This window comes from Ranitomeya imitator, chromosome 4 (assembly GCF_032444005.1).
Source record: "Ranitomeya imitator isolate aRanImi1 chromosome 4, aRanImi1.pri, whole genome shotgun sequence".
In the NCBI taxonomy this organism is placed as follows: domain Eukaryota; kingdom Metazoa; phylum Chordata; class Amphibia; order Anura; family Dendrobatidae; genus Ranitomeya; species Ranitomeya imitator.
Window position 1 is genome coordinate 409,781,974 of NC_091285.1, and position 288,358 is coordinate 410,070,331.

At 45.9% G+C, this 288,358-nt stretch overlaps 2 protein-coding genes across 11 annotated transcripts; both read left to right on the plus strand.

The window, feature by feature from the left end:
* The first annotated feature begins 73,161 nt into the window (after positions 1 to 73,161).
* Positions 73,162 to 140,623, plus strand: LOC138676264 (uncharacterized). Of its 7 annotated transcripts, XM_069765387.1 has the most exons (5): positions 135,296 to 136,519; positions 137,621 to 137,679; positions 137,757 to 137,811; positions 138,097 to 138,601; positions 139,541 to 140,623. In XM_069765387.1, exons 4-5 carry the CDS (start codon positions 138,468 to 138,470, stop codon positions 140,496 to 140,498), a joined length of 1,092 nt encoding a protein of 363 aa, XP_069621488.1. In that variant the 5' UTR covers positions 135,296 to 136,519; positions 137,621 to 137,679; positions 137,757 to 137,811; positions 138,097 to 138,467; the 3' UTR covers positions 140,499 to 140,623. The 7 variants fall into 7 exon arrangements, with proteins under 7 accessions (XP_069621489.1, XP_069621485.1, XP_069621488.1 ...); XM_069765388.1 differs by lacking the exon at positions 135,296 to 136,519 and adding an exon at positions 73,162 to 73,341 and having other exon boundaries at positions 137,757 to 138,601; XM_069765386.1 differs by having other exon boundaries at positions 137,757 to 138,601.
* On the plus strand, positions 87,183 to 223,896 carry TMEM209 (transmembrane protein 209). 4 transcript variants are annotated; one of them, XM_069765377.1, is made up of 15 exons: positions 87,183 to 87,524; positions 90,453 to 90,594; positions 92,896 to 92,954; positions 102,112 to 102,243; positions 122,035 to 122,273; positions 129,229 to 129,433; positions 132,229 to 132,404; positions 135,028 to 135,099; positions 135,185 to 135,281; positions 173,947 to 174,072; positions 182,964 to 183,061; positions 201,357 to 201,471; positions 210,829 to 210,926; positions 214,180 to 214,253; positions 223,501 to 223,896. In XM_069765377.1, exons 1-15 carry the CDS (start codon positions 87,479 to 87,481, stop codon positions 223,556 to 223,558), a joined length of 1,737 nt encoding a protein of 578 aa, XP_069621478.1. In that variant the 5' UTR covers positions 87,183 to 87,478; the 3' UTR covers positions 223,559 to 223,896. The 4 variants fall into 4 exon arrangements, with proteins under 4 accessions (XP_069621478.1, XP_069621479.1, XP_069621481.1 ...); XM_069765378.1 differs by lacking the exon at positions 201,357 to 201,471; XM_069765379.1 differs by lacking the exon at positions 92,896 to 92,954 and having other exon boundaries at positions 87,234 to 87,524.
* Positions 223,897 to 288,358: the final 64,462 nt, after the last annotated feature.

Sequence of the window (288,358 nt, forward strand, 5' to 3'; positions counted from 1 at the left end):
AGTAGTCTCTGAGATAGTCAAATTATCAATTTTGTCAAGGAAGTCACCCGTATCCCGAATATAAGACCGTGCTGATGTTGCATACGGTCTCAACACCCGATCCAAGAAAATAGCCGTATTGTTAAAGAGGGAGCCCCTCCCCGAGACGATCGGTCGCCCCGGGGGATTATACAGGTCCTTGTGTATTTTTGGCAATACATATATTACCGGAACTACCGGAGCTTCAATAATCAAAAATTCAGAGAGCTTGTGGTTAATGAGTTCCGAAGCCAGGGAGTCACTGACCACAAGCTGTAGTTCCCTCTGAAACCGAAGAGATGGATTACATGACAATTTTTCATACACAGCCCCATCATCCAATTGTCTCAAAATCTCTGCCCTGTATTTGGCACTGTCCATTATTACCACCGCCCCACCTTTATCGGCTGGTTTAATTGTTATTGAAGTATTATCAGCCAAGGCCTTAAGTGTCTTTCTTTCTGCAGAAGATAGATTTTGAGCTGAAGTCGATTTAAAGTCCCTCTTCAATTTTTCAATGTCCCTATGTACAAGTTCAATGTATGACTCCACAAAGTGATTTCTATTAGGTGGTTGAAAATTGCTCTTGCAATACAGACCTACCCCTTTCAAAGTGAAACCCTTTTCAATACTATCTGTGGTAGTACCAGGGATCTCAATTCGTTCAGATTTTTCAGAAAAATAGGTGGATAATCTTAAACTTCTGAAGAAGGCCTGCAAATCCACCTCCAACGCAAACCAGTCGGGGCTATTTGAGGGGCAGAAAGACAACCCCTTAGACAGAACCTTAGTTTCAACATCAGATAAAACAATTGACGAAATATTAACCACCAACTCCTTACTGTCACTTAATTGTCCTTCATGTTCCTCGTTCTCATTGCGGTGTTCCGTCCAGTCCGTTGTTCCCGCACTGTCCCTCCACTTCTTGTGCTTGCGGCCACCTCTCCGACCGCATCTCCGGGAGTGGTTTTGTCTATCTTCTCTTTGCCTAAAAAATGGTGCTGAGTCTTCTTAGACCCCCCAGCATTAGAGTCATCTGTCGATTCCGAGTCAGCAGTGGTAAAACCAAAATTGGCTTGTCTTCTTTCTTGTGGTCTTCTACGCCTCTTGGTCCCATTAAATCTCCTACTTCCGCCATTTGGATGTTGGCTAGGACCCATCTGCCAAGAGAAAACACGACCCACCTTGTAGTCCTCTGCATCCCGGAACCATTTGGTCCTTTTCGTGGTTTAAATATCACTCCTGAACTTAATGAGATTCTCCTCCATCTTAGTTCTGAGAGGACCCCAGTCTTGTACTGTTACTTGGGTCTTCACCTGATCCTCCAGTTCAGTGATGTTCCTCTTGATAGAAATCATTTCTGCTTTCAAAAATTCAATGTTTAATAGCATAATATCAAATGCATATTTGTTAGAAATTGATTCAAATTTCATACAGAACTGGACATTATCGGGTAACAGAGTAGGTCTGAGGTGCGGCCGTAACCCCCGTGGGATCCTCCGCGCTTTAAAGTATTCATTTAAAGTCATCACATGTAGCTCAAAAGAGATCAGTCTCCTCCTTTCGTTCTCCAATCTCCTCTTAAGCATCTCTGTTGTTGGTTTACTAAGGAAAGCAGTATCCATACTTGTGCCGGCCAAAATCCGAGCCGCATCATCATCGGTATAAGAAAAAGTAATGGCATTCTCCAGCTCACCCACCTCTGGAGTCATAAATCCTTCCGTCATTGCGGTTAGGTGCACGTCAGACCAGGTTCCAGCAGTCCAAGAAGAAGAAAAGATGGCTGACAGCACTCACAGCTTGGAGCGCCCGTCTCAGTCCAGGGAACCCACTAGGACCATAGAAAACTCAGGCAATGAAATGACAGCGCTCCATCCAGGTGTATAGTCCAAACGAATAAGTTTATTGAGCCATAGAACAGCAACGTTTCGACCCCATGGGTCTTTGTCAAGCATACAATAAAGTGCACAGGTGCGGCTTTAAATAGTGTGTGTGTCACACAGGGCACCAATCACCATCAAGCCACCCACCAACATATTTTACATACAATAAAGAATAAAAACAGACATCAAACATATACATGTTAAAAGTCCCCAGCCGTCAGTATTAATAATATATATGGCAAGTCGATATCCCCCTGCAGCATAGATGTACAAAAAGTAAACAAGGAATCTCCGGCAATCGAATTCCGGTATCAGGATCGTCATGGCAGCATTGTCCAATCCCCACAGGTCCACATGGCTATCTGTAAACATGGCAGAGCCAATGAGCTCCAGGCTTCCATAAGCTCCATGCCTACTGCTACCGCCAATCACTAATCACAGGAAGTACCCTCCCGACCAATCCAGGGGCTCCTACTAAGCCCAAAGGTCTCCCACGTCATCACCGGGGTGTCCCTGACTGCTATCGGAAACCCCGCGACGCAGCACTAAGGGAATGCATGCGCACCACTGTCCGGACCAGCCCCCCTCACGTGACCGTGCCAGGAACCACCTCCAAACACAGCGCGTCATACGTCCACCTCATGCGACGCCCAGAGAAGCCAGAAGCGGTTGCCAAGGTAACTAAGACCGAGGAATCCATAGCAGCTATCTAAGTCTCCGTAACGCAGCATTAAGGGAGCGCATGCGCCCTACTGTCCGGACCAGCCCCCCTCACGTGACCGCGCCAGGGGCCACCCCCAGACAGAGCGCGCCATACGCCTACCTCACGCGGCGCGTGGAGCAAACCAGAAGCGGTAACCATGGAGACCAGGCAGCTTATAGCATTAGACTAAATAGCACGAAATGGCACAAAGTGAAACAGGTACATAGACCAAGGGAAAAGACGTAGAAATAAATCTACACCCCGATATAAAAATATAGCAGACAATACATATATATCGATTCAAGTGCTTACATAAGTCATGCCACAAATATATTAAGGAAAAAAACAAAAAAAATCACATAAAGTGGCTATATATATAGGAAAATAATAAATAGCACAAACTCCCCACTAAGCCACAGTCGAGAGACACAAGGAGGTCCCTGGCTCGAGTTCATATGAGGACAACCAGCAGAGGGCGCCCTCTTATGATCTCGAGCAAGGGAGCTTTCTAGGAAAGTTCCCACGATCTAGGAACAGCCAGCAGAGGGCGCCTCACCGCAAATGCAGGTAAATATAGGTCAATGACCTACTTTACCTACATTCTCCGGGGTTTTGCAGACATGAGCACCGTTGCATTAGCAAAGCTCGTGGGTGCAAAATATTTTAACCCCTTCAGATGGATTTACATCGTTGGACCTTACAGATCCTCGGAAGGTATGTATATTCTTGGTTTATTTTTATTTTTTTATTTACAGATCGAGGGTCTTCAGCGAGTGGATTGAGAGTAGAATAAATTAATACAACAACCTTTGTGTTTTTTTCATTAAATTAATTTTTAATAATGTGTGTGCGTGGTTTTTTTTTTAACCCTTTACTAGTATTGGATTAATAATGGATAGGTGTCATAATTGACGCCTCTCCATTATTAATTAGGCTTAATGTCACCTTACAATAGCAAGGTGGCATTAACCCTTCATTACCCCATATCCCACCGCTACACGGGAATGGGAAGAGAGTGGGCAAGTGCCAGAATAGGCACATTTTCCAGATGTGCCTTTTCTGGGGTGGCTGGGGACAGATGTTTTTAGCCAGGGGGGGGCCACTAACCGTGGACCCTCTCCAGGCTATTAATATCTGCCCTCAGTCACTAGCTTTACTACTCTGGCGGAGAAAATTGTGCGGGAGCCCACGCTAATTTTTTCCGCCATTTAACCCCTTAATTTACGAGCTAGAACGGCCAAATTTTGCATATGCACACTACTAACATTAGTATTATTATTATTATTATTTATTATTATAGCGCCATTTATTCCATGGCGCTTTACATGTGAGGAGGGGTATACATAATAAAACAAGTACAATAATCTTGAAAAATACAAGTCACAACTGGTACAGGAGGAGAGAGGACCCTGCCCGCGAGGGCTCACAATCTACAAGGGATGGGTGAGGATACAGTAGGTGAGGGTAGAGCTGGCCGTGCAGCGGTTTGGTCAATCGGTGGTAGTAGTGTGGAATATGCAAAAAAAATGGTGATATGAGATGGTTTACTGTATGTAAACCATGTCTCAAATCATGTCGGGTTTTAGGAAGGAGAAAGCAAAAGCCGGTAATTGAATTACCGGCTTTCTGCTATATCGCGCTGGATGAAATATTAATATATATATATATATATATATATATATATATATATATATACAGTGGGGCAAAAAAGTATTTAGTCAGTCAGCAATAGTGCAAGTTCCACCACTTAAAAAGATGAGAGGCGTCTGTAATTTACATCATAGGTAGACCTCAACTATGGGAGACAAACTGAGAAAAAAAAATCCAGAAAATCACATTGTCTGTTTTTTTAACATTTTATTTGCATATTATGGTGGAAAATAAGTATTTGGTCAGAAACAAAATTTCATCTCAATACTTTGTAATATATCCTTTGTTGGCAATGACAGAGGTCAAACGTTTTCTGTAAGTCTTCACAAGGTTGCCACACACTGTTGTTGGTATGTTGGCCCATTCCTCCATGCAGATCTCCTCTAGAGCAGTGATGTTTTTGGCTTTTCGCTTGGCAACACGGACTTTCAACTCCCTCCAAAGGTTTTCTATAGGGTTGAGATCTGGAGACTGGCTAGGCCACTCCAGGACCTTGAAAGGCTTCTTACGAAGCCACTCCTTCGTTGCCCTGGCGGTGTGCTTTGGATCATTGTCATGTTGAAAGACCCAGCCACGTTTCATCTTCAATGCCCTTGCTGATGGAAGGAGGATGGACTCAAAATCTCGCGATACATGGCCCCATTCATTCTTTCATGTACCCGGATCAGTCGTCCTGGCCCCTTTGCAGAGAAACAGCCCCAAAGCATGATGTTTCCACCACCATGCTTTACAGTAGCTATGGTGTTTGATGGATGCAACTCAGTATTCTTTTTCCTCCAAACACGGCAAGTTGTGTTTCTACCAAACAGTTCCAGTTTGGTTTCATCAGACCATAGGACATTCTCCCAAAACTCCTCTGGATCATCCAAATGCTCTCTAGCAAACTTCAGACGGGCCCGGACATGTACTGGCTTAAGCAGTGGGACACGTCTGGCACTGCAGGATCTGAGTCCATGGTGGCGTAGTGTGTTACTTATGGTAGGCCTTGTTACATTGGTCCCAGCTCTCTGCAGTTCATTCACTAGGTCCCCCCGCGTGGTTCTGGGATTTTTGCTCACCGTTCTTGTGATCATTTTGACCCCACGGGGTGGGATTTTGCCTGGAGCCCCAGATCGAGGGAGATTATCAGTGGTCTTGTATGTCTTCCATTTTCTAATTATTGCTCCCACTGTTGATTTCTTCACTCCAAGCTGGTTGGCTATTGCAGATTCAGTCTTCCCAGCCTGGTGCAGGGCTACAATTTTGTTTCTGGTGTCCTTTGACAGCTCTTTGGTCTTCACCATAGTGGAGTTTGGAGTCAGACTGTTTGAGGGTGTGCACAGGTGTCTTTTTATACTGATAACAAGTTTAAACAGGTGCCATTACTACAGGTAATGAGTGGAGGAAAGAGGAGACTCTTAAAGAAGAAGTTACAGGTCTGTGAGAGCCAGAAATCTTGATTGTTTGTTTCTGACCAAATACTTATTTTCCACCATAATATGCAAATAAAATGTTAATAAAACAGACAATGTGATTTTCTGGATTTTTTTTTTGTCTCCCATAGTTGAAGTCTACCTATGATGTAAATTACAGACGCCTCTCATCTTTTTAAGTGGTGGAACTTGCACTATTGCTGACTGACTAAATACTTTTTTGCCCCACTGTATATGTGTCTCAATGACATATATATATATATATACAGTATATATATATATATTCTATGTGTACACATTTATTCTACCTATTCTACTGTAAGCTGTCAGTGTGATTTTACTGTACACCGCACTGAATTGCAGGCATTTCTCTCTAACACCGCTGCGTATTCCTCGCAAGTCACACTGCTGGTCCGTGTGTAATCCGTATTTTTGGGGCTTCCATAGACTTTCATTGACGTTTTATTTGCGCAATACGGTGACAAACACAGCATGCTGCGATTTTCTACGTCCGTAGAAAGCCGTATAATACTGATCAGTTTAATACGGCAGATAGGAGCAGGGGCATAGAGAATAATTGTACCGTATGAGTTTTACGGACGTAGTTTCTGCGCTCTTACGTCCGTAAAACTCGCAAGTGTGACGCCGGCCATATACTGACCGGAAATAGTGTTGTATCTCATACACACAAAGCAGATCATTCTAACAAGTTACTTAAAAGAACAGTTCCCCTTTAAGAAAGCACACATTCATGTGGTCTTTGCCTTTGGGACCCCTGTGTACTTTGAACTGGGAAGTATTATAAGTATTTTCCACAATACCTGCTTATAAATAGGTTTTCCGCATAACTGGTGCCCATTGTGGCTGAAATCTAGGCCAGCTCATAACTGGGGGAATTCGTACATTTTGGTGCATAGACAGCCTACAGATCGGCCAAATTAATTTTGCCCACCTCACCGCAGGAGAGTTTTGGTTTAAGACGAGCGTATAACACGTCGGTCTTTATAAATCCCCCTCTATGTTTTTCTCTTCTGAGTCACTAACCTTTTACTATGGTTGATGTCCTGTCCTGGAAGGTACGATTCCTAATCATTGTTCTCCACTTTTCAGCAAATGTCCTCAGTCCGGCTAGAAGAAATGTGCCAAACAACATGGAGGCTGATAAGGACATGACTTGTGGTCTGCTTGTGATGATCGGGACCGCCTGTGACATCTCATGATGGCTTCTCCTCCTGGTCTGAGTCGTGTTCCTCTCTGTGTAGAGCTGCGGCAGGAATGAGAGGCCTGACCTCTGCGCGGAGGCTTCTAAAGAAGAGAATCCCATTGTGATGTCATACATAGAATTCCATCCCATTGTGATGTCATTGATCAACAAACAATCAAGGCTCAGTTTTCTATATGTAGCTGCAACACTTATATACTATAAGAAAAAATAGATATTTTATATAATAAAAGTGATTATTATCTATACAGTAATAATCTGCAGCAGATGAGGGGTGTAACCTAATATTATGGATCTTCCAGTATCAAATTATTAAAATTTATTTTTTTATTATTATTATTATTATACATTTTTATAGCGCCATTTATTCCATGGCGCTTTACATGTGAATACGGGGCAAATATAGACAAATACATTAAACATGAGCAGATAACAAGGCACACGAGTACATAAGGAGGGAGGACCCTGCCCGCGAGGGCTCACAGTCTGCAGGGGGTGGGTGAGGATACACTAGGAGAGGGAAGAGCTGGCTGTGCGGCTGTTCAGTAGGTTGAGGATCACTGCAGGCTATTTCTTACGCCTTCTGGATTGGTCTTTCACTCTGAATTTACAGGTAAACTCTTTATTCATTGACTACAGATTGCCATGTTAATAACCAATGAGATAATAGTTGCTGCTCATGAGAATCTATGGAGCGGGGAGGAGGGAGGAGCTAGAGGCAGCACAGACATCCTGCTGCCTGCTCACCTCAAATGACAGTTACACGTTAAAGGGAACCTGTCACGTTGTACGGGCAGTGTGATCTATGGAAATGATAATATAGAGAAGCTGAGCAGACTCATACATGTCCAGGGGGCGGACCTACAAGTGATTGAAGAAACATGTCTGGGCTCCTCTCCTTGCCCAGCGTGCCGATTATGATGAGGACAATATGGCCATGGGACTCCCAGAGCCTTGAGCTCTGAGCAACAGGCCAGATTACCCTCACTATCACCGCCCTGCAAGCAGGGGCGTACATAAAGTTCACAGGGCACCATAGCAAAAGTTCTATTTGGACCTCACCACACTTCTAAAAATATAAATATTGTTTTTTACTAAGATGGAGATATATATCTCTGTTAGGATTCAGTTCTGCTGAGCCCAACCAAATCCCAATGTATATATTATGTATTAAATTACCGTATTTGTCTGAATAGATTGGAGGGGCACAGTAAAATATCGATATTTGCAGATGATACAAAACTATGTAAAGCAGTTAATACAAGAGAAGATAGTATTCTGCTACAGATGGATCTGGATAAGTTGGAAACTTGGGCTGAAAGGTGGCAGATGAGGTTTAACAATGATAAATGTAAGGTTATACACATGGGAAGAAGGAATCAATATCACCATTACACATTGAACGGGAAACCACTGGGTAAATCTGACAGGGAGAAGGACTTGGGGATCCTAGTTAATGATAAACTTACCTGGAGCAGCCAGTGCCAGGCAGCAGCTGCCAAGGCAAACAGGATCATGGGGTGCATTAAAAGAGGTCTGGATACACATGATGAGAGCATTATACTGCCTCTGTACAAATCCCTAGTTAGACCGCACATGGAGTACTGTGTCCAGTTTTGGGCACCGGTGCTCAGGAAGGATATAATGGAACTAGAGACAGTACAAAGGAGGGCAATAAAATTAATAAAGGGGATGGGAGAACTACAATACCCAGATAGATTAGTGAAATTAGGATTATTTAGTCTAGAAAAAAGACGACTGAGGGGCGATCTAATAACCATGTATAAGTATATAAGGGGACAATACAAATATCTCGCTGAGGATCTGTTTATACCAAGGAAGGTGACGGGCACAAGGGGGCATTCTTTGCGTCTGGAGGAGAGAAGGTTTTTCCACCAACATTGAAGAGGATTCTTTACTGTTAGGGCAGTGAGAATCTGGAATTGCTTGCCTGAGGAGGTGGTGATGGCGAACTCAGTCGAGGGGTTCAAGAGAGGCCTGGATGTCTTCCTGGAGCAGAACAATATTGTATCATACAATTATTAGGTTCTGTAGAATGACGTAGATCTGGGGATTTATTATGATGGAATATAGGCTGAACTGGATGGACAAATGTCTTTTTTCGGCCTTACTAACTATGTTACTATGTTACTATGCTTCACTTCTGCTCTAGTCATTGTCTATGGAACTGATGGAAATAGCGAGCACGGCGCTCTGCAGCTCTACAGTTAATGAAAAGAGCAGAGGATGGACGTGCACAACTCTGCTCCATCCAGGACAAGACTCCAGACCCCTGTTCTCAGAATCTCTGGGGAAGGGGCAGTGGTTGGATCCTATGGATTGGAGACTTGATTATTTGGTCAATAACCCTTTTAAAATCCTGGTTGATTTTCTTATTCTTTACAATTACAGTATCATACATGAACCAAAAACAAATACAGTGGGGGAAATAAGTATTTGATCCCTTGCTGATTTTGTAAGTTTGCCTACTGACAAAGACATAAAAAAGGGTAGGTTAATTTTAACATTGAGAGATAGACTATCAAAAATAAAATCCAGAAAATCACATTGTATAAATTATATAAATTTATTTGCATTTTGTAGTGAGAAATAAGCATTTAATCCCCTGCCAACTATTAAGAGTTTTGGCTCCTACAGACCAGTTAGGCGCTCCTAATCAACTTGTTACCTGCATTAAAGACAGCTGTCTTACATAGTCACCTTTATAAAAGACTCCTGTCCACAGACTTAATTAGTCAGACTCTAACCTCTACAACATGAACAAGACCAAACAGCTTGATAAGGATATCAGGGACAAGATCATAGCCCTGCACAAAGCTGGAATGGGCTACTGTAACAACTCTGCTGGCATCATGGCATGGCCTCTCATTTCTCACACTTTCTTACCCACTGCTCCAGGTCATGATGTGATTTCTGTTTCATGCCAGCTCCATGTTCTGTGTCTCTGCTCTCTGCATGCTTCATGGCTGTGTGTATAGGGGGCGGCGCCTGAACTCTCTGGTTCTTATAGGAATCAGGTGCATCTGTCTAGTCTGTTCCTGACCAATTACCAAGAGGCCTCCAGTATATAGTGCAGCTCCACCCTGTGGACTGCACCTGTGCAATGTGTTAGCTCAGTTAGTGTCTAGCTTCTGAGTTTGCCAGGTCTTGCTCTGTGTTTCTCCCTCTCTGGAGGCTTTTCTCCTTGCCTTGCCTTGATCTTGTTGTCTGCCATCCAGGAGGCAGAATATCCTGGTCCCTGTGTCTTTGTCCTTGTGTCTTGTCTTGTTCCTTTTCCTTGTCTGAACTTAGTCTTATCTTGGTCTCCTTGTCTGTGGCTTCCTTCCCTACTGTGTCTTTCCTTGTGTTCTCAGTCTGCTTACACTCTGCACTCTTGCGGCTCTGCCTGCTCTGTGCCTTTGTGGTTTTACCTCTGCTCTGCGGTTCTGCTCCGATCTACTCTACTCTGCTCCCGTTGCTGCAGAAACCTCTTGCTGCAGATCCTCTCCATATTCCTTGTGGCTCCGCTCTGTCTAGCTTCTGCAGAGATCTCTTGCTGCAGCTCCTCTTCGCTTTCCTTGCGGTTTTGCTCTGCTTAGCTTTTCTTGCTACGCTATCTCTTGCTGCTCTTCCGCTCATATCTGCAGCCTTGCACTTCTCTTCCTGTGTGAACAGGTCCCAACCTGTTCCTTCATTCTCCTTCCCTTCTGGCTTGTTTTCTTACCTGCATCTCCAGTGTGAACAGGTCCCTACCTGTGTCTTCATACTTCATATCCATACCTGCACCTCCTGTGTGAACAGGTCCCTACCTGTTCCTTCTTACACCACACCAACCAGTCCTGTGTTCCTGCCTTTCCTGCCAGTCCTGTGTTCCTGCCAGTCCAGTGTTCCTGTCGTCCCTGCCAGTCCAGAGTTCCTGCCATTCCTACCAGTCCAGTGTTCTCTGCCGTGTCTCTGCCAGCCCTGTGCCTCTGCCAGCCCTGTGTTCTGTGCCGTGTCTCTGCCAACCCTGTGTCTCAGCCGTGCCAGCCTACTCGTCTGAGTTTCAGCCGTGCTCTTCTGCCAGTCCTGCCTGATGCCCGCACCTGTCCTAGTGTTCCGGTTCTCCAAGTGGGATCAGCAGCCACAGCCAGACACCACCCTGGAGTAGCACCTGGCAGCTGCCTGCTGCACAAGGCTGACCTCACCATCAGAGGCTCCAGTGAAAACCCGGGCAGCTGTCATAGTTACGCCCCTTCCAGGGTAGTCTGGTTTGTGGCACAGTGGGGTCACAAACCCCTCGGGCTCACGCCTACCAGTCAGGTCGTGAGCGTGACAGCTACAAAACCATAAGTAAGACGCTGGGTGAGCAGGAGACAACTGTTAGTGCAATAGTAAGAAAATGGAAGAAATACAAAATGACTGTCAATCGACATCGATCTGGGCCATGCAAACTCTCACCTCGTGGGGTATCCTTGATGATGAGGAAGGTGAGAGCTCAGCCTAAAACTACACGGGGGAACTTGCTAATGATCTCAAGGCAGCTGGGAACACAGTCACCAAGAAAACCATTGGTAACACATTACACCGTAAAGGTTTAAAATCCTGCAGTGGCCTGCAAGGTCCCCCTGCTCAAGAAGGCACGTGTGCAGGCCTGTCTGAAGTTTGCCAATGAACACTTGGATGATTCTGTGAGTGATTGGGAGACGGTGCTGTGGTCAGATGAGACAAAAATTTAGCTCTTTGGCATTAATTCAACTCGCCCTGTTTGGAGGAAGAGAAATGCTGCCTATGACCCAAAGAACACCATCCCCACTGTCAAGCATGGAGGTGGAAACATTATGTTTTGGGGGTGGTTCTCTGCTAAGGGTACAGGACTACTTCACCGCATCAATTGGAGAATGGATGGAGCCATGTACTGTAAAATCCTGAGTGACAACCTCCTTCCCTCTGCCAGGACATTAAAAATGGTGGCTGGGTCTTGCAGCAAGACAATGACCCAAAAGATTGCACCAAGGCAACAAAGGAGTGGCTCAAAAAGAAGCACAATAAGGTCATGGAGTGGCCAAGCAAATCTCCAGACCTTAATCCCATAGAAAACTTATGGAGTTGCCAAGCGAAAGCCTCAAAATCTTAATGATTTAGAGATGATCTGCAAAGAGGAGTGGGCCAAAATTCCTCCAGACATTTGGGCAAACCATATCATAAGCTACATAACACGTCTGACTGCTGTGCTTGCCAACAAGGGTTTTGCCACCAAGTAAGTCTTGTTCGCCATAGGGATCAAATACTTATTTCTCACTGCAAAATGCAAATACATTTATATAATTCATACAATGTGATTTTCTGGATTTTATTTTTGACTAGCTGAAGAGCCCGGCGTTGCCTGGGCATATTAAGTATCTGTGGTTAGTTATAGCTCTCATTTTCCCCATCACATCTTTCATTTTCCCTCTCACATCTCTCATTTTCTCCCTCACACCTCTAATTTTCCCCTCACTCCTCTCATTCCCCCCTAACACTTGTCATTTCGACCTCACATCTGTCATTTTCCGATCACTCCACTACTTTCCCTCACTCCTCTCATTTTGCACTCACACCTTTTCATTTTCACCTCACACCTCTCATTTTCACCTCAGTATATACATGTATGTCATCTCCCTTATATATAGTATACACCTGTATGTCATCTCCTGTATATAGTATATACCTGCTGTGTGTCATCTCCCCTGTATATAGTATATACTTGTATGTCATCTCCTCCTATATATAGTATATACCTGTATGTCATCTCCTCCTGTATATGGTATATACCTGTGTGTCATCTCCCCTGTATATAGTAAATATCTGTGTGTCATCTCCTCCTGTATATAGTATATACCTGTAGGTCATCTGCTCCTGTATATAGTATATACCTGTGGGTCATCTGCTCCTGTATATAGTATATACCTGTATGTCATCTCCTCCTGTATATAGTATGTACCTGTATGTCATCTCCTCCTCTATATAGTATAAACCTGTGTGTCATCTCTCCTGTATATAGTATATACCTGTGTGTTATCTCCCCTGTACATACTATATATCTGTATGTCATCTCCTCCTGTATTAGACCTCGTTCACATGTTATTTGATCAGTATTTTTACCTCAGTATTTGTAAGCTAAATTGGCAGCCTGATAAATCCCCAGCCAACAGGAAGCTCTCCCCCTGGCAGTATATATTAGCTCACACATACACATAATAGACAGGTCATGTGACTGACAGCTGGCGTATTTCCTATATTGTACATTTGTTGCTCTTGTAGTTTGTCTGCTTATTAATCAGATTTTTATTTTTGAAGGATAATACCAGACTTGTGTGTGTTTTAGGGCGAGTTTCGTGTGTCAAGTTGGTTGTGTTGAGTTGCGTGTGGCGACATGCATGTAGCGACTTTTGTGAGATGAGTTTTGTGTGGCGACATGCGTGTAGCAACTTTTTGTGTCGAGTTGCATGTGACAGGTTAGTGTAGCAAGTTGTGTGCAGCAAGTTTTGCGCATGGCGAGTTTTGCGCGTGGCGAGTTTTATGTGTGGTGCCTTTTGAGTATGTGCAAGTTTTGTGTGAGGCAACTTTTGCATGTGCTGCAACTTTTGTGAATGTGGCAATTTTTCCGCGGGTGCAAGTTTTGCGTGTGGCGAGTTTTCCCATAAGGTGAGTTTTGCACGTGTGGCGAGTTTTGCGTGAGCCTAGTTTTGCATTTGGCGAGTTTTGCGCATGGCGAGTTTTGAGCGGCGACTTTTGTGTTTCGACTTTTATGTGGCGAGGTTGGTGTATGTGTGGTGAAATGTGTGCTGAGGGTGGTATATGTGTTCAAGCACGTGGTAGTGTGTGGCGCATTTTGTGTGCATGTTCATATCCCCGTGTGTGGTGAGTATCCCATGTCGGGGACCCACCTTAGCAACTGTACGGTATATACTCTTTGGCACCATCGCTCTCATTCTTTAAGTCCCCCTTGTTCACATCTGGCAGCTGTCAATTTGCCTCCAACACTTTTCCTTTCACTTTTCCCCATTATGTAGATAGGGGCAAAATTGTTTGGTGAATTGGAAAGCACGGGGTTAAAATTTCACCTCACGACATAGCCTATGACGCTCTCAGGGTCCAGACGTGTGACTGTGCAAAATTTTGTGGCTGTAGCTGTGACGCCTCCAACACTTTTCCTTTCACTTTTTTCCCCATTATGTAGATAGGGGCAAAATTGTTTGGTGAATTGGAACGCGCGGGGTTAAAATTTCGCCTCACAACATAGCCTATGATGCTCTCGGGGTCCAGACATGTGACTGTGCAAAATTTTGTGGCTGTAGCTGCGACGGTGCAGATGCCAATCCCGGACATACACACACACACACACATTCAGCTTTATATATTAGATATTCTATCTCTCAATGTGAAAATTAACCTACCCTTAATATTATAGACTGTTCATGTGTTTGTCGGTGGACAAACTTACAAATCAGCAAGGGATCAAATACTTATTTCCTACACTGTATGTTCACAAATAGATACACACACACACACACACACACAAGCACAAAAATACATACACTCATATACACATAGATACACACACATAGGCTGGTTTCACATTTGCGATTGAGTCCGCAGCGTATCATCCGTAACTGCAAACGCATACAAAAACGCCTGCAAACGCATGATAACGCAGCATTTTTTATATGCATCAGGTTATGCATGACGGACAAAAAAAAAGGGGTTGCATGAATTTTTACATGCGTTTGCGCTTTTTATGCGCATGCGTTTGATATTTCCAGGAGACACACTGCAGCGCTAGAACATACAAACTTGAAAAACGAAATTTGAACTGCATTACCGCACTAGAAATATGAAAAATGAGAGCTTTTAGCGCATAAAAATGGCCAATTTTATGTGTACCTGGTAGCCCCTTTACGGCATCTCTCTTATACCAGGTCCTACGCTTGCCTTACCTCGCTGAGAATAAACGTCTCCATCTGAATGGGTACATGTGAAACCTCTTCTTAGACTAGAATTCTCTCTCTCTGTGGAGGGGTATTGGACCTGCTGTAATTAAAACACCTGTAGGCTAGGAGGCGGAGTGCACGATCAGAAGGCTAGAGAATACATTTCAAAAACCTGACCTGCACATCCAAACATGGACTCAGTGTGAACAGGTGCTGAACCTAGAGTCGCCAACTCGTATATAGTTAAGTAAATAAGGCAGCACACTGCAGCGCTAGAACATACAAACTTGAAAAACGAAATTTGAACTGCATTACTGCACTAGAAATATGAAAGATGAGAGCTTTTAGCGCATAAAAATGGCCAATTTTATGTGTACCTGGTAGCCCCTTAACGGCATCTCTCTTATACCAGGTCCTACGCTTGCCTTACCTCGCTGAGAATAAACGTCTCCATCTGAATGGGTACATGTGAAACCTCTTCTTAGACTAGAATTCTCTCTCTCTGTGGAGGGGTATTGGACCTGCTGTAATTAAAACACCTATAGGCTAGGAGGCGGAGTGCACGATCAGAAGGCTAGAGAATACATTTCAAAAACCTGACCTGCACATCCAAACATGGACTCAGTGTGAACAGGTGCTGAACCTAGAGTCGCCAACTCGTATATAGTTAAGTAAATAAGGCAGCACACTGCAGCGCTAGAACATACAAACTTGAAAAACGAAATTTGAACTGCATTACTGCACTAGAAATATGAAAGATGAGAGCTTTTAGCGCATAAAAATGGCCAATTTTATGTGTACCTGGTAGCCCCTTAACGGCATCTCTCTTATACCAGGTCCTACGCTTGCCTTACCTCGCTGAGAATAAACGTCTCCATCTGAATGGGTACATGTGAAACCTCTTCTTAGACTAGAATTCTCTCTCTCTGTGGAGGGGTATTGGACCTGCTGTAATTAAAACACCTATAGGCTAGGAGGCGGAGTGCACGATCAGAAGGCTAGAGAATACATTTCAAAAACCTGACCTGCACATCCAAACATGGACTCAGTGTGAACAGGTGCTGAACCTAGAGTCGCCAACTCGTATATAGTTAAGTAAATAAGGCAGCACACTGCAGCGCTAGAACATACAAACTTGAAAAACGAAATTTGAACTGCATTACTGCACTAGAAATATGAAAGATGAGAGCTTTTAGCGCATAAAAATGGCCAATTTTATGTGTACCTGGTAGCCCCTTTACGGCATCTCTCATATACCAGGTCCTACGCTGCCTTATTTACTAAACTATATACGAGTTGGCGACTCTAGGTTCAGCACCTGTTCACACTGAGTCCATGTTTGGATGTGCAGGTCAGGTTTTTGAAATGATATTTCCAGGAGAGCGTGTCTCAATGGGCGTATGTAAATCAGTTCCTGGACATGCGCAGTACAAAGTACGCAAGCGTATCGAACGCATGCGTTCCCCTAGACAGTAATGCGTTTTTTTAAAGCACTCATCCGCATGCCTGCACATATTTGACGGAAATTTGCAGCCTCCAAAATTGCAACATGGTGCGTTAGCCGTGCCCCGCCGCACACCACGAAAAAAACGGATGTGTAAGCAAACGTGGGCGAACGCATGCAAACGCAAGCACCTGCGTCTACAATGTTAAAGATAGGAAATCAAGACGCATGCAGATGTATGCGTTAGAAATGCTGCGGACACAACTGCAAATGTGAAACCAGCCATACAGGTATATACATACTGTGACTGAGTCACTGGCATAGTATGTGAAGGGAGATACATGTCACACTGTGGGTCAGTGATGTAAAACCAGAGCTTTTTTGCCTCCAGCATGCTAAGTGCTGAGAGGGTTAATAGCAACCTATGGTATGGGCTGGTTTTAGTGGATCCCCATAGAGTGGGCAGGAGGGGGCCCACTGTATCTCCACCTGCACAGTCCTGACAGGACCTATAATGGGGGGCTCACAGTACACGCTGGGTGGTGAAGCCTGCAAGGGCTCCCTCCACTTCCGGGCCCCGATGCAGCTGCACTGGCGGTATGGCCGCCCCTGTCATGCAGATAGCATCACTTGGTGTCTGACAGCTGCAGCTCTGATGTTTCCATCCATCATTTCCTGTCCTCAGGCTATGATCTAATACTACAAGTTCTATCATGCATTGCAGTGGCTTGTGAGCCTGCACTTCTCCACCGAAACTCCTCCCTCCTTCATTTACTCTGATTACATGCGGGATATCTGCGTTTGTTATGCACATTTTGGCCAATATTCTAAAGCAATATCCTTACACAGATTAGATTACATAACCCCTTTGCTTCTGAAATGCAGATCACAGCACTTCACTAACAAAGGTGTCGGCCCCTGCTCTACTTCTCCATCAGGTTGCCTGGCAGCTTGTCTGAGGAAGACATATTGTGTCTTCATTATGGCATGTGTACAAAATGAATACAAAGAGGATGGCAACAATTCCAATCAAAGAAGATGTCACCTATAAGAGACCTGGATCCAATGTTTAATTGTGATACTGCCTACGTCTCATCAGTACTGTGGTTCCTGTATGGTCCGCAATCTGATGATGGCTGTTAACAGCTCCCAGTATCTCCTTACCATTCTTAAGGACATTGTGGGAATTGTAAGTTTATGTAATACAATTATATATGGGGCTAACCTAACATTACAATTGATCACTGTACTAAGCATGGTGCTATATACACGTACTGATGGTGGTTCTGACCATGCATTCATGTACTGATGGTGGTTCTGGTGCTGCACTTATGTTCTGACAGGGGTTCTGGGGGAGTATTCATGTGCTAATAGTGGTTCTAGTGCTGCATTCATGTACGAAAGGGGGTCTGGTGATGCATCCATGTGCTGATGGTGGTTCTGCTGCTGTATTCATGTGCTGATGGTGGTTCTAATCTTGTACACAAGGTGCAATCCATAACATGCTTTCTGTTAAAACTTCAAAATCATCAAACCTTAGAGATTAGGAGATGGATTTGGTGAGTTTCTAGTCCAAAATCTCAGTTTAAGTTAGCATGTGTTCACAATCTATTTTTCTGGAGCAGAAACTCTCCAAATCTTCCTCAAATATTCAAAACTTGGTTTTGGTGATGTATTACGGTAATATACCGATGGTGGTTCTGATGATGCATTCATGTAAGAACCCCTTTAAATTTTGTCGCAGTCTTTGGGATTGGTTCAGTATGACAGTGTAGCTCTTGAACCAAAACATGCATGCCCCCCTTAATGAGACCTAAAATGAGGATCTCCTTTACCCAAGGCAAAGATAATGTTTGCCCCTCCATATCCAAAGCATAAGACAGATTCTGACGTTATGACTGAATTGCTATTTTTGCTGCGACTGCTGTAAAACTACTCTTCCGTTACGTGTTAAAGCAGCCCAAGGGTAAGGTTAGGAGGAGCTCTATTATTATGACTGGATGTGACAAAAGTGCGCAATTATAAAAATGCAGCAGCTGCCTGCTGACGTGATTTTTGGCCAGGTTGTGACATTAATACTACTTGCTCATCTGGCCCCCCATTCACCCCTACCGATGCAGGCCTCTCCTTACACAAAAAGCAGAAACTGTAGTAGACATCAGTTAAGCTTAAGCAGCTTGTGTTCTCTTGCTGGAAGCTTCTTAACTCAGAGCGTGATGCTGGCTGACCTAGTCCAGTCAGTAGTCGGCTAGTTCTGCGTATCTAAATGAAAAGTAAATCTGCATACCTACCCACGCCCATATTCACTCCCACCTCTCTGCTCCCATGTCAGTGATAGTCAGGGCCGGCTCCAGGTTTTTGAGGGCCCCGGGCGAAAGAGTCTCAGTGGGCCCCCCCTTTAACATATACCACGATTCATGATGCACAGATACAGCAGAGAAATATAGCACAGCCACGTAGTATATAACACAGCCACGTAGTATATAGCACAGCCCACGCAGTATATAACACAGCCCACGCAGTCCTTTTTCAAAAAGAACACACTGTTCGAAACGCGTAGCCTGCTGCTACTCACTCTCTTGTTCACCATGTTTTTGGACTTTGCATTTTACTCTCAATAAATTGAACTATTTTTGGAAGCTGGATTTTTTTTTCCTGTTCTGTTCTACTATTTACGTGATGACTGCACGGTATCCGAGCTTCCCCACAGCACATGCCTAGCAGGTGAGCTGGTTTCACCCTTTTTTTTTTTTTTCTCTCTTTTGCCTAATAGAACTAGCTTGCTTACAAGGACAAAGAAACAAACGTACATTTGCACGCAGACAGGGGCCTGGCATCGCTGATAGTAAGTTATACTTAGGAAACATGTAACTACACATCAATGGACAGTAGTGTAGTCCAGCCACTATGTGGCGTATAAGTACAGACAGCGTTCTCACTGCTTTGACCAGGTATAAGGTCAGAGACACAGGCTGTGTGAGTGAATTAGGAAGCTTAATGCACAGACCTGCAGTACGCTAATGTGCAATGTGGGAATAAGAACCGAGTGTCCGGCCGGCACCCCAAATGGGGCTCGTACTGTGTACCAGCCTACGTATGGGGCATCGTGTTCTATGCCACGCTGGGTAGAGGGTATCGTGTTGTGTGCCCAGTGTCTCCATTGTTAGCTACCCATGTGCTATAGGAAATAATGACATCGCCTGTTGGTGATATCATGTGACTAGTGTGCACCGTTCTAGCTGGTTACCTGACGCCCTGCGGCCTCCCCCCGCACGTGCACAAAGGCCGCAGGGCATCAGGTGACCAGCCAGAAGGGTGCAGACTAGTCACATGATATGACCGACAGGTGATGTCATTATTTCCTTTGGGATTTGGTGGCTACATTTTGACATGACTGGTAATCAGTGCCTTCTTTTGCAGTCATGTCAATTATTTCCTATATGACATGATTATGTCTGTCAGGAGAGATAATAGGCCTTTGAACAACCACACGGCTGTGGACCGTGAGATTCGTGATCAGGAGAACTGCTCTGAAAGCTTCAGATGCGGTGATCTGGTTATTTTACAAGATTGATAATGGCAGCTCATCAGAATCTGAGAGGGAGGGTGGGGTGGTTTGCAGCTAACTTAGAAATCAATGTGCTGTAGAGAGGTGGTTGGGATATTAGGTGTTAACCCCTTTATTGAACTGTAACTATTGTGCACTCTTGGCCAGGGTCTGGGTAAGCACTAGTGACCAAAGAAACAAGCTGGACAGTATGTAAGATAAAAGCTCTCATCAGGAGATTGACAGCAGATAGAAAAAGAAAGTCAAACTTGCTTTTTTGCATGCCATCTTACAAACTAAAACAATTTAAAGGGGTTGTCCACTACTAGGACAACCCCTTGATCGAAATGTTTGGCCCCGATAACATAATAAAACCTATACTCTCTTCTCATGCCGTCGTCATTCCCGCGGTGTAGACAGTTGCTTTTCCCAGGGCTCTCGTGCGGTGTTGTGACGCCCAATCAGCGCTGGTGTCGCTGTCTCCTCCTTCTGACGTTTTGAACATGAAGAGGAGGTCCGGGCAGCAGCTGATCTCCTGGCTTCCTCTTCCTGCTCAAAATGTCTGAAGTCGGGGACAGTAATTGGGTGCCGGGACCGCTGTGGAGAGCTGAGTGACAGCACCGCGGAAAACGGCACCAGCACGGGAGATTAGTATAGGCTTTATTACGTTATCAGGGCCAAGCGAGGGATATGAGAAGTTGTCCAAGCTGTGGAAAACATCTTTATAAACCTTTTTAATAACCATAAATGATGTACCCATTGATTTGTCAGTCGTGTTGGGTGATGTTTTGTGCATTTTTATTTATCATTACGGTTTTACTTCTGTCCTAGAACGATGGGCGTCTACGTTTATCCAAGACTGACCTGATGTACATCAGCAATAAGACCGGGAAAGTGGAAAATATTGCAGCCGCTGATCTGTCAGATGGCATGTGGCATCGGGTAGCACTTGGGCACGGCATCAAATGTTTAACATGTGCTGGCCGTGTGTATAAGTATGATGCTTCAGGGACACCGTGAGTGTTCTTATAGCCTTCCACCAGAGCCCCCCAACTATTTTCTCCTCCACGTGTTGACATTTGCTACCATTGCTCAGCCTTAATCACTTAGGCCATGTTCACATGTTGCGGATTTTACCGCGGATCCGCAGCAGTTTCCCATGCGGTTTACAGTACCATGTAAACCTATGGAAAACCCAATCTGCAGTGCACATGCTGCGGAAAAAAACGCGTGGAAACTCCGCGTTGGTTTTTCCGCAGCATGTCAATTCTTTGTGCGGATCTGCAGCGTTTCTGCACCCGTTGACTTGCATTGAGTCAGGCACATCCGCAGCAAAACCGCAGATGTAAAAAAGATCTGTGAAAGAAACAAAAGAAAAACAAATAGCAGCACCATCAGCTGGTTAAATCACCCACACCTGCTCGCTTAATGTCCTCTTCAGCGCCGTACAGCCCTTTGTCGATGTCTGGTACTCTAGCTTGAGAAAACTCCAAACATGCATGCAAATAGGCCATAAGAACAGCGAGCACTCACCATCCTCTAATGTCCAATCTTTATTATGGCATAATTTCAATAGCAGGTATGATCAGGGAGAAATGTCATTTCAAGACGACGGCCGTTTCGCGCTCCTGCGCTTCCACGGGTCTTGATGTAACCTGGAGGAAGGTGGAATCCTTATAGCGTCTAACGCCACAAGGTTACCTCCCCTCCAACGTCATCATCACACTACCTACTTTCCATTTAAAACAATATCAAATATACAAAAAATTAAAATCAGAAAGAAATTGGCAATGTCAAAATCTGTACAATACACAATAAATAAAAAAACACTGGTACATTTTGAAGACAGAGCCTGCCCTGGGGACCAGTTTGGGAGATTTTCCCGCCATGACCGCCAGGAGAGCACCTAATTTAGGTAACCTCTTGGTTAGGAGTCATTATGTTCCACCAATTCAAAATATTTTTGGCACTCGGGGTCCCCTTCTGGGGTGTTTTCAGTGTGGCCACTGCCTGGCCTGCGCGAATCTCGAACGCATCTCTACTTTTGATACATAAGATGGCCTAAAACAATTTCAGATCAGACAGTACATCACGTGTGGCACAAGTAATGTTGTATATTACGCCACATGTGCCTGTCCCCGTATATATATAGGCCTAACATCTAGGGAGCTCAGAATTAGGGTGCGTGAGCACGTTCGAGACATTCGCGCGGCTGGGACAGTGGTCGATCCCTCTGAGCTGAAGACTATCCCGCGTCACTTTAGGACCTTTCACAATTGTGACGCGGGGTCTCTTCGGGTCAGGGGGATCGAAAGTCTTCACCTTGGGGTGAGGGGTGGAAACTATAAAAAACTCTTAGCCCAACGTGAGGGGAACTGGATAGTCCACCTCAATACTATGGTACCCAATGGGCTCAATGAAGGACTAAGTTTTTCGTCCTTTTTATAATATAAGTGACCGTATTCTGGGGCTCATCTGTTCGCCCGCTCTTTTGACATCATTATGCACCTCCTGGATCATACAATCGGATCCTAGTATTGCTCTTTATGGTTTTAACTTTTATTTTTTCACTATTTCTTTAGTTTTTATGAATTTATGCATGGATCAACATATCCCAGATACTTCCTCACGTGCCTTCACTCGGACCCTAAAGTCTCCAATGGATGCACCTGATACAAAGGCATCTCTACTTCCATTAAGATGCACACAACATCTGATGTACAGAGGATCTTCCCTTGACCGCAAACAGAATAAGAACGATGGACTTTTTTTTTTTAATTTATTTATTTATTTTATATGCGTTTATGTGCACATACTCTGTATCGGCGGTTACATGCTGTGGGGAGCTGTATGGGTTAATCTTACCCAGCTGTGCGCATGCACACTGTTGACGTGGCGGCTCCTTCCCCTGCCTCGGCGTCTTTAGGCTTTCTGCAGGTGCGCAGTGAATTATTATTTCTGCACGTGCGCAGTTACGCCTGACGCCGATGGCCGGTGCAGGACCTGCGGCTCACAGTGCGCAGGCGCCGCCTACGCTGGAGTGATTGGCCGGTTCACAACATGTGACCGGCCCCACAATCACCACCAATAAAAGGTCCTTGCAGGGACATAGAGCTATCCCCTTGATAAAGCTGACATACTAAAAAGCGAAACGTACGTTGTGGCGCTCTTGGATGCGATCTAGTGCCACTTCCCCCATCTATCCTCTGGTGAGTGTTGTTCCTGCTGCATATTTGCACATTTTTGACCACTTGGTCAGAACATAGATTTTTTTTTTTTTTTGGAATATACTTTCCCCTTTACCTCTCACTATGTATTATGTACTATTGGGGCATAGGTGGCGCTATTGATCTGGCACATCATCCGGTTGTAGTATCACTTTTTGGAATATATTTATATGACTTGATATGTTTTTGTAATAAAGCTTACTATTTTTTAACCCTAAATACTCCTGTTTCCTCCGATCTTCTACAATAAATAATGTGACACAGGAAATTACATTACAAAAATATCGACATCTCTAGTCTCTCATTTAACCCTAGGGTCCGGTGGCATTTACTCGCAATAACCACCTTCCCTCCCTTCTCAACAGTATCTTATTATGGTCTCCTCCCTGCTCTGGCAGGGAGACCTTTTCCAAACCAATGAAACGCAACAGAGTCACATCACCTCCATGCTGTGTCTGCATGTGGGTTATTAACCGGGGAACACCCTTTTCCGTGCTGATTGATCTAAAGTGCTCCCTGAATCTCACAATCTCATTCCCTAAAGTCCTATGTGGACCGTGGCTGAGTTCCACGGGGACTGAAGGTGTACAAGGATATGTCCCAGTTTAAAGATAACACAGAGTTTGTGCAAGCTTGGGAATCGATATTGTTAAAATGTTCCCAAGACCTCTTACAGCTGGTTTTGCAACAGAACATTACAAACTACGACATGGTCAAATCTGAGTTAATTAAAATGAAGGAAGAAACAAAAACCCGCTTAACAGACAATCAATGGTCCACATTGGATAAGAAGGTAGACAACAGAATGATAGCAGTCCAAGCAGAGATAAAACAACGCAAACGTGACAAGTTTATTCGAGATAAGACTGACTTTGATTCGGGCAATGTGTTTTCCTGGAATAAAAACAAATAATTGCAGAGTTTTCGTAAATATCTGAAAACTAAATTCAATAAAAACAGGAGCCCGAAAAGACATTATAAAAAAGATTATCTTACTACAGATTCAGATTCAAGTAACAATGATGAGCCAATAGGATTGAGAAGTATGTCATCCCTAAAACTTCCAATGTCATCTGCGGCCCCTTTAGGCGTAGGACACGCCGAGGAGGCAGGAGGTTCAGATCCTGGCAATCCAAGGAAAAGGAAACAAGTCTCGTGGAAACGGCATGTTCGGCAGACACATCGTTAACTGTTGTGAATTCCACTCTTGGGCTCCCTCCGGTGGTTGTAAGTGGCACTTTTGTGAGTTCTGCTCTTGGGCTCCCTCCGGTGGTTTTAAGTGGTATGGCTGCTCCTTGGATTTAGCAGTCTGCAGCTGCTTCCACTGATTGTCTTTCTGCTCGGCTTTTTATGCCTGGCTCTTCCTTCAGCCAGTGCCACTTGTCAATGGTTCCTGGTTGGATTCACATCTCTATTGGATTTCCCTGTTATCCTGACCAGTTCAGCAAAGCTAAGTCCTTGCTTGCTCTTTTCTGTCCACAGGTTGTGGACTTATTCGTTCTGTGCTTTCTATGTTTTGTCCAGCTTGTCAGTATGGATTAATTCAGTTAAGCTGGGAGCTCTGGGAAGCAGATTTACCCTCCACACCTTTAGTCAGGTGTGGAGATTTTTGTAAACTCTGTGTGGATTTTTGTAGTTTTTAATACTGACCGCACAGTAATCTATCCTGTCTTACCTATCTAGCTAGACTGGCCTCCTGTGCTACATCCTGGTTTCATTCTGTGTATGTCTTTTCCCTCTCCACTCACAGTCATTACTTGTGGGGGGCTATCTATCCTTTGGGGATTTTCTCTGAGGCAAGATAGTTTTCCTGTTTCTATCTTTAGGGGTAGTTAGTTCTCAGGCTGTGACGAGGTGCCTAGGGAGTGACAGGAGCATCCCACGGCTACTTCTAGTGTTGTGTTGAGCTTAGGGACTGCGGTCAGTATAGGTACCACCTCCTTCAGAGCTCGTCCCATGTTGCTCCTAAACCACCAGTTCATAACAGTTAACCACGTTAATAAATCTGTCCTCTCATGAACTCAGCACAGTTCATGCACAATATTGTGAGAAAGAGTTCCTACTTACACTTGTGGCACTGCCGTGTGGGAGAATTCCCACGCAGCTTTACCATATAGTGAGACCCTGAACTCAGGTAACCTCTTCAGTGATGTCCTGCAGGAGCCATTGTCTCCTGTCAGTGTGTCACTGGAGGCCCCGTAGAGCAGTGACATCACCCGATGTCACTGTTCTATAGGGGAGATCATGGTGGGACACTCATTATTAATTGGACTGCGTCGGACAGGGAGTATACGGTTGGTTTATTATTTTTTGCAGGCGATCAAGAATGGTAAGTATTGTGAAATTAAGAATATTAAAATACTTTTTTTCTGGCTGTGTCTTTTTTTTTCTATTTAACTCTTTCACTACTATAGGATTAGTAATGGATAAGTGTCTTATTGACGCCTCTCCATTACTAACCGGGCTTAATGTCACCTTACATTAGCAAGGTGACATGATCGCTGCTATGTAGCAGGGCCGATCGCATTGTGCCAGCTTCTAGCCTCCTATGGAGGCTATTGAAGCATGCAAAAGTTAAAAAAAAAGTTAAAAAAATGTGAAAAAAATATAAAAGTTTAAATCACCTCCCTTTCGCCCCATGCAAAATAAATCAATAAAAAAAAAATCAAACATACACATATTTTGTATCGCCGCGTTCAGAATCGCCCAATCTATCAAAAAAAAAAAAAAGGATTAACCTGATCACTAAACGGCGTAGCGAGAAAAAAAATTGAAACGCCAGAATTACGTTTTTTTGGTCGCCGCAACATTGCATTAAAATGCAATAACGGGCGATCAAAAGAACGTATCTGCACCAAAATGCTATAATTAAAAACGCCAGATCAGCACGCAAAAAATAAGCTTTCACCCGACCCCATATCATGAAAAATGGAGACGCTACGGGTATCGGAAAATGGCGCAATTTTTTTTTTTTTTTTAGCAAAGTTTAGAAGTTTTTTTCACCACTTAGATAAAAGAGAACCTAGCCATATTTGGTGTCTATGAACTCATACTGACCTGTAGAATCATAATGGCAGGTCAGTTTTAGCATTTAGTGAACCTAGTAAAAAAGCCAATCAAAAAACAAGTGTAGGATTGCACTTTTTTTTGCAATTTCACCGCACTTGGAATTTTTTTTCCCGTTTTCTAGTACACGACATGCTAAAACCAATTATGTCTTTCAAAAGTACAACATGTTTCGCAAAAAATAAGCCCTCACATGGCCATATTGACGGAAAAATAAAAAAGTTACGGCTCTGGGAAGAAGGGGAGCAAAAAACGAACACGGAAAAACGGAAAATCCCATGGCCATGAAGGGGTTAATAGCCAGTAAAGGCTACGCAAACAGCTGCGGGCTGATATTCATAGCCTGGGAAGGGGCCATGGATATTACCCCCCTCCTCAGGCTACAAATATGGGCCGTCGGCTTTCCCCCTCTGGCACAGAAAATGCCGTGGGAGCCCACGCCATTTATTTTTCCGTTTTTTTTTTAAATTAAAGGTTCATTAATCCGCATCAGCCTTGCTATAATGTATCTATGGATAAATCTATATATCTATAGATGGATATCTATGGATATAACTATGGATATATCTATATATAGATATATTTATAGATAGATAGTTATATCTATAGATACATAGATCTATCCATATATCTATCTGGCTACTTTCACACATCAGCTTTTTGCCGTCAGGCACAATCCGGCAAGTTTTGAAAAAAAGGATCCGTTTTTTTTTCTGCCAGATCCGTTTTTTCTCATAGAGTTGTATTAGCGTCGGATTGCGCCTAATGGCCACACGTTTTATCCGTTTTTTGCAGATGTAACAGGCCAGATTAACCCCCCGCCCAGAATATACCCGGGGTTAAAGTGGCCTAGGCCAGATTATACCCCGGGTATATTCTGGCGTAGCCCAAACTACCCCGGGGTATAAATTGGACAAGTTTTGAAAAAAAGGAACCGTTTTTTTTTCTGCCAGATCCGTTTTTTCTCATAGAGTTGTATTAGCGTCGGATTGCGCCTAATGGCCACACGTTTCATCCGTTTTTTGCCGATGTAACAGGCCAGATTAACCCCCCACCCGGAATATACCCGGGATTAAAGTGGCCTAGGCCACATTATACCCCGGGTATATTCTGGCGTAGCCCAAACTACCCCGGGGTATAAATTGGACTAGTCCAGATTATACCCCTCCAGGTCAGAAAATACCCCAGTTGATGTAGATCAGATTTTTCAGCCTTTTGAGAACCATTGAGTGATATAATCAATAATGGGGCCCCAGGCAGAGCACAGGGCCCAAGGCATCACACAGGCGCGCCAGGCAGAGTACAGGGCCCCAGGCAGAGTACAGGGGCCCCAGGGAGCGCATAGGGCCCCAGGCAGTGCACGAGGCCCCAGGCAGCACACAGGGCCCCAGGCAGCGCACAGAGGAGCCCCAGGCAGTGCACGGAGCCCCAAACAGAGCACGGTGCCCCAGGCAGTGCACAGGACCCCAGGCAGCGCACAGGGGCCTCAGGCAGCGCACAGGGGCCTCAGGCAGCGCACGGAGCCCCAAACAGCGCACGGTGCCCAAGGCAGCCCACAGGACCCCAGGCAGCCCACAGGGCCCCTGGCAGAACACAGGGCCCTAGGCAGCGCGCAGGGACCCATGGCAGCACAGAGGGGCTCCAGGAAGAGCACAGGGGCCCCAGGCAGCACAGAGGGGCCACAGGAAGGGCACGGGGCCCCAAATAGCCCACAGGGGCACCAGGCAGTGCACAGGGCCTCAGACAGCACACGAGGTCCCAGGCAGCGCACGAGGCCCCAGGCAGCACACGGAGCTCCAGGCAGCACATGGGGCCCCATGCAGCGCACGGGGCCCCAGGCAGCCCGCAAGGCCCCAGGCAGCGCACAGGAGACCCCGGTAGCACACAGGGCCCAAGGCAGAACACAGGGCCCCAGGCAGTGCACAGGGTCCTCAGGCAGCGCACAGGGCCCCAGGCAGCACAGAGAGGCCCCAGACAGTGCATGGGGCCCCAGGCAGAGCACAGGGGCCACAGGAAGCACACGGGGCCCCAGGCAGCGCACAGGCACCTCAGGCAGCCCACAGAGACCCCAGGCAGCCCATAGGGCCCCAGGCAGCACACAGGGCTCCAAGGAGCCCCTGGCAGCCCACAGGGGGCCCCAGATAGCGCACAGGGGGGAGAGACAGTGAGCAAGGGGGTAAGAGAGAGCGCGCAAGGGGAGGAAATAGACAGCGCATGTCCCCTGTGCGCTGTCTGGGACCCCCTGTGCGATGTCTGGGGCCCTGCTCTTGAGTGTATCACTCAAACCTGTAAGGCTAGTTTCACATTTGCTGCAACCCGCCACGAAGGCAACAAGTTGGATTTTCTTGCGCTCACCGAATCGTCAAAACAATGCATGCGAACGCAAACATCCGCAGGGCCTGCGTACCCAATGATAAAGATAGGGTACGCAGGCCGCATGCGTACCTGGGCGGAGCTTAACTGGCGGGTGCGGCAGTGGGCGGGGTTTCACTGAGAGCGTACACAGCCGTGCGCAAATGTGAAACTAGCCTAAGATGTCTAGAGCCCCGTTCTTGAGTACATCACTCAATGGTTCTCCTAAGCGTGAAAAATCTGATCTACAGCAGCAGGGGTATATTCTGGCCCGGAGGAGTATAATCTGGCCTAGGTATAATATACCCATGGTCTATACTCCTCTAGGGCAGAATATTAGTGTGTTTTTGCTGCTGTAGTGCTACAGTATATATAGATGCACATACACAAACCATATACCATTTCATGCGGCTTTAGTCAGATTTTCATGTAGTCTGCAGCAGATTTCCCTCTTCCATGTGACACGGAGAAATCTGCTGTGCTTCTGCACAAAAAAATCCACATCGTTGGGATGCGGATTTTGATGCAGATTGACTGCTGATTTTTTCCCTGTTGAAAATCAGCAGCAAATCTAGTGCAAGGGAACGGGTAGACTAGACATAGCATGTGTTGGAGGCATTACATTGAACTGACAGTAGATGGTGCAGTTCCATCAGTGCATAGTTAATGTTATGTGTTGTAACTTGTTATGTATGTTTCTCCCTGCTCTCTATGATATGTACCTTAAGTTCTCCAGTGTGAGTTCCTATTCTATCCTGATAAGGTATATAAAGTGAACTTGGAACACCTCCAACAAAAAAAAAAAAAAGTTTTCCAATTATGACAACAATGGAAGACCAACTATATGATCAGCTTTTGAGATTCTACACTGCAACAGAACAAAAGTACCCCCAGTGGATCTACGATCTATTTCCAGAGAAACGTTCAAATGTCAAGTTCCAGTTTAGACAAACATCTAAGCCATATCGAGCAGAGAAAGGGATAATTTACTATGGAAAAAAGGAGGTTCTCACTAAAAGCCGACTGCCAAATATCCTGAAGGCCTGTCACGACAACCCAACTTCTGGTGGCCATTTTGGCAGAGATAAAACATTTTCCTAAATTTCTGACCGTTATTACTGGAAGGGAATGAAGAATGATGTTTACCAACATGTCAAAGCCTGTCAAAAATGTTTTGTCACATGTCCCAAAATCAGCAAAGAAGCTCCACCACTCAACAGTATACCAGTGCCTGGAAAAGTATGGAGCTTAGTTGGGATTGATATGATCGGTCCTCTTCAGGAAACATCAAACGGCAACAAATATATAGTTGCTGTCACTGATCATTTCTCGAAGTGGACTGAAGCAACAGCTGTTCCAGACAAGAGTGCCATGTCAGTAGCAAAATTTTTGTATACCATTATTTGCCGCTTAGGCTGTATGGACACTCTCATTAGCGACCAGGGAAGAGAGTTTGTGAACTCACTCATCGACAACCTGATGGATCATTTTCAAACAGATCACCGTATTTCATCTGCCTACCACCCACAAACAAATGGCCAGCAGGAACGTGATAATCGAACACTCAAAGAATCTCTTTGCAAGCTTGTCAATGACCAAGGAACCAACTGGGACCAGTTCATCCCTGGTGTTTTGTTTGCCTATCACACATCTGTGCTTGCCTCAACCAAGTGCACTCCATTTGAGGTCATGTATGGACGAAAGGCTAAGCTTCCTATTGACCTCAATCCATCAGCAAATGACACTGTGGATGTCATGTCTCTTTCAGATGATGCCAACCCTGATGTGCTAAATACACTCATAACCATTCATAACAGGATCCTCTCAACTGTAAGTACCAACATCCATTCTGCTCAGGAACACCAAAAGTGTGCCTTTGATCGCCGACACAAGAGCAAAAAATAAATCACTGCTGGCACCATTGTTTATATCAAGAATCAATGTCGTATTCATCGCATGGGTTCAAAGATGGCACCACACTGGGTTGGACCCTACTTAGTTGTGGAATCCTTAACCAAGGGACGAGTATAACTTAAGAACAATAAGACTGGCAAGATACTAAGCAACACCTACCATGCCAGCAACCTTAAGGATGAAGAGACTTCTCTACCATCCCAGTCCCCTGATGACTGTCCCAGTGACTCTGCCACACAGAAACACCAGCAAACCAAGACTTTCAACCCACTACCAAGTTCAGGAAGGAAGTATCTTACCTTACCACCACTCTTGACCTTGCGTTTAATAGGGTTGTGTACTTTGGAGGCATAAGAGATCTTGGACAACCATGGCGTACATATAAAACCAAAGGTGATCAGGATTTATGCTTCACATCTGGTGGCTATGCCCAACTGTACGCAGGTTTTGGACCAGGATATTGTTATGATCTGGTGGTTTAGGAGCAACATGGGACGAGCTCTGAAGGAAGTGGTACCTGTACTGATCGCAGTCCCTAAGCTCAACACAACACTAGAAGTAGCCGTGGGATGCTCCTAACACTCCCTAGGCACCTCGTCACAGCCTGAGAACTAACTACCCCTAAAGATAGAAACAGGAAAACTATCTTGCCTCAGAGAAAATCCCCAAAGGATAGATAGCCCCCCACAAATAATGACTGTGAGTGGAGAGGGAAAAGACATACACAGAATGAAACCAGGATGAGCACAGGAGGCCAGTCTAGCTTGATAGATAGGACAGGATGGAATACTGTGCGGTCAGTATAAAACACTACAAAAAATCCATGCAGAGTTTACAAAAATCTCCACACCTGACTAAAGGTGTGGAGGGTAAATCTGCTTCCCAGAGCTTCCAGCATCACTGAATTAATTCATACTGACAAGCTGGACAAACATAGAAAGCACAGAACGGATAAGTCCACAACCTGTGGACAGAAAAGAGCAAGCAAGGACTTAGCTTTGCTGAACTGGTCAGGATAACAGGGAAATCCAATAGAGATGTGAATCCAACCAGGAACCATTGACAAGTGGCACTGGCTGAAGGAAGAGCCAGGCATAAAAAGCCGAGCAGAAAGACAATCAGTGGAAGCAGCTGCAGACTGCTAAATCCAAGGAGCAGCCATACCACTTAAAACCACCGGAGGGAGCCCAAGAGCAGAACTCACAAAAGTGCCACTTACAACCACCGGAGGGAGCCTAAGAGCGGAATTCACAACAGTACCCCCCCTTGAGGAGAGGTCACCGAACCCTCACCAGAGCCCCCAGACCGATCAGGACGAGCCAAGTGAAAAGCATGAACCAAATCGGTGGCATGGACATCGGAGGCAACAACCCAAGAATTATCCTCCTGGCCATAACCCTTCCACTTGACAAGATACTGAAGCCTCCGCCTCGAAAAACGAGAATCCAAAATTTTCTCAACCTCATATTCCAACTCTCCCTCAACCAACACCGGGGCAGGAGGATCAACTGAGGGAACAACGGGCACCACATATCTCCGCAACAAAGATCTATGGAAAACATTATGAATGGCAAAAGAGGCTGGAAGAGCAAAACGAAAAGACACCGGATTAATAATTTCAGAAATTTTATAAGGACCAATAAACCGAGGCTTAAACTTAGGGGAAGAAACCTTCATAGGAACATGACGAGAAGACAACCAAACCAAATCTCCCACACGAAGCTGGGGACCAACACACCGACGGCGGTTAGCAAAACGTTGAGCCCTTTCCTGAGACAACGTCAAATTGTCCACCACATGAGTCCAAATCTGCTGCAGCCTGTCCACCACAGAATCCACACCAGGACAATCAGAAGGCTCAACCTGCCCAGAAGAAAAACGAGGATGAAAACCAAAATTACAAAAGAAAGGTGAAACCAAAGTAGCCGAACTAGCCCGATTATTAAGGGCAAACTCGGCCAACGGCAAGAAAGCCACCCAATCATCCTGATCAGCAGACACAAAGCATCTCAAATAGGTCTCTAAAGTCTGATTAGTTCGCTCAGTTTGGCCATTAGTCTGAGGATGAAACGCCGAAGAAAAAGACAAATCAATGCCCATCCTAGCACAAAAGGCCCGCCAAAACCTAGAGACAAACTGAGAACCTCTGTCAGACACAATATTCTCCGGAATGCCATGCAAACGAACCACATGCTGAAAAAACAATGGAACCAAATCTGAGGAGGAAGGCAACTTAGGCAAAGGTACCAGATGGACCATTTTAGAGAACCGGTCACAAACAACCCAGATAACAGACATCTTCTGGGAAACAGGAAGATCCGAAATATAATCCATGGAAATATGCGTCCAGGGCCTCTCAGGGACCGGCAAAGGAAAAAAAGCAACCCACAAGCGCAGGAACAGCAAGGCTTGGCTCGGGCGCAAGTCCCACAGGACTGCACAAAAGCACGCACATCGCGCGACAAGGAAGGCCACCAAAAGGACCTAGCAACCAAATCTCTGGTACCAAAAATCCCAGGATGACCAGCCAACACTGAACAATGAACCTCAGAAATCACCTCATTTGTCCATCCATCAGGAACAAACAGCTTCCCCACTGGACAGCGGTCAGGCCTATCAGCCAGAAATTCCCGAAGCACCCGCCGCAAATCAGGGGAGATGGCAGAAAGAATCACCCCTTCCTTAAGAATGCCAACCGGCTCAAGGACTCCAGGAGAATCAGGCGAAAAACTCCTAGAGAGGGCATCAGCCTTAACATTCTTAGATCCAGGAAGATACGAGACCACAAAATCAAAACGGGAGAAAAACAGGGACCATCGAGCCTGTCTAGGATTCAGCCGCTTGGCTGACTCGAGGTAAATCAGATTCTTATGATCAGTCAAGACCACAACGCGGTGCTTAGCTCCCTCAAGCCAATGTCGCCACTCCTCAAACAACTCCCGATTGCCGACATCATAATTGCGTTCCGCAGGTGAAAACTTTCTGGAAAAAAAAGCACACGGTTTCATCAAAGAACCATCAGAATCCCTCTGAGACAAAACGGCCCCTGCCCCAATTTCAGAAGCGTCAACCTCAACCTGAAAAGGAAGAGAAACATCCGGCTGACGGAACACAGGGGCAGAAGTAAATCGGCGTTTAAGCTCCCGAAAGGCCTCAACAGCCGCATAGGACCAATTCGTCACATCAGCGCCTTTCTTTGTCAAATCAGTAAGGGGCTTAACCACACTGGAAAAGTTGGCAATGAAACGGCGATAGAAATTAGCAAAGCCCAAAAATTTTTGAAGGCTCTTCACAGATGTGGGTTGAATCCAGTCATGAATAGCTTGGACCTTAACAGGATCCATTTCCATAAACGAGGGAGAAAAAATAAAACCCAAAAAAGAGACCTTCTGAACTCCGAATAGGCACTGTGGAGATCAGACTGAACTAAAACAATCCATCTTGTCTTCTTCCTGAGAAATCTCGCTTACAACAAGATACATTTCTGCTGACTTGACATTTCCTTTTATGGAAGTAATCATGTGTGCATTCCTTCTTTCAATAGCAGCCTTTATTCACCTTCTAGATGATGTAACTTTCTACTGATAAAGACTGGTATAGATTGTTTATGTAAGAGATAGTGAAATATGAGCGCTTGTGCGCATGTCTGTAAAAGAATAATTTTTTTCTATATAAAGGGAGGGCAAAGCCCAGAGAGAGAGATGTGCTCCTGGGCTTCCCCTGTACATGATCACACAATACCTTGTTTGCGTGTCATTTACTCTGGATCCCTACCTCTAGTAAGCCAGGGACTGAGAAGGACTTAACATTTCTTTGGCGCACCGAACGGGGACCCGAGATGAGAGTATTTGCTCGAGATTCACCTGCGGATACGGACAATGGAGATCTGGGATAATGGACGGCAAATGAACTGAAAAACCTGGCCAGGTAAGAGACATTATTAGTTCTCTTTTATCTGCCTTGTATTATCCGAAAGATCTCTATGAGCCGTGTCACGCTGGGTTAGTCTAGTAGTGAGTAGATACCTATAAAACTCGGGTTACTATATTGTATAGATTTATGAGTCCTGTCCCTGGCAGTGTGTGAACAGAGTGAAGGTTGTGGTATGTTGTGAAAGAAGAGCAAAAGTGCGTAGAAAAATAAGCCGAAATAGTTGGGGTATAAGCCTTATACACGGAAGTCAGCCTAACTGGGTCATGTGGTTGCGTCCTTTCGGGGAGACCTCCGCCCATGCTTGACTCTCATTTAAGTGCTTAACCTCCTTCATTTCTGGATAAGGTTTGATAGAATGAGCCCAGGACGCGGGTCCATGAGCCTGGGACAAGTATGCTAACTGACACAGAAAGTTTTGTGATCTGTATGGTGTTGCTGGGTCTGTTTGCGTGCATAATAGCACTTAAGTACATTCTGCACATTAGAAAGAATGGAGCAGATCAGCCCTTCAATATTTTAGCTCCCTGGGAGAGAAGGCAACGAGACATCACCTAGGATAAGTGATTGTCCAAACGTCACCTGGGGTAGAAATAGCTAATATTGAAAAAAAAAAAAGAAAAATGGGAAATAAACAGACAAAAACCGTCTTAGGACAAGTGGAAGCAGCAGATATCATACAGGAAAGATGTGGGAAGACAGTCAGAAGTCAGATTAGAAGGGTAAGAGAAAAATTGGGAATTTCAGAAGCACTTATGTTTAGCACTGAATGGGAAAGACTGAGTAAAGAACGAGGTGGAATTATCAAAGACAATGGGTGGGAAGAAATCATACACTGTATGATAGAGGTCTCAAAAACAGCTAAAGAGGAGAATTGGAAGTATGATCCAGACACTTCCAAATGGATTATGGGGAAGGGAAAAAGTTGTGACATAATCCCACCACCTTACCTAGATCCAAAAGCCCAATAATTTGTACCATCTGGAGGAGCAGAAGGAGGAAAACAATTTCCAGCCTTGTATCCCAATCTTGGTGGGGTAGGAGGATGGGTATGTTCACACTGTGGACAACAAAATCCAGATTGGAGAAATGATTGCCTAGTCTGTGGTACACCTAGACATGGCGCTGTACTTGCCCCTGTTAGGGTAGTACCAAGACCCTTTAGGGAACCTGGTGCTGACGGGGTAATGGGAACTAGATATCACCAGACCCGACAGTATTTTCCTTGGTCCCCTGCTTAAGGTATGTCCCTCCTGCATAATGCGCCTGATCCCACTCAATATCCCATCCGATTTGCACAATACATACAACAAATCATGCAGACTCATGCTGGGGTCTGGGCGGACGGGGAAGAATTATGTAGAATGAAAATGTCCCCCGGACTTTTTCAGGAATTATTGACACACCTACAGCCCAATAGACCAGTGGCAGAAGGGGGTGCCTTACAGACAGAAGCATCAGGTACCCAGTTCACAGAGGCATTAATAATTTTCATGAGAGAAAAACAGAGGGAAAGGGGATCTACGGGTGTGATTATGCAGAAATTTGGGCAAAGTATTGAAGAATATAGTCAAGAATTAGAAAATAGCTTTAGGGATGAAGGATTGGATTTGACTGATGCTTCAGTAAGGAGACTTTTTACAAAACAATTAATAGAGGGGCTAGATCCGAAAATCAGAGAAAAATTTAAATCCTCTACTCCAGATTGGAGAACAATTGAACAACCAAATATTGTGAAACAACGATGTTTAGGAATAGTCATGGATATGAGAGAGAATCGTAAGCCTGTTAGAATAGCACAAGCTAATACAGGAGGAAGAGTGAAACACAACTTTCCTTGCCACTACTGTAAAAAGCCAGGTCATTTCCAAAGAGAGTGCAGGAAGAAGTTGGCAGATATAAAGTCAGGCAAATTTGTTCCCAGAAATAACCCTCCCCAAACGGACAACCAGCAGAAATCTACCATCATAGATGGTCCCATACCAGATTCAGATTGACTCGATGTGTTACAAACTTCCCTACCAGCTAGAAGACCTATGATACAGGTGAATGTGGGGGGGAGAGAGATTCCATTTTTGATAGATACAGGTGCAACTTCCTCAATTTTGAATCAAGATTTTCTTCCGAATCCGGAAGATATTTCAGAACAAACAACTTTTGCTGAGGGTTATGATGGGGTAATTCGAACACTGCCATATACTGTGCCCCTAGAGGTCTCATTAGGACCTAAATGTTTTGCATCCAGATTTTTGTATGCCAGTGGTGCCCCAACATGTTTGTTAGGAACTGATGTCCTAAAGAAATTAGAAGCTAACATCAATTTTAGGGAAGATGGCACAGTTATACTGACTATCCCTGATGATGCAGAAACATTAGAACAATATGTTAGAATTCAGGCTTTTGAGGATTATGCTGAAGAAAAAGAGTACACCACAGATCTAGACCTCTCAATGGTCCCAGAAACACTGTGGGCACAGGGTGACACCGATGTGGGACTATTGCATATCTCTCCTGTAAAACTATCTGTGCAACCAGGAACTGTTCTCCCACAGCTCAGACAATACCCTGTGAGTGCCCAGCAGGAACTAGCGATTACAAAACAGATAGAGGGATATAAAGAGAAAGGAGTTTTGGTAGAGATACAATCACCTGCTAACACTCCTCTGTATCCAGTCAAAAAGAGAACTCTTGATAAGAGTTCTATGCCCAAATATCGTATGGTACATGATTTAAGAGAAATAAACAAAGTTCTAGATCCAATCTCCCCAGTTGTACCCAAGCCTCATACGTTACTATCACAGATACCAGCCAGTTCTCAAGTATTTACTGTAATAGATCTTTCAAATGCATTTTTCTCGGTTCCTTTACACCAAGACAGTTGGCATTTGTTTGCATTTACATTTAAGGGCAAACAGTTGGCGTGGACACGCCTTCCACAGGGAATGATACACTCCCCTACTCTTTATTCAAATGCCCTACAAACAGTCCTTCAGAGGTTTGAACCCGAACCACAGGTAGTAATTTTGCAGTATGTGGATGACCTACTACTTTGCTGCCCAGATCTAGAAACTGCAGAAAGGTCCACTGTGAGTTTACTATGTTTTTTAGAAAAAGAAGGGTGTAAAGTGAATAGACAAAAGCTACAAGTTTGTCAGACCAAAGTGGTCTTTCTAGGTCATTGCATTTCTCAAGGTAAAAAGCATCTTACACCACAAAGAACTGAAGCAATAAGACAGATGAATGAGCCTAGAAATCATAAACAGCTACGAGCATTTTTAGGAATAGTGTCTCATTGTAGACAATGGATTATACATGCCAGTCAACTAATGCAACCACTGTATGACTGTGTAAAAAGTGAACCTTATTTGTTGACAAAAGAAGGTCAGATTTCGTTCCAACAATTAAAAGATGCCCTTGTTTCAGCTCCAGCGTTAGGGCTACCAGACTACACCAAACCGTTTCAGCTTATGGCTGCAGAAGTTGATTCCCATGCTACAGGAGTTCTTACCCAGAAGCATGCAGGGAAACAAAGACCAATTGCATATCTTTCAGCAAGGTTAGATCCCGTAGCTAGAGCAGCGCCAACCTGTGTACGTGTAGTTGTTGCTGTCTCACTATTGTTGGACAAAGCATCAGAAATTGTCCTAGAGTATCCACTCACAGTTCAAACTACACATGATGTTTATGGGATATTAAACCAGGTCCAACCAAAACACATTTCCATGGCCAGACATTTGCGGCTTCAGTGTTCTTTGCTGCTCCCCTCTACTATCACATTTGCAAGGCTTCAGACTCTCAATTTAGCTACACTGCTACCTCTCGAGTCTGAAGGGGGGAATAAGGACACTGATACACACGCAAATTTTTTCCCTACAGACACACATGATTGTACAGAGCTCATTTTACAAGAAACGGTAGGCTTACCCAATGTATCCGAAACACCACTTCAAAATCCAGATTTAGAGCTGTTTATAGATGGTAGTAGGTTTGCAGATGACACAGGTAACTTCCATACAGGGTATGCAGTTGTGTCAGAATCTGAAACTCTCAAAGCAGAACCGCTTCCACCGAAACAATCTGCACAAGAAGCAGAACTAACAGCATTGATTGAAGCTCTTAAAATAGCTGAGAACCAGACAGCTAATATATACACTGATTCTAGGTATGCACATGGTATTGTGTTTGATTTTGGAGTAATCTGGAGAGCTAGAGGTTACATGACAGCGTCAGGACAACCTGTAAAACATGCTTCTCTGATCAAACAGATCTTAGAGGCTGCACAAGAAACAAAAGAAGTAGCAGTAATCAAGGTAGCTGCACATGTGAGACTCGACACTAGGGAATCTAGGGGAAATGATAGGGCTGATAAAGCAGCCAAAGCAGCAGCAGTCAAACCCTTACAACAGGTCCATACTGTAAACCTCACAGAAAATACTGAAGATAGACTGAGACAAGCACAGGAAGATGCAGGAGAAGAGGAGAGGGACAGGTGGAAAAAGGAAGGGGCAGAAGAACAAGCGGGAATTTGGAAGAAAGATGGACTAATATGTCTACCTAGAGCCTGGTACCCGATAGTAGTTGGTGGATTACATCACCCTACGCATGTGTCTGCAAATGCAATGACACTACTGGCAAAGCAAGTCTGGTTGGCTCCAGGTTTTGGCAACTATGCAAGAGACTATTGTGCTGCATGCGCTATATGCCTGACACATAATCCCGGACAGACAGCAAAGACCCCTATGAAGCACCACGTCCGACCTCTCTACCCGTTTCAGCGATTACAAATAGACTTTATCCAGCTGCCAAAAAGTAATGGGTATGAGTATGTGTTGGTATGTGTGGACATGTTCTCGGGGTGGCCAGAGGCCTATCCAGTTCGGAAGGCTTCAGCTAAAAACACTGCTGTAAAGCTAGTTGCCGAACTGATACCCCGTTACGGTCTCCCTGAAGTGATCGAGTCAGATAGGGGTACTCATTTTACTGGAGAAATATTTCAAAATGTACTGAAAATGTTGGGTGTTGAAAGTCAGTTACACACTCCGTACCATCCTCAAAGTTCTGGTAAGGTGGAACGCATGAATGGAACTTTAAAATTAAAAATACAGAAAGCCATGGCTGAAACAGGAAAGCCTTGGACAGAATGCCTTTCACTGGCCCTTTACTCAATACGCAATACCCCAAGGGGTAAGACTAAACTGTCTCCATATGAAATTTTGTTTGGCAGGACTGCCAATTTAGGATGTTATTTTCCACAGCAACTTGTGTTAAATATTGAGTCATTGACTTCTTATGTGCAAAATCTTCAGAAACAATTAACTAAGGTGCATGCACAAGTTTTTGCTTCCCTTCCAGATCCTGACAACACAGAAGGAAGTCACAAGTTGGAACCAGGTGATCAAGTCTATGTAAAAAGACACACCAGAAAGGCTCTAGAACCAAGGTTTGACGGACCCTTCCAAGTCCTGTTGACAACACCTACATCAGTCAAGCTTGAAGGAAAGGCATCATGGATACATGCAAGCCATTGCAAGAAAAGCAGTATAAACTCATGATATTGATGTTAATAATGATAACCTCAACGGAGGCGTGGGATAGACTGAATTCTCTAGCCCCTTTGAACAATAGATTCGTACAACATCATAGAAAATTAGTGCATGACTTGTTAAACAATACACAAACCCTGACAGATTGTTGGATCTGTACCCATTACTTATTGCAAAACAAAGAAAAGGTTGCGAGAGTTAAACGGAAGAATTAATACTAGATTTGATTCTCTTATTGAATACAAGCATGTACATGTGTAATACCAAATAAAGGCTTTGTCTTTGGCCCTGTGGTAATAAAATAAATAAAAGAAAATGTCAAAGGGGGGAATTGTGGAGATCAGACTGAACTAAAACAATCCATCTTGTCTTCTTCCTGAGAAATCTCGCTTACAACAAGATACATTTCTGCTGACTTGACATTTCCTTTTATGGAAGTAATCATGTGTGCATTCCTTCTTTCAATAGCAGCCTTTATTCACCTTCTAGATGATGTAACTTTCTACTGATAAAGACTGGTATAGATTGTTTATGTAAGAGATAGTGAAATATGAGCGCTTGTGCGCATGTCTGTAAAAGAATAATTTTTTTCTATATAAAGGGAGGGCAAAGCCCAGAGAGAGAGATGTGCTCCTGGGCTTCCCCTGTACATGATCACACAATACCTTGTTTGCGTGTCATTTACTCTGGATCCCTACCTCTAGTAAGCCAGGGACTGAGAAGGACTTAACAGCACTTAGACATAGTAACATAGTAACATAGTTAGTAAGGCCGAAAAAAGACATTTGTCCATCCAGTTCAGCCTATATTCCATCATAATAAATCCCCAGATCTACGTCCTTCTACAGAACCTAATAATTGTATGATACAATATTGTTCTGCTCCAAGAAGACATCAAGGCCTCTCTTGAACCCCTCGACTGAGTTCGCCATCACCACCTCCTCAGGCAAGCAATTCCAGATTCTCACTGCCCTAACAGTAAAGAATCCTCTTCTATGTTGGTGGAAAAACCTTCTCTCCTCCAGACGCAAAGAATGCCCCCTTGTGCCCGTCACCTTCCTTGGTATAAACAGATCCTCAGCGAGATATTTGTATTGTCCCCTTATATACTTATACATGGTTATTAGATCGCCCCTCAGTCGTCTTTTTTCTAGACTAAATAATCCTAATTTCGCTAATCTATCTGGGTATTGTAGTTCTCCCATCCCCTTTATTAATTTTGTTGCCCTCCTTTGTACTCTCTCTAGTTCCATTATATCCTTCCTGAGCACCGGTGCCCAAAACTGGACACAGTACTCCATGTGCGGTCTAACTAGGGATTTGTACAGAGGCAGTATAATGCTCTCATCATGTGTATCCAGACCTCTTTTAATGCACCCCATGATCCTGTTTGCCTTGGCAGCTGCTGCCTGGCACTGGCTGCTCCAGGTAAGTTTATCATTAACTAGGATCCCCAAGTCCTTCTCCCTGTCAGATTTACCCAGTGGTTTCCCATTCAGTGTGTAATGGTGATATTGATTCCTTCTTCCCATGTGTATAACCTTACATTTATCATTGTTAAACCTCATCTGCCACCTTTCAGCCCAAGTTTCCAACTTATCCAGATCCATCTGTAGCAGAATACTATCTTCTCTTGTATTAACTGCTTTACATAGTTTTGTATCATCTGCAAATATCGATATTTTACTGTGTAAACCTTCTACCAGATCATTAATGAATATGTTGAAGAGAACAGGTCCCAATACCGACCCCTGCGGAACCCCACTGGTCACAGCGACCCAGTTAGAGACTATACCATTTATAACCACCCTCTGCTTTCTATCACTAAGCCAGTTACTAACCCATTTACACACATTTTCCCCCAGACCAAGCATTCTCATTTTGTGTACCAACCTCTTGTGCGGCACGGTATCAAACGCTTTGGAAAAATCGAGATATAACACGTCCAATGACTCACCGTGGTCCAGCCTATAGCTTACCTCTTCATAAAAACTGATTAGATTGGTTTGACAGGAGCGATTTCTCATAAACCCATGCTGATATGGAGTTAAACAGTTATTCTCATTGAGATAATCCAGAATAACATCCCTCAGAAACCCTTCAAATATTTTACCAACAATAGAGGTTAGACTTACTGGCCTATAATTTCCAGGGTCACTTTTAGAGCCCTTTTTGAATATTGGCACCACATTTGCTATGCGCCAGTCCTGCGGAACAGACCCTGTCGCTATAGAGTCACTAAAAATAAGAAATAATGGTTTATCTATTACATTACTTAGTTCTCTTAGTACTCGTGGGTGTATGCCATCCGGACCCGGAGATTTATCTATTTTAATCTTATTTAGCCGGTTTCGCACCTCTTCTTGGGTTAGATTGGTGACCCTTAATATAGGGTTTTCATTGTTTCTTGGGATTTCACCTAGCATTTCATTTTCCACCGTGAATACCGTGGAGAAGAAGGTGTTTAATATGTTAGCTTTTTCCTCGTCATCTACAACCATTCTTTCCTCACTATTTTTTAAGGGGCCTACATTTTCAGTTTTTATTCTTTTACTATTGATATAGTTGAAGAACAGTTTGGGATTAGTTTTACTCTCCTTAGCAATGTGCTTCTCTGTTTCCTTTTTGGCAGCTTTAATTAGTTTTTTAGATAAAGTATTTTTCTCCCTATAGTTTTTTAGAGCTTCAATGGTGCCATCCTGCTTTAGTAGTGCAAATGCTTTCTTTTTACTGTTAATTGCCTGTCTTACTTCTTTGTTTAGCCACATTGGGTTTTTCCTATTTCTAGTCCTTTTATTCCCACAAGGTATAAACCGCTTACACTGCCTATTTAGGATGTTCTTAAACATTTCCCATTTATTATCTGTATTATTAGTTCTGAGGATATTGTCCCAGTCTACCAGATTAAGGGCATCTCTAAGCTGGTCAAACTTTGCCTTCCTAAAGTTCAGTGTTTTTGTGACTCCCTGACAAGTCCCCCTAGTGAAAGACAGGTGAAACTGCACAATATTGTGGTCGCTATTTCCTAGATGCCCAACCACCTGCAGATTTGTTATTCTGTCAGGTCTATTAGATAGTATTAGGTCTAAAAGTGCTGCTCCTCTGGTTGGATTCTGCACCAATTGTGAAAGATAATTTTTCTTGGTTATTAGCAGAAACCTGTTGCCTTTATGGGTTTCACAGGTTTCTGTTTCCCAGTTAATATCCGGGTAGTTAAAGTCCCCCATAACCAGGACCTCATTATGGGTTGCAGCTTCATCTATCTGCTTTAGAAGTAGACTTTCCATGGTTTCTGTTATATTTGGGGGTTTGTAACAGACCCCAATGAGAATTTTGTTACCATTTTTCCCTCCATGAATTTCGACCCATATGGACTCGACATCCTCATTTCCTTCGCTAATATCCTCCCTTAAAGTGGACTTTAGACAAGACTTTACATAGAGACAAACCCCTCCTCCTCTCCGATTTTTACGATCCTTTCTAAACAGACTGTAACCCTGTAAGTTAACTGCCCAGTCATAGCTTTCATCTAACCATGTCTCGGTTATTCCCACTATGTCAAAGTTACCTGTAGATATTTCTGCTTCTAGTTCTTCCATCTTGTTTGTCAGGCTTCTGGCGTTTGCGAGCATGCAGTTTAGAGGATTTTGTTTTGTTCCAATCTCCTCACTGTGGATTGTTTTAGAAATGTTCTTACCTCCCTTCTGAGTATGTTTTCCTGGGTCGTCTTTGTTCGAGTCTAATGTTTTTCTTCCCGTCCCCTCTTCTTCTAGTTTAACGCCCTCCTGATGAGTGTAGCGAGTCTTCTGGCGAATGTGTGTTTCCCAGGTTTGTTGAGGTGTAGTCCGTCTCTGGCGAGGAGTCCATCATACCAGTAATTCACACCGTGGTCCAGGAATCCAAATCCTTGTTGTCTGCACCATCGTCTTAGCCAGTTGTTTGCATCAAGGATCCTGTTCCATCTCCTGGTGCCATGCCCGTCTACTGGAAGGATAGAAGAAAAAACTACCTGTGCATCCAGTTCCTTTACTTTCTTCCCCAACTCTTCAAAGTCCTTGCAGATTGTCGGTAGGTCCTTCCTTGCCGTGTCATTGGTGCCAACATGTATCAGAAGAAATGGGTGGACGTCCTTGGAGCTGAAGAGCTTTGGTATCCTATCGGTCACATCCTTGATCATCGCACTTGGAAGGCAGCATACTTCTCTTGCAGTTATGTCCGGTCTGCAGATGGCTGCTTCGGTGCCTCTCAGTAGTGAGTCTCCCACCACCACCACTCTTCGTTGCTTCTTGGCTGTACTTTTTGCTGTCACTTGTTGCTGTGTGCCCTTTTCTTTTTTGCTTGCTGGTATTGCTTCATTCTTAGGTGTGCCATCTTCATCCTCTACAAAGATTTGATATCGGTTCTTCAGTTGTGTGGTTGGTGATTTCTCCATGGTCTTCTTGCTTCTTTTGGTCACATGCTTCCACTCATCTGCTTTTGGAGGTTCTCTGACACTTTTTGCACCTTCTGTGACCAGTAGAGATGCTTCTGTTCTGTCTAGAAAGTCTTCATTCTCTTTGATGAGTTTCAAAGTTGCTATTCTTTCTTCCAGACCCCGCACTTTTTCTTCTAAAAGGGCCACTAGTCTACACTTCTGACAGGTGAAATTTAATTCTTCTTCTGGTCGATCTGTGAACATGTAGCACATGCTGCAGCTCACCATGTAGGTTGTCACATCTGCCATGTTGCTCCTAGATCCTGCTGACTTGCTGTGTGTTTTCCTTCTTGTGTAATCTACTCAGCCAAGCTCTCTTGCAATAATGTCCTTACGGCGCGCGGTTTGGTGATGCTTTCGAAGCAGCTGGTCCCGGCTGTACCCAACGATCTTCTAGCTTAGGGAGACTTCGCTTCTCCCAGAAGGCACCTGGAATATGCAAATTAGCCTCCTGATGCTTGAATCCCTGGTTTGGTGATGCTTTCGAAGCAGCTGGTCCCGGCTGTACCCAACGATCTTCTAGCTTAGGGAGACTTCGCTTCTCCCAGAAGGCACCTGGAATATGCAAATTAGCCTCCTGAAGCTTGAATCCCTGGTTTGGTGATGCTTTCGAAGCAGCTGGTCCCGGCTGTACCCAACGATCTTCTAGCTTAGGGAGACTTCGCTTCTCCCAGAAGGCACCTGGAATATGCAAATTAGCCTCCTGATGCTTGAATCCCTGGTTTGGTGATGCTTTCGAAGCAGCTGGTCCCGGCTGTACCCAACGATCTTCTAGCTTAGGGAGACTTCGCTTCTCCCAGAAGGCACCTGGAATATGCAAATTAGCCTCCTGAAGCTTGAATCCCTGGTTTGGTGATGCTTTCGAAGCAGCTGGTCCCGGCTGTACCCAACGATCTTCTAGCTTAGGGAGACTTCGCTTCTCCCAGAAGGCACCTGGAATATGCAAATTAGCCTCCTGAAGCTTGAATCCCTGGTTTGGTGATGCTTTCGAAGCAGCTGGTCCCGGCTGTACCCAACGATCTTCTAGCTTAGGGAGACTTCGCTTCTCCCAGAAGGCACCTGGAATATGCAAATTAGCCTCCTGATGCTTGAATCCCTGGTTTGGTGATGCTTTCGAAGCAGCTGGTCCCGGCTGTACCCAACGATCTTCTAGCTTAGGGAGACTTCGCTTCTCCCAGAAGGCACCTGGAATATGCAAATTAGCCTCCTGAAGCTTGAATCCCTGGTTTGGTGATGCTTTCGAAGCAGCTGGTCCCGGCTGTACCCAACGATCTTCTAGCTTAGGGAGACTTCGCTTCTCCCAGAAGGCACCTGGAATATGCAAATTAGCCTCCTGAAGCTTGAATCCCTGGTTTGGTGATGCTTTCGAAGCAGCTGGTCCCGGCTGTACCCAACGATCTTCTAGCTTAGGGAGACTTCGCTTCTCCCAGAAGGCACCTGGAATATGCAAATTAGCCTCCTGAAGCTTGAATCCCTGGTTTGGTGATGCTTTCGAAGCAGCTGGTCCCGGCTGTACCCAACGATCTTCTAGCTTAGGGAGACTTCGCTTCTCCCAGAAGGCACCTGGAATATGCAAATTAGCCTCCTGAAGCTTGAATCCCTGGTTTGGTGATGCTTTCGAAGCAGCTGGTCCCGGCTGTACCCAACGATCTTCTAGCTTAGGGAGACTTCGCTTCTCCCAGAAGGCACCTGGAATATGCAAATTAGCCTCCTGAAGCTTGAATCCCTGGTTTGGTGATGCTTTCGAAGCAGCTGGTCCCGGCTGTACCCAACGATCTTCTAGCTTAGGGAGACTTCGCTTCTCCCAGAAGGCACCTGGAATATGCAAATTAGCCTCCTGAAGCTTGAATCCCTGGTTTGGTGATGCTTTCGAAGCAGCTGGTCCCGGCTGTACCCAACGATCTTCTAGCTTAGGGAGACTTCGCTTCTCCCAGAAGGCACCTGGAATATGCAAATTAGCCTCCTGAAGCTTGAATCCCTGGTTTGGTGATGCTTTCGAAGCAGCTGGTCCCGGCTGTACCCAACGATCTTCTAGCTTAGGGAGACTTCGCTTCTCCCAGAAGGCACCTGGAATATGCAAATTAGCCTCCTGAAGCTTGAATCCCTGGTGTGGTGATGCTTTCGAAGCAGCTGGTCCCGGCTGTACCCAACGATCTTCTAGCTTAGGGAGACTTCGCTTCTCCCAGAAGGCACCTGGAATATGCAAATTAGCCTCCTGAAGCTTGAATCCCTGGTTTGGTGATGCTTTCGAAGCAGCTGGTCCCGGCTGTACCCAACGATCTTCTAGCTTAGGGAGACTTCGCTTCTCCCAGAAGGCACCTGGAATATGCAAATTAGCCTCCTGAAGCTTGAATCCCTGGTTTGGTGATGCTTTCGAAGCAGCTGGTCCCGGCTGTACCCAACGATCTTCTAGCTTAGGGAGACTTCGCTTCTCCCAGAAGGCACCTGGAATATGCAAATTAGCCTCCTGAAGCTTGAATCCCTGGTTTGGTGATGCTTTCGAAGCAGCTGGTCCCGGCTGTACCCAACGATCTTCTAGCTTAGGGAGACTTCGCTTCTCCCAGAAGGCACCTGGAATATGCAAATTAGCCTCCTGAAGCTTGAATCCCTGGTTTGGTGATGCTTTCGAAGCAGCTGGTCCCGGCTGTACCCAACGATCTTCTAGCTTAGGGAGACTTCGCTTCTCCCAGAAGGCACCTGGAATATGCAAATTAGCCTCCTGAAGCTTGAATCCCTGGTTTGGTGATGCTTTCGAAGCAGCTGGTCCCGGCTGTACCCAACGATCTTCTAGCTTAGGGAGACTTCGCTTCTCCCAGAAGGCACCTGGAATATGCAAATTAGCCTCCTGAAGCTTGAATCCCTGGTTTATAATTTTTCCAACAGAGCTGGGATTTGAACCCCAGTCTCCTACATTGGAGGTTGTGTACTTTAACCTCTATGCCATCTAAGGTAGGTATTATAGTGTTCATAGGAGCCTTGGTATATAATTTATTTTTTCCACAGAGAAGAGCCCAGATTTGAACCCCAGTCTCCCATGTTATTGGCTGTTCACTTAACCATTACACTATATCAGCCAGACCCCTTCACAAATAAAGCATTATCACGAAGGATCTGGATCACCATCCTGACCTGCTTCACATGAGACTCCCAATCATCGGGAAAAATCAAAATATCATCCAAATATACAACCATGAATTTATCAAGATAATTGCGGAAAATATCATGCATGAAGGATTGGAACACAGATGGAGCATTAGAGAGCCCGAATGGCATCACAAGGTATTCAAAATGGCCTTCGGGCGTATTAAATGCAGTTTTCCATTCGTCACCCTGTTTAATACGAACAAGATTATATGCCCCTCGGAGGTCAATCTTAGTAAACCAACTAGCCCCCTTAATCTGAGCAAACAAATCAGAAAGCAAAGGCAAGGGGTATTGGAATTTGACCGTGATCTTATTAAGAAGACGATAATCTATACAGGGTCTCAAGGAGCCATCCTTCTTAGCAACAAAAAAGAAACCCGCTCCCAATGGTGACGAAGATGACCGAATATGCCCTTTCTCCAAAGATTCCTTAACATAGCGCCGCATGGCGGCATGCTCTGGCACAGACAGATTGAAAAGTCGGCCCTTAGGGAACTTACAACCAGGAATCAAGTTAATAGCACAATCACAGTCCCTATGTGAAGGAAGGGAACTGGACTTGGGCTCATCAAATACATCCTGGAAATCTGACAAAAACTCAGGGACCTCAGAAGAGGGGGAAGAGGAAATTGACATCAAAGGAACGTCACTATGTACCCCTTGACAACCCCAACTTGTCACAGACATAGTTTTCCAATCCAGCACCGGATTATGTTCCTGTAACCATGGAAAACCCAGTACAACAACATCATGCAGGTTATGCAACACCAGAAAACGGCAATTTTCCTGATGTGCAGGAGCCATGTACATGGTCACCTGCGTCCAGTACTGAGGTTTATCCTTGGCCAATGGAGTAGCATTAATGCCCCTCAAAGGAATAGGGCTCTGTAAAGGCTGCAAGGAAAAACCACAGCGCCTGGCGAATTCTAAGTCCATTAAGTTCCTGGCAGCGCCTGAATCCACAAATGCCATGACAGAAAAGGACGACAATGAGCAAATCAGGGTCACAGATAAAAGAAATTTAGGCTGTACAGTACTAATGGTAACAGACCTAGCGACCCTCCTAGTACGTTTAGGGCAATCAGAAATAACATGAGCAGAATCACAACAGTAAAAACACAGCCTATTCTGACGTCTGAATTCCTGCCGTTCTGTTCTAGTCAAAATCCTATCACATTGCATAGGTTCAGGACTCTGCTCAGAGGACACTGCCATATGGTGCATAGCTTTGCGCTCGCGCAAACGCCGATCAATCTGAATGGCTAGAGACATAGATTCGCTCAAACCAGTAGGCGTAGGGAAGCCCACCATAACATCTTTAAGGGCTTCAGAAAGACCTTTTCTGAAAATAGCAGCCAGAGCATCCTCATTCCATTTAGTGAGCACAGACCATTTCCGAAATTTCTGGCAGAATAATTCTGCCGCTTCCTGACCTTGACACAAGGCCAACAGGGTTTTTTCTGCATGCTCCACAGAATTAGGTTCGTCATACAATAATCCGAGCGCTTGAAAATATGTGTCTACATTCAGCAATGCTGGATCCCCTGATTCAAGAGAGAATGCCCAGTCCTGAGGGTCACCACGCAGCAAGGATATGATGATTTTAACTTGCTGAATGGGATCACCAGAAGAACTAAGTTTCAAAGCAAAAAACAATTTGCAGTTACTTTTAAAGTTCAAAAACTTGGATCTGTCTCCAAAAAACAAATCAGGAGTAGGAATTCTAGGCTCCAAAGCCGGAGTCTGAACAGCATAATCTTGGATACTCTGTACTCTTGCAGCAAGTTGATCCACACGAGAAAACAAACCCTGAACATCCATGCCAGAGCATAAATCCTGAACCACCCAGAGATCAAGAGGAAAAAAAAGACAAAAGAGAGCACAGAAAAAAAAATGGCTCAGAATTTTTTCCTTCTTTTGAGATGCATTTAATTCATTTTTGGCCACTTGTACTGTTATGATCTGGTGCTTTAGGAGCAACATGGGACGAGCTCTGAAGGAAGTGGTACCTGTACTGACAGCAGTCCCTAAGCTCAACACAACACTAGAAGTAGCCGTGGGATGCTCCTAACACTCCCTAGGCACCTCGTCACAGCCTGAGAACTAACTACCCCTAAAGATAGAAACAGGAAAACTATCTTGCCTCAGAGAAAATCCCCAAAGGATAGATAGCCCCCCACAAATAATGACTGTGAGTGGAGATGGAAAAGACATACACAGAATGAAACCAGGATGTAGCACAGGAGGCCAGTCTAGCTTGATAGATAGGACAGGATGGAATACTGTGCGGTCAGTATAAAACACTACAAAAAATCCACGCAGAGTTTACAAAAATCTCCACACCTGACTAAAGGTGTGGAGGGTAAATCTGCTTCCCAGAGCTTCCAGCATCACTGAATTAATTCATACTGACAAGCTGGACAAACATAGAAAGCACAGAACGGATAAGTCCACAACCTGTGGACAGAAAAGAGCAAGCAAGGACTTAGCTTTGCTGAACTGGTCAGGATAACAGGGAAATCCAAAGAGATGTGAATCCAACCAGGAACCATTGACAAGTGGCACAAGTTGAAGGAAAGAGCCAGAATAGACAATCAGTGGAAGCAGCTGCTGACTAGGGTTGAGCGAAACGGGTCGTTCATTTTCAAAAGTCGCCGACTTTTGGCAAAGTCGGGTTTCATGAAACCCGATCCGACCCCTGTGCGGGGTCGGCCATGCGGTACGCGACTTTCGCGCCAAAGTCGCGTTTCAATGACGCGAAAAGCGCCATTTCTCAGCCAATGAAGGTAAACGCAGAGTGTGGGCAGCGTGATGACATAGGTCCTGGTCCCCACCATCTTAGAGAAGGGCATTGCAGTGATTGGCTTGCTGTCTGCGGCGTCACAGGGGCTATAAAGGGGCGTTCCCGCCGACCGCCATGTTACTGCTGCTGATCTGAGCTTAGGGAGAGGTTGCTGCCGCTTCGTCAGAAGCAGGGATAGCGTTAGGCAGGGTCCATTAACCACCAAACCGCTTGTGCTGTAGCGATTTCCACTGCCCAACACCACCTTCGGTGTGCAGGGACAGTGGAAGCTACATTTTTTTTTTTCCCTCAGCGCTGTAGCTCATTGGGCTGCCCTAGAAGGCTCCCTGATAGCTGCATTGCTGTGTGTACGCCGCTGTGCAAACCAACTGCTTTTTTCAAAGCACAAATCCTCTTGTTCCTTCCTTTATGCACAGCTATCTTTTTTGTTTGTCCACACTTTTTATTTAATTTGTGCATCAGTCCACTCCTTATTGCTGCCTGCCATACCTGGCTGAGATTACTGCAGGGAGATAGTAATTGAAGGACACTCCCTGTTTTTTTTTTTGTGGGAGATTAAGATTGACATTTCTGCTAGAGTGCCATCCCTGTGTGTGCCATCTCTCACTCAGTGGGCCATAGAAAGCCTATTTATTTTTTTGCTTGATTTGGGTTATAAAATCTACCTGAAAAAATCACTACATCAATCAGTGGGAGAAAAATATTGGCCTCAGGGCTTGTGTGCCACTCTTGACTCCTGTGTGTGCCATCTCTCAGTCAGTGGGCCATAGAAAGCCTATTTATTTTTTTGCTTGATTTGGGTTCTAAAATCTACCTGAAAAAATCATTACATCAATCAGTGGGAGAAAAATATTGGCCTCAGGGCTTGTGTGCCACTCCTGACTCCTGTGTGTATCATCACTCACTCAGTGGGCCATAGAAAGCCCTTTTTTTTTTTTTTTTGCTTTGTGTTCTAAATTCTACCTGAAAAAATCAATAAATCAATCAGTGGGAGATTAATATTGGCCTTTGGGCCATCTCTCTCACAAATAGAGGGCCATAGAAAGCCTATAATATTGGCCTCTGGGCTTGTGTGCCAGTCCTGAGCGTGCCATCTCTCTCACAAATAGTGGGCCATAGAAAGCCTATTTATTATTTTTTTTTTGGTTTTATAAATTCTCCCTGAAAAAAAAAAAGGGAGATTAATATTGGCCTTTGGGCTTGTGTGCCAGTCCTAAGCGTGCCATCTCTCTCTCTCAGATAGTGGGCCATAGAAAGCCTATTTATTTATTTTTTTATTGGGTTTATAAATTTTCCCTGAAAAAAAAAAAAAGTGGGAGATTAATATTGGCCTCTGGGCTTGTGTGCCAGTCCTGAGCGTGCCATCTCTCTCACAAATAGTGGGCCATAGAAAGCCTATTTATGTTTTTGATTGATTTGGGTTCTAAATTCTACCTGAAAAAATCAATAAATCAATCAGTGGGAGATAAATATTGGCCTCTGGGCTTGTGTGCCACTCCTGACTCCTGTGTGCGTCATCTCTCACTCAGTGGGCCATAGAAAGCCTTTTTTTGTTTTATTTGTTTTCTAAATTCTCCCTGAAAAAATCATTTTATTTTATTTGGTTTCTAAATTCTTCCTGAAAAAATCATTTTATTCTATTATTTTTTTTTCCTAAAGTCTCCCTGAAAAAAAAAAAAAAAAAAAAATCAGTGGGAGATTAATATTGCCCTTTCTGCTTGTGTGCCAGTCTTGACTCCTGGGTGTGCCATCTCTCTCTCTCTCTCTCTCTCTCCAATTGTGGGCCATAGAAAGCCTATTATTTTTTTAGCTTGATTTGGGTTCCAAAATCTACCTGAAAAAATCACTACATCAATGAGTGGGAGATAAATATTGGCCTCTGGGCTTGTGTGCCACTCCTGACTCCTGTGTGCGTCATCTCTCACTCAGTGGGCCATAGAAAGCCTTTTTTTGTTTTATTTGTTTTCTAAATTCTCCCTGAAAAAATCATTTTATTTTATTTGGTTTCTAAATTCTTCCTGAAAAAATCATTTTATTCTATTATTTTTTTTCCCTAAAGTCTCCCTTAAAAAAAAAAAAAAAACAAATCAGTGGGAGATTAATATTGCCCTTTCTGCTTGTGTGCCAGTCTTGACTCCTGGGTGTGCCATCTCTCTCTCTCCAATTGTGGGCCATAGAAAGCCTATTATTTTTTTAGCTTGATTTGGGTTCCAAAATCTACCTGAAAAAATCACTACATCAATCAGTGGAAGATAAATATTGGCCTCTGGGCTTGTGTGCCACTCCTGACTCCTGTGTGCGTCATCTCTCACTCAGTGGGCCATAGAAAGCCTTTTTTTGTTTTATTTGTTTTCTAAATTCTCCCTGAAAAAATCATTTTATTTTATTTGGTTTCTAAATTCTTCCTGAAAAAATCATTGTATTCTATTATTTTTTTTTCCTAAAGTCTCCCTGAAAAAAAAAAAAAAAAAAATCAGTGGGAGATTAATATTTACATTTGTGCTTCAGTGACAGTCCAGCGTGTGTGGCATCTCTCTCATTTGTTGCCACCAACAACAGAGTGTGTAACATTGTGCCTGATTTTCGTTGTGGTCTCACTCACCTGTAAAGGGGTAGCTAAATCATACTGAAGTTATAGCTCACCGTGTAAGTTGTGTGACAGCAACAAATACCGTTAGTTTGTTTACGTTTTTAAAACAATGAGGAAGTCTGGTGGAAGAGGTCGTGGCCGGGGGCGTTCATTGTCAGCTGGTAATGAGGGTAGTGGTAGTGGTGGAGCATCAGCTGGTCGTGGGAAAAAAAATATTGCACCTAAGTCTGGAGCTGTGGAGCCAGGTTCATCGTCTGGCTACACAAGGCCTCGAACGCTCCCTTTTCTGGGAGTAGGAAAACCGCTTTTAAAGCCGGAGCAGCAAGAGCAAGTTTTGGCTTATCTTGCTGACTCAGCCTCTAGCTCTTTTGCCTCCTCTCGTGAAACTGGTAAATGTCAAAGCAGCGCGTCATTAGTGGATGTTCACGGTCAGGGACAAGTCGCTTCCTTGTCCTCATCAGCAAAAACAACAACAGAGAAGAATGCAGCAGGCGACACAACGGGTTACTCCATGGAGCTCTTTACACATACCGTCTCTGGCTTAGAAAGTGAAGCAGTTAACAGTCCATGCCCATTACAAGTTGAATCTGACATGGAGTGCACTGATGCACAGCCACAGCCAGACTACTATGCTGGTCCTTTGACTCAGACCACAACATTGCCCTCGCAGGGTAATGATCAAGAATCAGACCCTGATGAGACTATGTTGCCCCATCACGAACGCTATACCACCGACCGACACGGTGACACAGACGAAGTTGCACACGAGCTACAAGAAGAGGTAATAGATGACCCAGTTCTTGACCCCGATTGGCAGCCATTGGGGGAACAGGGTGCAGGCGGCAGCAGTTCTGAAGCGGAGGAGGAGGGGCCGCAGCAGGCATCAACATCGCAACAGGTTCCATCTGCCGGGCCCGTATCTTGCCCAAAACGCGTGGCAAAGCCAAAACCTGTTGGAGGACAGCGTGGCCATCCGGTTAAAGCTCAGTCTGCAATGCCTGAAAAGGTATCCGATGCTAGAAAGAGTGCAGTCTGGCATTTTTTTAAACAACATCCAATTGATCAGCGCAAACTCATCTGTCAAAAATGTTCAACTACCTTAAGCAGAGGACAGAATCTGAAAAGTCTCAATACAAGTTGCATGCATAGACATTTAACCACCATGCATTTGCAAGCCTGGACTAACTACCAAACGTCCCTTAAGGCTGTAGCACCCTCGGCCAATGAAGCTAGTCAGCAACGCAACATCCCTTCCGGAAGTGTAGGGCCACCATTTTCTGCACGACCTGCAGTATCTGTGCAGGTTTCTTTGCCAGGCCAAAGCAGTCAGGGTCAGGGAATCACCAGTTTCGTAGTAGGAAACACTGCATCTAGGGCACCGGCGGCAACAATACCATCTCCCACCATCTCTCAGTCTGCCATGTCCACCGGCACCCCCGCTAGTTCCACGATCTCCAGCTCTCCAGTCCAGCTCACCCTACATGAGACTATGGTTAGAAAAAGGAAGTACTTAGCCTCGCATCCGCGTACACAGGGTTTGAACGCCCACATAGCTAGACTAATCTCGTTAGAGATGATGCCCTACCGGTTAGTTGAAAGCGAAGCTTTCAAAGCCCTGATGGACTACGCTGTACCACGCTACGAGCTACCCAGTCGACACTTTTTTTCCAGAAAAGCCATCCCAGCCCTCCACCAGCATGTTAAAGAGCGCATCGTCCATGCACTCAGGCAATCTGTGAGCACAAAGGTGCACCTGACAACAGATGCATGGACCAGTAGGCATGGCCAGGGACGTTACGTGTCCATCACGGCACACTGGGTGAATGTTGTGGATGCAGGGTCCACAGGGGACAGCAAGTTTGGGACAGTTCTGCCTAGCCCACGGTCTAGGAAACAGTTGGCTGTAGCCGTTCGCACCCCCTTCTCCTCCTCTTCGTCCTCCTGCAGAAGCGAGAGCTCGTCCACAGACCGCAGTCGCACAACCACTCCATCCGCAGCTGCCACTGTTGCACACCAGGTCTCCCATTATGGGGCAGCTACTGGCAAACGTCAGCAGGCTGTATTGGCTATGAAGTGTTTGGGCGACAAAAGACACACCGCGGAAGTTCTGTCCGAGTTCTTGCAGAAAGAAACGCAGTCGTGGCTGGGCACTGTAGATCTTGAGGCAGGCAAGGTAGTGAGTGATAACGGAAGGAATTTCATGGCTGCCATCTCCCTTTCCCAACTGAAACACATTCCTTGCCTGGCTCACACCTTAAACCTGGTGGTGCAGTGCTTCCTGAAAAGTTATCCGGGGTTATCCGACCTGCTCCTCAAAGTGCGTGGACTTTGCTCACATATCCGCCGTTCGCCCGTACACTCCAGCCATATGCAGACCTATCAGCGTTCTTTGAACCTTCCCCAGCATCGCCTAATCATAGACATTGCAACAAGGTGGAACTCAACACTGCACATGCTTCAGAGACTGTGCGAACAGAGGCGGGCTGTTATGTTTTTGTGGGAGGATACACATACACGGGCAGGCAGTAGGATGGCAGACATGGAGTTGTCAGGTGTGCAGTGGTCGAAGATTCAAGACATGTGTCAAGTCCTTCAGTGTTTTGAGGAATGCACACGGCTGGTTAGTGCAGACAACGCCATAATAAGCATGAGCATCCCCCTAATGCGTCTGCTGATGCAAAGTTTGACGCACATAAAGGATCAGGCGTCTGCAGCTGAGGAAGAGGAAAGCCTTGATGACAGTCAGCCATTGTCTGGCCAGGGCAGTGTACAGGACGAGTTAGCAGGCGAAGAGGAGGAGGAGGACGAGGAGGATGATGGGGATGATTATATTTTTAATGAGGAAGCTTTTCCGGGGCCACTGGAAATTGGTGGCGCGGCAAGGCCGGGTTCTGGTTTTTGGAGGGACACAAGTGACGTGGATTTGCCTGAAACTGCCCCTCAACCAAGCACAACCGCAGATTTGAGAACTGGAACTTTGGCCCACATGGCGGATTATGCCTTACGTATCCTCAAAAGGGACACACGCATAACTAAAATGATGAACGATGACGATTACTGGTTGGCCTGCCTCCTTGATCCTCGCTATAAAGGCAAATTGCAAAATATAATGCCACATGAGAACTTGGAACTAATATTAGCAACCAAACAATCAACTCTTGTTGACCGTTTGCTTCTGGCATTCCCTGCACACAGCGCCCGTGATCGTTCTCACACGAGCTGCAGGGGCCAGCAGACCAGAGGAGTTAGAGGGGCAGAAATCAGAAGTGGCGTTGGCCAGAGGGGTTTTCTGACCAGGTTGTGGAGTGATTTTGCTATGACCGCAGACAGGACAGGTACTGCAGCATCAATTCAAAGTGACAGGAGACAACATTTGTCCAGTATGGTTACAAACTATTTTTCATCCCTTATCGATGTTCTCCCTCAACCGTCATTCCCATTTGATTACTGGGCATCCAAATTAGACACCTGGCCAGAATTGGCAGAATATGCATTGCAGGAGCTTGCTTGCCCGGCAGCTAGTGTCCTATCAGAAAGAGTATTCAGTGCTGCAGGTTCAATACTAACAGAAAAAAGGACTCGTCTGGCTACCCAAAATGTAGATGATCTAACCTTCATTAAAATGAACCACAACTGGATTTCGAAATCTTTTGCCCCACCTTGCCCGGCTGACACCTAGCTTTCCTATGAAAAGGTCTTGCCTGTGGACTATTCTGAATGCCTTTTCCATTCTCGTAATTTTCTGCACCTGATTGTCCAGCATACGACATGTTTACACCTCACTAAATGGCCAAACTCCCCACACGGGGCCGTGGTATCGACACTTGGCGACAGCACCCGTGAGAGTGCTGTTTGTCTGAAGAGGTGGGTGTGCCTGCTTTTGGTCGACGGCACTGCCACTGGGTCCCTCCTAGTACAATAAAGTGTCTCTGGCGGTGGTGGTGCGCACCCAACGTCAGACACACCGTTGTAATATGAGGGGCCCTGGGCCTGTACCGCCGGCCACAAGACAGTTCCCCCCCCCCAGCTCAAACAGTGCTCTACCACTTGCAAAATTATCTCACAGCTCTACCAATGTTTAGTCTATGCGCTGACATCCTTCAATGCCTGCCACTGACAATACCATTGTATTGACATTTTTGTTATGTTAGGCCTTCGAAGCCTGTCTGCGGTCACTCCTTCCACTATGCCTCCACTGACCACACCACTGCTGCCCGTGTACCCCTGGAACCAATTTAAAATTGCCTACAGCCAGCCCAATTTTTTTATTTTAGGCCTTCGATGCCTGTCTGCGGTCCGTTCTTTCTACTACTACTACACTGACCAGGCCACTGCTGCCCGTGTACCCCTGGAACCAATTTAAAATTGCCTACAGCCATGTGTTATTATTTTAGGCTTTCGATGCCTGTCTGCGGTCACTCCTTACAATATTCCTCCACTGACCACACCACTGCTGCCCGTGTACCCCTGGAACCAATTTAAAATTGCCTACAGCCAGCCCAATTTTTTTATTTTAGGCCTTTGATGCCTGTCTGCGGTCCGTTCTTTCTACTACTACTACACTGACCATGCCACTGCTGCCCGTGTACCCCTGGAACCAATTTAAAATTGCCTACAGCCAGCCCAATTTTTTTATTTTAGGCCTTCGAGGCCTGTCTGCGGTCACTCCTTCCACTAGGCCTCCACTGACCACACCACTGCTGCCCGTGTATCCCTGGAACCAATTTAAAATTGCCTACAGCCATGTGTTATTATTTTAGGCCTTCGATGCCTGTCTGCGGTCACTCCTTCCACTAGGCCTCCACTGACCACACCACTGCTGCCCGTGTACCCCTGGAACCAATTTAAAATTGCCTACAGCCAGCCCAATTTTTTTATTTTAGGCCTTCGATGCCTGTCTGCGGTCACTCCTTCCACTAGGCCTCCAGTGACCACACCACTGCTGCCCGTGTACCCCTGGAACCAATTTAAAATTGCCTACAGCCAGCCCAATTTTTTTATTTTAGGCCTTCGATGCCTGTCTGCGGTCCATTCTTTCTACTACTACTACACTGACCAGGCCACTGCTGCCCGTGTACCCCTGGAACCAATTTAAAATTGCCTACAGCCATGTGTTATTATTTTAGGCCTTCGATGCCTGTCTGCGGTCACTCCTTCCACTAGGCCTCCACTGACCACACCACTGCTGCCCGTATACCCCTGGAACCAATTTAAAATTGCCTACAGCCAGCCCAATTTTTTTATTTTAGGCCTTTGATGCCTGTCTGCGGTCCGTTCTTTCTACTACTACTACACTGACCAGGCCACTGCTGCCCGTGTACCCCTGGAACCAATTTAAAATTGCCTACAGCCAGCCCAATTTTTTTATTTTAGGCCTTCGATGCCTGTCTGCGGTCACTCCTTCCACTAGGCCTCCACTGACCACACCACTGCTGCCCGTGTACCCCTGGAACCAATTTAAAATTGCCTAGAGCCAGCCCAATTTTTTTATTTTAGGCCTTTGATGCCTGTCTGCGGTCCGTTCTTTCTACTACTACTACACTGACCAGGCCACTGCTGCCCGTGTACCCCTGGAACCAATTTAAAATTGCCTACAGCCAGCCCAATTTTTTTATTTTAGGCCTTCGATGCCTGTCTGCGGTCACTCCTTCCACTAGGCCTCCACTGACCACACCACTGCTGCCCGTGTACCCCTGGAACCAATTTAAAATTGCCTACAGCCATGTGTTATTATTTTAGGCCTTCGATGCCTGTCTGCGGTCACTCCTTCCACTAGGCCTCCACTGACCACACCACTGCTGCCCGTGTACCCCTGGAACCAATTTAAAATTGCCTACAGCGAGCCCAATTTTTTTATTTTAGGCCTTCGATGCCTGTCTGCGGTCACTCCTTCCACTAGGCCTCCACTGACCACACCACTGCTGCCCGTGTACCCCTGGAACCAATTTAAAATTGCCTACAGCCAGCCCAATTTTTTTATTTTAGGCCTTCGATGCCTGTCTGCGGTCCATTCTTTCTACTACTACTACACTGACCAGGCCACTGCTGCCCGTGTACCCCTGGAACCAATTTAAAATTGCCTACAGCCATGTGTTATTATTTTAGGCCTTCGATGCCTGTCTGCGGTCACTCCTTCCACTAGGCCTCCACTGACCACACCACTGCTGCCCGTATACCCCTGGAACCAATTTAAAATTGCCTACAGCCAGCCCAATTTTTTTATTTTAGGCCTTTGATGCCTGTCTGCGGTCCGTTCTTTCTACTACTACTACACTGACCAGGCCACTGCTGCCCGTGTACCCCTGGAACCAATTTAAAATTGCCTACAGCCATGTGTTATTATTTTAGGCCTTCGATGCCTGTCTGCGGTCACTCCTTCCACTAGGCCTCCACTGACCACACCACTGCTGCCCGTGTACCCCTGGAACCAATTTAAAATTGCCTACAGCCATGTGTTATTATTTTAGGCCTTCGATGCCTGTCTGCGGTCACTCCTTCCACTAGGCCTCCACTGACCACACCACTGCTGCCCGTGTACCCCTGGAACCAATTTAAAATTGCCTACAGCCATGTGTTATTATTTTAGGCCTTCGATGCCTGTCTGCGGTCACTCCTTCCACTAGGCCTCCACTGACCACACCACTGCTGCCCGTGTACCCCTGGAACCAATTTAAAATTGCCTACAGCCATGTGTTATTATTTTAGGCCTTCGATGCCTGTCTGCGGTCACTCCTTCCACTAGGCCTCCACTGACCACACCACTGCTGCCCGTGTACCCCTGGAACCAATTTAAAATTGCCTACAGCCAGCCCAATTTTTTTATTTTAGGCCTTCGATGCCTGTCTGCGGTCCATTCTTTCTACTACTACTACACTGACCAGGCCACTACTGCCCGTGTACCCCTGGAACCAATTTAAAATTGCCTACAGCCATGTGTTATTATTTTAGGCCTTCGATGCCTGTCTGTGGTCACTCCTTCCACTAGGCCTCCACTGACCACACCACTGCTGCCCGTATACCCCTGGAACCAATTTAAAATTGCCTACAGCCAGCCCAATTTTTTTATTTTAGGCCTTTGATGCCTGTCTGCGGTCCGTTCTTTCTACTACTACTACACTGACCAGGCCACTGCTGCCCGTGTACCCCTGGAACCAATTTAAAATTGCCTACAGCCAGCCCAATTTTTTTATTTTAGGCCTTCGATGCCTGTCTGCGGTCACTCCTTCCACTAGGCCTCCACTGACCACACCACTGCTGCCCGTGTACCCCTGGAACCAATTTAAAATTGCCTACAGCCAGCCCAATTTTTTTATTTTAGGCCTTCGATGCATGTCTGCGGTCCATTCTTTCTACTACTACTACACTGACCAGGCCACTGCTGCCCGTGTACCCCTGGAACCAATTTAAAATTGCCTACAGCCATGTGTTATTATTTTAGGCCTTCGATGCCTGTCTGCGGTCACTCCTTCCACTAGGCCTCCACTGACCACACCACTGCTGCCCGTATACCCCTGGAACCAATTTAAAATTGCCTACAGCCAGCCCAATTTTTTTATTTTAGGCCTTCGATGCCTGTCTGCGGTCCGTTCTTTCCACTACTACTACACTGACCAGGCCACTGCTGCCCGTGTTCCCCTGGAACCAATTTAAAATTGCCAACAGCAATGTGTTATTATTGTTAGGCCTTCGATGCCTGTCTGCGGTCACTCCTTCCACTAGGCCTCCACTGACCACACCACTGCTGCCCGTATACCCCTGGAACCAATTTAAAATTGCCTACAGCCAGCCCAATTTTTTTATTTTAGGCCTTCGATGCCTGTCTGAGGTCCGTTCTTTCTACTACTACTACACTGACCAGGCCACTGCTGCCCGTGTTCCCCTGGAACCAATTTAAAATTGCCAACAGCAATGTGTTATTATGTTAGGCCTTCGATGCCTGTTTGCGGTCACTCCTTCCAATAGTTCTCCACTGACCAGACCAATGCTGGCCGTGTACCCCTGGAACCCAGCTGAAAGTGCATGTAGCCTCCTTTTTTTCTTTGTTTTATATTTAGAAAGCCCAGATTAACTACGCTGTGCAACGGTTCAAGCTACCCAGTCGACATTTCTTTTGCGAGAAAAGCCATCCCAGCCCTCCACCGGCATGAAAAAGTCTGCATTGTCATAGCACTCAGGCAATAAAACAGTAGAAAGGTGCACCTGACAAGAGACGCATGGACCAGTAGGCATGTCCACAAAAAGTTACGTGTCCATTACGGCGCACTGGGTTAATGTGTTGGATGCATGGTCCACAGGGGACAGCCTACAAAGTCTGTCTGCAGTCCCTAATTCCAATTTTCCTCCGCTGATCACACCACTGCTGCCCGTGTACCCCTGGAACCAATTTTACAGTGTCTACAGCCTAATTTTGTTATGTTAGGCCTACTACGCCTGTCTGCGGTCCCTCCTTCCAATACTCGTCCACTGACCACACCACTGCTGCCCGTGGACCCCTGGAACCTTTTTTTAATTGCATAGAGCATCCTTTTTTTAATAGTAGGTGTACAAAGTCTGTCTGTGGTCCACTATTGAAATTGTCCTCCACTGCCCAGAGCACTGCTGCTTGTGTACCCCTGTAACTTTTTTAAGCTGCAGTGAGCCACATTTTTGGTTAAGTCCTACTACCTGTGTCTGTCTGCGCCACTCAATTCAGCTGTGTTCCTTTGAAAAAAGCTGAGCGTCAATAGTCTTGTTTTCAGCCTCTAGGAATTTTAAAACTGCATTGGGGGTACAACTTTGGTAGGGCCTACTAACGGTGTCTGCCTCCCCAAGGTGTGCCCCAGGTTTCCTCGCCATTGCTTCGATCTTAATGCTCTCGTTTAGTAGTTGTTGGAAACTACACTGCATTAGGCCTCCAAATTGGGTATGGGGTGTAGAGAGATGGTGTGTTCCACTCCAAGGTGTTCTCCAGGTTGCCTTTCCTGAGCTTCGATCTTCCGGCTCTCGTTTAGTAGTTGTTGGAAACTACACTGCATTAGGCCTACAAATTGGGTATGGGGTGTAGAGAGATGGTGTGTTCCACTCCAAGGTGTTCTCCAGGTTGCCTTTCCTGAGCTTCGATCTTCCGGCTCTCGTTTAGTAGTTCTTGGAAACTGCACTGCATTAGGCCTACAAATTGGGTATGGGGTGTAGAGAGATGGTGTGTTCCACTCCAAGGTGTTCTCCAGGTTGCCTTTCCTGAGCTTCGATCTTCCGGCTCTCGTTTAGTAGTTGTTGGAAACTACGCTGCATTAGGCCTACAAATTGGGTATGGGGTGTAGAGAGATGGTGTGTTCCACTCCAAGGTGTTCCCCAGGTTTCCTCGCCAATGCTTCGATCTTCATGCTCTCGTTTAGTAGTTGTTGGAAACTACACTGCATTAGGCCTCCAAATTGGGTATGGGGTGTAGAGAGATGGTGTGTTCCACTCCAAGGTGTTCTCCAGGTTGCCTTTCCTGAGCTTCGATCTTCCGGCTCTCGTTTAGTAGTTGTTGGAAACTACACTGCATTAGGCCTACAAAATGGGTATGGGGTGTAGAGAGATGGTGCGTTCCACTCCAAGGTGTTCTCCAGGTTGCCTTTCCTGAGCTTCGATCTTCCGGCTCTCGTTTAGTAGTTCTTGGAAACTACACTGCATTAGGCCTACAAATTGGGTATGGGGTGTAGAGAGATGGTGTGTTCCACTCCAAGGTGTTCTCCAGGTTGCCTTTCCTGAGCTTCGATCTTCCGGCTCTCGTTTAGTAGTTGTTGGAAACTACACTGCATTAGGCCTTCAAATTGGGTATGGGGTGTAGAGAGATGGTGTGTTCCACTCCAAGGTGTTCTCCAGGTTGCCTTTCCTGAGCTTCGATCTTCCGGCTCTCGTTTAGTAGTTCTTGGAAACTACACTGCATTAGGCCTACAAATTGGGTATGGGGTGTAGAGAGATGGTGTGTTCCACTCCAAGGTGTTCTCCAGGTTGCCTTTCCTGAGCTTCGATCTTCCGGCTCTCGTTTAGTAGTTGTTGGAAACTACACTGCATTAGTCCTTCAAATTGGGTATGGGGTGTAGAGAGATGGTGTGTTCCACTCCAAGGTGTTCTCCAGGTTGCCTTTCCTGAGCTTCGATCTTCCGGCTCTCGTTCAGTAGTTGTTGGAAACTACGCTGCATTAGGCCTACAAATTGGGTATGGGGTGTAGAGAGATGGTGTGTTCCACTCCAAGGTGTTCCCCAGGTTTCCTCGCCAATGCTTCGATCTTCATGCTCTCGTTTAGTAGTTGTTGGAAACTACACTGCATTAGGCCTACAAATTGGGTATGGGGTGTAGAGAGATGGTGTGTTCCACTCCAAGGTGTTCTCCAGGTTGCCTTTCCTGAGCTTCGATCTTCCGGCTCTCGTTTAGTAGTTCTTGGAAACTACACTGCATTAGGCCTCCAAATTGGGTATGGGGTGTAGAGAGATGGTGTGTTCCACTCCAAGGTGTTCTCCAGGTTGCCTTTCCTGAGCTTCGATCTTCCGGCTCTCGTTTAGTAGTTGTTGGAAACTACGCTGCATTAGGCCTACAAATTGGGTATGGGGTGTAGAGAGATGGTGTGTTCCACTCCAAGGTGTTCTCCAGGTTGCCTTTCCTGAGCTTCGATCTTCCGGCTCTCGTTTAGTAGTTCTTGGAAACTACACTGCATTAGGCCTACAAATTGGGTATGGGGTGTAGAGAGATGGTGTGTTCCACTCCAAGGTGTTCTCCAGGTTGCCTTTCCTGAGCTTCGATATTCCGGCTCTCGTTTAGTAGTTCTTGGAAACTACACTGCATTAGGCCTACAAATTGGGTATGGGGTTTAGAGAGATGGTGTGTTCCACTCCAAGGTGTTCTCCAGGTTGCCTTTCCTGAGCTTCGATCTTCCGGCTCTCGTTTAGTAGTTGTTGGAAACTACACTGCATTAGTCCTTCAAATTGGGTATGGGGTGTAGAGAGATGGTGTGTTCCACTCCAAGGTGTTCTCCAGGTTGCCTTTCCTGAGCTTCGATCTTCCAGCTCTCGTTCAGTAGTTGTTGGAAACTACGCTGCATTAGGCCTACAAATTGGGTATGGGGTGTAGAGAGATGGTGTGTTCCACTCCAAGGTGTTCCCCAGGTTTCCTCGCCAATGCTTCGATCTTCATGCTCTCGTTTAGTAGTTGTTGGAAACTACACTGCATTAGGCCTACAAATTGGGTATGGGGTGTAGAGAGATGGTGTGTTCCACTCCAAGGTGTTCTCCAGGTTGCCTTTCCTGAGCTTCGATCTTCCGGCTCTCGTTTAGTAGTTCTTGGAAACTACACTGCATTAGGCCTACAAATTGGGTATGGGGTGTAGAGAGATGGTGTGTTCCACTCCAAGGTGTTCTCCAGGTTGCCTTTCCTGAGCTTCGATCTTCCGGCTCTCGTTCAGTAGTTGTTGGAAACTACGCTGCATTAGGCCTACAAATTGGGTATGGGGTGTAGAGAGATGGTGTGTTCCACTCCAAGGTGTTCCCCAGGTTTCCTCGCCAATGCTTCGATCTTCATGCTCTCGTTTAGTAGATGTTGGAAACTACACTGCATTAGGCCTACAAATTGGGTATGGGGTGTAGAGAGATGGTGTGTTCCACTCCAAGGTGTTCTCCAGGTTGCCTTTCCTGAGCTTCGATCTTCCGGCTCTCGTTTAGTAGTTCTTGGAAACTACACTGCATTAGGCCTCCAAATTGGGTATGGGGTGTAGAGAGATGGTGTGTTCCACTCCAAGGTGTTCTCCAGGTTGCCTTTCCTGAGCTTCGATCTTCCGGCTCTCGTTTAGTAGTTGTTGGAAACTACGCTGCATTAGGCCTACAAATTGGGTATGGGGTGTAGAGAGATGGTGTGTTCCACTCCAAGGTGTTCTCCAGGTTGCCTTTCCTGAGCTTCGATCTTCCGGCTCTCGTTTAGTAGTTCTTGGAAACTACACTGCATTAGGCCTACAAATTGGGTATGGGGTGTAGAGAGATGGTGTGTTCCACTCCAAGGTGTTCTCCAGGTTGCCTTTCCTGAGCTTCGATATTCCGGCTCTCGTTTAGTAGTTCTTGGAAACTACACTGCATTAGGCCTACAAATTGGGTATGGGGTGTAGAGAGATGGTGTGTTCCACTCCAAGGTGTTCTCCAGGTTGCCTTTCCTGAGCTTCGATCTTCCGGCTCTCGTTTAGTAGTTGTTGGAAACTACACTGCATTAGTCCTTCAAATTGGGTATGGGGTGTAGAGAGATGGTGTGTTCCACTCCAAGGTGTTCTCCAGGTTGCCTTTCCTGAGCTTCGATCTTCCAGCTCTCGTTCAGTAGTTGTTGGAAACTACGCTGCATTAGGCCTACAAATTGGGTATGGGGTGTAGAGAGATGGTGTGTTCCACTCCAAGGTGTTCCCCAGGTTTCCTCGCCAATGCTTCGATCTTCATGCTCTCGTTTAGTAGTTGTTGGAAACTACACTGCATTAGGCCTACAAATTGGGTATGGGGTGTAGAGAGATGGTGTGTTCCACTCCAAGGTGTTCTCCAGGTTGCCTTTCCTGAGCTTCGATCTTCCGGCTCTCGTTTAGTAGTTCTTGGAAACTACACTGCATTAGGCCTACAAATTGGGTATGGGGTGTAGAGAGATGGTGTGTTCCACTCCAAGGTGTTCTCCAGGTTGCCTTTCCTGAGCTTCGATCTTCCGGCTCTCGTTTAGTAGTTGTTGGAAACTACGCTGCATTAGGCCTACAAATTGGGTATGGGGTGTAGAGAGATGGTGTGTTCCACTCCAAGGTGTTCTCCAGGTTGCCTTTCCAGAACTTCTATCTTCAGGCTCTCATTAAATTGTGGTTAAACGGAACAACTGCATTTGGCGTACTAGTTGGTTTGGGGCCTACTATCGGTGTCTGCCACTCCTTGCTGTTCTCCTCCACTGAACAAAGCTGTGCCGCCTGTTTACTACGGTTGCCAATTTTGAACTGCATTTCGACTACTTACTGATTTGGGCCTACTCTCTGTGTCAGCCTCTCATTCCAGTTGTCCTCCACTGCAATGCCCCCTGGTTAGTCCTGTGTTACCAATTTTGAACTGCATTTAGCCAACTTTATTCTTTGGGCCTATATCTGTGTTTCCTCCTCATCCTGCCCATTGCCCAGCCAGTGATAGATGAGTCTGCTGGTACATTGACCCATAACGCAAAATTCCCCGTGCACGCTACACAGCAAGATTGTGACCCTGCTGAAAGTCAGGTTCCTCTTCCCGCATACCATACCACCTTACACGGGGACAAAGAGGAAGGTGCAGATGAAAGTGCAGGTTCCTTCATCAGGTGGGGGGAGGAATACTAGTTGGCGACGTCACTGGCACAGGGCCTCTCATAGTACGCAAAAGTGTTGCTGCCGGTGGGAGGCGCCCCCGCCATGCAAACACACCGCTGTACTTTGAGGGGCCCTGTGCCAGTGCCAATGCCAACGAGTGGGCCCCCCCTGCTTGCTCAGGATCACAGCACTTGCAAAGTTGAAATACTTACCTCTTCCTGCTCCACTGCCGTGACGTGGTCCAGATTTACTGAGCCCACTAATTACTTGAACCAGCCCTACCCCCCACAACTTTAGCCAAATGACCCCCAATTTCAAATGCCTTCCAATTATTATAAGGTAAATTACGATTGACAAGCTTCTTTAACAAGAATGGATGTTTTTGCCATTAAAATGGGCAGTGTAGGTGTTTTCCTGGCCTCCACTCACTGCCGACTATGCTCCCCCATTGACTTGCATTGGGTTTCGTGTTTCGGGCGATACCCGACTTTTCGCGATAATCGGCCGATTCCACTCGACTCGACTTCTAAGATAGTCGGGTTTCGCGAAACACGGCTCGACTCTAAAAAGGTCAAGGTCGCTCAACCCTACTGCTGACAGCTAAATCCAAGGAGCAGCCATACCACTTAAAACCACCGGAGGGAGCCCAAGAGCGGAATTCACAACAGGATATACCATCTGATCCTCTCTATAACAAATGTTAACCTCAAGAAAAACCCTTGGGAAGCCCTATTAAACAAGCGTATCCCCAGTATTCCTAAATATTCCCGAGCCCTCATCACATTTATAATCTTAGCAGCAAAGAGAAAAACAAACAAATTTAGAACTATCTGGGGTTAAATTACGTCTCTCTTGGTACATGATTAATGAAAAACTATTGGCCATACTCACGGACAAAGTGGGCAAATTTGAACTTATTTGGCTTCCATGGGCAGAATATGCAAACCATACCCCTTTCGCCATACCGGTATCTCGGATGACGAACTCTGATTCTCAGAACTCCAATTGAACTATCCAACTGGGAATGGACGTAATACAATTTCTTCTCGGGTCTTTCCTCCCCCCCTTTCCCCGACCCCACTATGTCTTTTGTCTTTTAATATGTTAACTGGGTAAATTTTCCTTTTCTTTGTTGTATATTGTAACATGCAAATATACAAGTTTTTTTCCCTCTGTACCTTATTTGCAAATTTCAATAAAAATGTATTAAAAAAAAAAAAACAAAGGTGATGGGAACTGCTATTTCCTGACAGGGACAGAGGACAGCTACTCCCTTCTCAGAGCTAAAGTCATCCACCACATGAAAACTGACGTCCAAAAAAACTACAGGGCTACTGTAATCAAGATGTGAATGAATATGTGCGCTGTCTGGGGCCCCTGTGTGTTGCCTGGGACCTCGTGTGTTGCCTGGGGCCCCGTGTGCTGCCTGGGGACCCTGTGCGCTGCCTGGAGCCCTGTGGGCTGCATGGGGCCCTTTGGGCTGCCTGAGGCCCCTGTGTGCTGCCTGGGGCCCCTGTGCACTCCTTGGGGCCCCGTGTGCTGCCTGGGGCCCCTGTGCTCTGCCTGGGGCCCCTGTGTGCTGCCTGGGGCCCCTTTGTGCTGCCTGGGGCCCCGTTATTAAGAATGTCACTCAATGGTTCTCAAAAGCCTGAAAAATCTGATCTACAGTACCTGGGGTATATTCTGACCTGGAGGGGTATTAACCCCTTCCCGACCTTTGACGCCACGTAGGTGTCATGAAAGTCGGTTCCAATCCGACCTGTGACGCCTATGTGGCGTCATGGAGGGATCACGTCCCTGCAGATCGGGTGAAAGGGTTAACTCCAATTTCACCCGATCTGCAGGGACAGGGGGAGTGGTACTTCAGCCCAGGAGAAGTGGATTCCCCCCCCCCCCCCCGTGGCTACGATCGCTCTGATTGGCTCTTGAATGTGAAACTGCCAATCAGAGCGATTTGTAATATTTCACCTATAAAAACTGGTGAAATATTACAATCCAGCCATGGCCGATGCTGCAATATCATCTGCCATGGCTGGAAACCCTGATCTGCCACCGCCACCGATCTCCTCCCCAGTCCTCCGTCCTGTGCTCCGCTCCCCTCCGTCGTCCTTTTCGCTCCCCTATCCTCCTGCCCGCTCCCCCGTGCTCCGATGCCACCCCCGTGCTCGGATCCCCCCCCATGCTCTGATCTCCCTCCTCATACTTACCGAGCACTCGGTGTCCGCCGGCAGATTCGTTCCAGGTATATTTTGATCACTGTAATATAACCTATCACAGTGATCAAAATAAAAAAAATAGTAAATGACCCCCCCCTTTATCACCCCCATAGGTAGGGACGATAATAAAATAAAGAAAATATTTTTTATTTTATTTTCCACTAGGGTTAGGGTTAGAACTAGGGTTAGGGTATGTGCACACGGTGCGGATTTGGCTGCGGATCCGCAACGGATTGGCCTCGGATCCGCAGCGGATTGGCCGCGGATCCGCAGCAGATTGGCCGCTGCGAATTCGTAGCAGTTTTCCATCAGGTTGACAGTACCATGTAAACCTATAGAAAACCAAATCCGCTGTGCTTATGGTGCGGAAAATACCGTGCGGAAACGCTGTGTTGTATTTTCCGCAGCATGTCAATTTTGTGCGGATTCTGCAGCGTTTTACACCTGTTCCTCAATAGGAATCCGTAGGTGAAATCCGTACAAAAAAACACTGGAAATCCACAGGTAAAACGCAGTGCCTTTTACCTGGGGATTTTTCAAAAATCGTGCGGAAAAATCTCACATGAATCCGCAACGTGGGCACATAGCCTTAGGGTTAGGGTTGGAATTAGGGCTAGGGTTGGAAATAGGGTTAAGATTAGGCTTGTGGTTAGGGTTATGGATAGGGTTAGGGGTGTGTTGGGGTTAAAGTTGTGGTTAGGGTTGGGATTAGGGTTAGGATTAGGGTTACGGGTGTGTTGGGGTTAGGGTTGTGGTTAGGGTTATGGCTACAGTTGGGATAAGGGTTAGGGGTGTGTTGGGGTTAGTGTTGAAGTTAGAATTGAGAGGTTTCCACTGTTTAGGCACATCAGGGGTCTCAAAACGCAACATGGTGCCACCATTGATTCCAGCCAATCTTGCGTTCAAAAAGTCAAATGGTGCTCCCTCCCTTCCGAGCCCCGACGTGCACCCAAACAGTGGTTTACCCCCACATATGGGGTACCAGCGTACTCAGGACAAACTGGGCAACAACTATTGGGGTCCAATTTCTCCTGTTACCCTTGCGAAAATAAAAAATTGCTTACTAAAACATAATTTTTGAGGAAAGAAAAATTATTTTTTATTTTCACGGCTCTGCGTTATAAACTTCTGTGAAGCACTTGGGGGTTGAAAGTGCTCACCACACATCTAGATAAGTTCCTTGAGGGGTCTAGTGTTGTCGCAGGTCTCGACCTACTCTCTGATGAGTTCACCGTAGAGATGACGTCACGGCACCGGAGAGATAAGACACAATACACCAGGGCTGTATCTGAAATATCTCTAGTTTTAATAAGCTTACACACACTTTTTATGCATTCTTGTGTCGGAGGCGGATCCTCCATATATGGGCTTATCGTCGGAGTGTATTACTCCCTTGCCTCCCTATGGTTTCGCAAACATATTTTTACACAGTACATTTTTCGTTATTTTACCAAGGACATTCCCTGCTACAATTAGTTCTTAGCAATCAGCAAATAACAGCACAATGAAGAATAGTGAATAACTTGTTTTTCCGACCTTTTGTAACACCCAAAATGGAGGCAAGCAAGATAAAATGGATCCTGCTATAACAAATTCCCTATTCACTATTCTTAATAAACTGTACTGGCCGTAGGATTTGTTAGTATATATCATTTTCAGCTGTGTGAGTGCAGAATTTCCCAGTACATACAGAGATACACTTAAAAACTATTTTGAACACCATATATGCAATAAGGACAATCGCAGCAGTATGCAATAAGCTTTGTAAAATCCCAGCTACCCAGCCCCTGATCCCCTTAAACCAATTGGCTGGGTTTAGGAAAGAGAAAGTATCTGACCACCAGCTGTCTTTAGTGCGATCATTATCTTTGTCATATTGGTCTCTGAGTCTTTGAATGTCTTCTAACTTTAGGCAAACAGTTCCTCAGGTGACACAGGGATAGCTAGGAAGGGAATACTTATGGCTGACGTCGGTGAATGCGTACAGATCCAACAGTCTGATAAGGGCTGGGAATTTCTCTACAAGTCATCTATCAGTTTTCTGTGATGTTGCACAAACTTATTGTTCAAGGATGTTGAAGAATTCAGACTGTCCCATGCGATTACGCATAACATCATGGAAATCGAAACCAGCCAAAACACTGTTTCTTTTATCGGCTATCGGGTTCTTTAACTCGCTTGCAGTGTGATGCGTGGATCCAACTAGGTTTGCCTTCGAGCTTGACAGCTGTGGCTGTGGTCAGGAGCACTTGGTATGGTCCGTCCCATCTTGGTTCCAGGCTCTTCCGGACGTGCCGCTTTATCACTACCCAGTCTCCTGGCTCCAAGAGGTGGTGTCCAGGCAGTGGCGTAGGAAGGGGGGTGCGGGGGGGGCGGTCCGCCCCGGGCGGCACAATGCGGGGGGCGGCCGGCGCTGCAGGAGAAGAAAAAAAAAAAAAAAAAAGACGCCCCTTTAAATCTTCGGGCGGCGCCGTCCGCCGCCACGACCAGGGCCAGCTCCCCCCACCACCGGACCCCGCCCCCCGCTCTATACTCACCTCTCCTGGTTCCTGCGGCGCCGGCAGCTGCAGCGTCCTCTGACTCTGCGACGTCTCAGAGCAGAGGGCGCGATGACGTCACTACTGTGCGCGCCGCTCTGCCTCTCTGTCCTGAGCGTCGCAGAGCCGGAGAGACGCTGACTGCACCGGACCTGCGCTAGGAACGGGAGAGGTGAGGATTTTACTTTTTTTTTTTTTTCTTTATGTCTGACTGTCTGGGGCTGGGGCAATGCTGGACACACTGGGGCAATACTGGAGACCATGGGGCAGATTGCTGGACACACTGGGGCAATACAGGAGACCATGGGGCAGATTGTTGGACACACTGGGGCAATACATGAGACCATGGGGCAGATTGCTGGACACACTGGGGCAATACGGGAGACTATGGGGCAGATTGCTGGACACACTGGGGCAATACTGGAGACCATGGGGCAGATTGCTGGACACACTGGGGCAATACAGGAGACCATGTGGCAGAATGCTGGACACACTGGGGCAATACTGGAGACCATGGGGCAGATTGCTGGACACACTGGGGCAATACAGGAGACCATGGGGCAGATTGCTGGACACACTGGGGCAATACTGGAGACCATGGGGCAGAATGCTGGACACACTGGGGCAATACAGGAGACCATGTGGCAGAATGCTGGACACACTGGGGCAATACAGGAGACCATGGGGCAGATTGCTGGACACACTGGGGCAATACAGGAGACCATATGGCAGAATGCTGGACACACTGGGGCAATACAGGAGACCATGGGGCAGATTGCTGGACACACTGGGGCAATACAGGAGACCATGGGGCAGATTGCTGGACACACTGGGGCAATACTGGAGACCATGGGGCAGAATGCTGGACACACTGGGGCAATACAGGAGACCATGTGGCAGAATGCTGGACACACTGGGGCAATACAGGAGACCATGGGGCAGATTGCTGGACACACTGGGGCAATACTGGAGACCATGGGGCAGAATGCTGGACACACTGGGGCAATACAGGAGACCATGTGTCAGAATGCTGGACACACTGGGGCAATACAGGAGACCATGGGGCAGATTGCTGGAAACACTGGGGCAATACTGGAGACCATGGGGCAGAATGCTGGACACACTGGGGAAACACTGGAGACCATGGGGCAGAATGCTGGACACACTGGGGCAATACAGGAGACTATGGGGCAGATTGCTGGACACACTGAATACTGGAGACCATGGGGCAGATTTCAGGACACATTGAGGCAATGCTGGAGACCCTGGGCAGACTTCTGGACATACTGGGGCAATACTGGAGACCATGGGGCAGATTGCTGGACACACCGGGGCAATACTGGAGACCATGGGGCAGAATGCTGGACACACTGGGGCAATACAGGAGACCATGGGGCAGATTGCTGGATACACCGGGGCAATACTGGAGACCATGGGGCAGAATGTTGGACACACTGGGGCAATACAGGAGACCATGGGGCAGATTGCTGGACACACTGGGGCAATACTGGAGACCCTGGGGCAGATTTCTGGACACATTGAGGCAATGCTGGAGACCCTGGGGCAGACTTCTGGACACACTGGGGCAATGCTGGACACTGGGGCAGATTGCTGGACACACTGGGGGTAATATGCTGGACACACTGGGGCAATGCTGGACACTGGGGGTAATATGCTGGACACACTGGGGCAGACTGCTGGACACACTGGGGAAAGGCTGGACACTGGGGCAGATTGCTGGACACACTGGGGGCAGTGCTGGACATACTGGGGCAGATTGCTGGACACACTGGGGGTAATATGCTGGACACACTGGGGCAGATTGCTGGACAACATGGGGGTAATATGCTGGACACACTGGGGCAGATTGCTGGACAACATGGGGGTAATATGCTGGACACACTGGGGGCAGGACTTGAGGCATGGGCAGAATGTAGATACGGGGCATGATTGGAGACACGGGGCAGGATTGGATCATGGGGCAGGACGGATACGATGGAGGCTGGTGGGGCAGGATGTGGAGATCATATGGGGTAGAATGGATACTCATGATGGCAGGATGCGAGAACATATGGCTGGAGCCAGGAATGAGAAACGGGGCCAGGGTGGGGAATATTATTACCATAGGGGATAATTAAGGGATATTATTACTGCAGTGATGTATTTATTTTATTTTTTGAGTATACTGTTTTAAATGGGGGGGCGGTCCTGTTACTGTGCAGAGTGACACTATATCACCTTTTTTTCTTCATGTGATGTAATGTAGAAGTTGTGAAAAATTAAGTAATGTGTTCTGCAAGCGGAGCTCGAGATAACTGTGTTATTTCCTGCAGAAACGAGTCCTGGCTGGAAGGAATGATGGCGGTCTGTGCTGGATGAAAGATGAAGGACTTCACCTAGAGACGTCACTGGTGAGTCAGTGTTACCTATACACTGACACTATACACTGTATACTATATAGAGGTCCTGTGTATAATGTCACCAGTGATCTCTGTATTACCTCTACACAGACACTGCATACTAAGTACAGATCTCCTGTGAATACTGGCACTTATGGTGATAGTATTGTGTTTTTTTTTTTATTACTGATCAGTATTGTAGTATTCAGTCACTATGTGGTGGTAATATGTGGTCTGGAAATGGTGTTGTGGTATTTGTCCCTTGTATGTAGTATTATTCGGTCACTATGTGGCCTGGTCATGGTGTGGTGGTATTAAGTCACAGGTGTGGCATGTGGGGGTGACACCATTAGGCCCAGTTTAAGTTCTACAAAACAGGAAAACCGTTTTTGGTAACCTTTGTGTGTATTGAGCCGGGGGGGGGGGGGGGGGGGCGCCAAACTCGGGAACAGCCCCGGGCGGCAAAAGCTCTAGCTACGCCTCTGTGTCCAGGAATCTTGTCTGGGTCTGGAAGAGAACTAAAGACAGTTAAATGCACTTTAGCAAGGTGTCCATGTAAGGCCTGCACAAAGCTAGTCAAGTCCTGGTGCTTGAGCTGCAACTGTTGTGGAAAGAAACATCCAAGATTGGGGCCCCTGCCAAACAGAATCTCATACGGTGACAGTTCTGTCTTCCGGTTTGGGGTATATCTTACTGAAAACAAAGCCAAAGGAAGGCATTCTGTCCATGGTTTACCAGTCTCTGCAATTGCTTTCTGGATTTTAAGCTTAAGAGTTCCATTTAGTCTCTCCACTTTTCCACTGCTCTGTGGATGGTATGGAGTATGCAATGCTTGACTTACCCCCAGTGCTGCCATTACCTCTGACATGATCTCTCCACTAAATTGGGAACCCCGATCGCTTTCAATGACCTCAGGAACACCATACCTGCATATGATCTCAGTCATCAGTTTCTTCACCGTTGTCTTAGCCGTAGTTTTGGCAACTGGGTAGGCTTCTGGCCAACCTGAAAATAAATCAATGCAGACCAACACATAAGGTACCGTCACACATAACGATATCGTTAACGATATCGTTGCTTTTTGTGACGTAGCAACGATATCGTTAACTAAATCGTTATGCGTGACAGCGACCAACGATCAGGCCTCTGCTGGGAGATCGTTGGTCGCTGGGGAATGATCAGGACTTTATTTCGTCGCTGGATCACCCGCTGACATTGCTGAATTGGCGTGTGTGACGTCGATTCAGCGATGTCTTTACTGGTAACCAGGGTAAACATCGGGTTACTAAGCGCAGGGCCGCGCTTAGTAACCCGATGTTTACCCTGGTTACCATTGTAAAAGTAAAAAAAAAACACTATATACTTACATTCCTGTCGCGTCCTTCAGCGTCAGCTTCCCTGCGTCCCCCAGTGTCAGCGCCGGCCGGCCGTAAAGCAGAGCACAGCGGTGACGTCACCGCTCTGCTTTCCGGCCAGCGCTTACACAGTGCAGGGAAGCTGACGCTGGGGGACGCGACAGGAATGTAAGTATGTAGTGTTTTTTTTTTTTACTTTTACAATGGTAACAAGGGTAGACATCGGGTTACTAAGCGCGGCCCTGTGCTTAGTAACCAGATGTTTACCCTGGTTACCCGGGGACTTCGGCATCGTTGGTCGCTGGAGAGCTGTCTGTGTGACAGCTCTCCAGCGACCACACAACGACTTACCAACGATCACAGCCAGGTCGTATCGCTGGTCGTGATCGTTGGTAAATCGTTAAGTGTAACGGTACCTATACTCATACGTCCCTACCCTAGGCAACTGAATATAATCAATCTGCAGTCTCTGGAATGGGTAAAGGGGCCGGGGAGTGTGTTTGGATGGAGTTTTCACTGTCCTACCCTGATTATGTGTGGCACATATCATGCAGCTCTGTACCTGCCTTTCTGCGCAGGTAGAAAACCTGTGCCATCATTGGGTACAGTACCTGTGGTAGGCAGACCTTTTCAAAGTCACATTAGTAGGCATGAGAATAGCACACTGAAGTTGCAGCTGTCTAGCCATGGACAGGTGGCTAGGTTGTACTTGGTTAAGGATACTATGTACATCATGTGGGGTATGGACCGTCAGTGGGTGATCCAAAACAATCTCTGAAGACTTGTGTAGCAACAGCTGGACAGACAACACAGCCCGAACACTTCCTCTTGCCACTGTATCCAGGCGGCCGCTGTAATAAGCAACAGGTCTCTGTTTGTCTCCATGAAGCTGAGTCAGCTCACCCGTAGCATGTCTTGCATTTTCATGAAGAAAGAGGTTAAAGGGAAGGGCATAATTGGGGATGCCCAAAGCTGGAGAGGAAACAATGCATAATTTCAGAGAGTAAAAACAGTCAAGTGCCTCTGGTGTAAGGCAGAAGGAGACAGGTTGTATACAGTCATATAGAGGTTGCATTAAGATGGAGGCAGAACGAATCCATGGACAATAGTAGGAAGTTAGTCCTAGAAACACACGGAGGGCCTGCAAATTCCGTGGGGACTGCATGTCCATGATAGCCTGTTTTCGCTCAGGGGTGAGGTGCTTTTTCCCTGGAGAGAGACAATGTCCTAGAAACACAACAGTACTTAAGCAAAACTGTAATTTTTGTTTGGATACCTAGCACCCCTGTTCATAAAGAAAAAAGAGTAAAGAGATCGTAGCCATTTTACAAAGAGAATGATAAGGAGCACACAGCAATAGGTCATCAACATACTGAATGAGAACTACTTCTTTAACATGCCAGCCTTGTAGGACTTGTGCCATGCACTGTGAGAAGATAGTAAGAGAATTCTGGGCTCCTTGTGGTAGGATAGTCCAAGTATACTGCTTGTTGCGGAAGGTAAAAGCAAAAAGATACTGACAATCTGGGTGCAATGGAACACTGAAAAAGGCATTTGCTAAGTCAATCACTGAAAAACAAATACTGTTAACAGGTATGTGTGCCAACAAGGTGTGTGGGTTAGGAACCAAGGGAGCAAGCAGTTCTGTTGCAGCATTGATTACTCTAAGGTCATGGACCATTCTATAATTCACCGGCTCCCCAGGCCTAACCTTCTTCTTTACAGGATACAGGGGAGTGTTGCAAACGGACTGTGTAGGCACAACAGCCCCTGATTTCAGCAATTTTTGTAACTGTGCGTCTATTGCAGCCTCCTGAGCAGCACTCAAAGGGTACCGATGGAATAGAGGTGGTGCTGCCCCTGGTTTCAATTTGACTATTATGGGAGGAACTTTGAATTTTCCCACATCAGTTTTGCCTTTTGCCCGCAGATCAGTGGGGAGTTGATCCAGGGCAGATGCAGTGGGCGGATCACTTTCTGCAGTACTTGCAGCTGCATCCAGGGCCATGATCCTGCAGAGGGTACTGGGTTTAAGTTGAGGGGTCATTGTCACTGTTCCGTCATCATGGTAAGTAATAACCGCCTGTAGTTTCCGTAAAACGTCAGCACCTAGTAAATTACATTGTCCCCTGGGAACTACCATTAACTGAGTCAGAATGGTCTTCCCACAAATGGAGAGGGGAATGGGTTCTGCCAGTCCCGAGGTCTGGGTCGGCGCATTAAAAGGTGTGGCCATGACAAAGTCGGTGGTGTAACGGAAGGGTAATGGACAGTCTGAAAGCGTGATAACTGAGTTGTCAGCTTCCGTGTCAACCTGAAAGTCAGCTGTAGTTCCTCCTGGCAGGCTCACCTGTACTGTACAGTCGGGGGTGGGAGGTAGATAGACTAGAGGACACAGTTGCAGGCTGCCAGTTACCTATTCGTCAGTCTGGGGGGGTAACAGGGGTGGGAACCTTATCTGGGTATGGATTTGTGCGACAATCTTTCCTAAAATGTCCCGGTTTCTTACATCCGTAACACAATCGAGGACCCGTAGTGGGTCATCCACGTCCTCCACTTCTCTGTGAGGGTCCACTCCTCTGAAAGTGAACCTTAGTCTTTTGCTTCTGCGAGTCCAAACTGACTACATGTGCAATCTTACCAAGATCGCCTGGGGGGCAGGATCTCCAATCTGGTTTACTTGCCTTCACCTTCTCTCTCACATACTTATCAATCCCTTGCATATATGCATGACTTAACAAACGTGTCGCAGTTCTATCATCTTCACCATAACCCATATCAGACCATCGTTGTTGCAACCTGTAGAAATAATCAATGGGTAGCTCCTTCGGGTCCTGTACACAGTCTTCTAAATGCACCGATACTTCCTCCTGTCTAATCTTACAGGCTTTTTCTAGTGACTCAACAAAGTCAGACCCTGACCTGGCATTGTTAGGTTCTCCGCCTTGGGGACCATTTCCCCCTGGGTACATTTTAAATGTCTCAGCTGTCAGTCGGGTAGAAGGTGCTTCCCCCAGGGCTGAACGCACTAACTGTTGCATGTCCTGTCTGGTTGCCTGGTAAGTGTGCTATATCACCCCACACTGTTTGGCAAAAGTCATAGGTCGTTGGTTAATGTCTGGCAGCTGTGCAGTCCAAGACATCTGTTCTGTGGGAAGCCATGGCTGATACCTACTAGCAACATGGTAAGTCGGAGGTCCACTATCAGCTGCGCCGTCCTCTACTTTTGATCGTGTACCACTTGAGACTACTGTCTGTTTCATGGGAAACAGTTTGGGAATACTTGGACACAACGGGTGGGAACTGCTTGGCCGGGGACTGCCGCAACTTACACAATAATCAGCGGTTGGTGGGTTCTGTTGACCACAATGTGGGCAAATCCATTGTTCTGGTCCTGTCTGGTTTTCTGTGGAGACATAACTGGGGGGCACTGGTGGGGGTGTAGCACATGGAGGTAAGCTGGGAACGATAGCAGCTTTACAGTTCCCATCTAGACAGCGGTATACAAGATTATTACCTTGGGTGAATTTTTCCACTCCCTGCTCTTCATAGTGGCGGGAAGCGTCTGCCCACATTCTAGCTTGCCTCAAGAGTTTCTTATCTTTAAGCCACCCTGTGTGGGTTTTCATGAAGTCATACCATTTACCTGAATCTAATTCCTCTGAGGGGTGGAAGCCTTCTGCCTTCAAGAGCACACTAACCTGCTTCTGGGATTCTTTCCCTTCTTTTTTCTGGACTAATTCTCTAGCACTATGGAACCCTGTACTCTCTTGGTTCCCCATTCTATTGCTAGTATACGTGCAGGCTGAAAACTTATCAGACGGACCTTTCCTTCTCACCTAGAGTAGGCTATGTCCTCCTGCGGTAGTCCTAAACTACAGGTTTACTGTGCTCACAGCTTATAAATCATATTAGAATGCCCTAACGTTAAAAAATACTTTATTGTTTAAAACCAAGACAAACTGCCGTGCCCCAAAGAAAACAAACACAAAAAAACAGAAAAGTGCTCAAACACACAACAACAAAAATCTAATGGGGAAAAAACTAGACAGCCCTAGCTTCGGCACCTATATACGCCCCTGCCTGACTGCGGAGGTTGGCACCCTAGGGGGGACCGTTGTGGCGCCCCCGCTCCACGATGGCTGACCCTAGTGTCCCTGATACATCCTACCGCCGCTAGTGAGAGCCTCTACCCACAAGCTAAAGGATCCTCTAACACTAAACAGAGGACTGCCTGTGCTAGGGAAAAGCTAGGTCCCCAATATAATAAACACAGTGTATGAACACATGGCGTGTATAGATTGGGAAAATAAATAATACCGCCCTATAGGGGATCACTCATATATCAGCCTGAGTGATCTAAATATCACTTTTAGGCTATGTGCACACGTTCAGGATTTCTCGCAGAAAATTCCTGAGAATTCCGGACATTTTCTGCAAGAAATCCGCAAGAAAACCGCATGCGTTTTTGCCGCGATTTTGCCGCGTTTTTGCCGCGGTTTTGACGCGTTTTTGCCGCGGTTTTTTCCGGACACTTCCCAATGCATTTTGGAGTGGGAAATCCGCAAAAAAAAACGGAAAATTAATGAACATGCTGCGGTTTTTACCGCGATGCGTTTTTTTCGTGGAAAAAAACGCATCATGTGCACAAAACATGCAGAATTCATTCTAAATGATGGGATGCTTATTGTATGCATTTTTTTGGCGGGTTTATAGCGTTTTTATCGGGAAAAACCGCAAAAAAAAACGCGAAAAAACAGCAAGGTGTGCACACAGCCTAATAGGTATCCCCTAAAATGGAGCAAGGGTCACAAAATCATCTATATATTACACACAGATACATGAAGTATAGGAAAATATTTAGATTTGACTAGATAGATGTGTCATTATATGCAACGCAGGACAAATCAAGATTTAGCTCATAAAGCATGTCATTACTTTAGATCCCCTGCAAGAACCGACCTGGTCCTGATACTAAAAGACACCTTGCATAGATACCAAAATACATGGGATATATAAATACTCATCTCCCGATGTGTCAGCGGTAGTTCCCCATACGCCCTTATTATTTAGCGCCTCTACGCGTTTCGCCCATCCGGGCTCCTCAGGAGGCCTGATGCAGAGATGATATGTGTGTCATATCTGATGGTAAGCAATCTGCCCAAGGACACATAACTACTTTTATAATCCCCGCCAACTTCATCACAAAAAAGGCCCCTCCTTTTCATTTCCTGTAGCGTCCAGCGCCATAATCTGCGCATGTCCGCTCTGGAGCGCAAACACAGCCAGAGGCTCCTCCATCTGGCCCCCAGCAGTGTCCCAAACTTGTCACTGCGCATGCTCGCCCTGGACCGCATGCTACTCACAGCAATCCACCCACTGGTGACGCCGATCCATGACTGCTTCCAGTCCCCTGGCTCTGCTGAAAACAGGGTGCGCCTGATGGATCAGACTGCGCATGTCGCCTCTACTCAAGGTTACCCTGGCAACAGTGTCCAACGAGGAGCGGCCGAGTGAGCCGAACAGAGCAAACTGCGCATGCCGCCTTCATGATGAGTTGCCTTGGCAACAATACACAGTGAGGAACGGCGGGCAATCACCCACCGTCCCCAGTCCTAGACAACCATATAAGACATATGAGACACAGGGGTGCTGCAAATGCGGGCACACAAACGCTAAGTATGCACATTGCCATGCCACCCCCTTCATATTGCTAGGTACCTAAAAACACTGCCTGATTATTGCAATAGCTGCAGCTCCCAATATAAACACTGGATCCGATGAAATAAGCTATACTATAATTTCAGCAGCGCCGTATGAAAGATTTCACACCCCACGCCTTGCTCATACTATTTAGAGGGATACACAGGCATTGTAGGTGCATCATATCTGCGCATTCACTGGAGGCTGCTCAGTCACCAGCTCTGGCATAAAGCCAGCACGCCGAGCCATACTCGTTAACATATCACCGGCTTGTCAGTATACCCGTGTTTATTCATTATTAAATCCAAGAGGCAGTGGCTATGAGGCACACATATAAACCTGTGTCGGATATCCCGACAGATACAGGGCATAGCATACCCAATTGCCCATTGCAACCAAGACGGAAAATTACAAAAGCAGGTATATATAAGCATATGTATAGGGACAATGCCCTCATTAATATATCATGGAAGTCCATGTGATTCCTTAAACTATAGGGAATCCATCAAGATTATGGTATGGCTCAGTTAACATAAAGAGGACCAAAACTCAAAAACTACTCGCATTTAGGTTGCCCCCCACCTATCAGACAGTTACAGAAAGCACGTACTGTATATGATATCTGCTCATTGAGTCCCTTTAGTTCCAGAGACTCCAACCTAAAGATCCACTCACATTCTCGTTGGAGGATCATTCTATCGTGGTTACCCCCCCTTGGATTCACCTTGACCACCTCTATGATCATGAATCTCACATCCGTTGGATCCTCACTGTGATAGGTGTGCATATGTTTGGCCAGTGGGGTGTCCCTTTTATTGCGGATATCTCCCATATGCTCCCCCACTCTTCTCCTAAACTCCCTCTTTGTCTTTCCCACATAATCTCTCGGACAGGAGCAGGATGCCACATACACTACACCTTCTGTTTTACAGTTAGAGAATTCACGCTGATAGAAGGTTTTCCCCGTGGTGGAGCTCTGGAACTTTTTACAGGGTCTCATCCATTTACATAGGCTGCAGTCCCCACACTTGAAGAAACCACATGGTCTCCTATTTAGCCATATATCCCTTGGCTTCGGTCTCTGGTACTGGCTATGGACCAGCATGAACCTAATGGATTTGCCCTTTCTAAACGTGATGTTGGGACGCTCTCCCACAAGGTCCCTAAGGTCCGGATCAAATCTAAGTACGTCCCAGTGTCTAGAAAAGATCCTCCTGATCTCCTGATGTTGTGTATCAAATGTACCGATGATCCTCAGGATGTCACCCGAACCCTCTCTTGTGTGTTTCTGCAGAAGTGCTTGTCTGTCCGCTTTTTTTGCAACATCATTTGATACACAACATCAGGAGATCAGGAGGATTTGGTGTGCACATGCTGCGGAAAAAAATGTGCGGAATCGCATTTTATTTTCCGTATTTTCCACAGCATGTCAATTCTTTTCGCAGATCTGCAGCCTTTCTGCACCCATTGACTTCTATTGTGTCAGGCCAATCCGCAGCAAAACCGCAGGTTTAAAAAAGATCTGCGGTTTTGCTGCGGATGTGCCGGCGAGAAACGCTGCAGATCGGGAGTGGGAAGAGTGTGTGGGCGGAGTGTGGGCAGATACTGTGTGTGTGGACGGAGAATGTCTGTGAGTGGAGATGTGCGTATCTGTGTGCGGTGTTATGAAAGGCAATTCAGTATCACAATGGACATGGAGGTCAAAGCACATACAGTGATCTGACAATAACCCAAAATAATAGAACGAGCTCTGAGACGTGGGAACTCTGCAGACCGCAATCCCTGATCCTCTCCAAACACAACTAGAGGCAGCCGTGGATTGCGCCTAACGCTACCTATGCAACTCGGCACAGCCTGAGAAACTAACTAGCCTGAAGATAGAAAAATAAGCCTACCTTGCCTCAGAGAAATACCCCAAAGGAAAAGGCAGCCCCCCACATATAATGACTGTGAGTAAGATGAAAAGACAAACGTAGGGATGAAATAGATTCAGCAAAGTGAGGCCCGATATTCTAGACAGAACGAGGATAGGAAAGATAACTTTGCGGTCTACACAAAACCCTAAAGAAAACCACGCATAGGGGCAAAAAGACCCTCCGTACCGAACTAACGGCACGGAGGTACACCCTTTGCGTCCCAGAGCTTCCAGCAAAACAAATAGACAAGCTGGACAGAAAAAAAAACAACAAATAGCAAAGAAGCACTTAGCTATGCAGAGCAGTAGGCCACAGGAATGATCCAGAGAAACACAAGTCCAACACTGGAACATTGACAGGAAGCATGAATCAAAGCATTAGGTGGGGTTAAGTAGAGAAGCACCTAACGACCTCACCAGATCACCTGAGGGAGGAAACTCAGAAGCAGCAGTACCAGTTTCCTCCACAAACGGAAGCTCCCAGAGAGAATCAGCCGAAGTACCACTTGTGACCACAGGAGGGAGCTCTGCCACAGAATTCACAACAGTGCGGGTGTTTATGTGTGTCTGCGGGCCTGTGTGTTTCTGTGTGGGTGGCTGTGTGTGGGGAAAAGATGTGCGTGGGTGTGCAGGGCTGTATGTGTTTGTAGGCAGGCATCGTCCGATGGGACTACTAGTCCCATCCAGCTATGCCTGCTACAGTGACAGGTAGCCGGATGATGGGACAACAGTAGTCCATCATCCGCTACTGTGTTCGTGTAAAAAAAAACCAAGTACACACATATACACATACAGTACATACAACATCTATATATATATGAGGCATCGTGATTACTCGCTAATCCCGCCCCCTGCACAGTAGCTCCGCCTCCCACCACATCACCACACACAATCTCGCCCCCCAACCCATCACCACACACAATCTCGCCCCCCAACCCATCACCACACACAATCACGCCTCCCAACCCATCACCACACACAATCACGCCCCCCAACCCATCACCACACACAATCACACCCCCCAACCCATCACCACACACAATCACGCCCCCCAGCCCATCACCACACACAATCACACACCCCAACCCATCACCACACACAATCACGCCCCCCAACCCATCACCACACACAATCACGCCCCCCAACCCATCACCACACAATCCCACCCCCCAACACATCACCACACACATCTCGCCCCCCCAACCCATCACCACACACAATCTCGCCCCAACCCATCACCACACACAATCACGCCCCCCAACCCATCACCACACACAATCCCGCCCCCCACCACATCACCACACACAATCCCGCCCCCCACCCCATCACCACACACAATCCCGCCCCCCAACACATCACTACACATAATCTCGCCCCCCAACCCATCACCACACACAATCTCACCCCCCAACCCATCACCACACACAATCTCGCCCCCCACCCCATCAACACACAGAATCCCGCCCCCCAACACATCACCACACAGAATCCCGCCCCCCAACACATCACCACACAGAATCCCGCCCCCCACCACATCACCACACACAATCCCGCCCCCCAACACATCACCACACACAATCCCACCCCCAACACATCACCACACACAATCTCGCCCCACAACCCATCACCACACACAATCCCGCCCCCCAACCCATCACCACACACAATCCCGCCCCCCAACACATCGCCACACACAATCCCGCCCCCCAACCCATCACCACACACAATCCCGCCCCCCAACCCATCACCACACGCAATCTCGCCGGCCGACATTAAGGTAAATTATTTGATATATCCTACACTCACTTGGCCGCATATATAAATGTCCATACCGGAACCCACAACATTACACTATACTTTCTGCAGGCTGTACATATTCTCTCTTCATATGAACCAGCGTTGCATTCTAGGCATTACCGGTAGGCTTATATCTAAATATCCTTGTCTGACACTACCACATCCTCAAATCTCACCGGCCTTTCCGCAATCTTTATCCTGTAGGCAGCGTGTATAGTCACTAGTTCCCATCTTCTATCCCAATATATGGTACGTACCCTTCCACTCTCTTTCACTCACTGTGCCACTATATATGTGTGCCTCTCCATTACCAGCACCCACTATAGACAAGTTTCTATCGCCATGAACATGTACAGGAGTTGATGTATGTGTTTTGTATATACTTTGCTTGACTTGTTTACTTTTATCTTTATTTATGGTTGTGTTACCCCAATTGTATAAACTGTTTTGGTATATGTACTTTACAGTTACTGACGAAGGTCCTTTTGTGTGACCGAAATGTTTTTTCTTGGGATACAATAAATTATCCATTTCTTCTCTCCACAAAGTTGAGTGCCGGGTTTTGTATTTACTAAAATGGGTATCTGACACACATTGAACTGCATTAGCTGAAAGCGTCCATAGACGTAATGAAACATTAGCGCATGCGCAGTAAAGATCACTGCACGCCGAAAACTGCAAAGTAGTGTCCTCCATGTGTTCTGTGGTAGTCCCATTAGGGTGAGTTTCTTTTCAATATATTTAAGCACAGCTGCACTTTATTAATAATATCTGGGAGATGATTGTCCTGTTTACATTATGTATCGCGCACAGTGCACAATGGGCACTCTTTAGGAGTCGTCACTTTTTTAGAAATGGTCACATTATGTTGCACATTGAATTTATGAACACCATGTAACGTAGTAAATTTGTTAAAAAGCATGTTTAGATTATAAAGGGTATGAGCAATTAATGCATGTATTTAAACTCACTATTGTAAATGATTCACTGCTTGAGAAAGGCTCCATAGGAGCCGAAATGTCGCCTGCCATGTGGGTCTGAAGTAAATCACAGATTTTCTCCTAAAGAAAGGAGTGCTGCCTTCTTTTTTCTAATGTTATTGGAATATTTGCATAGTGGATAGATTGCAGTAAAGGCCTGTGCACCCGACAGTACATATTGTGCTGCTCCGCTTTATTGGTTCTTCTATAGATCGCTCTAAATATTATCTATAGATCTATCTATATATTATCTATTTATCTATTATCTATCTTTGTGTGTGTAAACATTATTCTTCAATGGAGTATGTTAATTAAGAGGTTGGACAAGAAATGACATCACAATTCTTTTTTTTTTCTGTTCAATAATATATTTAGCTTTCAAATACGCGTACAAATCCGCATGAAAAAAAATGCATTAAAATCCGCATAAAAATACATCAAAAACGCACGGATTTTTACCTGTTTTCTGCCAAAGGGTATGTGCACACATTGCGTATTGGCCTGCGGAATTTTCCGCACAGAATTATTATTATTTATTATTATAGCGCCATTTATTCCATGGCGCTTTACATGTGAGGAGGGGTATACATAATAAACAAGTACAATAATCTTGAACAATACAAGTCACAACTGGTACAGGAGGAGAGAGGACCCTGCCCGCGAAGGCTCACAATCTACAAGGGATGGGTGAGGATACAGTAGGTAGGGTAGAGCTGGCCGTGCAGCGGTTTGGTCGATCGGTGGTTACTGCAGGTTATAGGCTTGTCGGAAGAGGTGGGTCTTCAGGTTCTTTTTGAATGTTTCGATGGTAGGCGAGAGTCTCATATGTTGTGGTAGAGAATTCCAGAGTAGGGGGGATGCACGAGAGAAATCTTGTATGCGATTGTGGGAAGAGGAGATAAGAGGGGAGTAGAGAAGGAGATCTTGTGAGGATCGGAGGTTGCGTGTAGGAAAGTACCGGGAGATGAGGTCACAGATGTATGGAGGAGACAGGTTGTGGATGGCTTTGTATGTCATGGTTAGGCTTTTGTACTGGAGTCTCTGGGTAATGGGGAGCCAGTGAAGGGATTGACAGAGGGGAGAGGCCGGGGAATAGCAGAGTTTAGAATAGATTGGAGGGCCAGAATCTGCATCTCTTGGCAGAAAATGCAGGTCAAAATGCTTGAGGATTTTATGCGGAATTGATGCGGATTTCTTGCTGTTGTGCGGTTTTTTTGATGTGCGGATTTCAAAGTATAGTCAATGGTTGCAGAAACGCTTTCACACAAAGAATTGACATGCTGCGGAAAAAAAAAAAAGCAGCGATTCCGCACGGATTTTTCCACGTGCACAGCAATTCTCAAATTTCCATTGACTATCATTGATACTGTACTACACTGCAGATTTGATGCAATTCCGCGCGTCCGAAAACGCTGCGGAAACGCATCAAAATCTGCAACGTGTGCACATAGCCAAAAGATGCAGAATCTGCGCAGAAAATTCCACAGGCAAATCTGAAACGTGTGCACATAGCCCCAATATGTGCTGGGGAGGAGGTGCTGCTGTAGTTTTTTTCCAGGAGAAGGCGGTGGGACTGTGGACGGTTCGAGGGGCGGACTCTCAAGGGGGCCCCAAAAATGTTGCCAGTATGGGGCTCTGAAATTCTTAGTGGCAGCCCTGATCTCATGAGCCACACCGTGTGCCAGCATGGGTCACCCTGGACAGCAGTGTTATCCCAGGGCATGATCCTCACCCACATTGGTGTCGGCTTTCCTGGCTAGTTGGGGCAGCATTGAGTGCACAGACGCTGATGAAGGCTTCCTCCTTATCTGGTGATACCTGAGCTCAGTGGCCCATCAGTATGCCCATGACACCACCCTAGGGTGCGCACTGTGACGCCCATTAGGTGCCAGATGACACCACCTAACTACAATCCACAATAGTCATGAGAAGAAACTGCTGAAGCCCCTTGTGCACGGTTTGTTGTATTGGATCACACAGGCAGCGAGACCCCTACAGATAATAAACTGCGACTCATTCCAAGAACAGCCCCCTGACAACTAGTGGGGGACACAAGGCGCGTCACACCATGTACGTGAGAACAAGTCCTCTTATCACCACCACAGCAGCAACACACACAGCGCCGTACCCGATAAGCCCCGCCTCTTCCCGTTCACGTGTCCTGACGTCACACCCACAGCTGCGCTCCATGCCGGCAGTCACCGGTCGGCGGGAAGTTCTCTAACGTCCACGGGTTCTGTCTGTACAACCGAGCAGTGTTGCAGGAGCATGACGGCCACCTTACCGGAGCTTCCCTCTATCGGTTATACCACTTAACTGTGTGAAGGAAACTTTTTTTTTTAACGTCCTCTCTTCCTCAGTCGTGACTGACGCGTGTAGCCGCTTATTAAGCTCTAGTCATGGCTGACAGTAGCAAGAACAGTCCCTTCCTGGATCCCATGCTGGGTAATCATACATGTGTGCTGTGCATCCTGTATCTGGAGTGTTCAGGGGGCAAATAAGGAGGCAGTAAAACAGGCCATATACTTACATGTATGAGGGGAGAGGTGGCGACAGGGCGCCTGTATGAGGGGAGAGGGGGCGACACGGCGCCTGTATGAGGGGAGAGGGGGCGACACGGCGCCTGTATGAGGGGAGAGGGGGCGACACGGCGCCTGTATGAGGGGAGAGGGGGCGGCACGGCGCCTGTATGAGGGGAGAGGGGGCGACACGGCGTCTGTATGAGGGGAGAGGGGGCGACACGGCGTCTGTATGAGGGGAGAGGGGGCGACACGGCGCCTGTATGAGGGGAGAGGGGGCGACACGGCGCCTGTATGAGGGGAGAGGGGGCGACACGGCGCCTGTATGAGGGGAGAGGGGGCGACACGGCGCCTGTATGAGGGGAGAGGGAGCGGCAGGGCGCCTGTATGAGGGGAGAGGGGGCGACACGGCGTCTGTATGAGGGGAGAGGGGGCGACACGGCGTCTGTATGAGGGGAGAGGGGGCGACACGGCACCTGTATGAGGGGAGAGGGAGCGGCAGGGCGCCTGTATGAGGGGAAAGGGGGCGGCACGGCGCCTGTATGAGGGGAGAGGGGGCGACACGGCGTCTGTATGAGGGGAGAGGGGGCGACACGGCGTCTGTATGAGGGGAGAGGGGGCGACACGGCACCTGTATGAGGGGAGAGGGAGCGGCAGGGCGCCTGTATGAGGGGAGAGGGGGCGACTCGGCGTCTGTATGAGGGGAGAGGGGGCGACACGGCGTCTGTATGAGGGGAGAGGGGGCGACACGGCGTCTGTATGAGGGGAAAGGGGGCGGCACGGCGCCTGTATGAGGGGAGAGGGGGCGACACGGCACCTGTATGAGGGGAGAGGGAGCGGCAGGGCGCCTGTATGAGGGGAGAGGGGGCGACAGGGCGCCTGTATGAGGGGAGAGGGGGCGACTCGGCGTCTGTATGAGGGGAGAGGGAGCGGCAGGGCGCCTGTATGAGGGGAGAGGGGGCGACAGGGCGCCTGTATGAGGGGAGAGGGGGCGACACGGCACCTGTATGAGGGGAGAGGGAGCGGCAGGGCGCCTGTATGAGGGGAGAGGGGGCGACAGGGCGCCTGTATGAGGGGAGAGGGGGCGACTCGGCGTCTGTATGAGGGGAAAGGGGGCGGCACGGCGTCTGTATGAGGGGAGAGGGGGCGACTCGGCGTCTGTATGAGGGGAAAGGGGGCGACACGGCGTCTGTATGAGGGGAGAGGGGGCGACACGGCGCCTGTATGATGGGAGAGGGGGCGACACGGCACCTGTATGAGGGGAGAGGGAGCGGCAGGGCGCCTGTATGAGGGGAGAGGGGGCGACACGGCGCCTGTATGAGGGGAAAGGGGGCGGCACGGCGACTGTATGAGGGGAGAGGGGGCGACACGGCGTCTGTATGAGGGGAGAGGGGGCGACACGGCACCTGTATGAGGGGAGAGGGGGCGACACGGCACCTGTATGAGGGGAGAGGGAGCGGCAGGGCGCCTGTATGAGGGGAGAGGGGGCGGCACGGCGTCTGTATGAAGGGAGAGGGGGCGGCACGGCGTCTTTATGAGGGGAGAGGGGGTGGCACGGCGCCTGTATAAGGGGAGAGGGGGCGGCACGGCGCCTGTATGAGGGAAGAGGGGGCGGCAGGGCGCCTGTATTAAGGGGAGAGGGGGCGGCAGGGCGCCTGTATAAGGGGAGAGGGGGCGGCACGGCGCCTGTATGAGGGGAGAGGGAGCGGCAGGGCGCCTGTATGAGGGGAGAGGGGGCGGCACGGCGTCTGTATGAGGGGAGAGGGGGCGGCACGGCGTCTGTATGAAGGGAGAGGGGGCGGCACGGCGTCTTTATGAGGGGAGAGGGGGTGGCACGGCGCCTGTATAAGGGGAGAGGGGGCGGCACGGCGCCTGTATGAGGGGAGAGGGGGCGGCAGGGCGTCTGTATTAAGGGGAGAGGGGGCGGCACGGCGCCTGTATGAGGGGAGAGGGAGCGGCAGGGCGCCTGTATGAGGGGAGAGGGGGCGACACGGCGCCTGTATGAGGGGAGAGGTGGTGGCACGGCGCCTGTATTGGGGGGAGTGGGGGTGGCACGGCGCCTGTATGAGGGGAGAGGGGGCGGCACGGCGCCTGTATGAGGGGAGAGGGGGCGGCACGGCGCCTGTATGAGGGGAGAGGGAGCGGCAGGGCGCCTGTATGAGGGGAGAGGGGGCGACACGGCGCCTGTATGAGGGGAGAGGGGGCGGCACGGCGCCTGTATGAGGGGAGAGGGGGCGGCAGGGCGCCTGTATGAGGGGAGAGGGGGCGGCAGGGCGCCTGTATGAGGGGAGAGGTGGTGGCACGGCGCCTGTATTGGGGGAGTGGGGGTGGCACGGCGCCTGTATAAGGGGAGAGGGGGCGGCATGGCGCCTGTATAAGGGGAGAGGGGCTGCATGGCGCCTGCATTATTATTTATTATAGCGCCATTTATTCCATGGCACTTTACATGTGAGGAGGGGTATACATAATAAAAAACAAGTACAATAATCTTAATCAATACAAGTCATGACTAGTACATGAGGAGAGAGGACGCTGCCTGCGAGGGTTCACAATCTACAAGTATAAGGGGAGTGGGGCGGCACGGCGCCTGCGTAAGGGAGGGGAGAGGGATGGCGTCTGTGTAAGGGAGGGGCAGCACGGTGGCTGCTTAAGTGGGGGGAGAGGGGCGTCACGGTGACTGTATAAGGAGGCCACTTGAATTTCATAGGACCATACACATGTCAGGATCTGCCAAACCAGTGTTCACCCACTAAACCGGCACAGTTAAAGTGCTATACTTTACACCTTATACCTGGGGCACTTGATGTACCGCATTGTTGGATTGTAATAACATTGTTTACAAACTATTTCTTAGGAGTGAAGACTGCGCAGCAAAGTCCATCTACATCATTTATTGATTCAGCCATCAAGATGAGAAGAGAGGTGCATGCCCGCAACGTTGTCTTAGCCTGGGGACTTTTGAATTTGTCTCTGGCAGGAATGATTTATACAGAAATGTGAGTAAAACTAAAAATGTACAACCGTTTTTACCTTCCTAATAAACCCTGTGACCCCCTCACCCCACGTTTTTTTTTTCTGCTGCTTTTGTCTTTTTTGTGTTGGGTCATGTTTAAAACTGCTTTGTTTTTGGATACTTCTTATTACCTAGCTTTGATAAACTCTGATTCTCTTATGTGGGTTACATGCATTTTTAGTGTGTGTTCACTCTGGTAACACACTAAAAAAGGCATTTGCATTTTTTTACCTGCAGATGTTCCTCATCTTATTCAAATCTATCAGAGAGTTTGTAAATAAAATGCATATTTACTGCAAGAGAAATCGACCTATTGCAGATTTAAAGAATGCAACGCTGGTTAGTTACACAGCATAAAAAAATCACAGTGGCATGAGATTTCTATAAATCCCATTTACTTTGCTGGAGCTCTAAGACATTGTGTTTTTAAAGGGCCACTGTCACCCCCTCCAGCCGTTATAAACTAAAAGAGCCACCTTGTGCAGCAGTAATGCTGCATTCTAACAAGGTGGCTCTTTTAGTTTTTGGTGCATTCCCAAAATAAAGCGTTTTATAACTTCTCCAAAATACCTGTCTTTAGACAGGGAGGCAGGTCCTCACCCCAATGCTTGAAACGCCACACTGCCGTCACTCAAATCGTCAGGGGCGCCGGGCGCCTTCCCGCCACGCTGTTTTCCCATGAAAACCGGCGCCTGCGCTGTGTAGTACTGTCTGGTGCAGGCGCAGTGAGCTCTGGCCGTCTGACGACACAGCCAGGCTTGCAGACTGCGCCTGTGCAGCCAGTGCGGCCACCCACCTTGGGAATCCTAGCCCCGCAGTGTGTTATGCATTATGCACACTGCGGGGCAGGGATTCCCAAGGTGGGTGGCCGCACAGGCGCAGTCTGCAAGCCTGGTTGTGACGTCAGACGGCCAGAGCTCACTGAGCCTGCACCAGACAGTACTAAACAGCGCAGGCGCCGGATTTCATGGGAAAACAGCGTGGAGGGTGCGGCGCCCCTGAAGATTTAAGTGACGGCAGTGTGGCGTTTCAAGCAGGGGGGTGAGGACCTGCCTCCCTGTCTAAAGACAGGTATTTTGGAGAAGTTATAAAATGCTTTATTTTGGGAATAAATGTACCAAAAACTAAAAGAGCCACCTTGTTAGAATGCAGCATTACTGCTGCACAAGGTGGCTCTTTTAGTTTATAACGGCTGGAGGGGGTGACAGTGGCCCTTTAAAGCACCAAATGATCATCAAGCGAAAACCACTTTTAGATCCAAGTTCCCAAGTGTTTAAAAGTAAAAAAAAAAATCATACAAACAAATTTAAAGATATATTTATTTCTGTCTTAGTAATGAGTCCCCGAACCACCCTGGCACCTTCATACACTGTGTGTTTACTTGTATGTATTTATAGTATTTGAGAAACATGTATAGCAGCTGCTGGAGGTCCGATACAAGCCCAGTGTATACCCCTCAAATGGAAAATAGAAAGTGAATTTGAAATGACTATCACTGCACTTTCTAATAAAGCGATTGATACACCAAAAATGGAAATAAGAATGTTATACAAAGTAGTATCAGCTAGTCCTGCATGGTGGGCAAATTACAGATAGAAAGTCCTACCGTGTGTGGCAGGTTCATATATGGCTGGTAAAGAGTGGTTATATAATGTGTAATCCACATTACCTTTCAAGATCCTGAGGGAGCCTCTGCTGGATAGTCCCATGTGTGAGTTGGGGGCTCCTGCTATTAGCACCCCTGGTAACCAATTGTGGAAATTCTGGAGGATGGCGTGTGACGTCACTCACTAGAAAGTATGATGGCCTGAAGGAACCACAAGAAAATATCCAGTTTTCGAAAAGATGCTGTTTTACCTTTGTCAGGGTGGTTAATCTACATATTGCAGAACTACTTTTTACCAGCGATCTATGAACCCGCCTCATATGTTAGGACTTTCTATCTGTAATTTGCCCACCCTGCAGGATTAGCTGTCACTACATTACAAGTGCGACTATTTCAGATTCTTATTACATTCAGCATTCTTGGTTTCATCACCACTTGTGACCGCTTGGAATCAGCAGAAATTTGACCACAAATACATTGATATTTCTAATATGCTTTAATAATCTGTGTGCCCAGAAAACCACTAACAGGATATGTAAAATGTTTAGATATATACACATGCAGAGGTTTCATTAAATGGTTTTTAGCATGATATGATTTTTATTTTAGCATTGTTTATCTCATGCACACTATAATTGAAAATTCTAGTATTTTTACTTGACTATGTATTTCTTCCAGGACTGGGAAAATATTTAGTACATATTATAACATTTCTTGCTGGCCCTTATGGTACATTGGTAAGTTGTGATTCACTCATTTTCATGAACATTCAATATGGCTTGTTTCCACCCATTCTCAGCCTTGTTTATCATTGATGTTGATACACAGAATTTTGAAAATGTGTATCTGTTCCATAGCAGGAAAGCTTCTTCTATATATACATATATTCTCTGCGGATTTACTCGCTTTCTCACTCTTTGCCTTCACAGGGTGATGTCCTTTACCAAATGCTGATAATCAAAGAGAATGTGTCACCAGATTTTTGCTACCTAATATGAGAGCAGCATGATGTAGGGGCAGAAACCCTGGTTTCAGTGATGCTTCACTTACTGGGCCACATTGTGTCATCTGTATACAATCTCTTGCTGATTTTTATTTTAGTGTTAAAACTCTCAAGTATGAGGGCCCTTGAAGTGCGAGCTTACGTATTTTGACCAAAATATCAACCAGTACCTCAGTATTTTATCCTATATGTTATTTTCCATCTTTATGCAGGATGAAGCCAGGCCCTTTAGTGTTGGTCGGGTGTACGGGGGCTGTCCTTGTGGGGTGCACTTATATAGTGTTAGACAGCCTGCCTGATCCAATAGTATGGGCGTCATCAATAGGCTGTAAGCCAGACACTGTGCATGACACCTATCTGTGTGACTGGCGTTGTGTGCAATTTAAATACTAGGCAGCCACCCCCTTCATAAATTGTTAGGTTTGTGAATGTTTTATCAGTATTTTACACCTGTGCTGCCCCTGTCTTCTGCATCCTGATAGTGCATTAGTAATCTGACTTGGTGTTAGTAAGGGTATGTGCACACTTTGCGGATTTGCCTGCGGATTCGCATCAGTTTTCCATGCGGTTTACAGTACCATATAAACTTATGGAAAACCAAATCCGCAGTGGACATGGTGCGGAAAATACCGTGCGGAAACGCTGCGTTATATTTTCCGCAGCATGTCAATTGTTTGTGCGGATTCCGCAGTGCTTTACACCTGTTCCTGTATAGGAATCCGCAGGTGTAAAACCGCAGGTGAAATCCGCACAAAAAACACTGGAAATCTGCGGATTTTTCAAGAACGGTGCGGAAAAATCCGCACACGAATCCGCAACGTGTGTACATAGCCTCAGTCTGTTTTTTTTTCCGTGATGTTTACCTACCTACTCTGAGAGCAGTATGATGTAGGGGCAGAAACCCTGGTTCTGGTGATGTTTTACTTAACAGGGGTGGGAAACCGCAGGCCCCAGGGCCATTTATGGCCGTCGATGACCTTTTATCAGGCCCCCGAGCAGATTCTCAGGGACCACATTCTTGAGCAGGGAGTTGTATTTTGATTGCCACAAGCTCATTAATTTTTTCTTGCTCTGTTAGCACACACACGCAGAGTTCACTACTGAACACTGAAGGGCATGCGATGAAAGATTACCTCCTGAAACCAGTGCCAGAGTCTACTTTGTGGGTGGAGTTTGTACGGCCCCCGAAGGATGGTATAAATATCCAAATGGCCGTTGGCAGAAAAAAAGATTCCCCACCCCTGACTTAGAGGACTAGTAAACCTGCTGCTGTGTAGTGTTCTAGTCAAACCATGCCACTACCACTGTCAGTTTTATGCCTATACACAGTGTACACAGAAATCTGCTAAACAGTAGTGTGGGCGAGGTGAGCTAGGCATTCAGTGAACTGCTAGGTCTTTTGTATAGAAAAAGGTTTTTAATCATTTTTTCTCTAATCCCCTGCACAACAGCACCATATGAAGTTGCCTCCCTATCCTACTTAAATTAGTGACAGGAAATGCCAAGAGATTTAAAGACCCCAAGTATGGAGGGAAGGGCTATGTTCACACGTATGTGTTTATTTATTTTTTTTCAATGTTTTTAAATGCTAACTTTAGCTGCATTTTGCAGTACCAGCTATGGCGAGGATATTTCAGAAATCTCACGCTCACAGCTTGTTTTTTTTGTCAGTATTTTGTGCGAAACCTTAGGTTTTGCAGAATGGAGCATGTCACTTTCAGTGTTTTTTTTTTTCCAGCATTTTTCACCCATTGAATGAAATGGGTGGTGGAAAAAACCCCTGAAAAAACTCAGGTATAACGTTTTGCTGCATTTTTGGTGCCAAAAACTGATTAAGTAGAATCAGTGTTTTTTGTTTTATTTTGCACTAAACTTTATCAGCATGCACAAGAGACAAATGTAGCATGACAAAAAGCAGCAAAAACCAAGCAACAAAGCAAAACGTGCTTTTTCGCAGCAAATTTCTTACTGCCAAGCTAACAGGTTTTGCTGCAGAAAAAACGCAATGTGTGAACATAGCCTTTAGTGTTTTCCCTGTCCCTAGGTATGAAGGTTTCCGGGGGTGCAGTGGCCAGGCAACAGTCACTCCTTTTTCATACCTTTCAGTAACCGGGCAGCCTGGGATCGGTCACTGGTGATTTCCTTCCCTGCATGCTGCTCCCATTCCTGTTGGAGTGGGACAACACAATCCTCGTAGGCCCCAGGACAATACTGGATGGTGATGGACTGGAGGTCCCCCGTAGCTCCATGATCCTACTTCCGTCTTCTCTTCCTTCCCCGCTGTCTCTGGCGTGCTGCTGCACGTTAAGAAAGTAATGCGAACCGCTGGACTCGGAGCGCGCTATGTCACTTCCTGTAGCGTTCCACGGTGAAGTGCATATCGTTTTGGCGAGAAACTTGAAATGAGAATCACATAAACTTCATCCAGGCACCTAATCACTGCAGGTCCTTGCTAATTGAGAAGTATCATTCCACTGGATGGGGCCGCGCTGAGTCCCGTTCTCTGTGATATATTTGACCCTGACTGAAGACACCATAAAGTAGGACTACGGTTCTAATAATGGAGAGTGTATCTTCCCTGCAAACCCAGGCCCCAGGGAGTATTGCTGGTATGGGTAGGTCCCTCTTTGGTGCAGGATCCGACTCTATGGCATCACCCCTTTTTCTTTTAGGGGGACAAGGATCCTGCTCCAAAGGTTAAAGATGATACTACAAATCGCAAATGTGCCATTTGTAATAAAAAAAACCTCCCATTTGTCCATAAAACACTGTTATGCCATTGATGCACAAAAAAGATTGTTGAAGAGGATCAACCCTCCCTGATGGAAGAAGTAAGAGGAATGGTGCGTCAGGAGAATCAATCTTCCCTAGCTCTCAATCCACTACTGCATCTCCATTGGGAACAAAAAAAAAGAGGAAATGCGACCCAGAGGATAGTTCAGATTCTAATTCAGGGGTATCTGTCCCTGAGGAAGGGTTAAAAGTTACTCTGTATTGCAGTTGAGACCAGGATGATTAAAAAGTTTATTTTTCATTAGAAGACACGGAGAAGCTTTTATTTTACAGTAAGGCATACAAGGGGAGTAGAGGAAAAATGACCCATTCATTCCAGGATGAAATGTTCGGAGGATTAAGATAAAAAAGGAAGATAGTGTTTCCCATTAACCCCTTTCCGACATCAGACTTAATAATCTGTCCATGTGACCTGGGCCTATTTGACCACGGACGGAGTATTATATCTGTGCAATTACCCGCGCACACTGGTGGGGCGCAGGTGATTGCCGCTGGGTGTCAGCTGATTCTGACAGCTCATACAGCACTAAGTGCCAGGAGCTGTCAAAGACCGCTCCCGGCACTTTAACCTCCAAAATGCTGCGATCTAACACGATCGCAGCATTCTGGGTGGCGGCAGAGGGTTGACAGCCTCTCTGCCATTGGATCTGAGACCCTGTGGAGTGACGCGGGGTCCCGATCTTTTCCATGGTGACCGGATGTCGTCATGACGACATCCAGGTCACCAGAGCTAGGAAACATGCTGATCATGCGCAGTGCGTGATCAGCAAGTCTCTGTCAGTGCAGAGCTGACCGTTTCAACAACATGGGGATGCTGCTGCTCAACGTTATAAACTTGTGTGAAGCACCTTGGGGGTTCAAGGTTCTCGCACCACATCTAAATACATTCCTTGAGGAGTCTAGTATCAAAAATGGTGTCACTTGTGGGATATTTTCATTGTTTAGGCACATCAGGGACTCTCCAAATGCGACATGGCGTCCTAAAATTGTTCCAGCAAATTTTGCATTCAAAAGATCAAATGGCCCTCCTTCCCGTCCGAGCTCTGCCATGTGCCCAAACGGTGGTTTTCTCCCTCATATGGGGTATCGGCATACTCGGGAGAAATTACAAAACAAATTTTGGCGGCTGTTTTTTCCTGTTAACCTTGTAAAAATAAAAAAAATTGGATCTGAAGTCACTTTTTTGTGAAAAAAGCTATTTTCCTAACAATTCATGTGAAGCACATGAAGGGTTAGTAAACTTATTGAATGTGGTTTTGAGCACCTTGAGGGGTGCAGTATTTAGAATGGTGTCACCTTTGGGTATTTTCTATCATACAGACCCCTCAAAGTGACTTCAAATGTGATGTGGTCCCTAAAAAACAAAAAAAAAAAATGGTTTTATAAATTTTGTTGGAAAAATGAAAAATCACTGGTCAACTTTTTAACCCTCAGGCCATGTTCACACAGTGCGTTTTTTACTGCGGAACCGCAGCGGTATTGCCGCTGCGGTTCCGCAGCTGTTTTCCATGCAGGGTACATAACAATGTAACCCTATGGAAAACAGTCACTGCTGTGCACATGATCCGGAATTTCGTGTAAAAAGCCGCGCAGAATAGCTGCGGGAAAAAAGAAGGAGCATGTCAATTCTTTTTCCTGAACCGCAGCGGTTCTGCACCCATAGACCTCCATTGTGAGGTCAAAATCGCAGTAAAACCCGCAGATCAAAAATATATCTGCGGGTTTTACTGCGATTTGATGTGCAGAACCGCTGCAGCAGGAAGTGCGGGGGAGCGGGCGGAAGTGCGTGGGCGGAGTGTGGCTGCCCCCCCGTGCTCCGATCCCGCCCCCCCGTGCTCCGATGCCCCCCCCCGTGCTCCGATGCCCCCCCCCCCCCCCGTGCTCCGATGCCCCCCCCCAGTGCTCCGATGCCCCCCCCGTGCCCTAATCTCCCCCCCTTATACTTACCCGGCGTCCCGGTGTCCGTCCGGCCGTCTTCTCCCTGGGCGCCGCCATCTTGCAAAATGGCGGGCGCATGCGCAGTGCGCCCGCCGAATCTGCCGGCCGGCAGATTCGCTCCAAAGTGCATTTTGATCACTGAGATAGGTTATATCTCAGTGATCAAAATAAAAAAAAATAGTAAATGACACCCCCCCCACTTTGTCACCCCCATTGGTAGGGACAATAAAAAAATTAAGAATTTTTTTTTTTTTTTTCACTAAGGTTAGAATAGGGTTAGGGGTAGGGGTAGGGTTAGGGGTAGGGTTAGGGGTAGGGTTAGGGTATTTTCAGCCATTTTAGCCCTAAAAAGCTTCCCAGGAAACACACAGTCTCTGCATAGAAAACGGGATCAAAAAACGCCTCAAAAAACGCATCAAAAACGGACCAAAAAAAGGACCTGCGTTTTCTGCCAAGAGCTGCAGTTTTTAAAAAAACTGTCCTGAAAAAAAAAGGATGGAAATCCTGAACGTGTGAACATACCCTTATAAGTTCCTAACAAAAAAAATGTTGGTTCCAAAATTGTGCTGATGTAAAAGTAGACATGTGGGAAATGTTATGTATTAACTATTTGGTGTGACATATCTGATTTAAGGGCATGAAAATTCAAAGTTTGAAATTTGAGAATTTTCACCAAATTTCCATTTTCATATCATTTGTGGCACCCCTAGAGAAGACCTGCTGGCCTCATTGCCTCTTTAGAAGACAACAGAATTCCTAGCAGATGCTTCTGCAGAATCTGTTCAAATAGCGGCAAGAGCTATCAAATACTGCAAGAAGAGTCCTTTGGTGGGAAAATGTGGATCGGGGATATATAGTGGGTATGTAAAGTATTCAGACCCCTTTAAATTTTTCACTCTTTTTCATTACAGCCATTTGGTAAATTCATAAGTTCTTTTTTTCACATTAATGTACACTCTGCACCCCATCTTGACTGGGAAAAAAAACAGAAATGTAGAAATTTTAGCAAATTTAATAAAAATGAAAAACTGAAATATCACATGGTCTTAAGTATTCAGACCATTTGCTCAGACACTCATATTTGTTACATGCTGTCCATTTCCTTGTGATCCTCCTTGAAGTGGTTCTACTCCTTCATTGGAGTCCAGCTGAGTTTAATTAAACTGATAGGATTTGATTTGGAAAGGCACACACCTGTCTATATAAGACCTCACAGAGCATGTCAGACCAAATGAGAATCGTGAGGTCAAAGGAACGGGCCAAAGAGCTCAGAGACGGAATTGTGGCAAGGCACAGGTCTGGCCAAGGTTACAACAGAATTTCTGCAGTACTCAAGGTTTTTAAGAGCACAGTGGCCTCCATAATCCTTAAATGGAAGAAGTTTGGGACCACCAGAAGTCTTCCTAGACCTGGCCGTCCAGCCAAACTGAGCAATCATGGAAGAAGAGCCTTGGAGAGAGAGGTAAAGAAGAACCCCAAGATCACTGTGCCTGAGCTCCAGAGATGCAGTAGGGAGATGGGAGAAAGTTCCACAAAGTCAACTACTGTATCACTGCAGCCCTCCACCAGTCGGGCCTTTATGGCAGAGTGGCCAGACGGAAGTCTCTTCTCAGTGCAAGACATATGAAAACCCGCATAGAGTTTGCACATGAAGGACTACCAGCATTCTGCCCCATGGTCTCCTGTATTGCCCCAGTGTGTCCAGCATTCTGCCCCATGGTCTCCAGTATTGCCCCAGTGTGTCCAGCATTCTGCCCCATCGTCTCCTGTATTGCCCCAGTGTGTCCAGCATTCTGCCCCATGGTCTCCTGTATTGCCCCAGTGTGTCCAGCAATCTGCCCCATGGTCTCCAGTATTGCCCCAGTGTGTCCAGCATTCTGCCCCATGGTCTCCTGTATTGCCCCAGTGTGTCCAGCATTCTGCCCCATGGTCTCCAGTATTGCCCCAGTGTGTCCAGCATTCTGCCCCATGGTCTCCTGTATTGCCCCAGTGTGTCCAGCATTCTGCCCCATGGTCTCCTGTATTGCCCCAGTGTGTCCAGCAATCTGCCCCATAGTAGTCTCCTGTATTGCCCCAGTGTGTCCAGCAATCTGCCCCATGGTCTCCTGTATTGCCCCAGTGTGTCCAGCATTCTGCCCCATGGTCTCCAGTATTGCCCCAGTGTGTCCAGCAATCTGCCCCATAGTCTCCTGTATTGCCCCAGTGTGTCCAGCAATCTGCCCCATGGTCTCCTGTATTGCCCCAGTGTGTCCAGCATTTTGCCACATGGTCTCCTGTATTGCCCCAGTGTGTCCAGCAATCTGCCCCATGGTCTCCAGTGTTGCCCCAGTGTGTCCAGCATTGCCCCCAGACAGTCAGACATAAAGAAAAAAAAAAAAAAGTAAAATCCTCACCTCTCCCGTTCCTAGCGCAGGTCCGGTGCAGCCAGTCAGCGTCTCTCCGGCTCTGCGACGCTCAGGACAGAGAGGCAGAGCGGCGCGCACAGTAGTGACGTCATCGCGCCCTCTTCTCTGAGACGTCGCAGAGTCAGAGGACGCTGCAGCTGCCGGCGCCGCAGGAACCAATAGAGGTGAGTATTAGAGCGGGGGCGGGGCCCGGGGGTGGGGGGAGCTGGCCCTGGTCGTGGCGGCGGACGGCGCCGCCCGAAGATTTAAAGGGGCGTCTTTTTTTTTTTTTTTTTTTCTTCTCCCCCCTTCCTACGCCACTGGTGGCGACCCCTGTGTTTTGGTCGTTCGACCCCCCTCGGGGTCGCGACCCCCAGGTTGAGAACCGCTGAACTAGACGATACCCTAGGCACACAGCTAAAATAACAAGGGAGTGGCTTCAGAACAACTCTGTGCCCATTCTTGACTGGCCCAGCCAGAGCCATGATCTAAACCCAATTGGGTATCTCTGTTGAGACCTGAAAATGGCTGTCCACCAACGTTCTCCATCCAACCTGACGGAACGGGAGAGGATCTGCAAGGGAGAATGGCAGATGATCCCCAAATCAAGGTGTGAAAAACTTGTTGCATTATTCCCAAAAAGACTCATGGCTGTACTAGCTCAAAAGGGTGCTTCTACTAAATACTGAGCAAAGCGTCTGAATACTGACGAACATGTGATATTTCAGTTTTTCTTTTTCAATAAATTTGCAAAAATTACTACATTTGTTTATTTTTTTTTGTGTTTTTTTTTTTAAGATGGGGTGCAGTGTACATTAAAGAGAAAAAAAAATGAACTTTTTTGAATTTACCAAATGGCTGCAATGAAACAGTGAAAAATTTAAAGGGATATGAATACTTTCCATACCCACTGTAGGCCCTACAAAGTATCTTCAAATGTGATGTAGTCCCTAAAAAAAAATGGTCTTGTGAATTTTGTTGGAAAAATGAGAATTCACTGGTCAACTTTTAACCCTTCTAATTTCCTAACAAAAAAGTTGTTTCAAAAATTAAGCTGATGTAAAGTAGACATGTGGGAAATGTTATTTATTAATAGAGTTGAGCGAATTTGATCGGGTCCCTGCTTATTCGGCAAGCTGTAGTACAGCGGGAACCCGGATACATGGAGCACATCGGCTGATAACTTGTCCTGCGCTGCAGCTGCATGTTTTGAGGCTGTCACTGTCACAGCACATGAATGGAGAGCCTGTGTTGCAGTTTATGAATTATATGATGGCTATTCATTAATAAGGTGACAAGCCATCTGTCTATACAGTCTTTAAATAGTAAGACTGTATCTCGTGTGACCAGATTGTGCGTTTACCTCATGGTTTTTAATGAAGTAATAAGTTATATGTTAGCACATTACTAATTTCCCCTTTGCTCACATCTTTTTCCTTTATCTTTAGTGATGTACTCTTGATGATACTAATTTGTATGTAACTGATTAGCTGAATAATTGTCCTAATATTAGTGATTATGGCATGCTCAATGCATAGTGATTGGTGACTGTAACAGCTACCAGCACTGCCCGATGACTGGAAGCGAGTGGCTGAAGGGAGAATAGAACTCCATTTATTCCCTCTAGCCACTGCTCCAGTTACACTTCCAGATAGGGTTAAAATGTTATTTGCATACAAACTAAAAAATAGCTGCTGCTTTTTAATGTGATGGCTTGCAGAAGTGTGTATAAACGGAATATGGAATTTTTTTACATATAAATTTGTTTCTCAACAGAACTGGCATTTGCTTTATTGTTTAGTCTGAATGCGTTGGTTGATTTTTGGAGATATTTCAAATATACTATGACATCACCAAATCTTAGTCTAAGCCCTTCCCAACAAAAACTTCTCGGAGTACAACATTCATGTAAGTATTTACAGTGCATAAATTGACTCCACAGTGTGTGAGGTTTTTAGTTTCCTTATGCTTTTTTTGATTTGTATTTTTTAAAGTTTTTTTTGTTTGTTTTTTGTTGTAAAAAGAAAAAAGTGTGAAAATCTGAGGTTGCGGGTTGTAATAATTACCTAGGCAAGTTAAAAATGCAACTATTTTTATTCCTTACATTCATGGTGTTACATCAACTCCGGGTAGATGGTCAGAATTCAATGCCCCCAGTCCAGGAGATCCCAACCCAGAGCCAGTAGTTCCACTGCCCCCGTACCAGCAGATAACCACTGTCTTCCCACTTAAATCAAACTTTTATTTGGCCCATAGCTTTTGTATCTCATGTCTGTATAGTTTGTAGTCACAGCCTAGGCTCTTCCAGACTGCGGATACTACCATCGTAGGACATGTATCCAGCTCCCGCCGGCAACAACATATAGTACAGTTTCAACCAGGGTTCTTCAAAACATCTTTGTGAGGGCAGTGTAGCAGATCTTGATTTTATCAGCTGGAGCCATGGTCCGTTGCGCTGATCTTGTAGAGTTTCTCTGTAGATAGAGGAACAGCTCTTTTTATATTCCACAGGTCTCATTCAGGGCATTCTCCAACAAGATTGGGGGAGGTAATCCCTAATTTTTCAATTGTTCAATTAACCTGCTTTTTTGTTCTTCAAAGTGTGTGGAACACGGAGCTGATACAGTACCTAATCAGCAGGCATTCCACAAACTAACATACCACAAGCGTCAACGTACAGGCTCGTATGAGCAATAGCTCATGTCTCTTGACCTACTACAGTACGCTGTGGTGTCACAACCGGGATAAAATAACTTTTATTGCGACCATTATTAAACAATGTGATCTAGAGATGCAGGGAGTCTGCAACATAGCACCAAGGAGGCTTATAACATAAGTTATATACATAAATTTATACAAAAAAGGGTCTCAATAGGTCCCAGTACAGTAAGTTACTGGTATAAATAAATCTAAAAAAAAAAGAGAATGTCCAGCTTCACTGAATCCGTAAAAAAGAGTTTTCTTTATTCACAAACTTTAAGCATAGAGGATACAGACTTCAGCACGAACCATATGGGTAAGAATCTCAACACGTTTATGGAGACTAAGCTCCCTTAATCATGACAGATTAAGGGAGCTTAGTCTCCAGAAACACGTTGAGATTCTTACCCATATGGTTCGTGCTGAAGTCTGTATCCTCTATGCCTAAAGTTTGTGAATAAAGAAAACTCTTTTTCTCCTTCGCCTCATTGGGGGACACAGACCGAGGGTGTATGCTGCTGCCACTAGGAGGCTGACACTAAGAGATACAAGAAAAGTTAGCTCCTCCCCTGCAGTATACACCCTCTTGCTGGCTCTCAGCCAACCAGTTCTTGCTTAGTGTCCGTAGGAGGCACACGGACAGGTCTGCTATTCAGACCCAGAACTCTTTATCTTTTTACCTTTTACAACGGACGAATGGGGCGACGGATTCTTTCATGTTCCGATCTCCCCGAACCAACAACAGGCGAGCACGGGAGTTTTACCTCTCCGTATCCTCTCCTGCGACGTGGGAAGCCACTGCCTGAGCTGATTCTAGGGGCGACGGGCCCCTTCAAGGGCACCGATCTCCCCCCCCCCCCCTTATCAGACGAGCACTGGAGTGTCACCTCCAGTATCCTCTTCTGCAGCCAGGCCTATTGCCGGACATTCAGCCCTGCACACAAGGTTTTCCCTTGGCTGTTCTGAGGCACTTTTCAGCGTGGCGTCCGAGCAGCCCCCACTGCACCACCACTATTAAAAGCGGATGGTACAAGGAGGCGGACGGTTACTCTCCTCCTCCATGCTAATGGGAGGATGGATTGAGGTTTTGTCTCGATCACTGCACCGTCCAAGCAGCAGCGACAGCAGAGGTTCCCTTCTTTATGTCCTGCTAAACAGAGCTGCATACTCTGCCTTGCGGCAGATTTCTAGGTAAGTGCTGGGTTTTGAGCGGCTGGAGGGCTCTGTGCAAGCAGCGGTAACCCCCTTTTTCCTTTTCCCCTTCTTCCTCTCTTGGCGCCGGCCGGCACCAAAAATTTAGCCCCCGGCTTTGCCTTTGTGTAGGCCGCAATCCGGAGTCTCCGCCCATGCTAGGCCGCGCGTTTAGGCTCCGCCCACCCATTCATGCGCTTCTCGCTCCAGACGAGAACACTCCATATTCTCGGCGGCCATGTTCATCCCCCTGTGGCTTCCGGACACAAGCTGTGTGTACCCGGAAGCGGCTGCTGCATCGGTCCCTGCGGTTTTCAGCGCCGGAGAATCTCTTCCAACGCTGACCGGGGTTTTCTGGAACCGGGTAGGGAGACACCGCTCCATGCCCATAAAGCTGATCCTCTAGGTACGCAATACAGGTCCTTCTCAAAAAATTAGCATATAGTGTTAAATTTCATTATTTACCATAATGTAATGATTACAATTAAACTTTCATATATTATAGATTCATTATCCACCAACTGAAATTTGTCAGGTCTTTTATTGTTTTAATACTGATGATTTTGGCATACAACTCCTGATAACCCAAAAAACCTGTCTCAATAAATTAGCATATCAAGAAAAGGTTCTCTAAACGACCGATTACCCTAATCTTCTGAATCAACTAATTAACTCTAAACACATGCAAAAGATACCTGAGGCTTTTATAAACTCCCTGCCTGGTTCATTACTCAAAACCCCCATCATGGGTAAGACTAGCGACCTGACAGATGTCAAGAAGGCCATCATTGACACCCTCAAGCAAGAGGGTAAGACCCAGAAAGAAATTTCTCAACAAATAGGCTGTTCCCAGAGTGCTGTATCAAGGCACCTCAATGGTAAGTCTGTTGGAAGGAAACAATGTGGCAGAAAACGCTGTACAACGAGAAGAGGAGACCGGACCCTGAGGAAGATTGTGGAGAAGGACCGATTCCAGACCTTGGGGAACCTGAGGAAGCAGTGGACTGAGTCTGGTGTGGAAACATCCAGAGCCACCGTGCACAGGCGTGTGCAGGAAATGGGCTACAGGTGCCGCATTCCCCAGGTAAAGCCACTTTTGAACCATAAACAGCGGCAGAGGCGCCTGACCTGGGCTACAGAGAAGCAGCACTGGACTGTTGCTAAGTGGTCCCAAGTACTTTTTTCTGATGAAAGCAAATTTTGCATGTCATTCGGAAATCAAGGTGCCAGAGTCTGGAGGAAGACTGGGGAGAAGGAAATGCCAAAATGCCTGAAGTCCAGTGTCAAGTACCCACAGTCAGTGATGGTGTGGGGTGCCATGTCAGCTGCTGGTGTTGGTCCACTGTGTTTCATCAAGGGCAGGGTCAATGCAGCTAGCTATCAGGAGATTTTGGAGCACTTCATGCTTCCATCGGCTGAAATGCTTTATGGAGATGAAGATTTCATTTTTCAGCACGACCTGGCACCTGCTCACAGTGCCAAAACCACTGGTAAATGGTTTACTGACCATGGTATTACTGTGCTCAATTGGCCTGCCAACTCTCCTGACCTGAACCCCATAGAGAATCTGTGGGATATTGTGAAGAGAAAGTTGAGAGACGCAAGACCCAACACTCTGGATGAGCTTAAGGCCGCTATTGAAGCATCCTGGGCCTCCATAACATCTCAGCAGTGTCACAGGCTGATTGCCTCCATGCCACGCCGCATTGAAGCAGTCATTTCTGCCAAAGGATTCCCGACCAAGTATTGAGTGCATAACTGAACATTATTATTTGATGGTTTTTTGTTTGTTATTAAAAAACACTTTTATTTGATTGGATGGGTGAAATATGCTAATTTATTGAGACAGGTTTTTTGGGTTATCAGGAGTTGTATGCCAAAATCATCAGTATTAAAACAATAAAAGACCTGACAAATTTCAGTTGGTGGATAATGAATCTATAATATATGAAAGTTTAATTGTAATCATTACATTATGGTAAATAATGAAATTTAACACTATATGCTAATTTTTTGAGAAGGACCTGTACATCCAGTATTCCCTCCCTAAACCTAGTCTTAAAGGCACACGACCGGCATCATCGCACGACCAGCATGAGCGCTATGCCCCGTATTCCCTGGTCCTAGAGCTATTCTTAAGGCTCCCGACCAGCAACCCCTGGTCTTTATACGTACATGACCAGCATTCCCTGGTCTTAAACTTACACGACCACCATCCCCTGGTCTTAAGGGTAAATGACCAGCATTCTCTGGTCTTAAAGGCACAGGACAAGCATTCCCTGGTCTTAAACCCACATCCCCAGCACGGTCTGAAAGGCTCATAACCAGCCCGAAGCCGGTCTGAATATTTACTTCAAATGAGCGCAGGAGCCTTCCGCCGTCGATCCCTTTTTTCCCCAGAATACCTAGTTCCTCTGAGTTCGTCACTGCCGCAATCCAGGCTTCTCGGACCAATAGATTGTATCCTATTTGAACCCGCTGTGGTTCGGAGTGCTCGCAGGCCCAATACAGATGGATCCTCCCCTACTCGGGGACCATCGGTTAGCAGAGGCCACAAGAATTCTACACATTCAGGCGTCTCTAAATCGGAAGCTTCACTTCTTGCTTTCCCTCACGCCTATTTTGGCCATCAACTAATCTGTCGATTTTCACAAGGACCATGGTTCTGCCCTAGATCAGGCTGCTTTTTCTCCAAACGGAGATAAACTCCCTAGTAGTGCATTTGCCCTTTTTTTTTCCGGGACAGATCGTCCGGATAAGAGATTGCCTGGTGAGCACCATAGTAACGTAGTGGAAGACACTGGTGTTTATACAGCATGGGAGTCCAGGATTCCGGCCTTACCATGAGCAATCGCAAATGGTCTTGCTCTAGAAACAGATACTTCTTCAAGCGACTCCAGATGCCATGGCTGGTTTAACTGTTTTTTTAAGGGCGACGGGTCCTTCAAAGGACACCGTTCTCCTCACACCATCATGAAATGAGCTCATGGAGCGAACGAGCACATGGAGCGTCGCCTCCTCGTATACTCTGGGCGACGGGTCCTTCAGGACACCGATCTCCTCACACCATCATCATATGAGCACATGGTGCGGACGAGCACATGAAGCGTCGCCTTCTCGTATACTCTATTATAATAATAATAATAATTTTATTTATATAGCGGCATCATATTCCGCAGCACTTTACCTCTGGGCGACGGGTCCTTCAAAGGACTCAGATTTCCTCACATCATCAATAAATAAGCACATGCAGTGTCACTTCCACGCGTACTCTGGGCGACGGGTCCTTCAAAGGACACCGATCTCCTCACACCATCATCAAATGAGCACATGGAGTGTCGCCTCCATGTATACTCTTCTACAGTTGGGAATAATGCCAACCCGGTCATCCCGGGGACTTAAACTCCGTGGAGGTACAGATGCCCTCCATTTGCCGTCAGAGCAGCTCTCCTCTGCATCGCCACTATTTAGCGGACGATGCGTGGTGGCGGACGTTTCCTCTCCACCTCCTTGTTCAGGGTTGGTGGATTGAGAGTTCATCCTTTTATCTCGGCACATTCAATGATGGCAGCTACTCAGGAGATGGCTTGTTTTCCTCACCTGGCGGATGCAGCCGCGCACTTTGCTACCTGGCAGCTTAACTTCTATGGTATATCTACCAGTATCCCTGCCCGATAGATCATCTTTTTAAAAATACCATGGACTGTTAGACAATGTCTCGCTCTGTCTTGCGGCATAGAGTTCAGCATCTTTTACCTTTCCTTAGCCCGCACGGGTTTGCCAGACCAATGGTCTACTGGCTGGAGACGTTAGCTACTTTGCTTCACAGTAACAGAAATGATTTGGGGCAGTGTCCGCAACATATAGGAGCGTCCTATGTAAATGTGCTATACACCCCACCACAGGGTGTTTAGTCTGTGTTGCTCTTGTTACTGATAGTTCCAGTGTTGGTCTATATTTATTTGTTTCAGATTAGTTCTCTCTCTTTCCGGAGACAGTACAGCTGGCCAATCAAATTTCGTGAGCAGGAGGATTTCTATGCGGCTACTTGCACGGCGCTGTCCGCAGCGAATACCATTTATTTCGGAAGGGCTTTATGGATCTGAGAACAGAGGCATACTCTGCGTTCAAAAAAAAAAAAAAGAATCCTCTGACATCACACCCTTACAGAGGGTCGCTTATTCGGTGTGAATAGTTGGGGGTGTTCCCTACCTAGAAACAAAGGATCACAAGTGTCCTATAGATCCAACCAACAGCGGAAGGATTGTCCAGGACAGTTTAGATCTAGGGGATCTTGGTTCCAGCAAAGAGGACCGAAAAGTAAGACCGATCGTGGACCTCTAACTTCTTACAGGCTTCAATGAGGTCCTCCTTCTTTGGATGGAGTTCCTCCATTCGGCCATCACTTCAATGAAAAAAGGTGGTGTTTTCTGGCATCCATCGTCATTGGGGATGTGTTCCTTCTCAAGTCACGTCCTTGCCTTTAGGCTGTGCTACCGCTCCCAGATTGTTCGCCATTATTTTGGCGGCGGTCATGTCCCTCTGGCACTCTGGGTGCGTGGCCGTCCTCCCCTATCTGGTCGTCCTCCAGCCGTTCTTCCAGGATTACGCCGAACCCGTCTATATATAGCTTACGTTACCCTTCCTCTCCTGGGCTGGCGGATAGACTTAGACAGGTCTTCCTCATTCCCAGCCCGGCGCCTATCCTTATTAAGGATGATCCTAGACACCTCCAGAGGGTTGGAATCCTCCCTTGAGACAAGGCCGTGGTCCTAAAATGGAGAGCCCCCCGCACTTGGTCATTCATCCCCTCATTCCGGGCCGGAATAGTCTTCCGGCAATTCAATGGCAAATGCCAGAACGGCCTGTCTGGTTGTGGGTTTTCTTTTCTGCTACATCATTGAAAGAAGCGGGTTCTCAAGTCAGGACTGATTCCAGCCCCAGTCCATACCTGCCCTCATTCCGTCTGATTTGCTATGAGCATCCTTGGGTGGGTTAATAGCAATGGAGGCAGTTCTCTTTGCTCTGCTTGTTTTTTTCTGCAGGTCAAACAGGTTTCCAGAGGGTAAGCTCTGAGCATCTTTCTCATCTGGGGGAGATCCTTTCTCCCGGTTCAATGGTTGCTAGTGACTACGGAGAGGCACCACACTGCTCAAGCCCTCTGGTTATTTCGGGAATCCAGTTTTCCGACCTGTTTTCTTCTTGGGATTTGGACGGTACCTCTGCTCCTTCAGCAGGCACAATGTCCTCTGGCAGGTGTCCCCATCCAAATTCAGTTGGATATTATCACGGCTGTGCAATACCTCTATTATCTAGCAGGTCCCGCGGGCAGGCACCTTGTCCTATGTACCTCACACTCTCTGAAGGGCTGAGATCTAGCTCTTGGTGATCTTGGCAGTGTTCATCCCAGGAAGTAGTCCTCGGGGTGGCAGTTTTTTCCTCAGCCGCCAGGGTCTCGCCCCAGTGAGTGGGAACTTCATCTGGAAGGCTTCCAGCATATCTGCCTTCACTGCAGCACTCCAGACGTAGATCAGAGGACGTCCACACTGAACGCCAATGCACTCGAGTTCATAGCTCGGCCTCGAGATCCAAAAGCCATCGCAGTGCATGCTCTGGTTCTTCTGGGATACCAGCTGAATCTCGCCTCTTCCACTAGCACTGAGGGTCTTTAGGAAACAGGAAGGCCCCATTGATCCTGGGAGACCTGCACCGTCCAAGTAAATTCAGACGAGTCTTCGTAGCCGGCAGCTCTGTTCCTCCAGACCTTCTTTCCCTATTACCATCAAGGCAAGGTTGTCCTCAGACCGTTCCCTTCCCTTGTTACCAAGGTGGTATCGTACTTCCACTGTTCCGAGAACATCGCTCTTCCCTCTTCTTTTTCGGCTCCGGTCCACTAAACTGAATGGGTTCCCCATACCCTGGACAAGTTGAGTGCCCTGAGTAGATACCCTTTCAGGACGGCGTCCTTTGAGAGGATGGACAACTCATTGGGCTCCCTGGTGTTTTTTTCAGGGAGGGCTTAGCCGTTCTTCGGCCATTTTTGCCTGGTGGATTCTTTACACATTCAGAAGTCCTTCCATGTGGGTCGTCTGCTTATTTTCCCTCCAATCGATCAATCGAGCTTTCTGGGGGTCTAGATGCCAGGCGTCAGCAAAGCACGTTGTCAGTTTTGCGGGATCATCCAGTCCGCATTCATCCTTGAAGCACTATAATTCCCAGACTTCCACAGACGTCTGGGCAGGCGGACTCTGCAGGCCGTGGTGGCGCACTTGTAAGTGGCATTACACAGGGCCTGATCTGATGTTATTCCCACCCAGGGACTGCTTTGGGACGTCCCACGGTCTGTGTCCCCCAATGAGGCGAAGGAGAAATAGGGATTTTTGTGTACTCACCGTAAAATCCTTTTCTCTGAGCCATTCATTGGGGGACACAGCTCCCACCCTGTTATTAGCTTGTGGTTGTTTTTATAACATATATATAATTCGACGTGCTATACTCTCATATATGTTTTGACATGCTATATTCTCATATGTTATTGTTCTCCTACTGCTTTTGCACCGAACTGGTTAGCTGAGAGCCAGCAGGAGGGTGTATACTGCAGGGGAGGAGCTAACTTTTCTTGTATCTCTTAGTGTCAGCCTCCTAGTGGCAGCAGCATACACCCTCGGTCTGTGTCCCCCAATGAATGGCTCGGAGAAAAGGATTGTACGGTGAGTACACAAAAATCCCTATTTTACGGATTCAGAGAAGCTGGACAGTCTCTTCTTTTTTTTGGACTTTATACGCCTGGACACAGCGGGTCCGTGCTCCTGAAGTTTGGTTTATGCATCACGGGTGAGCTGGCTTATATTTCTTCTTTCCATAAATCTAGGTTCATGATCTAGATCTAATCTTAAACCGTATAAATACCCCTGACAACGGTAATCCCAAACGCACGTCAGGGTGGGTACATATCAAGGATATTGCAGTCTACACCCATCCAAGTATTTTCTCTTAACCTTACCTGGGCATATTGCATGATCTATAGCAGAGGTCCCCAACCGCCGGTCCGCGGACCAGGACCGGGCCGTTGAGGTTTTTCAGCCGGTCCGCGGCGCCGCTGACAGCTAGCTTCGCGGCCCTGCGCCTGGTCAGAGCACGCTCTGTGACAGCTCGCAGCTCCCGGCAGAGAACATTATGCAGGACGGGGCGGGGCGTCAGGCGGGTCTTAGTGACGCAGCCCTCCTGCGCAGCATGGTGTGTTCCTGATGGGGTGGGGCGGCAGGCTCTCCTCACTGACACGCCCAGTGGCGTATCTAGGGGGAGGCAGCCGGGGCATTTGCCCCGGGCGCAGCCGGCAGGGAGGGGCGAAGTCGGGCCGCCTCATTCGGCGGTCCGCAGTGTCTCCCCCGGCGGCTGCATTCTGCCGCCCCCGGTCAGGGAGTCAGCTGTTCTCTGTGCCGACTGTCAAGCTGACAGCCGGCACAGAGAAGCTGCAGAGCGCCGGCTCCCAACGTGTGCAGAGGTGGAGGGGAGCCCCTGCAGGGTGGCTGCGATGGGCAGGGAGAAATCCCCGCAGCTCCGCTGCCCAGCGATCTGTCTTCCTGCTTCCTCTCACACAGACGCGCCGCTGGATGACGTCATCATTCAGCGGCCGGCTGTGTCAGAGGAAGGCAATGAGATGCTGTGGTAGAGTGCGAGGAGAGGTGAGAGGGGTGTGTGAATGTGTGTGTGAGAATGTGTGTGCGAGAATGTGTGTGTGTGAGAATGTGTGTGTGTGAATGTGTGTGTGTGTGTGAGAATGTGTGTGTGTGAGAATGTGTGTGTGAATGTGTGTGTGAGAATCTGTGTGTGTGAATGTGTGAATCACATTCTCATTATAAATGTCATAATTACATGATAAGTATGCACTAAGCTCCACCCCTCCATAACCCCACCCCCATATGACCAGAGCCCCACCCCTGCCCCACCCCCACCCCACCGGGCCATGGAAAACTGGTCTTGCTTAAAGCCGGTCCCTGGTGCAAAAAAGGTTGGGGACCTCTGATCTATAGCATCACATTATTGTAGCGCTATTTATTCCATGGCACTTTACATTTGAAGGGATATACATAAAAAAAATCTACTATATAATTGTCTAAGGGTCACTTCCGTCTGTCTGTCTGTCCTTCTGTCACGGTTATTCATTCGCTGATTGGTCTCGCCAGCTGCCTGTCATGGCTGCCGCGACCAATCAGTGACGGGCACAGTCCGGAAGAAAATGGCTGCTCCTTACTCCCCGCAGTCAGTGCCTGTCGCCCGCATACTCCCCTCCGGTCACCGCTAACACAGGGTTAATGCTGGCGGTAACGAACCGCTTTATGCCACAGGTAACGCACTCCGTTACCGCCGCTATTAACCCTGTGTGTCCCCAACTTTTTACTATTGACGCTGCCTATGCGGCATCAATAGTAAAAAATGTAATGTTAAAAATAATTTAAAAAAAAAAAAAAACCCTGCTATACTCACCCTCTGTTGCAGCTCGCACCGGTTCTGGTGGCAGAAGGACCTGCCATGACGTCACGGTCATGTGACCGCGACGTCATCACAGGCCATGCGCGCCTGCGCTACAAAGACCTGCCATGACGTCACGGTCATGTGACCGCGAAGTCATCACAGGTCCTGCGCTAATACCAACCCTGGGACCGGAACCTGCTGTGGACTACAAGGGCTCCCTCGGAAAGGTGAGTATATTTTTATTTTTTCACCTGTGACAAACCTGGCTGAGCAATATACTACGTAGCTGGACAATATACTACGTGACTGGCCAATATACTACCTGGCTCTGTGCTGTATACTACTTCGCTGTGCAATATACTACGTGGCTGGGCAATATACTACGTCACTGGGCAATATACTACGTCACTGGGCAATATACTACGTGGCTGCGCAATATACTATGTAACTGGGCAATATACTACGTGGCTGGGCAATATACTACGTAACTGGGCAATATACTACATGGCTGGGCAATATACTAAGTCACTAGGCAATATGCTACGTGGCTGGCCAATATATTACGTCACTGGGCAATATACTACGTCACTGGGCAATATACTACGTGGGCTGGGCAATTTACTACGTTGGCTGGGCAATTTACTACGTGGGCTGTGCAATATACTACGTGGGCTGTGCAATATACTACGTGGGCTGTGCAATATACTACGTGGCTGGGCCATATACTACGTGACTGGGCAATATACTACGTAGCTGGGCAATATACTACGTGGGCTGCGCAATATACTACGTGGACATGCATATTCTAGAATACCCGATGCGTTAGAATCGGGCCACCATCTAGTAAGTACAATTATCATGACACAATACAAGTGACCGACAGGTACAGGAGGAGAGGGGACCCTGCTAGTGAGGGCTCAGTCCACAAGGGATGGGTAATGATACAGTAGTTGAGGGTACAATTGGTCATGCAATGGTATAGTGGAACGATGGTTGCGGCAGGTTGTAGGCTTGCCAGAAGAGGTAGGTTTTCAGGTTCCTTTTGAAGGTTTACACAGTAGGTGAGAGTCTAATATATGTTGGGGTACAGAAATCTAGAGTAGGAGGGATGCACGGGAGAAATCTTGTATGCGATTGTGGGAAGAGGAGATAATAGGGGAGTAGAGAAGGAGATCTTGTGAGGATAGGAGGTTGCGTGTAAGCAAGTACCGAGAGACCTTACAGATGTATGGAGGAGACAGGTTGTGGATGGCTTTGTATGTCGTGGTCAGGGTTTTAAACTGGAGTCTCTGGGCATTGGGGAGCCAATAAATGGAATGCAGAGAAGAGAGACTGGGGAATAGCGGTATGACAAATGGATTAGTCAGACAGCAGTTTAGGTTAGACTGGAGGGGTGCGAGTGATCTAAGGGAGACCACAGAGGAGGTGGCATTAATCAAGGCAGGAGATAATGAGGGTATGTCCAGATTCTTAATTTAAGGATTTTCGGAACTGGGGAATATTTTTGAGTTTGATTCAGCAGGAGGTGGAAACAGCTTGGATATGTGGTTTGAATGAAAAAATAGAGTCAATGGTTACCCCTGGGGATATGAGCTTGAAAGACTGGGGAGAGTGAGCAGCCATTTACGGTACTTTGACGGATAGGCCGGTTGGCTTGGTTGAGTGAGATGGGGTAAAGTTGATGAGTTCTGTTTTGTCCATGTTGAGTTTTAGAAATCGAACTGAGAAGAATGAAATAGCAGACAGACATTGTGCGATTCAGGTTAGTAAGGATGTGATATCGGGTCCAAGAGTTAAATGCTGTCGGCATGGAGATATTGAAAGCTGTGGGACTCTGAGCCGTCAGTAGCTGAAGTTGTATATGGAGAAGAGCAGGGGTCTTAAAACTGAACATTAGGAGACACCGACAGATAGGGGAAGAGATGTGGAGGTGGTGTGTGAGTGGATGACACTGAATGTCCTGTCTGTTAATTATGAAGAGATCCAAGATGGGGTCAAGTCTGTGATGCTAAGAGATGAGAATCTGTAGTAAGAGGGTAGGGTCCACTGTGTCGAAGGCAGAGGATGGGTTAAGGAGGAGGAGGACAGAGAAGTGATGCTTTGCAATTAGTAGGTCATTCACCACTTAAGCTAGGGCAGTTTCGGTCGAATTATGCTGTCAGAAGCCGGATTGTAACTAATCAGAGAGGGAGCAGGAGAGGTGGGAGGCTAGTTCAACATGGACATGCTGTTCCAGTAGTTATGAGGCATAGGGGAGAAGTGATATGGAACAGTAGCTAAACACAGGATGGGTAAAGGGAAGGCTTTTTGAGGATGGGTGTAACAAAGACATGTTTGAAGCATGAGGGGAAGACACCAGTTGATAGTGATAGGTTAAAGAGATGGGTTGGAAGGAAGACTGGTGAGGTTTTGGATGAGGTGGCATGGGATCCGGTCAAATGCACAGGTGGTGAGATGTGATCTGGAGAGTAGAGAGAAGTTTATCTGATGCAATGGAAGAGAATCTGGTTTTGGAGGAAGAGGCCTGAGTAGTTATGAGGAGGGACTGTTGCAACTGTAGGCTAAAGCTTTCTCTTGTTTTAAGGGGGTTGTCCACTACTAGGAAAACCCTTTCTTGATCAAAATGTTTGGCCCCTATGAAATAAGGCATATCGTTACCTCCCGTGCCATTCTCCCAGGAAGTGTGTGCGGTTGTTGTGACGCACAATCGGCCCTGCCTCATTGGGGGACACAGACCGTGGGTGTATGCTGCTGCCACTAGGAGGCTGACACTAAGTGATACAAAGAAAGTTAGCTCCTCCCCTGCAGTATACACCCTCCTGCTGGCTCTCAGCTAACTAGTTCTTGCTTAGTGTCTGTAGGAGGCACACGGGTCTGTTTCAGACCCCAACGTTTTTATTTTACTTTTCTGTAAATTTTTATTTTTTAATTAACGGAGTGAAGGGGGCGACGGATCCTTTCAAGGTTCCGATCTCCCCCGAACCATCAACAGGCGAGCACGGCGAGTATACCTCCCCGTACCTTTTCCTGCGACATCGGAAGCCATGCCTGAACTGACTTCAAGGGCGACGGTTCCTTTCATGGTCCCGATCTACCTACACCAGCAGCAGGCGACTACATCGAGTGTCGCCTCCATGTATCCTCTCCTGGAGCCAGGCCTAATGCCGCACAACTCGCCCTGTCCACCCGGACTGAACTCCTTGGATGTACAGAGGCCCCTCTCTATGGCGTCCAAGCAGCCCCCACTGTCCCACCACTATGAAAGCGGATGGCACAAGGAGGAGGACGGTTCCTCTCCACCTCCCTAATTAAGGGATGATGGATTGAGGTAACAGCTCCGGCCGGCTGCAAAAATTTAGCCCCCGGCTTCGGCCGATGTGTAGGCCGCATCCCGGAAGCCTCGCCCGCACTATGGCGCCCTAAGGCGGCTCCACCCGCTTTTTCTGGCGCTTCTCGCCTGGAACGCCCCTCACTTCTACGGCTGGTGTCGCCTGCCGGCTACAGAAATTTAGGCCCCGGCTTGGGCCTATTCAACATCGTGTCTGTGGCTCCGCCCCCCGAATTGGCGCTTCTCGCTCTCTGCGAGATTTTTATCAACTCTGCAACTCCTGATGGCCATCTTGGTCCACCTGGCCAGCCCACGCTGGGACGACGGTTTCTGCATTAAAGGGGCACATCGACTCTACATCAGTACCCGACCAGTCCCTCGACAAGTATAAAGGGACAATGACCAGTATTCCCTATTCTTAAAAACACACGACCAGTATTCCCTGGTCTGAAAGGCGTATGACCAGTATTCCTTGGTCTTAAAGGCGCATGACCAGTATTCCCTGGTCTTAAAGGCACATGACCAGTATTCTCTGGTATTAAAGGCACATGACCAGTATTCCCTGGTCTTAAAAGCGCGTGACCAGTATTCCCTGGTCTTAAGGGCGCATGATCAATCTGAGGAGCCCTTCGCCGCCGACCCCAGCTTATCCCAGAGTACCTAGTTCCCCTCAGTGCACTTCGTCTGACCGCAATCCATGGTTCTCTGGCCAAGAGATTGAATCCCTCCGTGTACACTCTGTGGCTCGGGGTGCTCGCAGGACCGATATACATGGTCCCTATCCTACATGGAAGCCGTCGGCTAGCAGGGGCCGCAAGTATTCTAGAAACGTACGGGCGTCTAGAAACATATAGGCATCTAGAAACATACAGGCATCTAGAAAACGGAAGTTTTCGTTTCCTGCTCCCTCACCAATGATTTGTTGACAACAAGGCTCTGAATATGGATCAGATATTGATTGAACTTGCCAGAGCTTCAGAGAAGAGTAATCAATCTCGGTACATTGACGAAGACTCTGGCTCTGCTCTAGACTACACAGTGTCCCTCATAAGGTGACTAAACTCCCTCGGAGAGTATTTGCCATTCAGTCCGGATAAGCGATTCACTGAACAGAAGCCTCTACGTGGGATGCCAGTTTCCTCTCTGCACCCAGGCCTAACGCCAGACAACCTGTCCTGTCCACCCGGAGACCTGAACTCTGTGGATGTACAAAGGCACCCTTTTTGGTGTATGAGCACCCCCCTCTGCATCACCACTATTTAGCGGATGATGCAAGAAGTCGGACAATTCCTCTCAACTTCCCTGGTAAGAGGTTGATGGATCGAGGGTTCCTAATTTTTTATCTCTGCACAGTCAAAAGAGAGCGGCGATGGCAAGAGACTATCTGACCTGCTGGATGCAGCCACGCATTCTGCCACTGGGCAGATTAACCGGGTAGAATCTCCTGTGGTATACCTACCAGTATACCCGCCCGATGTATCAGCAGTTAAAAATACCACGGACTGTCAGATAGCAAATCTGGTTCGTTCCGTCTTGCGGCTTTGGGTTCAGCGCTCTATCCTCTCTAGCCGCCGCATGGATTGCTAGAGCAATGGTCTCCTGGCTGGAGACCTTAACTACCTTGATTCACACCAGTAACAACTAGCCAATCAAATATTTTGAGCGAGAGACTGACAAGATCTAAGCGATCTTGGTTCCTAAAAGGGGAACGAAAAGTAACACCGACACTGGACCTCAAACTTCTAACAACCTTTGACATGGTCCTCCTTCTTCGGATGGAGTTCCTCCGCTCAGCCATTACTTCAACAGAAAAAGGTGCAGTTTTCAGCATCCATCGACATTCGGGATGCTTACCCTCTTCAAAAATTCCTTCGCTTTTCCATTCGTGAACAGCATTCAAGTCATCCACACCCAGAGTGTTCGCAAGGGTCATGGTGGATGTCATGTTTCTCTTGCATCCTTGAGGCGTGCTCGTCCTGCCCTGTTTGGTCGACTATCTAGCCACCCCTCCAGGACTACGCTGAGTCGTCTATATCACTTGCGATACCCTCCCACCTAGGCTGGCAGCTAAACTTAGACAAGTTCTCCTCATTTCCAGCCCAGCAGATACCCTTTATGAGGATGATCCTGCACACTTCCAGAAGGATGGTGATTCCCCCTCGTGACAAGGTCACGACCCTTCAACAGGGAGCTCGCGCACTTGTTTACTCATCCCCTCTTTTCATTCGATTTGCTAGGAGGGTTCTGAGGAAAAATGGTGACGACAATGGAAGCAGTTTCCTTCGCTCCGCTCGTTTTCAGCAAGTCTGACAGACTTTCAGACGATAGTCTCTGAGCTCCTTCTTTATCCAGAGCCTTTCTCCCGGTTTAATAGTTATTAGTAACTACCAATGCCAGTCTTCTTCTCCCTATCATTGCTCCGGACATCTGAACGGTAGTCCTACAGCAGGTCCACTGCCTTCTGGCGGGTCACCCCATCCGAATTCAATTGGATAATGATGCCACGGCGGTCAATCATCTAGCAGGTACTCACGGTCAGGCTCCATGACCGAGGTACCTCACATTCTCTGATGGGCCGAGACCTATCATTCGGTGATCTCTGCAGTATATATCCCAGGAGTAGAACTCTGGACGGCAAACAAATTCAGCCGTCAGGGTTCTGCCTCAAGTCAATGGGAACTTCATCCCAAGGTCTTCCATCAGATCTGCCTTCACCGGAGCTCTCCAGTTGTAGATCGGACGGCGTCCAGACTGAATGCCAACGTACTCAAGTTCGTGGTTCGGCCTCGAGATCCAAGAGCCATTGCACTGCATGCTTTGGTTCTGACTTGGTACCAGTTTCCATAACTCCCCTTCCACTACTTCCGAGAGCCTTTCGGATGCAGAAAGGGCACCAGTGATCCTCCGAGATCCTAGGAGTTTTACAGTAGACTCCTTTTCATCCGGGCAGACTTTACTATCAGGGAAGTTTGCCCCTTTTTTCTCTGCGATATCCTCACTCTGACGAGTCTTTGGAGCTAGCTCCCTGCTCTTTCAGACTTTTTTCCCTTATTACCTTCAAGGCAAGGTTGTCCTCAGGCCATCCCCATCCCTTGTTACCAAGGTGGCATTGTATTATCACTGTTATGAGGGCATAGTTCTTCCATCATCTCTTTCGGCACCAGTCCACAAAATGGAATGAGTTCCCCATATTCTGGACAAAGTGAGTGCTCTGAGTAGGTACGTCTCGAGGACGGCATCCTTCCAAAGGTTGGACACTTTATTTGGGCTTCCTGACGGTAAGAGGAAGGCTTCCTGATGTTTTCAGGAAGGGTTTAGCCGTTTCATTGGCCATGATAGCATGGTGGATTCTTTTCACCATCCAGGAGTCCTTCCGTGCTAGATGTCCGCCTATCTCCAAGGGTTCTAGGCACCAGGCCTCGGCAAGGCACGCCTGCAAGCTTGCGGATTCGTCCAGTCCGCATGCATTCTTGAAGCACTAGAATTCCCACACTTCCACAGATGTGAGTCTGGGCAGGCGGACTCTGCAGGCCGCGGTGGCGCACTTGTAAGTAGCGGTTACACAGGGCCTCATCTGATGTTGTCCCCACCCAGGGACTGCTTTGGGACGTCCCACGGTCTGTGTCCCCCAATGGGGCGAAGGAGAAATAGGGATTTTTGTGTACTCAACGTAAAATACTTTTCTCCGAGCCATTCATTGGGGGACACAGCTCCCACCCTGGTATTAGCTTATGCTTGTTTTTATAATCTGATATGCTATACTCTCATATATAATATGACATGCTTATGTTGTTATTGATCTCCTACTGCTTTTGCACCGAACTGGTTATCTGAGAGCCAGCAGGAGGGTGTATACTGCAGGGGAGGAGCTAACTTTCTTGGTATTACTTAAAGGGAAGGTACCGCGTTTGTAGGTCATTAATAAATCACTGTAATGTAGCATAACATGCTGCTATAAGCAAGTTTGAAATGCATGTGAAACAGATTCCGTGTGTTATATGAGTTTAAATAATGCACTGGGGGCTGACATCTTGGTTTTGCAGCAGTAGCAGGGCACTCTCAGTGTCAGATTACGGCACCCCATGGACATAGGAGATAATAGACCAGCACAGACCCTATCTGTAACATTGCAGCAGCATTAGCAGTGAGCTGGGCACGCCTCTGTGGGCTGCACAACTCACTGCTGTAGGTGTGACTAGCTGCCATTTTATTAGAGCCCTGTGCTCTCTACCACAGGACAGAAGAAGCCCTCACTGCTCCTCTGTACTCCAAGCAGGCACATCCTCTGCTCCTCTCACACTGCCCTGTGTGTTTCTCCTGCTGTCTCTCCCCCTCCCCCTCACACACAGTCCCTGTGGTAAGCTGAATTCACAGCCTGCAGAGAGAGAGGTGACACCTGGAGAGAGCAGGAAGGGCAGCTGACAGGACAGGGATTAAGGTGGGGGAAGGGGGATGGCAAGAATGTTATTCACAAAAAATGCTGCTGAGCCCACTGTGTTCTGCTCCCTCTGTAAACTAGCTGTGCCTCTGATGCAGTAACTGCTGGTGATAGCAGGTCACAGGGTAGTCACACACAAAATGGCTCTGCCCTGTGATGCTGCTCTTCATTCTTACTGTTGGGGCAGTAACTGCTCACATCACCATTTCCCTCCCCTTTTGGGTGGTCTAATATCCCTGGGGCAGAGCTGCTAAATCTTACTATAGCTGCTTGAGGTCTAAAACGGAAAATGCTCCCCCTAGTGGTAAATATGTATATTTGTAGAAAAATATATAATATTTTTCATATAGAAATGTTTGCAAACAGTGCAAACATTGCATGAATACATTTTAATTACTATTTTAAGCTTAATTTCACAAAAAAACAAAATACAAGAAAACTGGTGGCACCTTCCCTTTAATGTCAGCCTCCTAGTGGCAGCAGCATACACCCACGGTCTGTGTCCCCCAATGAATGGCTCGGAGAAAAGGATTTTAAGGTGAGTACACAAAAATCCCTATGTTCTGCCCACTTCATGCAGTCTGCCAGTTTGGAAACCATGATTTGTAGATAGAACTGCACATGAACCACCAACAGCGCCCTTTCAATGGAGATCTAATGTTTTTTTCAGAGACCACAATAATGACTGCATTGGAAGGACTCTAACTCCGTAGAAATCAATGGGGACCCGAATTTTAGAGCTGGAAAATCTTTCTCCTCGCTCGGTTTTTCATGACTAAAACGGACTTCCAGGAGGTGTCCATTTTCGGAGTTGAGCAATATAAACTGGGTATCCGGTATGAACAAAGAACTTTTATAGTTCGGGTTCGCTCATCTCTAGTCTCATAGACTTTCTTTCGCACACTGCAGTGCGGCTTTTTGATCGAACGGTGTTGTTCTCAGGACCTAGATCCCCACATATCTTTTACACATTAGATAGTACCTATCATCATTTAAAACAAAAATGATAGGCTTACAAATGATGGACTCTCACCCTTTTCCCCCTTAATTGTACTATTCTTGTTTGCATAAGGTGATGACTGGGTGAACTCGCATATGTGTGCTGAGCAGCTAGGTGTGCATCAGGTCCCCCAGCTGCATTATGTCTGTCAGTCACAAATGCTGAATGGAGTTCTTGATGACTGCCTGGTGGGACAGCAGTGGCAATTTCGCACAGCTTGCATAAAAGATTGGGAGCAGTGGCTTGTGAGGTACCTTATTGCTGTTGGGAGTCTAGTTTGTTATTTTTAATTTGTTTCTTTTGTTTCGTAATTGGTAACGTTCCTTCTGAGTTGAGAATATCCAAGCCCTTCCCGTCAGTGTTTGAGAAGTGGAAGAGAGCGGACGCAGCACACTGAGTGTAAAGTAGTTATCTGAGCATGCACTTCCACCTTTCAGCTCTAAGGTGGAACAAAACATTTGTGACATTTTTTTCTTTTTTCACTACGGACTTTACATGTGGCTTAAAATTAGTGTTTGTGTGTGTAGATTCTTCTGTTACACTACTGATATAATATTTTATTTGCAGATGTGCATACTCCACCAAAGGATATTACTAAAAGTGCAATACCAGCATCCACACCTTCACCAAGTATACAAGGCCAAAGTGTACTGCGCTACAGTCCATCACGTTCTCCTAGCACCAGTCCCAAATTTTCTTCTAGCTTCATCAGCGGATACAGCCCCCCAATGCAAGGTCTGCTACCAAGCAGTGGCAGTACTTTTGCTACAGCAGTACCCTACTCCACAAACAGTAGTTACACCAAGGTAATGTTTAATCTTAAATCCAGTTTATGATATTTTATTAGTGAAAAGCTTAGTATGAGTTGTGAACAGTGGCATACCACATCATGACCATGACTCCTCACTTTGAGAGTGACATCAAGTTAAGGGGGAAACATTGGGACAAGGTATTGTAAAGCTTGTTTTAGAAAAGTGCTCTTGGCCCTAAGAATGGCTTTTTATACATTATATATTATAAATCACTATACAGTATACCTTAAAGTAGCACATTGGGTTTTTATAGTGCTGCTTACAAATGCTGCTTTAAAGGAACCTGTCACTATGAAAATGTCAAATCTGTGGTCACCATGTTATAGAGAGGGGGAGCCGAGCAGATTTATCTATAGTTTTGTGGGAAACAGATTCAGTATAACTTGGGTTTTAATCCTCTGCTTTTTCTTGAATTATCGATCCAGAGGCCCATTCCAATCCGTGATTGACAGCTACCTCTGTATGCACACTTAGAGAAAGGAAGCTGTCAGTCACTGATGGGGCCGCCCACTGGACTGAAAATCTTAGCAACAGCAGAGGATTAGATAACAGGTTATACTGAATATTTTCCCACAAAACTATATATCAATCTAGTCTGCTCCCCCTGCTCTATAACAAGATGCCTGAAGATTAGACTTCGTGGTGACCAGTTCTCTTTAACTTTCTGTATAAATCTTGCCTAATGGCATTTTACCATTTTGTGTTCTTGCCGTCAATGATTAGAAATAGTGGTGTTGTTTTGTTTGTAGGGGGGAAAAAGGCTGAGGCTAAAAACTTGGCATGCCTCACTATGAGAGAAAGCCTTTATATACAGGTCCTTCTCAAAAAATTAGCATATAGTGTTAAATTTCATTATTTACCATAATGTAATGATTACAATTAAACTTTCATATATTATAGATTCATTATCCACCAACTGAAATTTGTCAGGTCTTTTATTGTTTTAATACTGATGATTTTGGCATACAACTCCTGATAACCCAAAAAACCTGTCTCAATAAATTAGCATATCAAGAAAAGGTTCTCTAAACGACCTATTACCCTAATCTTCTGAATCAACTAATTAACTCTAAACACATGCAAAAGATACCTGAGGCTTTTATAAACTCCCTGCCTGGTTCATTACTCAAAACCCCCATCATGGGTAAGACTAGCGACCTGACAGATGTCAAGAAGGCCATCATTGACACCCTCAAGCAAGAGGGTAAGACCCAGAAAGAAATTTCTCAACAAATAGGCTGTTCCCAGAGTGCTGTATCAAGGCACCTCAATGGTAAGTCTGTTGGAAGGAAACAATGTGGCAGAAAACGCTGTACAACGAGAAGAGGAGACCGGACCCTGAGGAAGATTGTGGAGAAGGACCGATTCCAGACCTTGGGGAACCTGAGGAAGCAGTGGACTGAGTCTGGTGTGGAAACATCCAGAGCCACCGTGCACAGGCGTGTGCAGGAAATGGGCTACAGGTGCCGCATTCCCCAGGTAAAGCCACTTTTGAACCATAAACAGCGGCAGAGGCGCCTGACCTGGGCTACAGAGAAGCAGCACTGGACTGTTGCTAAGTGGTCCCAAGTACTTTTTTCTGATGAAAGCAAATTTTGCATGTCATTCGGAAATCAAGGTGCCAGAGTCTGGAGGAAGACTGGGGAGAAGGAAATGCCAAAATGCCTGAAGTCCAGTGTCAAGTACCCACAGTCAGTGATGGTGTGGGGTGCCATGTCAGCTGCTGGTGTTGGTCCACTGTGTTTCATCAAGGGCAGGGTCAATGCAGCTAGCTATCAGGAGATTTTGGAGCACTTCATGCTTCCATCGGCTGAAATGCTTTATGGAGATGAAGATTTCATTTTTCAGCACGACCTGGCACCTGCTCACAGTGCCAAAACCACTGGTAAATGGTTTACTGACCATGGTATTACTGTGCTCAATTGGCCTGCCAACTCTCCTGACCTGAACCCCATAGAGAATCTGTGGGATATTGTGAAGAGAAAGTTGAGAGACGCAAGACCCAACACTCTGGATGAGCTTAAGGCCGCTATTGAAGCATCCTGGGCCTCCATAACATCTCAGCAGTGTCACAGGCTGATTGCCTCCATGCCACGCCGCATTGAAGCAGTCATTTCTGCCAAAGGATTCCCGACCAAGTATTGAGTGCATAACTGAACATTATTATTTGATGGTTTTTTTGTTTGTTATTAAAAAACACTTTTATTTGATTGGATGGGTGAAATATGCTAATTTATTGAGACAGGTTTTTTGGGTTATCAGGAGTTGTATGCCAAAATCATCAGTATTAAAACAATAAAAGACCTGACAAATTTCAGTTGGTGGATAATGAATCTATAATATATGAAAGTTTAATTGTAATCATTACATTATGGTAAATAATGAAATTTAACACTATATGCTAATTTTTTGAGAAGGACCTGTACATAGACTATGAACTTTTGTGAATTGGATATAACCCTGAATAGTTTCAAGCCTTAAAAGAAATCTGTCAGCAGGATCAACCCTCATAGGAAGCTGAGTAATTCCTTGAAATCTGCGATTCATTATCTTATTCCAGAGCGATCCGCGCTTTTCTTAATATATAAATGATCTGTTAAGATCTATGGGTGGGACACCTTTTCCTGAGTCTGCCCCTAGAGCTTATTATAAATAGAAAGGGGGCTTTACCGCTCTAAGATTTGTAATAACTGTCTGCTCTCCTGATTTATGTATCACACTGGTTATTCTACCCCTCCAACCACCTTTCATTTAAAAATGAGCTCTAGCAGTAGATCCTCAAGAGATCTGTGTCCCGCCCATAGATCTTAACAGCTCATTTACATTTTAAAGGCAATGTCCACTACTCGGTCAACCCCTTCTCAATTGCCTTGTTAATTTTCAGCAAAGTAATACCTATACTCGCCTCCTGCACCGTTCAGTGGTGTCTGCACAGGCTCTACCTTGAAACTGGTGACATTGGTCTCCGGGATCGCCTGATCCCTAATCAGTGGTCACTTCATTGACACCCCTTGTTACGTAATTGACATCTGGAAGAGGTGAGATAGCAACCACAGCTCTGACCCTGCAGATGTCAATTACATCCGAAACGGGTCAGTGAAGCAGCCCTAATTTGCTGCAGGGATAGCCAGTGCAAACTTCACTGGAATAGCTTTGGTGGAGAGTGTAAGGCCATGTTCACACGATCCTTTTTTTCATGCGGAATTGCCGCGATTTTCCCGCTGCGGGTCCGCAGCTGTTTTCCATGCAGGGTACATTACATTGTACCCTATGGAAAACAGGAACTGCTGTGCCCACAATGCGGAAAATAAAAAAAAAAGCCGCGCTGAATAGCTGCGGGAAAAAAGAAGTACCATGTCACTTCTTTTTTCGGAGCCGCAGCGGTTCTGCACCCATTGACCTCCATTGTGAGGTCAAACCCGCAGATGAAAAAAATATCTGCGGGTTTTACTGCGGTTTGTGGTGCAGAACCGCTGCAGCAGGAAGTGCGGGGAAGCGGGCGGAAGTGCGTGGGCGGAGTGTGGCTGCCCCCCCGTGCTCCGATCCCGCCCCCCCGTGCTCCAATCCCACCGCCCCGTGCTCCGATGCCCCCCCAGTGCTCCGATGCTCCCCCCCAAAAGTGCCCTAATCTCCCCCTCCCCCCCGTGCCCTAATCTCCCCCCCCCCCCCCTTATACTTACCCGGTGTCCGGCCGGCCGTCTTCTCCCTGGGCGCCGCCATCTTGCAAAATGGCGGGCGCATGCGCAGTGCGCCCGCCGAATCTGCTGGCTGGCAGATTCGTTCCAAAGTGCATTTTGATCACTGAGATATAATCTATCTCAGTGATCAAAATAAAAAAAAATAGTAAATGACACCCCCCCTTTTGTCACCCCCATAGGTAGGGACAATACAAAAAAATTAAGAATTTTTTTTTTTTTTCCTACTAAGGTTAGAATAGGGTTAGGGGTAGGGTTAGGGTATTTTCAGCCATTTTAACCCTAAAAAACTTCCTAGAAAATACACAGACTCTGCATAGAAAACTGCATAAAAAAAGGATAAAAAAAAGGATCAAAAAACGCATCAAAAAAGGACAAAAAAAGGACCTGCGTTTTCTGCCAAGAGCTGCAGTTTTTTTAAAAAACAGTCCTGAAAAAAAAAGGATGGAAATCAGGAACGTGTGAACATACCCTAAGTGTTATTTTACTGTAGGGAAACATAGGGATTAAGAAGGGGCTGTCCAGAAAACCATGGATTTTTCTGGAATAAGGTATTGGATTGCAGATATCAAGGTAACATTTTATTCAGCTTCCATTGACCTGCATGTCCACATAGACTGCTTAGTACGGTTCATGCATGCTACTGTCAGATTCCCTTTAAAATGTGTACATGAATGCTTCACTTTCCACGGCTTCATGTAAAATTAAGTTTGACAACTTTCTAAGTACAAAAACCCGTATGAAAGAAGGATGTGCAACCTATTACAATTCAGATCTGAAATATGCACTGATATGTACAAGCTTTGTTCCCAGATAAAACAGGTCCTCTTTTATATTTTTTTTTTGCCTGTGACCATATGCTACGGAAGTGGTGTGTGCGTCGAGGCTGGCTGATGGCTCATTTTTGTAGCTAACTAATTTCTCCACATCAGTTGTGACACACAAGGGGCCCGACTTTGCTACGAAATAAATAGTAAAGTAGCGACAAAGTTCAGCTAACCTTAAGGGTATGTGCACACGTTCAGGATTTTTCGCGGTTTTTTTTCGCAATAAAAAGCATAAAAAACGCATACATATGCATCCTATCATTTAGAATGCATTCTGCAATTTTTGTGTACATGATGCGTTTTTTTCCGCGAAAAAAAACGCACCGCGGTAAAAAAAAAAAAGCAGCATGTTCATTAATTTTGCGGATTTTTCGCGTTTTTCCCTCTATTTAATGCATTGGGAAAAAACGCAAAAAAAACGCATGCGGATTTATGGCAGAAATGTCCGGGTTTTGTCAGGAAATTTCTGGAAGAAATCCTGAACGTGTGCACATACCCTAAGGGTATGTTCACACGTTCCTGATTTCCATCCTTTTTTTTTTCAGGACTGTTTTTTAAAAAACTGCAGCTCTTGGCAGAAAACGCAGGTCCTTTTTTTGGTCCTTTTTTGATGCGTTTTTTGATGCAGTTTTCTAGCCAGAGTCTGTGTTTTCTAGGAATTTTTTTAGGGTTAAAATGGCTGAAAATACCCTAACCCTACCCCTAACCCTACCCCTAACCCTACCCCTAACCCTACCCCTACCCCTAACCCTAACCCTATTCTAACCTTAGTGAAAAAAAAAAAAAAATTCTTTATTTTTTTTATTGTTCCTACCTATGGGGGTGACAAAGGGGGGGGGGGGGGTCATTTACTATTTTTTTTTATTTTGATCACTGAGATAGGTTATATCTCAGTGATCAAAATGCACTTTGTAACGAATCTGCCGGCCGGCAGATTCGGCGGGCGCACTGCGCATGCGCCCGCCATTTTGCAAGATGGCGGCGCCCAGGGAGAAGACGGCCGGACGGACACCGGGAGGCCGGGTAAGTATAAGGGGGGGAGATTAGGGCACGGGGGGGGGCATCGGAGCACGGGGGGGGGGCATCGGAGCACGGGGGGTGACATCGGAGCACGGGGGAGGGGCATCGGAGCATGGGGGGGGTGGGATCGGGGCAGCCACACTCCGCCCACGCACGTCCGCCCGCTTCCCCGCACTTCCTGCTGCAGCGGTTCTGCACCACGAACCGCAATAAAACCCGCAGATCTATTTTTGATCTGCGGGTTTTACTGCGGGTTTGACCTCACAATGGAGGTCTATGGGTGCAGAACCGCTGCTGTTTTACAAAAAGAAGTGACATGGTACTTCTTTTTTACCGCAGCTAATCAGTGCGGTTTTTTTTTTTCAATTCAGGACCATGTGCACAGTGGGTCCTGTTTTCCATAGGGTACAGTGTACTGTACCCTGCATGGAAAACAGCCGCGGAACCGCAGCGGCAAAACCGCTGCGTTTCCACGGTAAAAAACGCACTGTGTGAACATGGCCTAAATGTAGCTGTACAGTCCCTCAGCATACCTAAGCAGCAGGTCAAAGAGTTTGAAAAGAGAAATAAAACAGTCTTCCCACCTCCTGTCCATGCTGCTCACTGCTTGTATACACAAGAACCCGCTGGCCACGCCGATGCTTGCAATAATTCTAAAAGATTCCACGGTCAGATTCCAGCACTTTTCATAAATTGTCTTTATTCTTTACATTTTACAACAACGCAGATGTAAATTTAGGGAGCTCGTTGTTCTTTCAATGCATTTCAAATACAGTTCTGATTCCTGGCTGAAGAATCCTCAGTTCTTAGCCATGAGAAAGAAAGAAAACTATTCTTTGCACAATGTTTTTTTTTTTAAATTGATGAAAATAGAATACATTTATTTTATTTTTTTATGGAGTGCTGGAATGCAACACTGAACTTTTTGGAATTCTGTAAAAAATAACCTACAGCGTGGGCTTGCAAAATGATCAGCTGTAATCACATAATGATGCCATAATTGTGTTGATCCAACCCACAGTGTACAAGAAAAATCTGATTTGGCAATTGACCTCTCTGGTGGTTTGTCAGCTGACATAGTAAAGCTTGGTTCAAGTATAAAGTATAATGGTAATAACTTCCTCTTGCCTTTTGCCATAAGCTTTTGATGCCAGTTCCCAGACTGTACATTTGGAGTATGGCTGTGATTCACATTCACACCCTGACAGCTTTGATCAAAGAAAGCTATTAGCCATGCAATGTTAAAAGTTCTCACCACATAGTCAACTGCAATGGACTTTGTTCTATACTGATAACCTTGCAAAGTTGATGCTACATGAAATGTCAAAAAATAAAGAGCTCTTTCCATTATTTTTTTTTCTCTCCTCTTCATAGATAATATATTTCAATTTTTATGTCTCCTTCCAGATGCAAAACTTTAGCCCTTCACCAGGGTCACCAGCATACCCTAGTAGTCTTGGTCCACTGGAAAACAGTGGCTTGAGATCCCGGTATCGTTCATCACCATTTGCTTATAGTTCATCAGCTGGAAAGGATGACTGCATGACTGATCTAAAATTACTGGATACATTCATCCGCAGTGAAGAAGAAAAGCAACAGCGTTCTCAGCTGGGTATGAGCTTATTGAAGCACTTAAAGGGAACCTGTCTGTAGGATTGTGCACAGTAACCTACAGATGATTATGCTGCAGAGCAGGTGCCACGGCTGGCGCCTGCCTGCAGAAGGTTTTATTTATTTTTATTACAGTATGTACAGATATTCATTATGCAAACTAGGGTTCAGGTCAGTGAGGGATCAGTGACCCGTCGGCAGTCTGCATTATGAATACCTAATCAGAGCACCACATGAAGACCCCCCACAGGCCACCCCGGAGCACGGGCATATCATTAACTCAAAACTGAACATAAAGATTAAAGAACAACCACAAGATGGATTTCATCACCCAAGATATCTTTTTAATCAGTATAACGGCGCCGACCTGACACTGTTTGTAGGTTACTGTGCACAATCCTGCTGACAGGTTCCCTTGAAATTGCGAAGTGTGTGTAATAAATATATATAATTGTTGCTGTAGAAATAGAAAGTTTTCAGCATAACTTCCGTTTTTCCATAGTACAGGTAGTGTATAAACCTTAGAAATTAAGATCTCATGGAATGATCAGTGTGTGTATATTCTGTGCCCTATGTCAAAACGGTGTCCTTGTTGTCTACATAGTATGACCTAATAAAGAGTTAATTTAAAATTAAGCATAGTCTTGTACTATGGAGCACTTTTTATACATATACTCCATCTTTAGTTTGTAGTAGTACAGTGGCATGTAAGTCTGGCCACCCCTGGTCAAAATTACTGTTATAGTGAACAGTTAAGCATGTTGATGATGAAATGATCTCTAAAAGGGTTAAAGATGACATATTTCCTTTATATTTTATGGAGAAAAAAAACATTTTTCATTTTTTACATTTTAAAAATTACAAATGGGAAAATGGGCCAATGCAGAAGTTTGGGCACCCTTATTGATGTGTGTGCTCAGATAACTTTGACCAAGGTTTAACCCTTTCACGACATGCGCCGTACTATTACTGCGCATGCCGTGTCACCCCCTTTGATATGGGCTCCGGCGGTGAACCCACATCAAAGTCGCGACATGTCAGCTGTTTTGTACAGCTGACATGTGCGCGCAATACCGGCGGGTGAAATCGCTATTCACCCGCCGCTATTAACCTGTTAAATGCCGCTGTCAAACGCAGACAGCGGCATTTAACCGGCGCTTCCGACCGGGCGGCCGGAAATGATGTCATCGCCGACCCCCGTCACATGATCGGGGGTCGGCGATGCATCAGGAAGGTAACCATAGAGGTCCTTAAGACCTCTATGGTTACTGATGCCGGTCTGCTGTGAGCGCCCCCCTGTGGTCGGCGCTCACAACACACCTGCATTTCAGCTACATAGCAGCGATCTGATGATCGCTGCTATGTAGCAGAGCCGATCAGGCTATGCCAGCTTCTAGCCTCCCATGGAGGCTATTGAAGCATGGCACAAGGAAAAAAAAATGTTTTTAAAAATATAAAAAATATAAAAGTTTAAATCACCCCCCTTTCGCCCCATCCTAAATATAACAATTAAAAAAAAAATTAAAAAAAGCATTAACCTGATCGCTAAACAGCGTAGCGAGAAAAAAATCCGAAACGCCAGAATTACGTTTTTTTTTTTGGTCGCCGTGACATTGCATTAAAATGCAGTAACGGGCGATCAAAAGAACGTATCTGCACCGAAATAATATCATTAAAAACGTCGGCTCGGCACGCAAAAAATAAGCCCTCACCCGACCCCAGATCACGAAAAATGGAGACGCTTCGGGTATCGGAAAATGGCACTTTTTTTTTTTTTTTTTTAAGCAAAGTTTGGAATTTTTTTTCACCACTTGGATAAAAAATAACCTAGACATGTTAGATGTCTATGAACTCGTAATGACCTAGAGAATCATAATGGCAGGTCAGTTTTAGCATTTAATGGACCTAGCAAAAAAGCCAAACAAAAAACAAGTGTGGGATTGCACTTTTTTTTGCAATTTCACCACACTTGGAATTTTTTTCCCATTTTCTAGTAAAAGACATGGTAAAACCAATGGTGTCGTTCAAAAGTACAACTCGTCCAGCAAAAAATAAGCCCTCACATGACCATATTGACGGAAAAATAAAAAAGTTATGGCTCTGGGAAGGGGGGAAGTGAAAAATGAAAATGCAAAAACGAAAAAGGGCCGCGACTTGAAGGGGTTAAGACCTTAGTCTGTTATTGATTGTTCACTATCATCATTAGGAAAGGCCAGGGGATATAAGTTTCCCAGCTTTATAAAAACCAACATTCTCTAACCATGTGCCAAAAAACAGCCGCTATGGGCTCCTCTAAGCAGCTGCCTAACAATCTGAAAATGGTGGAGGCACTCTTCCTGTCTTTGCACCGCAGACCCTCACACAGCGCACTTAAACACAGATCTCCCCTATCCAGATGACTGATGAAGGTCAGGTATTGACCTAAACATCTCTTATTTTTCTGGAATTTCTACATTCAATAAATAAGTTCTTGGATATACCTATATGAGTGCCAAGTATTTCTACATCGCATCTGACGAATTTGGCTATCCTACTTGTGCACCACCGGAATTACAGAATTGCTGGGTTTTCCTAATTATTATCTTTAACTTTAGGCCTTGTAGAGATCATTTTAATTTTAAACTTGCTAAACTGTTCACAATAAGAGTAATTTTGACCAGGGGTGCCCAAATCTTAACATGCCACTGTATATGTTTACTGGCTGATACATATGGGACCCTGCATCTGAATAGCGCAGAACTGTTGTTTGTCCTATGGGAATTTTCTCTTTAATACCCTTTCTTAATGGAAATTTAGGGAGTCCAGAATCCAGCTCAACATCAAACAGCCCAACCTTCTGGAATTATAGCCGCTCCATGGGAGATTATACTCACACTCTCAGGAAATACCAATACCAGCTGGCATGCAGGTCTCCAGCTCCTTCTGCACACAAGGATGAGGCAGATCTTGGCTCCAAGCAAGCAGCAGAAGAGGTACAGTAACAAATGAGACATTTCCATAAATACTCCTGTTTTTTTTTTCTTTTTTACTACATTCATTTAATATTCTTCTTGATGGTTTATTATGCTAGAGGTGGTGTTCTGAACAATCACTTCGTTATACCAAGAAACAGAAAGATGATCGGCACAGAGCTTCACTATAGCGCAATTGGAGATTCGCTTAAACGATCTGTTTCAGAAGGACAGATGAGGTCTCCCTTGCTGTGAGCTGCGGGTGGTGCTATGCAATTGTCAGAGTTTTGTACAAGACCATATAATGAGAAGAAAAATGATGCAGCACTCACCCTTGCGCTTCTTCCAAGTGTGCTCTTTATTCAGCAAAACATACTATGCATAGTATGAACCGGCATACGCAGTGATCTGTGAGGGAGCGGGAGTGAGGAGAGACCGGTCTCTCCTCACTCCCGCTCCCTCACAGATCACTGCGTATGCCGGTTCATACTATGCATAGTATGTTTTGCTGAATAAAGAGCACACTTGGAAGAAGCGCAAGGGTGAGTGCTGCATCATTTTTCTTCTCATTATATGGTTCTGAACAATCACACTGTAATAAATGTTTGTTTCCTCAAATGATTTTGTAGGTAAGAACTATCCTTTCTTTATAAACTTTCATACTCATGATTTCTATTGTTACACTTAAGAATAACCGTATGCTCGAGTATAAGCCGACCCGAGTATAAGCCGAGACCCCTAATTTTGCCACAAAATACTGGGAAAATGTAATGACTCGAGTATAAGCCTAGGGTGGAATTACCAAAAATAAAAAGATACCAATAAAAGTAAAATTAATTGAGACCTCAGTAGGTTGTGTTTTTGAATATCCATATGGAGTCAGGAGCCTCATGTAATGCTCCATACAGTTCATGATGGGCCCCATAAGATGCTCCATACAAAATACGCCCCATACAAAATACGCCCCATTCAATGCTGCACAAATGTTGATTATGGCCCCATAAGATGCTTCATACAGAAATTTGCCCCATATAATACTCCACAAATGCTGATTATGGCCCCATAAGATGCTCCATAGACACATTTGCCCCGTATAATGCTCCGCAAATGCTGATTATGACCCCATAATATGCTACATAGAGATATTTGCCACATATGCTACACATGGCCCCATAAGATGCCCCATAGAGATATTTGCCCCATATAATGCTGCACATGGCCCCATACAGATATTTGCCCCATATAATGCTGCACATGGCCCCATAAGATGCTCCATACAGATATTTGCCCCATATAATGCTGCACATGGCCCCATAAGATGCTCAATACAGACATTTGCCCCATATAATGCTGCACATGGCCACAGAAGATGCTCTATACAGACATTTGCCCCATATGCTGTTGCTGCGATTAAAAAAAAAAAATAAATCACATACTCACCTCTCAGGCCCCCGTCACTTGCTGTATTCACCTGCTCCCCGTTCCACCGATGGGAGCCGCTGCGTCTTCCCTGTCCTCCGCACTGACTGTTCAGGCAGAGGGCGACGTGCACTAATCTGACCTGAGCGTCACTGCAGAGGACGGGGAAGACGCAGCGGCGGTGGAACGGGGAACAGGTGAATATCGCACACTGCGTTATACTCACCTGCTCCTGGCACGGCCCCTGCCCGTCTGTTCAGCGGTGCCGGCAGCTTCTTCCTGTAGTGAGCGGTCACATGGTACCGCTCATTACAGTAATGAATATGCGGCTCCACCCCTATGGGAGTGGAGTCTGGTCCATATTCATTACTGTAATGAGCGGTACCATGTGACCGCTCACTACAGGAAGAAGCTGTCAGCGCCCGGAGAACCAGGGACTGCGCCAGGAGCAAGTGAGTATTATTACACAGCTGCTGCTCCACCTCCCCTGCCGACCCCTGGGAATGACTCGAGTATAAGCCGAGGGGGGCAATTTCAGCCTAAAAAAATGGGCTGAAATTCTCTGCTTATACTCGAGTATATACGGTAGCTTGCAATTTACATCCACTCATGCAATTTGCAACCTTTAAAAGGGTATTCCCAAGTATCTTCAAGATACTATCCCAATATGTAGAAGATATAATATTTGCAAATACCTCCAATAAGAAATGTAGTATAGGATTTTTTTGATTCGCTATGTCCTTCCTCTTGTGCCAGCAATGTAGAACCTTAGTTTACTATGGTTACGACCACTAACCATGGATACCTAAAGTCCAGCAATACCTGCTCATGTGGACAGAGACCTAGAAAACCAGAAAAAAACATACTACATCTCTAATTGGAGGCATTTGCCAATATTATTATTTTTACACCTCCTGCATATCGGGAAAGGATTTGGAGGTGGAAATTCCACTTTTAAAGGGGTTGGCCACTACTTATTTTATTGATTGGTTAGCAAAATTTGATTGGTGGGCGTTTGACACCCATCACCTCCTCCAATCAGCTTTTATTGGTGTTGGGAATTGGGTATTGGAATAGGGGTGTATCTGCAATACCCAGCCATGACGACTATAGTTTTGACAGCTGCTTTTTCTGCAACATACAAAAACTGCCTAAGTATAGGAGGCAATCAATAATAGTAATAAACCTATTTAGTAGAAGAAAAAACTTTCATTTTTCTTTGTAGATCTGGGCAAGAGTAACAATGAACCGTCAAATTTTGGATCACATGGATTCATGGACTGAAAAGCTCCGCAATGTATGTCATACTTTATTTGAAATCTGCCATTTCTGCAAGAAAAAAAATACCTGTTCATTTTCCTATTTTTTTTTTTTTCTTTTAGTGGATAAATGAAACTATTTTGGTTCCCTTGGTTGAAGAGATGGAAACGGTTAACATGCAGATGAGAAGGCTTGGGTGTCCTGAGCTGCAAATAGGAGGTAAATAATTTGAATTATTGAGTGCTGTTAATATATGTATATTATAGAAGAATGGTATAAGTGTTCTCTAATGCTTTTGAAATAGAGATTATTTAAAAGTGACCTGGACCGCTGGTTAATGGTGCCCAAGCCACTGCAAGCATGAATCGGCTACTGGCCCTGTCATTTCAAACAGGTGTGTATGCTGCAGTGTTTCAGAGAAAACATAGAAGCTGCTGTGGCCCAGCCTCTGAAGCTAGTCACACTATTGGCCTCCCGCGACTTTTAGATGTATGTTTTCTGAAATGTGGCAGTAGCTCAGAGTAAAACATACATGACTGCTTCCTACTGAATCTGTACCCCACTCTGTGTGGGTGCCCAGCTAGGGAAGCTGTGCACTCCTATCTCCTCTAGGGTGAGATTGGTTATGTAATCGGTAGGAGGCTTCCGCACACAAAACCACACCAATCTACCTGTTATTATGGCAATATAATATGAAACTACACTTCAAAGGTTTAGTTATTCTTTAACATGCAAATTGAGGGCTTAGTCTGAGCTGTAGCTCCTGTTTTTTTTTTTTTTTTTTTTTTTTCAGTTTCTGAGCTTTGCACCGTTTGACCTTAGTGTGAATTTGCAGGGACTTCCACTCCTGGAAAATTGTCAGCTGTCTCAAATGTTTTTCACTTGCAAATAATCTCTCTCATTGACAGATTCCAAATTGTTTAGAAATAAAGTTATCTCCGTAATGGGCAGCAACAACTGCTTCTCTAAGGCTACGTTCACATTTGCGGTTTGCGCCGCAGCGGCGTCGCCGCAACACAACGCATGCGTCGTGCGGCCCTATCTTTAACATTGGGGCCGCATGGACATGCGTTGTCATGCGTTGTGTTGCGTTTTGCAACGCATGCGTCGTTTGGCCGCACCTGGCAGGGTGCGGCAACCGCAACATGTTGCATTTTTTTCGGCGGCGCCTACTTTTTAAAAAACGCATGCGTCGTGTTTGCGTTGTCAATGCGCCTAATTCCCCATTGAAGTGTATTGACAACGCATAGGACGCAAGTACTTGCGTTGTCGTGCGCTGTACGACGCATGCGTTTTAATTTAAAAAACAAGGAAAATTGTCTAGACGGTGTCTAGACACTGACAAAAGGTCACTATATATATAAAGAAAAGGGGTTGGCATTGTCTTTCACTAGGCTATTCAACAGAGAAGACACTATTCACCAGACACAGAGAGGAGCAATCTGCTTTCAAAACCTGTAAGTATATATATTTCTCATTGCATTTTATTCTGTGTTTTATTTCTTGATTTTGAATGTATTTTTGTGCAATTTTTGGTCTGTGCTATTGTACGGTTATGCCACTGTGTGTTATTATTGAAAATGTATCTGGTTTAATGTATTTCTGATGTTATACGATGGCTCTTCTTGTCTCCGGCCTTGCTGGTTTTTAGATTTGTTGTAATTGGATTTTGTGTTTTTCTGGTGTCATGCGGTTGTTCAAAATTATTTTTTATTGTTTAATTTCTGGTGAATGTCTTGTTATTCTGGTTTCTATTTTTTGTGGTAACCGTATGGCATTTTCTTGGCTCATTTATTGTCTTCGGTGTCTTTTCTTGGTGGTGGGGGGGTTATGATTGGGTTGTTTCGTGCGGAAATATGCCTTTTTTTCCCCATTGTATTGTTATGTTTTATTTTATTTTATTTTTTTTGTTTTCTGTGTCTGATATTTCCGGCGTTTGTAACCATATGGCATATATCTCCTTCCTTGACTGTTTGCATTGTAAAGTTTTTATTATGGATGCTAATTTTTTTTTTTTGGGCTGGTGAGCCTGTTTTTTTTTTTTTTCATGTTTTTTTTTTCGCTTTGACTATGGTTTATGTTGTATTGGGTTGCTGTAGATTTTAACAGCGGCTGTACCATAATGTTTATTGCTTTATATCAAATGGTTTTTATATCTGTTTCTGATGTATGATGTGGTACAAGATGGTGTTGTTTTGGATAATGTCTTGTTGTAATTGTAAAGTATGGCGTTCTAGTTCTTGTGCCATTTTTAAAAAAAAAAAAAAAAAAAAAAGATATGTGTCATTTTATTCACAAAATTGTACCTAGTGGTGTCTTGTAGCTGAATGTTTTTTGGTCTATTCTGGATGACACTTTTTGCTTCTGCATTGTGTTGTATCTGCTATTGTATTCAATTGCGATGTATGGCGTTGTGGTATGGCTTGTTGAGTTTGCATTGTCCTATGAGTGAACATTCCATTGTGGTAGTAATGGTTTTTTTGTTAAATTTTTTGCTATGTTATTGTATGTGGTAGTGTTTGCTTTTGAATAAATTTTTTTTTTTTTACTCCTTACAGAATAACTTGAAACAATGGCGTCAGATTCACCAGCTAGCCAATCGGCACAGGGGAGTGCGGTGAGTAATTATGTCCAGTTGCTTACTATTCGGTGTCATTTGTAGCCTTGGCACTAATTTTAAAACAATTTGTACAGGCTTCTTCAAGTGAGGAGGAAGGGACCCAGCAGGAGCAGGGAGATCGGGGCCAAGGTATGGCGTCAAGCGGGCAAGTATTATTTTTTTGTTTTTTTTGGTTATTATTTCTTTACTAATCCAGCTGTGAGGAAGGATGGCTATTCTTTCACTTGTGATGTTGACATTAGGGCAGCAAGTAATGGGGGAAGGAGACATTTTAGGTGAACTCCCAGCACAAGAACAAACAAGTGGCATATACTTCAAATACAGGACAGGGCAAAAGTACATATCATGACAGGTGCAGGTGGTTGTTGTGAATATTTTCAAATATTTAACCTTACTGTTTTCCTATTATTCTAGGTTTCACAACGGGGACACGAGAGTATTGATGTTGACCTGCTAATTACAAGCATCCAGGAGCGTGGCCCGTTGTGGGACAGCCGTGACCCCCGGCACGCGGACCAGGTGGTGTTGAGGCGGATGTGAGTTGAGGTGGCAAAAGCGCTGTGGGATGGCTTTGACAGCGCTTCAGCCAAGGACAAAGGCAACTTTGGTGAGTATTGCTGATACGCCGCTATCATCAGGCCAGGATAAAACAACCGTGTGTGATGTGAGCAACGCCTTTAACTTTGCATCACAAACGGTTGTGTTATCATTTTTAAATGCTAAATATTTAACCATTTTTGTTGTTTTCATTCACAGTCAAAAAGTTAAAGACCAGATGGCGATCCATGAAGGACCGTTTAAATAAGGTCCTCCGTGCTGAGGAGAAGCAATCTCGCAGTGGTGCTGCTGCGGCCAGGTCTGTGCCCTATAAATACAGCAGGGCGTTACAGTTCCTGAGACCGATCCTTGGCCGCCGACAGTAAGTATATACTGCACAATATGCATTTCCACATAGCATATTGCACAGACACATTGTACATTGCCCAGCCACGTACATTGCGCATCCACATAGTATATTGCTAGGCCACTATATCACAGCCACATAGTACATGTTCTAGCCACGTATCCACATAGTAGATTTTACAGGCACACAGTGTATTGGCCATCCACGCAGTCAGCGTAGCATATTGGGCATCCACGTAACTTTTGGGATGGTATATTGCTAGTGTTGAGCGATAACTTCCGATACTTGAAAGTATCGGATAGTATCGCCCGATACCCGAAAAGTATCGGATATCGGCGATACCGATACCCAATAGCAATACAAGTAAATTGGACACCAAGTATCTGAAGCTATCCTGTATGGTTCCCAGGGTCTGAAGGAGAGGAAACTCTCCTTCTGGCCCTGGGCTCCATATAAATGTTTAAAGTAAAGAATAAAAATTAAAAATATTGATATATATATACTCACCCTCTGACGCGTCCTGGTTGTAACCAGCAGCTTCCGTTCCTTTGAATGAGCGCTTGAAAGACCAGATGACGTTGCGGCTTGTGATTTGTTGCGTGAGCGGTCACGTGACCGACACGCAACCCATCACAAGCCGCAACGTCATCTGGTCTTTCAAGCGCTCATTCAAAGGAACGGAAGCTGCTGGTTACATCGGTAAGGTCCAGGTTGCGTCGGAGAGGAGAGTATATAAATATTTTTTAGTTGTATTTTTTATTTTAATATCGATCCCGATACCGATTCGCAATATCGCAAAATTTTTGGAACTCGGTATCGGAATTCCGCAAACACTGATAGACAGAGGATTGTAATCTATTGTTGTGTGACCTAATTTAAACATTATTATTACAGGATTTGGCGTATGTGAGAGGTTATTATTTGTAGACTAATGTTGCCCTTTTCTTTTCACAGAACACACAGCAGCACCCTCGAGCCTGGCCCATCTGGAGCGGTCCGTCATGAATCGCCATCTGGAACGTCACAGCCATCCCACAGCGCGAGTAGTCTTGTACCACTTTCTGGGGAACCGGCAGCCGGTCCATCAGGTGTTCCCCTGCCCGATGCCTCTGGTGCTCCTTCTTTCGGGTATTCCCGTCAGCGGGCCTCGGACAGGTCGCTGCCCGAATTTTTGCATTTGAGCACGGTGTTCCAGAATTGTTTCAAGGCGCTGGGCAATAGAATGGACACTGCTCTGTCCAATATCGACCGGCGCCTTGAAACAATCGAAACCGAGCTCTCGAGGCCGGCAAAACATTTTTTTAGTACCATTGCTAAGGGCATGCTGGAACACCTTACGCCGGAACTCCAGATTTCGGTGATGCAGGACTGCAACACTTCCTACGTGAGGGCTCTGCAGCAGGCTCGGAGAATGCAGTCAGCGACTACAATACCCGTAGTACCATCGCTGGCTAGCATGACTCCGACTCCTGCTGCAGAGCCGCTCCAGCCATCCCACCGAGGTCCGCGTGCGGAGGGACGCCACCACAGACATTACATTGCGCCGCCGACTCCTGCTCCTGCCAGGCCCTCAGCCTCCAGTACCCGTCATGCTGAAGGAAGAAAAAAAAAAAGTAGGAAGACTACAAGGTCATCATCTGAGTCTCTGGCTGCTCCAACACAAACACCCAGATCTCGGCTGGGGTCGAGCCGGAGCAGAAGCAGCCAGAGCCAGTCGAGATCAAGTGGGAGACTTGTTATGCCTCCTCCCTCCCCTGCAGAGGTTGCTGTCTCATCGCCAGCTTACATTGAGGGCTTTGAATTGCCCTCTAGTTTATTGGAATATGGCTCCACATCCTCATCCTCTTCCTCTCCCCACTCCCAAACAGAGACTTACCACTCACCCATGGTGGCTGAGGTTGATACACCATAGTTTTATTTCCCATCCTTTTTTCCTGTTTCCCCAAATAAAAGTTTTATATTTCAAACAATATGTGTTTTTATTGGGCAGTAGACTTCTCGGCAATACACACCGTGCGCCGTCTACACATATCTTGTGTTTCAAAACACCTCATATATATGCAATGTCAGACACAATTTTCTCAATTTTCCCTTTTCCTTTTTTTGGGTGTCTCACAGTGCTGTATGAGGTGTTTAGAAACACTTTAGGCCAGTTTCACACGTCAGTGTCTCCAGTACGTGAGGTGACATTTTCCTCACATACCGTAGACACTGACACGCGTAGACCAAATCAATGCATCTGTTCAGATGTCATTGTTTTTTTGGGGTCCTTGTCTACGTTTTCCAAACACGGAGACATGTCAGTGTTCGTGGGAGCGCACGTAAACATGTACCGCACCCGGACGTTGTCCGTCTGCAGTCTGTGTGCGTGCATGAGACACCGCTACAGTAAGCTCTGTCCCCCCCACATGGTGCTGAAGCCGCGATTCATATCTTCCCTGCAACAGCGTTTGCTGCAGAGAAGATATGAATTATATAGTGTTTAAAATAAAGATCTATGTGCCCAACCTGTGCGCCCCCCCCCGCTGTTCTGAAAATACTCACCCGGGTCCCTCGTTGGCTGTCGCTGCTTCCTGTCCTGGGCGCACCTTGTACTGTATGCGAACACGTGGGGCCGCCGATTAGAGTTATCAATAGGCGGCTCCACCTCCCATACTGGTTGACCCTTCTATTCATGACTGTAAATGAGCGTCCCCACGTGACCGCATACAGTAGAAGGTGCGCCCAGGACAGGAAGCTGCGACAGCCAACGAGGGACCCGGGTGAGTATTTTCAGAACAGCGGGGGGGGGGCGCACAGGTTGGGCACATAGATCTTTATTTTAAACACTATATAATTCATATCTTTTCTGCAGCAAACGCTGCTGCAGGGAAGTTATGAATCGCGGCTTCAGCACCAGATGCTGGTACGTGTGGTACCCAGTGGGCACACAGGCGACACACGTGTGCCACACTGATGTGCCACAGAAACGTAGGGGCACACGGACAAGTAATTCCGGTACCGATTGTTTTTGGTCCCGGAATTATGTTGATGGGTGACTGCCCTAGATTGTATACATAAGGGTTTTGCAGACCATTTGGGAGCTGGTGATCACCAGAGTACATTTTGTGCAGCACACCGTTTAGCCCAGTTGGTAGATAAATGTACTTTGGAGAAGTGTTGAAAAATTCAAAAATTTTTTTATTAAACAACAAGTTTTTAGAAAAAGGGTAGCAAGTTTAGTCAAAACACAAACATTTATGAAGTATAGGTAGATGCCAAATTGGAAATTACATTACCCACCTACACTGACATTTATTGCACATAATACTGTATAAATATTGTATTATCATTATATTATATATTTAGCACAGTTACAGTAAAGGTATTTAGTGTTGTAGTTAAAGGGAACCTGTCACCCCGTTTTTTGAGATTGAGCTATAAATACTGTTAAATAGGGCCTGCGCTGTGTGTTCCTATAGTGTATGTAGTGTACCCCGAATTCCCCACCTATGCTGAGAAATAACTTACCAAAGTCGCCGTTTTCGCCTGTCAATCAGGCTGGTCAGGTCGGGAGGGCGTGGTGACATCGCTGGTTCTTCCTCAGCTTTACGTTGGTGGCGTAGTGGTGAACAAGCAGCGCGCGATCTGCGCTGTAATCCCTTGCATCGGTGGGGGCGGCCATCTTCCTGGGGCCGCGCGTGCGCAGATCGAGTGCTCTGCTGCACGGGGCTTCAGGAAAATGGCCGCGGGATGCCGCGCGTGCGCATTAGAGATCGCGGCGGCCATTTTCCCAAAGCCGAGATGCAAACTCGGCTTTGGGAAAATGGCCGCCGCGATCTCTAATGCGCACGCGCGGCATCCCGCGGCCATTTTCCTGAAGCCCCGTGCAGCAGAGCACTCGATCTGCGCACGCGCGGCCCCAGGAAGATGGCCGCCCCCACCGATGCAAGGGATTACAGCGCAGATCGCGCGCTGCTTGTTCACCACTACGCCACTACGCCACCACGTAAAGCTGAGGAAGAACCAGCGATGTCACCACGCCCTCCCGACCTGACCAGCCTGATTGACAGGCGAAAACGGCGACTTTGGTAAGTTATTTCTCAGCATAGGTGGGGAATCGGGGTACACTACATACACTATAGGAACACACAGCGCAGGCCCTATTTAACAGTATTTATAGCTCAATCTCAAAAAACGGGGTGACAGGTTCCCTTTAAAACCAGTAAAAAGTACAATAGTCAAACAAACACTACACCATAGTATCTTGCCATGCTACACGGCCAACATCTGAAACAAAATAGGAAGCAAATCGATCCCTCATCTGCGCAATTTCAACACTTGTCCTCAGAGGATGATCTTGGTAATCGGGCAATGGGTTTGGAATGGGTTCATCGAGTTCCACGTTCAGTCTCTCTTTGGCCATAATATAATTGTGGAGAACCACACAAGCCTTCACAACCTCATCCACTGTCTCAGTTTTCAGATTAATGGCGGATCCTAATATATGCCATTTGGAGACAAGGATGCCAAAGGCGCACTCCACAGTTCTTCTGGCTCTAGACAGTCTGTAATTGAAAATACTTTTTGTGTGGTCCAAGCCCCGACTGGAGTAGGGTTTCAGTAGGTTGGCACACATCTGAAATGCCTCATCCCCAACCACAACAAATGGCATTGCCGGGCCTTCGGTGTTGGGAAGAGGTCGTGGCTGGGGGAAATTAAAATTGTTCCCATATAACCTTTGGCCCATATCAGACTCCTTAAATGTTCGTGAGTCATTTTCACGGCCAAACGCTCCAATGTCCACGGCGAGAAACCTGCAGTCCGCACCTGCAATTGCCATGAGCACGGTGGAGAAGTTTTTTTTATAATTAAAAAAGAGAGATCCACTTCTTGCAGGCTTTGTAATCCGAATGTGCTTCCCATCAACAGCTCCTATACAGTTAGGGAAAGAACACACTTGCTCAAATTTCTTGGCGTTGGCCTCCCATATTTCACTTGTAGGGACGGGTAAAAATTCTCCACGTAGATTGTCCCACAAAGCACGGCATGTGTCGGAAATAATTCCAGAAAGAGTCGAGACTCCAATCCTGAATTGAAAATGCAGGGATCTCAAGGTCTCTCCAGTAGCCAGGAAACTGCAAAGAAGAAAAACAAAGAAATTACATTAAAAGGACATTGTATTTTAAAAATTACATTGACCATGCCCAACCCAAAACAAATTTAAAAAAAGGTAAAAAAAAAAAAGAAGGGAAGAACATATCACAGTCATTCAAAGAGCTACGTACCGTAGAGTAACCAGCAGCCGTTCCTCTGCGGAAATTGATCTCCGGAGCTGTGTGTCCTGCCTGGTAATGGCTCCTTCCACAAGACGCAGAAGATAGCAGAAGCTGTCTCGTGACATCCTGGTATAGTCATAATGTTTTTCCAGGTTGTCATTAAGCTCGCCAAACAAGCAATGGTAGGCTCCACGGCTCTCCCGGACTTCCACAATAGGGTGTAGCCAAAAGCGACGATGACTCCTTCTCCGTTTATCCCTTTTCCTTTGATGATAACAGGCGGTAGCATAGGCATTAGCCAAGGCAAAATCCACCTCCATATCCAGGTAGATACTCTCCATGGGACGCTCCATCATGATGCTGAGACACAAGCAAAATGGGACGAATTCATCTCTGCCAGGGTATATATACACACACTTTACATACACCCACCCTCTTCTATCCATTGGTAGTCTTTATCTAGTGTCTGGACACATTTTTTTTTTTTTTTTTAAAGAATAAACATCAATTAAGGAAAACGCATTCGTCGTAAAACGCTGCTTTTTTTGTAAAAACGCAATTGCGTTTTAAAAAAACGCTGCGTTTTACGACGCATGCGTTGGACGCATGCGGTACAAAACCATGCGTTTTGTATGCGTTTTCATTGCGTTGTGCGTTGCGGCGACGCCGCTGCGGCGCAAACCGCAAATGTGAACTTAGCCTAAGTTCATTGCTGTCTTTCCTCCTTGGCATTGTGTTAGTACACCTGAATGCTGTGTTGACATGTTGTGGCTGAAGTACAGTGGGGAAAAAAGTATTTAGTCAGCCACCAATTGTGCAAGTTCTCCCACTTAAAAAGATGAGAGGCCTGTAATTGACGTCATAGGTAGACCACAACTATGAGAGTCAAAATGAGAAAACAAATCCTAAAAATCATCTTTTCTGATTTGGCAAGATTTATTTAGCAAATTATGGTGGAAAATAAGTATTTGGTCACCTAAAACATACACAATTTCTGGCTCTCACAGACCTGTGACTTCCTCAATAGGCTCCTCTGTCCTCCACTCATTACCTGTAGTAATGGCACCTGTTTGACTTATCAGTATAAAAGACACCTGTCCACAACCTCAAACAGTCACACTCCAAACTCCACTATGGTGAAGACCAAAGAGCTGTCGAAGGACGCCAGAAACAAAATTGTAGCCCTGCAATAGGCTGGGAAGACTGAATCTGCTATAGGCAAGCAGCTTGGTGTGATGAAATCAACCGTGGGAGCAATAATAAGAAAATGGAAGACAAACAAGACCACTGATAATCTCCCTCGATCTGGGGCTCCATTCAAGATCTCACCCCGTGGGGTCAAAATGATCACAAGAACGGTGAGCAAAAATCCCAGAACCACACGGGGTGACCTAGTGAATGACCTGCATAGAGCTGGGACAACCATAGAAAAAGCTACCATCAGTAACACTACGCCGCCAGGGACTCATCCTGCAGTGCCAGACGTGTCTCCCTGCTTAAGCCAGTACATGTCCGGACCCATCTGAAGTTTGCTAGAGAGCATTTAGATTATCCAGAACAGTATTGGGAGAATGTCCTATGGTCTGATGAAACCAAAGTAGAACTGTTGGGTAGAAACAAAACTCGTCGTGTTTGGACGAGACATAATGTTAAATTCCATCCAAAGAACACCATACCTATTGTGAAGCATGGGGATGGCAACATGATTTGGAGCTGTTTCTCTGCAAAGGGACCAGGATGACTGATCCGTGTACATGAAAGAATGAATGGGGCCATGTATCGTGAGATTTTGGGTGCAAACCTCCTTCCATCAGCAAGGGCATTGAAGATGAAACGTGGATGGGTCTTCCAGCATGATAATCATCCCAAGCACACCAACAGGGCAACAAAGGAGTGGCTTCGTAAGAAGCATGTGAAGGTCCTGGAGTGGCCTAGCCAGTCTCCACATCTCAGCCCCATAGAAAACCTTTGGAGGGAGTTGAAAGTCCGTGTTACCCAGCGACAGGCCCAAACATCACTGCTCTAGAGATCTGCATGGAAGAATGGGCCAACATACCACCAGCAGTGTGTGCCAACCTTATGAAGACTTGAAAACATTTGACCTTTGTCATTGCCAACAAAGGATATATAACAAAATATTGAGATGAACTTTTGTTAATGACCAAATGCTTGTTTTCCACCATAATTTGAAAAAATCTTGCCAAATCAGACAAGGTGATTTTTTTCTGGATTTTTCTCATTTTGGCTCTCATAGCTGTGGTCTACATATGATGTGAATTACAGGCCTCTCTCATGTTTTTAAGTGGGAGAACTTGCACAATTGGTGGCTGACTAAATACTTTTTTCCCCACTATACATTGTTTTTGCTGCTATTGTGGCACAATGTTTGAAGGCATCTTTATAGATGTGCTCACTTGCTAATGAACTATTAACCAAGCACTTATCATTGGCAGCACCTAGCAGCTACTTAATTTTGTAACAGACTTCTTTTGCTTTTTGTATATATACCCCGACAAGCCAAGAGTGGATATTTTGAGATATAATAATATTCATACAATATATTTTTATCAATTGCTTTTTATTTGTAAAATATTGATGTTGCATTCTGTAGATTTTTTTCCCTGAATTATAGTTTATTAACAAAAAGATAAACTTAAAAAGGTTTTCCCGAGTTCATTTTAATCAATAGATTTTGGAATAATAACTTCCTCAATTGAAGGTGTTTAAATAAAATGTTCCTGTGCTGAGATAATTTTATAAATGTGCCCCTGTGTAATGGCGGTGTCTGACCGTGCAGGAACATAGTCTGATCATGCAACATCTCCAGGGCAGGAGAGGAAGCAAAAGAGAATATACAGATATTACACCAGGGGATCACAGCTGATTCTTTCTGTGAGATAAAGCATTACCCTGCCTTTTTTTAAACAATGTCTTACTTCATAGAGCGAATAATTTGCGATCTTGTGCTGTAATGTCTCCGCAGGAAGCCGTGGTATGATCAGACCATGTTCCTGCACGGTCAGACACAGGCATCACACAGGACACAACAGGGGCACAGTCTATCCGAATCACTCTTAGTAGCCCTACCCCCTAAAGTGTCCAGTTCATAAAAATATTTGTTAGAGAATTGGGAGTACCTTTTTAAATGTATATTACTAATAATGTGTGGTGGAGGTATGCTTTTTTTATGATATTGGGTCATACTGGTGTAGAAATAATGGAAACAAGCATAAGACAGTGACATAAAAACAAAGCTCCATGTATCATGATTAAGAAAAAAAGATTTAACCCCTTTCCGATGTTGAACGTAATAATACGCCCACATCGGAATCCCTCTCTTTGATGTGGACTCCGACGCTGAGCCCACACCTTTCCTGGCACATGTCAGCTGTTTTGTACCTCTAACAGCCGCAGGTGGAATCGCTGTCCACCCACGGCTGTTAATCCATTAAATGCCACAGTCTGTCTCTGACAGCGGCACTTAACTCTGCGCTTCAGCGAAGCGTGCTGAGATCCCACCCACATCGGATTATGGCAGCTTATAGTCTCCTATGGAGACTATTGAAGCATGCAAAAAGTAAAAAAGAAAATGTTTGTAAAAATATTAATAACAAAAATATATAAGTTCAAATTAACCCCCCATTCAAAATAAAACAAAAAAAAAATCAAACATACACATAATTGGTATTGCTGCATTCAGAATCGCCCGATTTATTAATATAAAAAAATAATTCACCTGATCGCTAAGCAGCATAACGAGAAAAAAAGTTAAAATGCCAGAATTAAGTTTTTGGTCTCTGCTGCATTGCAATAAAATGCAATAACTGGTGATTAAAATATAATTTCTCCTTCGCCTCATTGGGGGACACAGGACTGTGGGTGTATGCTTCTGCCGCCAGGAGGCTGACACTAAGTAAACGTGAAAAAAAGTTAACTCCTCCTCCGTCGTATACACCCTGACACTGGCTACCGGAGAATCCAGTTCATGCTTAGTGTCTCAAGGAGGCACACCTCTGGGTCCCGGATCCTTTGGACCCTTTTTTTTATCGCTACATCTAAGGATTGAGGGGTCAACGGACCCTTTTGAGGGTCCGATCTCCCCAAACCAACAACGGGCAAGCACGTGCGAGTTCTTCCACGTATCCTTTCCCGCGACGTGGGATCCCTCTCCGGGCTTGGCCCTGACCACCTTGAGGTATTTAGACCCTAGGCTTTACAGGTGCCCTGTGATGTCCGTGTGACCCCCCCCTATTCCTACACCTCTGCTCCGCTGCGGTGATAGATGGGGTGGTGGACGGTCCCTCTCCTTATCCTGGGCAGATAATGGAGCTAGGGTTCCTGCACCGTCATTTGCCTCCCTACGCTGGTAATACGCTGGGGGTACTCAGCCTGCAAAATGGAGGGAGTGGCAAAAAGGGGGGCTCCTGACAGGGCGCACAATGCATCTTTAGATGCTGATTTACCTGGTGCTGCGGGGTCCTCCAGGCATCTTTGTGCTTTAATAGCGGCGCCGCAGTCCCCGGTGCTCTTCGGCGATACGGTGGCGCGTCTCGGGTGGCGCTGTGCGGCAGCTGCTGCAGTAATTTCCCCGGTGCGGTGCCTCCTTCAGTTGCGGCCAGCGCTGCGGTGGTACGGTAGGCGCCGCGGCCTTCCAGAGGCTTCAGGCTCCGGCCTGGCCTCCAGTAAGCACTTCCGGGTCGTTCACTTCCGCCCAGCAGACCGCGCTGTGAGGCCCCGCCCCCTCTGGCGCATCTACTTCCGGTTCCGCCTTCCCTTTCCTCTCCAAGGGAAAATCGAGGCACCTGCTCCATGGCTACTACAGGCCGCACCGCATCATGGCGGTCCCACCCCCTGAGGTCAGCTGGGGATAAAGGTGAGCTCTTTTGGCTCCGCATCATGCGTTCGGTTCCGTCGCTGTAATCGTGGGGACACAGGACTGGGGTAAGTGCTTCTCCCTCCAGCTGGCAGAAGCATTATTTTTTTTCCCAGTCTCAGTCCCTGGGTATATCTTTTTACGGATCACTCATTTCTCCTGTTCCAAGGGAGGAAAGGTTTTAAGGGTTTTATTCCAATCTTTTTATAGTACCCAAAAAGGACGGAACAGTAAGGCCTATCCTAGATCTGAAACGCTTAAACAGGTTTGTCCGCGTTCGTCACTTTCGGATGGAATCTCTTCGGTCAGTGGTTGCTTCAATGGAAAAGGGAGAGTTCTTGGCCTCAATAGACTTTCAGGATGCCTACCTACATATTCCCCTTTTTCCTCCTCATCAAAGGTTTCTCAGCGATTTCAGCAGTCCACATTCCAGGCGTAGAAAACTGGGCGGCAGTTTTACTAAGCCGTCAGGGTCTGGCGTCCGGGGAATGGTCTCTCCATCCCGAGGTATTTCAGCAGATATGCCATCTATGGGGGACCCCGGACATGGATCTAATGGCATCCAGGGGGAATGCCAAGGTACCCAGGTTTGTGTCCCGGTACCGAGACCCACAGGCAATCGCCGTGGATGCGCTAGTACTGACTTGGAACCAGTTCTCTCTCTCTTATCAGTTCCCTCCTCTGCCACTACTCCCGAGGGTTATCAAGAAGATCAAGTCAGAAAGAGTACCTGCTATTCTGATCGCCCCGGATTGGCCGCGACGGACCTGGTATGCGAACCTAGTACAGCTTCTCGCCAGGGTTCCATGGCGGCTCCCCGATCGGCCGGATCTTCTATCTCAAGGGCCGATCTACCACCAGAACTCAGGGATCCTACGTTTGAAGGCCTGGCTGTTGAATCTTGGGATTTAACTCAGGCAGAGTTCTCCCAAGAGTGCACATAAAACCGTTTCAGCCAGAATTTATTATCACACTTGGAAAGTTTTCCTTTCTTGGTGTAGAGAGCGCGGGCTGCCTCCTTTGCGTTTTTCCGCCCCAAATATTCTAGCCTTCCTCCAAGCAGGCCTGGATTCAGGGCTTGCTCCAAGTACTCTTAAGAGGCAGATTTTGGCCCTATTGGTCCTTTTTCAGCACAGGTCAGGACTTTTTTCCAGGGAGTAAGGTCCCTCCTTACAAGACTCCTCAAAATCTACCCTGGCCAGGTGGATACGTGCAGCCATTCAAGAAGGCTATTGCGCCAAGGCCATGATGATTCCGGCTGGAATAAAAGCTCACTCCATTAGAGCAGTGGGGGCTTCCTGGGCGATTCGGCACCAGGCCTCAGCAGAACAGGTTTGCAAAGCTGCGACCTGGTCTAGTCTGCATACTTTTGTCAAACATTATAATGTCCACTCCCAGATCTCTGCAGATGCAAGTCTGGGTAGAAGGATTCTTCAAGCGGCGGTGACGCACTTATAAGACAACCATTATCTGGATAATTTTTCCTGGTGAGTTAATTTCCCTCCCAGGGACTGCTTTGGGACATCCCACAGTCCTGTGTTCCCCAATGAGGCGAAGGAGAAATAGGGATTTTTGTGTTACTCACCGTAAAATCCTTTTCTCCGAGACGCTCATTGGGGGACACAGCTCCCTCCCTGGTAGCCTGATGGCTGCTTTAGCTATATCTGATTTTATCAGTCAGTAGGACTTTTTCTAGACACAAGTTTTCTGTATTTATGCTGTTACATTATTTCTCGTGCTTTGTTCTCCTACTGCTTTTGCACCAAACTGGATTCTCCGGTAGCCAGTGTCAGGGTGTATACGACGGAGTAGGAGCTAACTTTTTTCACGTTTACTTAGTGTCAGCCTCCTGGCGGCAGAAGCATACACCCACAGTCCTGTGTCCCACAATGAGCGTCTCGTAAAAAAGGTTTTACGGTGAGTAACACAAAAATCCTCATATCTGCACCAAAATGGTATCAATAAAAATGTCAGCTCAGCGCACAAAGATAAGCCCTCACCCAACCCCAGATCATGACTATGAAAATTGTAAATTTACACTGAAAGCATTAAAACTATGAATTAACACATGTGGAATTATATACTTAACAAAAAAGTGTGAAACAACTGAAAACATGTCTTTTATTCTAGGTTCTTCAAAGTAGCCACCTTTTGCTTTGATGACTGCTTTGCACACTCCTGGCATTCTCTTGATGAGCTTCAAGGGGTAGACACCGGAAATAGTTTTCACTTCACAGGTGTGCCCTGTCAGGTTTAATAAGTGGAATTTCTTGCCTTATAAATGGGGTTGAGACCATCAGTTGTGTTGAGCAGAAGTCTGGTGGATACTGAATAGACTGTTAGAATTTGTATCAGGGCAAGAAAAAAGCAGCTAAGTAAAGAAAAACGAGTGGCCATCATTACTTTAAGAAATGAAGTTCAGTCAGTACGAAAAATTGGGGAAACTTTGAAAGTGTCCCCAAGTGCAGTGGCAAAAACCATCAAGCGCTACAAAGAAACGGGCTCACATGAGGACTGCCCCAGGAAAGGAAGACTAAAGGTACCGTCACACTTAGCGACGCTGCAGCGATACCGACAACGATCGCTGCAGTGTCGCTGGAGAGCTGTCACACAGACAGCTCTCCAGCGACCAACGATGTCGGTAACCAGAGTAAACATCGGGTTACTAAGCGCAGGGCCACGCTTAGTAACCCGATGTTTACCCTGGTTACCAGCGTAAAAGTAAAAAACAAACACTACATACTTACCTTCCGCTGTCTGTCCCCGGCGCTGTGCTTTCCAGCACTGGCTGTGAACACAGCGGCCGGAAAGCAGAGCGGTGACGTCACCGCTGTGCTTTCCGGCTGGCCAACGCTCACAGCCAGTGCAGGAAAGCACAGCGCCGGGGACAGACAGCGGAAGGTAAGTATGTAGTGTTTGTTTGTTTTTTACTTTTACGCTGGTAACCAGGGTAAACATCGGGTTACTAAGCGCTGCCCTGCACTTAGTAACCCGATGTTTACCCTGGTTACCAGTGAAGACATCGCTGAATCGGCATCACACACGCCGATTCAGCGATGTCTGCAGGAGGTCCAGCGACGAAATAAAGTGCTGGACTTTCTGCAGCGACCAACGACATCACAGCAGGATCCTGATCGCTGCTGCGTGTCAAACTGAACGATATCGCTAGCCAGGACGCTGCAACGTCACGGATCGCTAGCGATATCATTCAGTGAGACGGCACCTTAAGGCTATATTCACACTTTGCGGGTTTTACCGCGGAACCGCCGCGATTTTGATGCTGCGGGTCCGCAGCAGTTTCCATAGCGTTTACAGTAACATGTAAACCCTATGGAAACCACAAACCGCTGTGCACATGCTGCGGGAAAAACCGCGCGGGAACGCAGCGGTTTACAACCCGCAGCATGTCACTTCTTTGTGCAGAATCGCTGCGATTCTGCACCCATAGGAATACATTGAACCGCTTACTTCCCGCATGGGGCTGTGCCCACGTTGCGGGAAGTAAGCGGATAATGTGCGGTTCCTACCCGGGGTGGAGGAGAGGAGACTCTCCTCCAGGCCCTGGGAACCATATTTGGGGTTAAAAAATAAAAAAATCTGGTTATACTCACCCTCTGATGTCCGGATCTCCTGGGCGCTGCACGGGGCCGTCCGGTCAGAGTTGCTGTGCGACCAGGACCTGCGGTGACGTCGCGGTCACATGACAGTGACGTCACGAAGGGTCCTTCTCGCACAGCATCTTTGGAACCGGACCGCCGGGTGCAGCGCCCAGGAGATCCGGACATCAGAGGGTGAGTATAACCAATTTTTATTATTTTTAACATTACTATTGATGCTGCATATTGCTGCATATGCAGCATCAATAGTATAGGCGGAAACCCGCAGCGGAAACCGCGGAACAAACCGCGATAAATCTGCAGGGAGAACCGCAGTTGTTTTGCCCTGCAGATTTATCAAATCCGCTGCGGGAGAACCCGCAGGGACCCGACGCAAGGTGTGAACATAGCCTAAGAGTCACCTCTGCTTCTGAGGATAAGTTTATCCGAGTCACCAGCCTCAGAAATCGCAGGTTAACAGGAGCTCAGATTAGAGACCAGGTCAATGCCACACAGAGTTCTAGCAGCAGACACATCTCTACAACAATTGTTAAGAGGAGACTTTGTGCAGTAGGCCTTCATGGTAAAATAGCTGCTACGAAACCACTGCTAAGGACAGGCAATAAGGAGAAGAGACTTGTTTGGGCTAAAGAACACAAGGAATGGACATTAGACCAGTGGAAATCTGTGCTTTGGTCTGATGAGTCCAAATTTGGTTCCAACCACCGTGTCTTTGTTCGACGCAGAAAAGGTGATCGGATGGACTCTACATGCCAGGTTCCCACCGTGAAGCATGAAGAAGGAGGTGTGATGGTGTGGGGGTGCTTTGTTGGTGACACTGTTGGGGATTTATTCAAAATTGAAGGCATACTGAACCAACATGGCTACCACAGCATCTTGCAGCGGCATGCTATTCCATCCGGTTTGCATTTAGTTGGACCATCATCTATTTTTCAACAGGACAATGACCCTAAACACACCTCCAGGCTGTGTAAGGGCTGTTTGACCAAGAATGAGAGTAATGGGGTTGTCACCAGACCTGAACCCAATCGAGATGGTTTGGGGTGAGCTGGACCGCAGAGTGAAGGCAAAAGGGCCAACAAGTTCTAAGCATCTCTGGGAACTCTTTCAAGATTGTTGGAAGACCATTTCTGGTGACTACCTCTTGAAGCGCATCAAGAGAATGCCAAGAGTGTGCAAAGCAGTCATCAAAGCAAAAGGTGGCTACTTTGAAGAACCTAGAATATAAGACATATTTGCAATTGTTTCACACTTTTTTGTTAAGTATATAATTCCACATGTGTTAATTCATAGTTTTAATGCCTTCAGTTTGAATTTACAATTTTCATAGTCATGAAAATACAGAAAAATCTTTAAATGAGAAGGTGTGTCCAAACTTTTGGTCTGTACTGTATGTATATATATATATACACCAAAGGTTTTTGTTTTCACCACTTAAATAAAAAAGAACTTAGACATGTTTGTTGTCTGTGAACTCGTAATTACTTGGAGAATCATAATGGCTGGTCAGTTTTAGCCTTTAGTGAACATGGTATGATAAAAAAAAAAATAACCCAAAAAACAACTGTGGAATTGCACTTTTTTGCAATTTCACTGCACTTGGATTTTTTCCCCGTTTTCCAGTACACAATATGTTAAAACCAGTGGTGGTGTTCAAAAGTACAACTTGCCCCTCAAAAAACAAGCCCTCACATGGCCATTTTGACCTAAAAATAATAGTTATGGCTCTGGGAAGAAGAGGAGCAAAAAACGAAAACGCATTAACGGAAAATGGCCTGGGATTAACCCCTCAGCGACCGCCGATATGCCTTTTAACGGCGGCCGCTAAGGGTACTTAAACCACAGCGCCGTTAATTAACGGCGCTGTGGAAAAAGTGAATAGCGCCCCCCAGAGTCGGATTTTCTCCGGGGTCTCGGCTGCCGGGGGTATCCGAGACCCCAGAGAACATGATTCAGGGGGTTTTGTACCGACCCCGCATTTGCGATCGCCGGTAATTAACCGTTTACCGGCGATCGCAAAAAAAAAAAAACGCGATTTTTTTTTCATTTCTCTGTCCTCCGATGTGATCGCACATCAGAGAACAGAGAAAAGGGGTCCCCGATCGCCCCCCGATACTCACCTGTCTCCCCCGGTGCTCCTCGTGGCTCCCGATGGGCACCGCCATCTTCAAAATGGCGGGCGCATGCGCAGTGCGCCCGCCGGCCGGCCGGCCCCGGGAGAATCTTTGAGGTCTCGGCTACCGGGGGTAGCCGAGACCCGAAAGAGCATGATCGGGGTCGGTTTTACCGACCCCTGTTTTGCGATCGCCGGTAATTAACTGTTTACCGGCGACCGCAAAAAAAAAAGCAAAGTGTAATTCTCTGTCCTCTGATGTGATCGCACATCAGAGGACAGAGAAATAGGGGGATTCGGGGACCCTATCATACTCACCGGTGTCCGTGGGTCCTCCTGCTGCTCCTCCTGGCCGCCGGGGAAAAGAAAATGGCGGGCGCATGCGCAGTGCGCCCACCATCTGTCTCCATCTGCCGGCCGGCAGAAGAGCAGTTGGGGCTAAAATTAGGGTTAGGGCTAGTGTTAGTGCTAGGATTAGGGTTGGGGCTAAATTTAGGGTTAGGGTTGGGGCTAAATTCAGGGTTAGGCTTCTTTCACACTTACGTTGGTACGGGGCCGTCACAATGCATCGGCCCGACATATCGATGCACGTTGTGAAAATTGTGCACAACGTGGGCAGCGGATGTAGTTTTTCAACGCATCCGCTGCCCAATCTATGTCCTGGGGAGGAGGGGGCGGAGTTACGGCCACACATGCGCGGTCAGAAATGGCGGATGCGACGTACAAAAAACCGTTACATTGAACTTTTTTTGTGCTGACGGTCCGCCAAAACACTGATCCAGTGCACGACGGACGCGACGTGTGGCCATCCGTCACGATCCGTCGGCAATACAAGTCTATGGGAAAAAAACGCATCCTGCGGGTACATTTGCAGGATCCGTTTCTTGTCCAAAAAGACGGATTGCGACGGATGCCAAACGACGCAAGTGTGAAAGTAGCCTTAGGGTTAGGGTTGGGGCTAAAGTTAGGGCTAGGGTTGGGGCTAAAGTTAGGGTTAGAGTTGGGATTAGGGTTAGGGTTTGGATTAGGGTTGGCATTAGGGTTACGCTTGGGATTAGGGTTAGGTTTGGGATTAGGGTTAAGGTTAGGGTTGTGATTAGGGGTGTATTGGGATTAGGGTTAGGTTTGAGGTTAGGGTTGAGATTAGGATTAGGGGTGTGTTGGATTTAGGGTTTTGATTAGGGTTATGGTTAGGGTTGACATTAGGGTTGTTTTGGGGTAAGGGTTGTGATTATCGTTAGGGTTAGTGATTAGGATTATGGATCGGGTTGGGATTAGGGTTAGGGGTGTGTTGGGGTTAGGGTTAGAGCTAGAATTGAGGGGTTTCCACTGTTTAGGTACATCAGGGGGTCTCCAAACACGACAGCCAATTTTGCGCTCAAAAAGTCAAATGGTGCTCCCTCCCTTCTGAGCTCTGCCGTGCGCCCAAACAGTATGTTACCCCCACATATGGGGTACCAGCATACTCGGGACAAATTGGACAACAACTTTTGTGGTCCAATTTCTCTTGTTACCCTTGTGAAAATAAAAACTTGGGGGCTAAAAAATCTTTTTTGTGGAAAAAAAAATATTTTTTTTATTTTCACGACTCTGCATTCTAAACTTCTGTGAAGCACTTGGGCATTCAAAGTGCTCACCACACATCTAGATAAGTTCCTTAAGGGGTCTAGTTTCCAAAATGGTGTCACTTGTGGGGGGTTTCCACTGATTAGGCACACCAGGGGCTCTGCAAACGCAACATGGCGTCCGATCTCAATTCCAGACAATTCTACATTGAAAAAGTAAAACGGCACTCCTTCCCTTCCAAGCTCTGCGGTGCGCCCAAACAGTGGTTTACCCTCACATATGGGGTATCGACGTATTCAGGAGAAATCGCACAACAACTTTTGTGGTCTAATTTCTCCTGTTACCCTTGTGAAAATAAGAATTTGTGGGTGAAAAGATCATTTTTGTGTAAACAAAAGCGATTTTTTATTTTCACGGCTCTACGTTATAAACTTCCGTGAAGGACTTGGGGGTTCAAAGTGCTCACCACACATCTAGATAAGTTCCTCAAGGGGTCTAGTTTCCAAAATGGTGTCACTTGTGGGGGGTTTCCACTGTTTAGGCACATCAGGGGCTCTCTAAACGTGACATGGCGTCCGATCTCAATTCCAGCCAATTCTGCATTGAAAAAGTCAAACGGCGCTCCTTCACTTCCAAGCTCTGCGGTGCGCCCAAACAGTGGTTTACCCCCACATATGGGGTATTGGCGTATTCAGGAGAAATTGCATAACAAAATTTATGGTTACATTTCTGTTTTTACACATGTGAAAATAAAAAAAAATGGTTCTGAATTAAGATGTTTGCAAAAAAAAGTTAAATGTTCATTTTTTCCTTCCACATTGTTTCAGTTCCTGTGAAGCACGTAAAGGGTTAATAAACTTCTTGAATGTGGTTTTGAGAACCTTGAGGGGTGTAGTTTTTAGAATGGTGTCACACTTCATTATTTTCTATCATATAGACCCCTCAAAATGACTTCAAATGTGATGTGGTCCCTAAAAAAAAATGGTGTTGTAAAAATGAGAAATTGCTGGTCAACTTTTAACCCTTATAACTCTCTAACAAAAAAAAATTTTGTTTCCAAAATTGTGCTGATGTAAAGTAGACATGTGGGAAATGTTATTTATTAACTATTTTTCGTGACATATCTCTCTGATTTAAGGGCATAAAAATACAAAGTTTGAAAATTGCAAAATTTTAAAAATTTTCGCCATATTTCCGTTTTTTTCATAAATAATCGCAAGTAATATCGAAGAAATGTTACCACTAATATGAAGTACAATATGTCACAAAAAAACAGTCTCAGAATCAGCGGCATCCGTTAAAGCGTTCCAGAGTTATAACCTCATAAAGTGACAGTGGTCAGAATTGTAAAAATTTGCTCGGTCATTAAGTACCAAATTGGCTCTGTCACTAAGGGGTTAAAGGGGTATTCCCAGTTCCAAGATCCTATCCCAAAATAATAGTTGGTGCAATAATATTAGAAATATACTGTATATACTTGAGTATAAGCCAACCCGAGTATAAGCCGAGGCCCCTAATTTTGCCACAAAAAACTGGGAAAACTTAATGACTCGTGTATAAACCTAGGGTGGGAAATGCAGCAGCTACTGGTAATTGTCAAAAATAAAAATAGATACCAATAAAAGTAAAATTGAGACATAAGTAGGTTAAGTGTTTTTGAATACACATATTGTATCAGAAGCCCCATATTATGCTCCATAAAGTTCACAATGGGCCCCATAAGATGCTTCATACAAAATACGCCCCATATAATCCTCCATAAAGTTCATGATAGGCCCCATAAGATGCCCCATATAATGCTCCATAAAGTTCATGATGGGCCCCATAAGATGCAACATACAAAAATATGCCCATATAATGCTGCATAAAGGTTGATTATGGGCCCCATAAGATGCTCCATATAAACATTTGCCCCATATAATGCTGCATAAAGTTTATGATGGGCCCCATAAGATGCTCCATAAAAAATGTGCCCCATATAAAGCTACATAAAGGTTGATTATGGCCCCATAAGATGCCTCATAGAAAATGTGCCCCATACAATGCTGCATAAAGGTTGATTATGATCCCATAAGATGCTCCATAAAAACATTTGCCCCATATGCTGCTACAGTCATTTAAAAAAAAATAAATAAAAAATGACATACTCATCTCTTGTCCTGAGCAGGCGGGGACACCGACTCTTGCGATATTCACCTGTCCCCGTTCCACCGCCGCCCCCACTAAACACATCTTCGCGCCCTCTGACATGAACGTCACAGCCAGAGGACGCGGAAGACACAGCGGCGCGTGGCGACGGAACGAGGACAGGTGAATATCGCAATGCTCACCCTCCCCCGTTATACTCACCCTCCCGGCGCGGACCCTGCTTCTCCGATGCGATGGTCTGACGCCAGCAGCTTGTTCCTGCGGTCACTGTTGCCGCTCATTAACCCCTTTACCCCCCAAGGGTGGTTTGCACGTTAATGACCGGCCTAATTTTTACAATTCTGACCGCTGTCCATTTGAGGTTATAACTCTGGAATGCTTCAACGGATCCCAGTGGTTCTGACATTGTTTTCTCGTGAAATATTGTACTTCATGATAGTGGTAAAATTTCTTTGATATTACTTGTGTTTATTTGTGAAAAAAATGGAAATTTGGCAAAATATTTGAAAATTTTGCAATTTTCCAACTTTGAATTTTCACATTTTCTTAAATCACAGAGATATCATACACAAAATACTTAAAAAGTAACTTATCCCACATGTCTACTTTACATCAGCACAATTTTGGAACCAAAATTGTTTTTGTTAGGGAATTATAAGAGTTAAAAATTGACCAGCGATTTCTCATTTTTACAACACCATTTTTTTTTAGGGACCACATCACATTTGAAGTCACTTTCAGGGGTCTATATGACAGAAAATACAAAAAAGTGACACCATTCTAAAAACTGCACCCCTCAAGGTGCTCAAAACCATATTTAAGAAGTTTATTAACCCTTCGGGTGCTTTACAGGAATTTTTGGAATGTTTAAAAAAAAATGAACTTTTAACTTTTTTTCACAAAAAAATTACTTCAGATCCAATTTGTTTTATTTAATAGGAGAAATTGGGTCCCAAAAGTTGTTGGACAATTTGTCCTGAGTATGCTGATACCCCATATGTGAGGGGGAACCACCGATTTGGTGCTTGGCAGAGCTCGGAAGGGAAGGAGCACTGCTTTGGAATGCAGACTTTGATGGAATAGTCTGCGGGTGTCACGTTGCGTTTGCAGAGCCCCTGATGTACCTAAACAGTAGAAACCCCCCACAAGTGACCCCATATTGGAAACTAGACCCCCAAGGAACTTATCTAGGTGTTATGAGAACTTTGAACCCCCAAGTGTTTCACTAAAGTTTATAACGCAGAGCCGTGAAAATAAAAAATCATTTTTTTCCCACAAAAATGATTTTTTAGCCCCCAAATTTTTATTTTCCCAAGGGTAACAGGAGAAATTGGACCGCAAAAGTTGTTGTCCAGTTTGTCCTGAGTACGCTGATACCCCATATGTGGGGGGAACCACTGTTTGGGGCACGTCGGGGCTCGGAAGGGAAGAAGTGGTGTTTTAGAGGACAGACTTTGATTGCGTTTGCAGAGCCCCTGATGTCCCTAAACAGTGGAAAAACCCCAATTCTAACTCCAACCCTAACCCCAACACACCCCTAACCCTAATCACAACCATAACCCTAACAATACCCCCAACCCTGACACACCCGTAAACGTAATCCAAACCCTATCCCCAACTCTAGCTCCAACCCAAACTTTAGCCCCAACCCTAACCCTAATGGGAAAATGGAAATAAATACATTTTTTAAATTTTATTATTTTTCCCTAACTAAGGGGGTGATGAAGGGGGGGTTTGATTTACTTTTTATAGCGGGCTTTTATAGCGGGTTTTTATGTTTAGCAGCTGTCACACAAAAAGACGCTAAAAGATGCTTTTTATTGCAAAAAAAAATAGTTTTCTCCTTCGCCTCATTGGGGGACACAGACCGTGGGTGTATGCTGCTGCCACTAGGAGGCTGACACTAAGGCTATGTTCACACGTTCCTGATTTCCCTCCTTTTTTTTCAGGACTAAAAACCGCAGCTCTTGGCAGAAAACGCAGGTCCTTTTTTTGGTGCGTTTTTTGATGCGTTTTTTTATGCGTTTTTTTATGCAGTTTTCTATGCAGAGTCTGTGTGTTTTCTAGGAAGTTTTTTAGGGTTAAAATGGCTGAAAATACCCTAACCCTACCCCTAACCCTAACCCTATTCTAACCTTAGTTGGAAAAAAAAAAAATTCTTAATTCTTTTATTGTCCCTACCTATGGGGGTGACAAAGGGGGGGGGGGGGTCATTTACTACTTTTTTTTATTTTGATCACTGAGATAGGTTATATCTCAGTGATCAAAATGCACTTTGGAACGAATCTGCCGGCCGGCAGATTCGGCGGGCGCACTGCGCATGCGCCCGCCATTTTGCAAGATGGCGGCGCCCAGGGAGAAGACGGCCGGACGGACACCGGGAGGCCGGGTAAGTATAAGGGGGGGAGATGAGGGCACGGGGGGGGGGGGCGTCGGAGCACGGGGGTGGCATCGGAGCATGGGGGGGGTGGGATTGGGGCATGGGGGGTCAGCCACACTGCAGCGGTTCTGCACCACAAACCGCAGAAAACCCGCAGATATTGTGAGCCCTCGCGGGCAGGGTCCTTATTCCTCCTGTACCAGTTATGACTTGTATTGTTTAAGTTTATTGTACTTGTTTTTCATTATGTATACCCCTCCTCACATGTAAAGCGCCATGGAATAAATGGCGCTATAACAATAAATAATAATAATAATATTTTTTTCATCTGCGGGTTTTACTGCGGGTTTGACCTCACAATGGAGGTCTATGTGTGCAGAACCGCTGCAGTTCCGCAAAAAGAAGTGACATGGTACTTCTTTTTTACCGCGGCTATTCAGCGCGGCTTTTTTCGCGATTTTCCGCAATGTGGGCACAGCAGTTCCTGTTTTCCATAGGGTACATTGTAATGTACCCTGCATGGAAAACAGCTGCGGACCCGCAGTGGGAAAATCGCGGCGATTCCGCATTAAAAAAAGAATCGTGTGAACATGGCCTAAGTGATACAAAGAAAGTTAGCTCCTCCCCTGCAGTATACACCCTCCTGCTGGCTCTCAGCTAACTAGTTAGCTAGTCAGCTAACTAACTTGCTTAGTGTCTGTAGGAGGCACACGGGTCTGTTTCAGACCCCAATGTTTTTATTTTACTTTTTACATTTCTGTACTTTTTTTTTAAATAATTAACGGAGTGAAGGGGGCGACGGATCCTTTCAAGGTTCCGATCTCCCCCGAACCATCAACAGGCGAGCACGGCGAGTATACCTCCCCGTACCCTTTCCTGCGACGTGGGAAACCGTGCCTGAGCTCACTTCGGGGGCGACGGTTCCTTTCATGGTCCCGATCTCCCCACACCAGCAGCAGGCGACTACATGGAGTGTCGCCTCCATGTATCCTCTCATGGAGCCAGGCCTCATGCCGGACAACTGGCCCTGTCCACCCGGACTGAACTCCGTGGATGTACAGAGGCCCCTCTCTATGGCGTCCAAGCAGCCCCCACTGTCCCACTACTATGAAAGTGGATGGCTCAAGGAGGCGAATGGTTCCTCTCCACCTCCCTAACAAAGGGATGATGGATTGAGGTTTATCCCTGCAACGTCCACGCTGCACAGAACAGCGCTGAAACCCACATCCGTGGCGGCTCCATGCCGGGACGTGCACCGATGGTGAGTGGATCCATCTTCAGTGGGATATTCACATGCTGACAGGCAGCCTCAGCCACTTCCCTGTGGCCCACCTCCCTGAGGTACACCGGCCGGCTGCAGAAATTTAGCCCCCGGCTTCGGCCGATGTGTAGGCCGCATCCCGGAAGCCTTGCCTGCACTATGGCACCCTAAGGCGGCTTTGTCCTCTTTTCTGGCGCTTCTCGCCTGGAACGCCCCTCACTTCTACTGCTGGTGTCGCCTGCTGGCTACAGAAATTTAGGCCCCGGCTTGGGACTATTCAACATAGTGTCTGTGGCTCCGCCCCCCGAATTGGCACTTCTCGCTCTCTGCGAGATTTTTATCAACTCTGCAACTCCCGATGGTCATCTTGGTCCACCTGGCCAGCCCACGCTGGGACAACGGTTTCTGCATTAAAGGGGCACATCGACTCTACATCAGTACCCGACCAGTTCCTCGACAAGTATAAAGGGACAATGACCAGTATTCCCTATTCTTAAAAACACACGACCAGTATTCCCTGGTCTTAAAGGTGCATATCCAGTATTCCTTGGTCTTAAAGGTGCATGTCCAGTATTCTGTTCTTAAAGGCGCATGACCAGTATTCCCTGGTCTTAAAGGCGCATGACCAGTATTCCCTGGTCTTAAGGGCGCATGATCAATCCGAGGAGCCCTCCGCCGCTGACCCCAGCTTATCCCAGAGTACCTAGTTCCCCTTAGTGGACTTCGTCACTGATCGCAATCCATGGTTCTCTGACCAAGAGATTGAATCCCTCCGTGTACACTCTGTGGCTCGTGGTGCTCGCAGGACCGATATACATGGTCCCTATCCTACATGGGAGCCGTCGGCTAGCAGGGGCCGCAAGTATTCTAGAAACGTACAGGCGTCTATAAACATACAGGCATCTAGAAAACAGAAGTTTTTGTTTCCTGCTCCCTCACCAATGATTTGATGACAACTAGGCTCTGAATATGGATCGGATATTGACTGAACTTGCCAGAGCTTCAGAGAGGAGAAACCAATCTCGGTACATTGACGAAGACTCTGGCTCTGCTCTAGACTACACAGTGTCCCTCATAAGGTGACTAAACTCCCTCGTAGAGCATTTGCCATTCAGTCCGGATTAGTGATTCACGGGACAGAAGCCTCTACGTGGGATGCCATGCCTGGCCAGATTTTAAGGGGGACTGGTCCTTTAAAGGGCAACGATCTCCCCACACTATCAAGAGAGGAGCACACGGAGTGTCGTCTCCGTGTTTCCTCTCTGCACCCAGGCCTAACGCCAGACAACCTGTCCTGTCCACCCGGAGACCTGAACTCTGTGGATGTACAGAGGCACCCTTTTTGGCGTACGAGCACCCCCCTCTGCATCACCACTATTTAGCGGATGATGCAAGAAGCCGTACAATTCCTCTCCACTTCCCTGGTAAGAGGTTGATGGATCGAGCGTTCCTAATTTTTATCTCTGCACCATCAAGAGAGCGGCGATGGCAAGAGACTATGACCTGCTGGATGCAGCCACACATTCTGCCACTGGGCAGATTAACCGGGTAGAATCTCCTGTGGTATACCTACCAGTATACCCGCCCAATGTATCATCAGTTAAAAATACCACGGACTGTCAGATAGCAAATCTGGTTCATTCCGTCTTGCGGCTTCGGGTTCTGCACTCTATTCTCACTAGCCGCCACATGGATTGCTAGAGCCATGGTCTCCTGGCTGGAGACCTTAACTACCTTGATTCACACCAGTAACAACTGGCCAATCAAATCTTTTGAGCGGGAGACTGACAAGATCTAAGCGATCTTGGTTTCTTAAAAGGGGAACGAAAAGTAACACCGACCCTGGACCTCAGACTTCTAACAACCTTTGACATGGTCCTCCTTCTTCGGATGGAGTTCCTCCACTCAGCCATTACTTCAACAGAAAAAGGTGCAGTTTTCAGCATCCATCGACATTCGGGATGCTTACCCTCTTCAAAAATTCCTTCGCTTTTCCATTCGTGAACAGCATTCAAGTCATCCGCACCCAGAGTGTTCGCAAGGGTCATGGCGGGTGTCATGTTTCTCTTGCATCCTTGAGGCGTGCTCATCCTGCCCTGTTTGGTCGACTGTCTAGCCGCCCTTCCAGGACTACGCTGAGTCGTCTATATCACTTGCGATACCCTCCCACCTAGGCTGGCAGCTAAACTTAGACAAGTTCTCCTCATTTCCAGCCCAGCAGATATCCTTTATGAGGATGATCCTGCACACTTCCAGAAGGATGGTAATTCCCCCTCGTGACAAGGTCACGGCCCTTCAACAGGAAGCTCGCGCACTTGATTACTCATCCCCTCTTTTCATTCGATTTGCTAGGAGGGTTCTGAGGAAAAATGGTGACGACAATGGAAGCGGTTTCCTTCGCTCTGCTCGTTTTCAGCAAGTCTGACAGACTCTCAGACGATAGTCTCTGAGCTCCTTCTTCATCCAGAGCCTTTCTCCCGGTTTAATGGTTATTAGTAACTACCAATGCCAGTCGTCTTCTCCCTATCATTGCTCTGGACATCTGAACGGTAGTCCTACAGCAGGTCCACTGCCTTCTGGCGGGTCACCCTATCCGAATTCAATTGGATAATGATGCCACGGCGTTGCCATACGTCAATCATCTAGCAGGTACTCACGGTCAGGCTCCATGACTGAGGTACCTCACATTCTCTGATGGGCCGAGACCTATCATTCGGTGATCTCTGCAGTATATATCCCAGGAGTAGAACTCTGGACGGCAAACAAATTCAGCCGTCAGGGTTCCGCCTCAAGTCAGTGGGAACTTCATCCCAAGGTCTTCCATCAGATCTGCCTTCACCGGAGCTCTCCAGTTGTAGATCGGACGGCGTCCAGACTGAATGCCAATGTACTCGAGTTCGTGGTTCGGCCTCGAGATCCAAGGGCCATCGCACTGCATGCTCTGGTTCTGACTTGGTACCAGTTTCCATAACTCCCCTTCCACTACTTCAGAGAGCCTTTCGGATGCAGAAAGGGCACCAGTGATCCTCCGAGATCCGCACTGACTACGTCAGTTTTTGTTTGCGGAGCTAGTATCTTCCTGCCTTACTGCAGCAAAACTGCGATTAGGGACTTTCTCACAGAGAGTGTTCACATGTAGTTCTTCCCTATCGCATGCCGTTAGATCATCGGGTCCTTAATGGTCCTAGGAGTTTTACAGTAGACTCCTTTTCATCCAGGCAGACTTTACTATCAGGGAAGTTCACCCCTTTTTTTCTCTGCGATATCCTCACTCTGACGAGTCTTGAGCTAGCTCCTTGCTCTTTCAGACTTTTTTTTTCCCTTATTACCTTCAAGTCAAGGTTGTCCTCAGGCCATCCCCATCCCTTGTTACCAAGGTGGCATTGTATTACCACTGTTATGAGGGCATAGTTCTTCCCTCATCTCTTTCGGCACCAGTCCACAAAATGGAATGAGTTCCCCATATTCTGGACGAAGTGAGTGCTCTGAGTAGGTACGTCTCGAGGACGGCATCCTTCCAAAGGTTGGACACTTTATTTGGGCTTCCTGACGGTAAGAGGAAGGCTTCCTGATGTTTTCAGGAAGGGTTTAGCCGTTTCATCGGCCATGATAGCATGGTGGATTCTTTTCACCATCCAGGAGTCCTTCCGTGCTAGATGTCCGCCTATCTCCAAGGGTTCTAGGCACCAGGCATCGGCAATGCACGCCTGCAAGCTTGCGGATTCATCCAGTCCGCATGCATTCTTGAAGCACTATAATTCCCACACTTCCACAGATGTGAGTCTGGGCAGGCGGCCTCTGCAGGCCGCGGTGGCGCACTTGTAAGTAGCGGTTACACAGGGCCTGATCTGATGTTGTCCCCACCCAGGGACTGCTTTGGGACGTCCCACGGTCTGTGTCCCCCAATGAGGCGAAGGAGAATTAGGGATTTTGGTGTACTCACCGTAAAATCCTTTTCTCCGAGCCATTCATTGGGGGACACAGCTCCCACCCTGGTATTAGCTTATGCTTGTTTTTATAATCTGATATGCTATACTCTTATATATAATATGACATTCCGTAAGCTCGATCTGATATGCTATACTCTCATATATAATATGACATGCTTATGTGTTATGTTGTTATTGATCTCCTACTGCTTTTGCACCGAACTGGTTAGCTGAGTGCCAGCAGGAGGGTGTATGCTGCAGGGGAGGAGCTAACTTTCTTGGTATTACTTAGTGTCAGCCTCCTAGTGGCAGCAGTATACACCCACGGTCTGTGTCCCCCAATGAATGGCTCGGAAAAAAAAGGATTTTACGGTGAGTACACAAAAATCCCTATTTTGCGTCTCCACATCTTGAGAGCCATAATTTTTCCATATTGTGGTCCACAGATTCATGTGAGGTCTTTTTTTCGGGACGAGTTGACATTTTTATTGGTACCATTTTCGGACACATGACGTTTTGTGATTGCTTTTTATTCTGACTTTTGTTAGGCAGAATGAGCAAAAACCAGCAATTCGTGAATTTCTTTTGGGGGGAGGGGGAGCATTAATAACGCTACGCTTTTGGTAAAATTGATAAAGCCGTTTTACTCTTCGTGTTAGTACGATTACAGCGATATCTCATTTATATCGCTTTTTATGTTTTGGCACTTTTATAGAATAAAAACTATTTTATATAAAAATAATTATTTTTGAATAGCCTTCAGAATAAAGCCATAACTTTTTTTTTTTTCGCTGAGGACTCTGTATGGCAGCTCGTGTTTTGCGGGACAAGATGACTTTTTCAGCGGCACCATGTTTATATCCGTCTTTTTGATCGCGTGTTATTCCACTTTTTGTTCAGCGGAATGATAAAGCATTGTGTTTTGCCTCTTTTTTTTTTTTTTTTACGGTGTTCACTGAAGGGGTTAACTAGTGGGACAATTTTATAGATCAGGTCGTTATGGACGCAGCGATACTAAATGTGTACTTTTATTGTTTTTTTTATTTACATAAAGAAATGTAATTATTGGAATAATACTTTCTCCTTCGCCTCATTGGGGGACACAGACCATGGGTGTATGCTGCTGCCACCAGGAGGCTGACACTAAGTAATACAAAGAAAAAGTTAGCTCCTCCCCTGCAGCATACACCCTCCTGCTGGCTCCCAGCTAACCAGTTCTTGCTTAGTGTCCGTAGGAGGCACACGGACGGGTCTGCTATTCAGACCCAAAGAACTCTTTTTTACCGTTTTTTACTTTTTACTACGGTCGAATGGGGCGACGGATTCTTTCATGTTCCGATCTCCTCGAACCATCAACAGGCGAGCACGGGAGTTTTACCTCTCCGTATCCTCTCCTGCGACGTGGGAAGCCACTGCCTGAGCTGATTTTAGGGGCGACGGGCCCCTTCAAGGGCACCGATCTCCCCCCTCCCTTATCAGACAAGCACTGGAGTTTCACCTTCAGTATCCTCTTCTGCAGCCAGGTCTATTGCCGGACATTCAGCCCTGTCCACCAGGTTTTACCCTCGGCTGTACAGAGGCACCTTCCAGCGTGGCGTCCGAGCAGCCCCCACTGCATCACCACTGAAAAAGCGGATGATGGAAGGAGGCAGACGGTTCCTCTCCACCCCTCTTCTGCAGGGATGGTGGATGGAGGCTCCCCAACCCTGCACCGGCCTATCTACCCAGGCACAGCTCCTACCTGCAGCATCTGCCACCCCCTCCATATTGGGGTAAGTGCTCCGTGAGATTTGGGTTTTACGGCGGTCAGAGGAGGGCTCCATAGCGACTGGGTCCCCACAGAGCTTCGCGGCACTTTTCTCCTCAGTCTGCGGGTGCGCGCCGGCCGAAGCCATAAATTTAGTCCCCGGCTTCGGCCCTGTTTAGGCCGCATCCTGGGAAGCCCCGCCCACCGCTTGCTTCCTTCTAGCGGCTCCGCCCCCCTATTCAGGCGCTTCTCGTTCCAGACGAGATCTCGGCGGCCATCTTCTTCCTCCTCCATTGCGGTCACTATTTCTTCTGGAGGGGGCTGCGGCCGGCGGTTTTTCAGCGCTGAAGTCAGCGCTATTCCAGACGGGGGACTCAGAACCTGAGTAAGGTGAATCGCCCCAATATTTTCCCTCCCCCGGCATGCATCCCGGCAGCATTAAGGGACTAGCTTTCCCTGTTTTTTTATATACTTAAGGCTGCAATCTCTGGTGCTCCTGCACACTACAGAATGTATAGTACAGTGTGCAGGCTTGCAAACCGAGAGCTGTGAGTTCCCAGCAATGAAGCTCTCATGACTCATTCCCTGGTGACTCATTCCCTGGTGACTCATTCCCTGGTGACTCATTCCCTGGTATTTAATACTCTGCCCGGTAGTCGCTGGGCCCATAGGTGCATCCCCAGCTTTCCATGCCTTTTTATTAAACCCAGGACCAGCATTCCCTGGTCTTAAGGGTCCCCTAGTTTTAAAAGGGTCACATCCCCAGCATTCTCTGCTCTGCCAGAAGCCGGTCTCCTTTTCCTTAGTACTTAATCAGGCCAGTATGCCCTGGTCTTAAAGGCACAGGGCCAGTAGGCACTGGTCTTAAAGGCACATGGCAAGTATGCCCTCGTCTTAAAGGCACATGACCAGCATCCCTGGTCTTAAAGGAGCATGACCAGCATTCTTGTTCTTAAAGGCACATTACCAGCTTTGCTGGTCTTTAAGGCACTTGTTCCAACATTCCTTTCATGACCAGTATTCCTGGTCTTAAAGGCACGTGACCAGCATGCCCTGGTCTTATAGACTCGTGACCAGTATCCCCTGGTCTAAAGACACGTGTCCAGTATTCCCTGGTCTTAAAGGCACATGACCAGTATGCCCTTGTCTTAAAGGCACGTGACCAGTATTTCCTGGTCTTAAAGGCACGTGACCAGTATGCCCTGGTCTTAAACGCTATAACCAGTATGCCCTGGTCTTAAAGGCACATGACTAGTACGTCCTGGTTTTTCAAGGCCATGACCAGTATGCCCTGGTCTTAAAGGCACGTGACCAGTATCCCCTGGTCTTAAACGCAATAACCAGTATGCCCTGGTCTTAAAGGCACATGACTAGTACGTCCTGGTTTTCAAGGCACATGACCAGTATGCCCTGGTCTTAAAGGCTCATGTCCAGTATGCCCTGGCTTTTAAAGGCACACGACCAGTATGCCCTGGTCTTTAAGGCACGTGACCATTATGCCCTGGACTTAAAGGCTCAGGACCAGTACGCCCTGGTCTTAAACGCAAATGACCAGCATACCCTGGTTTTAAGGGCACATGACCATTATCTCCTGGATTTCAGCATGCCCTGCTTTTAAAGGCACATGAACAGTATGTCATCTTACAAAAGGCACAAGACCAGTATTCCCTTGTCTTAAAGGCTCATGGCCAGTAACCCCTAGCCTTAAAGGCGCATGACCAGTATTTACTGGTCTTAAGGGCACATCATCTATCCTAAGCTGGTCACCCTAACTGAGCTCTGGAGCACTCACATGCTCCCTCTCCTACAATGGGAGCCGTCGGCTAGCAGGGGCCGCAAGTATTCTAGAAAAACGTACAGGTTCTAGAAAATCTCCATCAACATTTGACGGTGATGCACTAGAAGACCTCTAAGTAGGATACCATACCTGGTCGGAATTTTATGGGCGACGGGTCCCTGGCTCCGATTTCCCCCCACACCTTCAACAGACGAGCACACGGAGTGTCGCCTCCATGTATCTTCTTCTGCATCCAGGTCTATCGCCACAACCTGCCCTGTCCACTCGGAAACCTCAATTCTGGGGATGTGGCGTCCACATTTGTGGCGTCCCAACAGGGAGGTTTTTCCCCCCTTTGTATCAGATGCAAGAAAGTGGTTGATTCCTCTCCACTTCCCTGTTAAGAAGATGGTGGATCGAGGTTTTTCCTTATTTTCTTCTCTGCACGACGATGGCAGAGACCTGCTGGTTACAGTCCCGCATTCTGTCACTTGGCAGACTCGCCGGGCAGAATTTCTTGCGGTATTCCTACCAGTATCCTGGCCGGTGTATCATCAATTAAGATTCCACAGACGGTCGGATAGCAAATCTAGTTCGTTCCGTCTTGTGGTTTCGGGTTCAGCGCTCTACCCTTCCTTAGCCGCCACATGGGTTGCTTGACCAAAGGGAGAGAATGAAAGTCTCCGGGTCCCAGACCTTATCTACTTCGTTCCACAGTATAGCTGGCCAATCAAATCTTCTGAGCGGGAGACTAGCAAGGGATCGTATCTCTTCTTCAGGCTCAACCAGCAGTGGAAGCATTGGCCAGGACAGTCTAGATCTAAGGGATCTTGGTTCCAAAATGGAGGGAATGAAAAGTATCTCCATTCCTGGACCCCAAACTTCTAACAACCTTTGACAGGGCCCTTTCTTTTTTCGGATGGAGTTCCTCCGCTCAGCCACTTCAACAGAGAAACGTGGTTGTTTTCTGGCATCCATCGTCATTCGGGATTCTTACCCTCACATACCTATTTCTCCTCTCTACTATAATCTCTTCGCCTTTCCATTCGCGAACAGTATTTTCACGACCTGGCCCTTCTGCCTGGCTACCACACCAGAGTGGTCGCAAGGGTCATGGCGGTTGTCATGTTCTTCTTGCACCTTAGAAGCATGGTCGTCCTGCCCTATTTGGTCGACTTTGTAGCCGCTCTCCTAGGACTACGCTGAGTCGTCCATATCACTTGCAATTACCTCTCTATTGGGCTAGCAGCTAAACTTAGACAAGTTTTCTTTCCTCATTCTCAGCCCAGCAGATCCTCTTTGAGGATGATCCTGCCCAAGAAGGATGGTTATTCTCTCTCGGGTCTAGGTCGTGGCCCTTCTACAGGGAGCTTGCGCACTCGATCTCTCATTCCCTCGGTTCTTTCAATTCGCTAGGAGGGTTCTGAGGGAAAGGACATCTACGGAAGCAGTTTCCTTCGCTGCGCTCGTTTTCTGCAAGTCAATCAGGCTCTCAAAGGGTAGTCTCTGAGCTCCTTTCTCTTCCAGAGCCTTCTCCTGGCCCAAGGGCTATTGGGAGATACCATTGCCAGTTTTCTTCTCCCGATCATCTCTCTGTAGATCCGAACGGTACGGCTATTCCTTCAGCAGGCCCTCTGCCTTCTGGCGGGTCTTCAGTTGGATAATGCCTCGGCTGTGCCCCAAGTTAGCCATCTAGCAAGTACCCTCAGTCAAGCGCCATGGCTAAGGTACCTCGCACTCTCTGATGGGCCGAGTTCTATCTTCGGTGATCTCAACAGTACATTCCCTGGAGTAGAACACTGGGCGGCAGACATATTCAGCCGTCCGGGCTTTTCCTCAAGTGAGTGGGAACTTCACTCGGAAATCTTCCATCGGACCTGCCTTCACTGGAGTACTCCAGAGGTAGTTCGGATGGCGTCCAAACTGAACGCCAATGTACTCCAGTTCATGGTTTGGCCTCGCGATCCAAGACCATTGCAGTGCATGATCTATTCTTCCATGGTACCAATTTCCATAACCCCTCTTCCACTACGTCTGAATCCTTTTCGGAAGCGGGTAGGGCCCCAGTGATCCCGGGAGACCCGCACTGACCATGTCAGGTTTTTTTTTTTTTTTTTTTCTCTCTTGCGGTACTAGTATTTTTCCGGCTTATTGTCTCAAGCTGGAAATATGGTCTTTCTTGCAGGCCCCAACCTGTAGTTCTTCCCTACCGCGTACCGTTAAATCCGTGGGACCTTAATGGTCCTGGGCATCTTACAGTGGACTCCTTTTCTGATCCGGATAGACTTTTCTATCAGGGAGGGTCTCTCCCCTTCTTTCTCTGCGTTCTTGTCCTCCTGATGAGTCTTCAGATCTCGATGCTCTGTTCTTTATCTTTTTTCCTTATTACCTTCAAGGCAAGGTTGCCCTCTAGCCATCCCCTTCCCTCGTTGCCAAGGGGTATTATATCTCCACTGTTGCAGGGGCATCATCCTCTCATCTCCTTCGGCTCTAGCCCACAAAGCGGAATGGGTTCTCCATGATCTGGAAGAAGCGAGTGCTCCGAGTGGGTACGTATCGAGGACGACGTCCTTCCAAAGGTTGGACATTTTACTCGGGTTTTTCGATGGTAAGTAGGCTTCCTGACGGTCGCAGGAAGGGTTTAGCCGTTTTTCTTCGGGCACGTTAGCCTGGTGGATTCTTTTCTCCATCCAGGAGTCCTTTCGCGCTAGATGCCAGCCTAACTCCCTGTCTGAGGGCTCTAGGCGCCAGACGTCGGCAAGCACGACCGCAGGCTTGCGAATTCCTCCAGGCCGCATGCATTCTTGAAGCACTATAATTCACTCACTTCCACAGATGTGAGTCTGGGCAGGTGGACTTTGCAGGCCGCGGTGGCGCACTTGTAAGTAGCGGCTACACGGCCTGAAGTGATGTTGTCCCCACCCAGGGACTGCTTTGGGACGTCCATGTGCTTTGGGACGTCCCATGGTCTGTGTCCCCCAATGAGGCGAAGGAGAAATAGGGATTTTTGTGTACTCACCGTAAAATCCTTTTCTCCGAGCCATTCATTGGGGGACACAGCTCCCACCCTGTTATTAGCTTATGCTTTGTTTTTATCTTTTGATATGTTATACTCTTATATATAATGTGACATGCTTTACGCTTATATGTCGTTATTGATCTCCTACTGCTTTTGCACCGAACTGGTTAGCTGGGAGCCAGCAGGAGGGTGTATACTGCAGGGGAGGAGCTAACTTTTTCTTTGTATTACTTAGTGTCAGCCTCCTGGTGGCAGCAGCATACACCCATGGTCTGTGTCCCCCAATGAATGGCTCGGAGAAAAGGATTTTACGGTGAGTACACAAAAATCCCTATTTTTTAATGTATTTAGGAATTTTTTTTAAAGTATTTTTACACAGTGTGATTTTTTTTTTTTTTATTTAATTTTTTTACTTTGTCCCAGGGTGGGCCATCATTATATATTGTCAGATCTCAGCAGGTGCTCGCAAGCCACCTCCCTGCAGGACCAGGAAGGACCCCCATGGCCATCTTGGATCCGGGGCCTGCAGGGAAGAGAACGGAGGAGACCTTCAGAACAACACGCGATGCTTTCCTATGCCACAGGAACGCTGCGATCATGTTTGATCGCCGTGTTCCAGGGGTTAATGTGCCGGGGGCTGTGATAATCAGCTGACACCCGGCCGCGCACCCCCCATGAGCGCGGCTGATCGCACTCATCGTACTATCCCGTCGACCGTCATACGGGCCCGGGTCACCTCGACGGGATAGTACGTCTAATGTCAGAAAGGGGTTAAAGTAATGCGCTCCACCCTTATGGGAGTGGAGTTGCGTCACACAGGAAGAGCTGCGGGCGCTGGAGAAGCAGGGACATGCAAAGAAGTGCCGGGAGCAGGGGAGTATGATGGACAGCTGCCACTCCGCCTCCCCCGCCAACCCCCTGGGACAATGACTGTATAAGCCGAGAAAGGCACTTTCAGCCTAAAAAAATGGGCTGAAATCTCGGCTTATACTCGAATACATATGGTAGTTTAGTTCTCTTAAGCTACTGCAGTACCCTGCAAATGGGGTATGTGTCCATTGTTACAACTACTAGCAACTATCATTATATGTCTGTAACCATGTATACATAAGCGACTGCAATGCCTGCACATGAGGAAAGAGACATAGCTGATCAAAAGAACTATACTACATTTCTAATTTGAGGTATTTACTACGTCTTCCTCCGCATTGATGAAAATAAACACATGCGCCTTATTAGGAACGGGCATAAATGACCCGGTCTTGAACTGGTTAAGTGTCGTGTTTATCTTTTTATTCTTTTTTTTTTCTAAGATATTGAGGTTTTCATTTTGAAGAGTATTTTTTAGAAGGGATAAAAATATATTGTATGATTATGTATTTCTTCTGCATTTTGGTCTAGTTTTTAATGACTTGTAATGTAAATGTAATTTGTCACGTGGTGTTAATCTGTGGTTGGCTGTGTTGTCTTGTCCTGATACATAATACTAATGAATTCAAAGTCTGGGTACTTTGTTTCTCATGACTGTATATGTAGTATTGGGCCTTCTAGATAATTGGTCTGTAGTTTAAAATTCATCATGTTGAATGTGGAGCATGAGATCAATGTAAAATGTATACCTGACTTATAGTACACCCTGTAAGATGCAGAATTTGTTTGTGTTTATATCTAGAGTCCAGTATTAGCAGTTTAAAGCAAGCAGCTATTGTAAAGGCACCGCTAATCCCTTCACTCAATGTTATTGTTCAGTACCTGGACATCACTCCAAATCAAGAATACCTCTTTGAAAGGATTAAAGGTAAGGACTTAAGGGGTATAATGTGCTGAAGAGACAGAGACGCATATTTGACACATTTTTTATACTATTTTTATGCAAATTAAATGCTGAATTTTATATTACCAGCAAAAACTATAGATTTAAACAAATCTCATGCACATGATTGCTATTTTTTCTGATTAAATGGGAAAACTGCTCATTCAAAAAAAAAAAAACTGCAGCAAGTCAATTCTTTCTGCGTTTTGCATAATGTTTCACTCATAGAAAGCTATGAGAGTAAACCTAAAAATACACATTTTGGTATTGCCGCTCTCAGAAAATGTACGATTTATCAAAATCTAAAATAAATTAATCAAAACAGTAAACATAATAAAAAATAAATGGCCAGAATTGTTTTTGGTTCACCCCAACATTGCAATAAGAGGCCATCAAAACATAGGCTCTACCCCAAATTTGTCAATAAAAATGTCAGCTCAGGACTCAAAAGTCAGTCTTGCTATGTAGTGAGCATGGTAAATGAAAAGGTGGAATTGCTTTGGGTAGAAAGTGTGGACCATTGGAATAGGGGTATTTCGGATCATAACTCGGTGGTTCTCAATCTTAAATTTGATCAGACTGTGCACTAACCTCTATGGAAATTAAACTAATTTTGGCTTAAGCTAATTGGCCCATATGACAGAATAACAAATCAGCTTGACTGCTTTATAGCGACACACCCAGAGCCTCGTAATATCAGTCTATTCTGGGATACATTAAAAGCATACCTTAGAGTTTGTCTATCCTCAGCAATTTCATATATTTAGAGTCACAACTAAGGAGGACATAGATATTGAACTTAAATTGCGAGAAGCTGGAAAGCCATATACCATATCCAACCCCTCCAGTGAAAATGGATTGGAATGGCTAAGCTCCCATAGGCTCCATACGCAACATTCAGATTCTAAATCCATTATATAGAGGACAGTAAAAACTGTCTTCATCTAATATCTCCCCTTTGTTAGACTATGCAAAGTATAAATTCAATCAGTGGAGCAAATTGCCACTATCGATCTCTGGACAGATTCATTTAATTAAAATGGTTCTGGTTCCCAAATTTAGCTATACCCTTCAACACCGCACAGTAAATCATTCTTTTCAACTCTTAACTCATTAATGTCTACGTTCACGTGGGGCAGCACAAGACCCAAACTTAAACGGTGTACCTTACAGAGATCCAAACAAAAGGGAGGGGCGACACTACCTGACTTTTTTTTCTGTGTTACCTAGTGGGGCAACTCAAAATGACCAGCAAATGGATGCCTGACTCTCCACTACCCAGTTTAGAAAGTCACTTGGCACAGACGACTAAAGCTACATGTCTGTTGGGTTTTTTAGAAGTCCCAAACCACCTGTCATCAAATTAGTGCGCACCTAAGGCTAATTTCACACTGGCGTTTTTTGCAATACGTCGCAATGCGTCGTTTATGGCAAAAAACGCATCCTGCAAAGTTGTTTGCAGGATGCGTTTTTGCCCCATAGATTAACATTTGTGACGCATTGCCACACGTAGCAACCGTCGTGCGACGGTTGCGCCGTGTTGTGGTGGACCGCCGGGAGCAAAAAACGTTAAATTTAACGCTTTTTGCTGCCGACGGACAGCTTTTTCCGACCGCGCATGCGCGGCTGCAACTCCGCCCCCACCTCCCCGCACCTCACAATGGGGCATCGGATGCGCCGGAGAAATGTATCCGCTGCACCCGTTGTGCGGCGCATCAAACGCTAGCGACGGAATCTCGGCCCGACGCATTGCGACGGGCAGATTCCGACGCTAGTGTGAAAGTAGCCTAATCTGGAAGCAAGCTAAAAGAGTAGTTAAAGGGATTGTCACACTAACAAAGTTCATTTTAATCAATAGATTTTGGAATAATATTTTCCACAATAGGATGTTTTGGTTTTTTTTTTATATTTCTGTGCTGAGATGTGTGATCATACCACAGCTCCTGGGCAGGGGAGGAAGTGAAAAAGTATACAGACATTACAGCACAGGATTGCAAAGAATTCTTTCTTTAACCCCTTAATGACCGCCGATGCGTCTTTTAACTGACCTGAGATATAAGAGAATATGATCGCCATACAGGTGACAATACAGCAGCTGTCGGCTGTACACTATAGCTCACAAGTTGCTGCATCAGCCATGATCAGTGTCATCACCGTCCATATCTGTTTAACACCTTAGATGCTGCTGTCAATAATGACTTTATCATATAAATGTTTAAAAGAGGGTGGCTTCTCCTTCTTTATCCCCATCAGCACCCTGAGATCATGATGATCCTGATGTTTGCCCTGGTAATTCATGACCAAATAGCGGCCTTAGAGTCTGCCGGACACACTGACCTGTTAAAAAGTCAGCGACATTTAGGTGGTAAAAATCAACTTTTTCATTCCTATCATGCCAATTTGTATTAATTCCTGAAAAGCACCCTAAGGGCTAATAGACTCCCTGACAGCAGTTTGCAGTATCTCAGGAGGTGTTGTTTTTAAAATGGTATCAGTTTTGAGGGTTTTCTAATATATAGGACCCCTAAAGTCACTTCAAACCTGGATAAGTCCCTAAAAAAGTTTTTTTGTAAATTTCCTTGAAAAAATGAACATTTACTGCTACATTTGTGAACTTCCTAAAATGCTAATAAAATAACATTTTACAAATGGTGCTGATGTAATGAAGACATGTGGGAAATGTTATTTATTAATGTTTTTGTGTGGTATGACTCTCTGAATTAAAGGGATAATCGTTCAAAATTTGAAAATTGCAAAAAAAATTACGTTTTGTCAAATTTCTGATATTTTTTTTATAAATAAATACTAAGCATATAAACCTAAATTTAGCATTATCATAAAGTATAATGTGTCACGAAAAAACATTCTCAAAATCACTGGAATTTGTTGAAGCGTTCCAGAGTTATTACCACAGAAAGTGACACTGGTCAGATTTTTAAAATTTGGCTCCGTCAATAAGGGGTTAAGGTAAAACATTTTTTAAAAACAGGCAGGGAAATACTTGCTCACCAAAAGAAAAAGCTGTGATCCCATGCTGTAATGTCTGTATACTCTTCTTTTTTTTTTTTTTTTACCATGTTTACTAAATGCAAAAACTGACCTGCCATTATAATTCTCCAGGACATTATTAGTTCGTAGATACCAAACATGTATAGGTTCTTTTTTATTTAAGTGGTGAAAAAAAAAAAAGTTTCTAAGAAAAAAAAGTCACCATTTTCCGAGATCCGTAGCATCTCCATTTTTCATGATCTGTATGTAATGTATTCTGAGCAAAAGTTTACCTCCGGTCAAAGGCGTCGGCTGATGGGACTACTGCTCCCATCAGTCTATTCCCGCTGCCGCTAATAACAGCGAAAGCAAGTGGCGGCTGATGGGAGTATTAATCAGCCAGCGCCTGCGCTCTAAATATATAAATAAATAAAAAAACTGTATGGGTTCCCCCTGTATTTTTGGTAACTAGCCCAGCAAACCTCACAGCTGGGGGAAATACCCTGTGTTTGGGAGGCCGAACCCGAACAGTAACACGTATTTCCTGGTGAAGTCTGTGTTCGGTGTCCGTGCCCAAACAGTAGGTGTTCGGTACGGATGCTGAACTTTTCTGTTCAGGTTCGCCCATCTGTACTCTTTACTTATTCAAGTCCATATTAGCTACATGTTGTTGATATATACAGTTAGGTTCATATATATTTGGACAGACCTTTTTCTAATTTTGGTTATAGACATTACCACTATGAATTTTAAACAAAACAATTCAGATGCAGTTGAAGTTCAGACTTTCAGCTTTCATTTGAGGGTATCCACATTAAAATTGGATGAAGGGTTTAGGAATTTCAGCTCCTTAACATGTGCCACCCTGTTTTTAAAGGGACCAAAAGTAATTGGACAGATTCAATAATTTTAACCCCTTTCTGACCTTGGACGGGATAGTACGTCCAAGGTCAGAAGCCCCGCTTTGATGCGGGCTCCGGCGGTGAGCCTTCATCAAAGCCGGGACATGTCAGCTGTTTTGAACAACTGACATGTGCCCGTAATAGGCACGGGCAGAATCGCGATCTGCCCGCGCCTATTAACTAGTTAAATGCCGCTGTCAAACGCAGACAGTGGCATTTAACTACCGCATCCGGCCGGGCAGCCGGAAATGACGGCATCGCCGACCCCCGTCACATGATCGGAGGTCGACGATGCTTCAGTATTGTAACCATAGAGGTCCTTGAGACCTCTATGGTTACTGATCCCTGGCAGCTGTGAGCACCACCCTGTGGTCGGCGCTCACAGCACACCTGATTTTCTGCTACATAGCAGCGAACAGAAGATCGCTGCTATCTAGCAGAGCCGATCGTGCTGTGCCTGCTTCTAGCCTCCCATGGAGGCTATTGAAGCATGGCAAAAGTAAAAAAAAAAAATGTAAAAAAACTGTAAAAAAAAAATAAAAGTTTAAATCACCCCCCTTTCGCTCCAATCAAAATAAATCAATAAAAAAATCAAATCTACACATATTTGGTATCGCCGCGTTCAGAATCGCCCGATCTATCAATTAAAAAAAGCATTAACCTGATCGCTAAACGGCGTAGCGAGAAAAAAATTCAAAACGCCAGAATTATGTTTTTTTGGTCGCCGCGACATTGCATTAAAATGCAATAACGGGTGATCAAAAGAACGTATCTGCACCAAAATGCTATCATTAAAAATGTCATCTCGGCACGCAAAAAATAAGCCCTCAACCGACCCCAGATCATGAAAAATGGAGACGCTACGAGTATTGGAAAATTGCGCAATTTTTTTTTTTTTTTTTTAGCAAAGTTTGGAATTTTTTTTCACTACTTAGGTAAAAAATAACCTAGTCATGTTAGGTGTCTATGAACTCGTACTGACCTGGAGAATCATAATGTCAGGTCAGTTTTAGCAGTTAGTGAACCTAGCAAAAAAGCCAAACAAGTGTGGGACTGCACTTTTTTTGCAATTTCACCGCACTTGGAATTTTTTTCCCGTTTTCTAGTACACGACATGCTAAAACCAATGATGTCGTTCAAAAGTACAACTCGTCCCGGAAAAAAATAAGCCCTCACATGGCCAAATTGACGGAAAAATAAAAAAGTTATGGCTCTGGGAAGGAGGGGAGTGAAAAATGAACACGGAAAAACGAAAAATCCCAAGGTCATGAAGGGGTTAAATAAAATGTTCATTTTTAGTACTTGGTTGAAAACCCTTTGGCAATGACTGCCTGAAGTCTTGAACTCATGGACATCATCAGACGCTGTTTCCTCCTTTTTGATGCTCTGCCAGGCCTTCACTGCGGTGGTTTTCAGTTGCTGTTTGTTTGTGGGCCTTTCTGTCTGAAGTTTAGTCTTTAACAAGTGAAATGCATGCTCAATTGGGTTGAGATCAGGTGACTGACTTGGTCATTCAAGAATATTCGACTTCTTTGCTTTAATAAACTCCTGGGTTGCTTTGGCTTTATGTTTTGGGTCATTGTCCGTCTGTAGTATGAAACGACGACCAATCAGTTTGGCTGCATTTGGCTGGATCTGAGCACACAGTATGGCTCTGAATACCTCAGAATTCATTTGGCTGCTTCTGTCCTGTGTCACATCACCAATAAACACTAGTAACCCAGTGCCACTGGCAGCCATGCATGCCCAAGCCATCACACTGCCTCCGCCGTGTTTTACAGATGATGTGGTATGCTTTGGATCATGAGCTGTACCATGCCTTCGCCATACTTTTCTCTTTCCATCATTCTGGTAGAGGTTGATCTTGGTTTCATCTGTCCAAAGAATGTTATTCCAGAACTGTGCTGGCTTTTTTAGATGGTTTTTAGCAAAGTCCAGTCTAGCCTTTTTATTCTTGATGCTTAGGAGTGGCTTGCACCGTGCAGTGAACCCTTTGTATTTACTTTCATGGAGTCTTCTCTTTATGGTAGATTTGGATATTGATACGCCTACCTCTTGGAGAGTGTTGTTCACTTGGTTGGTTGTTGTGAAGGGGTTTCTCTTCATCATGGAGATTATTCTGTGATCATCCACCACTGTTGTCTTCCGTGGGCGCCCAGGTCTTTTTGCATTAATGAGTTCACCAGTGCTTTCTTTCTTTCTCAGGATGTACCAAACTGTATATTTTGCCACTCCTGTAGCAATTTCTCGGATGGGTTTTTTCTGTTTTCGCAGCTTAAGGATGGCTTGTTTCACCTGCATTGAGAGCTTCTTTGACTGCATGTTTACTTCACAGCAAAACCTTCCAAATGCAAGCACCACACGTCAAATCAACTCCAGGCCTTTTATCTGCTTAATTGAGAATGACATAACGAAGGGATTGCCCACATCTGTCCATGAAATAGCCTTGGAGTCAATTGTCCAATTACTTTTGGTCCCTTTAAAAACAGAATGGTACATGTTAAGGAGCTGAAACTCCTTAACCCTTCATCCAATTTTAATGTGGATACCCTCAAATGAAAGCTCAAAGTCTGAACTTCAACAGCATCTGAATTGTTTTGTTTAAAATTCATTGTGGTAATGTCTATAACCAAAATTAGAAAAATGTTGTCTCTGTCAAAATATATATGGACCTAACTGTACCGTAGACCCAGCTCTCATACTACTACATACTTGAATAATGATATTTGAACAAGTACTCAAGCACAAGACTTGTTTAATTGAAAATGTATTGAAAGGCAAGCTGACTAACAAAGACTGTTAAAATAGCAAACTACACTATATTTACACATAGGTAACCGTATGTATCTGTCCATAACGTTTATTATTGTTAATAAAAACTAATTTAAAAAAATTCGGTGTTTTCTTTTACACTTTTTTTCACGCAAATGAAAAAAGGACACAGCCAAAAGATCGTTACACTTTCTGAATTTAAGTAATGTAATTGTTTATTGTATAATAGATACATTAATAATGCAGTATTATCAGAAGAATATTAGAAGTAAGCAATAACACTGCATTAAAGTTGTGCATAGTCATCAAGGTACATTAGCTCATAGGAAAAGTGTTATTTTGGAATAAGGACCCAAATTATTTTTTGAATACTTTTTGACATCGCTTTAGGAGAAGTTTCTAAATACCTAATTCTCCTTCGCCACATTGGGAGATACAGGACCGTGATGTGTGCTGCCGACACCAGCGTCGGACTGGAGCACCTTGGACCCAGCAGAGAAGATGATTCTTTGGGCCCATTATGTAGCTACATAGAAATAAATACAGGACCACCAATTGTGCGGTAAAACGGGCTAATATCAGGGTATAATATAAAGTAGTGCATGTCTTAATTATGTGGCAGGGGTTGGGGTAGCCCCCTCGTAGTATATAAAGTAGCCCCTTCATATAGTATAATGTAGCCCCCTCATATAGTATAATGTAGCCCCCTCACAGAATATAATGCAGGCCTCCTAAAGAATATAATGTAGCCCTCCCCCCCCCATAGAATATAATGCAACCAGCCTCAGAGTATAATACAGCCCCCATAGGGCATAATGTAGCCCCCTTAGAGTATAGTGCAACCCCCTCATAAGGTATAATGCAGCCTCCCCACACAGAATATAATGTAGCCCCCTCATAGTGTATAATGCAGCCCCCTTCAAATAGTATAATACAGCCCCCCCCCATAGAATATAATGCAACCAACCTCATAGAGTATAATGTAGCCCCCTCAAGAGTATAATGCAGCCCCCTCATAAGGTATAATGCAGCCCCCCAGAAAATATAATGTAGCCCCCTCGTTGGGTATCATGCTGCCCCCCCCCCTCCACAGGGTATCATGCTGCCCCCTCCAATTGGGTATCATGCTGCCCCTCTCCACAGGTTATGATGCATATCCCCCCATAGGGTATAATGCAGCTCCCTCCCCATAGGGTATGATGCAGCTCCCCCCCCCATAGGGTATGATGCAGCTCCCCCATAGTGTACGATGCAGCTCCCCTCATAGGGTATGATGCAGCTCCCCCCCATAGTGTATGATGCAGCTCCCTTCATAGGGTATGATGCAGCTCCCTATGTATGTGTGTGATTCCGGCGGCGGCTCTGCTCCAATGTCAAGAGCTGCTCTGCAGTCTGCCCGGCACACAGCAGGTACGCAATGAAATGACGTCATCGCGCACCCGCTGTGTGTCAGAGGCGAGGGGAATGATGGGAGAGGGAGCGTCATCTGACGCTCCCTCTTCCATTACAATGTGGCACACACTGGGGGGTGCTGGGGCACTGATAGCGGGTAATTTGTTAGCTGCAGCCTGGGGCAAACACTGCCCACTATTAAAGTGAAATGAAGTCACTCCTGTCCATGCCCATGGAGGCATGGGGAAGCGTGAATATTCATTTCACTTCAGCAGCAGGAATAGGCTTAGACTTCCTGTCACAGGCTACTGTTCTGCTGGCACCGGGGGCCCCATAGCAACTTCGTGGTGTGCCGCTATTAGTGACACCCCACTGGCTGGGGGCCTCTGGAGCAGCGGGGGCCATAGGCAGCTGCTGCCCTGTATGTCAGCAGGTGTCAGGGCCTGGGCCCACCGGAGAATCCTCCGGTGGCCCAGTCCAACCTGGCTAACACTAAGTGGATGCAAGAAAAGCTAGTCCTTCCTCTGCAGTATACACCACCCACTGGCTCCGAACAGAACCAGTTCATGCTTAGTGTCCGTAGGAGGCACACTGGGTTCGCTATTCAGACCAGACTTCAGAGACTGACAGCAGCATTTAACATGTTAGTAGTCACAGGCAGAACTCTGCTCCACCAACAGCTGTTTGTGGCTGCATGTCACATCCAGGGTCTGCCTCCATTCATCCGCTCCCATACATATATAGTATATAGCAGAAAGGAATTAAAGTGATTTGATATAAGGCAGTTTGGTTTCCTGCTTATGTTCTCTTTTTTTCTTCTAGAACTGTCCCATGGTGGATGCATGAGCTCTTACCGGTGGAATGGAGGTGGAGATTTTAAAGACCGGAAATGGGATACTGACCTTCCTACAGACTCTGCGGTATGGTAGTCTTCATAAACACAGGTTTTGACTTTAAGAGTTGTCATTGTGAGGAGAATAAGACAGCATTCACATGTTTATTTGTTGGTCATTTTTTCCCCTAAAATCTGCAGCAAAAGATATGGTTTATAAAACAAGTTTGAAAAAAAAAAGTCTCACAGATTTCATGGTGTGTTGCCAGTTATGCAATTCACAGCTTGCTGTATTCTGCCAGCAATTTCCTCATGAATTTACCATGGATTTCATGCATACCTGTGCAGAGGATTAAATCTGCAGCCATATTTGCAAGCAAAGACAGATATGTGTACTAGATGGTGACCCGATTCTAACGCATCAGGTATTCTAGAATATGTATGTATGTACTTCACGCTTAGCACAGCCACGAAGTATATAGCACAGCCACGTAGTATATAGCAGCCACATAGTATATAGCACAGCCCACATAACACACCCACGCAGTATATAGCACAGCCCACGCAGTATGTAGCACAGCCCACGCAGTATATAGCACAGCCCACGCAGTATATAGCACAGCCTACGCAGTATATAGCACAGCCCACGCAGTATATAGCACAGCCCACGCAGTATATAGCACAGCCCACGCAGTATATAGCACAGCCCACGCAGTATATAGCACAGCCCACGCAGTATATAGCACAGCCCACGCAGTATATAGCAGTGTGGGCACCATATTCCTGTTAAAAAAAAAAAAATAGTTATATACTCTTCCTCCGGCGTCCAGCGACACGAGACCACTAAGTCATCTGGGTAATTTCGCAATGCATCACTGGGAACGGAAGCTGGTGTCAGCATCGAGCGCATCTGTGGACGGCGGAAGGTGAGAATAGCACAATTTTTTATTTTTGTTTTTTAATTATTTTTAATATATCTTTTTACTATTGATGCTGCATAGGAAGCATCAATAGTAAAAAGTTGGTCCGGGATGGGGCGACACACTGGCACTGACTGGAGGAGATTAGGGAGGGGCCAATTCGTGGCCGGACTAAGCCTATCACTGATGGGTCGCGGCCGACCAATCGGCGACACGGGATTTCCATTACAGAGACGGACGGAAGTACCCCTTAGACCAGGGGTCCCCAACCCGTAGCTCGCGAGCCACATGTGGCTCGCCGACGATCACAGAAAAAAAATCCCTAGGGAGCCGCCCCGCTGCCTGTAATACCCACCCAGGGCGGGCGTCTGCACCCGGGCAAGTGCCGGGGCCCTGAGCAGGCAGGGGGCCCACTCGCTCTCGGGGGTCACTGGCGTGCTATGGTGCCGGCCCCCGTGAGTGGACCCCCCGCCAGCTCCGGGCCCCAGCACTTGCGATACTTACCTCTCCCTGATCCAGCGCTGCAGCGTCTTCCATCCTCTGACTGTGACGTTCAGGTCAGAGGGCGTGATGACATCACCAGTGTGCGCCCTCTGCCTGTGCAGTCGCAGCACAGAGAGCAGCAAGATGCCAACGCTGAGGAGTCCAGAGCAGCGACAAGCAACGAGAGGTGAGTATTTTATTTTTTTTTGTATATTTGGAGCAATATATGGGGACCAAACATGGAGCATCTTATGGGGCCAGTAATATAGGGAGCAACTTATGGGGCCAATTTAATATGGAGCATTTTATGGGGCCAATTTAATATGGAGCATCTTATGGGGCCAATTTAATAGGGAGCATCTTATGGGGCCAATTCTATAGGAAGCATCTTATGGGGCCAATTCTATAGGGAGCATCTTATGGGGCCAATTCTATAGGGAGCATCTTATGGGGCCAATTCTATAGGGAGCATCTTATGGGGCCAATTCTATAGGGAGCATCTTATGGGGCCAATTCTATAGGGAGCATCTTATGGGGCCAATTCTATAGGGAGCATCTTATGGGACCAATTCTATGGGGAGCATCTTATGGGGCCAATTCTATGGGGAGCATCTTATGGGGCCAATTCTATGGGGAGCATCTTATGGGGCCAATTCTATGGGGAGCATCTTATGGGGCCAATTCTATAGGGAGCATCTTATGGGGCCAATTCTATAATGAGCATCTTATGGGGCCAATTCTATAAGGAGCATCTTATGGGGCCAATTCTATAGGAAGCATCTTATGAGACCAATTGTATAGGGAGCATCTTATGGGACCAATTCCATAGGGAGCATCTTATGGGGCTAATTCTATAGGGAGCATCTTATGGGGACAATTCTATAGGGAGCATCTTATGGGGACAATTCTATGGGGCCAATTCTATAGGGAGCATCTTATGGGGCCAATTCTATAGGGAGCATCTTATGGGACCAATTCCATATGGAGCAGTATATGGGACCAATTCCATATGGAGCAGTATATGGGACCAATTCCATATGGAGCAGTATATGGGGCCAATTCCATATGGAGCAGTATATGGGGCCAATTCCAAATGGAGCAGTATATGGGGCCAATTCCAAATGGAGCAGTATATGGGGCCAATTCCATATGGAGCAGTGTATGGGGCCAATTCCATATGGAGCAGTGTATGGGGCCAATTCCATATGGAGCAGTATATGGGGCCAATTCCATATGGAGCAGTATATGGGGCCAATTCCATATGGAGCAGTAACATGGTAACATAGTTATTAAGGTTGAAGGAAGACGTTAAGTCCATCTAGTTCAACCCATAGCCTAACCTAACATGCCCTAACATGTTGATCCAGAGGAAGGCAAAAAAAAAAACCCATGTGGCAAATAGTAAGCTCCGCTTTGGGCAAAAAAATTCCTTCCCGACTCCACATACGGGAATCAGACTAGTTCCCTGGATCAACGCCCTATCAAGGAATCTAGTATATATACCCTGCAACAGTATACTTTTCAAGAAAGGTATCCAATCCTCTCTTAAATTTAAGTAATGAATCACTCATTACAACATCATACGGCAGAGTTCCATAGTCTCACTGCTCTTACAGTAAAGAACCCGCGTCTGTTATTATGCCTAAACCTTCTTTACTCCAGACGTAGAGGATGCCCCCTTGTCCCTGTCTTAGGTCTATGATTAAAAAGATCATCAGAAAGGTCTTTGTACTGTCCCCTCATCTATTTATACATTAAAATAAGATCACCCCTTAGTCTTCGTTTTTCCAAACTAAATAGCGCCAAGTGTAATAACCTATCTTGGTATTGCAGACCCCCCAGTCCTCTAATAACCTTGGCCGCTCTTCTCTGCACCCGCTCTAGTTCAGCTATGTCTTTCTTATACACCGGAGACCAGAACTGTGCACAGTATTCTAAGTGTGGTCGAACTAGTGACTTGTATAGAGGTAAAATTATGTTCTCCTCATGAGCATCTATGCCTCTTTTAATGCATCCCATTATTTTATTTGCCTTTGTAGCAGCTGCCTGACACTGGCCATTGAGCATGAGTTTGTCATCCACCCATACTCCCAGGTCTTTTATATTAACTGTTTTGCCCAGAGATTTAGAATTAAGCGCATAGTTATACATCTTATTACTTCTCCCCAAGTGCATGACCTTACCTTTATCCCCATTAAAGCTCATTTGCCATTTATCAGCCCAAGCTCCTAGTTTACATAAATCATCCTGTAATATAAAATTGTCCTTCTCTGTATTGATTACCCTGCAGAGTTTAGTGTCATCTGCAAATATTGAAATTCTGCTCTGAATGCCCCCTACAAGGTCATTAATAAATGTTAAAAGAAGAGGGCCCAATACTGACCCCTGTGGTACCCCACTGCTAACCGCGACCCAGTCTGAGTGTGCTCCATTAATAACCACCCTTTGTTTCCTATCCCTGAGCCAGCTATTACCCCACTTACACATATTTTCCCCTATCCCCATTATTCTCATTTTATGTATCAACCTTTTGTGTGTCACCGTATCAAAAGCTTTTGAAAAGTCCATATACACTACGTCCACTGGGTTCCCTTGGTCCAGTCCGGAACTTACCTCTTCATAGAAGCTGATCAGATTAGTCTGACATGAACGGTCCCTAGTAAACCCATGCTGATACTGGGTCATGAGGTTATTCCTCTTCAGATACTCCAGTATAGCATCCCTTAGAATGCCCTCCAGGATTTTACCCACAGTAGAGGTTAAGCATACTGGCCTATAATTACTGAGTTCAGTTTTTGTCCCCTTTTTTGAATATTGGCACCACATTTGCTATACGCTAGTCCTGTGGTACAGACCCTGTTATTATGGAGTCTTTAAAGATTAAAAATAATGGTCTATCAATGACTGTACTTAATTCCTGCAGTACTCGGGGGTGTATCCCATCCGGGCCCGGAGAATTGTCAATTTTAGGGATTTTTAGACGCCGACGTACTTCCTGCTGGGTTAAGCAGGTGACATTTAATGGGGAATTTTTATCACTAGTCATTTTGTCCGCCATGGGATTTTCTTGTGTAAATACTAATGAAAAAGTCATTTAGCATATTGGCTTTTTCCTCATCCTCATCCCCCTATTTCACCCAGACTATTTTTAAGGGGGCCAACACTATCATTTTTCAGTTTCTTACTATTTACGTACCGTATATACTCGAGTATAAGCCGAGATTTTCAGCCCATTTTTTTGGGCTGAAAGTCCCCCTCTCGGCTTATACTCGAGTCATATACCCGGGTGTCGGCAGGGGAGGGGGAGCAGGGGCTGTGTAGTCATACTTACCTGCTGCGGCACGGTCCCTGCAGTCCCTGGCTTCCCCGGCGCTGCAGATTCTTCCTGTGCTGAGTGGTCACATGGCACCGCTCATTACAGAAATGAATAGGCGGCTCCACCTCCCATAGGGGAGGAGCCGCATATTCATTGCTGTAAATGATCGGTAACTGTGACCGCTCAATTACAGGAAGAAGCTGCAGCGCCGGGGAAGCCAGGGACTGCAGGGACCGCACCAGGAGCAGGTAAGTATACGGGGAGCGCAGCGCTGCGCTATATTTACCTGCTCCTCGCTCCGGTGCGGCTCCGTCTGCAGCGTCCTCTAGCAGTGACGCTCAGGTTAGAGGGCGCTGTGACGTAGTCAGTGCGCGCCCTCTGCTGAGCGTCAGTGCTGGAGACGGAGCCGCACGAGGAGCAGGTAATTATTGAAAGCGCCGGCGTCCTGAGCAAGAGAGGTGAGTATGTGATTTTTTTTTTTTTATTGCAGCACCAGCAGCATTCTATATGGCAAAGCTTTATAAGGAGCATCTATGGGGCCATAATCAACGGTGCAGAGCAATATATATATGGCACAGCTTTATAAGGAGCATCTATGGGGCCATAATCAACGGTGCAGAGCAATATATGTATGGCACAGCTTTATAAGGAGCATCTATGGGGCCATAATCAACGGTGCAGAGCAATATATATGGGGCACAGCTTTATAAGGAGCATCCATGGGGCCATAATCAATGGTGCCGAGAGCAATATATATGGGGCACAGCTTTATAAGGAGCATCTATGGGGCCATAATCATCGGTGCAGAGCAATATATATGAGGCACAGCTTTATAAGGAGCATCTATGGGGCCATAATCAACGGTGCAGAGCAATATATATATGGCACAGCTTTATAAGGAGCATCTATTGGGCTATAATCAATGGTGCAGAGCAATAGATATATGGCACAGCTTTCTGTGGAGCATCTATGGGGCCATAATGAATGGTGCAGAGCATTATATGTGGCACAGCTTTATGTGGAGCATCTATGGGGCCATAATGAACGGTATAGAGCATTCCATGTGGCACAGCTTTATGTGGAGCATCTATGGGGCCATAATGAACGGTGCAGAGCATTCTATATAGCACAGTTGTATATGGAGCATCTATGGGGCAATAATGAACGGTATGGAGCATCTATTTTTATTTTTGATTTTTACCGGTAGCTGCTGCATTTCCTACCCTAGGCTTATACTCAAGTCAATAAGTTTTCCCAGTTTTTTGTGGCAAAATTAGGGGGGTCGGCTTATACTCGGGTCGACTTATACTCGAGTATATACGGTAGTTAAAGAATATTTTGGGATTATTTTTACTCTCTCTGGCAATGAGTCTCTCTGTCTCAATCTTTGCTGCCTTGATTTGATTTTTACAGAATTTATTTAATTTTCTGTATTTATATGCCTCATCACTACCTACTGCCTTTAATTCTCTAAATGCTTTCTTTTTGTCACTTAATGCACCCCTTACAGCTCTATTTAGCCATATTGGTTTCCTCCTATTCCTTGCATGTTTATTCCCATACGGTATATACTGTGCACAGGTTGCATCCAGGATGCTAATAAACGTCTCCCATTTTCTTTGTGTATTTTTATGTCTCAGGATATCATCCCAGTTAATTGCACCAAGATCCTCTCTCATTAGTTGGAAATTTGCCCTCCTGAAGTTTAGTGTCCATGTAACCCCTCTACTACACATCTTATTAAAGGATACATGAAAACTTATTATTTTGTGATCACTATTCCCCAAGTGACCCCCAACCCTTATATTTGATATGCGGTGTGGCCTGTTGGTTAATATTAGGTCTAGCAGTGCCCCCCTTCTTGTTGGGTCCTGAACCAGTTGTGAAAGGTAATTGTCTCTCATAGTTGTCAAAAACCGATTACCTTTGCTGGAACTGCAGGTTTCCGTTCCCCAATCTATTTCAGGGCAGTTGAAGTCCCCCATAATAATGAATTCCCCTTGAGTCGCAGCTTCATCTATTTGCTTTACGAGGATATTCTCCATTGCTTCCATTATTTTTGGAGATTTATAACAAACCCCTATCAGTAATTTATTATTTTTCCTCCCTCCCCTTATCTCCACCTACAGGGACTCTACATTTTCATTATATTCACCTATATTATCACGCCGAATGGGTTTTAAGGATGATTTTACATATAGACACACCCCTCCCTCTCGCCTATCCGGTCATTTCTGAACAGACTATAACCCTGCAAGTTAACAGCCCAGTCATGGCTCTCATCCAGCCACATTTCAGTTATCCCCACCATGTCATAATTATGCTCCAACAACATTAATTCTATGTATATGGGGCCAATTCCATATGGAGCAGTATATGGGGCCAATTCCATATGGAGCAGTATATGGGGCCAATTCCATATGGAGCAGTATTTGGGGCCAATTCCATATGGAGCAGTATTTGGGGCCAATTCCATATGGAGCAGTATATGGGGCCAATTCCATATGGAGGAGTATATGGGGCCAATTCCATATGGAGCAGTATATGGGGCCAATTCCATATGGAGCAGTATATGGGGCCAATTCCATATGGGGCAGTATATGGGGCCAATTCCATATGGGGCAGTATATGGGGCCAATTCCATGTGGGGCAGTATATGGGGCCAATTCCATATGGGCCAGTATATGGGGCCAATTCCATATGGGCCAGTATATGGGGCCAATTCCATATGGGGCAGTATATGGGGCCAATCCATATGGAGCAGTATATGGGACCAATTCCATATGGAGCAGTATATGGGGCCAATTCCATATGGAGCAGTATATTATGGGACTGTTAAAGGGTATTGACTTTTAAGATTGCTACTTCCAATAAATTGCACTAGAGTTCAATTTGCATAACAATAATGTAAAATACATAAGGATAGAGTGAAAGTGAGAATCTGCATGCTATTATTTGTGCCTTCTCTAGGTTTTTCTATGACTATCTGCATTGTGGCTCTCGACCAACTTTCATAGCGGAATGTGGCTCTCAAGGTAAGAAAGGTTGGGGACCCCTGCCTTAGATGATTGGATAGACAGACTAGATGGTGGCCCGATTCTAACACATCGAGTATTCTAGAATATGTATGTATGTATGTATGTCGCGCTGTGAGTGGGGGTTAAAATCTGCGCCAATATCGCTGATTGGTCGCGCCCGGCTGGCCAATCAGCGAAGCCTGGTTCAAATCTGGTGCCAATTCGCGGCCTGACTGCGCCTGTCGCTGATTGGTCGTGGCCGGCCGGGCACGACAAATGACTGAAGCGGTGTTTAAATCCCGTGCCAATATCGTTGATTGGTCACGGCCGGCCGGCCGTGACCAATCAATGAAGCGTGGTTTAAATCCCTTGTCAATTCGTGGCTGGACTGCGTCTGTCGCTGATTGGTCGCAGGATGTCGGGGGTTCGGGGTGCAGGATTTAGTACAGCCACGTAGTATATAGCACAGCCACATAGTATACAGCACAGCCACGTAGTATACAACACAGCCCACGCAGTATATAACACTGCCCACGTACTATATATCAGTCACGCAGTATATAACATAGCCCACGTAGTATACAGCAGTGTGGGCACCATATGTCTGTTAAAAAAAAAAAGAATTAAAATAAAAAATAGTTACATACTTGCCCTCCAGCGTCCACGATGCACGCGAGTGGCGAGGCTGCTGCCAGCTTCCATTCCCAGAGATGCATTGCGAAAGTACCCAGATGACTTTGCGGTCTATGTGTACATATATGTGTGTGTGTATATATATAATGTGTTTGTGTGTATATTTATATACCGTATATACTCGAGTATAAGCCGACCCCCCCTAATTTTGCCACAAAAAACTGGGAAAACTTAATGACTCGAGTATAAGCCTAGGGTGGGAAATGCAGGAGCTACCGGTAAATGTTAAAAGTAAAAATAGATACCAATAAAGGTAAAATTAATTGAGACATTAGTAGGTTAAGTGTTTTTGAATATCCATATTGAATCAGGAGCCCCATATAATGCTCCATAAAGTTTATGATGGCCCCATAAGATGCTCCATATTAAAATATGCCCCATATAATCCTGCATAAAGGTTAATAATGGCCCCATAAGATGCTCCATAGACATATTTGCCCAATATAATGCTGCACAAATGCTGATTATGGCCCCATAAGATGCTCCATAAAGATATTTGCCCCATATAGTGCTGCACAAACGTTATGGCCCCTTACAGACACTTGCCCCACATAGTGCTGCACAAACGTTATGGCGCCATACAGTGCTGCACAAACGTTATGGCCCCATATAGACACTTGCCCCATACAGTACTGCACAAACATTATGGCCCCATACAGACACTTGCCCCATATAAAGATTTTTGCCCCATATAGTGCTGCACAAACCTTGACTATGGCCCCAGGCAGAGGGCGTGCACTAACCACGTCATCGTGCCCTCTGACCTGAGCGTTACTGCAGAAGACGCTGAAGACGGAGCGGCGCCAGGAACGGGAAGCAGGTGAATATCGTGCAGCGCTGCGCTCCCCTCCCCGTTATACTCAGCTGCTCATGGCGCGGTGCAGTCCCTGCTTCCCCGGCGCTGCAGCTTCTCCTTGTACTGAGCGGTCACCGTTACCGCTCATTACAGTAATGATGAGAGGTGGAGCAGCATATTCATTACTGTAATGAGCGAAAGCATGTGACAGCTCAGTACAGGAAGAAGCTGGGGAGCCAGGGACCGCGCCAGGAGTAGGTGAGTATAATTAGACAGCCCCCGCTCCCCCTCCCCTGCTGACCCCTGGGTATGACTTGAGTATAAGCCGAGAGGGGGACTTTCAGCCCAAAAATATGGGCTGAAAATCTCGGCTTATACTCGAGTATATACGGTAATTTATACTCCCCGGATAGCCCCTAAAAGCGGATCCATCACCAGATTTCAAAATACAATCTCTACATCAGACGTGATAAATGTTTCGTCACTAAACCTTTTCCCTTTTTTTTTTTTCCTTCATATAGAAAAAAAAAACACATTTGCTATCAGACTGCATCTGCGGTGACCTTCTCTATAAAAATGTTGCACTATTTAAAGAAGCAATACTCCCATCAAAACTTTTATTCAATATATTAGTCATAATATAATACGGCGTTGTGTACTTACAATTGCTCATTTTGCCTTTCTACCCAGCTAATTTTTCTATTTTCGATTGGGTCTATGAGATCACATGATTAACAACTAACTAGCTGAATCCTTCTAAGCTCCATGTAGAAACATGAGGTCAATTTTCCCTTTGAGTGATAAGTCACTACAAAAGTCCCTGGTAGCCAGCGGAGCAGCTGGATCAGGGTTTGAAGAGGGATATAAATGTAGGGACAAGAGATTTCCTGTTTTAACATAGAGTAAAGAGAATTAGCTGGGTAGAAAGGCAAAATTAGCATTTGTAAGAACGCAGTGCTATAGAATATGATGACTGAAATATATTAAGAGGATAAAATATTTGATGGGTACCTCTTTAACCCCTTTCTGCCAGCGGACGGAATAGTACATCCGATGGCAGAACCCGCACTTTCATGTGGGCTCCGGCGGTGAGCCTGCTTCAAAGCAGGGACATGTCAGCTGTTTTGAACAGCTGACATATGCCCGCAATAGGGTGGGTGAAATCGTGATCCGCCCACGCCTATTAACTAGTTAAATGGCGCTGCCAAACTGACAGCGTCATTTAACAAGCGCTTCCAGCATGCGGCTGTAAATGCGCGCACCACATGATCCCCTGTCACATGATCGGGGGTCGGCATGACAATCGTAGGTTTCCTTGAGACCTGTATGGTTGTTGATGCCAGATTGCTATGAGCGCCACCCTGTGGTCAGCGCTCATAGCAATGCTGTATTTCTGCTAGGGGCGATCGCCTCTATGTAGCAGAGGCGATCGGGTTGTAGCAGCTTCTGGCCTCCCATGGAGGCTATTGAAGCATGCCAAAATACAAATAAAATGTTTTTAAAAATATGAAAACAAAATAAAAAAAAGCATGAAAGTTCTAATCACCCCCCTTTCGCTCCATTCAAGATAAAACAATAAAAAAAAAATCAAACACATATTTGGTATTGCCGCGTTCAGAATTGCCCGATCTATCAATAACATTTTTTTTTTACCTGATTGCTAAACAGCGTAGCTAGAAAAAAAAGTAAAAACTCCAGAATTACGTTTTTCTCCTTCACCTTATTGGGGGACACAGACCATGGGTGTATGCTGCTGCCACCAGGAGGCTGACACTAAGTAATGCAAAGAAAGTTAGCTCCTCCCCTGCAGTATAAGCCCTCCTGCTGGCTCTGAGAACCAGTTTATGCTTAGTGTCCGTAGGAGGCACACTGGGGTCTGCTATTCAGACTATACTTTATTTTATGTTTCAATTTTTTAATTTTTAAACGCTTTCACGAGGAAGACTCGGGCGACGGCCCCTTTCAAGGGGCCGATCTCCTCCAACCAACAACAGGCGAGCACGGCTAGTGTTGCCTCCCCGTATCCTCTCCTGCGACATGGGATGCCATGCCTGAGCTATCCTAGGGGCGACTGTTCCCTTCAGGCCGCCGATGTCCCTGCACCTGCAACAGACGGGAACGTGGAGTGTCGCTTCCATGTACCCCCTTCTGAGCCAGGCTACAGCCGGACACAGCCCTGTTCCATCCTAGGGGAATGAACCCTTAGGATTCACAGAGGCCCCTATTGCATCTGTGCTGCTCCCTATGCACCACCACTGATTGAACAGGGGTGCTGCAAGGAGCTGGACAGTCCCTCTCCACCTCCCCTCTAAAAGGGGATGGTGGATGGAGGGTTACTGCACCGTCCTCACCGCAACCCTCACCTGCATGCAAAGTGCCAGCTCTGCCTTCCTTCCAACTCTGGCGGTGAGTTCAGGATACAGGGGGGGCTCCTGCAGCACGTTGCGACCCTCTGGATCTTTTTCACGTTGCAGCCCTCGTGGTCACTTTCCGGTCAGGCACTGGTAATTTAGTCCCTGGCTTGCTAGGCCGCAAGCTGGTAACTCGCCCATCTTTCTGTTCCGGCGCCGGACAAATTTTGCTCCAGCTTGCGTCCGGGTGTAGGCTGCAATCCGGAGGCGCTGCCCACGTGATGACACGTTCCGGTGGCCCCTTCCACAATCCTGGCGCTTCTTGTTCAGGTTGAGATGCACCTGTTGTGTTCTCGGGGGCTATCTTCCTGCCCCTCTCCTTCTGCTTCCAGACACTTGCATCCAGAAGTGGCCTTGTTTATGGATCCTGACTTTGAGTGCGGAGACCAGCGCTAACCGGCATAAAAACCCAGACCACAGGACCGGATCTGGAAGATCATCGGCTCAGGGTAAGGGACCGCAAACCTCCCTCCTCACGGAAGTATTTCTCTACCATTTCTGTAAGAAGCCCTGTAAAAAGGCTCATAGAAGGGTTCCTTAGGCATCAGTCCTTTCTGTTTTACCGCATGTATATCCTGCCAGTCTGCGTTTCCCAAAGCGCAGATCTCGCCGCTCTGCACAGCCTACGACCTTAAATACGCTCAGGAGTCCCCCACTGTCACTGAGTCCAGTGTACCTAGTCCCCCTAAGTGGGTTTAGTCACTGTCACTCTCCATGGCTTCTCAAAATCCCTCTGTGGATCGCAGCTCCCATGACTGAGGTAGATGAATCGTTTCCTACCAGGGGGCTGTCGGCTTGTAGGGGCCGCATGCATTCTAGAAACGTGCAGGCGCCTAGAAAACGGATCCATGGTACGCCTACCGAACTATCGGGTGCCTTGGCATCCTCGAGCACTGCTTCTCGCTCTCCCTCTCATCGGAGGTGTGTAGCGAACATGGTTGTGAGTATGATTCAGAGGTTTCCCGGATCTGTTTTTGCCAGTCACCCAGACAGGGGTGTCCGGATAAGCGATGCACTACATAGGATTCCAGGCCTGAGCTGATTTTTAGAGGCGACGAGTCCCTTAAGGGCACCGATCTCACCCACACTACAGACGAGCACATGGAGTGTTGGCTCCATGTATCCTCTCCTACAGCCAGGCCTAATGCCGGACTACCAGTCCTGTCCCCCGGGGACTGGAACTCCGGGATGTGTAGGCACACTCCCTTTTTGGGGTCCGAGCAGCCTCCACTGCATCACCACTGTTTAGCGAATGATGCAAGGAGGCGGGCGGTCCTTCCACGTCCCCGTGTAAGGGACGGTGGATCGAGGCTTCATCACTTCAACCTACACCGCCCAAAGACAGCAGCGACAGCAAGAGATGGTTTATCCTGACCTGCTGGATACAGCTGCTCATTCTACCACAATGCAGTTTCTCCGGGTAAACACTCTACCCTTCCTTAGCTGCCACATGGGTTGCTAAAGCAATGGGCTCCCGATCGGAGACCTTAACTACTTTGATTCAGAACAGTAACCTTCTGCCGGAGGCAGTATAGCTGGCCAATCAAATTTCTCGAGGGGAGATAATGCGGTCCACGCCTCTTTGGACGCGGCTAGTGTGCGGCGCTGTTAGCAGCAAATGCCATTACATTCAGAAGGAATTTTGGCTCAGAGGATGGAAAGCGGACTCTGCGTCCTAAAAGTCTAGGACATCACTCTTACAAGAGTGGTCGGTTATTCAGTGAGAAGTTGGAACCAAGCCAGGCTGATGGCTACTTCCATCAGAGCGTTCCCCATGCTGGAACAAGGGTCGCAAGTTTTCTACCTACTCAACCAGCAGTGGAAGAGTTATCCTAGACAGGCTAGATCTCAGGGATCTAGGTTCCAAATGAAAGGACAGGAAAAGTAAGACCTATCCTGGACCTCAAACTTTTAACAAGTTTGTCAAGGCTCACCATTTTTCGGATGGAGTCCCTCCATTTGGTCGTTACCTCAATGGAAAACTGTGGAGTTTCTGGCATAATCAACATTCGGGCTGCTTACCTCCACACTTTTTTTTTCTCCTCGCCACCAATTCTGGCGCTTCGCCATTCAGGAATAGCTTTTCAGTTCAGGGCTTTGCCTTTAGGCCTCCTTACCGCTCCCAGAGTGATTATCAAGGGTCATGGTGGCTGTCGTGTCCATCTTTCAGTCTGGGGACGTGATCATCCTATCCTATCTGGATGGCTGTAAACAAGGGACCTTCCTTCCTGGACTGCGCTGAGTCCGTCTGTATCACTTGTGACACCTTTGTCGCCTGGGCTGGCTGATCAACTTAACCTTAAACTTAAGTCTTCCCCATTTCCAGCCCAGCACATTCCCTTTGCGGATGATCCTGGACACCTTCAGATGATTCGTAATACAAGGCCTTGGCCCTCCAGCAGAGAGCTTGCTTTCTTTTTCTCTCGTTCCCTCATTCCATCTGATTGGCTATGAGGGTTCTGGGAAAAATGGTGGCGGCAATGGAAGCAGTCCCCTTCGTTCCGCTTATCTCTGCGGATCACACAGGTTTTCAGATGGGGACTCTGAACTCCTCCCTCAATCAGGGGAGATCCTTTCTTCCGGTTTAACGGTTAGTAGTGACTATCGATTCCAGCCTGCTGGGCTGGAGAGACTTCATCATACTGCTCAAAGCCGCTGGTCAACTCGGGGAACTCCTGATCTATGCTTCCGGAGATCTGAGCGATAAGGCTAGTCCTTCAGCAGTTCCACTGTCTTCTGACAGAGTCACCTCATCTGAATTCATTCAGATAGTGCCACAGCGTACATCAATCATCAGGGTACCTGCAGCCGAGCGGCCATGGACGAGGTAGTTCACATTCTCCGATGGGTAGATCAGTCATTCGGTGATCTCGGCGGTGCAAGAAAACTGGGCTGCAGATTCCCTTTGCCACCAGAGTCTCGCCTCCAGCGAGAGCGTACTTCATCCGGAAGTCTACCAACAGATCTGCCTTCGCTGGATGGCGTCCAGACTTAATGCCAAAGTACTCGAGTTCATAGCTCAGTCTCGAGATCCAAAAGCCATCGCAGTGCATGCTCTGGTTCTTCCGTGGTACCAGTTCCGTTTCGCTTCTTCCTCTACTTCCGAGAGTCTTAGGAACGGAAGTCCATATCTGCTCTACAGGGACGGTTTTGTCACCAGATCCCAGGGGTCCCATGTTTCTCAACTTGGCCTTTGAACCCTGGGTTCTGACCCAGGCGGGACCCTCACAACAGGTTGTCAGCGAATTGTGCTTGTAGCCCGCTTCAGTATGCATTTCGCTTGGGGCAGGGATCTCGGACGCCTCCCCCTTTTTTAGTTTTTTCTTCAAAATAATCTCGATTCAGGCCGGGTGTTCACCTCGCTGGTAGTCCAAATTTTGGCCTTTTCGGTCTTATTGCAACAAAACAAAAGGTTGCCTTTTTTCACGGCAGTCACGTCATTCAGGCGAGTTTTTCCGAGCTAGCCACTCTTTCAGGCTCTTCCTTATTTCTATTAAGGCAAAGTTGTCTTCAGACCGTGCCTGTCCCTTGTTGCCAAGGTGGTATCGACTTCCACCCTTACGGGGACATTGTTCTTTTCTCGTCTTGTCCAGCTCCTTTCCACAAAGTGGAACGCATTCTCCATGCTCTGGACAAGGTGACAGCTCTCAGAAGATTCGTATCGAGGAAAGCATCTTTCCAAAGGTCGGACGCTTTACTAGGGCTTTCTGATGGTCACGGTAGGGATTTAACCATATTTTTGGCTATGGTAGCCAGGTGGATTCGTTCCACCTTCCAGGAGTCCTTCCATGTTAGAGGTCAGCCTATCTCAGCGCACACTCCACTCTGTCATTTGAGGTTTTTTGGGTTATTGGGTACCATGCGTCAGCAAAGCACGCCTGCAAGCTTGCGGGGTTGTCCATTCCGCATGCATTCTTGAAGCACTATAATTTTCATACCCAGACTTCCGCAGATGTGAGTCTGGGCAGGCGGACTCTTCAGGCTGCCGTAGCACACTTTTAAGTAGCGGTTATACATGTTTTCCCCACCCAGGGACTGCTTTGGGATGTTCCATGGTCTGTGTCCCCCAGTGAGGTGAAGGAGAAATAGGGATTTTTGTGTACTCACTGTAAAATCCTTTTCTCAGAGCCATTCATTGGGGGACACGGCTCCCACCCTGTTATTAGTTTGTGCTTTTTCTAAAATTTGACATGTTATACTCTGTTGTTGTTAATCTCCTGCTGCTTTTGCACTGAACTGATTCTCTGAGAGCCAGCAGGAGGGTGTATACTGCAGGGGAGGAGCTAACTTTCTTTGTATTACTTAGTGTCAGCCTCCTGGTGGCAGTAGCACAACACCCAAGGTCTGTGTCCCCCAATGTATGGCTCGGAGAACAGGATTTTACGGTGAGTACACAAATTTTTTTATTTTATTTTTTTTTTTAAGCAAAGTTTGGAATTTTTTTTCACCACTTAGATAAAAAAAAAAAAAAAAAAAAAGAACTTACACCTGCTTGGTGTCTATAAACTTTTAATGACCTGGAAAATCATATTGGCTGGTCAGTTTTAGCATTTAGTGAGTCAAGCAAAAAAAAGCCAAACAAAACAACAAGTGTGGGATTGCACTTTTTTTTTTTTTTTGCAGTTTCACTGCACCTGGAATTGTTTTCCCGTTTTCTAGTACATTACATGGTAAAATCAATGGTATCGTTCAAAAGTACAGCTCGTCCTGCAAAAAATAAGCCCTCACATGTCCATATTGACGGATAAATAAAAAAGGCAGCACACTGCAGCGCTGAAACATGCAAACTTGAAACACGAAATTTGAACTGCATTACTGCACTAGAAATATGAAAAATTAGAGCGTTTAGCGCATAAAAATGGCCAATTTTATGTGTACCTGGTAGCCCCTTTACGGCATCTCTCTTATACCAGGTCCTACACTTGCCTTACCTCGCTGAGAATAAACGTCTCCATCTGAATGGGTACATGTGAAACCTCTTCCTAGACTAAAATTCTCTCTCTGTGGAGGGGTATTGGACCTGCTGTAATTAAAACACCTGTGGCTAGGAGGCGGAGTGCACGATCAAAAGGCTAAAGAATACATTTCAAAAACCTGACCATTTTTATGCGCTAAACGCTCTCATTTTTCATATTTCTAGTGCAGTAATGCAGTTCAAATTTCGTGTTTCAAGTTTGCATGTTTCAGCGCTGCAGTGTGCTGCCTTATTTACTTAACTATATACGAGTTGGCGACTTTAGGTTCAGCACCTGTTCACACTTAGTCTATGTTTGGATGTGCCGGTCAGGTTTTTGAAATGTATTCTTTAGCCTTCGGATCGTGCACTCCGCCTCCTAGCCGCAGGTGTTTTAATTACAGCAGGTCCAATACCCCTCCACAGAGAGAGAGAATTTTAGTCTAGGAAGAGGTTTCACATGTACCCATTCAGATGGAGATGTTTATTCTCGGCGAGGTAAGGCAAGTGTAGGACCTGGTATAAGAGAGATGCCGTAAAGGGGCTACCAGGTACACATAAAATTGACCATTTTTATGCGCTAAACGCTCTCATTTTTTCATATTTCTAGTGCAGTAATGCAGTTCAAATTTCGTGTTTCAAGTTTGCATGTTTCAGCGCTGCAGTATGCTGCCTTATTTACTTAACTATATACGAGTTGGCGACTCTAGGTTCAGCACCTGTTCACACTTAGCCTATGTTTGGATGTGCCGGTCAGGTTTTTGAAATGGATAAATAAAAAAGTTTTTGCTCTGGGAAGGAGGGGAGCGAAAAATGAAAACGCAAAACCGAAAAAAGCTCCTGGGGTCAAGGGGTTAACCCTTATAGCAAAAAAAAAATACAAAAATGGTGCTTCTCAGGAGCTCCATTTGAGAACACAGGAAACTATAGTATATCCTGCAGTCACAAGGAGGCTGACACTCGTACGTTAGGCTACTTTCACACTAGCGTCGTACGACGCACGTCGCAATGCGTCGTTTAGCAGAGAAAAACACATCCTGCAAAGTTGTCTGCAGGATGCGTTTTTTCTCCATAGGCTTGTATTAGCGACGCGTTGCCACACGTCGCAACCGTCATGCGACAGTTGCGTCGGACCGCCGGCACCAAAAAACGTTACTTGTAACGTTTTTTGGTGCATTGTGTCCGCCATTTCCGACCGCGCATGCGCAGCCGGAACTCCGCTCCCTCCTCCCCGCAACTTACAATGGGGAAGCGGATGCGTTGTAGTAATGCATCCGCTACCCTCGTTGTGCTGCATTGTGACCGGATGCGTCGGAACGACGCACTGCGACGGGCCGACGCAGACGCTTGTGTGAAAGTAGCCTTACAAAGAAAGGAGAACTTTTTTCAAGCTGGCTTCTTCCTGGCCTTCAGGGGATCATGAAAATGAGTTCCAACAGATGTTATTCAGTGTGACCAGTTCAACTCTCTCTGGTTGGCTGAGCCATCTTCCCCTCTTCCAGGACACTTGACCCTCTGCAGTCCACAACGCCTCAGGTCATGTCCCGGATACAAAATAGTGTTTTCCTCCTTTTCACACAACCTCTACTTCAGACCTTGTCCTCCATAGACACCTTGTAAGATTTCTCTAAGTTTTATTTTTCATACAGATTTGCATATGGGGGGGGAAAAAAAAAGAAAGAAAAATAATCTCATGTGTACTACTCATTTGACAATATGAAAACAATTATGATGTTATCTTCATGGTAAAGTCTAGTACCGTAAATCTTTTTTCCACTTTATATTTTTTAAAGATACTTATGCATCTGTTCTGTACATACCTTGACTCTCGACTGCCTCCTCATCCCAAGTATCCCGATGGCAAAACCTTCACCTCTCAACACTTTGTTCAGACTCCTGATAAACCTGGTATGTAATTGTAAAAAGCTCCCTCATAATTCATACATACATGTGTTTTTACATTATTACATTTTCATCTATACTTGCCATATTTTATTTTCTCCTTTGCCTCATTGAGGGACACAGGACCGTGGGTATATGCTGTTGCCACTAGGAAGCTGACACCAAGTAATATAAAGAAAGTCAGCTCCTCTCCTGCAGTATACACCCTCCTGCTGGCTCCTAGAGAACCAGTTCATGCTTAGTGTCCGTAGAAGGCACATGGGTCCAGTTTTGGACCAATATCTTTATTTTAATTTTTACATTTTAATTAAGATTTTTTACCTGGATGAACGGGCGACGGATCCATTCAAGGGTCCGATCTCCCTGAGCCAACAACAGGCGAGCACGTGGAGTGTCACCTCCACGTATCCTCTCCTGCGACGTGGGATGCCAAGCCTGGGCTGATTTTTAGGGGCGACAGGTCCCTTAAAGGGCACCAATCTCCCCGCACCATCAACAGACGAGCACATGGAGTATCGCCTCCATGTATCCTCTTCTGCAGCCAGGCCTAATGCCGGACAATCAACCCTGTCCACCCAGGGGAACCCCTTGGATGCACAGATGCACCCTCCATTTTTGCGCCCGTGCAGCCCCCACTGCTCCACCACTGTTTAGCGGATGAAGCAAGGAGGCAGACGGTCCCTCTCCATCTCCCTATGAAAAGGAGAGTAGATTAAGGCTGTGTGCAGATTTTTCACGCTTTTTCGCTATAAAAATATGAAAAAAAGCATACATTATGCATCCCATCATTTCGAAAGCATTCCGCAATTTTTGTGCACATGATGTGATCATGTTCATTAATTTTGCAGATTTTTTGCAGCTTTCCCACTATATTATTGCATTGGGATCCTCCGAAAAAATCTGCACTAAAAACGCATGCGGATTTCTTGCAGAAAATGTCCAGTTTTGCTCAGGAATTTTTTGCAAGAAATCCTGAACGTGCGCACATAGCCTAAGGGTTTTTACCCCTTTATTCCTGCACCGTCCAAAAATCACCAGCGTGTAAGCGCTGAACAGGGGGGAGGGGGCTCTGAGCAGTCCAGGCACATGCAGCAGACTTTTCCTGGTGAGGTGTTTTTCCATTTTTCAGGCCTAAGTAAAAATTTGGTCCCAGGCTTTGGCCTTGTGCAAGCCGAAGCTTTTGCCCCGCTCCACCCCCCGCTATGACACGATCCGGCGACTCCGCCCACTTTTTCGGTGATTCTCGTTGTGAACAAGAGGGCCCAGGTAATCTCGGCGGCCATCTTCCTACACCCTGTCACACACTGACAGGACCTCCAGATGCTCAGGAAGCCTACTGCTTGCTTGGATGGCGACGCGGAGAGTGATACTCGTGGCTGGGACACAGGACCTGGGTAAGGAGCGCTGCTAAAATCTCTATCTCTCTCTCTCCCTTTCAGTATCCTATCTCCCGTGGGAACCTTTATTAAAGGGGCACATAGGAGTACATCGTGCCCCAGCCTCAGGCACCTAAAAAGTCTTATAAGACTCTAAGGCTAGGTTCACATTGCGTTTGTGCAATCCGTTTAGCGGATACGCTAACGGATTGCGCTAACGCAATGTCCAAAAAGGGATTGCGTTCGGCATTCCCGCTTGCGCAGATGCCCGATCTGCGCTAGCGAGGGACGGACCCTGAATGCTGCAAGCAGCGTTCGAGGTCTGTCCGAAACTAACGGCACATCGCAGACGCATGCCAAAAATGGCATACGTTTGCGATGCATTAGCGATCCGCTAGCACATTGCAGTCAATGGTGCGCTAATGGATCCGTTACATAGCGTTAATTGCGACAATTGCGCCATGTAACGGAGTCCGTTAGCGGACACCCACTAACGCAATGTGAACCTAGCCTTACAGTCTTTTTCACTTCATGTAACTCCTGCCAGTTTGCGTTTCCAAAAGCTCAGTTCGCCGCCCTGCAAAGCCTGTGACCTCAAATGCACTCAGGGGCCTTCTGCTGACACTGAGCCCAGTGTTCTTGGTCCCCCTGAGTGGGTCTCGTCTGTTGCAATCTATGACTTCTCCGGCCAAAGCGCTTGAATCCTTCAGTGTTCCTTCTGGGGATCGTGGCATTTGCACATCTGATGCACAGGAACCCTCCCCTACACGGGAATAGTCAGCTAGCAGGGGCCACACACAATCTAGAAATGTACAAGCATCTAAGAAACTGATCCGTAGTACGTCTCCTGTACAATAATGTGCCCTGGCATCGGTGAGCTCCGTTTCTCGTTCTCCCTCTCCAGATGTCGGTAACTAACTCAAATCTGAGTGTGAATCGGATGTCTAATTAGATCCGGATTCACCAGATTTTCAGCGAACGGTTGATTTACTGATTGAGGCCGTCAACCAGACTCTGAAGGTTGACTAAGACTCCCGCTCCGTGCTCGATCACACTGTGTGCTTCAAAAAGGCTAAGCGCCCTCATAGAACATTTGCCATTCACCTGGAGTTTCGGGATATAGTTCATTGGCACAGGGAGCGACCAGATAATCGTTTTCCAGGACAAAAACAGCTTGAGGCGAAGTACCCTTTCTCAGCCGATTTGAGAAAAGATTGGGCCGAATCCCCTGTAGTAGACCCACCAGTCTCTCGCCTGGCATCCAAAACCCTTCTATCCCTGCCGAACGGATCATCTATTAAAAATCCCACAGACCGCCAGATAGAAAATTTGGCTCGATCTGTCTTTGAGGCCTCAGGTGCAGCTCTATATCCTTCTTTTGCTGCAGCGTAGGTAGCTAAAGCAATGGTTTCCTGGTCGGAGACTTTGGCTAATTCCATTCAGAGCAGTAATCTTCCTCCGGAGGCAGCACAGTTGGCTAGCCAGATTTCTCAGGCAGGAGATTACCTGGTATACGCTTCTTTGGATGCGCCTAACTGTGCTGCTCTATCAGCGGCAAATGCCATCATGATCAGAACATCATCATGGCTCAGGGAATGGAAAGTGGACTCTGCATCAAAAAAGTCTCTGACCTCTCTTCCTTACCAGAGTGGGCGTTTGTTTGGAGAGAAGCTGGATCAGCTTATCTCAGATGCTACGGGAGGATAGAGCAAACTTCTTCCCCAGCAAAGGCTTAAGTGTCAGAGATCTGGTGCCTTCCGGATACAAAATCGATTTTTCTTCTCGTCCCCTGGCTCATTTCTTTCCTTCCCGACTTCCAGCATCAAAGGCAAAAGCTCTTTCCCGAGCCATAGACTCTTTGCGCCATGATGGCGTCATTGCTTCGGTTCCGGAAAACTAAAGGTTCAAGGGTATCTTCTCCAAACTATTTGTTGTCCCAAAAAAGGATGGATAAGTGAGACCCATACAAGACCTCAAACTTCTAAACAGGTTTGTCAAGGTCCGTTATTTCCGCATGGAGTCTCTGCGTTCTGTTATTACCCCAATGCAAAAAGGGGAGTTTCTAGCATCCATCGATATTCAAAATGCTTACATGCATATCCCGATTCCCCCTGCCAAAAGTTCCTGTGTTCGCCATTCGCGAACAGCATTTTCAATTCATGGCTTTGCCATTCAGCCTTGCTACCACTCCCAGGGTGTTCACAAAGGTCATAGCGACCTTCATGTACATCTTGCACTTTCGGGGCGTGGTCGTCCTGCCCTATCTGGACGACCTCCCAGTCAAGGGTCCGTCTTCCCACGACTGCGCATTCGTATCACTTGCGATACTCTCGTCTGGGTTGGCTGATAAACTTATCCAAGTCTTCCCTCGTTCCAGCCCAGCAGATATCCTTTCTAGGCATGACTCTGGACTCCTCCCGAGGGTTGGTGATTCTCCCTCTAGACAAGGTCCTAGCCCTTAATCAAGGAGCCCGTGCAGTTTCTCAGTCATCCCCCTCATTCCATCCGCTTTGTGATGAGGGTACTGGGCAAAATGGTGCCAGCAATGGCAGCGGTTCCTTTCTACAGATGCACCCCTACCACATTCTCTTCTAGCGGCTTGAGACAGGAACCCATTCTCCCTCGACTGCTGGTGTTGCCTATCCCTGCGGGTCATGCTAGTCTTCTGGGCTGGGGAGCAGTTTTTCGTCACCACACCGCTCAGGGCCGCTGGTCATCTCAGGAATCGACGCATCCAATCAATGTCTTGGAAATCCGAGCGATATGGCTAGCGCTACTGCAGTTTCATTATCTCTTAGCAGGTCACCCCATCCCAACTCAATCGGACAACGCCACGGCTGTGGCATACATCAACCATCAAGGGGGTACCCACAGCAGGGTGGCCATGTGCAAGGTATCTCGCATTCTTCGATGAGCAGAGAGGAACCACTCGGTGATCTCAGCAGTGCACATACCAGGTGTGGAAAACTTGGCGGCAGACTTCCTCAGCCGCCAGGATCTCACCTCGGGAGAATTGGAACTTCATCCGGATGTTTTCCAACAGATCTGTCTGACCCCGGATGTGGATCTGATGGCGTCCAGACTGAACGCCAAAGTCTCCAGGTTCATAGCTCGGTCGCGATATCCAAGTGCCATGGGAGTGGATGCTCTGGTTCTTTCGTGGCGACCGTTCCGTCTTCCGTACATTTTCCCCCGCTGCTGCTGCTTTTGAGTGTCATCAGAAAGATCAAGGGGTTCCAGTGATCCTGGTCACTCCGGATTGGCCACGCCGAGTTCGCAGAGTTGGTGTGCCTTGTTGCCGATGTACCCTGACAACGTCCGCATCGTCTAGATGTGCTCTCCCAGGGGTCAATTTACCAGCATAACTCAGCGGCCATGTGTTTAACGAGATTTCAGTGAGATCTCCATCTGCGCATGCGCCACCTCCTGGCGGGCATTTTCCCGGGAGAAATCCACCGCACAGGAAAGCATGGATGGAACAGCAGAGCCCCCACGCTGCACGGGATAGAGCAGCGGCAAGCATCGGACACCCACAGTGGTGTGCCGCACATCGGAACACCCCCTCATTCCTGCCTGCATCCTGCAGCAACGTTCCACTCCTGCCTCCTCCAACAGCAACCCTGGGACTCCACTTCACCGCAACCACTACTCCCGGTAAGCAATAAGAAGCATGGATTATAAGGAGCACCACCATTTTATTAAAAATATATACAGTGGGGCAAAAAAGTATTTAGTCAGTCAGCAATAGTGCAAGTTCCACCACTTAAAAAGATGAGAGGCGTCTGTAATTTACATCATAGGTAGACCTCAACTATGGGAGACAAACTGAGAAAAAAAATCCAGAAAATCACATTGTCTGTTTTTTTAACATTTTATTTGCATATTATGGTGGAAAATAAGTATTTGGTCAGAAACAAAATTTCATCTCAATACTTTGTAATATATCCTTTGTTGGCAATGACAGAGGTCAAACGTTTTCTGTAAGTCTTCACAAGGTTGCCACACACTGTTGTTGGTATGTTGGCCCATTCCTCCATGCAGATCTCCTCTAGAGCAGTGATGTTTTTGGCTTTTCGCTTGGCAACACGGACTTTCAACTCCCTCCAAAGGTTTTCTATAGGGTTGAGATCTGGAGACTGGCTAAGCCACTCCAGGACCTTGAAATGCTTCTTACGAAGCCACTCCTTCGTTGCCCTGGCGGTGTGCTTTGGATCATTGTCATGTTGAAAGACCCAGCCACGTTTCATCTTCAATGCCCTTGCTGATGGAAGGAGGTTTGCACTCAAAATATCACGATACATGGCCCCATTCATTCTTTCATGTACCCGGATCAGTCGTCCTGGCCCCTTTGCAGAGAAACAGCTCCAAAGCATGATGTTTCCACCACCATGCTTTACAGTAGGTATGGTGTTTGATGGATGCAACTCAGTATTCTTTTTGCTCCAAACACGACAAGTTGTGTTTCTACCAAACAGTTACAGTTTGGTTTCATCAGACCATAGGACATTCTCCCAAAACTCCTCTGGATCATCCAAATGCTCTCTAGCAAACTTCAGACGGGCCCGGACATGTACTGGCTTAAGCAGTGGGACACGTCTGGCACTGCAGGATCTGAGTTCATGGTGGCGTAGTGTGTTACTTATGGTAGGCCTTGTTACATTGGTCCCAGCTCTCTGCAGTTCATTCAGTAGGTCCCCCTGCGTGGTTCTGGGATTTTTGCTCACCGTTCTTGTGATCATTCTGACCCCACGGGGTGGGATTTTGCGTGGAGCCCCAGATCGAGGGAGATTATCAGTGGTCTTGTATGTCTTCCATTTTCTAATTATTGCTCCCACTGTTGATTTCTTCACTCCAAGCTGGTTGGCTATTGCAGATTCAGTCTTCCCAGCCTGGTGCAGGGCTACAATTTTGTTTCTGGTGTCCTTTGACAGCTCTTTGGTCTTCACCATAGTGGAGTTTGGAGTCAGACTGTTTGAGGGTGTGCACAGGTGTCTTTTTATACTGATAACAAGTCTAAACAGGTGCCATTACTACAGGTAATGAGTGGAGGAAAGAGGAGGCTCTTAAAGAAGAAGTTACAGGTCTGTGAGAGCCAGAAATCTTGATTGTTTGTTTCTGACCAAATACTTATTTTCCACCATAATATGCAAATAAAATGTTTAAAAAAAACAGACAATGTGATTTTCTGGATTTTTTTTTTCTCAGTTTGTCTCCCATAGTTGAGGTCTACCTATGATGTAAATTACAGACGCCTCTCATCTTTTTAAGTGGTTGAACTTGCACTATTGCTGACTGACTAAATACTTTTTTGCCCCACTGTATATATATATTCCTATTTTTCTCCTCAAAATTTGTGGTGCGTCTTATAATCTGGAGCGTCTTATGAAGCGAAAAATACAGTACTTTCTCGAAGCACTATAATGTTCATACTCAAGCTTCGGCTGATGCGGGGCTGGGCAGAAGAATCCTGCAGGCTGCGGTGGCGCATATCTTGGCAGTTGTTACATGAAGCCTGATGTTTTCTGTTATCCCAGCCAGAGACTGCTTTGGGACGTCCCACGGTCCTGTGTCCCTCAATGAGGCGCAGGAGAAATGGGGATTTTGTGTACTCGCCGTAAAATCCTTTTCTCAGAGCCACTCATTGGGGAACACAGCACCCACCCTGCTAGCCTAATGGCTGGTGTTTTTCATTAGTTTGGCATGTTGTAGTCTTATATGTTGTTAATGTTCTACTGCTTTTGCACTGAACTGGTTCTCTAGGAGCCAGCAGGAGGGTGTACACTGCAGGGGACGAGCTAACTTTCTTTGTGTTAGTGTCAGCCTCCTAGTGGAAACAGCATACACCCACGCTCCTGTGTCCTCCAATGAGTGGCTCAGAGAAAAGGATTTTATGGTGAGTACACAATCCCTGTTTTTTGCCATAAAAGATCTTTTTGTAACTCCATGTGTAGTTCCTGGTCCTTACCACCATGACAGGATGGCATAGGGAATTGGATGATTTTAACAATCTATAGAGCAAGCAAGTTTCTAGATAGTTCAGGAATACTATACATAGTGCAATATCTATAATATAACGCTGGGAGCGTCACTCTGTCCAAAGCCTTTATAGACTGCGCAGGCGCAAGCGCCGGCGCAGTCTGGCCCCCACAGAGTGACGCTCCCAGGAGATCGCGGTATGCGTAAGCACTGAACGCATACCGCGATCTCCACCGGAGAGTCAGGGACCGCCAGGAGGGTACGTATATTCACCGTTCCCCCGTTCCAGCGCTGCGTGCGGCTCAGTCTCCCGGCTCCTCTGCTGTGACAGTTCAGAGGGCGCGATGACGCGCTTAATGCGCGCCGGCGCCGCCCTCTGACTTACCAGTCACAGGCAGAGGAGACGGAGTGTGTCTTCAAGAAAATGGCGCCGGAAAGCGCGGACTGCGTAGGCGCCGATTCCTGCTGCCGGAATTGGCGCCTGCACAGTCTGCGCTTTCCGGCGCCATTTTCTTGAAGACACACTCCGGCCCCACTGCAGGTGTGTCTTCAAGAAAATGGCGCCGGAAAGCGCGGACTGCGCAGGCGCCGATTCCGGCAGACGGAATCGGCGCCTGCGCAGTCCGCGCTTTCCGGCGCCATTTTCTTGAAGACACACCTGCAGTGGAGCCGGACGATAGGTGAGTATGGTATATATTTTTTTTTATATGGCAGCAGCATACGGGGGCATACACACTGGAGCGTCTTATGGGGGGCATATAATACAATGGTGGCACAGGATGGGAGCAGCACACGACAGAACGGGGGCAGGATGGCAGCAGCACATGACAGAATGGGCGCAGGATGGCAGCAGTACATGACAGAACGGGCGCAGGATGGCAGCAGCACATGACAGAACGGGCGCAGGATGGCAGCAGTACATGACAGAACGGGCGCAGGATGGCAGCAGCACATGACAGAACGGGCGCAGGATGGCAGCAGTACATGACAGAACGGGCGCAGGATGGCAGCAGCACATGACAGAACGGGCGCAGGATGGCAGCAGTACATGACAGAACGGGCGCAGGATGGCAGCAGCACATGAGAGAACGGGGGCGCAGGATTGGAGCAGCACATGAGAGAACGGGGGCGCAGGATGGGAGCAGCACATGACAGAACGAGGGCGCAGGATGGGAGCAGCACATGACAGGATGGGGATGCAGGATGGGAGCAGCACATGACAGAACGGGGGCGCAGGATGGGAGCAGCACATGAGAGAACGGGGCGCAGGATGGGAGCAGCACATGACAGAACGGGGGCGCAGGATGGGAGCAGCACATGACAGAACGGGGGCGCAGGATGGGAGCAGCACATGACAGAACGGGGGCGCAGGATGGGAGCAGCACATGACAGGATGGGGATGCAGGATGGGAGCAGCACATGACAGAACGGGGGCGCAGGATGGGAGCAGCACATGACAGAACGGGGGCGCAGGATGGGAGCAGCACATGACAGGATGGGGATGCAGGATGGGAGCAGCACATGACAGAACGGGGGCGCAGGATGGGAGCAGCAAATGACAGAATGGAGGCGCAGGATGGGAGCAGCACATGACAGAACGGGGGCGCAGGATGGGAGCAGCACATGACAGAACGGGGGCGCAGGATGGGAGCAGCACATGACAGGATGGGGATGCAGGATGGAGCAGCACATGACAGAATGGGGACGCAGGATGGAGCAGCACATGACAGGATGGGGACGCAGGATGGAGCAGCACATGACAGGATGGGGACGCAGGATGGAGCAGCACATACCAGGATGGAGACCATATAGCAATATAAATGCTCGCCACCCGGGCGTAGAACGGGTTCAATAGTTAGTACAGTATATTAGCATTGGACGTTCAGGGGAAGGTATGGAACAGATGTTAATATTTAATTGACAGATCCTATTGTACGTAGGAGAAATTTTAATGTAATTTTAATTCAATTTAATTGTGATTTCTCTATTGTTTTTTTTTTTCTTTTCCTAGATACAACAAATGAAAATGTCTTTTGTATCCACCAGAGCAACATCAATCCTCCCCACTATGAGCTTGTCTACCAAAAGCACATGTACAACTTGCCAAAGGTATCATTTTTATAAAATCCTACTAAAAAGTCTAGACATCCGTCTTAAATGCCAGGTTTAAAAAAAAAAAAAAAAAATTTATAAAATCATCCGAACAAAAAGTGTAACATCCTAAAGATAAGAGGCCATGGGCCTCCTAGAAATAATACCCAATAAAATAGGAAAAATTCCAAGACACTTTCATTACTGCAAAAATACAGTCCCACATCCTTGTACTTTAAAAAAAAAAAAAAACTAACCTCAAAAGTGATTTTTGGTAAAAGAAAAAGTGTTTAAGCAAATCTAAATGCTGGCAATTGTGCCCATATCTTTTACATTAGTATACTTTCAATCACAGACATCGGATCATCATTGAAAAAATAAATGTTTAAAGTAGTCTCATCTTTATTATATACCACTTTATAACTACTATACGGTACATAAGTGCAGCCCTAGATTACTGCTACATTTTGGATCACCATGTTGGCTAACTTACCGTATGCATAATTTGATTCTGCAATTATAATGTGATTGCACAGTTTAGTACATGAGGTAATGGCTTTTTGTTGGGGTCTAAGTGCCTTTTTGTAGCCACAATAATGCTTACACTGATACTCCATTTTATGTATAATATATTCTGCATCATTGATATTTTTGATTGTGTGTGTATATATATACAGTACAGACCAAAAGTTTGGACACACCTCATTTAAAGATTTTTCTGTATTTTCATGACTATGAAAATTGTACATTCACACTGAAGGCATCAAAGCTATGAATTAACATATGTGGAATTATATACTTAACAAAAAAGTGTGAAACAACTGAAATGATGTCTTGTATTCTAGGTTCTTCAAAGTAGCCACCTTTTGCTTTGATGACTGCTTTGCACACTGTTGGCATTCTCTTGATGAGCTTCAAGAGGTAGTCACTGGGAATGGTCTTCACTTCACAGATGTAATCTGTCAGGTTTAATAAGTGGGATTTCTTGCCTTATAAATGGGGTTGGGACCATCGGTTTTGTTGTGCAGAAGTCTGGTGGATACACAGCTGATAGTCCTACTGAATAGACTGTTAGAATTTGTATTATGGCAAGAAAAACGAGTGGCCATCATTACTTTAAGAAATGAAGATCAGTCAATCCGAAAAATTGGGCAAACTTTGAAAGTGTCCCCAAGTGCAGTGGCAAAAACCATCAAGTGCTACAAAGAAACTGGCTCACATGAGGACTGCCCCAGGAAAGGAAGACCAAAAGTCACCTCTGCTTCTGAGGATAAGTTTATCCGAGTCACCAGCCTCAGAAATCGCAGGTTAACAGCAGCTTAGATTAGAGGCCAGGTCAATGCCACACAGAGTTCTAGCAGCAGACACATCTCTACAACTGTTAAGAGGAGATTTTGTGCATCAGGCCTTCATGGTAAAATAGCTGCTAGGAAACCACTGCTAAGGACAGGCAACAAGCAGAAGAGACTTGTTTGGGCTAAAGAACACAAGGAATGGATATTAGACCAGTGGAAATCTGTGCTTTGGTCTGATGAGTCCAAATTTGAGATCCTTGGTTCCAACCACCGTGTCTTTGTGCGACGCACAAAAGGTGAACGGATGGACTCTACATGCCTGCTTCCCACCGTGAAGCATGGAGGAGGAGGTGTGATGGTGTGGGGGTGCTTTGCTGATGACACTGTTGGGGATTTATTCAAAATTGGAGGCATACTGAATCAGCATGGCTACCACAGCATCTTGCAGCGGCATGCTATTCCATCCGGTTTGCGTTTAGTTGGACCATCATTTATTTTTCAACAGGACAATGACCCCAAACACACCTCCAGGCTGTGTAAGGGCTATTTGACCAAGGAGTGATGGGGTGCTACGCCAGATGACCTGGCCTCCAGTCACCAGACCTGAACCCAATCGAGATTTTTTGGGGTGAGCTGGACCACAGAGTGAAGGCAAAAGGGCCAACAAGTGCTAAGCATCTCTGGGAACTCCTTCAAGATTGTTGGAAGACCATTCCCGGTAACTACCTCTTGAAGCTCATCAAGAGAATGCCAAGAGTGTCCAATACAGTCATCAAAGCAAAAGGTGGCTACTTTGAAGAACCTAGAATAAAATACATAATTTCAGTTGTTTCACACTTTTTTAAGTATATAATTCCACGTGTTAATTTATAATTTTGATGCCTTCAGTGTGAATGTAGTCATGAAAATACAAAAAAATCTTTAAATGAGAAGCTGTGTCCAAAATTTTGGTCTGTACTGTATATATATATAGTACAGTCCAAAAGTTTGGCCACATCTTCATTTAAAGATTTTTTTTTCTGTATTTTCATGACTATGAAAATTGTAAATTCTCACTGAAGGCATCAAAACTACGAATTAACAAGAGTGTGGAAAGCAGTCATCAAAGCAAAGGGTGACTACTTTGAAGAACCTAGAATATAAGAAAAATCTTTAAATGAGAAGGTGTATCCAAACTATTGGTCTGTACTGTGTGTACACACACACACACACAAGTAATGGTACATAGCTCTCCATTATAGAATAACCACATATAACCCATTCTATAGGTCGATTGTAGAAAGAGGTCTGAGTTTTTTTTTAAAAACTTATATAGTTTATTAATCCAAAATTTGTTAAAACAGTCATATCGGAGTAGCACTAGAAGCAGGAATGTTGGGGGATCATAGAAAAATTATTATATCTGCTCCATAAAGTGGAATACCATGTATATATTAGTATAAAAAAATACAAATACAAAAAATACGTATTACACACTATCGAAATCATATGTATGTCAATATTATGGCAGCAAATCATTATCAAATGGTCAAATGGGGAGTCCTATATTACTGACAAGATGCAACAGAATTGCTTAACCATTATGCAACAGCAGTATTGAATATATAGGTTAGTCAAAAAGATAAGACAAGGAAGCAATAGAATATAAATCGCTACTGAAATAAAGTGCAAAAAAGTGCGTTCTAGATAGTTAGACTATAGGTGCTTATGTATAAATATCACTAATAAGAGCATAACTTTCATGGAGTAAGAGCTGTAAGCCCCCACCTGCCACCTCAACGAGCGTTTCGCCTGTCTTCGTCAGGAGAGTTACTCTGATATGACTTTATTTTAACAAAAAAAACTCAGACCTCTTTCTACAATTTTGATTAATAGAATGGGTTGTATGTATGTGTGTGTGTATGTATGTATATATATATGTGTGTGTATGTATGTATACATATTCAATATAGTGTTGTGATTTTGTATATTCCTAGGGGAGAAACAATTTGTTCCATACGTTGCTAATGTTTCTGTACATCATAAAGACTAAAGAGTCTGGAATGCTTGGGTAAGTGTAATTTTTGTTTTTTCAAATGCTAATCCCTGAATTTACTACTACTTTTGGTGGATACAATATTCTGAAAGTCAGTCACTTAATTTTTCCCATAAATAAGTATTGCATGCACAGATTATACTCTTTAGTCTTCCCTTTTTCCAGATGTTCTTTGATAATTATTGTGATTTCTGGACCAGATGCAGGTGCCCTGACACCAATTCAGTAACTTCATTATTTGCATAAGAGGCTCTTTAGTTCAGGTCAGGAAATCCTGGTCCTTACTCGGACTGTGGTATTTGGACATATGAACTCACCCTCTAGATAATTGAAATGGAACCACTAAGCAAAAGAAAAAAAGGATCTGTTTTAAATGGAAGAAAGGCAGATGGCTATTTAACGGATGAATTTTCCATAGACTTGTTTACAAAAAAAACCTTGATCCAGTTGCAAACTTACTTTCTTTATCGCCTCTCATTGGGGGACACAGAAACCATGGGTGTATGCTGCTGCCACTAGGACGCTGACACTATGCAAATAAAAAAGTTTGCTCCTCCTCTGCAGTGTACACTCCACCGACTGGCATTATATTCTTCAGTTTAGCTTAGTGTCAGTAGGAGGTGGACACGGGTCTTTCATTAGACCCTTATCTACCTCAATGTGCGTAGTTTCTTTTCAGGTTTCAGGTTTTTCCGGAGGGATACAGGGTGAACAGTCACACCTGTACTCCCACAATTCGGACTATGAGTACGGTGTGTACTGCCACCCCGTATCCTCATAGATCCTTCTGTAGGACCAAGAGCTTAGCACACCAGCGTGCTTAGAAGTCCGATCCTGCGTCTGTCCCCCACCCACTCGCCCACCAGAGCCTGTCGGTTGCAGAGACGAGGACGTCCATCAGCTCCCTGGACGTCTGATACCTTCCAGGTTAGTACCGGCGTGGGATGTTTAAGGTGAGTATTTTCCCTAACGGTCTCCCAACTCAGATCCTCAAAAGAGGTGCCTTATTTAAGGAGTTTCAGGTGCAGGTCACTTTACCTGCTGGGCAGAGGTAAGGGGTCTTTTCCCGAGCTTGGTCCCATCTCTTTCAGCCGCCGCACTGCTTCCGTGGCTGCGGCCGCCTTGACCCTGTTCCCGGTGCGGCTACCTTACTGATTACAGCGCCGCTTCTAAAACCGTGCCCGCGCTGTTCCGTGCCTCTCTCAGCGGCCTCCTTGCCACCAGCGCGGCCTTCTCTAGCCGCCGCACCGCCTGCGGCTGCCCTGCTCCGGCCGTTCATTATTTTCTTCAGTGCGGCGGCTCTGCCAAGCCGTCGCATCGCTGTGGGCCCCTGCAGCTGCGCTCTCCCGGCCGCTGTAAGCGGCCGTTCAGCCTGTCTTCAGCACGGCGGCTTGCCAGGCCGCCACACCGCTTTGGGTCTGTCGCTGTATGCGGCCGCTCAGCTGCCGCGCCGCTTCCTCCCTCCGATGCCGCGGCCTTCTCCAGCACCTATATAATTTACTTCCGGTGCCGGACTCCGCCCCTTTTCCTCTTTCATTGGGCGGGCTTTTCTCTTGCCCGACAATCTCACTGTGGCAGGGGCACAGCTTCCGCCTTTTCTCCGCCCACCGGCGCCATATTGGGACTCCTGAACACGAGTTCCCCTCTACAGACACCTGTCCCCACATTGCAGCGGTCACATCCGCAGTTCGGCACAGTCCTTCGCACTGTTCCAGATTGCGGCAGGAGCCCATACCTCCCCTGCCTAAGGGACTGCTTATCGCCGGAGGTCCATCCCATCAAGCCGGACAGCTTCCTCCGGATTCCGTTTTCGTCTGCTGTGAGTAGCTCTGCACTGCAGACTAACACCCCCCTCTGCCCCACTGTCCCCTAACCTCTCAAAATGTCTAACTCTAATGGAGGCCGCTCTCGTCCCCCCTACTTCTTCATCTTCTGCCTTAGTCAAATACTTTGCATGTTCGTCCTGTAACAGCAAACTTCCCTCAAGTCAGCCCTCTCCGCTATGTCAGGCCTGCAGTAACCCGATCCCCCGGGCCGGTCCGCCCGAGAGTGATACCCCCAACCCATGCTGGTCCTCCTCTCTGTCACAATCGGTGGCCGATTTAACACGGGTGTCTCAAACCCTGGTGTCCGTGCTGGATCGATTACCCCTGCAGACCCCTGCAGTGGCCAGCGGGTCGCTGGAGCCGCCGCCCGAGCCCTCCTTGATAAGCCACAAAAGGTCCAGACAGGAACGTCGATCTGAGTCCTCTTCTCGCTCCATCTCGCCACACGGCCCTCCTCTGCGGTCGGCGTCCCCCCGATCCTCCTCCCCTGAGTCAGGCGAGGCTGTTGTGAATTCTGTGGCTGAATTCACTCCTGTGGTCACAAGTGGTACTGCAGCTTCTGAGCTTCCTCCCTCAGGTGTTCTGGTGAGCTCGTTAACTGCTTCATTACTTAACTCCGCCTGATGCTGCTATCCTTGCTCCTTGTCAATGTTTCAGTGTTGGATCTGAGCTTCTCCTGATTGTTCCTGTGACCTGCTGCTCTGTATAGCTAAGTGCTTTTTGCTTTTTTGTTGCTTTTTTTTTCTGTCCAGCTTGTCTTTTGTTTTGCTGGAAGCTCTGAGACGCAAAGGGTGTACCGCCGTGCCGTTAGTTCGGCACGGTGGGTTTTTTTTGCCCCCTTTTCGTGGTTTTGCTTTAGGGTTTTTTGTAGACTGCAAAGTTCGCTTTACTGTCCTCGCTCTGTCCTAGAATATCGGGCCCCACTTTGCTGAATCTATTTCGTCCCTACGTTTTGTCTTTTCATCTTACTCACAGTCATTATATGTGGGGGGCTGCCTTTTCCTTTGGGGAATTTCTCTGGGGCAAGTCAGGCCTATTTTTCTATCTTCAGGCTAGCTAGTTTCTTAGGCTGTGCCGAGTTGCCTAGGTAGTTGATAGGCGCAATCCACAGCCGCTTTTAGTTGTGTTTAGGATAGGATCAGGTGTGCAGTCTACAGAGTTTCCACGTCTCAGAGCTCGTTCTTGTATTTTTGGGTATTTGTTAGATCACTGTGTGCGCTCTGATCGCTAAGCACACTGTGTTTCTGGATTGCCTTCATAACACCTGTCATTAGCAAACATAACAGTACAAGGAGCCCCCACATATCCACCACAGAGTGAATTCAGCCACAGAATTCACAACACGAAGCATTCTCTGATGCGCCCTCGGAGTATATTTTAGAGCTGGATTCTAACCAAATCACCACCATGAGGGATATGGTCCAGAATCTCATTGGAGCTATAAACCAAACCTGTGGCATCAAGGATCCCTCTACGGAACCCGCAGATCAGGCGGTTTCGTTTAGACAGGCCCAACCACCTTCCAAGTTTTTTGCTCCTCATCCTGAATTCGAGGAAATCTTGTCCAGAGAGAGAGAACCCAACCAGACGTTTTCAGAGGGGAAAACGCCTGGGTGTGTTATATCCCTTTTCCCCAGAACTTACCGCCAATTAGACGGTCTCTCCCTCGGTGGATCCCCCCATTTCCAGGCTGTCGACCAACACGATACTTCCACTGTCAGGCGGAGCATCTCTGAAGGATTCTAACGATAGTTATAGAATCCTTTGCGAAGTCAGGCTTTGAAGCGGCTGCAGCGGCTCTATGCCCAGCTATTGCTTCCACTTGGGTCTCAAAATCCATTTCCAAATGGGCCAAAGATCTCCATCGAGGTATCCTGGACGGGGTGCCTCCCGTGCAACTAGCGGAGCTTGCCAACCAGATTTCCCACGCTGGTAAATACCTGGTCTCCGCCTCCCTGGATGCCGCGTCTTGTGCGGCTCAGGCTTCCAGCAATTCTGTTGCCATCCGCCGTACCGTTTGGCTCAAGGCCTGGCAGGCGGACTTATCTTCCAAAAAGTCCCTTACCAGTCCAAGAGACCCCACTCTAGTTCCGGGTTTCTTCGCAGCCATCGCTTCTCTCTTCAAAGCCGGGGTAATCGTTCCCGTCCCAGAAAAAGAACGGTTCACAGGTTTCTATTCAAACCTTTTTGTGGTACCGAAAAAAGACGGCAAGGTTCGTCCCATTCTGGATCTCAAATTACTGAACAGGAGAGTTTGTTTGAAGCACTTCAGGATGGAATCCCTTCGTTCTGTAATTGCTTCCATGGAGGCTCAAGAATGTCTGTGTTCCATAGACATTCAGGACGACTACCTCTATGTCCCGATATTCCCGGGACATCCCCGATTCCTGCGCTTTGCGGTGCTCAATAACAGAAGAAAAAAGAAATCCAGCTCACCACAGTAACAGTCCCAGGAGGCTCGGAGCACGGAAACGCTGTGTCAAGGCGTGCGGAACCAGGAAAAGAAAAAGGAATTCCAGCTCAACAAAGCGGTGAAAAGTGAAAACTAAATACTTTATTCACTTCATATAAGAAGCAGAGGATAAAACATCAGCACAATATAGGTAAAAAACACTATCTACGCGTTTCAGGTGACGCAGCACCCTTAATCATGATATCATGCGGTGCTCCAGGAACATTTTCAGTTCGTCGCCCTGCCATTCGGTCTTGCAACCGCCCCAAGAGTTTTCACGAAGATCATATACGGCGCTGATGGCCATCTTGAGGATCAGAGGCCTGATTCTGTTTCCATACCTCGACAACATCCTCATCAAGGCTCCGTCCTTTTCTCAGGCTCACGAAAGCCTGTGCATCATTCTCTACACCCTAGCCCGTTTCGGGTGGCTGGTCAACAGGAAGAAGTCCTGCCTTATTCCTTCTCAGCGCATCATCGTTCTGAGCATGCTCTTCGACACTCGTCAGACCAAAGTCTGTCTTCCCAAAGACAAGAGATCCATCCTTCGTCGGGACATACGCTTGCTCCAGGGTCCTCGGCCTCCCTCCTTCCGATCGGCCATGAAGTTTCTGGGGAGGATGGTAGCAACATTGGAAGCGATTCCCTTCGCCCAATTTAATTTGCGACCCCTTCAGCAAGCCATTCTGTATCAGTGGGACAGGTCTGTCTTCTCCCTCGATCGTCCGATCCGGCTTTCTCCCCGGGTCAAACGGTCTCTCAACTGGTTGAGAGACGTCACCTCTCATCTCCCAGGGCAGGTCCTTCCTTCCAGTTCACTGGCAGGTGGTGACGACGGACGCCAGCCTGCTCGGTTGGGGTGCGGTGTTTCGCCATTTGACTGTTCAGGGCCGTTGGTCGGCGCAGGAATCATCTCTGCCGATCAATGTCCTCGAGATTCGGGCCATTTTTCTGTCCCTCCGTCACTGGGAAAGGATTCTCAAGGGCCTACCAATCCGAAGCCACGGCTGTGGCTTATGTCAACCATCAGTGGGGGACTCGGAGCTCCTTGGCCCTTGCCGAGGTACCCAAGATCCTCCTCTGGGCAGAGGCAATGGTTCCCGTGATATCGCGGTGCATATCCCCAGAGTGGACAATTGGGCCGCCGACTTCCTCAGCTGCGAGGGTCTCACGGCAGGAGAATGATCCTTGCACCAGGAAGGCTTCCATCAGATTTGTCTTCGATGGGGAACTCCGGATGTGGACCTCACGGCGTCTCATACGAACACGAAGGTTCCTCAGTTCGTCTCCAGGTCTCACGATCCTCTTGCAGTGGGCGTCGACGCTCTGGCCATTCCTTGGTCATGGATGGTGCTGCCCTACCTGTTCTATAGATCAAAGCGGAAGGGGTGTCGGTCATTCTGATCGCCCCAGGAGAGCTTGGTTCGCGGAGATTGTCAACTTTCTCGCGGAAGCCCCCTGGCACCTTCCAGACAGGCCCGATCTGCTGTCTCGCGGTCCGATCTGTTACCCGAATTCTCAGTCGCTCAGTTTAACAGCGTGGCTGTTGAGACCGCAGTTCTAAGAGCTTCCGGCCTTTCGGACCGGGTGATTCACACCATGATCCAGGCTAGGAAGCCTTCGTCTTCCAGGATCTACTATCGTACCTGGAAGGCTTTCTTCCGTTGGTGCGAGTCCAACCGCGTTTCATCTATGTCCTTAAGCTCTATTGTAGATTGTAAGCTCTCACGAGCAGGGTCGTCTTATTTTGCTTTAATTATTGTATTGTTAACATTGTTACTTATGACTTTTGTGTTTGAAACTGTTAAACTGTAAAGCGCTGCGGAATATGTTGGCGCTATATAAATAAATATTATTATTATTTACCCTACCTTCCATATTGGCCTTCCTTCAGGCAGGACTGGATTCGGGCCTTGCTCTTAGTTCCCTAAAGGGCCAGGTTTCTGCGCTCTCTATCCTTTTTCAGAAGACTTTATCCTCTCAGCCACAGGTTAAGACCTTCCTTCAAGGAGCAGCCCATGCTGTCCCTCCGTATAGGGCCCCGGTGGATTCATGGGATCTAAATCTGGTTCTGGACGTTCTGAGGGTTTCCCCTTTTGAGCCTCTCGGGGAGATTCCCCTGTCAGTTCTATCGTGGAAGGTGGCCTTTCTTGTGGCCATCACGTCTATCCGCCGCGTGTCCGAGTTGGCAGCCCTCTCTTGCAGACCTCCGTTCTTGGTCATTCACCAAGACAAGGTGGTCCTCAGGCTTCCGCCCTCCTTCCTTCCTAAGGTGGTTTCCACCTTCCACCTCATCGAGGACATTGTTCTACCTTCCTTTTGTCCAGCTCCGACTCATCCTCTGGAGCGATCGTTGAATAAGCTGGACCTCGTCAGGGCAGTGAGGATCTACCTGGATAGAACGTCCGCTTTCCGGAAGACGGATTCTCTTTTCGTCATTCCTGATGGCACGTGTAGAGGCCTACCGGCTTCTAAAGCGACTATTGCTCGCTGGATCAGAACGGCAATTCTGGAGGCTTACCGGGTCAAGAACAGAGTGCCCCCTCCTGGAATAAAGGAGCAGTCGGCACCTCCTGGGCGGTGTACCAGAGGGCTTCCGCCCTACAGCTTTGCAAAGTGGCAACTTGGTCTTCCATCCACACGTTCGCCAAATTTTAGAAGGTTCATAACTACGCTTCTGCGGATGCCAGCCTAGGCAGAAGGATCTTGCAGGCGGCAGTGTTGAGTCCTCTGACCTGATGGAAGTCTGTTTTTCCCGCCCTAGGGACTGCTTTGGGACGTCCCATGGTTCCTGTGTCCCCCAATGAGAGGCGATAACGAAAACAGGATTTTTGGTTGCTTACCGTAAAATCTGTTTCTTGGAGCCTCCATTGGGGGACACAGCACCCTCCCAATATTTCTCAGTTTCTGTTGTTTTATGTTCTATGACTGTTCTCACGTTTACAGTTCTCATGTTGGTGGTTATGTTTCATCCTTGTTGTTTTTCTCCTATTGCTTTCTCACTAACTGAAGTGCATAATGCCAGTCGGTGGGGTGTATACTGCAGAGGAGGAGCTAACTTTTTTTGTGCATAGGGTCAGCCTCCTAGTGGCAGCAGCATACACCCATGGATCCTGTGTCCCCCAATGGAGGCTCCAAGAAACAGATTTTACGGTAAGCAACCAAAAATCCCGTTTTCACACTTTTTTTTATTTTTTTTTTTACTTTTTTACAATGTCTCAAGGCGGGACATCACTGTATAAAATCAGATTGCTGATCTGACACTTTGCACAGCACTGCTCCTAGCAGGCACTGAGAAGCCACCTCCCTGCAGGACCTGGTAGGACCCTGCGGCCATCTTGGATCCGGGGGCCTGCAGGGAGGAGGCCCTTGGAACAGTGCAATCACATCGCGTTGTTCTGAGGGTCTCAGGGAAGCACACAGGGAGCCCCCCTCCCTGCACAATGCTTCCCTATGCCACCGGAACACTGCGATCTTGTTTGATCGCAGTGTTACGGGGGTTAACGTGTCGGGAGCGGTCCGTGACCGCTCCTGGCACATAGTGCCGGGTGTCAGCTGTGAGAATCAGCTAACACCCGGCTGCGATCGGCGGTGCTCCCCCGTGAGCGTGGCTGATCGCACGTGACGTACTATCCCGTCCATGGGAATTAAGTCTCAGGTCACATGGACAGAACAGTACGTCCAATGTCAGAAAGGGGGGCCTCCGTGCTTTCCTCCACTTCCTGTGTCATGTACTTCTAACTGTCACAAGATTCACCATTATTTAAATTAGTACACATGCGTAGTAAGCTGCGCTCCTGCACTTAATACGCATGTGATTAGGAGGATAATGCGGTTTTACCACATCTAATGATAGAGAATGGGTAATTTACGCAGCGGAGACTGAGCGTCTCCACTACATAAATTATTGACATGCTGCGGTCTGGAAAGATGTGCCACATATCCCTCTCTGCGGGTGAGCCGCGGGCATCGGTGCACGCATAGTGGGCGTGAGATTTCTTGAAATCCCATCCACTCTGCTGTAACATATGGACGCTGCGGATGTACGCAGGGTCCAACCCGCAGCATTTACTGACCGTGGGAACATACCCCAATATATCTACATATAGGAAATCACTTTCTTTTTCCTTCCCGGAAGCCAACTTGGCTTTATTTCAAGTGACAAAAAAACGCATGCAATGAAAAAAACGCATCAAAAACTCATGCGGAAAAAACGTATGTAAAAATGCATCAAAAACGCAGGTGACCTGCCAGTGACCGCAGATGCAGATTTGGTGCAGATTTCACCTGCATCAAATCCTGAGCAAATACTGAGCTATTCCTGACCGTAGAAACATACCCATAGGGACTATTTAAAGATCACAGTTGTGTATGTGGCTATAGGTAGAATTCATGAGTGAAGTAAACAATATCCACCCAACAACTTATGTACAGTATAATATGGAATGGTCTCACCCATGTGTGGCAAGCAGGTCAGGTGTTGATGTCATCACGGTACAGTGGAGATCCTCTTAGAGAAATAGGGTAAACTTGCCCATAAAGACCCTGTAAAGGCTGGCGTGGCATAACCTGAACCCCAGTACTCCCACCCTAACAAGTGCAGTCCACATCTGACCCTTACAAAAAAGGTCCTGTACTTTCCCTGTGTATCCCAACGTGTTTCATCATTCTTTGAATCTTCTGGGGACCTATTAGCACATATAGGCAAACTGCTAATGCAGACCAGGGGGGAGGGAACACTCCTGTGCTCTTCCTATAGTTGTGAGTTCTATTTTTTGTCTTTAAATTGTATAGGTTGCCAAGAGGGGGACAAAAATATAACTTTGGTATGGACAACTTTTATATGTTGTGGTTTCTCATGCATTCATATCCCCTGATGCTCTATGTACCATCAAGATTGGCTATAAATTGAATGTTATGTCCTGTATCTACTATGTGGATCTAATACTGTGTAGTCACCTATTTTAATTTTGTACATTTGTAGGAGAGTCAATCTTGGCTTATCCGGAGTGAACATATTATGGATTTTTGGAGACCATTGATCAAATATATTATGAAATCTCGGACCTCCAGAATATCAAGGTTTGGTGTTACATTTTGTCTCTGGAGAACAGTGAAGAACCCCCTCAAAATAGTGATTTCAAAAAGGAATCCTATCTTCAGTGTTATCACTGAGTGATGTATTAAATAAAATTGCAGTGAAGTGATTGCAGCGTTTCCAGTGATGCATTTTAGGTGGAAGATGTATATATCAACTTAAAGCAACAGTATTTAAATGGCCCTTTCATTGCTGTACCATGCTTTTTTTGTAAATCCTCTTTCAGGTAACTACAGATGTTTTATATGGAATAATCTATGTAATAAAGTTTTCAAATTTTGACTTTGTTCTTGATTATTTATTTTTTTAAACCAAGGATTTTCCATTCATGTAGAATATAAAAACTTGGGGAAACTGCCAATTCGAGTTCAATTTCTAAATTGTAGTGGAGACATACAGTATGTGCTGATTGCTTGTTATGGTCCATATAGCTACTTTGTCTATGATCATTTTAATATATTAAACCCTTAATGACTGAGCCAATTTTGACCTTTTAAAGAAGGACTTGCACAAAAACTTTTCTTGCCTAAACATTTTTTAACCCCTTCATGACCCAGCCTATTTTGACCTTCATGACCTGGCCATTTTTTGCAATTCTGACCAGTGTCCCTTTATGAGGTAATAACTCAGGAACGCTTCCACGGATCTTAGCGATTCTGAGATTGTTTTTTCGTGACATATTGAGCTTCATGCTAGTGGTACATTTTTGCGTTTATTTGTGAAAAAAAAAACGGAAATTTGGCGAAAATGTTGAAAATTTTGATATTTTCAAATTTTGAATTTTTATTCTGCTCTGCTAAACCAGAGAGTTATGTGACACAAAATAGTTAATAAATAACATTTCCCACATGTCTACTTTACATCAGCACAATTTTGGAAACAATTTTTTTTTTTTTTTGCTAGGAAGGTTATAAGGGTTAAAATTTGACCAGCGATTTCTTATTTTTACAACAAAATTTACAAAACCATTTTTTTTAGGGACCACCTCACATTTGATGTCAGTTTGAGGGGTCTATATGGCTGAAAATACACAAAAGTGACACCATTCTAAAAACTGCACCCCTCAAGGTGCTCAAAGCCACATTCAAGAAGTTTATTAACCCTTCAGGTGTTTCACAGCAGCAGAAGCAACATGGAGGGAAAAAATGAACATTTAACTTTTTAGTCACAAAAATGAACTTTTAGCAACAATTTTTTTATTTTCCCAAGGATAAAAGCAGAAAGTGGACCCCGAAAGTTGTTGTACAATTTGTCCTGAGTACGCCGATACCCCATATGTGGGGGGAATCCCTGTTTGGGCACACGACAGGGCTTGGAAGGGAAGGTGCGCCATTTGACTGAAAAATTGGCTCCTAACTTTAGCGGACACCATGTCGCGTTTGGAGAGCCTCTGTGTGCCTAAACATTGGAGCTCCCCAACAGGTGACCCCATTTTGGACACTAGACCCCCCCAAGGAATTTATGTAGATGTATAGTGAGCACTTTCAACCCCCAGTTGCTTCACAAATTGATCCATAAAAATGAAAAAGTACTTTTTTTTTTTCACAAAAAATTTTTTTCAGCCTTAATTTTTTTCGTTTTCACATGTGTAACAGGATAAAATGGATCCTAAAATTTGTTGGGCAAGTTCTCATGAGTACACCGATACCTCACATGTGAGGGTAAACCACTGTTTGGGCACACGGCAAGGCTCGGAAGGGAAGGAGTGCCATTTGACTTTTTGAATGAAAAATTAGCTTCAATCATTAGCGGCCACAATGTCGCGTTTGGAGAGCCCCTGTGTGCCTAAACATTTGAACTCCCCCCCACAAGTGACACCATTTTGGAAACTAGACCCCCCAAGGAACTCAACCAGATGTGTGTTGAGCACTTTGAACCCCCAAGTGCTTCACAGAAGTTTATAGCATGAAAATAAAAAATCATTTTTCTTTCCTTAAAAATTATTTTTTAGCCCACAATCTCTTATTTTCACAAGGGTAACAGGAGAAATTGGACCCCAAAAGTTGTCCAGTTTATCCTGAGTACGCTGATACCCCATATGTGGGGGTAAACCACTGTTTGGGCACATGGCAGCGCTCGGAAGAGAAGTAGTGATGTTTTGGAATGCAGACTTTGAAGGAATGGTCTGCTGGTGTCATATTATGTTTGCAGAGCCCCTGATGTGCCTAAACAGTAGAAACCCCCCACAAGTGACCCCATTTTGGAGACTAGACCCCCCAAGGAACTCAACTATAGATGTGTGTTGAGCACTTTGAACCCCCAAGTGCTTCACAGAAGTTTATAACGCAGAGATGAGATACCCCATATGTGGAGGTAAACCACTGTTTGTGCACACGTCGGGGCTCGGAAAGGAAGTAGTGACGTTTTGAAATGCAGACTTTGATGGAATGGTCTGTGGGCGTCACGTTGCGTTTGCAGAGCCCCTGATGTACCTAAACAGAAATCCATCATAAGTGACCCCATTTTGGAAACTAGACCCCTCAAGGAACTTATCTAGATGTGTGGTGAGCACTTTGAACCCCCAAGTGCTTCACAGAATTTTATAACGCAGAGCCATGAAAATAAAAAATATTTTTTTCCCACAAAAATAATTTTTTTAGCCCACTTTTTTTATTTTTCCAAGGATAACAGAAGAAATTAGACCCCCAAAATTGTACAGTTTTTCCTGAGTACGCTTATGCCCCATATGTTTGGGTAAACCACTGTTTGGGCAACGTCAGGGCTCGGAAGGGAGGAAGCACCATTTAACTTTTTGAATGCAAGATTGGACGGAATCATTGGTGGCGCCATGTCATGATTGGAGACCCCCTGATGTGCCTAAACAGTGGAAACCCCTCAATTCTAACTCCAACTAACCTCAACACACGCCTAACCCTAATCCCAACTCTAACCGTAATCGTAATCACAACCCCAACCCTAACCCCAACACACAACCAACCCTAATCCCAGCCATAACCCTAACCACAAGCCTAACCCTAACCTCAACACACCCCTAACCCTAATCTGAACCCTAATTCCAACCCTAACCCTAATTCCAACCCTAACTCTAGTTCCAGCCCTTAACCCTAAGGCTTTGTGCCCACGTTACGGATTAGTGTACGTTTTACTTGCAGATTTACCGCGGATTTCCAGTGTTTTTTTGTGCGAATTTCACCTGCGGATTCCTATTGAGGAACAGGTGTAAAACGCTGCGGATTCCACGCAAAGAATTGAAATGCTGCAGAAAATACAACGTAGCGTTTCCACACGGTATTTTCCGCACCATGGGCACAGCGGATTTGGCTTTCCATAGTTTTACATGGTACTGTAAACGTGATGGAAAACTGCCACAAATCAGCAGCGGCCAATCAGCACCATGTGCACATAGCCTAATTCTAACCCTAATTGCAACCCTATCCCTAAATCTACCCTATTTGCATCCCTAATTCTAACCCTAACTGCAACCCTAACCCTAGTGGAAAAATAAAAATATTTTATTTACTTCATTATTTTCCCTACCTATGGTGGTAAGGGGGGGGGGGGGGGGCTTTATTTACTATTTTTTTTTTTTTTTATCACTGTGATAGGTTCTATCACAGTGATCAAAATGTACCTGGAATGAATCTGCCGGCTGGCAGATTAGGCGGCCGCACTGCGCATGCGCTCGCCATTTTGGAAGATGGCAGCGCCCATCGCTGAAGACGGACGGAAACCGGGAGGGACACCGGGACTCGGTAAATATGGGGGGGTGGGATTGGGAGGCCGGGGGCAGGCGGAGGGGAGAGGAGGGCATCGGAGCACAGAACGGAGGGGAGGAAAGACTGACAACGGCAGCATATCGCTGCTGTCAGTCGGTGGAGGGGGCAGATCGCGGTCTCCAGCCATGGCCGATGGTATTGCAGCATCGGCCGTGGCTGGATTGTAATATTTCACCAAGTTTCATAGGTGAAATATTACAAATTGCTCTGATTGGCTGTCTCACTTTCAACAGCCAATCAGAGCGATCGTAGCCACGTGGGGGCAAAGCCACTCCCCCTGTCCCTGCAGGTTGGGTGAAATTTTTGTTAACCCTTTCACCCGATCTGCAGGAGCGCGATCCTGCCATGACGCCACATAGGCATCACAGGTCGGATTGGCACCGAATTTATTCGGACTCCCATGACAGCACTACGAGAGAGGGGATCCGCCCTTCAGGAACAGGAAACCTACAGATACAAAAGGGCGGTACCTCTCCCCATGCATCAGTTGGTTTCCTGTTCATGGAGGGGCAGGATCCTACAGATGAATCTCGTAGATGGATCCCAGGCCGGCCGGTCGAATCAGGTAGCGGGGGGGTCTCCTACCTCGACCGGTGCGGAAGCTCCTGGAAGACATCACGGTGGTCCTGGCTGGACTGCACGTCAGTGATGTAGACAGCAGGGAGCAGAGTCCAGAGGATTCCTGATCTCCGTTAGCGCCGGCGCCGGTAAGTATATCGCTCCTTTGGTCCATGTGGTGGTGCAGCACGGTGGTGATGTAGCGGTGCCAGGAGGGGAACGCTATCCGGAACGCTGCTGCGTGCTCTTCGGCGTCCTGCATCGCTCTCAGCGTTAGCTGGAGCGTTTCCGGTGCAGTGACGTCGAGGGGGCGGAGTCAGCAGGCGTTTCCGGTCTCTGGGTGACTGCGCATGCGCAGTTCATCCAAGATGGCGGCGCCCATCGATCCTGAACGCCGGTCTCCTCACACACTGCGCTGACCCCCCAGATGTAGTCTCATCAGCCGGAACCAATAGGAGTGGCGCCAGGCAGCCTGCTGACCGGATCTGAGGGGGATTAAAGCAGGAGCTGGGAATAGAGCTCTGCCTTTGGTCACATCCACATCATGGAGAGTGATGGTGAGCGGCAGCTTCAGTTGCCGGAGGACATGCGACAAAAGCCCACGGAGAAGGAGCATGCCAGAAGTGACCAGTCCAGCCGTAAAAGCTCGTCCAAGCAGGGATCCAGAGCATCGACTGGCAAAGAACCCCCTCGTGTTCCGGTACCTTTTTTGGCGTACACTGGTAAGAGATCTACGTGAATGCTCACTCAGTGACGCGGGCCCCTTATACTTTGTCATTTTAGGGAAAGAAAAGTGCAAAGTCGAAACATAAGGAGTGTGCCCTGTGTGAAGTCCCGTTACCAGATTCTTATATTAAAAAATTATGCGCCTCCTGTATACAACAGACGGTGAGGTCTACAGGAGTGGAGGGGTTGAGTGACATCAGGCTAGATAGATGGTATCACCCTTATTGTCCTCCCCTAGGTAGCGGAAGAATCTGCTTCTACGGCTAATCTGCGTGAGATGATCCGTACAGAAGTAAGGGAATCCCTGCGGTCTATGTCCCAGGCGGGGAGTTCAAAACAGAGAACCTCGGTGATCTCTGATTCATCAGAGGAAGATAAGGATGAAGGTTCCTATGGCTCAAATCTCTCTTCCTCGTCATCAGAAGAGGAATCTGGCCGATTCTGTCTGCCTCTGGACCGAGTAGATAAATTAGTTAAGTCGGTCAGAGGTACGATGGGCCTAGAAGAACCTAAGACTCCGCTTTCCCGTCAGCAACTAATGTTCAGTGGTTTGGAACACAAGAAGCGTAGGTCCTTCCCGGTGAATGATAAAATTCAAGACCTGATTCTCCGGGAATGGAAGAAACCGGAGAAGAAAGGCTCATTACCACCAGCCTTAAAACGCAGATATCCCTTTGAGGATACGACTGTGGATACCTGGGACAAGGCCCCTAAATTAGATGCTGCGGTAGCAAAGGCATCAAAAAAGGCCGCATTACCTTTCGAAGATATGGGATCCCTTAAAGACCCCCTTGACAGGAAGGCGGATACCTTCCTTAAAGGTACCTGGGAGATGGCAGCCGGATCGTTGAGGCCAGCGGTGGCTGCGACTTGTACAGCCAGATCCCTAATGGTCTGGCTGGAACAGTTGGAATCCCAGCTTAAGGAAGGCGCTTCCAGAAGTTCCATTCTAAGTGCGCTTCCGGTGATTCAAGATGCTGCGGCTTTCCTGTCGGACGCGTCGGTCGATTCGGTCAGGATGGCGGCCAGAGCAGCAGGACTCTCCAACGCGGCTCGTAGAGCCCTGTGGTTGAAATGTTGGTCGGGTGACATTCAATCAAGGTCCAAATTATGCGCTATCCCATGCAAAGGGGAATACCTCTTCGGACCAACCTTGGATGACCTGCTTGAAAAGGCTGGAGATGACAAGAAAAAATTCCCGAGTTTGTCATCATCTTCTTATCGGCGTCCATTCAACAGGAGGAGATTTGGTCGCGGAAGGAAGCGCGCATCCTCACCCACTAGAGAGAATTTTAGATGGGAGGATAGACGCAGGAGAGGTACGGGTTACATGTTCCGCCGTTCCTCAAAAGAACGTAAGAAACCGGACCAATGACTAGCGATCCCTGTGGGAGGGAGATTGTCAGCCTTCTCTTCCGCATGGTCTAACATCTCAAATAGTGACTGGGTCCGAGGTATTATTTCAGAAGGTCTGAAATTAGAATTTATTCACTGGCCTCGGGATAAATTTATGTTAACCCCCTTACGTTCCTCCACTATTGAACAGACGGCTTTGGAGGCAGAAGTTGTGAGTTTATGCCTCAAAAACGTGCTGATTGAAGTTCCAGAGTCAGAAAGAGGGAGTGGATTCTACTCTCCCCTTTTTCTGATCCAGAAACCAGACAGATCATTTAGGACTATCATTAACCTTAAATCCCTGAATGAATACCTGGTTAAAGCCACATTTAAAATGGAGTCAATCAGCTCTGCAATTAAAATGTTGTTCAAACACTGCTTCATGGTAGTTGTGGACTTAAAAGATGCGTATTATCATGTTCCTATCCATGAAAACTTTCAGAGGTTTCTACGTGTGGCGGTGTCTATGGGGGGTATTGTTCGACATTTTCAATTTAGAGCCCTTCCCTTCGGCCTCTCAACGTCTCCCCGAGTATTCACTAAAGTAGTTGCGGAGGTCATGGCGCATTTACGTGAATCTGATATCCTCATAATCCCTTATCTGGATGATTTCCTGATAGTTGGGAACTCAGCAGACCATTGCCTTGCTCAGGTAAAAACAGCTATATCTAAGCTAGAGAATCTGGGCTGGATCGTGAATTATGAAAAATCCCGATTACAACCCCTAAAAAACCAGAGATTCCTAGGTCTGCTGTTAGATTCCGAGTCCCAACAATGCTGTCTTCCAACTGATAAACTGCGCCATATCCAACAACAGGTATTAAAAGCAATTAAAGAACCAACCATGACTCTTAGACAGGCTATGTCCTTGTTAGGTTCCCTAACTTCCTGTATTCCCGCCGTCCGTTGGGCCCAGTTCCACTCCAGACCTTTACAGTTTGACGTACTGAATTATGACAGAGTCTTACAGGGTTCCTTGCAGGGTCAGATGACATTGAGTCCAGAGGTTCTGACATCTCTTAGATGGTGGCTAAGGGAAGACAATCTGTCAGCAGGAGTTCCCTGGGTGACTCAAGTGACTCGGGTAGTTACGACGGACGCCAGCCCCACAGGGTGGGGGGCACACATGGGTGACGTGGTAGTCCAGGGTCTATGGGACCCCCAAACATCAGCCTCTTCTAATCAAAAGGAGTTGTTGGCGATTGAATTATCAATTAAGGAACTCCTCGTGTATCTACAGGGTCACCATGTCAAAATCCTCTCCGACAATCAGGTGGCAGTGGCCTACGTGAATCACCAAGGTGGAACACGCTCCGAGTCCCTGATGGAAATAGCGGACCGCCTGCTCCAGATAGCGGAAAATCATTTTCTATCTTTAGCAGCAGTACATATAAAAGGGAAGGAAAATATAAAGGCGGACTTTCTAAGTCGAAACACCTTAAGACAAGGAGAGTGGTCTCTGAACACAAAAATCTTCAACCAGATTGTCCGCAGGTGGGGTCATCCAGAGGTGGACCTATTTGCCAACAAGGACAACAGAAAAACGAAAAAATTCTGTTCCTTGAATCCCAGGGAATATCCGCTGGTAGTGGATGCCTTCCTGATCAGATGGGATTTCCGGTTGGCTTATGCGTTTCCCCCGCTAAACCTGTTGCCTCTGGTGGTCAGAAAGATAAGGGAGGATCAAGCGAGAATCATACTGATCGCTCCGTTCTGGCCCCGAAGGGCTTGGTTCTCCTGGCTCAGGACCATGTCGGTGGAAGACCCCTGGGTACTGCCAGACATCCCGGACCTACTTCATCAAGGTCCGATCAACCATCCACAAGTGAAGGGTCTACATTTGACGGCATGGTCTTTGAAAGGTCACTGTTAAAAAACAGAGGATTTTCTCCAAATCTCATTGATACCCTTATGAAGAGTAGAAAACTCATAACAACTAAGATCTACTCTAGAACTTGGAGGAAGTTTCTGGCCTCTTCAAATTTTAATATCGAAGAGGGTTTACCAATTAACCAGATTCTAGAATTCCTGCAGAGAGGGCTAGAGCTAAATCTATCCACGAGTACGCTAAAAGTACAAGTCTCAGCCCTAGGGGCCTTATTTTCTTGCAACATTGCTGGTAATTATTGGGTATCAAGGTTCATCAAAGCAGCTAGTAGATCCAGACCTATACACAGGAATAGGTCAATGCCTTGGGATCTTAACCTAGTCCTCTCAGCCTTGACTAAAGAACCGTTTGAGCCTTTACATTCAGCCTCACTTAAATTACTATCCCTCAAAACAGCATTTTTGGTGGCAATTACATCTGCTCGTAGGGTAGGAGACATACAGGCTCTTTCTAGGCTGTCCCCCTATACAGAGTTTCTACAGGACAGGGTAGTCCTCAGACCAGATCCAGCTTACTTACCAAAAGTGGCCTCAGAATTTCATAGATCTCAGGAGATAGTTCTACCATCATTTCTCCCTAATCCTTCTAATTCCAAAGAGGAGTTACTCCATACGTTAGATGTTAGGAGATGTCTCTTAGAATATATATCAGTCACTGATGCTTGGAAGAGAGAGGAGGCGTTGTTTCTATCTTTCCAAGGTCCCAAGAAAGGTCTTAGAGTGTCGAAGTACACGCTAGCGAAGTGGATTAGGGAGGCCATCTCTCTGGCTTATACTGCAGGTGGAGGTCCAGCTCCGCAGAATCTGAGGGCACATTCCACTCGGGCCATGGCTGCATCCTGGGCTGAGAGATCTGGAGTTTCCATCGACCAGATATGTAAGGCAGCTACGTGGTCATCCCCTTCCACCTTTTTCAAGCACTATAGGTTGGACTTGGGGTTCTCTTCTGATCTCACCTTCGGGTTAAGGGTGCTACAGGCTATAGTCCCTCCCTAAGGTAGTTTACATCTCTGTAATTCTCTCGTAGTGCTGTCATGGGAGTCCGAATAAAGCATTAAGCTACTTACTGGTAGCGGCATTTTTCGGAGGCCCATGACAGCACCCTTAGTTCCCTCCCTATTCACGTGGGGGTTGCACTTCCCATAATGTATATAATGAGATAGATAGATCTCACGTGTGGTATATAGTTCATTATGATTGATTATTTTTGGACATAAACTGTATATAATGTATGTTTGTGTGCTACTAACCGCGGTAGTCCTCTCAGGCTCTAATATACAACTGATGCATGGGGAGAGGTACCGCCCTTTTGTATCTGTAGGTTTCCTGTTCCTGAAGGGCGGATCCCCTCTCTCGTAGTGCTGTCATGGGCCTCCGAAAAATGCCGCTACCAGTAAGTAGCTTAATGCTTTCATGACGCCTACGTGGCGTCACAGGTCGGGAAGGGGTTAAATGTCTATGTATTGTAAATGCAATATGTGCATATTACTGCATTTACACTGGTTTAGGCAATAATTTGTGTGCTTCTTGTGGGTTTTTTCATATTAGTCCCCTAAGTGAACCTGGGATCGTCTGATCGCTTGTGCTATATGCAGCATATTGTATTGATGCATATAGTTGGAAATTACGGTCTCCTTTGAAGCCTGACCACAGGCTGGATTTCAAGGGAGCTCTTTATTGACAATCACTGACCTCTTCATCAGATCCTTAACTGTCATCGCAACGCATGGGAGACCCAGGATCACGCCACAGGTGCCACGGTCATTTAAGCAGGTTAACAATTGTGGCAGCACTTCACGCTGCCCACAGTTGTTATGGGCAGTTCTTGTCTGTCACCCACAACCATTATCTGCAGAGTATGGGGTGAGCTCACGCCATACACTCGCTACCAACCTATGCCATACATATATGGTGGATGTTTGTAAGGGGTTTAAGGCGTTTCAAAGGAAGCTTCAGTAATATTTAATTGTAGCCTAGCTATCAGAGCCACTCAAGAGCAATCACAATATATTCTACTGAAACTGGAAGATCAACATTTAAGAAACGGTAATAAGCAGTATATTTGACAGTGTAAATTATGACCCAGCAGTGCCCCTTTCCTTGTGTATTTTAATAATTTGCTGCATTTTCCATAATTCCGGCTTTCCCTGGAACTCTGCATTGTACTGGAACATTTACACCTTTTGGAAATGTATGAATGGACAACTTGACGTTACAATGAACTGGTCAATGTGCCTAGGTCCAAGGTCCTCACTGGCTGAATATACAGGTGCTTCCCACAAAATTAGAATATCAAAAAGTTAATTTCAGTTCTTCAATACAAAAAGTGAAACTCGTATAGTCATTACAAAAAGAGTGATTTATTTCAAGTGTTTATTTCTGTTAATATTGATTATGGATTACAGCCAATGAAAACCCAAAATTCATTATCTCAGTAAATTAGAATAAGTAACAAACACCTGCAAGGTCCCTTAGTGTGTTTCAGTAGGCTTCACAATCATGGGGAAAACTGCTGACTTGACAGATGTCCAGAAGGCAGTCATTGACACACTCCACAGGAGGGAAAGTCACAAAAGGTCATTGCTAAAGAAGCTGGCTGTTCAGAGTGCTGTTTCCAAGCATCTTAATGTAAAGTTGAATGGAAGGAAAAAGTGTGGTAGAAAAAGGTGCAAAAGCAATTGGGATAACCACAGCCTTGAAAGGATTAACCCCTTAACGACCGCCGATACGCCTTTTAACGGCGGCCGCTAAGGGTACTTAAACCACAGCGCCGTTAATTAATGGCGCTGTGGAAAAAGTAAATAGCGCCCCCCAGAGTCGGATTTTCTCCGGGGTCTCGGCTGCTGGGGGTAGCCGAGACCCCAGAGAACATGATTCGGGGGGTTTTTTACCGACCCCGCATTTGCGAAAGCCGGTAATTTACAGTTTACCAGCGATCGCAATAAAAAACGCGATTTCCCTTTTAATTTCTCTGTCCTCCGATGTGATCGCACATCAGAGGACAGAGAAATGGGGTCCGCAATAGCCCCCCGATACTTACCTTTCTCTCCCGGTGCTCCTCGTGGCTCCCGATGGGCGCCGCCATCTTCTTCTGGCAACAAAATGGGCGCATGCGCAGTGCGTCCGCCAGCCGGCACCGGGAAGATCTTTTGGGTCTCAGCTGCCGGGGGTAGCCGAGACCCCAAAGAACATGATCGGGGTCGGTTTTACCGACCCCTGTTTTGCGATCGCCGGTAATTAACTGTTTACCGGCGACCGCAAAAAAAAAAAAGCAAAGTGTAATTCTCTGTCCTCTGATGTGATCGCACATCAGAGGACAGAGAAATAGGGGGATTCGGGGACCCTATCATACTCACCGGTGTCCCTGGGTCCTCCTGGCCGTTGGCGTCTTCAGGGGAAAAGAAAACGGCGGGCGCATGCGCAGTGCGCCTGCCATCTATCGCCATCTGCCGGCCGGCAGGAGAAGAGCAGTTGGGGCTAAAATTAGGGTTAGGGTTGGGGCTAAATTTAGGGTTAGGGTTGGGGCTAGGGTTAGGATTGGGGCTAAATATAGGGTTAGGGTTCTTTCACACTTGCGTCGGCCTGACATACCGGCGCACGTGAAAATTGTGCACAACGTGGGCAGCGGATGTAGTTTTTCAACGCATCCGCTGCCCAATCTATGTCCTGGGGAGGAGGGGGTGGAGTTAGGGCCACGCATGCGTGGTCAGAAATGGCGGACGCGACGTACAAAAAAAGTTACATTGAACGTTTTTTGTGCCGACGGTCCGCCAAAACACAACTGATCCAGTGCACGACGGACGCGACGTGTGGCCATCCGTTGCGATCTGTCGGCAATAGAAGTCTATGGGCAAAAAACGCATCCTGCGGGCACATTTGCAGGATCCGTTTTTTGTCCAAAACGACGGATAGCGACGGATGCCAAACGCAAGTGTGAAAGTAGCCTTAGGGTTGGGGTAAAAGTTAGGGCTAGGGTTAGGGCTGAATTTAGGGTTAGAGTTGGGGTTAGGGTTTGGATTAGGGTTGGTATTAGGGTTAGGGTTGGCATTAGGGTTACGCTTGGGATTAGGGTTAGGTTTGGAATTAGGGTTGTTATTAGGGGTGTATTGGGATTAGGGTTAGGTTTGTGGTTAGGGTTGAGATTAGGATTAAGGGTGTGTTGGCTTTAGGGTTTTGATTAGGGTTATGGTTAGGGTTGACATTAGGGTTGTTTTGGGGTAAGGGTTGTGATTATCGTTAGGGTTAGTGATTAGGATTATGGATCGGGTTGGGATTAGGGTTAGGGGTGTGTTGGGGTTAGGGTTGGAGCTAGAATTGGGGGGTTTCCACTGTTTAGGTACATCAGGGGGTCTCCAAACACGACAGCCAATTTTGCGCTCAAAAAGTCAAATGGTGCTCCCTCCCTTCTGAGCTCTGCCGTGCGCCCAAACAGTGGTTTACCCCCACATATGGGGTACCAGCATACTCAGAACAAATTGGACAACATCTTTTGGGGTCCGATTTCTCTTGTTACCCTTGTGAAAATAAAAACTTGGGGGCTAAAAAATCTTTTTTGTGGAAAAAAAATATTTTTTATTTTCACGACTCTGCATTATAAACTTCTGTAAAGCACTTGGGCATTCAAAGTTCTCACCACACATCTAGATAAGTTCCATGGGGGGTCTAGTTTCCAAAATGGGGTCACTTGTGGGGGCTTTCTACTGTTTAGGCACATCAGGGGCTCTCCAAACGCGACATGGCGTCTGATCTCAATTCCAGCCAATTCTACATTGAAAAAGTAGAACGGCACTCCTTCTCTTCCAAGCTCTGCGGTGCGCACAAACAGTGGTTTACCTCCACATATGGGGTATCGACGTATTCAGGAGAAATCGTACAACAACTTTTGTTGTCTAATTTCTCCTGTTACCCTTGTGAAAATAAGAATTTGTGGGCGAAAAGATCATTTTTGTGTAAACAAATGCGATTTTTTATTTTCACGGCTCTACGTTATAAACTTCTGTGAAGCTCTTGGGGGTTCAAAGTGCTCACCACACATCTAGATAAGTTCCTTAAGGGGTCTAGTTTCCAAAATGGTGTCACTTGTGGGGGTTTCCACTGTTTAGGCACATCAGGGGCTCTCTGAACGTGACATGGCGTCCAATCTCAATTCCAGCCAATTCTGCATTGAAAAAGTCAAACGGCGCTCCTTCACTTCCAAGTTCTGCTGTGCGCCCAAAAAGTGGTTTACCCCCATATATGGGGTATTGGCGTGTTCAGGAGAAATTGCATAACAAAATTTATGGTTACATTTCTGTTTTTACACATGTGAAAATAAATAAAAAAAATGGTTCTGAATTAAAATGTTTGCAAAAAAAAGTTAAATGTTCATTTTTTCCTTCCACATTGTTTCAGTTCCTGTGAATCACGTAAAGGGTTAATAAACTTCTTGAATGTGGTTTTGAGAACCTTGAGGGGTGTAGTTTTTAGAACGGTGTCACACTTCGTTATTTTCTATCATATGAACCCCTCAAAATGACTTCAAATGTGATGTGGTCCCTAAAAAAAAATGGTATTGTAAAAATGAGAAACTGCTGGTCAACTTTTAACCCTTATAACTCCCTAACAAAAAAAATTTTGTTTCTAAAATTGTGCTGATGTAAAGTAGACATGTGGGAAATGTTATTTATTAACTATTTTTCGTGACATATCTCTCTGATTTAAGGGCATAAAAATACAAAGTTTGAAAATTGCAAAATTTTAAAAATTTTGGCCAGATTTCCATTTTTTTCATAAATAATCACAAGTAATATCGAACAAATGTTACCACTAACATGAAGTACAATATGTTATGAAAAAACAATCTCAGAATCAGCGGGATCCGTTGAAGCGTTCCAGAGTTATAACCTCAAAGTGACAGTGGTCAGAATTGTAAAAATTGGCTCGGTCATTAAGTACCAAATTGGCTCTGTCACTAAGGGGTTAAGAAAAGGCCATTCAAAAATTGGGGGGAAATTTACAAGGAGTGGACTGCTGCTGGAGTCATTAATTCAAGAGCCACCACCAGGGCCTGACTAGCCATCGGACAGTTCTGGCAAATGCCAGAAGGGCCGGTGCCAGTAGTGGGCCACTGCATGCCGACTCACCCTTCCCCCCCCCCCAGCGCCGCCGCTGCCGCATTCAACTATACCGATGTCTATGACGCCAATACAGTTGAATGCAATGCTGGAGGAGAGAGCGTCACCTGACGCTCCCTCTCCCATCATTCCTCGCTCTGACACTGCGGGTGCGCGCGCACTCTGTGTCCCAGGCAGTGCAGTGGCAGCCAGAGACAGGAGCAAGGATCACTGCAGGCATGAGGGGAGGTGAGTGTTTTTTTGTTTTTTTTTACTGGACAGTGGGGCCATTCTAGGGAGGGAGGAGAGATGTGGGCTCTGCTGTATACTACTGTGTGGGCTCTGCTGTATACTATGTTGGCAGTGCTGTATACTACTATGTGGGCTGTGCTGTATACTGCTACGTGGGCTGTGCTGTATACTGCTACGTGGGCTGTGTTATCTGCTATGCGGGTTGTGTTATCTGCTATGCGGGTTGTGTTATATACTATGGGGGGCATATTATATTCTATGCGAGAGGCCGTGTTATATACTATGTGGCTGTTATATACTATTGTGGGGGTATGTTATATTCTATGGGGGAGGCTGTGTTATACTATGGGGGGTTGCATTATATATTATGGGGAGGTGGGCTGTATTATATTCTATGGGGTGGCTGCATTATACTCTGTAGGGTGGTGGCTGCATTATACTATATGTGGGCTGCATTATACTGTGTTGAGGATTATGGGGAATACGTTATACTATATGAAGAACTATGGAGTGCATTATACTATGGGAAGTGAATTGTACTACATGAATGACTATGGCAGTGCATTATACTATATGGAGGACTATGAGGAGTGTATTATGCTATATGGAGGACTGAGCAGTGTATTTTAATATATGGAGGACTATAGGGAGTGTATTATACTATATGGAGGACTGTGGTGCACATATATATGGAGGACTATGGGGTGTATTTTACTAAACAAGTAAAGTGCATATTCAGATCGTTTTTGCTGGAACAAAAATCATTGTTCTCAGCAGCACATCATCGGTGTGAACTGTAGATGTGCTGCTGATAACATGATACTGTATTGTGATCTGTTAGTGATCGTTCTGTGCCATCATTATTCCTCAGCTGGTGGAAAGAGGCCGAGAAACAAGTGTTGAACAACTTCAGTATTGTTGATCAAACTCATTTAGTGGCCTGATATCAGCGCATGTAAATACAACCGAAATGCTTTTGTGTGATGTGCAATATGTTAGCATTTGGGGCCCCAATTTAAACTTTGCCTAGGCGTAGGGCCCCACTTTGCCTAAAACCGGCCCTGCCTACAAGTGTACAAAGATATTATACAGTCACCATGTGACAAGTGGGCCTGTGTAACTTCAAATGTCAGGGCTGAATTTTAGTCCCAGTCGGGCATTGGCCACCACACACAGATGTAACCAGGACATGAGCTACAAGTGTTGTATTCCTTGTGTCAAGCCACTCATGACCAATAGACAACACCAGAAGCATCTTACCTGGGCCAAGGAGAAAAAGAACTAGACTTTTGCTCAGTCGTCCAATGTGTTGTTTTCAGATGAAAGTAAATTTTGCATTTCATTTGGAAATCCAGGTCCCAGAGTCTTGAGGAAGAGTGGAGAGGCCACAATCCAAGCTGATTCAGATCTAGTGTGAAGTTTCCACAATCGGTGATGGTTTGGGGAGCCATGTCATCTGCTGGTGTAGGTCCACTGTGTTTTATCAAGACCAAAGTCAGTGCAGCCATCTACCAGGAAATTTTAGATCACTTCATGCTTCCCTCTGCCGACAAGCTTTTTCTGATGGAAATTTAATTCTCCAGCAGGACTTGGCACCTGTCCACGCTACCAAAAGTACCAATATCTGGTTTATGAACCACAGTAAAGGTACCGTCACATTTAGCAACGCTGCAGCGATCTAGACAACGATCCCTGCAGCGTCGCTGTGTGGTCTCTGGAGAGCTGTCACACAGACAGCTCTCCAGCGACCAACTATGCGAAGTCCCCTGGTAATCAGGGTAAACATCGGGTTACTAAGCGCAGGGCCGCGCTTAGTAACCCGATGTTTACCCTGGTTACCAGTGCTAACGTTAAAAAAAAAACACACTACATACTTACATTCCGGTGTCTGTCCCCAGTCACTGTGCTTTCCTGCACTGACTGAGCGCCGGCTGGCCGTAAAGCACAGCGGTGACGTCACCGCTGTAATCTGCTTTACGGCTGGCCGGCGCTGACAGTGCAGGGAAGCAGAATGCCGAGGGATGCGACAGACACCGGAATGTAAGTATGAAGTGTTTGGGTTTTTTTACATTTACACTGGTAACCAGGGTAAACATCGGGTTACTAAGCGCGGCCCTGCGCTAAGTAACCCGATGTTTACCCTGGTTACCAGTGAAGACATCGCTGAATCGGCGTCACACACGCCGATTCAGCGATGTCTGCAGGAGATCCAGCGACGAAATAAAGTTCTGGACTTTCTGCTCCGACCAACGATGGCACAGCAGGATCCAGATCGCTGCTGCATGTCAAACACAACGATAACGATATCGCTATCCAGGATGCTGCAACGTCACGGATCGCTAGCGATATCGTTGTGAAGTTGGTCAGTGTGAAGGTACCTTAACACTGTGCTTGATCGCCCAGCAAACTCATCTGACCTTAAACCCATAGAGAATCTATGGGGTATTGTCAATAGGAAGATGAGACACCAGACCTAACAATGCAGACAAACTGAAGGCTGCTATCAAAGCAGCCTGGGCTTCCATAACACCTCAGCAGTGCTGCAGGCTGTATTGAGTGCATTTACTGAACATACATTTCAGTAGGCCAACATTTAAAATTTTAAAATCCTTTTTCAAGTTGCTGTTATAAAATATTCTAATTTACTGAGATAATGACGTTTAGGTTTTCATTGGCTGTAAGCAATAATAATCAGCATTAACAGAAAAACTTGAAACAGATCACTCTGTAATGACTCTCTTCTCTTTTCCGAAGTATTATATACTTAGAAATAAAGGTGCAGATTTTCCCTCCAACAAACTTGCCATATACCACAAAATTCTATGGACATTTGCTTCTTCCCTTATGATGCTGGCCAACCAAAACACAGCCATGCCCACAGAGCTCTGTTGTATATGCCCAGCTGCTTGAAAGAAAATTTACACCTTTACCCCGGGGGGGGGGGGATGTAATTTTGGAACAAAGGGGCAGAACCGGTGAAGCAGCATCAAGTAGAAGAGGTACTCCTTTTAAGTTAAAAAATCCTGTGAAAGGTCTTTTAACCCCTTCACCCCCGGAGCTTTTTTCGTTTTTGTTTTTTGCTCCCCTTCTTTCCAGAGCCATAGCCTTTTTATTTTTCCGTCAATCTAGCTTGTTTTTTGCAGGACGAGTTGTATTTTTGAAAGATACCATTGGTTTTATGGTGTTGTGTAACAGAAAACGGGAAAAAAATTCCAAGTGCGATGAAATTGGTTAAAAAGTGCAATCCCACACTTGTTTTTTGTTTGGCTTTCTTGCTAGGTTCACTAAATTCTAAAACTGGCCTGCTATTATGATTCTCCAGGTCATTACAAGCTCATAGACACCAAACATGTCTAGGTTGTCTTTTATTTAAGTGGTTAAAAAAAATTCCAAAGTTTGCTAAAAAAAATAAAATTGTGTATTTTTCCGTTACCCGTAGTGTCTCCATTTTTCGTGATCTGGGGTCTCGTGAGGGCTTATTTTTTGCGTGCCGAGCTGACATTTTTAATTATACCACTTTTGTGCCGATACGTTCTTTTGCTCGCTCGTTATTACATTTTAATGCTATGTCGTGGCGACCAAAAAAACATAATTTCGGCGTTTTGATTTTTTTCTCACTACGCCTTTTAGCGATCAGGTTAATCCTTTTTTATTGATCGGGCAATTCTGAACACGGCAATACCAAATATGTGTAGGTTTGATTTTTTTTGATTTTTTTTTTTTTTTGATTGGGGCGAAAGGGGGGTGATTTGAACTTATATATATTTATTTATTTTTTATATATTTTTAACCCCTTAACGACCGCAGATACGCCTTTTAACGGTGGCCGCTAAGGGTACTTAAACCACAGCGCCGTTAATTAACGGCGCTGTGGAAAAAGTAAATAGCGCCCCCCAGAGTCGGATTTTCTCCGGGGTCTCGGCTGCCGGGGGTAGCCGAGACCCCAGAGAACATGATTCGGGGTTTTTTTTACCGACCCCGCATTTGCGATCGCCGGTAATTAACCGTTTACCGGCGATCGCAAAAAAAAAACGCAATTTCTTTTTAATTTCTCTGTCCTCCGATGTGAAAGCACATCAGAGGACAGAGAAATGGGGTCCCAGGTAGCCCCCCAATACTTACCTGTCTCCCCCGGTGCTCCTCGTGGCTCCCGATGGGCGCCGCCATCTTCAAAATGGCGGGCACATGCGCAGTGCGCCCGCCTGCTGGCACCGTGAGAATCTTTGGGGTCTTGGCTGCCGGGGGTAGCCGAGACCCCAAAGAACATGATCAGGGTCGGTTTTACCGACCCCTGTTTTGCGATCACCGGTAATTAACTGTTTACCGGCGACCACAAAAAAAAAAAAGCAAAGTGTAATTCTCTGTCCTCTGATGTGATCGCACATCAGAGGACAGAGAAATAGGGGGATTCGGGGACCCTATCATACTCACCGGTGTCCCTGGGTCCTCCTGCTGCTCCTCCTGGCTGCCAGGGAAAAGAAAATGGCGGGCGCATGCGCAGTGCGCCCGCCATCTATCGCCTTCTGCCGGCCGGCAGGAGAAGAGCCGTTGGGGCTAAAATTAGGGTTAGGGCTAGGGTTAGAGCTAGGGTTAGGGCTAGGGTTAAGGCTAGGGTTAGGGTTGGGGCTAAATTTAGGGTTGGGGCTAAATTTAGGGTTAGGGTTGGGGCTAAATTTAGGGTTAGGCTTCTTTCACACTTAGGTCGGTACAGGGCTGTCGCAATGCGTCGGCCCGACATACCGACGCACGTTGTGAAAATTGTGCACAACGTGGGCAGCGGATGTAGTTTTTCAACGCATCCGCTGCCCAATCTATGTCCTGGGGAGGAGAGGGCGCAGTTACGGCCACGCATGCGCGGTCAGAAATGGCGGAAGCGACGTACAAAAAAACGTTACATTGAACGTTTTTTGTGCCGATGGTCCGCCAAAACACAACTGATCCAATGCACGACGGACGCGACGTGTGGCCATCCGTCACGATCCGTCGGCAATACAAGTCTATGGGCAAAAAACGCATCCTGCAGGCACATTTGCAGGATCTGTTTTTTGTCCAAAACGATGGACTGCGACGGTTGCCAAATGACGCAAGTGTGAAAGTAGCCTTAGGGTTAGGGTTGGGGCTAAACTTAGGGCTAGGGTTGGGGCTAAAGTTAGGGTTAGAGTTGGGATTAGGGTAAGGGTTTGGATTAGGGTTGGTATTAGGGTTAGGGTTGGCATTAGGGTTAGGTTTGGGATGAGGGTTAAGGTTAGGGTTGTGATTAGGGGTGTATTGGGATTAGGATTAGGTTTGAGGTTAGGGTTGAGATTAGGATTAGGGGTGTGTTGGCTTTAGGGTTTTGATTAGGGTTATGGTTAGGGTTGACATTAGGGTTGTTTTGGGGTAAGGGTTGTGATTATCGTTAGGGTTAGTGATTAGGATTATGGATCGGGTTGGGATTAGGGTTAGGGGTGTGTTGGGGTTAGGGTTGGAGCTAGAATTGGGGGGTTTCCACTGTTTAGGTACATCAGGGGGTCTCCAAACACGACAGCCAATTTTGCGCTCAAAAAGTCAAATGGTGCTCCCTCCCTTCTGAGCTCTGCCGTGCGCCCAAACAGTGGGTTACCCCCACATATGGGGCATCAGCGTACTCGGGATGAATTGGACAACAACTTTAGTGGTCCAATTTCTCCTGTTACCCTTGTGAAAATAAAAACTTTGGGGCTACAATATCTTTTTTGTGGAAAAAAAAATATTTTTTTTATTTTCACGACTCTGCATTCTAAACTTCTGTGAAGCACTTGGGCATTCAAAGTTCTCACCACACATCTAGATAAGTTCCTTGGGGGGTCTAGTTTCCAAAATGGGGTCACTTGTGGGGGGTTTCCACTGTTTAGGCACATCAGGGGCTCTCCAAACGCGACATGGCGTCCGATCTCAATTCCAGACAATTCTACATTGAAAAAGTAAAACGGCACTCCTTCTCTTCCAAGCTCTGCGGTGCGCCCAAACAGTGGTTTACCCCCACATATTGGGTATCGACGTACTCAGGAGAAATTGCACTACAACTTTTGTGGTCTAATTTCTCCTGTTACCCTTGTGAAAATAAGAATTTGTGGGCGAAAATATCATTTTTGTGTAAACAAATGCGATTTTTTTATTTTCACGGCTCTACGTTATAAACTTCTGTGAAGCTCTTGGGGGTTCAAAGTGCTCACCACACATCTAGATATGTTCCTTAAGGGGTCTAGTTTACAAAATGGGGTCACTTGTGGGGGGTTTCCACTGTTTAGGCACATCAGGGGCTCTCTAAACGTGACATGGCGTCCGATCTCAATTCCAGCCAGTTCTGCAATGAAAAAGTCAAACGGCGCTCCTTCACTTCCAAGTTCTGCGGTGTGCCCAAACAGTGGTTTACCCCCACATATGGGGTATTGGCGTATTCAGGAGACACTGCATAACAAAATTTATGGTTACATTTCTGTTTTTACACTTGTGAAAATAAAAAAAATGGTTCTGAATTAAAATGTTTGCAAAAAAAAGTTAAATGTTCATTTTTTCCTTCCACATTGTTTCAGTTCCTGTGAAGCACGTTAAGGGTTAATAAACTTTTTGAATGTGGTTTTGAGAACCTTGAGGGGTGCAGTTTTTAGAATGGTGTCACACTTCGTTATTTCCTATCATATAGACCCCTCAAAATGACTTCAAATGTAATGTGGTCCCTAAAAAAAAAAAAGGTGTTGTAAAAATGAGAAATTGCTGGTCAACTTTTAACCCTTATAACTCCCTAACAAAAAAAAATTTTGTTTCCAAAATTGTGCTGATGTAAAGTAGACATGTGGGAAATGTTATTTATTAACTATTTTTCGTGACATATCTCTCTGATTTAAGGGCATAATAATACAAAGTTTGAAAATTGCAAAATTTTAAACATTTTCGCCATATTTCCGTTTTTTTCATAAATAATCGCAAGTAATATCGAAGAAATGTTACCACTAACATGAAGTACAATATGTCACGAAAAAACAATCTCAGAATCAGCGGGATCCGTTGAAGCGTTCCAGAGTTATAACCTCATAAAGTGACAGTGGTCAGAATTGCAAAAATTGGCTCGGTCATTAAGTACCAAATTGGCTCTGTCACTAAGGGGTTAAACACTTTTTTTTTTTTTTTTTTTTTTTTTTTTTTTTAAATTTTGGCATGCTTCAATAGCTTCCATGGGAGGCTAGAAGCATCCACTACTCTATCGCCTCTGCTACATAGAGGTGATGCACAGATCACCTCTATGCAGCAAAATTACAGGCTTGCTATGAGCGCCGACCACAGGGTGGCGCTCACAGCAATCTGCCATCAACAACCATAGAGGTCTCGAGGAGACCTCTGGTTGTGATGGTAATGCACCGATGACCCCCGATCACGTGACGGGGGTCAGCGGTGCATGTACTTCCGGCAGCGCGGCCGACAGCATTTGTTAAACGCCGGAGCCCACCTCAAAGCGAAGGATACTGCCTGCTGGCGTACTATTCCTTCAGCTGGTAGAAAGAGTTTAAAACAAAAATAAAACTGTCTTTTGATGTCTACGCAAGTTTTATTGAGGAAGTGAAACTAATTTGTTAAATACTTAAAATGACTATAAACCCCCTTCAAGTTACTTAATTTAAGGAACACATATTTTGTCTCTGTATCTCTAACCAGAAGTTGAAAAATAAATGAAACGATAACCTTTGTCAAATCATGGTTGTGAATGGAATTATTTTTGCAAGTCTAGATAGTACTCCTTTTCTACAAATCAGTAACTGCAGAGAAGACAGCCCTATACATTCCCTATTCTTTGGGGGTGAGGGGGAAGCAGAGTAGAAATTTTAACAGTTTAGGAGGGTTTTGTTTGTTTTTTTAATGGCTGCCCATTTGTCTTAGCAAATATATACATCTATAATTTAGGCAGTGCCTATTCATTTTCCACCCAGCGCTGCCTCCATGTGCTTTACAGACATCGTCTATGCTGTGACTTCAAGCAAAGGAGCCATCAGTCAAGCACGAGGTGGCGGCCCTGAGTGGGGAATAGAGCTGGAGTGACAGAGGCTTCAGATCTATTTCATTTTAAATATCAGTTTAAACTCTGATTGCTCAATAACAGAGGAGCGGATTGCCTAGGTAAAGGTATTGCTGGACTTGTCTTTGAAGAGCTACATGCACAGCTTCTCTTTAATATAAACTGATCACCTTCGCTTTTTTATTATCAGTATTGTATCTTTCTATTTTCTGCTCTTTTAGAATTTAGAGGTATAAAAAAATATATTGATGTATGGTGTAGTGGAAGTGGAACATCATTCAGAGGACTCGTATAGCAAGTACATTACGTAGATTAATAACTGTATTTACATCCAACATTTTCATGATCTATCTTATGCAAGTCTCCTCCGTCTAGTCTTCGTCTGTAAATAGAAATGGTAACTTTCAGAAGAGCAGTAGTTATTTAACAGCTTGGAACTCCTGACTACATAAAGCGGTATCTTCCCTTTGTGATGCAGTGTATCATATTGCTTATCTACACTGTAATTAATTTGTAACACCATAAAAAGCAAAACAATGATAAGCTTGGTTCGTTAATTGAACGACAACCAAAGACGCTCGTGATTAACATGGCATGTGTATCTGACTGGGGTAGTCGTGATTTGTGGTTTTCCTGTAATTCACAGTGAACAAGCTATTTACCCAACAGACAAGACGTTCTGCCTTATATCTAGACCAAATTTGTTTAATTTCCATAAGTTACTTGGCTCAGAGAAATAGCATGGCTTTGGTCAAGCTTATTTCTGAGAGTAAAAGGCTTTTTGTTATTGCTCATTTGATTCCTAATTGCAGGGTTAAGCAACTTCTTGAATAGTTCTGACCAACCTACTAGCTGAGCAGGGGAGAGCAGCGCAGCCTCAAATCACAGCAATAGGAAACGTCATCTAGTTCCAAGCATCTCCATTTTTATTTCTTTCCTTGCACAGTGCAGAAATCAGGCTTGATTACAGCACTGAGGTTTCCTGCTCGGATTCCCCAATAACTGACATCAACTCCAAATATTATCCCGATTGCTAACACAACAGGTAAAGCACCAGAATTGGTGCATCTAATGGATATAATCCCACATCCTTTTTTTTAATTTACTTAGCAGCAGCGACTTGAGTCAGCGATGTGTCGAGGCCTCTCTCCCATGCTGTTCCTATTCTATTTGAACAATGTTTCAAGTCATTTTAACAATTCCGCCCCCCCCCCCCCCAGCTCTCCTGTTGGGGTCTGCTAGAAAAATGACTTCCATTATATTTGTTACTTGAGTTGAGTGGAGCCAAGAGTCTGACCTGGTGGATTCAAGTGATGAGCATTTAAACATTTTAGTGCTCGATCATCACTAGTAAATATACGTCAAAGGTCATTGAGGTATAATACTATTGCTGGAAGATATGACATATATCCTGCATGATTTGCCTACTTTCTCCTCTGCATGCTCTGTCTAGTTTTCAGTTGTCTGTGACATAGGGGATGGAAACTTGCTGCTATGATGTCTCTCAGGCCCCCTTTCACACGTCCTGGAAAAACCAGTACCGGAGCTATCCGTGCCCGTCTGTTACATACGTGTGGTGGCAGTAGTGTGCCGCATTAGTGTCACCCGTACAGTTTGTGCTGTTCTTAGGTGCTGAAGGTAGCTCGGGATCATTGTCGCCCGGTCTCCATGAGATCAGTGCGACCAGGTGACAATGATGGGCGTTGTATTCAGCACCCACTGTGTACATTGTGTGTAGAATAAATAAAAAAAATGGAGTGGGCTCTCGTGTAATTTTTATAACCAGCAGAGGGAAAGCTAACCACTGGGGGCTGATGTTAATTTGGGAAAGGGGACAATATCCCAAAAGATTCTCAGGCTATTAACAGCTCACAGATGTTTGCTTAGCCTATACTGGTTAGTTTACTTGGAACCCCAGAAAAAAAATGACGTAGGGTCCCACTATAAATTCTAACCAGCAAAGGCTAAACAGACAGCTGTGGGCTGATAATAATAGCCATGTATGTTGGGCCCCTTCCCAGGCTAAGAACATCAGCCCTCAGCCTCTGCAGAAATGGCGCATCCATAAGATCCATAAAATCCGTTGTTGGCCTCACCCTTCCCACTTGTCCTGGTGCAGTGACAAGTGGGGTAATGGGGTTAGGGTTGATGTCAGCTGTTTTGGCCGCCAACATCAACTCAGAGGTTAGTAATGGAGAGGTTTCTATAAGACACTCCCATTACTAACGCTATAGTTATTTTGTAAAAAAAATACACAGCAAGAAAAAAGTTCTTTAAAGAAAGACACTACTCCTTTATTTGAAATACACACCCCACCCTCTTTTTCTCATTTGTTATTGTGAAAATTAAAATAATAAAACACCATATTCTTCACATGTCTGACAATCCATTTGTCCCATGAAGAACTGCAGCTCTGATACATCTGGATTGCATGGCTAAGCAATGATATGATGCGACCGCTCAGCCATGTATCCATGAGACACTGAGTTTAGGGAGCAGCTTCAGTGACGAGTGGTAACATAATAGAGGTTACCGCCAGTCACTACCAGCTATTCCCACGCTCAGTTCAGTTGTAAGCCAGCCGATGTACTGTGGTAACCATCAGGTTACCGGTGACTAGAGATGAGTGAATTTGTTTGGCTCCCTCCTTATTCGGCAAGCCATAGCACTTACCGAAATAGCTGCAGAGGGAACCCGGCTACCTGGATTGCTCCTACTGATCATACTATGCACCAGTTCATAGATTTCACAAGCCATTATGCTATTCACATTTTATGTATCACACATTTCTTTGCTTTAGTACAGTTGAGTGCAGCCATTGATCTATTTTTGCTATGTAAGTCTTTTTTGGCTATGCACCAGTTCAGACTAGATTGCTGTTCAGTTTACCTATATCTACTATGTACTATATTTTCTGACTTGAACGCCCCGCCCTTCACCATGCTGTGATTTTAATTACATCCAAACACAGTTGGTTCCGACCTTCCTATAAATGCAGGCTTTACCATGTTAATAGCCAGAGGTAAGTGTTCACACTAGGCAGACAGCTCAGGTACCCATCCGATCTGAGATTACCTTGACGTTTGGTGGATGGGCTCACAATTTTTGGCCAAATCTTGTGCTAAGCATCTCCTGTGTTTTTTCATAGATTTCACAAGCCATTATGCTATTCACATTTCATGTATCGCACATTTCTTTGCTTTAGTACAGTTGAGTGCAGCCATTGATCTATTTTTGCTATGTAAGTCTTTTTTGGCTATGCACCAGTTCAGACTAGATTGCTGTTCAGTCAGGTTACCTATATCTACTACCAGCTGTTCCCACACTCAGTTCAGTGTAAGCCAGCCGAAGAACTGCGGTAACCATCAGGTTGTTACCAGTGACTAGAGATGAGTGAATTTGTTCGGCTCCCTCCTTATTCGGCAAGCTATAGCACTTACCGAATAAGCTGCCGAGGGAACCCGGCTACCTGGATTGCTCCTGCTGATCAGCTGTCCTGTGCGGCAGATGCATGTGTCGTGGCTGTTTCACTGTCACAACACATGCATGGAGAGCCTGTTTGTAGGCTCCTTCGCCGGACAGCTGATCAGCAGGAGCGATCCAGGTTGCTGGGTTCCCTCTGCAGCTTATTCGGTAAGCGCTATAGCTTGCCGAATAATGAGGGAGCCAAACTCGGTTCACCTGTGAGCTATTAATATCCTGGGAACCTTTTGCAATATTATCCCCTTTCCCAGATTATTAACGTCATCCCCCCAGCAGTTGGCGTTGACATATGAAAGAGGCCTCATACACAGTGCACAGAGCAAGATGGATTCCTGCTCTTGTTTCTCTGTAACACATAGATGGAAGCAGCAGCTCAGAAGACATTGTGTCGGGGTCGTCACGACAATACCCTTCCTTCACCAGTCATTCCAAATTAGATTAAGAGCATTGGTACCGGATAAGAATGAGTCAGACAAAATGCTGGTTCAATCTCAGTGCATGCGCGTGCTTCCACACGTAGTGGCAACATCAGAGCAACAACAACTGACTTTATTTCCTGATACACAACATTATATAGTCCATTGGGGGAAGGAGTGCAATGGGCGGGGTTAAGCAATATGTGTCTAGTATTCAGTCTTTCTGGTTGGTTCTGATGTCATCTGGTGGATCCTCCTGTCTCCACGTCACTCAGGTTTCCATTTCTGCAGAAGTGATACTTTAGCTTCAGAAACGAAACTGGCTTCTTAGCAGGAACAAAACTAGGGTAAAGGTGAATACTGGCAGCCATCTTAAATACAGTTACATTTGCATCAGCAAGCAAAGGGAAAAAACTTATTGTTTCACAGCATAAAAATATAAAAGTAGAAAAGTGTATAAAGATATATATTTTAACCTTGACAATTGTAATGCAGTAGGGTTTATTTTAAATGAAAGGCGTGGAATGTCAGTGATTACATGACTCACATTGGTAACACCTCTTTCATCTAAAATAAGCTCTGGAGGAAGATTCTCATGGAGATGTACTGTATACATGGCACATAGATCTTAACAGCTCATTTACATACTCACCTTAACGACCGCCGATACGCCTTTTAACGGCGGTAGTTAAGGGCACTTAAACCATAGCTTACTGCGCTGTTGAAAAAGTGTACAGAGCCCCCAGAGCCTGATTTTCTCCAGGGTGTCGGCTGACACCCCTCAAAGTGACTTCAAATGTGATGTGGTCCTTAAAAAAAAAATGGTGTTTTAAAAATGAGAAATCGCTGGTCAACTTTTAAACCTTATAACTTCCTATAAAAAAAAAACTGTTTCCAAAATTGTGCTGATGTAAAGTAGACATGTGGGAAATGTTGTTTATTAAGATTTTTTTGTGACACATCTCTCTTATTTAAAGGGGTTGTACACTACTTTCAATTAATCCCCCCGGGGCCCCTTGATGAGTGATACAGTGGTATCATTAAAAACGTCAGCTCAGCGCGCAAAACATTAGCCCTCAACCAACCCGATATGTCAGAAAATATAGACGCTACTGGTATCGGAAAATGGCGCAATTATTTTATTTATTTTTAGCAAAGTTTGGAATTTTTTATCATCACTTAGATAAAAAATAACCTAGACGTGTTTGGTGTCTATGAACTCGTAATCACCTGGAGAATCATAATGGTAGGTCAGTTTTAGGCTGTGTGCACACGTTGCAGGTTTGGGTGCAGAATTTTCTGCACAAAATCTGCAACTCCTTGCAGAAAACGCAGCTGCGTTTTTTTATGCATTTTTTTTCACCTTTTTTCACGGTTTTTGCGCTGTTTTCATGTGGGTTTTTTGTGCGGTTTTGATGCAGTTCTTGGTGCAGTTTTTGGTGCGTTTTTTTGTGCGGTTTTGATTCAGTTTTTGCTGCAGTATTTGGTGCGGGGTTTTTTTGCATGGTTTTGATTCAGGTTTTTTATGCTTTTTTATGCAGTTTTTGGTGAAGTTTTGATGCATTTTTGGTGCGGTTTTGATGCAGAATTTGGTGCGGTTTTTATGCAGTTTTTGGTGTGGTTTTGATGCAGTTCTTGCGGTTTTGATGCAGTTTTTGGTGCGGTTTTCATGCGTTTTTTATGCAGTTTTTGGTGCAATTTTGATGCAGTTTATGGTGCAGTTTTGATGCGTTTTTGGTGCAGTTTTTGGTGCGGTTTTGATGCGTTTTTGATGCCGTTTTTGGTGCAGTTTTCATGTGTTTTTTTATGCAGTATTTGGTGTGGTTTTGATGCAGTATTTGGTGCGGTTTTGATGCAGTATTTGGTGCGGTTTTGATGCGTTTTTGGTGCATTTTTTGCGCGGTTTTGATACATTTTTTATTTTTTTTATGCGGTTTTTGCGCGGTATTTGTGTGTTTTTGTATGCGTTTTTGAAAGCTAAATAAAGATGTATTATTGAACAAAAAAAAGATTTGTGATGTCATTATTGTCCAACCTTCTCTTTTACATTTGTCCAACCCACACTCAATTACACACAGATAGACAGATAGATGATAGATGAAATGGATAGACAGATCTACAGATATATGAATAGATAGATGTATGCATCTATAGATCTATCTATCAATAGATATATCTGGATAGATATACAGTTAGGGCCAGAAATATTTGGACAGTGACACAAGTTTTGTTATTTTAGCTGTTTACAAAAACATGTTCAGAAATACAATTATATATATAATATGGGCTGAAAGTGCACACTCCCAGCTGCAATATGATAGTTTCCACATCCAAATCGGAGAAAGGGTTTAGGAATCATAGCTCTGTAATGCATAGCGTCCTCTTTTTCAAGGGACCAAAAGTAATTGGACAATGGACTCTAAGGGCTGCAATTAACTCTGAAGGCGTCTCCCTCGTTAACCTGTAATCAATGAAGTAGTTAAAAGGTCAGGGGTGGATTCCAGGTGTGTGGTTTTGCATTTGGAAGCTGTTGCTGTGAGCAGACAACATGCGGTCAAAGGAACTCTCAATTGAGGTGAAGCAGAACATCCTGAGGCTGAAAAAAAAGAAAAAATCCATCAGAGAGATAGCAGACATGCTTGGAGTAGCAAAATCAACAGTTGGGTACATTCTGAGAGAAAAAGGAATTGACTGGTGAGCTTGGGAACTCAAAAAGGCCTGGGCTTCCACGGATGACAACAGTGGTGGATGATCGCCGCATACTTAATTTGGTGAAGAAGAACCCGTTCACAACATCAACTGAAGTCCAGAACACTCTCAGTGAGGTAGGTGTATCTGTCTCTAAGTCAACAGTAAAGAGAAGACTCCATGACAGTAAATACAAAGGGTTCACATCTAGATGCAAACCATTCATCAATACCAAAAATAGACAGGCCAGAGTTAAATTTGCAGAAAAACACCTCAAGAAGCCAGCTCAGTTCTGGAAAAGTATTCTATGGACAGATGAGACAAAGATCAACCTGTACCAGAATGATGGGAAGAAAAAAGTTTGGAGAAGAAAGGGAACGGCACATGATCCAAGGCACACCACATCCTCTGTAAAACATGGTGGAGGCAACGTGATGGCATGGGCATGCATGGCTTTCAATGGCACTGGGTCACTTGTGTTTATTGATGACATAAGAGCAGACAAGAGTAGCCGGATGAATTCTGAAGTGTACCGGGATATACTTTCAGCCCAGATTCAGCCAAATGCTGCAAAGTTGATTGGACGGCGCTTCATAGTACAGATGGACAATGACCCCAAGCATACAGCCAAAGCTACCCAGGTGTTCATGAGTGCCAAAAAGTGGCACATTCTGCAATGGCCAAGTCAATCTCCAGATCTAAACCCAATTGAGCATGCATTTCACTTGCTCAAATCCAGACTTAAGACGGAAAGACCCACAAACAAGCAAGACCTGAAGGCTGCGGCTGTAAAGGCCTGGCAAAGCATTAAGAAGGAGGAAACCCAGCGTTTGGTGATGTCCATGGGTTCCAGACTTAAGGCAGTGATTGCCTCCAAAGGATTTGCAACAAAATATTGAAAATAAAAATATTTTGTTTGGGTTATGTTTATTTGTCCAATTACTTTTGACCTCCTAAAATGTGGAGTGTTTGTAAAGAAATGTGTACAATTCCTACATTTTCTATCAGATATTTTTGTTCAACCCTTCAAATTAAACGTTACAATCTGCACTTGAATTCTGTTGTAGAGGTTTCATTTCAAATCCAATGTGGTGGCATGCAGAGCCCAACTCGCGAAAATTGTGTCACTGTCCAAATTTTTCTGGCCCTAACTGTATCTATTGATAGATGTATGGATAGTGTAAGATGCGTGTCCACTATCCGGATTACATCCGAATTAGCTGCAGATTGGATGCTGCGTACTTGTAGTCCCATGGGATGATGCCTGCACACACTCCCCAAAAGACCACCCGAACAGTCACGCACACACACCCGAACAGTCCCGGACACACCCGAACAGTCCCGCACACACACCCGAACAGTCCCGCACACACACCCGAACAGTCCCGCGCACACACCCGAACAGTCCCGCGCACACACCCGAACAGTCCCGCGCACACACCCGAACAGTCCCGCGCGCACACACCCGAACAGTCCCGCGCACACACCCGAACAGTCCCGCGCACACACCCGAACAGTCCCCCGTGCACACACCCGAACAGTCCCCCGCGCACACACCCGAACAGTCCCCCGCGCACACACCCGAACAGTCCCCCGCGCACACACCCGAACAGTCCCCCGCGCACACACCCGAACAGTCCCCCGCGCACACACGCGAACAGTCCCCTGCACACACACCCGAACAGTCCCCCGCACACACACCCGAACAGTCCCCCGCAGTGCCGCATACACCCGCACACATCCGAACAGTCCCGCACAGCGCTGCACACATCCGAACAGCCCCGCACAGTGCCGCACACATCCGAACAGCCCGCAGACACCGCTCGCACACTTCCCTCCTCCCGAACTGCAGCGTTTCTCGGACCCACATCTGCAGCAAAACTGCAGATCTTTTTTTCATCTGTGGTTTTGCTGTGAATGTGCCCCACTCAATGAAAGTCTAAAGGTACCGTCACACTGAGCGACGCCGCAGCGATACCGACAACGATCCGGATCGCTGCAGCGTCGCTGTTTGGTCGCTGGAGAGCTGTCACACAGACAGCTCTCCAGCGACCAACGATGCCGGTAACCAGGGTAAACATCGGGTTACTAAGCGCAGGGCCGCGCTTAGTAACCCGATGTTTACCCTGGTTACCAGCATAAAAGTAAAAAAAAAACAAACACTTCATACTTACCTTCCGCTGTCTGTCCCTCGGCGCTCTGCTTCTCTGCCCTGTGTAAGCCCAGCGGCCGGAAAGCAGAGCGGTGACTTTTACGCTGGTAACCAGGGTAAACATCGGGTTACTAAGCGCGGCTCTGCGCTTAGTAACCCGATGTTTACCCTGGTTACCAGTGAAGAGATCACTGAATCTGTGTCACACACGCCGATTCAGCGATGTCTGCAGGGAGTCCAGCGACCAAATAAAGTGCTGGACTTTCTGCAGCGACCAACGACATCACAGCAGGATTCTGATCACTGCTGTGTGTCAAACTGAACGATATCGCTAGCCAGGACGCTGCAACATCACGGATCGCTAGCGATATCGTTTAGTGTGACGGTACCTTAAGGATGCAGAAACGCTGCAGTTCGGCACAAAAGAAGTGACGTGCTGCGGAAAAAAAGCTGCATTTCGGTGCGTCTTTTTCTGCAGCATGTGCACAACAAGTCTGCGGCTCCCATAGACTTACATTGGTTGTGCTCTACACTGCGGATTTGATGCCACTCTGTGCAGCAAAAGACCCTGCGGATCTGCAATCAAATCCGCAATGTGTGCACACAGCCTTAGCATTTAGTGAACCTAGCAAAAAAGCCAAGCAAAAAACAAGTGTGGGATTGCACTTTTTTTGCAATTTCATCGCACTTTGAATTTTTTTTTTTTACATTTTTTGTTACATGACATGGTAAAACCAATGGTGTCGATCAAAAGTAGAACTTGTACCGCAAAAGACAAGCCCCCAGATGGCCATATTGATGGAAAAATTCTGGCTCTGGAAAGAAGGGGAGCGATAAACGAAAAAAGCTCCAGGGGTGAAGGGGTTTAGAAACATGGTTATGGACATATCTATGGAAATAGACATAGATAGATACATAGATAGATAGATATATGTGTGTAATGGAGAGTGGGTTGGACAAATGTAAAAGAGGAGGTTGGACAAGAAATAACATCACAAATCTTTTTGAAGATAGAGGAGGGAAGGGGTTTGGGTGTGTTTGAGTGGGTGTGGCTTAGTGGCCAGTGCAATGCATCATGGAACTTGTAGTATTAGAGCACAATGACTCAGGAGAAAGGAAGTTGTCGATTAATCCCATGAGAGCTGGATCCAGCACTGAAGATGTGCTGCTACAGCATGATAAAAGTTAATATTGCTAAAATAAACACAGTGGATGTTTTCAGTGGCACATAATAGCAAGATTTATGGAAAAAAAATTTTATTGTAGTGGACAACTTATTTAAGGGCATACAAATTCAAAGTTTGAAAATTGCAAAATGTAAAATTTTTTCCCCATATTTCATTTTTTTCATAAATAAACGCAAGTCGTATCGAATAAATTTTACCACTAACATGAAGTACAATATGTCACGAAAAAACATTCTCAGAATCACTAAGATTCGTTCCAGAGGTATAACCTCGAAAAAGTGACAGTGGTCACAATTGGAAAAATTGGCCTGGTCATTAAGTTGCAAATTGGTTCCGTCACTAAGGGGTTAAGAAAAATAAAAAATTACTTTGGAATAAAATATTGGATCACAGATATCAAGGAATCATTTTATTCAGCTATGATCTACGTGCCCAAATAGACAGTTTAGGAGGGGTAAGTCTTCTCATATGTGCCCTTGAGGTGAAATATATTTAATGAAAGCTACAGAACGACCTGACTTTTTGTTTCTTCTATTAAAGCTTCCTCTTCACTTCTCTCTCCTTGGGGGTATAATAGGGAGGGTAACCTGACACCTCAGTACTTGCAGTCTATTAGGGTACTTCTGATGTGAGCACTCTCTCTATAGCCTAGAAAACATAGAACTTTTACACACCTCTCTTAGAAGAGACAACAGTGCTGGTACGATCTGAAGAAAATCAACAGTCAGCGGAGCGTATGTATCCACAGTTTCAAGCAATGATGGGATTTTAACCACCTGGAACCCTGCTTATAAAAATATGACATATCTCTATAACATGTCAGAGGTTGTATGAAGTGATAATTACTCTTTTAAAGCATTGTCTGCTTGATACTGTTATATCCGACTCCATACCGTGAAAATAATAATCACCTCAACAATCGCCCTTCTCTGGTCCAGCACTCTCCTCTGCTGCATCTGTCTTTGTACAAAGGCTGCAATGATAGTCATTACTACAACATCATAGTGGCCAATCACTGGGCTCAGCAGCTTGACTTAATAATAATTAATAATACTTAATAATAGTGACTTCTTCATTTGCGGAGCTGCTGACACCTGTGATTGGCTGCGGTGGTCACATGCGCTATGGACTAGATGTGACCACTGCAGTTTATCAACAAACACTGGTACAGCAGAGAAAAGATAATGCTGGACCTAGGGAGGATAAGCATTGATGTGATTTTTACTTTAACAGTAAGCAGTCCCATGAAACAGTACAGTACAGACAATCTATTTAACTCCTTCGCGCTGCAGCCAATTTTCTGTTGTTTTTTTTTCGCTTCCCAGAGCCATAACTTTTTTATTTTTATTTTTCCATCAAGATGGCCATGTGAGGCTTTTTTTTGTGGGACGAGTTGCATTTTTGAATGACACCATTAGTTTTACATGTACTGGAAAATGGGACAAAATTCTAAGTGCAATGAAATTGCAAAAAATTGCAATTCCACAACTGTTTTGTTTTTTTCTACCATGTTCACTAAATGCTAGAACTGATCTGCCATTATGATTCTCCAGGTCATTACTCATTACAAGTTCATAGATATCAAACATGTATAGGTTGTTTTTTATTTAACCCCTTAGTGACAGAGCCAATTTGGTACTTAATGACCAGGCCAATTTTTGCAATTCTGACCACTGTCACTTTATGAGGTTATAACTCTGGAACGCTTCAACGGATCCCGCTGATTCTGAGATTGTTTTTTCGTGACATATTGTACTTCATGTTAGTGGTAACATTTCTTCGATATTACTTGCGATTATTTATGAAAAAAATGGAAATATGGCGAAAATTTTTAAAATTTTGCAATTTTCAAACTTTGTATTTTTATGCCCTTAAATCAGAGAGATATGTCACGAAAAATAGTTAATAAATAACATTTCCCACATGTCTACTTTACATCAGCACAATTATGGAAACAAAATTTTTTTTTGTTAGGGAGTTATAAGGGTTAAAAGTTGACCAGCAATTTCTCATTTTTACAACACCATTTTTTTTTAGGGACAACATCACATTTGAAGTCATTTTGAGGGGTCTATATGATAGAAAATAATGAAGTGTGACACCATTCTAAAAACTACACCCCTCAAGGTTCTCAAAACCACATTCAAGAAGTTTATTAACCCTTTACATGCTTCACAGGAACTGAAACAATGTGGAAGGAAAAAATGAACATTTAACTTTTTTTTGTAAACATCTTAATTCAGAACCATTTTTTTTATTTTCACAAGTGTAAAAACAGAAATGTAACCATAAATTTTGTTATGCAATTTCTCCTGAATACGCAAATACCCCATATGTGGGGGTAAACCACTTTTTGGGCGCACCGCAGAACTTAGAAGTGAAGGAGCGCTGTTTGACTTTTTCAATGCAGAATTGGCTGGAATTGAGATCGGACGCCATGTCACGTTTAGAGAGCCCCTGATGTGCCTAAACAGTGGAAACTCCCCACAAGTGACACCATTTTGGAAACTAGACCCCTTAAGGAACTTATCTAGATGTGTGGTGAGCACTTTGAACCCCCAAGTGCTTCACAGAAGTTTATAACGTAGAGCCGTGAAAATAAAAAATCGCTTTTGTTTACACAAAAATGATCTTTTCGCCCACAAATTCTTATTTTCACAAGGGTAACAGGAGAAATTAGACCACAAAAGTTGTTGTCCGATTTCTCCTGAATACGTCGATACCCCATATGTGAAGGTAAACTACTGTTTGGGCGCACCGCAGAGCTTGGAAGTGAAGGAGCGCCGTTTTACTTTTTCAATGTAGAATTGGCTGGAATTGAGATTGGACGCCATGTCGTGTTTGGAGAGCCTCTGATGTGCCTAAACAGTGGAAACCCCCCACAAGTGACCCCATTTTGGAAACTAGACCCCTTAAGGAACATATCTAGATGTGTGGTGAGCACTTTGAACCCCCATGTGCTTCACAGAAGTTTATAATGTAGAGCCGTGAAAAAAAAAATCGCATTTTTTCTACAAAAATGATCTTTTTGCCCACAAATTTTTATTTTCACAAGGGTAACAGGAGAAATTAGACCACAAAAGTTGTTGTGCAATTTCTCCTGAGTACGCTGATACCCAATATGTGGGGGTAAATGTTATGATAAGGTAATTCAGTACCACAATGGACATAGAGGTCAGAGCAAATACAGTGACCTGACAATAACCCAAAAACATAGAACGAGCTCTGAGACGTGGGATCTCTGCTGACCGCAATCCCTAATCCTCTCCAACCACACTAGAGGCAGCCGTGGATTGCGCCTAACGCTCCCTATGCAACTCAGCACAGCCTGAGAAACTAGCTAGCCTGAAGATAGAAAATAAGCCTACCTTGCCTCAGAGAAATACCCCAAAGGAAAAGGCAGCCCCCACATGTAATGACTGTGAGTTAAGATGAAAAGACAAACGTAGAGATGAAATAGATTTAGCAAAGTGAGGCCCGACTTTCTGAACAGAGCGAGGATAGGAAAGGTAACTTTGCGGTCAACACAAAACCCTACAAAAACCACGCAAAGGGGGCAAAAAGACCCTCCGTACCGAACTAACGGCACAGAGGTACACCCTCTGCGTCCCAGAGCTTCCAGCAAGCAGAAAAAAACAAATAGACAAGCTGGACAGAAAAAAAACAACAAACAAAATAGCAAAGCGGAACTTAGCTATGCAGAGCAGCAGGCCACAGGAACGATCCAGGAGGAAACAGGTCCAATACTAGAACATTGACTGGAGGCCAGGATCAAGGCACTAGGTGGAGTTAAATAGAGCAGCACCTAACGACTTCACCACATCACCTGAGGAAGGAAACTCAGAAGCCGCAGTACCACTTTCCTCCACCAACGGAAGCTCACAGAGAGAATCAGCCGAAGTACCACTTGTGACCACAGGAGGGAGCTCTGCCACAGAATTCACAACAGTACCCCCCCTTGAGGAGGGGTCACCGAACCCTCACCAGAGCCCCCAGGACGACCAGGATGAGCGACATGAAAGGCACGAACAAGATCAGGGGCATGGACATCAGAGGCAAAGACCCAGGAATTATCTTCCTGAGCATAACCCTTCCACTTAACAAGATACTGAAGTTTCCGTCTTGAAACACGAGAATCCAAAATCTTCTCCACAATATACTCCAACTCCCCCTCCACCAAAACCGGGGCAGGAGGATCAACAGATGGAACCATAGGTGCCACGTATCTCCGCAACAATGACCTATGGAATACGTTATGTATGGAAAAAGAATCTGGAAGGGTCAGACGAAAAGACACAGGATTAAGAACCTCAGAAATCCTATACGGACCAATGAAACTAGGTTTAAACTTAGGAGAGGAAACCTTCATAGGAATATGACGAGAAGATAACCAAACCAAATCCCCAACACGAAGTCGGGGACCCACACAGCGTCTGCGATTAGCGAAACGTTGAGCCTTCTCCTGGGACAAGGTCAAATTGTCCACTACATGAGTCCAAATCTGCTGCAACCTGTCCACCACAGTATCCACACCAGGACAGTCCTAAGACTCAACCTGCCCTGAAGAGAAACGAGGATGGAACCCAGAGTTGCAGAAAAACGGCGAAACCAAGGTAGCCGAGCTGGCCCGATTATTAAGGGCGAACTCAGCCAAAGGCAAAAAGGACACCCAGTCATCCTGATCAGCAGAAACAAAGCATCTCAGATATGTTTCCAAGGTCTGATTGGTTCGTTCGGTCTGGCCATTAGTCTGAGGATGGAAAGCCGAGGAAAAAGACAAGTCAATGCCCATCCTACCACAAAAGGCTTGCCAAAACCTCGAAACAAACTGGGAACCTCTGTCAGAAACGATATTCTCTGGAATGCCATGTAAACGAACCACATGCTGGAAGAACAATGGCACCAAATCAGAGGAGGAAGGCAATTTAGACAAGGGTACCAAATGGACCATCTTAGAGAAGCGATCACAGACCACCCAAATGACTGACATCTTTTGAGAGACGGGAAGATCTGAAATAAAATCCATAGAGATATGTGTCCAAGGCCTTTTCGGGACCGGCAAGGGCTAAAGCAACCCACTGGCACGAGAACAGCAGGGCTTAGCCCGAGCACAAATCACACAGGACTGCACAAAAGAACGCACATCCCCCGACAGAGATGGCCACCAAAAGGATCTAGCCACTAACTCTCTGGTACCAAAGATTCCAGGATGACCAGCCAACACCGATCAATGAACCTCAGCGATAACTTTATTCGTCCACCTATCAGGGACAAACAGCTTCTCCGCTGGGCAACGATCAGGTTTATTAGCCTGAAATTTTTGCAGCACCCGCCGCAAATCAGGGGAGATGGCAGACACAATTACTCCCTCTTTGAGGATACCCGCCGGCTCAGATAAACCCGGAGAGTCGGGCACAAAACTCCTAGACAGAGCATCCGTCTTCACATTTTTAGAGCCCGGAAGGTACGAAATCACAAAGTCAAAACGGGCAAAAAACAGCGACCAACGAGCCTGTCTAGGATTTAACCGCTTGGCAGACTCGAGATAAGTCAAGTTCTTATGATCAGTCAAGACCACCACGCGATGCTTAGCTCCTTCAAGCCAATGACGCCACTCCTCGAATGCCCACTTCATGGCCAGCAATTCTCGATTGCCCATATCATAATTTCGCTCAGCAGGCGAAAACTTCCTGGAAAAGAAGGCACATGGTTTCATCACCGAGCAATCAGAACTTCTCTGCGACAAAACAGCCCCTGCTCCAATCTCAGAAGCATCAACCTCGACCTGGAATGGAAGCGAAACATCTGGTTGACACAACACAGGGGGCAGAAGAAAAACGACGCTTCAACTCTTGAAAAGCTTCCACAGCAGCAGAAGACCAATTGACCACATCAGCACCCTTCTTGGTCAAATCGGTCAATGGTTTAGCAATACTAGAAAAATTGCAGATGAAGCGACGATAAAAATTAGCAAAGCCCAGGAACTTTTGCAGACTTTTCAGAGATGTCGGCTGAGTCCAATCATGGATGGCTTGGACCTTAACAGGGTCCATCTCGATAGTAGAAGGGGAAAAGATGAACCCCAAAAATGAAACTTTCTGAACATCAAAGAGACACTTTGATCCCTTCACAAACAAAGAATTAGCACGCAGGACCTGAAACACCGTTCTGACCTGCTTCACATGAGACTCCCAATCATCCGAGAAGATCAAAATGTCATCCAAGTACACAATCAGGAATTTATCCAGGTACTCTCGGAAGATGTCATGCATAAAGGACTGAAACACTGATGGAGCATTGGCAAGTCCGAATGGCATTACTAGATACTCAAAATGGCCCTCGGGCGTATTAAATGCAGTTTTCCATTCATCGCCTCGCTTAATACGCACAAGATTATACGCACCACGAAGATCTATCTTGGTGAACCAACTAGCCCCCTTAACCCGAGCAAACAAATCAGATAACAACGGCAAGGGGTACTGAAATTTAACCGTGATCTTATTTAGAAGGCGGTAATCTATACAAAGTCTCAGCGAACCATCCTTCTTGGCTACAAAAAAGAACCCTGCTCCCAATGGCGACGATGACGGGCGAATATACCCCTTCTCCAAGGACTCCTTCACATAACTCCGCATAGCGGTGTGCTCAGGCACAGACAAATTAAACAGTCGACCTTTTGGGAATTTACTACCAGGAATCAAATCGATAGCACAATCACAATCCCTATGCGGAGGTAGGGTATCGGACTTGGGCTCATCAAATACATCCCGGTAATCAGACAGGAACTCTGGAACCTCAGAAGGGGTGGATGACGAAATAGTCAGAAATGGGACATCACCATGTACCCCCTGACAACCCCAGCTGGACACAGACATGGATTTCCAATCTAATACTGGATTATGGACTTGTAGCCATGGCAACCCCAACACGACCACATCATGCAGATTATGCAACACCAGAAAGCGAATAACCTCTTGATGTGCAGGAGCCATGCACATGGTCAGCTGGGTCCAGTACTGAGGCTTATTCTTGGCCAAAGGCGTAGCATCAATTCCTCTCAATGGAATAGGACACTGCAACGGCTCCAAGAAAAACCCACAACGCCTAGCATACTCCAAGTCCATCAAATTCAGGGCAGCGCCTGAATCCACAAATGCCATGACAGAATACGATGACAAAGAGCAGATCAAGGTAACGGACAGAAGAAATTTTGACTGTACCGTACCAATGGTGGCAGACCTAGCGAACCGCTTAGTGCGCTTAGGACAATCAGAGATAGCATGAGTGGAATCACCACAGTAGAAACACAGCCCATTCAGACGTCTGTGTTCTTGCCGTTCAACTCTGGTCAAAGTCCTATCGCACTGCATAGGCTCACGTTTAAGCTCAGGTAATACCGCCAAATGGTGCACAGATTTACGCTCACGCAAGCGTCGACCGATCTGAATGGCCAAAGACATAGACTCATTCAGACCAGCAGGCATAGGAAATCCCACCATGACATCCTTAAGGGCTTCAGAGAGACCCTTTCTGAAAATAGCTGCGAGCGCACCTTCATTCCATTGAGTGAGTACGGACCACTTTCTAAATTTCTGACAATATACCTCTATCTCATCCTGACCCTGACACAGAGCCAGCAAATTTTTCTCTGCCTGATCCACTGAATTAGGTTCATCGTACAGCAATCCGAGAGCCAGGAAAAACGCATCGATATTACTTAATGCAGGATCTCCTGACGCAAGAGAAAATGCCCAGTCCTGAGGGTCGCCACGTAAAAAAGAAATAATGATCCTAACTTGTTGAACTGGGTCACCAGAGGAGCGAGGTTTCAAAGCTAAAAATAGTTTACAATTATTTTTGAAACTCAGAAATTTAGTTCTATCTCCAAAAAACAAATCAGGAATAGGAATTCTCGGTTCTAACATAGAATTCTGAACCACAAAGTCTTGAATATTTTGTACTCTTGCCGTGAGCTGATCCACACATGAAGACAGACCTTTAATGTCCATCGCTACACCTGTGTCCTGAACCACCCAAATGTCTAGGGGAAAAAAAGGCAAAACACAGTGCAGAGAAAAAAAAATGGTCTCAGAACTTCTTTTTTCCCTCTATTGAGAATCATTAGTACTTTGGGGGTCCAGCACTGTTATGATAAGGTAATTCAGTACCACAATGGACATAGAGGTCAGAACAAATACAGTGACCTGACAATAACCCAAAAACATAGAACGAGCTCTGAGACGTGGGAACACTGCTGACCGCAATCCCTAATCCTCTCCAACCACACTAGAGGCAGCCGTGGATTGCGCCTAACGCTCCCTATGCAACTCGGCACAGCCTGAGAAACTAGCTAGCCTGAAGATAGAAAATAAGCCTACCTTGCCTCAGAGAAATACCCCAAAGGAAAAGGCAGCCCCCACATGTAATGACTGTGAGTTAAGATGAAAAGACAAACGTAGAGATGAAATAGATTTAGCAAAGTGAGGCCCGACTTTCTGAACAGAGCAAGGATAGGAAAGGTAACTTTGCGGTCAACACAAAACCCTACAAAAACCACGCAAAGGGGGCAAAAAGACCCTCCGTACCGAACTAACGGCACGGAGGTACACCTTCTGCCTCCCAGAGCTTCCAGCAAGCAGAAAAAAACAAATAGACAAGCTGGACAGAAAAAAAACAACAAACAAAATAGCAAAGCGGAACTTAGCTATGCAGAGCAGCAGGCCACAGGAACGATCCAGGAGGAAACAGGTCCAATACTAGAACATTGACTGGAGGCCAGGATCAAGGCACTAGGTGGAGTTAAATAGAGCAGCACCTAACGACTTCACCACATCACCTGAGGAAGGAAACTCAGAAGCCGCAGTACCACTTTCCTCCACCAACGGAAGCTCACAGAGAGAATCAGCCGAAGTACCACTTGTGACCACAGGAGGGAGCTCTGCCACAGAATTCACAACAGGTAAACCACTGTTAGGGCGCACCGCAGAGCTTGGAAGAGAAGGAGTGCCGTTTTACTTTTTCAATGTAGAATTGGCTGGAATTGAGATTGGACGCCATGTCGCGTTTGGAGAGCCCCTGATGTGCCTAAACAGTGGAAACCCCCCACAAGTGACACCATTTTGGAAACTAGACCCCTTAAGGAACTTATCTAGATGTGTGGCGAGCACTTTGAACCCCCATGTGCTTCACAGAAGTTTATAACGTAGAGCCGTGAAAAAAAAATTGCATTTTTTCTACAAAAATGATCTTTTTGCCCACAAATTTTTATTTTCACAAGGGTAACAGGAGAAATTAGACCACTAAAGTTGTTGTGCAATTTCTCCTGAGTACGTCGATACCCAATATGTGGGGGTAAACCACTGTTTGGGCGCACCGCAGAGCTTGGAAGAGAAAGAGTGCCGTTTTACTTTTTCAATGTAGAATTGGCTGGAATTGAGATCAGACGCCATGTCGCGTTTGGAGAGCCCCTGATGTGCCTAAACAGTAGAAATCTCCCACAAGTGACCCCATTTTGGAAACTAGACCCCCCATGGAACTTATCTAGATGTGTGGTGAGAACCTTGAATGCCCAAGTGCTTCACAGAAGTTTATAATGCATAGCCGTGAAAATAAAAAATATTTTTTTTTTCCACAAAAAAAGATTTTTTAGCCCCCAAGTTTTTATTTTCACAAGGGTAACAAAAGAAATTGGACCCCAAAAGTTGTTGTCCAATTTGTCCTGAGTATGCTGGTTCCCCATATGTGGGGTAAACCACTGTTTGGGCGCACGGCAGAGCTCGGAATGAAGGAGCGCCGTTTTGGAATGCAGACTTTGATAGAATGGTCTGCGGGTATTATGTTGCGTTTGCAGAGCCCCTGATGTACCTAACCAGTAGAAACCCTCCACAAGTGACCCCATTTTGGAAACTAGACCCCCCAAAGAACTTATCTAGATGTGTGGTGAGAACATTGAATGCCCAAGTGCTTCACAGAAGTTTAGAATGCAGAGTCGTGAAAATAAAAAAATATTTTTTTTTTCCACAAAAAAGATATTGTAGCCCCCAAGTTTTTATTTTCACAAGGGTAACAGGAGAAATTGGACTGCAATAGTTGTTGTCCAATTTATCCCGAGTACGCTGATGTGCCATATGTGGGGGTAAACCACTGTTTGGGCGCACGGCAGAGCTCGGAAGGGAAGGAGCGCCTTTTTGGAATGCAGACTTTGATAGAATGGTCTGTGGGCATTATGTTGCGATTGCAGAGCCCCTGATGTACCTAAACTGTAGTAACCCCCCACAAGTGACCCCATTTTGGAAACTAGACCCCCCAAGGAACTTATCTAGATGTGTGGTGAGAACTTTGAATGCCCAAGTGCTTCACAGAAGTTTAGAATGCAGAGTCGTGAAAATAAAAAATATTTTTTTTTTCACAAAAAAGATATTGTAGCCCCCAAGTTTTTATTTTCACAAGGGTAACAAGAGAAATTGGACCCCAGAAGTTGTTGTCCAATTTATCCCGAGTACGCTGATGCCCCATATGTGGGGGTAACCCACTGTTTGGGCGCACGGCAGAGCTCAGAAGGGAGGGAGCACCATTTGACTTTTTGAGCGCAAAATTGGCTGTCGTGTTTGGAGACCCCCTGATGTACCTAAACAGTGGAAACCCCCCAATTCTAGCTCCAACCCTAACCCCAACACACCCCTAACCCTAATCCCAACCTGATCCATAATCCTAATCACTAACCCTAACCATAATCACAACCCTTACCCCAAAACAACCCTAATGTCAACCCTAACCATAACCCTAATCAAAACCCTAAATCCAACACACCCCTAATCCTAATCTCAACCCTAACCTCAAACCTAACCCTAATCCCAATACACCCCTAATCACAACCCTAACCTTAACCCTAATCCCAAACCTAACCCTAATCCCAAGCGTAACCCTAATGCCAACCCTAACCCTAATACCAACCCTAATCCAAACCCTAACCCTAATCCCAGCTCTAACCCTAACTTTAGCCCCAACCCTAGCCCTAACTTTAGCCCCAACCCTAACCCTAGCCCTAAGGCTACTTTCACACTTGCGTCGTTTGGCATTCCGTCGCAATCCGTCGTTTTGGACACGAATAGGATCCTGCAAATGTGCCCGCAGGATGCGTTTTTTGCCCATAGACTTGTATTGTCGACGGATCGTGACGGATGGCCACACGTCGCGTCCGTCGTGCACTGGATCAGTTGTGTTTTGGCGGACCGTCGGCACAAAAAAAGTTCAATGAAACGTTTTTTTGTACGTCGCATCCGCCATCTCTGACCGCGCATGCATGGCCGTAACTCCGCCCCCTCCTCCCCAGGACATAGATTGGGCAGCGGATGCGTTGAAAAACTACAGCTGCTGCCCACGTTGTGCACAATTTTCACAACGTGCGTCGGTATGTCGGGCCGACGCATTGCGACGGCCCCGTACCGACGTAAGTGTGAAAGAAGCCTAACCCTAAATTTAGCCCCAACCCTAACCCTAAATTTAGCCCCAACCCTAACCCTAAATTTAGCCCCAACCCTAACCCTAAATTTAGCCCCAACCCTAGCCCTAACCCTAACCCTAGCCCTAACCCTAGCCCTAGCCCTAACCCTAGCCCTAACCCTAGCCCTAACCCTAACCCTAGCCCTAACCCTAACCCTACCCCTAACCCTACCCCTAACCCTACCCCTAACCCTACCCCTACCCCTAACCCTACCCCTAACCCTAACCCTAACCCTACCCCTAACCCTACCCCTACCCCTAACCCTACCCCTAACCTTACCCCTAACCCTAACCCTACCCCTAACCCTAACCCTACCCCTAACCCTAATTTTAGCCCTAACTGCTGTTCTCCTGCCGGCCGGCAGATGGAGACAGATGGCAGGCGCACTGCGCATGCGCCCGCCATTTTCTTCTGCCGGCGGCCAGGAGGAGCAGCAAGAGGATCCAGGGACACAGGTGAGTATTGTAGGGTCCCCGAATCCCCCTATTTCTCTGTCCTCTGATGTGCGATCACATCAGAGGACAGAGAATTACACTTTACTTTTTTTCTTTTTTTGCGGTCGCCGGTAAACAGTTAATTACCGGCGATCGCAAAACAGGGGTCGGTAAAACCGACCCCGATCATGCTCTTTGGGGTCTCGGCTACCCCCGGCAGCCAAGACCCCAAAGATTCTCGCAGGGCCGGCCGGCGGGCGCATTGCGCATGCGCCCACCATTTTGAAGATGGCGGCACCCACCGGGAGACACGAGGAGCATCGGGGGAGATAGGTGAGTATTGGGGGGCTACCTGGGACCCCTTTTCTCTGTCCTCCGATGTGCGATCACATCGGAGGACAGAGAAATTAAAAAGAGATCGCGTTTTTTTTTTTGTTTGTTTTTTTTTCGATCGCCGGTAAACGGTTAATTACCGGCGATTGCAAATGCGGGGTGGGTTAAAAAAAACCCGAATCATGTTCTCTGGGGTCTCGGCTACCCCCGGCAGCCGAGACCCCGGAGAAAATCAGCCTCTGGGGGGCGCTATTCACTTTTTGTGGTTTAAGTACCCTTAGCGGCCGCCGTTAAAAGGCATATCGGCGGTCGCTAAGGGGTTAAGTAATGGGGGGAAAAAATCCCAAATTCGTAAAAAAAAAAAAAAAAAAAAAACTGAAAAAATTGCATCATTTTCCAAGACCCATAGCGTCTCCACTTCTCATGATCTGGGTCTGGGTGAGGGCTTATTTTTTGCGTGCCGACCTGACATTTTTTATTGATATAATTTTGGTGTAAATTGCTCATTATTGCATTTTAATGAAGTAACGGCGACCAAAAAAAACGTAATTCTGGCATTTTGATTTTTTTTTTTTTACGCCGTTTACGGGTCGAATTAATTCTTTTTAAATCTTGATAGATTGGGCGATTCTGAACCCAGCGATACCAAATACAGTGGTACGGAAAGTATTCAGACCCCTTTAACCCCTTCACGACATGCGCCGTACTAGTACTGCGCATGCCGTGAATCCCCCTTTGTTGTGGGCTCCGGCGGTGAGCCCACATCAAAGTCGCGACATGGCAGCTGTTTTGTACAGCTGACATGTGCGCGCAATAGCGGCGGGTGAAATTGCTATTCACCCGCCGCTATTAACCTGTTAAATGCCGCTGTCAAACACAGACAGCGGCATTTAACTACCGCATCCGGCCGGGCGGCCGGATATGACGTCATCGCCGACCCCCGTCACATGATCGGGGGTCGGCGATGCATCAGGAAGGTAACCATAGAGGTCCTTGAGACCTCTATGGTTACTGATGCAGGTCTGCTGTGAGCGCCCCCTGTGGTCGGCGCTCACAGCACACCTGCATTTCTGCTACATAGCAGCGATCTGATGATCGCTGCTATGTAGCAGAGCCGATCAGGCTATGCCAGCTTCTAGCCTCCCATGGAGGCTATTGAAGCATGGCACAAGTTAAAAAAAAATGTTTTTAAAAATATGAAAAAAATATAAAAAATATAAAAGTTTAAATCACCCCCCTTTCGCCCCATCCTAAATAAAACAATAAAAAAAAAAAAAACCTACACGTATTTGGTTTCGCCGTGTTCAGAATCGCCCGATCTATCAATTAAAAAAAAGCATTAACCTGATCACTAAACGGCGCAGCGAGAAAAAAATCCGAAACGCCAGAATTACGTTTTTTTGGTCGCCGCGACATTGCATTAAAATGCAATAACGGGCGATCAAAAGAACGTATCTGCGCAAAAATGGAATCATTAAAAACATCAGCTCGGCACGCAAAAAATAAGCCCTCACCCGACCCCAGATCACGAAAAATGGAGACGCTACGGGTATCGGAAAATGGCACTTTTTTTTTAGCAAAGTTTGGAATTTTTTTTCACCACTTAGATAAAAAATAACCTAGTCATGTTAGGTGTCTATGAATTCATAATGACCTAGAGAATCATAATGGCAGGTCAGTTTTAGCATTTAGTGAACCTAGCAAAAAAGCCAAACAAAAAACAAGTGTGGGATTGCACTTTTTTTGCAATTTCACCGCACTTGGAATTTTTTTCCCGTTTTCTAGTAAAAGACATGGTAAAACCAATGGTGTCGTTCAAAAGTACAACTTGTCCCGCAAAAAATAAGCCCTCACATGACCATATTGACGGAAAAATAAAAAAGTTATGGCTCTGGGAAGGAGGGAAGTGAAAAACAAAAACGCAAAAATGAAAAAGGGCCGCGACTTGAAGGGGTTAAATTCACTTTCATTGCAGCCATTTGGTAAATTCAAAAAAAGGTTTTTTTTTCTCATTAATGTACACTCTGCACCCATTCTTAACTGAAAAAAAAAAAGTAGACATTTTTGCAAATTTATTAACCCCTTTACCCCCAAGGGTGGTTTGCACATCAATGACCAGGCCAATTTTTACAATTCTGACCACTGTCCCTTTATGAGGTTATAAGTCTGGAACGCTTTAATGGATCCTGGTGATTCTGACATTTTTTTCTCAAGACATATTGTACTTCATGATAGTGGTAAAATTTCTTTGATAATACCTGCGTTTATTTGTGAAAAAAACGGAAATTTGGCGAAAATTTTGAAAATTTTGCAATTTTCCAACTTTGAATTTTTATGCAATTAAATCACAGAGGTATGTCACACAAAATACTTAAAAAGTAACATTTTCCACATGTCTACTTTACATCAGCACAATTTTGTAACCAAAATTTTTTATTGTTAGGGAGTTATAAGGGTTAAAAGTTGACCAGCAATTTCTCATTTTTACTACACCATTTTTTTTTAGGGACCACATCTCATTTGAAGTCCTTTTGAGGGGTCTATGTGATAGAAAATACCCAAGTGTACACCATTCTAAAAACTGCACCCCTCAAGGTGCTCAAAAACACATTCAAGAAGTTTATTAACCCTTCAGGTGTTTCACAGGAATTTTTGGAATGTTTAAATAAAAATAAACATTTAACTTTTTTTCACAAAAAATTTACTTCAGCTCCAATTTGTTTTATTTTACCAAGGGTAACAGGAGAAAATGGACCCCAAAAGTTGTTGTACAATTTGTCCTGAGTACGCCGATACCCCATATGTGGGGGTAAACCACTGTTTGGGCGCATGACAGAGCTCGGAAGCGAAGGAGGGCAATTTGACTTTTCAATGCAAAATTGACAGGAATTGAGATGGGATGCCATGTTGCGTTTGGAGAGCCACTGATGTGCCTAAATATTGAAACCCCCCACAAGTGACACCATTTTGGAAAGTAGACCCCCTAAGGAACTTATCTAGAGGTGGAGTGAGCACTTTGACCCATTAAGTGCTTCACAGAAGTTTATAATGCAGAACCGTAAAAATAAAAAATCATATTTTTTCACAAAAATTATCTTTTCGCCCCCAATTTTTTATTTTCCAAAGAGTAAGAGAAGAAATTGGACACCAAAAGTTGTTGTACAATTTGTCCTGAGTACGCTGATACCCCATATGTGGGGGGTAAACCACTCTTTGGGCACATGGTAGAGCTCGGAAGGGAAGGAGCGCTGTTTGACTTTTCAATGCAAAATTGACAGGAATTGAGATGGAATGCCATGTTGCATTTGGAGAGCCACTGATGTGCCTAAACATTGAAACCCCCCACAAGTGACACCATTTTGGAAAGTAGACCCCCTAAGGAACTTATCTGGATGTGTGGTGAGCACTTTGACCCACCAAGGGCTTCACAGAGGTTTATAATGCAGAGTCATAAAAATAAAACAAAAATTATTTTTTAGCCCCCAGTTTTGTATTTTCCCTAGGGTAACAGGAGAAATTGGACCCCAAAAGTTGTTGTCCAATTTGTCCTGAGTATGGCGATACCCCATATGTGGGGGGAACCACCGTTTAGGCGCATGGGAGGGCTTGGAAGGGAAGGAGCACCATTTGGAATGCAGACGCAGACTTATGGAATGGTCTGCAGGCGTCACATTGCGTTTGCAGAGCCCCTAATGTACCTAAACAGTAGAAACCCCTCACAAGTTACACCATTTTGGAAAGTAGATCCCCTAAGGAACTCATCTAGATGTGTTGTGAGACCTTTGAACCCCCAAGTATTTCACTACAGTTTATAACGCAGAGCCGTGCAAATAAAAAAAAAAAATTTTCCACAAAAATTATATTTTAGCCCCCAGTTTTGTATTTTTCCAAGGGTAACAAGAGAAATTGGACCCTAAATGTCGTTGTCCAATTTGTCCTGAGTACGCTGATACCAGATATGTGGGGGGGAACCACCGTTTGGGCGCATGGGAGGGCTCGGAAGGGAAGGAGCATCATTTGGAATGCAGACTTAAATGGATTGGTCTGCAGGCGTCACATTGCGTTTGCAGAGCCCCTAATGTACCTAAACAGTAGAAACCCCCCACAAGTGACCCCATATTGGAAACTAGACCCCTCAAGGAACTTATCTAGATGTGTTGTGAGAACTTTAAACCCCCAAGTGTTTCACTACAGTTTATAACGCAGAGCCATGAAAATAAAAAATCCTTTTTTTTCCCGCAAAAATAATTTTTTAGCCCCCAGTTTTGTATTTTCCCAAGGGTAACAGGAGAAGTTGGACCACAAAATTTCTTGTTCAATTTGTCCTGAGTACGCTGATACCCGATATGTTGGGGTAAACCCCTGTTTGGGCACATGGGAGAGCTCGGAAGGGAAGGAGCACTGTTTTACTTTTTCAACGCAGAATTGGCTGGAATTGAGATCGGACACCATGTCGCGTTTGGAGAGCCCCTGATGTGCCTAAACAGTGGAAACCCCCCAATTATAACTGAAACCCTAATCCAAACACACCCCTAACCCTATTCCCAACGGTAACCCTAACCACACCTCTATCCCAGACACACCCCTAACCCTAATCCCAACCCTATTCCCAACCGTAAATGTAGTCCAAACCCTAACCCTAACTTTAGCCCCAACCCTAACCCTAACTTTAGCCCCAACCCTATTTGTAGCCTTAGCCCTAACCCTAGCCCTAACCCTAACCCTAGCCCTAGCCTTAACCCTAGCCCTAACCCTAGCCCTAACCCTAGCCCTAACCCTAGCCCTAGCCCTAATGGGAAAATTGAAATAAATACATTTTTTTATTTTTCCCTAACTAAGGGGGTGATGAAGGGGGGTTTGATTTACTTTTATAGCGGATTTTTTAGCGGATTTTTATTATTGGCAGCCGTCACACACTGAAAGACGCTTTTTATTGCAAAAAATATTTTTTGCGTTACCACATTTTGAGAGCTATAATTTTTCCATATTTGAGTCCACAGAGTCATGTGAGGTCTTGTTTTTTGCGGGACGAGTTGACTTTTTTTTGGCGCTTTTATACGATAAAAGCTATTTTCTAGAAAAAATAATTATTTTGGCATCGCTTTATTCTGAGGACTATAACTTTTTTATTTTTTTGGTGATCATGCTGTATGGTGACTCGTTTTTTGCGGGACAAGATGACGTTTTCAGCGGTACCATGGTTATTTACATCTGTCTTTTTGATCGCGTGTTATTTCACTTTTTGTTCGGCGGTATGATAATAAAGCGTTGTTTTTTGCCTCGTGTACTTTTATTGTTTGTTTTTTTTATTTAGATAAAGAAATGTATTTATGGGAATAATATATATATATTTTTTTTTTCATTTAGGAATTTTTTTTTTATTATTTTTTTTTACATATTTGGAATTTTTTTTTTAACTTTTTTACTTTGTCCCAGGGGGGGGACATCACAGATCGGTGATCTGACAGTTTGCACAGCACTCTGTCAGATCACCGATCTGACTTGCAGCACTGCAGGCTTCACAGTGCCTGCTCTGAGCAGCCCCCCTTAATTAGGGAAAAATAATAAAATAAAAAATGTATTTCCATTTTTCCGTTAGGGTTGGGTTAGGGTTAGGGTTGGGGCTTGGGTTGGGCTAGGGATAGGTTTGGGCTAAAGTTAGGGTTGGGCTAGGGTTAGGGTTGTGGTTATGGTTGGGGTTGGGATTAGGGTTAGGGTGTGTTAGGGATAGGTTTGTGGTTAGGATTAGGGTTGTGGTTAGGGTTATGGTTGGGATTAGGGGTGTGTCGTGGTTAGGGTTGGAGTGAGGGGTTCCACTGTTTAAGTACATCAGGGGGTCTCCAGACGTGACATGGTGACACCATTGATTCCAGCCAGTTTTGCTTTCAAAAAGTCAAATTTTGCTCCCTCCCTTCTGAGCCTCGTCATGCACCCACACAGTGGCTTTCCCCTACATACGAGGTATGGGCGTACTCAGGAGAAATTGCATAACAAATTTTGTGGTCAATTTTCTCCTGATACCCTTTTGAAAATAAAAAATTTGGTTCCAAAGTAAATTTTTTGTGAAAAAAGTAAAATGTTCATTTTTTCCTTCCACTTTGCTTTAGTTCTTGTGAAGCACCAGAAGGGGTAATAAACTTCTTGAATGTGGTTTTTGTGCACCTTGAGGGGTGCAGTTTTTAGAATGGTGTCACTTTTGGGTATTTTCTGTTAAAATATGAGGTGGTCTCTAAAAAAAAAAAATGGTTTTGTAAATTTTGTTGGAAAAATGAGAAATCGCTGGTCACCTTTTAACCCTTATAACGTTCTAACAAAAAAAAATGTTTCCAAAATTGTACTGATGTAAAGTTGACATGTGGGAAATGTTATTTATTAACTGTTTTGTGTGACACCACTCTGATTTAAAGGTATAAAAATTAAAAGTTTCAAAATTGCAACATTTTTTTGCATAAATAAACGCAAGTTACATCGAAGACATTTTACCACTAACATGAAGTACAATATGTAAAAAAAAAGTGTCAGAATCAGTGGTATACATTGAAGCGTTCTGGAGCTATAACCTCATAAAGTGACAGTTGTCGGAATTGTAAAAATTGGCTTGGTCATTAAGTACCAAATTGGCTCTGTCACTAAGGGGTCAAGAATCGCAGGTCCCAATGGTAGCATGGTAGCATGAGGTCATAAAACTGGCACGTTATTTATACCGTATGGTGAACGCCATAAAAAAAATGCCGAAAATGTAAATTTCCAGGTCACCACCTGACAGCACCATGGAGTACGTCCTTCTTATCCATAGTGGGACAGGAAACCACGAGAGTTTAAAAGGACCCTCCCCTTTCCACCCTTCAGTGTTTTTCCTGTCCCACTGTTGATAGGAACGACGAGAGTCGTCCGTCTGTTCCGTGCAGAGAGTGTGGATCAGGGGGACTCGGCCTCTTCCTTCCCACCAAAAGACTCTGCCGAGCTGACACCTGAGCTATAGGGTCCCTCAGCTTCAACCGGTATAGCGCTGCTCCTGGTTTAAGGGTCGCTTCCCCCTGAGGGGCTCTCGACCCTGGACGTAAGACCCCCGATGTACCTGCTAGTGTGGCGCCTCTGCTGGGTAGGATCCTTGGCAAGCGGTTTCGGGGGGTGATGCCGCAGGTCATCTTGGAGGGCTTGAATTGGCGTGGCTGCAGTCCGGGAGTGCGGTGCGTGTTCGCTTCCGGATCGCGCTCCTGCGCGAGTCACTTCCGGTTCGCGGCTGCCGCACTCGTCACTTCCGGGTTGCGGCCAGCAGCAGGGGTCGGCGTCTTCATCTCCTTATACTCCCGGAGCGAGGGAGGTCCGGAACATGGTGGCAAAAATATATAAAAGGTATGTGTGGGCTGTGGGCACTTACTAGCAGCATGGAGGATAATCCAAAACCTGAAGCACTGCAGGAGCCCCAGACACATGTGAGTCCCAGGCATAGACCTGCTCCCTCACAGGCTTTATTCAGGATAGGCCATGCGACTTTTACCTCTATATGTATATTCTATATTATAGGCGTCTGCGGCTAAAAAATCCGGGAAGTGCAGGAAATGTCCCATTTGTGCCATAAAACTGAAAGACTCCTGGCAGAAGTCCCTATGCTAGTCTTGCACCAGTCGTATCGTGGGTGAAGAGCAGGCCTCTCTGATGACAAATATGAGAGCCATTATCAGAGAGGAGGTGCAGGCCTCAATATCTGGCCTAACATTTCCCCAGTCCATACAGTCTGACCCCCAGGATCCGCAGAGATCCAAAATAAGACAGAGAGAATCGGATCTGTCATCCGAGGACAGCTCTTTTGAATCAGATCTGGAAGAGGAGGAGTTAAGCAAAGATCCCCCAGAGAGGGGAAAGAAATATCTATTTTCATCTAATGATATAGAGGAGCTCTTGGCAGCAGTTAGACTATGCAGATTGAAGAACCCGCATCTACTCCGTCAGTTCAAGATGAGATGTTTGGGGGTCTGCGTTCTCACACCTCAAAAGTCTTTCCTGTTAATGCCCACATTCGTTCTATGATTCTAGAAGAATGGGAAGAAGCAGAAAGGAAGTTCTCAATTCCTAAAGACTTTAGACTCCACCTCCCTTTTGATCATGAAGAAGTTAAGGACTGGGAGGATATCCCAAAAATTGACATTCCTCTTGCGAAGGTTTCTAAAAGAACTGCCATTCCATTTGAGGACTCCTCTAACTTAAAGGAGCTGATGGATTGCAAGGTGGATGGACTCTTAAAAGAGCCTGTGAGAGCTTGGCAGCGGTAATCCGCACCAATATAGCAGCAACATCCGTGGCGCGGGCTATGCATTTGTGGGTAGATGACTTGAAAGATCAATTGTCAGCTAGAACTCCTAGAGAGACCATTATTAAGGCAATTCCTCTATTAATGCTAGCAACCAGTTTTCTAGCAGATGCTACTGCAGAGTCGGTTAGATTTACAGCTAGAGGCCAGTCTTTATCAAATGCAGCCAGGCAAGCCATTTGGTTGAAAAATTGGTCAGGTGATGTCCATTCTAAAAATAAGCTGTGCTCTGTCCCTTTCTTAGGAGGAAGGGTCTTTGGACCTATTCTTGATGATATCCTGGAAAAAGCTTCAGATGAAAAGAAGGGGTTTCCAGAAGAAAAACGTAGGAAGTACCAGCCATTTCGCAGGCCCTATTATAGTCAAAGATCAGACTACAGGGGTAAGGGAAAGCAAGGGAGATGGAGCTATCAAAAGGGGGAGAAAATAGGAACAAAAATAGGGATTCGGGTCCCTCAACTTCCAGAACAGAATTCCGAAAGAAATGACGCCATCAGAATAGGAGGGCGTCTATTGAACTTTCGGGTACAATGGGGGAAGATTACCAGAAGTCCTTGGGTCCTCCAGGTCATTTCTCAGGGGTACAAAATAGAGTTCAGCTCTCTTTCCCCAGAAAGTTTTTTTTGTGTCCAATGTCCATCTCTCTTCTGTCTCCCCTATGTGCTTGGACATCCAGGATCTTCTGCGAATGGCAGCAATATCCCCAGTTCCTCATGGGGAGATAGGAAGAGGTCATTATTCAGGCCTCTTCTCTATAAAAAAAAGCCCTCTGGGAAATCCAGAACCATAATAAACCTCAAAACTCTAAACAAGTGGCTGGAGTACAAGAGGTTCAAAATGGAATCCATTCGCTCTACAATTCCCCTCTTAGGAAAGGACGTGGTAATGTGCACCTTAGACCTAAAGAGTGCATATTATCACGTTCCAATCTGCATAGATCACCAAAAATATCTCAGATTTGCGGTAGAAAAAGAGGGAATAATCTACCATTACCAGTTTTGCTGCCTTCCCTTTGGGTTGGCAACAGCACCCAGAGTCTTTACAAAGATTGTCGTAGACATAGTGGCTTATCTGAGAAATCGAGATATCACGATAGTACCCTATTTAGACGATTTCCTATTGGTGACTCTATAGGGCAGCTCAAGATCAACTGGCAGTTGGTGATCTCCACTCTGCAGAAATTAGGTTGGGTGGTGAATTGGTCAAAGTCACACCTGACACCCAAACCAAGAATAAAATTTCTAGGAGTTATACTAAACTCAAACGTCAGAAAATCTTTTCTTCCAGATGAAAAGCGGACCGATATAATAATAAGGATCCGCCATTTTTCAAGAAGCACAGTGTCCATCAGAGATGCAATGAAGATTCTGGGGTTGATGACGGCCTGCATTCCTTGTGTCAACTGGAGCCAGTCTCATTCCCGTCAGCTACAGAGAGCAGTCCTCGCTTCCTGGGACAGAAGACAAACATCTCTGGACAGGGAGTTCCGTCTATCCCATCAGGTCAGACGGTCCCTGCGCTGGTGGACTGTCCCCGGGAACCTCCAGGTTGGAGTTCCGTGGATCCAGTCTCCAGCTGTCACAGTGACCACAGACGCAAGCCAACAAGGATGGGGTGGTCAAGTCCTAGGAAGATACTATCAGGGACAGTGGAATTCAGAGGAAAGCATGAATTCCTCGAATCACAGAGAGTTACACGCTGTCTGGAAGGTCCTCTAATCAGCTCAAGATCTGCTAAAGGACAAACACCTGAAGATTTTCTCCGACAACACTGTTCTGTTTGATGAATCCTGTCATAAATCACACTCTGTGTGTATCTCCAGGCTCTTTATTCACATCATGTCTCAACCTCCATTACATGAATTCCGAGTACAACAACATCCAACAAGTTCCAAACAAAGAATATAGAACACACATAAAAATAGTGAGACCCCTAGAGGCTACATGAACATATAACATATTGCTACATCCTTTCTCTTTTAACTAGAGGAACAATAAAAGATACTAAACTAATGTATACTATGACAAAGTTAGAAATTAACCTAGTGCGTCCAGTTAGATATAATCTTTGAGGTGCGCCGGGTTTTTACTAATTCTGCCAGCTCTGGTAATATAAGATGTGTCACTTTCTACATCTGGTACATCTGGTAGTTCTTCTGATATTGTCTGTCTCTGGCCAGAGTCCTCACCCTGATGGTCAGCTGTCACTGTTGGTGCCTGACTTGTACTTGCTGCCTCGTTGTCTTGGGTGTCTGGATACTGTTCAAAAGGCCATGAATCATCTCTTTCTTGCGTTTTCCTCAAATATCTTCGATTCCTCCTTAGTCTTCTTCCGTCGTCTGTTAGAATTTCGTAAGACCGAGGTCCCAGTTTCTGGACAACCTTTGCCTTTTGCCAGTGTTTGTCAAATGTGGTGCTTGGCTGCAGCCGAATGTTGTCATTTCCCTGGAGCTCAGGCAGATCCTTTGCAGATTTATTGTAATAGAAAGCTTGCCTAGCTTGATTCTTCTGTAATTTAGCTTCGATGTTTCCCAGCAGCTTTGGCTCTAACAGATGACACGCAGTTGGTACTAGTGTCTTTGTACGCCTACTCATGAGCCTCTGTGCCGGACTGCTGTCTAGGCCTTGGGTGGGTGTGTTTCTATGATCCAGTATAGACAGATATACATCAGCACCCGCCTGGTTTGCTTTCTGCATGAGTCTTTTGGCCGTTTTTACTGCTGACTCTGCTTTCCCATTACTCTGAGGATATCTTGGAGAAGACGTCTGGTGTTCAAATTCCCATTTCTTACTGAAAGTTTTAAATTCTTCCAACGTAAACTGTGCCGCATTGTCAGAGAAAACGATATCTGGAATGCCATACCTGGCAAAATGGGCCTTGAGTTTTTTAATCACTGTTCTCGCCCTTGTGTCCTGCACCAAATCAACCTCCCAGAAGTTAGAGAAATAGTCCACTGTAATCAGGTATTCTTTGTCATTCCATGTGAACAAGTCTGTTCCTATTTTTGACCAAGGCCTATGTGGAATTTCATGAGGTTGCAATGTCTCCTTTGGTTGCTTATCATTGCAGGATGCACATATTTCACATTGTGCTATATAATTTTTTATGTGGTCATTCATTCCTGGCCAATAAACTGATTCTCGTGCACGACGTAGGCATCCTTCCATGCCTAAGTGAGAAGAGTGCAATGTCTTCAATATGCCTCTTCTGAGAACTTCAGGTATAACAGCCCTGTCTCCTTTAAAGATGATTCCTTGCTGCACTGACAATTCATCTCTTATGTAGAAGAATGGTGAGACTTCCCTCGGAGCATGCTGCTTGTATTTTGGCCAGCCCTGCAAGATGACAGTCTTTAAACTCTGGAGACTTTTATCCTTCTCTGTAAAAGTCTGGATTTGCTTGACCTTTTCTTTTGACACTGCAAGGTAGTTACACATATTGATGGTTTCAATGTCTTCCTCCTCATCATTTGTGATAGGAAGGTAAGCTCTGCTTAGCCTATCTGCAATCAGTAAGTCTCTTCCTGGACAGTACCCGATGTCAACATCATATTTCTGAAGTCGCAACAGCATGCGCTGTAGTCTCTTTGGGGCATTTAGTAATGGTTTCTTTGTAATGCTCTCCAATGGTTTGTGATCCGACTGCACTGTTACCCGTCGACCATAGGTGTACTGGTGAAACTTCTCCATCCCAAATACACAGCCAGTAGTTCCTTCTCAATCTGCGCATATCCCTGCTCTGTTGTTGTAAGGGCTCTACTTGCAAATATAATTGGCTGTTTGTTCTGCATTAATGTGGCTCCAAGGCCTTTTTCCGAAGCATCACATTGTACCACCACTTCTCAATCTGGATCGAAATACTTTAGGGTTGCTGTATCTGCAATGGCATTCTTTACTGCTCGGAAAGCAGTCTCCTGGCTTTCTGTCCATTCCCAGCGCACATCTTTGTGGGTTAGCTGTCTCAGTGGCTCACACATGTCTGACAGATGTCTGCAAAATTTTGAGAGATAATTCACCATGCCCAAAAATCGTTGTACTCCCGAAACATCAGTAGGGGTAGGCAAATCTTGTATTGCTCTCACCTTTTCAGGATCCACTTTGACCCCAGTTGAAGTCAGTCGATGACCAATATAGGCCACTTCTGTAATTTTCAATTTGAATTTGTCCAAATTCAGCTTTATGTTTTTTTCTCTGCATCTGTCCAAAAATTGTATCATCTTCTGATCGTGATCCTTGATTGCAGATTCCATATTTTCACCTTCTCCCACTACTAGGATATCATCCGCTATTGTCTTCACTCTAGTAAGTCCTTCCAAAGCCTGCATCAATTTCTGCTGGAATATCTCTGGAGCAGGTTTTAGTCCCATGGGCATTTTCAGCCATTTAAAGCGTCCAAATGGTGAAGAAAATGTTGTCAATAAACTTGAATCTTCAGTCAGGGCCACATGCCAGAATCCATTTTTTACATCACATACAGAAAATATTTTAGCCTTTGATAAATCTGGTAGAACATCATCTAATGTTGGCATTGGGTAATGATTTCGTTTCAGCGCCTTGTTGAGTGGCTTAGGATCAATACATATTCTTAACTTGCCCGATGGTTTCTGCACTATGACCAAACTGCTGATCCAATCTGTGCTCTTATGGACTGGTGCTATCATGCCTCTTCTCTGTAGATCTTGCAGTTCTACTTTCAGCGGTTGCATTAAAGCTACAGGCACTCTTCTTGTAGGTAATCTGGTGGGCTGCACTGTGTTGTCAATTTCTAGCCTATATTTACCTTCAAAGCATCCATCACCTTCAAATACATCAGCATACTCTGCTTTTATTTTCTGCATGTCCAAGTTGTGCTCTGCATTTAGTTTTGGAATTTTATATATCCTGGGCAACGTCAACAGACATAATGTTCTGAGACTGTACTTTTATTAAGTCCATTGCCTGAACTGCTTTTACTCCCAGTAATGGTACATGGTTACCACCCCGTAACATGGTAAATTCAATTCTATAACTTTTTCTGTTACATGGGTTTCGTATTTTTAGCTTACATGTCCCCATTGGTTTCATAACACTTTTGTTGTACATCACCAGTACCTTGTCAGTTGGCTCAATAGAAACCTGTTTGTTTAGCAGATCAAATGAAATTACATTGCAGCTTGCTCCACAATCCAGCTGAAATCTAATGGGCTTCTCATCCAACAAGAATGTTGCATAAAGCTGCTTGGCATCCTTCACTACTGACTGCCCGACTACATTGACTTTCTCTGTTGTAGATTGCATTTGTAGCCATGTAATGTCCTCTGCACTGTCAGTGTCTGGTGTCACAGTGTGGAGCTGTCTGTACTGTTTGCCTCTTCCTTGCCTGCAGACAGCAGAGGAATGATTCTTCTTGCCACATGACCTGCAGGTTTCCCCATATGCTGGACACTTGGTTTTGTCTCTCTCATGTCTTTTCCCACAATACTTGCAGTGGACAGTGTTTATAGGGTAGTCTGGTCCTGTCTTTCCTTTCATAGATACTGCATGTACCTTGTCATCATCATTCTCACTGGTGCCTGCCATCATCTTCAGGCTGTGCTTTGTGAGCTCAGCAACCCTGCAGATTTGCATACATTTCTCTAAAGTCATGCCTTCCTCTCTCAGTAATCTTTCTTTGAGATGACTGTCCTTTATGCCACACACCATTCTGTCCTTGATTAGACTGTCCCTGATCTCTCCAAAGCCACATGTTTCTGCAAGTCTCCTCAGCTCTGTCAGATATCTGTCCACATTTTCACCATCCTCCTGATGTCTTGTGAAAAACTTATATCTTTCCACTGTCTCATTCTTCTTTGGGTCACAGTGTTTATCAAATGCCTGCACAATGTCTGCTAGGAGGAGGTTGTCTGTGTCTGGGAGCAAGGTGTGGGCTAATTCTCTGCCATTTTCCCCAATTAGGTAATAATACAGCTTTACTTTCCGTTTGTCATCAGTGGGGCCCACAGTCAGATCCACATACAGTGTAAACTCTTCCTTCCAATGTCTCCAAGTCTGGGACAGATTACATGAAGTGACATCCAGTCTCTGAGGGGGCTTCAGACCAGTCTCCATTTTTCTGTACTGTCAGGGAATCTGTACTTACAGTTGCAGTGATCTGTGCAGTTCCAGCCTCATATAAGCTCTAAGAATTGGCAGGTTCTGTGCCCGGCTGCCACCATGTTCTGTTTGATGAATCCTGTCATAAATCACACTCTGTGTGTATCTCCAGGCTCTTTATTCACATCATGTCTCAACCTCCATTACATGAATTCCGAGTACAACAACATCCAACAAGTTCCAAACAAAGAATATAGAACACACATAAAAGTAGTGAGACCCCTAGAGGCCACATGAACATATAACATATTGCTACAAACACAACGATGGTAGCCTTCCTGCGGCATCAGGGGGGGTCCAAGGCATCTGAGATTACAACACCTAGCGGATCAAATCTTCAGTTGGGCGGAGAGATCGGTTCTCTCAATTTCAGCAGTGCATCTGGAAGGATCGAAGAACCAGGTGGCGGATTTTCTGAGCAGAAAAAAGCTGTCAGCTACAGAGTAAGAGCTAAACAGCAAAGTTTTCAGCGAGCTGTGCCAGCGCTGGGGAACTCCAGAGGTGGACTTATTCGCCGTCAGAGGGAACGCGAAGGTCAGAACCTTTTATTCACTGAACCCTTGGGAAAGACTGGCGGGAGTAGACGCACTTTCCCAATCATGGAGCACGTGTCTCTTATATGCTTTCCCACCTCTTGCACTAATCCCACGAATCCTCAGGAAGATATACAAGGACAGAGCTCAGATCATCCTAGTTGTTCCGTTCTGGCCCAAGAGGAGCTGGTGCCCCTTACTAAGGAAGTTGGTGATGGAGGAACATATTCTCCTTCCGAAAAGAATAGATCTTCTCCTCCAGGGCCCGATCCTTCATCAGGACCCAGACAGCCTCCAATTAGCGGCTTGGATCCTGAGCGCCAGATCTTGAAAGCAAAAGGTCTATCGGAAGAGGTCATCTCCATTCTCCAAGCAAGTAGAAAGCCAGTAACTTCTGCAATTTATTTAAAAATTTGGAAGAAATTCTGCAGTTTTTGTGGAGACACGATGGTTGATCTTGATCACCCTAACATTCCCCAAATCCTTGATTTTTTTGCAGCAGGGGTTTAAGAAAGGTCTTAAACCGAGTACTCTGAGGGTTCACGTGGCAGTCCTCAGTGTATTTTATGATTCTTCCCTAGCCTCCCACCCCTGGATTGCTCGTTTTTCCAGGGCAGTTTTAAGGCTAAGGCCCTTGATCAGGAAAACCATCCCACCATGGGATCTTAACCTGGTCCTTAATGAATTGTGCAAAAATCCTTTTGACTTAGCTGAGGATATAAACATCTCTAATCTCTCCCTCAAAACTGCATTTCTAGTGGCCATCACTTCAGCCCAGAGACTAGGAGAACTCCAGGCCCTGTCTATTCAAAACCCCTATCTGCAAATATTTGATGATAGGCTAGTCTTAAGACTTGACCCAGGCTTCCTTCCTAAGGTGGTCTCACATTCCAATATAAATCAGGAGGTAGTGCTTCCATCGTTTTGTCAGTTTCCCAAAAACCAAAAAGAAACATTTTATCATAACTTGGACGTTAGGGAGACTGTACTTAAGTACTTGGAGGCACCTAGGACCTGGAGACGAGATACTAATGTATTTGTTCTCTTTAGAGGCCCTAAGAAAGGGAAAAAAGCTTCAAAATCTACCATTGCGAGATGGATTAGGTCCACCATTAGCCTAGCATACGAGGCACAGGGAAAGAGTCCCCCAGGCAACCTAAAAGCTCATTCATCCAGGGCAGTAGCCGCCTCATGGGCAGAGAAAGGGGGTGCTTCGGCGGATCAGATCTGCAGGGCTGCATCTTGGTATAATCTCAATACCTTTTCTAAGCATTACTAGCTAGACGTAGTGTCGTCTCAGCTAGCCAATGGCAGGAAGGTGCTTCATGCAGTAGTCCCGCCCTAAGACCAAAAGTCTCCTTGGGTACTTCTCCATGGTATACTACAATCTGGAACCGCGCTTAGGTGGTGCAGGTAACTGACCCCTACTCCCAGGGGTGCAGTACACTTAAGTGCAGCAATGGATGCAGACACTGAAGTAACCCACTGTGGATAGTGTGCTGCGTGGGGCCACAGGACAACAAACTACCCACCGGACGGTAGCAATATAACTGCGCACTGTATAAGCAACACTCCTTGCTCCTCCAATACAAATGATACCAGCAGGCGCGACGGCCGTCCACACAATGATAATGATAATGGGACTGTGGCCCTTACCATATGCTGGATGAACTGGGACACCCGACTGGTCCAAGGGAATGTAGGGAGGGTGCGCGATGCTCCTACCTGTGACCAGAAGCGGGGCAAATGCGAAGGTGTTGTCCGGAGGGTAGGCACACCAGTGTGTGCTCGGGCGAGACCGGAACAGAGAGACGCAAGTAAGTGCAGAGCCAGGGAACGTCCCGGCCGGAGGCGTTCCTGGTTGCACTAAGAAACCAAGATGGCCGCCGCTGGATAGCAGCGTGTGACGTCACAGGCCAAAAGGAGCCTCGCTGGGACCAAAAAGGCTAACCGACGCGTTTCGAAGGGAAAACGCCCTTCTTCCTCAGGGTTACCTATACCTAGTGTTCCCTATATATCCATTAGGCATTAGTGTTGAGCGCCAGTGTTATTGTTTTGTATATTTACTTCTCCATGGTGCTGTCAGGTGGTGACCTGGAAAACGGTAATTAGACCTACCGGTAATTGCATTTCCAGGAATCCATCCTGACAGCACTGTTAGTTCCCTCCCTATTACAAATTCAATGCATACTTATGTGAAGTAACATTTGTATAATGATTGTTATGTTCAAATAAAATTCTTTTTTGCATCCTTCCAGAGGTGTTACTTTGGAAAATCACTGAAGGGTGGAAAGGGAAGGGTCCTTTTAAACTCTCGTGGTTTCCTGTCCCACTATGGATAAGAAGGACGTCCTCCATGGTGCTGTCAGGATGGATTCCTGGAAATACAATTTCCGGTAGGTTTAATTACCGTTTTTTTTTTCATATGGACTCACAAAAAAGTGAATAAAAAGCTATAAAAAAGTCATATGTAAAAAAAATGGTATAATGAAAACGGAAACCGTCCTGCTAAAAACAAGCACTAATATGGCTCATTCGGAAAAAAAAAATAGAAAAAATTACAGGTCTCACAATATGACGATGCAAAACAAATTCATTTTTGCAAAATATTGTATTTAATGTGCTTAAATAGCAAAGCACAAAAAATGAAAAACATCAGTTATCACTTTTATTGCTCGGCGAAAGGTACAAAATGTAAAAAAAAATAACTGAATTGCTGTTTTTTTATTCATTATGTGTTTTGATGTTGTTGGAATAAGGCTCGCCTTACATTTATCCGAAGCTCTCCAGTGACCGCTTATGTCAGGGTTTCTGTGTGAATTCTGCAAAACCGTGATTCTGACAAAACACCCAATGGAACCACTCGAGAGGCAGATGGAGTAACTTTGGACTGGTCTCTGTTCTGGCTGTTTCCCTTCATTTTCGGGATCTTTTTAGCGCACAAGTGTGGGCATTCACAGATATGTGCACGCCTAAAAAGATAGGTACCACCAGAGCAGATGCCAAACGGAGTATGAAGTGTCTCCATCTGCCTCATTATGTTGGACTAGATGGTGGCCCGATTCTAACGCATTGGGTATTCTAGAATATGTATGTATGTATGTATAAAGGCACGGATGATTGACCTTTATAGACTTTCTACTAGGCACTGCTCCTGATAGCCAGTTTCCTACTCCACACTGATGAGGGGCAAAAACCCCGAAACAGCTGTCTGTGGATGGATACCATGCTTGGCATAGGTAGTTTTCCTTTATTGGATGTTTTCCTTTATTGGATGCTGCCCTTCCCTTGGTTGTTCCTTCCGGGGAAAAGCCTGGCTATTCAATGCCTGCGTTGAGAAACACGTGATGGTGTATCCGCAGCTCCTCTACATGCATTTGCATATTTGGGGGCAGTGTTCTGGATCACTGCGTTGAGAAACACGTGATGGTGTCTCCGCGGTGTTGGATGTTTTGGTCTCCACGAGGTCAATCATCCGTGCCTTTATGGCTAAAAGTATTGACACCCCTGCAATTCTGTCAGATAATACTCATTTTCTTCCTGAAAATGATTGCAAATGCAAATTATTTGGTATTATCTTCATTTAATTTGTCTTAAATGAAAAAAAGCACAAAAAGAATTGTCCTAAAGCCAAATTGGATATAATTCCACACCAAACATAAAAAAGGGGGTGGACAAAAGTATTGGCACTGTTCGAAAAATCATGTGATGCTTCTCTAATTTGTGTAATTAACAGCACCTGTAACTTACCTGTGGCACCTAACAGGTGTTGGCAATAACTAAATCACACTTGCAGCCAGTTGACATGGATTAAAGTTGACTCAACCTCTGTCCTGTGTCCTTGTGTGTACCACATTGAGCATGGAGAAAAGAAAGAAGACCAAAGAACTGTCTGAGGACTTGAGAAACCAAATTGTGAGGAAGCATGAGCAATCTCAAGGCTGCAAGTCCATCTCCAAAAGACCTGAATGTTCCTGTGTCTACCGTGCGTAGTGTCATCAAGAAGTTTAAAGCCCATGGCACTGTGGCTAACCTCACTAGATGTGGACGGAAAAGAAAAATTGACAAGAGATTTCAACGCAAGATTGTGCAGATGTTGGATAAAGAACCTCGACTAACATCCAAACAAGTTCAAGCTGCCCTGCAGTCCGAGGGTACAACAGTGTTAACCCGTACTATTCGTCAGCATCTGAATGAAAAGGGACTGTATGGTAGGAGACCCAGGAAAACCCCACTTCTTACCCCGAGACATAAAAAAGCCAGGCTGGATTTTGCCAAAACTTACCTGAAAAAGCCTAAAATGTTTTGGAAGAATGTTCTCTGGTCAGATGAGACAAAAGTAGAGCTTTTTTGGCAAAGACATCAACATAGAGTTTACAGGAGAAAAAAAGAGGCATTCAAAGAAAAGAACACGGTCCCTACAGTCAAACATGGCGGAGTTTCCCTGATGTTATGGGGTTGCTTTGCTGCCTCTGGCACTGGACTGCTTGACCGTGTGCATGGCATTATGAAGTCTGAAGACTACCAACAAATTTTGCAGCATAATGTAGGGCCCGGTGTGAGAAAGCTGGGTCTCCCTCAGAGTTCATGGGTCTTCCAGCAGGACAATGACCCAAAACACACTTCAAAAAGCACTAGAAAATGGTTTGAGAGAAAGCACTGGAGACTTCTAAGGTGGCCAGCAATGAGTCCAGACCTGAATGCCATAGAACACCTGTGGAGAGATCTAAAAATGGCAGTTTGGAGAAGGCACCCTTCAAATATCAGGGACCTGGAGCAGTTTGCCAAAGAAGAATGGTCTAAAATTCCAGCAGAGCATTGTAAGAAACTCATTGATGGTTACCGGAAGTGGTTGGTCGCAGTTATTTTGGCTAAAGGTTGTGCAACCAAGTATTAG

What these genes read in the sequence shown, in the direction of transcription:
- TMEM209 (XM_069765377.1), top strand. Translation starts at nt 87,479, where the DNA reads ATGGCTGACAGTAGCAAGAACAGTCCCTTCCTGGATCCCATGCTGG. An exon ending in CAAACAGTAGTTACACCAAG is followed by an intron (nt 122,274 to 129,228) that starts GTAATGTTTAAT and finishes GTCTCCTTCCAG; the next exon opens with ATGCAAAACTTTAGCCCTTC. An exon ending in GCAACAGCGTTCTCAGCTGG is followed by an intron (nt 129,434 to 132,228) that starts GTATGAGCTTAT and finishes ATGGAAATTTAG; the next exon opens with GGAGTCCAGAATCCAGCTCA.
- LOC138676264 (XM_069765384.1), top strand. Translation starts at nt 138,468, where the DNA reads ATGAAGGACCGTTTAAATAAGGTCCTCCGTGCTGAGGAGAAGCAATCT. An exon ending in CCGATCCTTGGCCGCCGACA is followed by an intron (nt 138,602 to 139,540) that starts GTAAGTATATAC and finishes TTCTTTTCACAG; the next exon opens with AACACACAGCAGCACCCTCG.